Source organism: Equus caballus, chromosome 8 (genome assembly GCF_041296265.1).
Source record: "Equus caballus isolate H_3958 breed thoroughbred chromosome 8, TB-T2T, whole genome shotgun sequence".
NCBI classification, from domain to species: domain Eukaryota; kingdom Metazoa; phylum Chordata; class Mammalia; order Perissodactyla; family Equidae; genus Equus; species Equus caballus.
Window position 1 is genome coordinate 38,908,664 of NC_091691.1, and position 288,358 is coordinate 39,197,021.

Below are 288,358 nucleotides of genomic sequence, written 5' to 3' on the forward strand. Positions count from 1 at the left end.
TGGGAAAATATATATTTTCTTCAAAATTAAGTTATAGCTATTAACCAATAACAAGTTCAATTGAGAAAATGTATTTGCATGAATATCCATTGTATTTAGTTATTTCAAAGGAGACACACATAATAAATCATTTGAAGGCTAACCTTTTCATTGCTGTTTTTTTGTGCCAGCACCCCTCGTTTATGACCTGCTGGAAAACCCTGGCCATCCCATCAGAACTCACTGTGCTAGGCCGTCGGGCCTGCAGTTCTATCCCTTTGCAGATGGCCTGCATTCAATTGAGTAAAGGAACGTTGGGCCAATGAACAGAACTGGCTCAATACATTAGCATCTTCTGATTGAAAGTATTTTGAGGGCGCATAATTGGCCCTGAGATTTTTTTAATGATTATTATTTTAGGTTAAGATACTGATGGTCCATGAAATATCATGTTTCATGTTACTTGGGACAGGTCATGTATTACCAGAATATTACTCTTCACACCCAAGAGGAGACCCAAATCCTTAGCTAGTCACCAAGGAAGATCATGAAACGTGGGAGACAAGCAAAGGCTAATGAACTTGGAGGAGAAGGTCCTGCACGGAAGATCTATGGTACCTTGTTCCCAGAGTCACTCACGTCACTTCCAGAGTGCTGTCAGCAGCAACGCTTTATGAGAGTCACCGAGAAACAGATTTTTTTTTTTTTAAAGATTTTATTATTTCCTTTTTCTCCCCAAAGCCCCCCGGTACATAGTTGTATATTCTTCGTTGTGGGTTCTTCTAGTTGTGGCATGTGGGACGCTGCCTCAGTGTGGTCTGATGAGCAGTGCCATGTCCGCGCCCAGGATTCGAACCAACGAAACACTGGGCTGCCTGCAGCGGAGTGCGCGAACTTAACCACTCGGCCACGGGGCCAGCCCCCAAGAAACAGATTTTTATTAACACTTGATTTGAGTCAACATGTAAACAATTGCGGAGAAATCACCATATATAATATACCTCTATTTAAAAAAAAAGTCCATGCCCATTTTAAAGGGATCTGAAATAATTTTTCTTAAGAAAAAAGTTCTGCTTTCCTTAAAAGTTATATACAAGTTTGTCAAGAGCTGGAAGCTTGTGGAAAACACGTGATGATAACTGCTATGAATTGCAGCTTAAATATCAAACACTCATTTCCTAGAAACGGGTAGAAGACGCAGGCCTCCTACAGGAAAATCTCCTAAGTGGAAGAAAACATCACAAGGTTTAACACGGCTAACTCAACCATTCTTTCTTTGTTCCCCCCGACAGAGCTGATGATGGGAAGAGAGACGCAATGCAATGACTCTTGCACTCTTATTAGCAATAGAACGTAAAATTATTTTTTCTAGATCCTCTTAGAACTATTATTAATGCACTAACAAGCTGCCTCGAGTCTGGAAACATAGGCTTTCACAAACAGTGAAGGGGAAGAGAAAGAAAAAGAATAGGTGAAATAGAAGATACGGTTGCAGATTCATGAAAAAGAATTTTAAAAAATTTTTGTTTTAATTATGTCATCTTACAGTTAATATTTGGAGAGCTATTTCTGAAATTCCTAGTCCTACTAAAGCCTGGTTGTCTGCACGGCGAAGGTGTCACTGCTACCTCGCACTCCACCAGCGCCAGCTGCCCATCGTCACTCATCTGTGCCAAGGAGGAAACACGTAGCTTCAGACATACTAGCAAACGGCACTCCAACACGAGGAAACCAGCTTGGGTGCTCGGAGGCCAGGCTCAGCGGCACAAACGGCCCTGGGCTCGGTGAAATCTACCACCTTGCAGTCTCTTTTTCCGCCTGATACAAATGATCGGAATGAGACTGCCTCTGCTCCGCAATGCGTGAAATGCACCATGAGGATGTTTATGTCACTGTAGACATCTGTCACATTTTGAGGCTGCTCAGTATTTTTGGAATGACCATCTCATCTTTGAAGAATTTCTTACCCTATAAGTCCCACCTCCCCAAGATAAAGCCGGAAGTTCATTTCCGGCCTCCCTTGCAGATCCGGGCAGAACCTGGTGCAGGCTCACCATTTAAACACACCCAACGCAGAACAAGCAAGCCTGCGGGGTCCGTTTCTGATGGAAGGGGTGGCAGAGGCAGCCAGAGCTGGGGGGCTGTAGTGGTGAGGTGCTTAGTTGCCCGATATGGGTGGTGTGAACCGTGCGCTCTGTGCTGGGCAGCAGCAGCCGGGGCATCTGCATGGGGCGGTTTGGCCTGTCCCTGGCTGCGGTGCTTCTAAGCCCACCCCTCTGGCTGTCCCAGAGAGCCTGGAAGGTGCTAACTCCCTTCCAGCTTTGGCGATGAGGTGGGTTCTGCAGCGTGCAGGTCAGAACAGCAGCTGGTAGAGCGCTTGTATTCATTCACTAAGCGTTGCCAGGCCTTTCCAAATTGCCGGTCTTGTTGAAGACGTAGCAGTGCCCGGCTGCGCACGTGGGCCCTGGATGGGCTCCGTGACCCATGCTCTGCACGAAGCCGCGAGTCCCGCACAGGGAAAAGCCGTCAGAACCCGGGCTTCAGTCAGGAAGACCCAAGTTCAAAGGTTGGCTGAGGGAATTTACAGTAAGTGCATAATCACTTAACGTAATGGCTGCCTGGCCCAAAGTAGGCACTGCATGCATTTAGCGATGAACAGTAGCTTTTTACAACTTTTGTTAGTATTATATACTTTTTATAGGTTAGAAAATAGAACCTAAAGGAGATAAAATAATTCTCAGAATTATACAGCCAGTAAGCGGAGCTAAGATTCAAACCCGCCACCTGCTCCGTCCCCAAACCCCAGGTCCTCTCCGCTCTGCAGCGCAGCACGTGTGCCCGGGCCAAGGGCCGGGCCTTGACGGGCTGGCTGACCTCCTCAGCCCAGCACGTGTGGTCGTGAGCGTGTGGACGGAGCACGTGGAGTGGGTCACCCGGCATTGTGCGTTGGGAGATGAGAAGGAAGAGGATGGTTTGTGCTCACCTGGCTATCTTTACTTACGATCGTGCTTCTAAGCACTGATTGGGATAAAAACGAACTGAACTGAAAACAGAAACATGTCCCTTTATGACACTGGGGTTCTTGCACTGGTTCCCGTTTTCCCACAGAAAGTAAGCATAACAAACTTCCCGTGGTCTTTTCTGTATATTAATGGACAAAGAGCACTTGAAATTAGAGTTGTTGGTTAAAAGCCCACCTTTATAATTTATATGGATATTTATTTAAACACTACAGAGTCTTGTCTGAATTGACTTTTCTGACGTCTATAAGGCAGACTTAAAATATGTTTTGTTCTTGAATACCTAAATTAATTTTCCAACACTCTCATTTGATTTGAGTCCCTGGGGCAGCGTGGACTTTCGGGCAAGGCAGACATGGCACAGTCCTTTTCTATTGCTGCCCTAACAGACACCACAGGCTTGGTGGCTGAAAACAACACCCACGTATCATCTCACCGTCTGTCTGTCTGTCAGGTGTGCCACAGGGTGGCTCAGCTGGTTCTCTGCTCTCAGTTCACAGCCCCAAATCCAGGTGTCGGCAGGGCTGCCATCCCTCCGGGGACGCTGGGAAGGAATCTGCTTCTGAGCCCAGCAGGTTGTGGGCAGTTCAGTTCCTGTTGTTGTAGAACTGAGGTCCCCGGTCCCTGCTGGCTGTCAATCAGTGGTCATTCTCAGCTTCTAGAGACCAACTCCTGGGCTCCCGGCCCCCTTCTTTCATCTGTAAAGCCAGCAATGGCGGTTGGAATTCTTCTCATGCTGTGAATGACTCTGACCTCCCCGTGCCACATTCTCTGACAGGCTCTTCTGTGTTTAAGGATCACGAGATTCCATTGGTGCCCATGACCCATGGGTCCCACCTGGACAGTCCAGCATGATTGTTCATCTTAAAGTCAACTATTTAGTAACCTTAACTGGATCTGCAAGGTCTCTTTGCAGTGGTACTAGATCCGTGTTTGATGGAGTGAACAGGGGATAACGGGACTCATGAAGTGACAGCTTTAGAATTCTGCCAGCAACTCATGGCTGTGACTCCCACGTACAAACTCAGTGGCCTTGACTAATCCATTAAATTCAAAGAGCCTTGACTTTTCTTTTTGGTAAAATGGAATTAATTAAGACATATTTCTCAGAATTACTGTAAGATTAAATAAGCCAAAGTGCTTAGCACAGTGGCTTGGCAGATAGTAAGAAGATCAATAAATCATAGATATTATTATTATTAGGAGGAAGGGTGTGATAGTAGAAGTGCTATTCCTACAACACAGTGGGTGCTTACTAAATGCCGATTTTCTGTCTTCCTACCTACACGGGACAGAAGCACTAAGCTTTCATGTCCTGGGGGATCTTTCAGGGGCGATCGTCCTGTGATTGTCCTGGAATCCAAGATCTCTGCTCTTCGCTGTGCCTTCTGCTTTCATTCTGCTGACGCCAACGCCAGCATGCCGACCGCTGTAATTGTGTAAACACTTTTGTTTACTCTTTTGTTTTTGTGTAATGGTGTAGCCATGTGGTGGAACTTTGAACGCTATGAGGCAGAAGGGTCTGTTTTATATCAAATATTGAGCTAAAACCAAAAGACCAATTCATCAAGATGACCTAACACTCCTAAATGTTTGTGTATCTAATAGTGAAATTTCAAAATACAAGCAGCAATAACTCAGATCTGCAAGGAGAAATAGACAAATTCACAATTACAGGTGGCAATTTCTATATCTCTCTTTCAGTAACTGATGAAACAGAAAATTGGTACAGATATAGATGATTTGAATAACACTACGTTTTTGACAATGCCTTGTTTGTGGTTGGTTGGAAGGGTAAAGCGGGTTGATGGAGAATGGAGAACCTGACAAACTCTTTCCCGTTGTGGGTTGGGAGGATGAAATGGTTGATGGAAAATGTAGGTTATGACAACGCCACCACATGGAGGTTTGGTGGACAATGGAGATTATGATGCTTTCCCCTTGGGTGGGTGGAGGGTGAGGGGGCTGACGGAAAATGGAGGTTATGACCACGCCTCTCCCCACACGGCCAGGGAGCGGCAGTAGTGGAGAGTTATGTGGTGACTTGAGCCCACAGGGCCCTGGGTGGGGTCTAAACAGGACCCATTGACACTCTTGGAATGTGCAGGATTGGGAGAGCAGGGGGGAGTGCTGTCTGCACTGAGGCTGGAAAGATGGGCAGGAGTCCCTACCCGGCCAGATACGGAGAGGCCTGTGATACCAAGGAGAGCCCCGCCCATGCCCCAGTGTGACTGGCCCTTGAGGCTGCCTCTCTTCTGCCTTTTGGCCAGTCCCAGCTGACCCCCAGGGCCCTCACCTCAACCCCTCCAGTGCTGCCTGGTGACCCCCAGTCTCTCTCCCAGGGTCCACCCACACCAGCAGCATCTGGAGACCACCTACCAATCTCTGATGTGTTCCCCACCCACCGCCTAACTGTGGTGGAGCCAACGGGGGCAGAGCTCAGACCCTGCATGGTGCCCCTGGGTCTGCACCTCGTCAGACTCTGCCACAGTCTGTCCCACTCAGGAACTTCTTCCTTGCTACGCTATGCCATCCTCCCCGTTGGCCCTGTCATCTCTGCCACCTCAGGCTCTCAGCACCTTCCCGAACTGGCCCCATGCAGCCTCCCCTAATAACCTCACCTGTCCAGGGTCCAGCCCCACAGGATCTCCAGCCTGAGTCTTCTGGAGGAGGGGAAGGGCGTCTCCAGCCAGCAGACAGGAAGGTGGGGTGCAGTCACTTTGCATCTCCCGAGCCATCACTGGACACTGGACAGGCTGGTGGACTGCCCCGTGGCCTCTTTCGTCAGCCACCTCCAAGGATGGAAGGTGGAAGAATGTCCTCAAGCTAGCAAGGACCTGGGCAAAGGGAATCCAGAGTTGCTTGTGTATAGACCATGGGGCTGTGATGGGCAGGAGGTGGCCCGTGGCAGGCAGGGAGCCCGCACCTTCATGTGCTCTTCATGGGTTCTCCCCATGGCCTGGGGGCTGGATCTTCCATCACTCCCACTTTCAGGGTCGCAGTGGTCTCCTTCCTGAAATTGTACCGTGAGAGAGGGGTTGGGCAGAAAGTCCATGCCAGGGCCTTCTGTCTGAGGCCAACACCCCTGCTGGCCCTGCCTGTGCTGACAGGAGCATCTTGACCTCACAGCAGAAACACGAAGGCTTATGAGGCCACGACTCAGACTCAGCACATGTGAGCACCTTCCTTGTGTGGGGACCACGCTCAGGACTGGGGATACAGGGGGTAACAAAATGAGGCTGTCTGCTTTCAGGTTGCCCAGTGTCATGGGGAAGGGAGACAGTAATCAGGCGGACCCACAAACGCATTTGTGGTTACAATGGTGATAGGACAGTGAAGAAGACAGGGGGGTCCTAGCTAGTGTGGGGCCAGGAGGGCGCCCTGGAGGAGATGACTGAGCTGATGATGGGCAGGCCTAGCCAGGTGGCCGACACCCAGGGTGAGGAAGGAGCACACGCAGAGGCCCAGTGGCGTGAAGGAGATGGGCCAGTTCTGGCAACAGCCGAAGAGGAGGCGGTTTTAGAGCTGTGGGCATGGGCAGGTGAGGAGCCCCGTTCCTGGGACCGCAGCAGCTGATCGGGAGACGCAGGCCTGGCAGACCCCTTCCCCGGGAGCTGTGGAGTGGGGAGGAGCCCTGGATAGTCAGAGATCAGCACATCTGCATATAACAAAATGTCAACCTAGCAATGACTGGGAAAAAGAATGTGAAGTTCTTCTCTATCCTGTAAATAAGTCTGGATTCTCCGTGCCAAGATTAGGGCCCTGTCTCCGTCTTTCTGCTCCATCACCCTCCCGTGGCTTCCACCCCCGAGGTGCCACATGAGGGGGTCCAGCCATCATGTGCCCACTCCATATCTGCAGGAGGAAGGAGAGGCGGCAGTGAAGGGGCTGCTGTCTCACTTCCAGATCCTCCTCAGAAATCCCACACAGCCCTTCTGCTCAAAACTTAGTCACGTGACCACACCAGGGCTCAAGGGAGCCGAGAGCCTGGTCTTCTTGGGATGGGTGCGTGGCTCCGTAAGGAAGAGGAAGAGGGTGTGTGCACTGAGATGACAGGAGCCGCCTGAACAACTGCCAACCCCCTACTGGCGTGTCCCCGACAAACTCATCTGATGGTCCGCAGACGAATTCCTGGGCAGGAGGCAGGTTCCCTCCTGCAGGGATTGGGGGACACAGGCCCTTCATCCTCGGGGTCCTCCCTCCTCTGGGCCAGGCCTAGACTTGTCCTCTGACTTGCTTTCACAGCAGACACCCCAAGGAGTCCACTGGGTGGTTCAGGTTCTCCATCTCTCTCTGTTTTTTCCTTGTTTTGTCTTGTTTTACAGTAGTAAAGATATTGATCTGGGTGAAGGGCTGTGGTCTGTCGATGGTCCCGACTGTAAACCATTCGTTACACACTTGTATTCATTACACATGTTTAGCACTGACTGCGAGGGAAGCAAGATGCTAGGACCCTGGAGGACACAACAGAATGAGACACGACTTTGACCTGCAGTGGTCTGCGAGGGGGCCTCCCACCCAGGCCGCGCACCGTTCCAGCTCCACTAGACGGAGAGCGGGGAGCGCCTTACCTGGAGGCAGGCTGTTCCCTGAACCGGGCGACTCGCCATGGCTCCAGAGGGATGCCACGCAGACGTTCTCAGGCTTGGCGACACCACCACCACCGTTTCTGTAGATTCTTGTGTGCCCAGCACGAACTGCAGGCTGGACCACAGCACCTTTGCGTTTGCAACTTATTTTTCCGCTCATTTGAGGGACCTATAAATTGTTTTCTAATGACCCTGAACCTGAATCTTAGAGCAAACTGAGAAGCACGAATTTCTTTTCTATGAGGTAAACAGCTAACTGAAGTGGAATTCTTCAGTTTCTGAAAGTTTTCTGTCTACGGTCGTCTTCACACCAATCCAGCGCTACACTTTTCCGTATTAGTAGTAATGCCTAAGCAAAACGCTCTGAGATCATCTATCAGTTTAGCAATAACCAAAACAGTTTTATTCTTAGTGAAATCAGCTTTAAAATCATTGAATTGGGGAATGTTCGTGATTGACTAATCTTCAAAACAAAATTTTAAATCTGTTGATGCGGTGAGCACACCCTCTGCTGGGAAGCTGCTCCCTTGATGATGTTGTTATATGAGACTCCGCCTTGCCAGCAGACATGCTCTAGCCTCCCTCCCGGACCGGCTTTGAAGAAGTACAAGAAAGCACACAGGAAGCACAAGGAAATGAACTGTGCAAACAACTGAACAGAGCTTGGAAGTGGATCCTTCCCCAAGCCAGCCACCAGATGGGACCCCAGCCCCAGCCGAGCGCAGCCTTCCAGAGGACGCGGTAAAGCCATGGCCAGACTCCGACCTACAGAAACTGTGAGGGAACACATGCGTGTGGTTTTAAGCTGCTAATTTTGTGGTAATTTGTTATGCACCAATAAAAAGCAGATACAGATTTTGGTACTAGAAGTGGGGCACTGCTGTCACAAATACCCAAATATGGAGAGGTAGCTTTGGAACTCCCACACAGCAATGTCATGGGGGCTGGAAAAATTTGAGGAAAATTTTGAGGAAAAAAGGAGGAAAAGAAGGTTGAAAATATAAAATTTCCCTATGATGTATAATTTTATAAATGTGAACGAGCACTTGTTGCTGAAGACAGAGGAACATGAAAATCTCAGGTCTGGTTTAAAACAGCGAACAGTTACAACTTGATGGACACAAACTATGCAAACAGCTGCAGGTGTCCCTGGGAGACCACTTACCATTTTTGTATCAATAAACTATTAATTTTTCTCAATTTTTAAATTGGCTTCAAACAGAATTAAAATGATGCTTCAGTTTCTAAAATTAATACTTAGTATTCCTAGTAAGGACAAGTTGATAATTCCTTAAGAGACAAAGAACAGGAATTGGACTCTCAATAAGATCAAGATATGTGGTCAATCTAACAGTTTTCTGAAAAAAAGTTTTTTTTTTTTTAACTTTTCATTAAGATTGATAGTTTACAACCTTGTGAAATTTCATCTGTACATTATTGTTTGTGAGTCGTGTTGTAGGTGCACCCCTTCACCATTTGTGCCCATCCCCAGCCCCCTTTCCCCTGGTAACCACTAATCTGTTCTCTTTGTCCACGTTTAAATTCCTCATATGAGTGGAGTCATGCAGAGATTGTCCTTCTCTATCTGGTTTATTTCACTTAACATAATTCCCTCAAGGTCCATCCGTGTTGTTGTGAATGAGATGATTTTGCTCTTTTCTATGGCTGAGTAGTATTCCATTGTATATATATACACCATATCTTCTTTATCCAATCATCAGTTGATGCCACTTAGGTTGCTTCCATGTCTTGGTTGTTGTAAACAATGCTGCAATGAACATAGGGGTGCATGGGTCTTGTGGAATTGCTGATTTCAAGTTCTTTGGATAGATACACAGTAGTGGGATGGCTGGGTCGTATGGTATTTCTATTTTTAACTTTTTGAGGAATCTCCATACTGTTTTCCATAGTGGCTGCACCAGTGTGCATTCCCACCAGCAGTGTATGAGGGATCCTTTTTCTCCACACCCTCTCCAACATTTGTCACTTTTTGTTTTGGTTATTTTTGCCATTCTAATGGGCGTAAGGTGATATCTTAGTGTAGTTTTAATTTGCATTTCCCTGATGATCAGTGATGAGGAGCATCTTTTCATGTGTTTATTGGCCATCCGTATATCTTCTTTAGAGAAACGTCTGTTCATGACCCCTTTTAAAAAACTAGTTAAAAAAAAAAAACACAAGTTAGGCACAGTGACATGGTAGGAAATGTCAGCAAGTACATTTAGGTGTTCAGGTGGCAGCTGGTATCAAAAAGACTTCTCAGTCCCTGGTACGTGAGGAGTGTGATGGGGAGGAGGTTGGGACCTCCTGCATGGCCTCTGCAGAACGCAGCAGGGAATCTGCTCAGCTGTGGAGCCAATGTAGGAGAGACAAGTGTTTCTTTGGTGGATTAAAAGCACCCAGAAATACTGGTTTTATAGCAGAGCCTCTCTTATTATTAAAAAAAATCAAAACTTTGAAAATGAGTTTGTGATAATGAGTTGTACTTTTCAAGACCTTCACTGGCAACCGACAAGTTAGACATACGTATTTGATTCGCATCTCCGTGCCTTGAAGGGTGCACACCCTGTACTACCACGTACACTTTCTCACCTGTAAAAAGACAGGCTGTTTCTACAACGCGAAGGAACGAGGTCTTCAGTGTCATGCGAATGTTACCTCTGCCTAAATACAGACAACACCGAAGTGATTCCACACACAATTCAAGTTTTAAACGCATGAACCATTTTTATTTCGCTATGCAGAAACGTACATTCGCCACGGGCTATGTGATGCAGTGGACAGTGTAATGGAGAATATATCTTCTTGAAGGCTATTTATAACTAAACGCTAAATAGTTTAATTACAGTGGAAATTCTGTACAGTTTAAGGCTTGGCTCTGAACTAGATTGTAAATATGGACCAGATTTGGAAATAAAACCTTTTTCAAGTAAAAGAAGAAAAACCAATGAAAAAATACAAGGAAGAGGAAACGAAGAAAGAAAACAAACCCTCAGAAACCCAATAGGTTGTCCTGGAGTGAAATCTCATAATATTGTAAACTAATAAAAATACAGATTTTCTTCCCAAAACAATGACAATTTCCGCATTCAGGACTTGTTAAGGAACTCCGGGAAGCTTTCCAGATTGAATGCAGACCAAAGTGGAGAAGGAAAAAAATCACATTAATATGCTAAAATCAGTACTACCTTTTAATGAATTAAATTAGGTACACAAAGCGGGACTGGAAGCATGAAATCTTTCTGGAGGATCAGAGTCATTGCTGTTCACGGGTAAGCAGTAAGAGCAGACGAAACGAGGACAAGATTCAAGTTGTTTCCTGAATAAATGCGGTTATTGGCACATCTAATCTGGAATAAACCTGACACACTGGAGCATTTCAGGGTAATCTTCATTTGTCTGTAAACAAAAGAGCTGTCACCTAAGAAATTGAAACTTTGCTTAGATTTTAATAGTAATGAGCTATGAAAGGCATGAACTGCTTATGTTACATGAGATCGCGGTGTCTACTGTCGGTTATGAACGTGCAGGAGTAGCTGAAAACTGAGACACTTGGTGAAAATTAAAAATGCTGCTCTTTTGTAACGTTACCATTGCTTCATGCAATATCAGTTTAGTGATGCTGATTTGGATTGTTTTATTAAGGGAAGATCTCTCTGCCAGTGTCTTTATTAAGGGTCAAGGTCAGGTCTTCCGGATGGAGTCTTCCGCGGGCAGATGAAGTCGGCGGGTCCGGGGGGCCTCCGGGCTCTGGCTCTCGCGGCTGGCGTGCCTGGACTCGTGCGCAGGCCGAGCTAGTCCTGGAGGACAGAGATCTGATCAGTGACTCATCGGGAACCACCTGCGAGTTTTCCTCAGCTCAAGGTCACACAAAAGAATCTTGCAGGTTATTAAATGCTCTTTTTGACAAGATACCATAACCTACGAGCGTGGTCACTGACGCTCGCTCTTTTAAGTAACAACTGCATCACCCAGGTGGCGAAAGCTCATGGAAGGAAATTGTTTTTGCTGTCTATCTTCCAAATTACATTATTTCGAACATAATAAGTTATTTTCATATTTTTCTCTGCAAGAGAAGCCACTCATCAATCTATATTCCTTAAATCAGTGTTAGAGAACTTAGTCATTTCATTTACACATGTAAAGCGTTTCAGAGACTTTTATCACAGAGCCAAATGTGCAGGCAGCTGGACCGCTGTGCTCAGCGCTTAGAGCCCTCTAGGGGGCTCAGGCCCACGTGCGCTTGCGTGGCAGGTCAGTGCACGGCAAGTCTGCACACACACACAAGATGCTGGCCCAACAGCAGCGGGGAAGGCATGCGCTTTCTCGAGAAAAGCAGGACCACAAGACTGCATTTTTGCCTCCTCCTGAGACACAAAGCTACACCAAGCTTTTGGAAAAAAATCATCCAAAGAATACAGAAAATATAAGACGTCCAAAATGAAAGTGAGTGCTCAGGTTTCACATTAAAAAACATGGCAAAACCAAAGCATAAACAGCTTGTAAGCAAGCACGGTTGAGGAGAAAGCTTACGACGAGACAACGCTGCCGTCAAAGAGAAAGTGCTCTATTTTATTTCCCTGGTATTTAGAACACACAAATTGCACCTCTCAGAACAAAACGACCTTAGTTCTGAATAGGCCACACAGCAAGTGAAATCAAATTTGATATTTCAAATTTGGATAACGAAGAGTACAGGGCATGGGTAAAAGGGAACAGCAGTGACGCAAGCAAAGAGTCTGCTTTCTCTTTATCCTCTAACTGGCACAGCGTTTGCAAAAAGTACACAGAATAGAACCTCCAAATCTGAAACAAACTGGCACCCACAAACTAATTCCCTGTCCTCTTGGTAACCAGCCCGGCAGACGCCAGTGAGAGAAAAAGGCAAGACAGGACTCAGGTGAAGGAGGAGGGAAGCGCCCCACGCGACACGCCGGCCAAGCCCGGAGAACCCGCGGCCCGCTCACCTGGCGTCAGTCCTCGCCATCTTCTGGGGTGATCTCCGTCTCCTTGTGGACCACTACTTTGGTCACTGACATGTCAGGGTGCTGCTCTTTGGCCTCTTTAATTGCCTGAGCCAGAGCCTATCCCCAGGGAACCACAGAAGGACAAAGACAAAAAGGAGGTGGGACATGCGTGAGCGGCAGCAAGACTTAGGAGCTGGATCTACATACACCATTTACAAATGAGGCACAAGGATCGCAAAAGGATCAGACGGCGTCTACTGGAAAGTTACTTCAGAAACTTGTTTAGACTACATGCCGGACGAGAAGAATAGCATTGGGAAGAGCAGGGCCAACTCGGGTTTCTCTGCCAGAGAACGGGCCGTGCCACACACACTACCTGGTCATGGTCAATGTCCGCGTCTCCCGTGATGACAATGCGCTTCTCAATTCTCGTCTCTGAAATGCCTCCTTTCACAGTCTGAAAGTAACAGACGAGCATTATGAATCTCCTCACTTGGAGGAACGATCATTATTCAAGGGGGGAAATGGCAGAAAATGCTGACAGAGTTTTAAGTAAGATCATTCATTCTTTAAGAATTGAAAAAGAATTCTGTGGCAGTTATTTAAAACTGTTAATCTCAGAAGCAAGGACAGAATGGAGTCCTTTGGGTTTGGCTGGCTAGTGTTTCTGGAACACCTACTATATGCCAAGTCCTGGAGTTGAGTGTTAAGCAAAGGCTATTGGACGTGGAATGTATATTCCTAAACAGAAACTAGCACACGAGGACAAATGCACCATCACTACTGTGAAAGCTCCGAGGCATCATCCTGCATCATGACCTTCCTGGAACCACTGGCTTGCACAGCCCACCCTGGAAGATGTTGTGAGGGAGCGCCTCTCTCGCTCCGTTCCCATTCCACTTACTTTGGTGATATGGGTGGTGGTCGTGGTGCTGGTGGTTTCTGACGTGATCGTCTGTGCGCTCATCAGCACGCCCGGCTCCAGATCAGCACCAGGGTCAACCTAGGAAAGCAGAGGAACAGACAGCACCCTCCCATATTCGCACCACTCCTTCAGCTGCTCGTCCTGTCAGTTCAGGGCACTGCGATGACTGAGTGACCTCTCACCGTCCCTGTGCTGTTCCACCAGCCCTGGGGGCTGCTGCTGTGAGGAAGGACTGAACCAAACATGGCTGGAGCTGACCGTCATTAAACACTGGGACTTCCGCAATGTGAGCAGTGGCTGGCTGAGCTGACATTTTTCCTTATCTTCGGCTAGGGAAAGAGGTTCCTGAGCCTTTTTCTACATCTTGAGATATGTGAAGACCTGCTTAAGCCCCTGATGCTTCATGATCAGTCATAAAATTCCCATTACTGCACTGCTCCTGACGGAGGCAGCTGCTGGGCCCTCCGAGTCTCACACACGTCACGCAGCCACAGGTCAACGGACTGCGTCATCAGAGGGGTAAACAAAGGGCTGGGGCGGTGGGCTTCACAGACGCTCTTACCTGTGATGATTCATATGTTATGGTTTTTGTCTCTGTGTGAACCACCGGCACCTCCTTGGTAGAAATTTCAAGCTTTACTCCTCCTGGTAAAACACTGCCAAAGCTGATGATTTCTGTCTTCACAGCCGACGCCTGTACCCAGGGGAGGTAAGGAGGGGCTATTACAGTTTGCACAGACACACAGTTTGTTTTTTCTTCCCCTCTTGGTGGATATAAATAAGCACAGATTAGTATGAAATAAATGTTTACATATAACATGGGGGTAAGTTGAGGAATGGGGCACACAATAGACAGACGTCAAACAGTCCCTGAAAATTCCACAGCATCGTCTGCATGGAACGTTGCAGGTAAAGGAAAAAAAAAAAAACTTTTTACCTTGCCTCTCCTCTATCTCGTAAACTAATCTTAACAGTTTAAAAAGTCATAAATTAGCCTCTTATTAAATAACTTCTTGGAAAGAAGGAACGAGTAGTAAGACATTAACCTCACATATACTTTAGGAATCTCAATAAAAGAAGATAAAGAACAAAGTTCTGGCATTTGTTATCTGGGCAAGTACGATTTTTGGTCCTTCTGGACAACTACACTGATCAGAAATAATTTATCAGATTTTCTAATATCTTCACTGGCCATGCATTCCATAGGTTATTGCCAATTACAATGAGAGCAGAAAGCATTTTCTGGAACAATACATTATGAATAACCATTATAAACATCTGCATGTGATCTCACAGCTGGAAACTACCTGATCGCCTTGCAGAAGGAAACACGAGGAGATGCACACTGCACCTGGAAAGGGTAGAGAGCTGAACATGGCTCCATCGTGAGGCTGAAGTAAACTTGAAGGAATCCCACCTAAGTTTTACTTTAGTGCTGAAAGCAACAGGACTAGTTACCTCAAAAGGAGGTTCCAAAGTTTCAGAAATATGGATTGCTGCACTCGGCTCCTCCTCTGGCTCGTGGGAAGCAGTGGCCATCTCTTCCGGTTTGAGGACAGCTTGATCGGCCACCTCCCCTTTTTCCTCCTTAGCCCCCTCCGTCAGAGCAGAACCATCCTTCCCTTTAGCACCAGAAGCATCAGCAGACGCCACCTGGGCTGCAGCATCCCCGTCGTCTCCAGCCACGTGAGAAGCATCGCCGCTTGCGTGCACATGCTTCACGAATCTTTCCTCCACCAACACGGTTTCCTGCACAACCTTCTCAGTGCTGAGTGGCTGGGGGTGCTGGGCACCTTCGGTGGACTCTGCCTGGGTTTCTGTTTTCTGGATGGGAAAAGATTGTGGGGTGAGTGTGACTGTCCATAAACCAAAGGTCAAAAAATAGGAAACAAAAGAAGCCACTCACTAGGATGCCTAAAGCCAGTGCCACGTGCTTATAACCAGAAACACTTACAGGAAACATAAATTAGCCTTCGTTCCGCCCCCAGGGCCTGTGCTGCCCGCCCCTGCCCCGCACAACCCCCCAGCCTTTCTGCTACTTCAGGAGATCCACAAAAGCAGCAAAACGCAGTACAAAATGCAATCGAAAACCAAACAACGAAAGCATCGTAGCACATTCACATTGGCTCTGGCTGCTTGCTTAGACCCAATGGGTGACATAAAATGCTTTAAAAAACTACATGCTGTTAAAATTTCTCGACACGATTGCCTTTTGAACATCTGCAGTACGTTCCTGAAATGGAACAAAGGCATAAACAGGCAAGCAGGCTCAAAGGAAAATAGGTGAAGACACGTGTGAGGTGTGTAGGGCAAAGCTGCTTGGATGCAAAACACACACACACACACACCCCAAAAAGGCATAAAGAAAGGCAACAGGCAGAGCCAGGAACACCAAGGATGGAAGCAAATGGCCACCTGAACCCAGCTTTGAGAAGCAGAAGTAACCCCTCCTATGAATTCTGTCGGTTTTCTTGCAGACTCTAATAAACTGAAGATTTCAGAGCCATCCATGAGCTTTTCACCAGTAGACTGTTTAGTCTGAGTGAACAGAGAAACGGAGAGTCAACCACAGAGACAGATATGTACAGAGGCACAGACACTCACAGCCGATCAGACAAAACTCTGGGCGGAGGGAAGCGGGAGGAGGGAGGAAGGAATCCAGGGTGCAGACGTTGGAAACAGAAAAGAATGGGATAAAACAGCAAACCGAGGTGACCGTGAGCTCTTTGGTAAAGCAGTTACTAGGGCTGGGGCAACGCTGGTTTAGGCAGATCGTTTTTTCCCTTCATTGCAAGCAACAGCAGCACTACCACATCTCAAGAACGGGGAGCTGGAAATAAACGGAAACTGTTTCAATGCTTACGTTGGACTGCGGTTTTGGTTTAACAATGAAAAAATTAAAAAGCTTGGGTTGGCTGCTTTCAACACAAAGTCAAGCAGCAAGAGAAACAGAAAGGTTCAGGGTGGAAGGGAGCTGCCCCAAACAGGTCATGCTGGAGTCTGAAACGGCGGCCCAAACCAAAGGCACTGGTTACCGCGACTCCGGAGGCTGCCGACTCGGTAACGGAATGAGCAGCAGCCACGGCGATGGCCGGTTCCTGGGAGTATCTCCACTCGGACAGGCTCTTCCTTCTGGGACCAAAGAGTCCCACTTTTAAGGCCTCACTCTCCGGTGCTGGCTCCATTTTGCTGAAGCGCACGCTCCCTAGGCCAGCGTGGAGAGCTGGATCCCTTCCCAGCATCTGAGCTTTCTGGAGGTCTTCTTCAGGACTCTGCCTTCGAGACTCGGCTTCCTTGATGGGAGACAGGGATTCTGACAATTTCCGCTTTGGAGTCTGGACCTCGGGTCCTCTCTTGGCTTCCTCATCGGCAACGGCTTCCAGGACCTCGTACTCTGCCACACCTGAGATGACCTTCCCTGACTCTGACAATCCTCTCTCCATTTTCTGAAGAGCTTCCAGAGTGGACGGTTGCACCACCTTCTCCCCCTCTTTAGCTTTTCCAGTCATAGTAACGATTTTCCCCGACACAGTATCGTAGGATTTTCCTAGAGTGTATATTTTCTGTTTGCTCTCTTCTTTCCATTGCATTTCTTGGGCCAAGTCACAGAAGCTCTGCATGTCAGTGGCACTAGACCTCAGCACGTCTGCGGGGATGTCACCAGTTGTACTGCTCACAGTCACCACCTTGTAAGTGACAATCCTTTTCAAATCACCACCAACTACCTCAGTGGGTATTTTGTCTACAATAACCCAATCCTCTGTGCCCTATATTCGAAATATAAAAGCTAAATTAGAAATTCTGATGGTATCTCATTTCCAAAATAAGAATCCTTTAAGAAAAGCAGGGCGAGAGCTACATGCAGGCCTGTGATGTGACTGTGGAGGCTGGTGTTCTTATCTCATAATTATGGCTGCAATCTCTTCTCATAAGAAACTTATAAGCTCTAACTTGCAACTTGAAATACAGTCTGCATGTAGAGTTGTAATTTCAGGCTTCTTCAAATGGGAACATACTTTGGTAGTAAATTTTGCAAGAAAAATATCTGATCTTAAGCTAAATATCTGATCATTTTGTATCTCAACATTAAATAACATGATTGAAGTTGCACAAGTTATTTAGATTTACTTGTATGGACACAAAAAGGCAGTTTTCCGTATGAAACAAACACTGTACTTCATATCTGTTGTTCTCACAGAGAACTTGCCAGTATTCCACAAATTTCTGTGAATACCTTTTCCATGTTGTAAATGATATTTCCCTATACAGGACATCAAATCCACTATGGCACTCATTATCCAATAAATATTGAGTGTGCCTGAGTTCAAGACTCTGTAATGAAACATTTCCCATGGTTAGAGCCTCTTATCAACAGGCCATGGTGGTCTGTACAGGCTCCAATGTCATCTACAGCCGAAGCCCCCATCTGAGTGGTTTCCTCAGTGTTAGTCCCACTAAGGCAGAAGAATGACAGTTAAGCTTTTGTAGTGGAGGACCCTCCTAGGGTGTGACGAGGCAGCTGACGAGCCTACCAGGCTACGGGGGAAGAGAAACCAACGGGGGGCAGACGAGCACCCTGGCTGACACGTTAGGATGTTTTCTACTTTCCTATTTATCATGGCCTGAAAACTCAAATCTAGAAATATGTACCTGAGAAAAAGGATCACAGATTAATCTACATGCTCGTGCTGGATTAAATGAAATGAACTGAAAAATAACCTCTAGGGTCGATGGGACAGTTTTCTGGAAAACGATTTGGCGCGAGGTAACCACAGAGCCCACGGAGTCTCCCTCCTGTGTTCTCTTCATCACACTCGGCTGGTGGGGAACCAACAAAAGTTCACAACTTTCAAAATCAGTCAAGGTCATCTAAATTACTCCATGGGTAACACAGACAGTGAGAAGTCCCAATAATATTATTAGAAAGCATAATGCAAATTACCATAGACAGATATAATCACCTAGGAGCAAAAGCCATAAAGAAATGACGGCTGATAACTAACACAGGAAGAAAATTCTGAATTCCCCTCCCCAGCTCTAAGCAGAAATGACGTAGCTCCCTTAGTTTTAAATAAGGTTTAAATTTTAAAAGAAAAACAGAACTAAAGGCATTTTACTGACACTGAAATCTGAAGAGCACTTCTCTTTTGGAAAATTCCTGTATGTTTGTTTTTACCTGGGACTCAAGGAATGGAGAGCTTCCTTGCTGCAAAAACACAACTTTTTCAGAAATCTCTCTTTCTTCTTTGGTCTGTTTGAATAGAGGGGGTTGGGTTGGGGAGAAGGAAGTAGACAGTTTCCAAAAAGGCAAGTTAGGAAGAGAGTTCCTTTATCGTGCTAGACATGTAATAGTCACACTCTTTTTTTTTCTGAACAAATAAATTGTTTATTAATTTGAAAAATGGTCTGAAAGCATCTCAAAGTTTCATAATTATTTCCGAAGAGTAACAGATTATTTTCTGAAACTCCTCTTTGACGCAAACACTTCTCATTTCTATAAAAAGAGAACGTGCAAGAGCAAGATAAAGAGCGCCCTGGCATCTGACAGCGTCTACACGTCAGTTACCTGAAATACCACAAAACTGAGTGCTCGAAGTAAATGTTAACATTAAAACATTAAGTCAGGAATAAAGCCTCACTTCTGTTTCTATATTCCCCACTCAGGTGCTGCCTGATATAGACTAAGGGAGTGCCCAGGGGTCACAGCATTACCTGTGAATTTGAATAGAGCCAGTTATGCCTAGACAGACTTCTCTACTGTTCCAGAAAGAAATATCAAGTACATCCAAGATTATAAATAACATGGTGAATAATTTAAAAAAGTTAACTTCAAAATACCTTGGTGAAAAATTAAGTATTTCATATCATATTTTTCTTTAATATATAAAATTAAGAAAGAAACATTAAATATGTCATGCTAGAACTAGTTTTCCCCTTTTATCTACTTTTTCTTCCTTTCTTTAGTATTAAATAATCATAATTCAAGTGGCAAGACATTAGCTATTGAGCCCATCTCTGTGCACAGTGTACAGCTCCACAGGGTAGTAGTGAAAGAAAGGACAGCTGGGAAGACTAATCTAAAAAAGAGTGACAGAGGGGCTGGCCCCGTGGCCGAGTGGTTAAGTTCACGCGCTCCACTGCAGGCGGCCCAGTGTTTCGTTGGTTCGAGTCCTGGGCGCGGACATGGCACTGCTCATCAGACCACGCTGAGGCAGCGTCCCACATGCCACAACTAGAAGAACCCACAACGAAGAATACACAACTATGTACTGGGGGGCTTTGGGGAGAAAAAGGAAAAAATAAAATCTTTAAAAAAAAAAAAAAGTGACAGAAAGTTCCAAGTTTCTGGAAGAGTGAAGATTTTAAAATAAATCCTATTGTAAACACTATAATTGTACGAGCTCTATTTAAAGCTTCTGTGCGTCTCCAAGTCTATTAGGACCACATTTAATCATGTGCCTGTGAAGCAGTTGAGGGGGGCATCTGGAGTGTTCTCCCGAAGGACTGACGGACAGGTCTTGACACCACTGTTCTCATACGCTCCTTCTTAAGGAGCAAGAAGACAGATGAAGGAAAAAAAATCCCCGTCCTGCCTCATTTTGGAGAAAGGTATTGGAAGACACCAAATGTACCATGTGGAATCAGTAAATGTAGTTGCTTTGTTTTTGCGTTCTCAACTGGTGCCTCTTTTTCAAACAGAAATAAGAAACAAGAAGGAAAGGTCAAAATTATAGGTAGTTTTCAGATTAGCACTGTTAGGCCTCTAACTGTAATCACTGAACTAAATATTTTTCCTAAGAGAAAAGCTTAAAAACAATAATAGCAGGAAAACTGGTTTGCAGCATATTCTGTTACCTGATATCAAGTAATTTCAAAAATGTCTACATCTGTAATTGAAAACGTCAACACTGTCTGCATTCAGAACTGCATATGTCCAGGAAGAGAAGAGGGTAACCAGGGGATAGATTTTAAAACTAAATCCTGCATCCGCTCAGCCCTGTCCAGTTAGTTCAGCTGAAGAGAAGTGAAGAGGTGTTGAGAAGAAAAGCTGCTAACGGAAACAGTGACTTTTATTATGGGTTAGAATACAGTCAGATGGATACCCCAACCATTTTGTTCAGTTACTTAAACACTCATCTCTATATCATAATTGGGAAACAAGGTCCTGCGCTGGCAGACAAAGTTCTCAGAGGTATGACTCACTCTTGGGTGACGGAGGGTTTCTACAGAGCTGTGACTCACTTCCGCCTGGGTTAGGGGTTCTCAAATTGGGGTGTACATTAGAATGAAGTGGAGAGCTTGCAAATAATGGTCATGTGTGGGGTGCACCCCAGACTAATTGAGTCAGACTCTGATGCAGAATCCAGGCATCAGTATTTAAAAAACTTCCCATAGGTGATTTTAATCTGCACCTAGAGTTGGCCCCTAGGGCCTGGATGGAAACTCACAGAACTCAGATTCAGAGAATGGAGATAGTTCTCTCTATCCATAAACAGATGATCCATGGTGAATGAATTTTTTGCCCAGTTTGAGGCACATCCAAGACCTAAATAGCAAAAGTAAAGCTGGACAAGAAAGCAGAGACATACAGAGCATCGATTCTGGTTATCCATGGGAGGTCCGTCCTATGAAGTTGCCGTGAACAGGAATTAGGGAACACTGCACCAGCGCTCCTAGGGCAACACAGGGCGAGGGGCATGGGAGCTGCTGGGCATGGCATTTTCATCAACTGATCCACACATCACCTTGTTTTATCTATGTTTCTGTTTAAAGACTCCTATTAAATATGTATTTTTCATCCATTAACATTGAATTCACAGCCCAGAGTACTGTAACTCATTCCTGAACACATGCACTGCCCTGAAGGCACAGCACAGTCTCCTTGCACTTGGGAGCTGGACCGCACTGCAGCACTATGCTCTGGGGTCATTTCAAACAGCATAAGCACCAAGAAAAAACAGAAAAAAGCGAAAATGGGGCACTAAATAGGCTGTGAAAAGGACACTTGTTTATAGGGTGGGAGCTGAAACAAGACGGCAGAGCCGCCTGTTCCACCGCAGCTGGGACGCGCGCACCGAGCACCTCAGACGCCCCCACTCTGCACCCGGCGGCGAAGGCCCGTGACGGTGCTGTGAACGCTGACTTTAAGGTTACAATAAATTTTATTGAGTAGGTGAATTTGCAAATATGGAATCTGTGACTAAGGAGGATCGACTATACTAAGCTTATATACCTATAAAACTACCAACTATGTTAAAAAGAGGATGCTCCTGGCCCTACATCACTGCGTAAGTGCTGAGGAGTATCACATTTTGGTTGGCATTTGGAAACTTAGTATTCAAGTAACTACGAAGGAATCCTATGAAGGACTGTTTTTCAAAACAATCACTGAGATTACAAAAAGAAATCCAATTAAGGTTGGGGTCACTGAATTGAACTTTCTCCACTCTTCTGACACAAACAGTATTACTTTATTTGGGACGTCATTTTTAAAATTAAGTTAAAGTAAAAATTTCCTTTTAGAAATAATTGTACTTCTTTCTAAACTGGCCAATTACTGCTTAATAAATTTAAAGTGGAACATATTAAATAATAGGATGATATCATTAGTTATTTACTTAGAAAAATAATTCCCCTCCAAAATAAAAATCTTTTAGTTATGCTTGCAAACGAATATGCGTTGTATGTACCTAGCTGGGAGGATAAAATTATCTTTTGTGCTTTCAACAAAACAAATGACCAAATACAGAAACTGGCAAGAATTGAGAGCATGAGAAGTGCCTGGGTTGCTCTTAGGGCTCTCTCCAGGGCCCGCCAAGGGAGTATAAACTCAGATGTCGTCAAGGGCCCTGGAGATGGGTCGCAAGGAGCCCCGAGTGCACCCTGCCAGCCCCGAGCCAAGCGAAGCACACAGGGCCCTGGCTGCCTAAACGGGGCTGCTCTTCCTCTGGGGCTCAAAGCTCCTCAGAGCTGCTTTTCCAGGGCGCCTTTGATAACCAGGGTTAACCAGCCTTGTTTCTAGGAAGTTCTTCTTTACATCTAGCCAAGTCTTTCTAGGACTTCCTCTTTACACGGCAGCAGTGGAGCACTGTGGCACGGCCTCTGCAACAACTTAACAGACGCTGGACAGCAGCTACTAAACCAGCCTTTGGTCTTCTCCAGTCCAAACAACCTGACTGCTCTGCTCTTCTGCAGAAGACAGGTTTCCATCCTTTAATCATTTACAAAAAATTCTTTCTTGGGCTCACTGCAGTTTCTGTGCACTGACACAGAAAAGGCATTAAGATCCGGGGAAAGTTCAGTATATTCAAAGTATCGCCTCTTCAGGTTATTAGTGTTCATCACTGTCATTCTCCAAGAATTTAGTAAGTGAAAAGAACTTCTTTTATTAATCTAATGGCCTAGACCTTTCAAGCCCCTTGCTTGTTAGCAACCACCCTTCAGCTTCCCTAAGCTTCTCCCCAAACGTCCACTCCGAGCGGCGGGGCCCGAAGTGGCAGCATGCAGGCAGAGGCTTTGCTTGGGTGCCTTGTTTTGATTTTGGTGGCTATTTAGTGTTTTTGTGACTTAATCTACTATCTGCCATCTTCAGAGCCAGCATGTTCTTCATTATTTCCAACAGACACAGTAGAAACAGAAAAAGCCAAAGTTGACCGATCACAATGAAATTTATGCAATCATAACTACAAGTGGTATTCTTAATAATGCAGGGACTGGAATATTTCTATCAACCTGAATGTGGAACTTGTCTCCTGAAGCTCAAGGAATCTGAATGAAACTTGTGTTTAATGGCACAGGAGGACTAGTAACAGTGCTTTTCATTGATTCTGCATAAAAAGGCCCTTTTCAAAGTAATTCAAATGCACATAAACCTTGTCACTTTTCATCTGGGATTGGAATTGTCAGCTCCATAGTGATTGTGGTCACTTTCCATACATAGCTTTCAAAGGGTGTTCAGAAAGTGATCAAAATGACTGTAATTCTATTCTTCTTCTCACTGCAAGGACCAAAGCATTGTATACTGGCTACTAGTCAAAGGATCTTTCTCTCATAAAGGTTTAAGTTTTAATTTTCTTCTGTTTCAGTTTTCTGGACCAATATCTCACAAAGAAGGAGTCTTGATACAGAAAGAAGTTAATCAACATGACGCTGGGAAGATGCAGTTTAAAGCTACTCCTTTTCAAGACAGACAGAGCAAGCTGATGCCTGACAGCGCCAGTCAGGTTAGCAGCACTGCTGTCGCTGGGCCCGGGCAGCACCAGCTGCATCCTCACGCTCTGGCTGAACATTTAGAGAGACTCTCCTACATGGGAGACTCCTACTTAAAAAGACATTCTGGCCTCTACTTTCCCTATTAAAAACCAAATAAAAAACTGATTATAAATCAGTTAAAATAATGAGTTATATATTTTAAAAAAGTTAAAATTAAAATCAAATACTGATTATCCCAGTAAAAGCCTGGTGTAACATTCCCAGAGTTAAACAGGTCCTGAAACGCTATCAAGTTCAGATCACCATTTAGGCAAACATTAGACATTCTCAACAGGCTTCATCTTGCAATTGATGAGAAACATTCTAGAGTTGTCAGGTCAATTCTTTCTGCAGCAGAAGTACATTCAGAAAAAGCGTCAGTTCATTTAGATAGTATCTCAATTTCTCCCAGATATGAAACCTAGCTTTACGGCTAGAATAAGCAGATTTGCTCCATAGTTTCCCTTTGACTAATTCACACTAAGGACCCCCAGACACAATTATTCACTTCTCAGCCACCTCATCCCTCTACTTTGCAGCCCTACTCTGCAGCCCTGAGGACGTCAGTTCAGGCTATCCACAGACAAGCGGTGCGCTCTCTACTCAGGCGCGTGCTCAACCCTGCCCCCGCCACGACCCTGCAGAGAAGGGAGGCTAGCGGACAGAAGACCACTGCAGCCCAAAGTCTGGATACCAACCTCTTCAGGGACCAGCGGTTCAATCATGGGTGCGTCCTCCTGCCTGGCGGCCAGTCGCACTGGAGAGGTAGAAAGCCTCTTTTCCCATTCATTTGTGATGGCAGTGTCTGTGGAGGTTTCTAGAAAGGTTCTTTTCAGCTCACTGATATTGGTCTGATGTTTCATCAGGTCATCTTGAGTTTTATCTAGCTCCTATATTCAGAACATAAAGAACCCAACAGTCAATGTTTTAGATTTGTTTTCCTTTCTGTTCTCTCTTTAGTAATATCAATCTCATTAGTAGTCAAAACAAAAGAATTCTGATGAGGGCTCATGACACTACCACAAACACTCTGGTGAAAATGTGGTATTTCTGAGGAAAAAAAAATCTAGTTCACGCAAGCATAAAAATCAAGAGAGTTTTAAAAGGTAAACTGTAAAAAGTGTAAATTTACATATAACCAGAGAGAATTAAAATAAATACACACACAAGAAACGGGGTCTATATCTAGGAGACAGGAAGGAATCCAAGGAAGCTAAGAAGTCACCCCCACGTCTTCACAGGCGAGCACACGGTCCATGCAGCACAGCACGAGCCCACACGAAGCCACTCAAAGGAAATCAACGCACACGAACATGCACTGTATGCACCAGTACCAACCTCTAACATAAGATTACTATGTTTGACATACACATTTTCACCCTTTATTCGCTTAATCAGACTATTCTGAAAAAAGTGGAGAAGAAAGGGAAAGGTGAGGGACATGGTAGTCACGGGAACAAACGCCATCCTCCACACTGTACCAACACCATGGTAACCGGCCATGGGAAAAGACCTCCCTCCACACGGCACCATCAATGGGGTAACCGGCCACAGAGCATGCTGGGAGACGTGAACGTCGGAGATGAACAGTGACTTATCACACACTGGTTTTTGTTTTTGTTTTACTTTTATTTTCTACCTGTGCCTTGAGCTCTGCATCTTCCTCCTGGTCCGACTGCCAGCATCAAGAAAGAGCGGGAAATAAAGTCTTACCATGCAGTTGACTCTATGACTGAAGAACTGTGCTCTATACAGACTTGCTAAGTGAGGGCACTGGTTTGCTCTTGCAGACGGATGCCATTTTTTTCTTATACACAAACCACAACATTCTCATACACAGATGATGAGGCTTGTTGAGAAGACGGGATACAAGACTCCTTGCGCAGTGGGTTCTTGGCACTTTAACCTGGAGACTTCCAAGTGTGACCGAGCACACACTTGTGCTTGGCAGGTGACAGCCAGGGCCTGGAGGGCTGTCCTTACTGGACGTTAGAAATGGCTCAGGAAGTGCAGGGAGCCACATTAGAATTAAAATGCACACGAATGGCTATGATCACCCAATAATGAGAGCTCCCTTAGAGGGTATGAACCTCACAAAAATCTTATGAGGTTAGCTATTATTATCCCCAATTTGTAGACCAGAGAACTGTGGCTCAAAGAATTTAACACAAAGATTCCCACATTTTAAAATTTCTTGAACCTATATATGTAAAAACAAATTTGGGTGGGGAGAAGGCTGATAAAGTTAAAAAAAAAAATCAACTACTATCAACATTACCATCATTTCTTTAAAACACAGACAGGATAATTTTTAACAAATAGAACAAATTTATCTAAAAGCCACTTCATTATCCTTATTTTTCTAACTTCAAGGATCTGTTTAATCCTTGGGCTGGTGTGTACCTGAGTACTAACCCCAGGCTACTAGGCAAGCCAGCCAGCCCTGGGCACTCTGACCAGCCAGACCTCACATCCGTGTGACAAAGAGGGCCAGAGTGAAGTCACGGGGGAGAAGACGGAGGCACTTGAGCAAGTCGCCTTAAGCAAATCAACCAGTGTATCTGGCTCTCACTTTCCTTATCTGTCAATGGGGACAAGACTGACTACCCAGCATGCCCCAACCTGCACTACTGTTGTGCTGGCTCCCAAGAGAAGAGAAGGGAAAGTGTTTACAGCGCTGCAGAACACGGACGTAATGCTAACAATGCTGGCAGCGTGCTAATTCCTAAGTGCTACAGGTTCAAGAAATTTTAAAATGTGGGAATCTTTGTGTTAAATTCTTTGAGCCACAGTTCTCTGGTCTACAAATTGGGGATAATAATAGCTAACCTCATAAGATTATTGTGAGGTTCATACCCTCTAGGGGAGCTCTCATTAAGTGCACAGCTCTTCGTTTTAAGTTTCACAATCTACCTATGTTATGCGTGTTTGTTTGCATGGTTCGTTATATAAAATTTAAAACTGCTATAGAAATCTGAAGAATTAGTATTAAAATATCTTTCATTCATAGCACACATTAGGATTACAATGAAGTTTATTGACTATATTAACAAGCAGCCACGTGTAACTAATTCGTACAAAATTAAGATAATTTAAGTAATTTTGTTATATTTGGCATAGAAAATTAAGTTATAACAAATTTATATGCAATTGCTTAAAAGAATCTGGATACTGCAGTCATGTACCGCATAACTCTTTGGTCAGTGATGGACTGCATATACGACAGCGGTCCTGTAGGTTAGTAGTGTAGAGCTTACATGTGTAGCAGGTGGTACCATCTGTTTGTGTCAGTACACTCTGTGATGTCTGCACAATGACAAAATCTCCTAATAACGCATTTCTTACAACGTATCACTATCATGAAGCAACACATGACCGTAGTTTTACAATATTATTTTTAGCTTTAAAAAATTATGATTTCTAAGCTTTGAATTGTATTCTGGCATTTCCAAAGGAATAAACTTAATAAAACTCCATTTTGAAATGTTTTTCTGAAGATATATTCAATTAAATGATGTATAGATACTACTTATAACGTTTTTCAGTTCTTCCTAAATACCCAACTAGAAAATATTGTTATTATTGGATGATGTAAAAAACCTAAAGTAAACACTATCACAAAGTAAAAAATAAATTCTGCTAGCACTTGGGAAGATGACCATCTTGAATTCCCTTACTATAGATAAATATTGTTTTTACAGAAATTTTAAATAGTTACTGGTAGAGAAGATTTGAAAAACACCATAAGTCACGCACATATTTAATTTACTCTATACAATTAATAAAATATAAATAGTAGCATTGCATCTCTCTTATCATTGTTCAATGTGATTATGGTTTTTCCAATAAACTGCTAACAGTAATTTGCTAATCTTCTCTTCCTTAGAGAATTCTGTTTTTTTTTTTTTGAGGAAGATTAGCCTTGAGCTAACTGCTGCCAATCCTCCTCTTTTTGCTAAGGAAGACAGGCCCTGAGCTAACATCCCTGCCCATCTTCCTCTACTGTATATGTGGCTCACCTGCCACAGCATGGCTTTTGCCAAGCGGTGCCATGTCCGCACCTGGGATCCGGGCCAGCGAACCCCAGGCTGCTGAGAAGCGGAACGTGCGCACTTAACCACTGCGCCCCTGAGCTGGCCCCAGAGAATTCATTTCTTTTGAGTGACTTAAGTTGCACGCAGCCTATGAACATGAGTTTAGGGAAGTATTAGAATTTTGACAAGTATTACTTGACCACCTGGGATTTAAAAAGACATCTGTATCCAGTCTACAGGCTAATTAAATTAATTGTGACCCTCCTCCCCACTCATCATGGCTATCATACATACATAACCTCTCATTTGGGATGAGGGAATACTTAAAAAAATATATTTTTCAGTTTAGTCAAGGGTTCCCAAAATATGAGCCTAAAATTGACAGAGTCAACATTGCCTTGGAATTTGTTATGCAAATTTGAATGGAAATTTTTGAGTCCTACCCCAAACCTTCTGAAGGAGAAACAAAAGGATGGAACCTCTGGATGATTCTGGTGCAGGGCAGGGTTTGAGAACCACTGGTCTAGGCAATTAACTATATTTAACCCCTACTGTTAAAGTGAGAATGTATCTCCACTCGAAAAGCACATGCACTTCCTAAACGCAGAGCCATCCCACAAAGCATGCGCGTGAGGCGACTCCCAGCCGCCCTCAGTGAGGGTACTAACCTCCGTGGCAGTGGTTTCCCCATCAGCGGCGGTGTCCGTGCGCTCACTGTCGGTCTATTGATCACAGAAGTGATCAGGTTCCAGGAGGAAGGCAGGAATAGAAAACAAACCCATCTGGTCAAATAGGGTCCGGCACAGGTCCCACAGCTCTTCTGCTCTGTGGTCTGTCTCACATTACCTTCCCCCATAAGAACACCGGTTTGAGCAAAGCAAAAGAGAGGCCAGAGCCAGGTTTCAGCGCAGAGCCGCTTGGCAGAGGCCAGAGCACGGCCTGCGGCTGCAGGGACCACGCGAACCAAGTCGACTTGCCTGGGTCACGTCTCAGGAAAAGTGAATTGTCATTCTTTCCCCCCTTTAACTAAATCCTGAGAAAGACCTCCTAAAAATGTTTAATGCGAATAAAACTGATGTTTATATGTTTTTTATCTAGTAATATGTCACATTTGAAAGGTAAATTAAAATGTAGATTTAAATAAAAAGCTACTATAACAGTCACTGGACTTTCAGCCCCTCATTTATAGCATTTTGATAATTTATATCCATTTATGACCATCAGGCTGTCTGCATTACCTATCAATTATAAAAAGCACATGCCAGTGACTCACAGGCGTATGTTTTATAGATGAAAAATGTCACTCGATTTTCAAGTAGCATTCCTAACTAGACATTTTTTAAGACTACATGTTGTTTATTTTGCCCCACCTTCCAATATAAAGAGGTAAATCAAAGTATGTGTTTAAGTGTCTCATTCCAAAACATCATACAAATGAAGAAAATAATAATAAAAAAAATAGAGAGAGAATGACATCTACTTGGAAACAAATAAAACAAAGCACAGCATTTGACAGAGCCTAGGTTTCAGAGAATCACAGTGGTAATTGCAGAAATAGTTTTTAATCTGTTTCATAGAGGTTTACGATTTAAAACAAAAACAATTTTCTCTGGAGTAGAGTCAGAGCCATTGAAAATGGGACATCTAAATGCCTTGATATAATGCTAACTGACTTTCCCTTCACAAATATTAACTAACAATCAACAAAATTCCCTTGAGCAAAGATGTGTGATTAATATTTTGACAAGAAAAAACAGAACTGGGGGCTGCCAGCTTGTGCATCTGCCTCCTCTGCTGACCTTCCGCCCTGAAGGAGCAGGGGCGGCAGTGGGACGGCGATGCTGCCATCAGCCCACCTGGGAGGCTGCCTTCCCAGCGCTCTCCCGACTCTCACTGGATCTGTTCCTAAAGGAAAAGGAGCTGGATTCACGCATGGCACGGACACACGAGGTGGCCGTTCCGGCATCCTTGCCACTCGCCTAAGTGGACAGCAATCATCAGCATGCTGGTAAAGAAGCGCGCAGACACACCATCACGACCTGACCGCCTCGCCAGCTCCGGGGGCCTCCTCATCTTCTCAAGGGTGCTCACGACTGTGGCACTAGCGTGGCTCCCTCCTCACGGTCCAGGGAGAGGCCAGCGTGAATCAGGGAGGCAGACAGGCGACCGCTCAAGGTCACAGAATAACTCACAGACATCGTAGGCTTTTAAGAAAAGCAAGAATGACTTGTGCTCAGTGTGCTAACTAGTTGTGTCAAAGACTTCAAAAGGAAAAAGCATTTTTCCTCCTATATAGATTATTTCCCTTATGGCTTTAAATTTACTTCAACAACTTTCCAAGCACTAGGGGTTACATTACCATCGTGGTTACGAGCAAGGGGCCTGACATCAGAGAGACCTGAGCTCAAATCCTGGCTATTTAAATCTGTGACACATTGGGCACGTTTAATTTTTAATCCCAATTTCCTTCTTGCAAAACGGGAAAATTAATAGCCCTAACTATATCAGGTAATGGATACTAAATGCTTTATACAATGCCTGACACACACACAGCTAAAAACGCCTATAATAGCTGTAAAATATTGATATCAATATAATATTTCTTAATTATTACTATTTGTCCTAGCTATACACAAACAAATAGCGTAGGCCATATCTATACTCCCTCAAATGTCTAGTTAGTGCCTAGTCAGTCATTCCATATACAGAATTCCTGGTCCATAAATAATTAATAAATGAAGTAATAAAGGCTGAATAAAGCAGCTTCAATAGCAACTGTTACTTGTATAACACACTGACTAAACAAAACTGTACAACGTATAGGATGTCATAAACTATCATATAATACTTTGTTTACACAATTTAAAATTTAAAATCAAGTGATCAACTAATTTTTTCCTCCAGATTTGAATCCATCTCCTTTTTCTTTGTATTAACAGAAAACTCCTCACAAACTGACACATAGTTACATTCTCTGGTATGATGAGCTAAACTCATCTTACGTTTCTTGACAGAAGTCTTAATATTCTGCCCCCTCCTATTTGACCATTCTGAAAATACAAAAGAAAAGAAGTGACTGGCCCATAGCTTTACATTGAAATGATTAAGCCTTTCTATACGGGGTTTCACTCTCAAGAAAGGCTGGGACTAACTGAGCCACCATGTCACACGGAAAAATGTAAGCAGTGATGTTAAAATATTTAAAAAGAACTACAGCCATCAGTGATTTTGGAAAACAAAAGTGACAGTGCTGAACTGTGTGTTACGAAGTCCCCCAGTGTAGCTGCCAAAGTGCTTGAGGCCTAGAGAACAGAACAGGCCATGTGGACCAACGGCATTTCTTTAGCTGAATGACCTACATGTGAGGGCTCTAGCTCAGCATGAACTGCAGTGCACAGCTCTCAACACTTGGGGTTAAGAGATGACACTGAACAGATGGCCCAGCACAGCCTTCCGTCAGGTGGGCTGTCAAGGCTGGCTGAGGCTGGAGAGGAGGCACAAGCACCGCGCGGCCACGGCTGCCCCGTCTCAGAGGTTTGCACAAGGAGCGCGACGGACTGGGAAGCTCCAGTCACGCGATCACAGGCTTGCAACGAGTAACTGCTGTGATTTGTTTTGCCAATGTAATGCAGACATGCCCAAGTAGAACATGAATTCTCATGCACTGGTTACAACAAGATGTATACCCTGGATTAGGCACAAGATCTGTGTGGGTTGCTACATACAAGTTCAGTTATTTAGTATTCAGAAAAGCACAAAATGGCAATCTTTTTGCTTTATGTTAGCTTGATGACTAACTCCAGTGCTAAAGGAAAAATATATGCCCAGGTTGGAAACCAGCTAACATTATAAATAGTCTTTGTAGATAATACTGTGCTCTTAACTGTTGTATGTTCTAGTCCTGCATCATTTGATAATACTGCTACTGTGAAAATAGTTACATTAAAGCCTAGGATTTAAAGTAGTTTTCTCTTAAAATATTTTCCACGTATGAAAATAGCTTTACGTGCATGTGCGTCTAAATATATATCGTTGGAGCTAAGTCATATATGACCCAAGATCTTTGAAAAGGGCTCTTATGCAATACCCAAAGCCTGAACTTTTATTTGAAACATCTCTGAGACCATTCCCATTTTTTTCCTTCTACTGCAAAGAAATGGTCATAATACCACTAAATATAGACCCTTATACACTCTCACAATGCTGCACACCCACAGGTGCAGCTCAGATTTCGATTTCCAGCTGAGCACAGAACTGAATACACTTCCTTTTCTTTAGTATAGCCCTGACTTTGTGATGGTTCTCTAAATGCTAGAGTATTGGCCTGTGTCCTCCCACAATAGCCTGTTTTGTGGGAGCATGAGAGCTGGAGGAGCAGGCAAGCTGGGGGCAGCAGGGGAGGTGACAGCTAGGTGGCAGCTTCTGTTCTTTTCCCCTGGACTCTATTTGAAGCCTGTAGAGGGGGAAACTGCTGGGGCTGTTCATACAGGCATGGGTGTTGCGAAAGGACAGCAATTAAGAGGAAAACCTACTGGCTACATGCTGACTCACCCAATGGCCTGGATGAAGGACAGGAGAGTGACATGCGGCACTGCCTTCACAGCCGGAGGCTGAAGGCCCAAGTCCTTTCACCACTAAATACACGCCTGGCCGAGAGCCACAGAGGCCCATCCATCTTCCCTGACCTGACCAGACTGTCCACTGTGTGTGGGTTTTTTGGCTTAGGCTGGAGTTGAAGGAATCGCTGCCACCCAATACATGCTTTGGCATTACTAGTGCAGATGGAATTTCAGCCCATTTTTGCAACTGGTAGGAGCCTCAGATGAGTCTTTTCCTGACTGTGTTTGAAACCTGTTGCTTTTAATTGCAGTTCTTTCTGCTCCAGTCTCTGGCCCCACGAATGACTGACATCATGTGCGCATTTTCAACTGCTCAGACATCCTTTCTGACCCCACACACCCAGGGGATTTGGCTCACCTCCGTGAGTAACAGTGACAGTCTGGCAATGACAGCAGAAGAGAGCAGTGGGGACGTTTCAGAAACCCCATGGAGAAGAGGCATTTACAATTGGTGGAAAGCTACCCCAATGAGGACGATGCCTCCCGACGGCATGTCCTCCCCCACCTCACCTGGAGTATCATTTATGTAGTCTATCACCACTATGTGTGACTGTATCAGGAACATTTTAGTAACACACCATAAATCTAGTCCAAAGTTACTTATCTGTCTTATCTGTAATTTACTTTATTACATGACAACTGAAGCCTGACTTTTTACATAGTTAACAGGTTATTTAAAATTGACTTTTGGCTGAGTCCTTCACAACCCGGATAATTCAGTGGGTAGCAGAGCGGCTCCGGCCGGGCTCAGACAGCTCCATCCACATGGTGTTGTGCCTAACCCTGGGGCTGGCTGTACTCCCCAACACACAAAACCTCTTCACGTATTGGCACAGACAATAAATGAGGCTCTGAAAGGAGGACTACTATTGTAGCAGCCGTCTACCACTGCTTCGGACCGAAGCCCCGACCACGACAGGGAAGTGTGCTCTATGCCGAGGTACACACCTCTTCCTCTGAACTGTCACTCGGGTCATTGTCTAGTGAGGCACTCAAGGAGGCCGCCCTGGGCTCCAGGTAGCAGAGGCACATAGCCAGAGGGAAGGAGAGAGTGAGGGCACATGGCACTGAGAAGGAGGCGGAGAGCAGGAAGAAAAAGATGAAGAGGAAACAGGGCAAGAGGGAGGGCGAGCGGATCGGGAGACAATGCTGCAAGCTCTGTGGGAGGAGTCTGGTTTCAGACAGGTTGGGAAAAGAGAGGTAGCCATCGTCATCTAGAAGAGAAGGGAACGACTCAGGGAGCTGCAAGGAGAAGGAAAACAGGGTGGTCCCTCTGCCAGTTTGCTGTTTGTAGCTAAAGGCCACATCTTGGTCCCCTAAGTATGGCTTCCCTTTGCCGTCAGAGTCCAAGGTGGGCTCTCCGTGCACACACACGGTGTCCCTGGACGGCTCGAAACCGGGTGGCTGGCGCTCATTCTCCTTACACCTCCTACGGAGCTCTGTGGGAGATGCAGGGGGTCGGTGGGCTGATGGGGGGGACAGGGGACATGAGTCAGTGCCAAGCCCAGGTGACTGATGTGAAAGAGAGAGAGAGAGACAGAAAGCAGCAAACAGAGGTGCAAAAGGACAAAAAGAAAACTGCAATTAGTTGATTTTCTTATGGGAATCAGTATAAAACTGTAAAACAAGAACTTTAGCACGAGGGTTGCTCATTATTTAAAGAATTCAAGCTGCGTGCCCACCCTGCCATGGACGGCTGCCATCATGCCATTAGACCCGCAGAAACGGGCGGGCTTTGTAAAGGAGTCAGAACAACAGAAGATATCTGTGGGCAATCTCAAAGTCTACATGTTTCACATGATCCAAAAATTTTGTTTAGACCAACAACTCTAGCAAGTTTCAGGGTTTTGAGAGCAAACACAACTCTCTGATCTCTTAAAATCCAGACTTTCAATAACTTCTCCTGATTTCCAGCTAACAGATCTGTTACTGTAGTTCAGGTGAATTAAAAATAAAAATGAATCCAAATTTTGATTATTTAAAAAAAATCTCTAGCATTACCTTTCCTTGGTTAGTCAATTACATCCAAAACAGGTAGGTTTCCAAATCAAGAGGTTTCTGGCCCCACTCCTACGTGGGTAGCAGTTCCAACTAGGGAATTCAACAATTAGCATCTTAGGAACCCTGACTCTCCACAAAGAACTGAGGTTCCGCTGAAAACTCCTTTTCCATTGTGGCTCCTTTATCCATGATGTAAACAGAACTGAAACTCAAATAAGTGGTTTCAACAAGCTAATTAGCAAAAAAAGAATGCATTTTCTTGTGATATGGTTTACAAGCATTTACTTTGTATTATTTGTGGTGCACAAATAATAGAAGTATAGATACAATTTCCCAGCCTTCTGATTTTTCTTAGCAGACGAATGCTACGTTTAACTCCCCAGTTTGAGTCTTTAAAAGAAAGGCAGGCATCGCCACTAAAGTGCTCCCAGTGAGTTCAGGCTTCTGCAGAGAAAGTGAGGCTCTCTATAGTCTCTGGCCCGGGCAGCCTGCACGACCATGGCAGTTTCCTCTGCAGGTGGTGGGGGGCTGCCGAGCAAGGGCAGGAGTCAAGCAGGCTAACTCCCAACGGGACCTGGCATGGCACAGAGCTGCGACAGCGGGCAGCTGCAGACAAGGTCACCTGCAGCCCGACTTCATTGCTCTCTTGGACACTGTGCGCGTGTGCGCACACGCATGTTTTGCCCAGTGACCCGACAGTATGGAAATTACTGGGCCTGCTTCGTGATGGTGATCTAATCTTGACGTGGTAAATACAGAGGGTAAGAAAATGTACAAATAAAAGTACATCATGGATACATCAGAATTTAGAAGCGTCTCTCTTTAGTATTAGACAAGTGTGTCTTCCCCAGTACCCACACTTGACATTAAACACTGGGTTTTAAACAGGACCCTGCATAAATCTCATTCGACAGAGAATCACATAAAGTTATAAGCTGACTTCTGCACGCAGTTGTTCCCCAGGGCAGAAGGCTACCCAGTTACCTGGGGCCATTATCAGCCTGGGAGACACGCCTCTTCGCAAAGGAATCTAGGGGACCAGCCTTTTAAGAACTATTTTCAGCAACACATTTTTATTTTGGCTAAAAAATGAGTACTCTCTATGTCACTTTTTGAAGGAGAAGAATAAAACGTTTAATCTTCCATGCTGCTTATTAAGGTGATTTTTAAAAGACAGCATTGCAGGGGGTGGTTAAGTTTGCGCGCTCCGCTGCAGGCGGCCCAGTGTTTCATTGGTTCGAATCCTGGGTGCGGACATGGCGCCACGCTGAGGCGGCATCCCACATGCCACAACTAGAAGGACCCACAAGTAAGAATATACAGCTATGTACCGGGGGACTTGGGCAGAAAAAGGAAAAAAATAAAAAAATCTTAAAAAAAAAAAAAAGCATTGCACCATGGGAAGTGAAGACAGCCACCCACCCACTCAAGTACCAGGTCTCAGCCACAGCCCTTCTGAAGGCATTTGGGCCAAAGCACTGGCTTCTCAGGGACTCACACTATGAGAGTCAGAGTTTCCTTTGTCTTTTTATTTTCCCACGGCATAAATGGCACAAAGTGACGACAGCTTAGTGCTACATTTTACATAAACAAATTGGTGGTCTTTTAGAATTAAAAAAAGTGAAAGGGCTGGCCCTGTGGCCGAGTGGTTAAAGTTCCACATGCCCTGCTTTGGTGGCCTGGGTTCACAGGTTTGGATCCCGGGTGCGGACCAACTCCACTCATCAGCCATGCTGTGGTGGCATGCCACATACAAAGTAGAAGAAGACAGGCACAGATGTTAGCTCAGGGCTAAGCTTCCTCACCAAAAGAAAAAAGAAAAAAAAAGTAAGATGGCCTGGATCTATTTTTGCAGCAAACTAAAAGTCATTTACTGTTATGTGCCTTTTTATCATGTTTACACATCCAAGAGAATCGTATGTTGGCATGGGAGACTTCATGAAATCATGGAACACATTTGGTTTTTCAGGTGTACTATCTTCTTTTCAGGTCCTATTTAAAAAACATGCCTTGACTTAACTGAAAAGGAAGAGTGTAAAAACAAAATTCAGAACAAAGCACATTTTAACAGCAAAAGTGATTCAAATATTCTTGCTGTCATTTCCTATCCTGCTTTTTATTTTTGTGTTTGGCAAGTAAATAATCTTATCCTAAAAAAAAAGAAGATGGATTGGGTCATTTAGAATAGTCTAACATAACTACAACAATGATATATTTGTTGATCTACCTATTTAGAAGTCATTGCTAAATTCCTGTCAAAAGGAGCATTTTTCTATAGGGCCCAGATGGTGAGTCTCTACTACATAGATCCATATTTGAAGAGCCCATGTGCAAAAGAGAACTTCTGAATCAAACTCAGGCAAGTGTCAGCAGAACCTGCAAGCTTTGCAGTATTTCCATCCTCTTAGCTCCTGTCACTCTGTTCTCTGTGTGCTCCAGGAGCCAGCCTGCTTCCATTATTATGTATAAACCTCCTGATGAGTTTTCTGACTTTCAGGCAGCTGCTCTGCTACATACAAAATCCACAAGCAGATGCAGGTTGTCCACTTGTTTTTTGACTTTTAAATTATTTTTCTGAAAAGTTGCCTTACAGTGCTGGATCATCAGAAATAGGCATAATATTTAAGAAGAATTTGAATTTTGGGTGAAATGAAGTCACAAAATTTAATGAACAAAACCCCTTGGAGAAACTGCTGCTAAATTCACTTTCCATCTTCCCTTGCAGCCTTCTGCCTCAATAGCCCCTTTCAAAACATGGCCACTGGCCACTGTGATGATTAGATTATAATCCTAAAGCTGAGAGAGAAGACTGTGTGCGAGCACACAGGCTGCAGTCACCAAGTTACCGGCAGTCAGAAGAATGGTAACGTAATTACCGTATTTCTAAAAGAACACACAGTACGTGCGTAGGAGAATGGGGCCAGAAACAAAGAAAATGGCTTTAGCAACAGTTCTGAAATGTGAGACCAAACAGAAATATATAATATGCCACTGAATGTATTTTTACGATATCCAGACAGGACAGCTGTTGAAAGCCTTCCATAGCACATCAATTGTTAACATAAAATTTTCAAAAAGTTAAGAAAGAATCCTTCAGAGGAAAATAATAACTTAAAACTTGACAATATGAATGTGACTAATGCTGGAATATAAATTAGCCTAAGTCTTAACACATTCCTGGTTTATATCTTCAGAATTATTTAGTAACTTAAAAGTCTGAGCAAGCTCCAGGAGGCAGCCTGGGAGATGTACCTTTCCCTCTTGCCGCACGACTGCAGCGGGCGTGGCCTCCTCTGCCTTCTTCCGTCTGTCCTCGTCCTCGCCGCGCTCTTCTTCGGCCTTTTTCTCCGGAGTCACAGTGGTGATCAAGTTGGTTTGAGAGATGCCCTTTGTTGTGGCGTACTGGCCAGTACCAACCTCTGCAGCAGACACAGAATCCTTCATGTATATTTCATGGTTTTCATTCACTGATGCTAAAAGCAAATATAATTAGAGAAATAAAGTCTGAAATAGCTAAACCAGAAGAGCGATGAACACCACCAATCGTCCCATTATGGAAAAAAATATCCCTACGAAATACCAGGATTGTCTCCAAAAGACAAGTCAGCAATGTAGGGACCTCCGCCTCAGCACTGCCATGGGCTCACCTTTCTGTATCATCTGCACCAGTGTTTCAAAATGAGTTAGAGGTTCATCTCTTGAAGCCACCAGAATACTTTTCAGCCATTCTCAGACTCTCTGGTGAGGATGTGTGTGGGGGTGTGGTGGTGGAAGGATGAGAGCCTGCACTGCCCCCAAGCCTGTCAGCCCCATAGTAACCGGCTGAGCACCAGCACCAGGCACTTCGTAGCAAGTCCCATGACTAATGGCAGTATTTGCAGTAGACAATTGCTCTAGTACACTTGACTTTCAACATATGTATGGAAGTGTTATTCACCAAGGAGCACTGAAATGTTTTTTAAATTATTATTATTAGTAATAATGGTTGAAAAGTCTATCACTCCTACAATATAAGAGCCCCATGGGTAATAATGAAAATTTACCATCTTGGCAGAGATTATAAAATTCAGATGGCTAATCTGTGCAGCTGAAGTGCAGAAATGTTTTAATTTCTACAGCTCTTTAAACAAACTACCATGATATGCATACATTCATTCATCTCTAATATTTTGGGAAAACAAGACAAATGCTGCTAATGAAATTCATGCAAATGTAAAGCATGCAGACATAAGAGATACGGCACAGTCTTTCATCCCAGCTAAAATGTCTTAGTGAAAGAGATGCTTAATTCAGTCATATGTTTTAAAATTTGATACTCAGTTTAGGTTTTCAGTATCATGAAATTTATTGAAACTTCTAAATGCTGCTTTTCAAATATGCAGTAGCTAATCACAAGCAAAATATAACCTGCTTCACATTCTAGGAAGTTTAAAACAAATATAAAAAAGATTCTGAAATCTTTTTAATTTCACTAAAATACCTTCACTAAGATATTTTCTATCTCTTTATACTGATGAAAAAGCTCATATGAGACAGTTTCTTTCTGGGCCAGTTAGGCTGTTCCACATAAGAGGTAACCTTGCAAAAAGCAGTTTATATGCCAACAAGCAGCCCCGGCCCCAGCTCAGCAGCACAGAAAACATACTAGAATTGGCAGGACCCCAACGAGTGAGAACCAACACATACTAACATCACTTTTGGGCAAGAAGGAAGAGACAGCATGATATTAGAACATTCATTTCACAATTGTCTTCTGTCTTCTCGGCAATCATTATTACACCAAAGGTGATGAGGAAAACAACATTTGCAACAAATGCGTTCCCTTGGGTACACATCACTGAATAAAGTGGATGATATTCAGGGAAAAAAGGTGTAATCCTACAAAAGCTCCTCCAACACTGACTGATAGAACACAGAGACTTTACAGAGAAAGAAGAGTAAACGAAACAGCACCGAAAGAAACTTTGAATGTGGATATTTAACACGGATATTTCAATCTCTTAATTCAACTCCAAACAGTTCTAATAAACATTTTATTCCAAAAATTTGGCTCTAAGTTAGATATTCTGAAAATGGGAAACTCTTAAAAGATAACAAATGGTAATTAACTTCCTAGGCCAGCTCACACAAGCCTAAAGGATAATTATCAATGTAATTACCTAGATAATTATAACTACATCTATAACAAGAGTGCTTTCACATATGTCTTACTCACTCTTTGCAAAAACCCTGTCAGAGGTGGCCTTACTCCCATTTATGGGTGATGACTAAAACCGAGACCTGCAGAGCTCAGATCATTCACCAACCATGACACGGACAGACGGCCTGGACTTCAGTCTGCATTTATCTACACAAGGTAAGTATTCTTGCCCCTTCACCAGTAACATACACGATATGTATCATAACAATTTTGATGACTTCTATAAACTGTTTGGAAAGTATCCCATTAGGGAAATACAGTCTTTTAAATCAGGGGATTCAGGGAGGATGTCGCCCCACCAACCACACTAGAGGATGGTGAACAGGCAGGGGAGAACTGAGACTCAGTGGCAAGTGGTAGAAGAGGGTAAGGAGAAAGGTGATCCTAGGCACTAGTAACGTTATTTTTATTTATGTTTTTGCTTATTATTAAAATCATACACACATGCTAGAAACTTCTAACTCTTTTTATTTGCACACGATAGGTCTCCTATGAAAAGCTCATCAGAGGTGCCCCAAATTAGGAGACAGAGGCCTGGCCCCAGCTCCGTCCCTAAGTTGGGTGTTGGTACAGCTGACACGTCTTACAGCAGAAAGCACAGCTGCATGTAACTGTGGACAGCTGTACAAAACTTTCCACAAATCAAAAAGCCTGCTGAAAGCTCAGTATTATGTCATTCCTTAACAACGCCATTTACATGATTCCTTGTTTCACTCACACATTGACAACAGTAGAGAAGACTTACACGGCAATGCTCACCCAGTCCACCTGGTATAGCAATTAATACTAACCAGGAGGATTTAACTTAGAGCCCTTTGCTCTCTTAGCTGAATGCCACTCTTTCTATCAGCTATTATTCATTGATTAATAAAAGTCACATTTTATTCACAAAAATTTTTTAGAAAGTGATAAATTTAACTCACAGTTTCCTTTCTGAAACAAATCATCTACAACAAACCTGATAAACATTTAGAATGTACTGGCAAAGAACTAAATTACTTATAAATTCTGTAATTACTCTATTTAGAATAAGAGCAACTTTCTTCAAATTTAGGTTGCCAGCTTATGAAAGCTACGCTCTTCATTCCCTAAGTACCACTCTTTTATGTAATTTTATATCAATCTACTAATAACAGACTTTAGCCTCACACAGGCGCTTTTTTTTTGAGGGTGGGCAGTTAAAACTTGCCATTCGGCCACAGACTAACAAATACTTTTCATTTCATACCATCCAAGAGGACCGGTGTTTACCGAAAGCTCATGACGGTTTCCCACTACTGCGTAGGCAACAGCGATTACTAAGGGCCAGTAAGTGATGCCTACCTCCATCCAAGCTGCGAGACATGGTGTAACGTTTGCTGGACGAGCGCTCAAAGTAGGGGGCTGGACGATCGATCAATGCACTGGCTCTTCTCGTCTGGGCTTGCGTTCTGCCACTGTAACGAAACTTGGAACCCAAGGTAAGGAATTTCTTTGGAGGTGCTTCTGGTAACAACAGTCTAAAGACGTTAAAGAAAAAAACAGCAGAAAGACTATTAAACGAAATATTAAGAACCCTCTTAGCTTTTTACTCTGTTCTGAAGAGAAAGTGCTTTGTGTGCTCAAGTTTAACATCCAGAATGCAATTAAATGAATCTGATGTTACAAGAAAAAAATCAATTTACACAGAACATATCAACCAGGGATGTTGCAGAGTGGCTATAAGCAAAATGGGGGTTGGGTTGCACAAGACGACTTTAACGTCCCATGCAACTGGAGTCTATGGTTCTACAAACCCAGAGAGCAGCCAATTAGGCGATTTAGTGAAGAAGAACAGTGATGGTTTTGCAGACACTAATCTGACGGTTCTAGTACTGTATGTGAACAAAGGAGTCTGGAGTAAGGAGAAATTATTGAAACAGTAAGGAATAAATTGGACAAATGAAAAGACACTAAAGATAATAAAGGGGAGATGGGGCAGATAAGTGTAAGAGAAATTAAGGAAAATCCTACAAATTTAGTCAGAAGTTCTTTCAGGATTTCTTCTCAAGAAATGTGGTGACAGTAAACTTGAAAGAATAGAAAGGATATGCTTCCACATTCTTCTTCCCAATAACCTCTTCCAGTATAAGTGATTCCAATCACTCTATTTCTTCCTTAGGAAAGAACAAAACGATCTTTACCTACCTGAAAAATGTATGGTGTTCAACACATACTTTCCATAGACGCTTGGCGGCTCGATGGTTTGGCAGCTTAAACCCAATGGTGCTTTCAAATTGTTCAAACTAAATTTAAAAAACATATTGAAAAGTAAAGTCAAGTTTGGAATTATAAATAACAAAAAAGCAAATGATTTACAAAATCATAATACCACCTACAAATTTTTTCTTTACTTACTAAATCAATTGCTATATGCAGAACTCATGCTATACATATTCATTCATTGAAAAAAATCTCCTTATATTTATCTCCTTAAAATGCTGCAGGTACAGATAACTACATTATATATGCAGTAAATATTTTATGTACAAGTACGGATCATACGAAAACTAAATGCAAAAAAGGAGGAATACTTGGATTCCTTCCAGAAACCAATTTCTCATTTTAAGCCTTATTTTCATGGTTTCTCCAGGACATCATGACTTCAACTGGAATCACAGAAATGAACAAAAGGTTTATAGTCTATAGCATTCTCAGGATGATGCTTTCTCCCAGCATCTGGTCAGAAAATATGCCTCTCTCTCAGAGATACCTGATGATGTCGTATCAGATATTGCTGATTTTATTTGTGCACTCTAACATGGATTATCATGTTAAATGCGGACATCTCTTGATAAAACATCAGAGACTGAGAGAATACATTTTCATATTTTTCCACTCGTCTAGCTCAGATGATACTCTACCAGTCATTTTGTTTTTTCAAGGTGAAATAACTGATTTCCTGAGTAACATAGTTTTTTGTGTGTGTGTGTGTGAGGAAGAGTGGCTCTGAGCTAACATCTGTTACCAATCTTCTTCTTTTTACTTAAGATTGTCTCTGTGCTAACATCTGTGCCAGTCTTCCTCTATTTTGTGTGGGATGCCGCCAGTGTGGCCTGACGAGCCCGGGATCTGAACCTGCGAACCCTGGACCACCGAAGCAGAGCACGTGAACTTAACCACTGTGCCCCTGGACCAGGCCCTGAGTAATGTATTTTAATACTATTACTGTAGATACCCGGCAACTTTTTATTTTCTGAAGACAGTATGCATCAGGCCATCAGAGGACAAGCATCTTAAACAGTAAAGGCTTTTTCCAAAAGAGCACAACACAACCAGACCACTGATGTAATCAACAGCAAAAGTAATTTATGTGGCAAAGAACCCAAGTGAGGGATCCTATGCATGGAATGTAAGATGTAATTATCCTTGACCTCTGTTTCTTATTTGTTGAGTGGGACTGGGAAATACATCACAGTTTGCTCTAATTGCAGCTGCCTCCCCCAATTTCTTACTCACGCTGATGTTCACGTGCAGTGGTGGTCATAAAAATCACCACTGAAGGACCCAGTGAGTCGAGAAGCCAGAGTATGATGGATCCAGACTAGACCATCCTCCATTGATTCATCCTGCATCTAACGTGCCCCACACACTGCACTGCGGCCGGAGGCCCTACAGAGGAGTTTGAGCCTGCTTCTGCCTGCACCAGAACCCTCTCCCTCCCCACTGCTGTCACTAAGCAGAAGCCTCAGCTACTTTACTCCTGACTTCGCTGCAACCTGGCAGGAGCTCCTAACCCCTCTTACTCCTAAAGGTCACAAGGGGACCTCACTGTCAAATCCCACGCACTTGTTGCTATTCCTGGTGCCTTCTCTGCAACATTTCACAGCACTGGTTAACTGCGGCCCTGAAGCTCATCTCCTTGTCATCCTTGACCATTTTTGTCCCTTCTTTTCTTTGGCCATTTTTCCTGATCCCTACGTTCCTCCTCTGCCTACCTCTCCCTCAAAAAGTGTTACCCTCAAAAAGTGGTCTTACTCAGAGTTTCTGTTTTAGGGACTCTTTTTTTTCCTCTAACTTCCCTTGTTTTTTGGGAAATTTACTCCACGCCTAAGGCCCTGAATAAAACGTGTACAGTTGATGACTCTGTTCAAGTCTTATACGTCTTACTGTGCAAGAATCACCCTCTGAAACTCTGTCCCAAAGGAATTTCAATATTTTCTTCGGAAATTCTCCCCCTTCTTCTCTCGTCTAATATCTCCATTGACTTCTCCCACGCAAACTGAAAACCTCTGCTTCTCCTGGTCTCTCTCCTCTCTCGATCCTTCCCCGTCGTGTCTCCAGGGCTGACTGGCTGCCTCTGACTCGCTCCTGCGACCCTATCGCTACGGCCTCTGCCCTCGCTCAGGAGGTACTGCACCACATCACTAAGCAGCTGAATTTCATCAAGAAACCCATCACTCCAAAATACGCCTCCAGTTATGTGAGGTCCCAACTGAAACCTCGCACGGCTCACTGTCGTCTCCTGACGCACTCGTCCAACCTTCCCTGCTCTCACAGCCGCGCCCGCTCCAGGTCTGAGTGTTATCACACTCACATAAGGACGCGGTAAGTCTAAGTGTGTGAGTCTGTTTCTCTGCTAAACAGAAAATCCCTGAAGGACAGGAAAAAGGAAATATTGACCTTTCTATTTCCAATGCCCAGTGTGGGGCCTGAAAATACAAAGATGCTCACTTAACAAATGTTTAGTGAATCCAAACAAATATCTATTGGTTCTAAGTTTAACATGCAATCTTTAGGAAATGTAAAAAAATGATTGTAATTTCAGGTATTTACATGAAAAGCTTATGCATTATTTTAGTCTTCATGACAAGTTTGATTTTCTATTTACATTAAACATGAATGTTTGCCTTACAGTCTAATATTTTAATTGCATTTTCCACCAGCAGAGAGGTTGATTTTGAAGACGAGATAATTCCATATCGTACCAGAAAATGTTCGGAGACAAACGAGCTGCAGCCTCAGAGCTCTGCCTGCCTTCATAACATTAACCGCACTAATTAGAAACTGGAGGTATTCATTAATTATCTATTAAGCAGGTAATAGCAGATATTTACTACCTATTATGTACGAACCACTAAGGAGGATATAAATATAAGTTGATCACGGATGCTACTGCCCAAGGTATAAGGATTAGTTAACGATTATGATTCTTTCATTAGCCTCTCTGATTAAAAAAAAAGGTGGAAATATATTTACATAACTAGCACTCAGCATCCCTGAGTCTGATCTTTCTTGTAGCTTGACCCACATTCTCTCTAAGCTATTCACTTTAGGATGCTATCAGACTCGGGCAGAGAGAGAACACCGAGACCTAAAAACAGGACAGGTGGGAAGAAGTCGACTCTTCATTCACAAGGAGGTTTAATGACTAAGAATTTCCTTTATGCTACAGCTTGATATATACAAAATATTATTCATGAATCTGGATTTTACATTAAAATATGTGAAAAAAATCCCTTTCAATCAATGTATGTAGTGGGGAAAAAACTGGAATAAAATAATAAAAAAAGAGAGGCAAGCCTGGTGGCGTGGCGGTTAGGTTTGTGAGCTCCACTTCGGCGGCCCAGGGTTCACGGGCCGGGATCCCAGGTGCAGACCTAGGCACCACTTGTCAAGCAAAGCTGTGACAGGCATCCCACATATAAAAGAGGAAGATGGGCACAGACGTTAGCTCAGCAACAATCTTCCTCAGCAAAAAGAGGAGGATTGGCAGGTGATGTTAGCTCAGGGCTGATCTTCCTCAAAATAAATAAATAAATAAGTAGAGAACATTTTATTTATTACTATTTACTGGACAAACCTACAATCAATTCTTTTAGGCATTTAGACATAATGTACCATGTCCTGCAATGTTCAGAACCGTGAACAGGCAATTTAAATGTTTGCTTGCTATCAGGTACCTTTATTCCTAATGTACGTGCAAATTTAGGTCTACTTACCTCTCCCGGCCGGATCTTAATGTAAAAGTTGTTCCGTTTGTATGAAATTTTTAGAACCTTAGGCCAGGCAAATCTGTTTATTCGCAGTCGGTCACGATATATCAACAGACCACTTGCACAAACTCCTAGCATAATTTCTACTCCCTCAGAATCCTGGAAAATAGCAGTAAGGAGCAACAGTGAGGACCTGGACCTCACTCGTTTCCAGTGACAGCTGGGTATGACATTTAAGGCCCCATGGCAGAGCCTATAATTGACTACATATAGCTCTAATTTAAATATGAAAAATACTGCAGCCATTTTTTAAACATTACCACTAAATAATAGCCTTTTAATGAAGATACTTCTCACTGTGGAGACTTGTTAGAGTAAGATCTGCTCACTAAGGTACTGCAGGCCCACGACGTAAACACTGCACACAGGCCGACCAGATGAGGCCGTGTTACTAACACCAAGAGCCTGGTTCTTTCATTGAGCGGCAGGCGCTGCTCTAACCACTGTCCTTGCAGTGGCTCTTCTAATCCTCACTAGGGTGTGCTGAGATAGTTGCTGTTATTAGTCCCATTTTACAGATGAGGAAACTGAGGCACAGAGAGGATAAGTGTCTGTTCCAGTTGAATATGGGCGGCCTGGTTCCCAGGTAGCACTCCTAACTAATATTGCGTACTAACAGAGATGCCCTGTCCTTTCTTACGAGTGTTCTGGGGTTTGTTCCTTTAAAAAAGCCTTGATCTTTTTTATATAACATTATCGTCAGAGTAAAATTCAAATATAAACAGTTGTTTTGAAGTATAAATGAACTTCCCCAACAGGCCCCCAACACAGGCACACTGCCCAGTGAACAACCGCTGAACACACACAACTCCGGAGACATTTTATCCATGTGTAGGGTTCGGTGTTTTTGAACCAAAGTGGATTAGACTATATTTGCAACTTGCTTTTGCTGTCTGTACATCTCCTGTTTAGGTCATTTGCCAGGGATGCGGGATGCCCAGAGCTCCCAGAGGTCCACAGAGACGCTATGTGAAGCTCAGGAGACCCGCCACGTGCAGTCTGACCCCTAAATGTTGCATTTGGGCGAAGTCAGGGTAAAATGAACATCTGCAGAAGCTGCGGGTGGGGTGAAAACCATGGAGAGGAGGCAGGACTGTGTGTGAGGTGCAGTCTCCACGCCCTTATCTCCCGCGTGCTGTGAGCAGGGGGCACGAGGCGAAGCTGGGCCTTCCGTCACACTGAGCGCAGGCTGTCCCGGCCGGGAGCCACCGCAGCACCAGCAGAGAGACGAGGGGAAAACGGAAGAATCCAAACAGGAGGTTCTGACTCATCCGTACTGTGCGGATTTACCTCCTCAATGCAGCCAGTGCCAGGCATAAGACGAACATTTCCAGAATCAAAAATAAGTATTTTGGTCCATCTCTGGGAAATCTAAGTTTACAAGTACAAACTAATTGGTCTAAAATGAAATAGTTTACCTTGGTAAAGGATCATGCCATTAGACGTGAAATTATTCTATAAGAGTGGAAATACTTGACAGCAGGATTTTACAACATAGTAAAATCTGAGGAAAACTCAAAAGCGAGAAACCACCCACACTTATCAAGGGCTTTAATTTGAAAGTGGAATTTAAAGAGCCAGACCCTGAGGCTGACAAGTAGCTGGCCTGACTGATCCTCTCGAACCAGCCAGTCTGCTCAGAGAGAAAGACATTTAAAACCTTTTTCATTATTTTATCTATTTTTAAACCACCCATTAGTGTCTCTGAATCCTAGGAAAACAGAATCCCTTTGTGGGAAAGATCAGAAAGGCTCCTTTGATCCCTCTTCTTGTCCCCTCCAACACACACTTCTGTGTCCTCTCATCACCCTGTTATCTCGGGCACAAGATAAGAGCACCAAACAAATGGTGCTGCCAGACTCCTGCTCCTCTCTCTTCTCCAGACGGTCGGCTGGGGGGGGCGGGAGCTCTGCTCAATCTCTGCAACCGGGTGGTCAGCATCATGCCTGACCAGCGTGTGTTAAGCCACTACACGTTTGTTGAAAGAAAGGGAAATGAAGAAAGTGTCAGGAGTACATGGTGTTTTAAACTAGATGAGCATCTCCATTTCATTAATCACACAGCAACAGAGAACGCTACTTTTGATATCAGGTTTTCTGCCTCGGCCCAGAGTACTGAGGTTAGTCCGGTAAATCTTTTGTTTTGAAAGCTGTAACAGCAGTTTTTGTGGGAGACGTGTGTTTCCCTATCGACAAACACATTTAATGCTCCCTTTAGCATAGAGTACTGAAGGAAGACCTGGATGGTCTCAGTCTATAGAAATTAAAATAAATAAGTGTACTACTCCCTTAATTTAAAATCACTGTTTAAACTTGCCCATCCTTTATGATCACTTTGTCCATGGGATATCTGAGATGGATTTATATCTACATTTTAGAAACTTATATGAAATAAATGACTCTTGACAGAACCTGTTCAGACTGACATTAAGTGACAAACAAGCAGAGATGGTCTTCCTAAGGAAAAAACAAAGCATTTAGAATATGTTTTCCGAAACAATGGACCTTCATCTAATATGGTATTTATTCTCTACACAGAGATGTGGAATCCAAGATCACAATTCAGAATTTCTAAATAGGTCCGAATGCTCAGGGCCTTCCATACCATCAACAGAAGAGAGGCATCTCATTTATAACCGGAAATTAGCTCTAATTTAATTCAGTAAATTTCCTTCTTGAAATGATGGAGTGTGGCTGCATGAGAAAATGGCGTCCATAACGGAATCATTTGTCACACTTAACATTCAGATGAAATCCTGTAACAGGCTGCATTTGTACTTCCTTAATTCTTTCTTTTTTAATTGGCATAATTTCAAATCGCATTACTGAATGAAAAAGCAGCTTTTTAATTCAGTAATTACAGCTATGGTAAGTGATTTTATTTTTCCTGATAGGAACACAGATAGATCTGGAGTTGAACTTCCCTAAAGATAAGCCCTAATCTTTTATTTACTTATTTTTCCTGGGCAGTAAATGAATCATTGTGTGCAATGTAACTCAAAAACAGACTTTGATTCACTCAAATTTTCAGGCTACTTTTATCTCCTTCTTGTCTCTTTATCTTCTAGCCACCTAGGGACAAATTCCAAGAGAAAAAACAATCTTAGTGCACGTCCTCATTTTCTTTTTAAATCTTCATCCTGTCTTATACCTGACATAAAATATAAAACACCTTTATTATCTGAGTGCAAAATAAGTGAAAAAGTATAATATTGAACTGGCAAGTAAACAGAGCTACGCCTGCTGTTCTAATTACACACAAATGTCAGAGTTTGGTGTTCAATGTACCAGAGCCTCCCTGGGATAAGCCCCAGCGGAGTCCCGGAGAGGCTGCTACGCTCAGGAAGTACTCATCCTGTGTGTGACGCAGAAGATGAGCCACAGACAGAACCAATCGAACCTGCATCTGTTTGATGGCCACCATTTTCTTATCCAAATTCACTATGGATTAGTGTGCTCCCCAAACGCCAACCAGGGAGCAGCTCTCCTTGCGGCATCAACAGAGCCTACAGATCATGATTCCCACCCCTGGGGCCTCAGCGTGGTGAGATGTTTGCTTGCATAGAGCGAAACTCTCTTCACGTCTCGGACCCACACTTGACTGTGTAATATACTCGCTTGCCTGGAAGCCTATTAACTGCCCGTTCTTGTGAGTCCCAGACCATGAAACCGGTGACTGCGCTGTCTGCTGGGAGGAAAATGCACATTCCCATACAGGGGGATGTTACCTTGTCAGCCCAAATCAGAAGAAAATGACCCTGGACTTCAAACACTGATCTTTTTAATGCTGCTGAAGTACCAGAATCCATCCCAAAGATCCTAACAAATGTCGTATGTCTTGATGATAAAAGTTTTCATCAAAGTTTGCCTGTGCTTCCACGGTACTTTCATTCACAGCTGTTCAAATAATAGACTCATAGTCCATATGCTCATTCTCTCACTGCTGAAAAATACAGAGATTCTGGAAAAAGCAGAGCACGGAGTAAAAGCTGCTCTATGTATCCTCACAACCTTAATCTTCCTACAGTTCAATTCCAACTTCCTTCTTCCCAAAACTGTATAGCCAACATAAAGCTTTAACATTTCACCGATTGCCAAGCAACTAGGCAATCCTCAGCCTGGGTGGTTAATTTTAGTTGAACTTCAAAATAACAATCTCATTTCAAAGTCCTGGTTATTTGTCAGAGTACTTAACTTTAGAGAAAGAATTTAAATTTTGTGTGAATGTACTGAGTCCCTGGTGGGTGGCCAGAGCAGAGGCTTAAACGGTAGTTGGCACATAATAGATGTGACAATTGGGTCTTGAACAATGGGCCAAATTTAGATAGGCAGGACAGGAAGGAGAGGATAAAGATGGAAATGTTCAGAGAAAAGGCTGGGTGAGGTACTGGTAGGAGCAAAGGTCATGTATCGGCACAAAGTGGGAGATCCAACTGTCATGGGGAAGGTGAAGCAGGCCAAGAGCTCACCGTGTGAAGACAAATTTCTAATTGAATCAACAGGCGATTGGCTGCTTTGCCCACTGTGGGCTTTCAGTTGGCTGAGGCCACGAGCAACGTGAGTCTGAGCCAAGCAGAGCAAACCCTCCAATAAAACATCAGAGAGCTACATTTGTTCCATCGCTGAGCAGCCCTTAAAAGGCAAATAGACTTGAATCTCCAAAGTTTTTGCTGACACGAATGGAAGTAAAAATCACCAGCTTATAACAATAGCAACATTGAGCTAAAGAAAATTAAATAGGAAGTTTGGAGTTTAAAAAATGCATACCTTGGCATGATGTAAATCTACCCCATACATGGATAGTTTTTTGGCATTTTCCAAGAAATGCATCTCTGCTTCTGCTGGCGTCATTCCTCTGATAAGGAAGAAAAAGCATTACAAGGCTGCTCTGCTTCCACCTGGTGGGGCTGTGACATTTCCCACTGAGCTCCCTGACTATCTACTAAGCAAGTCCCCATAGAGGCACCAGCACACTGGTGCTCTGAGGGGGGGAAAGGACAAAAAAGGAAAACAGCTTTTAAAGAAAACATCACAAACAGCCCTTCTGAGTGAGCATGTAACTATCCCAGAACTGTACCAAGCACTGAACCCCACTCTGCTTAAGTCCCATCCATAATGCACTCCAATCACTCCTGGACTAGTGGGTAGTACAAGGGATGCCCAGCCGTCCAGGCACAACTTAAATGGAACATTCCCAGGGTCTCTGCCGCGAACCTGTGGCTCTTGTGCAGCTCGATCACTTTGTCTTCCAGCTCTTTCGTGTGGTTTGGTGCAAAGCGGAACTCACTAATGTAATCGTTCCCACATTCATCGGGGTCATAGTCTCCAAGTTCTGACTGGACAGTGTAGGAGCCCAACAGGGCGAGGGTGACAAAGGAGCAGGGTAGCCTCCCAGACACGATGTCATCTCGCAATTGTAAGCAGAGGTAGTACCTTCGGGAGTCAAAAGGACAAAGCAAAAAGCCAGCATGAGGATCCATGAAAAGGAGACCACTCAGTACAAACTGTGCTGTGTGCAACTTCTCCCTGTCAAATCGTGTCACTAGGACAAAGTTTCTTGCATCTGTATTTTGTCTAGATATAAGGGGAAAATACTTGGCTACAAAATACAATATTTAAGAGTATCTAAAGACAAGTCAGTGTTCATTATAAAACAGGGTTTTATTAATAAAGTGTAGAGTAAAAGAAATCTAAAAACATATTCCTCTAACATCTTTTAAAATAATGTTTAAAGTCAAATGAATAGTCCCCAACACACTCCCTAAAATCTCCTGTTGGGGGAATTAGAACATAAAAACAGTGCTCTTAAATATAATTATTAGGTCCCAACTAGCTGTAAGGAAGCTTCATTTTGATATCCAGATGAAAGGTTTGGCAGCTTGAACAAGACAAATGTCAGGTAACATGACAGCCATGCCACTGTAAACTCTGCTCTCCATGTCCCACATGCCTGATGAGATGGTCTCTCTATAATAATGAATCATTTCTGTTTCAAGTTCTCAGTTTTTTTTAAGATAACTTCTTAGAATCCAACTGATATGAAGACTGATTTTGAAGAATTATTACCTTAAAATCTGAGAATCTCACCACTATCAGTAAACAATTTTAAGTTGGGGAAATATACAACATTTCTCTCATAATTTTGCCATATCATACAAATATCTCCACTAATAGCTGACTTCTGCTCCGTTTTTGTTCTTAAGATTCACAGAGATAATTCGAGCTGCAGAAGACTCCACGCTAAGTGCTCACACTGCAGAGCTTTACTGACACCCTTCACAGCCCAGCACACGGGCACAGCAACAAAACACTCCGTGTACCTTTCATACAAGAAACGGACTGTTAACCTGTTGAAGCTGAGGACTAAAACGAAGTCTTAAGGTCCCCTCTAAATGTGATTTTAAGCTCATGATATAGTTAAACTCTATGCAATCCAGATACAGAAATTCCTACCCATTTCAAAGGCTCTACAAACATTGCACAAAGAGAGTGAAAGGGACCATGCACTAAACTGCAAACCCAGGCACACAGGCTCTGTAACCACAAACTAGCCACGATTAAACAGTTCTTCAAAATTACTAAAAAGCATCTTTAAATAAGAAATTATAAATTTTGATTTAGTGCAAATATAAAAGTAATCCTCTGGGACTAGTTTTTTACCCTTCTCCTAATATGTCCGGTGAAATTACTTTTAAACACAGCAGGTGACTGAAACTCTGAAAAGCCTTGCCCAAGAAGGATGTGAGGCTTACACAGCAAACTGAGCGCACAGTGCACAACATCCCCTGGCCGGCTATAAACTTACTACCAGACACAGCGAGAGGCATGCGTCCCAGGGCAGAAGGCAGGGAAGCCGGGAGGACACATCCTCCCCAAGACAGCTTCATAACGAGATCCTTCACGCTCAAAGCTCAGTCACCATGCCACAATACTTTCTTCGATTCCTTTCTTAATGTCTTCTTTCCCAAACATGAATTAATCTACGTAGGGCACGGAAAGTAGACTCTTACATGGATATGTGTTTATGTGTATCTCTATGTGCACACGCACGTGTGCGTGATTTTTTAAAATAGCTGTCATGTATCAGATTGGTTATATAAAAGGTATAAGTCTCCAAAGACCCATTTTTACTCTAAGTTTTGAGGCAGGAGTGCTGAGAATCGTTGTGTCATTTAAGGCTGAATTCCATAAAATCTGGCTGTGGAGGGCGGCTGACAGCGTCTCAATTCCGCATGTTTCCCCCCAGGGTCAGGCAGAGGGAAGTATTAGCTTAGCAACAAAGACGCAGCTGTGAACAGAGACGATCTGGCCATCTTCTCATCAGAGGTTTGCTCTTGTTCAGCTGCCTCCGTGTGCCATCTCAGGGTGGATGACCGTAAGGTTACTAGATGTCAACACCTCTTCTCTGGAGAACTTAAGAGAAGCACAACTCTCCCAATATGCCTGCCTCTTTCACAGCCAACTTTCAAATACCTGGTGATATCTTCAGATAGCTGGGCAGGGTCTGGCGGGTAAAATTTCACATTAAATGAAAAGTGCCAAGCACCATCTGCAGACATAAGAGAAAAATTAGAATAAAACCTTAGAAAATCCCTTTATACTTACTATTCTAATCAATAGCTAGAACTGTCTTAACTCCAAGTACTAACACCCAGGCAACTTTTGATCATTAATGGAAAACAGGGAAGTCTCCGTTAAATGAAATCCACAGAGAAGCTGAAAATTCATCTAGTTTCTAACCATCTCCCCAGTCAAATCCTTTACTGGAGCTTCTTTTGTTTTGTTTTTTTTTTTTTTTGAGAAAGATTAGCCCTGAGCTTACTGCTGCCAATCCTCCTCTTTTTGCTGAGGAAGACTGGCCCTGAGCTAACATCCGTGCTCATCTTCCTCCACTTTATACATGGGACGCCTACCACAGCACGGCGCGCCAAGTGGTGCCATGTCCGCACCCGGGATACGAACTGGTGAACCCCAGGCCACCGAGAAGCGGAACATGAGAACTTAACCACTGCGCCACTGGGTCGGCCCCTGGAGCTTCTAACTAGCAAGGAAATTGACTAACCTCCTCCCTTTCTCAGGGACAAACTTCCGCACTTTCCCAGAGAGGAAAAAAGTGAAGGATACTCAACACAATTCTCAATCCTCAATCAGACAAGTCTGGAAACGACTGGATCTACTGCCATGAAGTTCCAGATGGCTCACATACCAACATTTACAGACATATCCCATCTCCTTTGTCCTTTCTGCTTTGTAATTACAGGTCAAACCCCATTACAACACATGTCAAGATAGTTTTATTTTATGGGAAAGGTCTGTTGGAGTGACTAAGAAGTGAGCTGCTCTATGGGCTGCTGAAAACTCTTTTTTTACTTGGGGAAATTTCTGAATAGAGAGATACTTGAATGTATTTACTGCGCATTATCAAATCCACACCTTACTAGCCCATGATGAGGATGGGTCCTCTTTACACGCTGCCATTCTTCATCCTGTGGCACCTACTTACAGTTGCTCTAGCAGGCACCTACTCTCTGACTGTCCACACGGACACTTGAAACATTATTAAGCCTTACTAAGCTCTCCATTTTATTAATACTACCTGTAATTGTGTATGGTTTTTATCATTATAAACAAGAAAAAACAATCTTTTCTTCTTTTCTACCTTGACTCTCTCCACAGGATCCCTCCTTTAACTTGTATTCATCTTGAGCTTTTCTTCTGGCCTTTGAACGCAGCAGTTTACTGAGGTCTGTGTGTGCCCTCTATGGGACAATGTATATTTCCTCCCTCCACCCAGCAGCCACGCTGAAGCACCACAGCATAGCCCTGCCTGTATTCTGAATGGGCCGCTGAGAAAGTCCCCCAGTCTCCCCAGCTTCTGTGTTGGAAGCCTGTCATCTGTGCTGCACCCCGCAGCCATGGTCTTCCTTTCACTCTGTGCCTCTGTGGCCTCACGGTCCAGCCATCAGGCTTCAAACATCTCCTAAGACTTCCAAAGGCTCTCTTCTCCCCATTATAGACTTCCGGAAACTCCCTTTTCTCCATGAGCCCTTCCCAGACATTCAGAAAAAAGGCACAGTACTCTAAGTCCTTCCCAGCTCCTTTCTTTGCATTATTTCCTTGCCTATGTGGCAAATACTTAGCTGCACAGGCTATCTATATTTCTGTCATAAATGGCATAGTGCATTTATCGATTCTAGTTCATTCTTGACACCACCATTCATATTACACTTAAAAGTTCCACATGGCAGGGGCCTACCTGAGGTGCCTTATAAAGGACTTGGCATAGGGTCACGTGTTATTGGGTACTTAATATCATTTTTAAACTGCTCATAAAATACTACTGAAACATGGGCTTTAAGAATTATAAGCCATAAAATATCTGTCAATCAAATACACTTCTAGTGATTATTTTCCCCACTGTTCTCAAAAAAAGTCTTTTGTTATTCTAAAAAGAGTCTGATTTGGTTTTCCTTTCCTATTGATTCCTATGACTTTCTGCTAAAATGGAGCCCCTCCAATGCTCGCCAAAGGCGAGGTTCGTCAGTGAGCGCTGGCTTCCCCCCAAGCAAGTGTAATTAAAACTAACGGGTTAGTTAAGGGCAATGCACTTACTGCTCCTCTATAATTTTTATCCACTTTAAAGTATGCCTTGAATCTAATGACTAGTTTATCAATGTAATTAAACAATCTCATAATAAATTCAGGGTAAAGACGCTAAGTTGGAAACTAAGAAGTAATAAAAGTATAAGAAAGATATTTCAATACAAAAATCCTCATTCTGGGAAAGTGAGTTTCAAACTATACTGGGCCTAAGAAGCATCTGAGTTGCTTGTTAAAAGCCCTCCCAGAGATTTTTATTCCAGAGATTTGGAATATGGTCTAGGAACCTATGGTTTTAATAAACCACCTTGTGGATCTAACACAATGGGACCACACTTTGAAAATCACTAATCCTAAGGAATCTACTTTCCTAAAGTTACAACCCAAATAACCACAACGTTTTACAGGACATTATTTTGCAACGGTGGGAAAGTTTAAGGAAATTACAATCTATACCATAATCAAGAAAAAACATCCAGTTAAATAAGGCATACAACTTGAAATTAACAAGAGAGGCAGATTAAAGCTCAAATACAGATCCCTGTAAAGAATCTGGTCGAAACAAATCAACCAGGAGGATGCGATCGCACAGAACGGGCTTGCGAGCTTGTATCTGCTCAGGTGATGGCCCCTTAGAAAAGGGAACCAAAACAGCTTGAATGCATTAAAACGATATTCCTGTAATGTTGATATAGGATTTTAAATCACAAATTTATGATAAATAGAAAATTGTGAAACTGAAGAGAGCTCATTCTTATGAAAAATTCTAGTTTTATTCTCCTATACCTGCTAAATCTTAAAATTTCTATATATACTCCATCTATAGCAAAAAACTACTATATATCATAAAATACAGTATTAGAAATTTTAAGATCTGGTATGCATAAAAGATGACTACAACTAGAATTTTTTCATAAGCACAAACTCTTCAGTTTCACAATTTTCTACTTCTCATATATTTGTGACTTACGATGTTTATCAGCTTGACTGCCATTCTCTTGAAGAGCTCATTCTACAGAGACATACGGGCCTGCAGCCTAAAAGGGACAGACACATCCTCCTGTTGTTTATATTTAGGACGAGGAGTGACATACAATAATTACATTAGGCGTGATACTACTTCTCTGCCTTGGTAGAAGGTACACTTTGCGGACATTTTGGTGCATGGGAAACAGTAAGGAATACAGATAAAAATACCAAATTGCATTTTTAAAAGATTCCAATTTTCCTCGTCTCCTCCTATACCGTATCCGCAAGATTGTGACTCAGTTTTCTGTATGTTGCAGTGACAACACTGCCAATCAGCGTGATAAAAATAATCCTTCACATCCCATGCTCTGATCGTCCCCTGAGCATTCTTCTCTTAGGAAGCTGGGAGACAGCATAAATGGGAAGTTCAGGACAAAAAAGAATTCCACTAACAACAGACAAGAAAATCGTCTATACAGTCTTTCTTGTAACAGTATTATGACTTATCCTTGAACATTTGATATATTTTCAAAGTGCTTTTCAATTATAAATCACCCAAGTACAAAACAGCATTTTACCAATTAGATGAATACAGAGAACTTCATGCACACAAAATGTTATGATCTATACTCAGTATATCTGCTTTCAATGACTCCATGGAAAGATTCTCTGAACATATCCACCATCTTCTACTTTGTATAGGGCTCTCCGGGGCCAAAGGAAGGGGCGTTTTCACTTATCACAACTGTGGCTGTCTGTGATTTCAATCCCAATTTATTTCTGTCAAACTACTTAATTATCAAGTTTCTGGTTAGTGAATACACCAAATTTCTTTCAAAAATATGGGAAAGATGCTTTAGTTGTATAATCAGCAGACTCTCTAATATCTCGAAATATGGTGACTTTTTTTTCCTCTTTTGAGATATTATCTAGTATTAAACCATTTCAAACTGCTCACTACTAATTATATTAGTTCTTGATGTCTTTTGATATCTCAGCACATTCAAAGGCAATAGAAAGATCTGCTCTCTCTTTTAATAGTAAACTGTTGAAAACTTTAATGGGAATGATGTTATTAACAAACTGGTCTTAAATTTATTCTTTAACTAGAATTAGTTGTTCAGGAAAATTAATCTAGATTTTACTGATAAAAAAATGAATGACTTAAAAAAATTAACTATTTAGTTAAAACTATACAGATTATCCACGTTTATGGTAAAAGCAAGAGCTACAGAAAGGGCGGAAGCCAAACTAAAACGTTCCCCCTCAGCCCCTACAGTGCAGCGCCACCGCTGGAGGTGGTTACTGTGCACATTGTCCGTGCTCTGCCAACAGCTTCCACACCTGTACGTGCATAACTTTTTACAAACAACATGACTTGTTTGTCTCACTAATGAGAGGAAAGACATATTTATTCCACCTCCTTGTATTTAATAGCTGCCTAGTGTTTCAAGGTATGGCTAGTCCATGAGTGATGTAACCATCTCTCTATAAACAGATATTTCAGTTGCTTCTAGTTTTCTGCTATTGCAAATACTCTTATAATGAACTTTCACACATGTACATACACGCACATTTTCTTCTCTTATACAAACTGGATAAATTTCTGCAAGTAAAATTAGGGGTCAAAGAATAAAAACATTTTAAATTTTAATAAATACTGACACCAAGTATCTTCTTAAAGGGTTGTACCAATTTATACTTCTACCAGTTGTGTACATAACTGCCAGTGCAAGGTATTACTAAACTTTTTAAATCTTTGCTGGGTGAGAAATGTCTCACTTTAACTTGCAGGTAATTGTTAGTAAGATTTAGCACCATGTCTAGTACTTAGCTGCTTCAATTCAATTTTGTGAGTTGCTCATGCAACTGTTTTGTCCGTTAGGAAATATGCATTTCCTAACTTGCCTTTAGGGACCAAGAAAAGAGCCTGTCACCAGACAGTACACCTCAGTCTGAGTGGTTATTCCACTTCTAAACTATTAAACGACTATTATTTTTAGCTCCAGTTTTACACTTTTGTGGCAGTTAGGCTTAATATAACGCTAATAATTAAGTTTGGAACTTTTAAATGATTGTCAACTGGAGCACCCCTTGATTAAATCATATTTCACGTCTGTGTGCGGGCAGGGGGAAGGTCAAATGCCATAGTCCTTTTATTCCCAAGTTGTGATGATTAAAAATGGGTATCTGAGTTAGACCAACCTGCCAAAGACAAAATTTGAGATCTTAATCTCTTTCAAAAAACTGTATTCACACTAGCCATGAGGATATGGGCTACCAATCCAGACAACCCTACTCTCTGAATCTTCACATCTCCATATAGAATAACCCAAAAGAACTTACTTCGAATCTGTTTTTTGATTTCCTTAGCAGGGTCCAACCAATTCTGAAAAGGAAACGATAGATGCATTTGAATCAGAGAAGAATAAAAACGACTTAGTGTTGATCAGGGAGAGACATGCACTGTTATATCTGAGAGTGAGCGGCTGCTGCAAGGCCCTCCAAGCTGGGTCCTTCCCCCACATCTGCTGCCCCTTCACCAGGTCCTGCGAGGGCCCAGGCTCTGGTCTCATGAGAAAACGTGTGTGTGCACCATTCATGCCTAACAAAATTCTTTTCTTTTACATTGCCTTCAGGGATTCAAGCTAGCACAGAAACACAGGAGGAAAAGATGGTGGATTCTACGTTCACACAAGTTACTAGAATAAACTAAAGGCACACGTAACCTGACAGAGTGATGTCCTAGCCATCCAGTCTCACACAGTGGTTGCAGGGGTTAGTGAGACAAAGCCCTGCAGAGACTGCATCGCTCAGGTGTCAGGGTCCACAGGGGTATGACACGGAACACTAAACACCTACTGACAGACTAGACAAAGCGTCAGCTCAGCAAATGAGCCATCTCATATTCCGACTCGGCAAGAACAGGAAAGCACAATAAGATGTATTAAGAATAGGACAGCAAACAGGGAACGTTTTCTATATAAGTATCAATGCATTTGATTTTCAGTGGCTCACATCCACTGAAATATATCATCCTCCAAAAGCACCAAATAAAATGCTTTCCTGGAACCATAAATAACTCAGGCATGAAAAACAAACAGTGACTTACTATTTTCAGGTTATTGAAGATTAAAGAAGTTGTCAACAATTTCCTTCATGCAGAGACAAGGTGAGTAACAGCATTTAGAGACTCAGAGTAGTAAATGTGGAGTGTGAGGGAAGGTGGAGAAAATGACTTTGCCATCAGTTTTAGTTTACCTTCTTGCAGGAATGAGCAGTTCACAGCATAATATCTTGTATTGCTTTTTTTTTTTCTTTTTTTGAGGAAGAAGCCCTGAGCTAACATCCGCTGCCAATCCTCCTCTTTTTGCTGAGGAAGACTGGCCCTGAGCTCACATCTTGTGCCGATCTTCCTCCACTTTATATGTAGGAGGCCTGCCACAGCATGGCTTGCCAAGCGGTGTCATGTCCGCACGTGGGATCTGAACTAGTGAACCCTGGGACCCCAAAGTGGACCGTGCGAACTTAACCACTGCACCACTGGGCTGGCCCCTTGTACTGCTTTTAATCACTCACCTTCTGGTTTTCAGCATCTCGATATGTAAGCCCAAAGTAATCTTTTTCTAGCAAGTTCAGATGTTCACATACTTTATCAAACAGCACTTGGCCTCTGGAGCGTTTCTGTGGAAAACAAATCAGAAAAGCAACTTAACACACACAAAAAAGTTGTATCAATTGCCATGAATAAAAATGGGCAAAATTTAAAATATTGCTTGCAGGCTGGCCCCGTGGCTGAGTGGTTAAGTTCGTGCACTCTGCTGCAGCAGCCCAGGGTTTTGTTGGTTCAGATCCTGGGCAAGGACATGGCGCCGCTCATCAGGCCACACTGAGGCAGCATCCCACATGCCACAACTGGAAGCAACTGCAACTAAGATATACAACTATGTAGGAGGGGGGATTTGGGGAGATAAAGCAGAAAAAAGATTGGCAACAGTTGTTAGCTCAGGTGCCAATCTTAAAAATAAATAAATAAATAAAATAAAATATTGCTCCAAAAGACCCTGAATTGCTAAAGCAATCCTGAGAAAGAAGAACAAAGCTGGAGGCATCACAATCCCTGACTTCAAAACATACTACAAAGCCACAGTAATCAAAACAGCATGGTACTGGTACAAAAACAGATGCATAGATCAATGGAACAGAATTGAAAGCCCAGAAATAAAACCACACATCTATGGACAGCTAATCTTTGACAAAGGAGCTGAGGGCATACAATGGAGGAAAGAAAGTCTCTTCAACAAATGGTTCTGGGAAAACTGGACAGCCACATGTAAAAGAATGAAAATCAACCATTCTTTTTCACCATTTACTAAAATAAACTCAAAATGGATCAAAGACCTAAAGATTAGGCCTGAAACAGTAAGTCTGCTAGAAGAGAATATTGGCAGCACACTCTTTGACATCAGCTTCAAAAGAATTTTTTCGGACACCATAACCCCTCACATAAGGGAAACAATAGAAAGGATACACAAATGGGACTTCATCAGGCTAAAGAGCTTCTTCAAGGCAAGGGAAAACAGGATTGAAACAAAAAAACAGCCCACTAAGTGGGAAAAAATATTCACAAGTTATTTACCCGACAAAGGGTTAATCTCCATAATATACAAAGAACTCACACAACTCAACAATAAAAAATCAAATAATCCAATTACGAAATGGGCAGGGGACATGAACAGACATTTCTCCAAAGAAGATATACGGATGGCCAATAGACACATGAAAAGGTGCTCATCATCACTAATCATCAGGGAAATGCAAATCAAAACTACACTAAGATATCACCTTATACCTGTTAGAATGGCAAAAATATCCAAAACCAAGAGTGACAAATGTTGGAGAGGCTGTGGAGAAAAGGGAACCCTCATACACTGTTGGTGGGAATGCAAACTGGTGCAGCCACTATGGAAAACAGTATGGAGATTCCTCAAAAAGTTAAGAATAGAAATACCTTATGACCCAGCCATCCCACTACTGGGTATATATCCTAAGAACCTGAAATCAGCAATTCCAAAAGTTCCATGCACCCCTATCTTCATTGCAGCATTATTCACAATAGCCAAGTCATGGAACCAACCTAAGTGCCCAGCAACTGATGATTGGATAAAGAAGTTGTGGTATATTTATACAATGGAATACTACTCAGCCATAAAAAAGGACAAAGTTGCCCCATTCACAACAACATGGATAGACCTTGAGAGTATTATGTTGAGTGAAATAAGCCAGACAGAGAAAGACGAACTCGGCATGACTCCACTCATAGGTGGTAGTTAACATATGGACAAAGAGAACTGATCGGTGGTTGCCAGGGGAAAGGGGGGTGGGGGGAGGGCACTAGGGGTGAAGTGGTGTACCTACAACATGACTAATAATAATGTACAACTGTAATTTCACAAGGATGTTAACTTTCATAACCTTAATAAAAAAATAAAATAAATAAAAAAAATAAAATATTGCTCGCTGTAACTGTTCAATAAGCGATACTCAAGCATGAACACTTGGCCATCTCTCCATGTTAACTAGTAAAAAGGCTCAATAAAGCAGACCTAAACCAACAGAAGTAGCTGGGGAAATGATATGGTGCTTGGAAGCCTCACATATCTTGTGAAATATAATATCCTGACAGTGAAAGGAATATTAAAGGACCAACACAAGCCATGTTTCAGAAGGCCCAAACTCAATTGCCCACATTATCAGCTTCTGAGCCTGGGAAGAACTAATCCTATTCCTTGTCTTAGACATCCCCTTAAAACGCTCTATACCAGTCCTCACCTAGAAATTCAGCTGCAGATCACTTTATAAAGCCAGTTAAACTAGCTACGTTAGTTTATTTTTCCCACAAATTTTAGTTTTGTATTATAGTGTTCAACTTTCTCTTAATTTCTTTTAGAGAAAATCCATCCTATTAAACAGAACAAAATGTTCATTAAGTTTAAAGATTTAGTTATCATTTATAAATATAAGTTACAGATGTATGTGCTATATTTTTGGCCATAAAACAGTGATTAGGAGAAGGAAAAAGGTAGTCTTCCGGGGAAAAAATCCATCAACTGAATTTACTGCGTTCTCCGATCCCTCAAAGGTCTCTCAAGGTGGCCTGAGTGAGACGCTTTAACTGGCAACAATTAAGCTAAACTAATTTCTGTTTGTGTAGTACCAACACTTCATATCTAATATATTAAGCCTATTTGTCTTTAAAATTTAATAATAATAATGAGAAATATGAAAAACTGATAAACATTGTGCATATCAAAATAGTAAGTATTTGCAAGACTTGTAAGTGGGGTGTATTACTGTGCAACCATAATCAGATTGGAGATTAATCACTCAGTCCTCGAAAGCATGACGGTTTAGGAAAAAAGATCAATATACAATAGAGAAGTAAAGCTGAATTGCAGCTAGCTAAATCAACCATGTATTTAAAAAAAGTTTAATGTATGAAAATAAATTACATGTTAGCAAAGCTACATAATAACATTGCTCAATGGATATGAATAAATGGTGTGACAAGGAAATGCTGCTCTATGGTTTACATCTTTTGCATATAAATAATAGCATGTTATTTCTAAATAATGCTTAACAAATGATAAAGTTTTAAAAAAAATTGGTTCTTCCAGTGCTTCTACTGATGTTATCTTCAGTTTACAGACAGGAACAGAGGGGTTCAGAGAAGTTAAGATGAGAGAGGCAGTATCACATAATGGCTATGTGCAGTGGCTTTAGCAGATAAACCTGGGTTTGAATCTTCACTATGTCCCTTGCAGCTAAGTGAGCCTCTCTGTTTTTCCCTCTGTAAAATGGGTATGATATCACCTAATTCTTTGCAATGGATGACATTAAAATAAAACAAAGTATTCAAACCTATCCAGTGATGGCATATGTCAAGCATTCCGCAAACGTCAGCTGTTATAGCTCAAGTAACTGCCAAATGGCAGGATACGTAACATAGAACTTATACATTTTTGCTGTAGGAGCATGTATACAGCCCCTTGTGGTGCTAACACACGGCTTTAGTATTAACATGTCCTGCTCTTTCTTTACATATCAATTACCTGCTTACTACCTAGTACCTTTAGCTAGATCATAATATTTACACAACCCACACAAATACACATCAGTGTCTGGCCAAGTACTTTCTCAATGAGCGAAAATAAAAAACAAAACAAATACAAATAAACACTTTTCTTCACAAAGCCTCCTATATCCTTTAATCCAGCAGGCCACAGCCAGCCCCTCAGTGGAGGAACTGTTTGGGACTATGCCGCAGGCTGCCTTGGGTGTTGTTTTCACTAGCTGTCTTCTGGCTGCTGTGTCCTTCTGTCTAACAGCTGGCGTGGAGTAGCTCAAGCAGAGACCACTATACTAACTGGCTCTTAGTTTTCTGGCTTCTCACATTCTGATTTCTATTAATGACTCATAACTCTCTCTTGAATAGACCAGATTTTTTCTTACTAAATATTTCAAATATATTGTGAACACTATAAACAGTCCTTAAGACAATTACATAGTGGGCCATTCTTCACACTGGAGATTTCTTTTTTGGTCCTAAGAACCAAGATCAGTTGTCTAGAATATACTATAGATGGATATATGGAAACAATGAAATCCCCACCTGCTCAGCATCACCACAGCCACCAGCTGGATGACACTGGAAAAGTCTTTTAAATTATTTGGGCTTCATTTTCTCACCCCTGAGTGAGGATTTAAGACTGTATGGAGCAAGGCGATCACGGGCTCAAGGCTGTAACGGGGCCCCCTTTGCTCATGGCAAAATTACTAATGTGTAATCACATACATACATACGTAATGTCTATCACACACACGCATACGTAATGTGTAATGCTGTAGTGCATGCTTTCCCACGGAGCCCAGATGTGGCTTCAGCACCTCTTCACCCTGTGATGAGAAAGACACTGCCAATGGATGGAGGTGGGACGGGACACGGAGCTGAGACTATTTTCCAGCCCTGGAAGAGATCCCTCTGCAATCACTGCCAGCTCCTAGAAAGTCCTGAGTCTTCTAACTCAGATGGTTTTTTATTCTAGCACATTATTTAGCTTTTCAAGTTAATTATTTCTACTTGTTGATATCTGTGTGTATCTTTAGGTAAATAGATCTAAATTTAGGTAAAAGACCAAAGCTCAACAATCAGACTGGAACTTTTAGAGACTTTATGTTAAATACTTGGTTCTCAAAGACATGATATTCAATAAGTGATCAATTCTAGATACCCTACTGTCAGTGGCTGTGTTTATATACAGCCATAAAGAGTTAAGAATCGAATAGATTAAAACAACTCTGAGAGAAATATTCCAAATCAGTGGATGGTTTACCTCAGCAGAGAAGAGTAACAGTTCTTAGTCTTGTCTGCTGTCTTGTGAGTTGTTTAGTCATGTCTCTGACTCAGGCCTTTGAGCTCACGGAAGCATTCAGTACCATCACCTGAACACCCAAGAAGCTGGTTCTGATCTCCCAGAGCAACAAACCAACGATGGAGTGCCCTCTTCCTTCAACCAAAAAATTGCATTTCTGTTTCTAACAGAGTAAACAGAAACATTACAGCCCAACAATCTGAAAGACTTTATATATCCTGAGATTGGTACATCCCCAAGCAATGTAAACAACTTTCATTCTTAACTATCTTAATTTTTCTTTAATTTTAAAATTTTCCAAACTGATCCATGAAATTGTTGGGTGTTAGGAGAAATGTGTCAAAAGGGAAAAACTTTGAGAGAATGGAAAGACAAGCCATAGACTGGGAGAAAACATTTGCAAACACCAAATATCTGATAAAGAACTGGCATCCACAGTACACAAAGAACTCTCAAAATTCAAAATAAGAAAACCAAATTAAAAAATGGGCAAAAGATCTGAACAGATACCTCACCAAAGAAGATATGCAGATGTCAAGCATGTGAAAAGATGTTCACATCACACGTCATTAGACAATTTCAAATTAAAACAACGAGATACCACTACACACCTATCAGAATGGCTAAAATTCACAACACAGACGCCAGCCCATGCTAACAAGGGTGTGGAGCAGCAGGAACTTCACTCCTTGTTGGTGGAAACGCTAAACGGTGCAGCCACTCTGGAAGACAGTCTGGTAGTTTTGTACAAAACTAAACACACTCTTCTTACATGATCCAGCCAACACGTTCCTTGGCATTTACACGAAGGAGTTGAAAATTTATGTCCACAAAAAACGTGCACATGGATGCTAATAGCAGCTTTATTCGACACTGCCAAAATTTGGAAGCAACCAAGATGTCCTTCAGTAGGTGAGTGGGTACATAAACTGTGTTACAATCTGGACAATGGAATGCTATTCAGCACTAAAAAGAAATGAGCTATCAAGCCATGAAAAGACATGGAGGAAACTCAAATGCATGTTACTAAGTGACAGAAGCCCATCTGAAAAGGCTGCACACTGTGGGATTCCAGCTATATGATGTCCTGGAAAAGGCAAAACTATGGAGACAGTGAAAAGGTCACAGGCTGCCAGGGGTTGGGGGAGACAGAGATGAAAAGGCGGAGCACAGAGGATTTTTAAGGGTGAAAATACTCTCTATGATATTATAATGATGGATACAGGTCATATACATTTGTCCGAACCCACAGAATGTACAACACCGAGAGTGATCCCTAATGCAAACTATGGATTTTAGTTAATAATAATGTGTGAATATTGGTTCATCAATTCTAACAAATGTAGCATAGTAATGTAAAATGTTAAAAATATGGAAAGAGGGAAGAGGGGAGAAGGGCGTGTGAGGGGTAATATGAGAACTCTCTGTACTTTCTGCTCAATTTCCTGTAAACTTAAAACTGCTCTAAAGAAGCCTACTAAGGGGCCAGTCCGGTGGCCTCTTAATAGACTGGTTAAATATGTGCGCTCTGCTTCGGCAGCTCAGGGTTCGGGGGTTCAGATCCCGAGCGTGGACCTACACACGGTTCATCAAGCCATGCTGTGTTGCATCCCACATAGAAAATAGAGGAAGACTGGCACAGATGTTAGCCCAGGGACGATCTTCCTCAAGCAAAAAGAGGAAGACTGGCAACAGACATTAGCTCAAAGCCAACCATCTTCACCAAAAAAAAAAAAAAAAAAGTCTATTAATTAAAAAGAAACAAAAATATTTAATGTATTTTAAATTGTTAATAATTTAATAAATACTTAAAAAGGTTAATAAAGTTAAACTCCAAATGATTTTACTTCTATCATGAGTGAATGAAAAAAATTATTAAGAGTAAACATCTTAGAAAATTAAAAATCTTTAATCACAACACATACCAATGATAAAGGTAAAATCATTGTAGGATAGGCAGTCATCCACCTCCATCCCACGTACACACACCCAGGAACCTCGAGTCCAAAATGCCTGTGACCTACGCCAAGATGATCCGGTAACGAACACCAGCTGGGCGGTAGCTCAAAGCAATTGCTGAGGAGCAGCACTGCACACCCACGTTACAAACAAGGGGAATAACGTATTCGCTAAGGTCCGGAGGCTTTCTTTGAGCAAAAATTCAAGAGGATACATCCATCATCACCACTCAAATATAGCAGATGAAATAAGCTTTTCTGCAGCATTAACGAAACTTCCTGCAAGTCAAAGGGCATTCAAGATTTTTACAATGTTTGTACAACACTGGTTCTCAATGTATGGCTCATCAACCAGCATCACCTGGGAAGTCTGCATTAAAATTTTTATTTGCCTACTTAGAGGAGCAATTTTTAAAAACCAGTTTCAAAATGCTTTAGTACAGAAAATTTTAAACACAAACAAAAGTAGAGAGAATAGTATAATGAAACCCAGATCACTCATCACTGTCTCCACAGATGCCTTCTGAGGACCACAACCTTGGCCCATCTATGGTTCCACTCAACTCACCCTCCCCCTGGTTATCTTGAAGCATCTCAGCAAATAATTTTACCCCCATTATGTCTTACTACCTAACTCTACTCTTAAAGAATGTAATGTCAATATCTTTATCACATCTAAACAAAATTAGCAAGCAGTTCTTAATATCACCAAGTATCTAGTCAGTACTTCAATTTCTCCAATTGTTTCAAAGATTCTTTTTTTCTTTTTCAGTTTGTGTGGTAAGTCCACAGACTGCAACTGGCTGACGTATCTTTTTAGTCCATCTTAGGCTGCGAATTCTCCACGTGTATTGGTTTTCTCCTTGAAATCAATCTGTCTAAGAGAGCAGGTCATTGCCTGTAGGGTTCCCTCAGTCTAGACTTTGCTGTTTGCATCTCCATGGTGTAACTGACTCTGTTCCTCTGTCCCTTGTATTTCCCATAAACTGGGAGTTAAACCTAGAAGCTTGGTCAGATTCTGATGTCACTGTTTCCCCTAAGCAACGCTGGGTAATTTCATCAGGAAGCATAAAGTGACTCTTGCCTTTTTTGTGGTATAAACAATCACTGACGGTCATCGTCCTAGATCCATTAACACGAGGTTGCAAGATGGCAATCTTCGAATCCTACCCATTCCTCCTCTAGTTATCAGTTGGAGTGTGCCTATGAAGAGGCACTTCTCTGCCAGAATTGTGTTTATCCAGCGACACAGCTTGATGAGCTTGATGATGACAGTCGGGATCAACGCTCACTCCTTTCCCTTCCCCCAATCTCAAGATAATGAGCTGGCTCTTCAAGATCATCCAAAAGCCACCCATTTCTGTCTGATATGATCACTGGGAACTCAGGGACTTCCACAGGCTCGAGGGGTTCAGTCCACTAGAGGTGTTACCCACATGTCCCCAAACGCTCCACCTTGCCTAGGGCCTGTCAAGTCTCACCCTTTAGGACGCTTCTCCAGTGCCACTTCCTGAAAACATTTCCTGTCCTCCCAGCCACATGTGATGTCTCTCTCCTTTGGACATTACTGCGCTTTACAGCACCAAGAGGGCTCTTTCCATATTCTGCCCTAGATCGCATCTGTGTCTCTGTGTACTTACCTTACAGCCCTACCAGCTATGACGACATTCCCAGCGGCATCCTGCCTCCTGTAGGTATCTGTTACGGAGCTCCATTTTGGTCAAATAGCATTAAGAGAATAAAAAGGTAACCTGATGAAACTTCACAAAAAATTTCTCTCAGTAGCATATCATAACCAACGTCACAGAAGCAATATTTTAAACTGGTGGTTTTCAACAACGGATCCTAAGAGTATTTTAAAAACGGCCAATGCCCAGGAACCCACCTCAGGTCAAATAAACCAGAATTTCCAAAGTTGGGCCAAGGCATTTGCATGTTTTCAAGGTCCCTAGGCTATTCATGCAGGCACGGCTGAAAGGTACACTTTAAGTTAAATTCTGTTTATAACTTAAAAATCCCTAAACATGAGGACTCTAAAGCAATTTTTCTTTTTTTGAGGAAATATATAACTTTTCAGTTATATATTCTTTCTTTTTAAGTTTAGGCCCAAACCAGTTTCTTTTAGGCCTCTGGTACCAAAACTCATAGCTGCACTATGATAAAATTTACTTACATACACACACATCCTTAAAATCTTAAGACATCTTTCCAACAAATTTTCTTAAGAAATGTAAGTTCTGAAGAAATGATAAACCAGCCAAATGCTGAAATAAAATATAAGAAATGATAAATCACCAAACTGTAAAATAAAGAAACCAAAACTAACTTGCATTTCAAGCCATGAATATACAAAATAGAAATGTTTTTGAGGGTTTTTTGCTGGGAAAGATTCGCCCTGAGGTAACAGGTGTTGCCTCTTCCTCTCTTTTTCTCCCCCTCCCCAAAGCCCCAGTGTATGCTTCTATATTCTAGTTGTAAGTCCTTCTGGTTCTTCTATGTGAGCCACCACCACAGCATGGCGACTGACAGACGAGCAGTGAAGGTCCCGTGCCGGGGAACCAAACCTGGGCTGCCGAAGCAGTGTGTGCCAAACTTAACCACTAGGTCATCAGGGCTGGCTCTAGTTTTTCTTTTTAAGGGGTGGCATTTTCCCTTTGTAGAGCTAAAATACAGACTTCTACTCAAGAACCTGCTACATTACTAAAGAATGACCCCGGGTAGGTTAATAAATGTTGTGATTCCCTTTTTTTGAGCAAGATTAGCCCTGAGCTAACTGCTGCCAATCCTCCTCTTTTTGCTGAGGAAGACTGGCCCTGAGCTAACATCCCTGCCCACCTTCCTCTACTTTATATGTGGGACGCCTATCACAGCATGGCTTTCTGAGTGATGCCACGTCCGCACCCGGGATCCAAACGGGCGAACCCCAGGCCGCCAAAGCGGAACATGTGAACTTAACTGCTGTGCCACCGGGCCGACCCCATCCCTCTCTCATAATAGAGCAGAAGCACTGACACCTTCCCTAGTGGTTAGGGAGGAGACTGGGAGGGGCGCTGCCCCAGGGAGGACAGAGTGAGGAGTGCTCAGGATCCACAGCTGACCCAAGCTAGTCACACCCGGCAACACGTTCTCTGAAAAGAGCACTGCCTCGACGCTCAAGTCCCGGGAAATCACTTCTTAATCCATGCTCGACACTGAGAGCAAAAGCAGGCAGCACAAACTGCACTGAATCTCAGCAGGAGACTTAAGCAGCATTTCCTTCTTTCTTCAGTCTCGCAAAGGCTGAGGGCTGAAATGAGAGAAACCTGTAAAGGGAAATACCACCTTCTAGCTTAGAAGAGGAGTTACAGTTGCTGTCTATCGGAAGCTGCACAACGGTGAAGACGGCAATGCAGAGCGAGCCTCCTGCCCGAGAACTGGGGAGTCAGCAGCCCCCTCTGAGAAGGCCCAGGAGGAGGGCACGCTCACCCAAGGCGCTCAGGTGTGCATTTCCTTAGACCGTCACACTGACACCCTCTTGGACGGGCTTAAGCCACTCGTGTTAATACAAGGAAATGTGTATCATATTGAGAACTTCCAGGAAAATCGACACTTTGAGACCCTTGAAATCTGGCGGTGATCAACATTGGAAATACTTTATTCTTTCTATCACATATCTTCCTCAAACAGACCACTGATTTTCTTTTGGAAATTATATTCTTCCAAGTATTGTTGTACTTCATGAACCTGTATTTCTGCTCCCTGAGAACAGGAAACTGTTCACCTTTTTAATGCCCGATACAGTATCCTAAATACAGAAGGTAATCAATATATGTGCCTAATAAGTGCTACTGGTGTGAATTTAAAGAATTTCTCCTCACATTATCTTGGAATAATCTTGAAGCAAAACGCCATCATTTTTTTTCATGCTTCCTTCCCTAATTACATTTTCCACACTGAATGCATTTCCATTTTCCTCACTTCTAAACGTCAGCTGGAATTCTCTTTATTTCTAAATGACTGCACCACAACTTACGTGCAGTTTAGGTGCATCTCAAGAGCCCAACAAACTCCCTAGGCCCAAATCAGACACCTGGACTCTGTGGAAGTCACAGAGGTTTTCCTTTTTCTCTGTTGGATTCTTGATGGAAAAACATTCTACACTGTCTGCCCTGAAACTTAAGTGGAGAGTGGATTTTTTTTTTAATCTGCACTTGGAAAATACCCAGAGACTGTGGGTTAAGATGATGGTGTCTAGTCTGTGACAACAGTCCATAAACCCTTTAGAGAAATCTGAGACTGAGAGGCCTAAGAAGCCATTTATGGCACCAGGTGCCCTATGTGCATCTCCCTCCTTTTTGGGCTTTCTGTCTCAAGTGTACTTTCCCAATGCCGAGTTTAATAAGCACAGTAGGAAGTCCGTTCTCCACATCACATCACTACTGCAGAATCCATGCCCAAGGGGGCAGGGCTTCCTGCACTGGGACTAACCCCAGATGTGATCCGGGCAGCACATTCACAGAGGGTTGACATGAGAGGCAGAGATGAAATTTCTTCTGTCTAGATGTTACATATCTTGCTAGTTCTTTCTTTAAATTCATGAGCAATCAGTTTTTCAGGAAACCATGACAGTTCTTTCAAACATTAACAGTCGATCAATTATGCTGCCACATGCTTGCGCAGCTGAGTTAGCAATAACCTGAAATGTACTGTTAAAATATGAATATAGAACTATTTCCTGGTCGTGACAAGTTTTTAAACAAAACAGTGATTTATTTTCATGTCTCAATTATCAAGAGATAGAATTCATCAAGAATTATTTAAACATTTTAAAATGGATATTCCTACCTTTCAAGTTCGTTTTCCCACCATTCTACTCTAAATGAGGTGTTATCAGACAGCCCCGAGGCTGGACCCTGGTTCTACAACTAGCTGGCTTTGAGAGGTCAAACAAGCTATTAGCCTTTCTGAGCCTCACCGCCTTCACTATAAAATGGAAATAATGTTGGTACTCTCACAGGATTGCTGCATTATATAAGAAAAACCCAGGAAGGCATACTGTCTAGCTCATGGGAACCAATACCCAATAAATGCTGGTGGTGCTTAGTAGGCCCTCTGGATAAGGAGCCCAATAAATTTAGGGTTTCTAATGCTGAAGTTCGGTAAAGAGACTCACATACTATTGAAAGCCTATTTCTTCTGCAGTGAAATCATCTCCTTTCTCTTGTGAAAAAGAAATCTCGTTGCGTAGGTAAAACTAAGAAATTGCTGAAAAATAGTATTATTAACGGTAAACTGAGTATATCTTCAATTACCATTTACAAACACACATGAATGGTTTTAATATGCACTGGGTATACTGGCATGTTTTGGTACATCCTAGGCGAAAACATAAGATAGCTCTATCTTGTCATGCACAGGGCATACAGCACCGCCACAGCGACGGCACACAGTTCAAACGCAGCAGAGCCAACCGCTGTCGTGACCAACATTAGCCGAGACACATGCAGCGCATTCATCACGAGGGTCCCACATGTTATGCCTCTACACCGTTTTTTAAAAGAGGCCTTTTCTTTCAGCCACAATCTGTTTCTACCTTTACTTGTAGCAAGTCCAGCCTCTGTTTGACATCCGACTTCTATGCTCAGAGCCGTGCACTGTGGTAGATAAACTCCCCAGTGCGGCATGCTGCTTCTCAGCCAGCAAAGACACTGGGCTTGGTTCCTCACAAAGAGCTCACAGCACACACATGCAAGGTTGGCAGCACGTTCTCAGACCACGCTTCCTGCTGTTAACGTGCTAAGGATTCAGGTCACTAAGCCAATGAGTGCAAAATCGATGCAGAAACAGAAGCCTAAGAAAGAGGAATGTCTGAAAGAGACACAAATTTAAACTTGAAGCACGTAAAATAACCATAGTATCTAACTCTGAATGATGTGGAACGTTGAGAATGTTTTTCCTGTGAGAGAAAGTACTTAATCTCCTAAGACAATTCTCAAAAAAAAAAAAAATCCAACAAAGGAAAACCCACATTGTGATTTATAATTCATTTGGTCAAATAAAGAGCTGGAAGCAGTGCAAATATTGACCATGAAAACATAATTTTTAATCATATTAATTTAATGAGTATTAATTAGCAGCACTGTCACTTTTCAATTCTATACAGGCACTCATGATCAAAACAATAAAGAATGATGCTATCATTGCTTTAGACAAATAGGTACTAAATGAACCTGTGTCCTTTCCATCCACTGCTTTAGCCTATTAACAGGGCAAGGCTGTGAGCAAGCAGGAAGAGGAAGGACATCACAGTTACTACTATAAACTACTCACATAATTTAGAAATGTAATTATATCATTTTACCAGTTAAATATAAGGTTTTAAATTAAAATGGTCTTATAACCTATGAGAGACCATAAGGAAATATAAATAAATGTCTGGTGAAAATCAGAATCGGTGATCTGATTTTTAATCAGATCCTAAATGACCCTTAGGATCAGCCTTGCCTTCATTTGAGCATATCATAATTTGGATTAGTATTTAAAATCCAGTAGAGAGAGGGAAAAAAGCCTTTTCAATCATCAAATATTTTGATTCTATATACATCTTCTTCAACTTTTTCTGACACATTTAACACCCCGTATGTCCCACTTTGGGGTACAGCTGGATCTATACATCAAAGGTCGGCACTGTTTTCTGACAACTTCTATCTGGGCGCGCTGATTTCATACTGCCTGAGCTCCCAATCCTGAGAAGCCAGCACTAATCCTCTTTGCTGGGCATCCCCACTCCTGGGAGTGGGGGTGGGGAGAAGGCTGCTCAGTCTGCTGAGCAGGAGGCCTGGTCCTAACTCTAGCGCAGGCCAGACGGCCCGGCTCGGGGGCAGTGTGGGTTAGGACGGGAGCAGCACACAGTGGCCCTCGACGCAGCGCTGCAAGAGTTCATTCAACGTCAGAAGAATGTTAGTAGCTCCTGTTAACTGAGTCTAAGATGGTTATTTCTTTAAGTTTTGTGGTTAAAAATTTTTTTTATTAGTAGTAAATAACAATCACGTTAAAAGTGAAACAATAAGGCAGACTGAGTCAAGAAAACAAACGCCTTTTAAAGTAGGTACAACCTTTCGCCCTAACAACAGGTACACTTGTTTTATTTACAGGAAAACTAAAAACATTCTATTCAAGAAAAGGTAAAATGTTACACATTCGTTCAGATTATTCTGCTTTTTCTTGCGCTCACAAGAAAGCTGCGGCCTTTGCTGGAGCTTGCCAGTCCTCAGGGCTGGACTGGGAGGCTGGCGCTCAGGGACGTCTGAATGCTCCTGGGGACTGAGGCGAGGCTGCTTCCCCTTCTTTCCATGCTGATACTATAAAGCTGTCCTACTTGCTCTCACCGGTCACCAGGGACTGCCAGGCAGCAAAATGCCTACCATCCAGCAAACGGGGAGCACGTGAAGTGAAATTCCAAGGAAATCCCAGAGAAATCTCACTCCTGAGATTTTACCAAATTTATTTTAACCTCTGTTTTTATCTTAAAAAAAAAAAGCCTCAGTGAGACTAAATCCATGTGGGAAGACCAGTATTTGGTATCGGACTAAGTAGGGAGAGGTGCTCTGGGACACACATGGCCCAAGTGTGGAGGTGGGAAAACCCGACTAGCAGTGGGCGGCTCTGCCTGCCTGTCCAGCTTCCACCCCTGCAGCTCCCTCCCCTCCCCTCACGCCAGCACACACCCTGCCTGCGCCCCGCGCCCCCTCCCATGCTTCCCTGGCCAAGGAAGTCTGCACAAGTGATCTCCACCCGACATCCACTGCCCGCCCCTCCAACCTCTCCTCAACGGCCCTCCTCAGGATGCTAGCCCCGGCCTCCAGCCAGCCTCCAGCACCAGGTCCCACGGAGCGAGCACGCCACAGGCCCTGCACTGCACTTGGCAGGGCACTTCTGTGTTGGTTTGTGTTATGATTTCAGTGATGTTAATGCTGGCCTCTCAGGTCAGCAGTTGTCATTTGCGATTGGATTCCCAGCACATGCCACAGTGCCCTGCACAGGGTAGAATTATTTTTTTAACAGGAAAGAAAATCAAGCTAAATAAACACATCTAGGGTTAATTTCCTGTTTCAAAACTCTTCAAAAACTGATCTTTGACATTTGTTCATGACCAGCTTATTTATATTTCTCTATCATGTGGCTATAATCTGCTCTGACCAGATCTAGTGTGTTGGGTTTTTCCCCGAATTTTGCAAGACGATACTTTATTCCCACAAATGAAAGGCCTATTAGTTTTCAAAATTCCACCTCAAATGTTCCAGGTTAGCTTCCTGACAAATTTCTCAAGTTCTCCTCAGGGGAAAGTGGTCCTGAGCTGTGGTTTCCCTCCTTACTTGCATTTGATACACGCTGCCCCCCTCACACTGAAATAGAGAAACACGCTGGGTCACGGTGTTCAAGGACCTCCCCCGGCTGGACGGCATGAGATCAGCCCGACATCCAGGACCAGCAGACCCGCAGCCGCACACCCCCTGCCTGGGAGGTGAGTCCTGCGATGTGAATAGTAGTTCCCTGCGTAGTACAGGGAGGCGTTATGGATTCTCTTTTTAAAATTGTCTTTAAAACTCCCAGACAAGTGGGAATCACATTCGCTCTCTCCTGACTAGAGGAGAAGAGAAAGATAAACATGTGGCTCACAGATTGGGGTTTACTAGGTGAGGAACTGGTCCAGCTACCTAAAAACTGCTCTAAAACTGAAGTATTTTTGTAGCAGTCACATATTTAATGGACTTAGTTAATAATCCTGTAAAGGAAAAGAACCTATTTACATACCTAGGCATACATTCTGCTTTGAGGTTATCCTGAGGAGGACAGAAGAAATTATACTGCTCAAGCATAAATGAACTACGAGTGCTTTGAAGTTTTTCTGGGCTGAAATCATTTAAGCCCTGCTCTACAACGCACAGTGGTAGGGTCGTAAGCATCCTTCTGTCTCTACAGTGGCCCATATCCCAAACTTCTGAGGCTATCTTAACCTCACCCTCAGGCACTTCTATGGCCCATGTCCTTGCAGAAGAAGGTGATGTTCATTTTGGGAACAGGATCCTGTCAAGCCCTCAACTCTCTGGAGGGATGTCAGTAACATCCCGAGTTCTGCGATTAAAAAATACAGCTCTGCACTAAACTGACAACACAAAAAACTGCACATCTCAGATACTTAATGAGGAGCATAATCTCAAACTGACAAATCACTACTTAATGCTCATTAAAGGTTTCATGAGAAAACCAGCAATCATCGAGACCTTCCTGATGCTTATGCACCGTCTTCTGGAATAAGCTAGCAAAGAGCTGCAGTAAAGCGTTTCTCTCCAACGACTGGACCTGGAATAAACGTGCTTCGTTTGAGCAACTGGGGTATTTCCATCGTGTGGACACTGACTCAGGGTGTCGTCTTCAGTGCCTGTTAGAGAGCTCAGAATACGAGTTTTATGGTTAACCTCACTCCTGGATTCTTCCTCTCATTTTGTCTTGGTCCTGCTTTCTATTTATTTATTTTCTTCTCATTATATTATGTGTATTTATGTAAAATACCCTAAATCCTTGTTAGAACATGGTGGGGTATAAATAATAGAAGCCCCCAGTTAAAGTGTATTTTGAAACAAAGTACACTTACAATTTTGGTGGGGTTTTTTCTTATGATGACAAATGCTTGACTGTTATGCCATTAAAGAAGCTCTGTAAGTGGTGGCATCTGGACAGTATTCTTTCTAAAGGAGTGAGTGCAGACATTAACTGAAGCACTTTGCTTGAGATAATCATTTAAAGCCATTCATGTGCTTTACAAACTCAGTCTAATGGCATTTCCCTAAAGAATGTGGTGGCTCTTTAGTGACTTTATTTGCTGTCACCATGGAATGTCATAAGAATTTCATAAAGTCTCTTTATTCCTTCCAGTTTTCCAAACGCTATGATAAGAACCAATTCTTTGTGCTGGCCGTACATCTGTACACCATCACTCATTCCTACAGGCAGAGGTGGGAAAACGAGGGGCATTCCTAAGAGGAAATATGACGCAGTGATAGGATTTTCTTTCACTTTTCTTAGAAAATGACTTCAAATGTACACACCAGTTAAACACAGCTGACTGTCACACTGAACAAATACATCATGACACAGCAAAGATGTCTCATTTGTTGACAACAAGAAATTCTTAGCGATCAAAGCATTTCATGAATTACTATCCAATCTGGCCATTTTAATTTGCCATTTGTAGAAATATCCTGGACCTGGGTTGCAGGACTAGGCTACACTAACAAAATGAGTCAGTCTTGGCAGGAGAAGCAAAAGAAGACCTAAATTCCATTTATTCAGAACTAAAATAACCATCATAGTCATCTGACAAGGGAAATCACACCAAGATACAGGAAGCTGCCTTTATTAATGGAGATGTTGTATGTTCCAACAAAAAGTTCCCACAACTTGGGGCCTGTGATATCTTCTAGAAGAAACAAATAAAAAGCTCAAGGTGCATTGGTCAACGATGGTCAATACAACCCAGAAAACTGAAGAGCAAAGGCAGGCTTTGCTGCTCTGCTGCAGAGAGAGAAGCAAGCCAGGTGTTCAGCACTAGAAGCCATCCTGCCCCGAACCAGGAGGGAGGGAGGCCAGTGGTGGGCAGCGTGGAATATCACCTGAACAAAGAGCAGGGACCACAGTCCCTAACCTGGAAACTGCTGGAGCCTATGCACAAGGGGCTTATTTTTTCTAATTCAAGATAAAAAAATTTTTTTTTTTAAATTAACATTTTTTTTTAAAGATTTTATTTTTTCCTTTTTCTCCCCAAAGCCCCCCGGTACATAGTTGTATATTCTTCGTTGTGGGTTCTTCTAGTTGTGGCATGTGGGACGCTGCCTCAGCATGGTCTGATGAGCAGTGCCATGTCCGTGCCCAGGATTCGAACCAACGAAACACTGGGCCGCCTGCAGCGGAGCGCGCGAACTTAACCACTCGGCCACGGGGCCAGCCCCTCAAGATAAAAATTTTAAGAGAATTTGCTGAAAGACACCACTCCTTCAGTTTATAGTATAATTATGGTACCTTAAAAATCACAGTTACACAGTATGCTAATATAAAAGTACTCCTAACAGTCAGCTTAAGTTGTTTAAAGAAAACAGGGATCAGTCATTCCTTATTAAGAAATGTAACGTTATGGTTCTTATCACTTTGTGTAACTGAAATCCTAACATACCAAAAGGCAGCAAAAAGTCAAATTAAATAAAAGGAGAATTGGCAGTGCAGTGGAGGGAGGCACAAGAATCAATCAGAACAAATGACAACACTTAATTATGTCTCAATGGATGAGACCTTACATATCCTCCAGCTTCCTGTGTCCTATACCCAATAGTGCAATGCCTTAATGGCATTTAGGAAATGATACTGGGAATGCTTTTCTGTGTGAACTCCCTTCAAATGGTTTAAAGAAGATGCAGTCAGCCATAATTCCTGCCGTAATTTCCCTACGGGGTCAAGCACACCCAGTTCATAAGCTGTGCGTATGGCAAAAGCGGGGGGGGGGGGGGGGGGGTGGTTAGGCGTATGGAAGAACCTGAGGGTGGGGTGGGGGGAGAGTTGACAAAGCTCTCCCCACTCCCGACTTCAAATCTTTGTGTTCCCCAGAGCTCTACTGTTAGTGCTCTTTTCTTCTCACTCACTCACTGACCACCGGCACAATCTCATTCGCTCCCATATTTGAATTAGTAGAAAAGATAATGCTCCCACAAAGTCTACCTGCCTGGCCTCTCTCCAAATGCTGCACAATACACTCACTTGCAATAGCAGATTGCTACTTTCATATTCCAGGCACTTTAAATTCAATCAGTTTGAATTAAATTCATTGTCTTCCCCCATAAACTTTCCTTCTTATATTCTACATCTGTCTATGCACTCAATCAATCCAGAAATTTGGAAGTCATTATCAGTTACTGTCTCTTATCTCATACCCTACCCCCCAACCAATTAATCAAGTGCATTCTTTTCAGGATAATTCTTTAAAATCCAATCTCTCCCCTCTGTCCCACTACCGTGGCCTTGCTTCTGGTCCTCAGCATCTCTTGCCTGGTTCATTCCAACAGAGCTGACGTTGTCCCTGTTTAGAGCATCTTCCTGTTCAATGACTATTTAATAGAAGTATGTTTTAAAAACACAAATGGCCAAATAATTCCCCTATATAAAACCCCTTACAAGCACCCCATCACCTACTGTAATGGGCAGAATCCTAAGATGGCCTCAAGACTTCCCAACCCCCTGGGGTGCACAGGTTGGGGAGGTTCTTTGTTGCTGAGATGGAGGGTACCTCACAGCCAGGACCCAAGAGCAGACTCTGCAGCCAAGAGTGGTCTCAGGCCTGCAGCCACCAAGGCAGTGGGGACTTCAGCCCAACAATCAGGAGGAAATGAACTACGCCAACAGCCCAAAGGAGCATACAGGCGAATCTCTCCCTAGCCAGCCTCCAGATGAAGACAGTGTCAGCAAACAACTTGATTTCTGCTTTATGAGGCCAGAGTAGAGGACCAGCCGAAAAATGTGAGATGATTAATACGTGTTGTTTCACGTTGCTAAGTTTATAGTAATTTGTTACATTGCAATTGAAAATCAACATATCCAAACAATACCCAATCTTGTTAGCACATCAATCCCATCCTTTCTGACAGGTCCTTGGCTTTCCCTTCCAGCCTCATCTGTCTCATCTGCCCCTGATGTCTCAAATACACATGACGCTCACTTTTTACATCTCCTTATCTGCCCAAATTCTAAATAGAATTATGTAAATATCCTGATTATACTTAGAATTATTCTGGACATTTAAAAATAAATAAACAAAATATGTGAATGTCGCTTGACCTTAGGTTGCCTTGAACAGTACCGCAGGAATAGTGAGACCATTCCCCATAATTAATATCTACCTGCCAAACAGGGGCTGGACACGTGCTTATCAGGTCTAACAAGAGGACCCACGTTTCAGGACTGCAGAATCTGTACTCCTAAGGAGGTATTTACAGCCAGCTAAAGATCAGCAGTCATGCTTTTTATACATCAGCCCTGTTTCAAAACCTAGATCCTAAAAGAGAAAAAAGAATCCAGGAAGCGTGCCTCAGACAGCCACTCTCAATTTCTTCAGGTGAGACAGAACGTTCTCTGCGACAGTAGAGGATCTGTCCCAACGTGAAAAGAAAGTGATTGGGTAGGTCTCCATGTCTTTCCTCTTCCTAGCTGCTTCCATTATGTCCCTAGCTATCTTACTAAAGCCCAGCATACCTCAGAACTCCTAATGTGGCAGGAGGCAGACAAGGACTCCATATCCCACACTTGCCACAGAGGGGCAGACAGGATGACCTCTACTTGTAGAGACAAAATAAAACTGAGCAGTAAAGAAGCTTCTTCAAATATACTACTCAGAGTTACTAGGTGAGAAATGAGTCAAATGGAACTAGAAAGAATGTTAAGTGCCAACGTTCAAAGGGACTACAGATGAAGGAAAAGGAGGGTGACTTCCTCAGACCCCTTCTATAACAGACTTTCCCACACAGCTCCCACACAGGGAGTTCATTACAGAAGTCAAGGAACATTAGCTCCTCCCCATAAAACGTGAGCCAGCCCAGGATAGGAGGCAAGCACTGGAAGCCAGCACTGGAGCATGTATAATTATTTTCAGAACACATGCAGGCTTGTTAAACACCTACTGATTTCTGACACAACAGCCAAAGAACTTTCACTCTATCTTCTGCCTCCTCTCAGCAGGTTCAAGCCGGGCAGTGTGAGAAAAAGCCAATTCCTGTTTTCCAGGTCAGTTTCCCAGTCCTAACAAGCTTCTAGGTAAATGGGTTTTAAATCTTAAACACAAGAACAGTTAACTTTCTGTTCATATTTAATAAAATCATTCAGCATTTCCAAAACTGCCAAATTAATGATTAGCTCATGTGAAGACACTGATACCGTTCTTTCCAGGTTAAAACAAGAACCTAGAAATGGAGAAGCAAGAAGAAATTTACTTTCTCATTTAAGAAACACTTTCCAGTGTCTAATACATTGTTAGATGATAAGAGGAGATCTCTAAATCATGTGGAGGCTATGATCCTATTGGTTTTGTTGTTGTTAACAACAATATTTTTAGAGCAGTTTTAGTTTCACAGAAAAATTGAGGGGAAGGTACAGAGATTTCCCACATACCCCCTGCTCCCACACATGCATAGCCTCCCCCATTATCAACATCCTCTACCAGAGTGGTACATGTGTTACATCGATGACTCTACACTGACACATCATAATCACCCAGAGTCCACAGTTTACATTAGGATTCGCTCTTGGTGTGGCACATTCTATGGGTTTGGACAAATGGACAATGACGTATCCATCATTATAGTATCATACAGAGTATTTTCACTGCTGTAAAAATCCTCTGTGCTCTGCCTGTTCATCCCTCCATCCCTCCTCCTCCTCCTCAGCCCCTGGCAACCACTGATCTCTTTACTGTCTCCATAGTTTTGCCTTTTCAGAATGTCCAATAGTTGGAATCATACAGTATATAGCCCTTCAGAGTGGCTTCTTTAACTAGTAACACACATTTAAGGTTCCTCCATGTCTTTTCAAGGCTTGATAGCTCATTTCTTTATAGCACTGAATAATGTCCTGTTGTCCGGATCCTAACAGTTTACTTATCCATTCACCTACTGAAGGATAACAGCAGGTTATCCTGTCGGTCACCAGGGTTCCCGGCAGCTGTAAACACTTACCATCCCCTCTCTGAGCCGCTCTCAACAACACAGTGAGCTCAGGTTAGAGATGAGAAAACTGACTGCAGGGGATGAATAACTTACAAACAAATGGCAAAGCCAAGATGCCACTGAGGCTAGTGCTGCTATGACATATTGCCTCCCAACATTCAATATTCTTAAGCCCAAAATTCAATTTTTTTATAGAGTCAATTGGGAAAACTTATTCTACTGTATAACAATCCTCCAGTCTAATCTGATTCACAACACTTCCACAGACATTCAGATCTTCAATTGTTAGGTTATCTGCGCATTATGAGTTTCATAAACACATTTTTAAAAGCCTGGGTGTGAATGATCCTTTTAACTGAAATACTAAATGCTGGTTCCATTATGGAGTGAATGGACTCAAAGTAAAACTAGAGTTTACCATTTCCAGTATCCTGTCTTTAAGGATTGTTAATATTGCGAGTAGCACAGCATAAAAACTGACAGGGCAAATTTTTTAGTGGAAGCCCCTAGCTACTTAAGAAAGTTAAAATTTGTCAAAGCTGAAGCTAATTGCTAAATTAACTTAGAATTTAAAAATGGCCCTCTGTTTATTGGAGGGACTTGTACTAGACACTCTGAGCGTGTCTGTCTGATATGGAAACCTTGAGAGAATAAGCAAATGTAAGAAAAACATAAAACAAGAATGATTAAAAATACCTTTTTCACGCACTGTAGCCCCAAATGAAGCTTGCATTGAAAGCTAACTACACTATTAGGCTTGTGCCCAAACTGGCTGCTATAGTGTATTAATTTATTACCAATAATTGTCAGCCACAGCATATGTGTTACTAACCAACAAACAAAAAAAAGTAGGAAAGGAAGCTATTCAATTTCACTAGGTAAGATTTCAGCAGAGCTTTTTCTCTATTTCATCATCATGTTTTCCATCTCCAACTGAATTATTTAATTGCCATCTTCAAACAGCAAACAACACTGGACTAAAATATTACAACAGATTTTCCTTTCTTCTTGTGCTGTAAAAATTAACAAGATCATAGGAATAGTAAAGCCACAAAAGGTATTCATAAATGCATTTTATCTCCTTTTATGTTAAAAATGTTTTTAAAACTAAGAGTATCATATTTACCTCTCTTCACATGCCAATCAGACAGTGGACCATAAGGCAACTGTGCCAGCCAAATTCTAAAACTAATTACTGCCTGACTGTGTGCACTTTCTTATTAGACTGGATCAGACAGCATGCGTATGCCAGGAGTCATGTGCAAGCTAGTTCTTCGTAAATATTTTCCCATGTCCCTATAATAGGGCCTTCAACATCATACTGCACTCCAGTCTTCCTGAAACCCACTTCTCTATTTTGTTGGGAATGTGTGTTTATACACACACACACACACACACACACACACACCCCCAACATACACATTTTGAGGGACCGAACTAGAATTCATGTTCTCCTCCAGCTGGAAGAACCTGTGACTCTACCAGACTTCAACTCTGTAGCCAGAGGCCACAGGTGCTATTCTTAGGCCTTAGAATTTGGAGACAAGGTCAAAAAGACACGCCTCTGAAACTAACAACAACAAAAAGTGACACCAAATTCAAGAGACCATCCGTTATGTGGAGATCTTCCCAGGTTACCACCCATCTCTGAACAGATTTTCTAAGCTGTGGCCGATGCCAGTAGGCTGCTTCCTAAACCTCCTGAAGGGCCACGAGTACATCCACGAAGGCAACTGAAATGCTAACTAAGGGGAGATGAGCTATAATCTTGAAAATTATAACCTGTCTTTTATGGAAGAAATGCTGTAAGTAAGAAATGAATTGGCAATTGGCCAGGAAAATTGGAACAAAATTTACCGTAAGGTGAAAATTTTCTCTCCAGAAGGGATGGCTAGGTGCCCAGCACAGCCCGGCCTTTCCACTTTGAGCTGGACCGTGTGGTAACTGAAGAACCCGCTCCACACCATTCTCTGCTAAGGCAAAGGAGCCTTGAACTTTGTTGTATACACCATTTGAAGAGCTTCTGTATTATCTTCCTCTTCTTACTTAAAAAAACCATACTGCTGGGGCTGGCCCAGTTGTGTAGTGGTTGGGTTCGCATGCTTCACTTTGGCAGCCCGCGGTTTGCCAGTTCAGATCCTCAGTACAGACCTATGCACTGCTCATCAAGCCATGCTGTGGCAGGCGTCCCACATATAAAACAGAGGAAGATGGACACAGATGCTAGCTCAGGGCCAGTCTTCCTCAGTAAAAAGGGGAGAATTGGCAGCAGATGTTAGCTCAGGGCTAATCTTCCTCAAAAAAACAAAACAAAACAAAAACAAAATCATACTGCTTCCAAGTTCCACTCTTCACATAGTACCTTATTTCATGATCATATAACCAACACCAAAGACGAGGCCATCATTTTGAGAAATCAGGTTTAAGCAGTCTTGAGAAAACAACATTCTTCCCACCAACTTAACCTGTCTGTCTTGGACAGGATCTGCTTGTAACCTCGGGGCCCTTTTGCTACCAGGGAGACCTAATCAATCCCCTTCTGGCCCAGAGTCAAGCTGTCCCATTTACTGACAGGAGAGACCTATCACAGTGTCTACTGCAGGTGCGCTTCTCGGAGGTTCCAGAGCTGCTCAGCCCCCAGAGGAGGGGAGGGAAGGAGAGAGGAGGAGGAGAAGGGGTGGTGGGAAGAAGGAAGGGAGACAAGAAAGTGAACAGCAGGAACAAACTTTGGTGGTCTAGCTTCCTTCTATTTACCCAAAAACTACATACATGCCTAAGCACAAAATTTAGAAAAATGGACCAATTCTGATGTCAAAAGCTTATAGAATTACAGATAGAGCATACATTCAAGAATCTAACCATTATTAATTATTAACGTGAAAAGCAAATCTTTCTCCTTCTTTTTCTCTTTTCTTCCTACTGTTTCGCAAGTCCATGCTGGAGGTAAATCCTGTATTTCAGTTTGCTGCTTCAGCTGCTGCTACAGACTTTGGATGTTTTAATGCCACAGTTAAGAGACCTCTGGGGCAGAGGGCAGGAGATCTGGGTTCCAGCCCTCTTTGGTTATATTTCTGGACACGCATGTGTTTATTTTTAACCTTAATACTGTTTAGAGTGTTTAACAGACTGTGTCTAAACTCATGACGGACTATTAGAGTTTATCACTTTTTTAAAATGAAAGCCAGGAGGAAAGATTTAATAATTTTAGTAAACAGCATTTTTTTCCCTTAATCAAACCTTACTGAGGACAAATCTGAACACTTTGGGGAGACTTCATGCTAACCACATCAGGTAAACGAGAAGGTGTGTGTTAGCTGTCCTTGTGTGTAACTGTTCTGCGGTTGCACCAGAGTCATTACACAGGCAAACCAAGTGAATTACAGCCCTGCAAGCCTCAGAGACCCCCACTGCAAGCATCTCCAAACAGGAAAGTTACTGCTGCTGCACTGGGCCATTCAGGCCCAGCAGGACACATGGGATAAGATGGTAAGGCTTTCAACTGAGCAGAGACCCACTGAGAGGTTCAAGTGCAATTTGCACAACTACACAGAGTCAAAAACTGTGTAACTTATGCACCCGTTGAATGAACAATACTTGTACCAATTTGAAAAAATCTTATTTTTTATTTTTTACAGTTATTATTTCTTGCAATCCAGGAAAGGCAAGAGGTGCTCTAATCAACTTTCTGGATTATGGCAATTCTACTTGCCATCTAGTCAAGAACTTCCAAAGGGACTGTAAGGTATTTTAATCATGTAACCCATAGAAGCTGGAAAATTCCGAAACTGAACTTGATTTTCCAACTAAACCTCAGTAAGTAGAGTATAGGAAATAGAAGCATGATTTGGACAGTTAACTGAACCACAGGCAAGACAGAGCATTTGGAAATTTTTTAAATAGTCCCTTCCTGACCAATAGAAGGTAACAAAGGGACATTTAGGACATAGTGCCATAAATTTCCTTACCCTCTCTGGTTACTTAGAAGCATCTCTGGATGGTATCAAGAAATGCTTGTTGGAGTAACGTCCATCACTTCTGTCCTTACTCCAGACTCTGGGCCATCCTGGAGGGTCCTGAATGGTACTTAGTCATGGAGTCTGTTCGACCAGGAGGCCTCTGGACAGGGCTGAACCTGAGAGGCAGGCTTTTCTGGTTTTACTATTGCATTTGAATAGTTTTTTTTTTTTTTTTTTTTTTTGCTGAGGGAGATTCACCCTGAGCTAATATCTGTGCCAGTCTTCCTCTATTTTGTATGTGGGTTGCTGCCACAGCATGGCTGCTGAGGAGTGGTGTAGGTCCACGCATAGGAACAAAACCTGGACCGCCAAAGTGGAGCGTGGGGAACTTAACCACTAGACCACAGGGCCGGCCCCTTAAGTGGCTCTTTGTGATTTGCCCCAGTCTGGATACAAGCCTCTCTCCAGTGCGGGTGATTCACTGGCATCTTCCCCTGGAGTGCCAGCCCCATGTGGATTTCCCTGGGTCTCCTAAGCACTAAGTCTCCCTCACTATTGAATCAGCCCATGTGGGGGCTGTGCAGAGTAAAGGGAGGTCTCACCTGCACAGAGAAGCTGGGCAGGACCCTTGTGAGGAAGGTCTCTGTCACCTCTCCTAAAATACTCTAGACTCTTCCACCAATCAGGTTTTTGTGGAAAACAGACCAAACTACACCAAACATAGCTTAAAAATTTTATACATATACAGCAGTGAATCTATACAGTACTATGAAATGTGGACTCAAATTTCAGATCATTTTCCTAAAACCAAATCAGAGTAGATTAGAATGGTGCCCAAATAAGAGAAAACATTTCTAATTGGATGGTCATCAGGAAATATGTTGTGTGCTAGTCAGTCACACTCAAATGAGTCCGCCCAGCATGGAAGCAATGGGACAAATCAACGTGATGAGCACTATTTCCTCTATTGTATGCTTTTGTTTCTGTTTATTTTCTCTTTTAAAATTTACGTTTGAGAAATAAACAGCAACAATGAGAACAAACTGGCTATAGAAGTCAGTGTTCCCTGACAATCCAACAAAAATAAAGGAAGATTTGTTGGCATGCATGAAAATCTGGAAGCATACAAACATTTCCTAAACATATATATCAAATTACTTAGAATAAGATCTTTTACTATATTTTCTTATATTTTGCTCATAAGATCTTTTCATATTTTAGATAACTGCACTAAGTTTGAAAAAATCATTAAGGAGAAAGTCTCTCAAATGGAAGAATACTGAATGCTACAGTGCTCTAAGCCTCCCGCTAGAGAGAAATCGGCAAAAGCCAGCAGCACCTGAGAAGGCGGACATTGCAACCCAGGGGGCAGGAACTGAAGACTTAATGAGAGTCCGGTCACCACTCTTAGACAGCAAGTGTTCCTCGTATCTTGCTTTTCTGGGTCGCTGGGCTTCTCCCACTGCAGCACTGCTGGGCAAGGGGAAATGCTACCTTGTGGTTTCAAAAGAAAGGAAAAGTGGGCCGTGCTATTCCACAAGGGGTGTCCTCGCATGCATGGGCATGCGTGTGGGCAGAGGATCCTTTATAGGGGACAATAAATTCCAATGATAAAGTCACGGCAGAGTTGACTCTTGTTGATTATGATGGTGAAATGATGAACGCATTAAATAAGCCATGGAGAAAAACACATAGGCATAGAGATTCATTAAGATAAAATGCCTTTGCGACTCAATTAAATGCAACAGAAGTTAGGACTGTGATTGTCTCCTGCATTGTGTTCTTAATTCACCTACAACTACCGGTGTTGGGGACGGGGATGAGGGAAGTAATTCTGCTTTTTCAATTCAGATTTTTGGGTCTCTTCTCGCCATGAGTCTCAAGGGCACCAGACGTTACCTGGTGTGAGACTGCACCCAAGAACTGCTGGGCTCCGCAAACGCACCTACAGTTTCTGCTGGAACCCCAGCGGCAGAGTATATGTCATCACAAAGTCGACAGCAGTCATTTAAAACATTCCTTTGCTGATTATTTAAAAATCTGACTTCCTGTAACATCCACCTTAGTTTTACTTTCTACATGTTAAAAAAAAAAAAAAAACTTATGACAGACATTCAATGACAAGATTTCAAGTAACTGAAAGTACCTATCGTGTCTCCTCCAAACCTTATTTTTTCTGTAATTCAACACATTTCAGTGGAGGGTTTCCAGATCACTCACCACCCTATAACTGTTTTATTTTTTCTATAATTCAACACATTTCAGGAGAGGGTTTCCAGATCACTCACCACCCTATAACTCTGCTGGATAAGCTCAAGTCAGAGTTCATTGTTTTTATGAACATTATTAAACAGCTAACATTTATCAAGAATATCTACATCCCAGAAAATGGTCAAGTAAATTATCTGCTTTATTCTTCTGAATAATGTCTTTTGAGGCAAATATTTTCACCCTCATTTCTCTGGTGAGGAAACGGAGGTTGAGAAAGTTTAAGGGAGCTTCTGGAAATCACAAAGGTTGGAGATCTCGTCAAGACGGTGGCGCAGGTGGACTCTGAACTCATCTCCTCCCACAAACACAGCCAGCTTACAACTATTGTTGGAAAAATTACCCTGGAGAGAAAACTGAAAACTGGATAAAAAGAACCCCTACAATAAGAGAACGTCCTGACTGAGGCGGATATTCTTTCCAGAGAGAAAAACGTCACCTTTGCAAGTGGTGGAGTTTCACAGCTGGCCAAGCGGGAGCCACCCTAAGGTATGCAGCCCTTCTGGAGAAGTGGGGACCTTAGCGGGAGTGTGTTACCGCTATAAGCATCCTTCAGACTCAGCACAACTGAGACAAGTATCCTACTATCTAGTTTTGTTGGCTATTAACTGCAATGAGGACACTCCCAGAGAAGCTATCGGACAAAAGCTGAAAAGACTCGGGTCTTAAAGGGTCCACACACAAACTCACCAGCCTCAACAATCTAAAATCACCACAGAGAAGGCTGACAGTCCTTTGGTGAAAAGAAACTCACCTGGTGGGCTCTGGGTGCGTCATGGGGAGAGGTGAGACCTCTCCGGAGACTGAGACACTGGTGGTGGCCACTGTTGTGACCTAGTACAGGTGTGCTGACACAGACGCTGAGAGGCACCACTGGAGTTCTTCCCCTGGCCTGATAACCCAGGGGTCTGCGACACCCACTAGAGCACAGATTTAATCCAGTTCAGCCAGGGCAGGCGGCCTGCCCTAGGAACCGGCTCCACCCAGCAGCAAGCCCTCAGGCTACTTGTCGGGCTGCATAGACTGGGTGCCTTGGTCCTCTACAGGCAGGTGAGTGTGTCTGCCTCTGTGGGGCAGGGCCTATTATGAACACCAGGTGAAATGTGGGGAACATTGTTGGAGAGGTGGGGTCCTCTGCAGTGGGTTGACTGGGTACACTCCAGGGAGTCAGGAAGTGTGCATGGACCAGGACCGTGTCCACAGTGTGTGTGGACCTGTGGGGGATGGGGCTTATGAGTGGCAGGAAACCTGTGCTTCACCAACAGCCACAAAGAGGACTGGCCCCACCTTCCAAAGCCTGAAACAATTGGGTGCTCCCATGCCTGGGCCAGCGCCACTCAGCTGCAATCATAAGGCAGCTGACAACAGCCTTGCAGGCCTGGGGCCTACAGCAACTGTAAGCCCCTGAGTCTAGCAACCAGCCACACTGGGTACCCACTCAATTATCAGGAAAACTGTAACAGAAATGTGCTATTAGACCTTGTAGCCAAGAGTGCTGGGGCTCCCAAACCCGATTTACTAATAGCCTGCCAGGGAGGGAAAGACTGGACTTCCTGGGTACATGCAATAAGAGCAACCCTGCCACATCAGAAGGACACAGGTAGCCTACACAGGGGTCACTCCTGGATCAGTGGGACTGGTGATGCGAGGGAAGCACACTGCTAGGCCTCAAAAGGCATCTCTTAGAAAAGCCCACTTCTCCAAGTTCAGGAGACATAGCCAACTCACCTAATACATAGATATAAGCACACAGAAAGAGGCATAATGAGGAGGCAAAGGGGTACATTCCAAGCAAAGGAACAGGACAAAATCACAGAAAAAGAACTTAAATGAAACATAAATTAGCAATCTACCTGACAAAGAGTTCAAACAGAAACTCATAAGGATGCTCACTGATCTTGGGAGAAGACTGGATGAACACAGTGAGAACGTCAACAAGGAATTGGAAAATATAAAAAAGAACCAATCAGAAATAAAGCATACAACTCTGGAAATGGAAAATTCACCAGAGGGACCCAACAGCAGAGCAGATGATACAGAAGAACATATCAGTGAGCTGGATGAAAGATAAGAGGAAATCACCCAAGCAGAACAGAAAAAAGAATTAGACAGAATGAGAACAGTCTAAGGGACCTCTGGGACAACATCAAGTGCACTAACATTCATATCATAGCTGTCCCAGAAGGAGGAGAGAGAGAGAAAGGGGCAGAGAATCTATTTCAAGAAATAATAGCTGAAAACTTTCCTAATCTATGGAAGGAAACAGACATCCAAGGAGAGGAAGCACAGAAATCACCAAACAAGATAAACCCAAAGAGGCCCACACCAAGACACATTATACTTAAAATATCCAAAATTAAAGATTAAGAGAGAATCCTAAAAGTGGCAAGAGAAAGGCAACAAGTAACATACAAAGCAAAGCCCATAAGGCTATCAGTGGACTTCTCAGCTGAAACCCTACAGGCTAGAAGAGAGTGGCATGACTTATTTAAAGTGCAAAAAGGAGAAGACCTACCGCCAAGAATACTCTATCCAGAAAGGTTATCATTCAGAATGGAAGGAGAGAGAAAGAACTTCCCAGACAAGCAAACATTAAAGGAGTTTACCACCAAGAAACCACTTCTACAAGAAATGCTAAAGGGACTTATTTAAGTGGGACAGAGAAGACCAAAAGTAAGGATAAGAAAATTATTTTTAAAAAAAGGCAATAAAATCACTGGTAAACGCAAAGATACAGTAAAGGTAGCAGATCAACAACCTATGAAGATAATATGTAGGTTAAAAGCAAAAATTACTAAAATTACCTATTTCACTGATAAGAAGGTAATGGAAAGACACACACAAAACGAGATTCGATATGATTTAAAAAACATAAAATGTGGGAGGAGGGGAGTGAAAGAGTAGAGCTTTTAGAAAGAGGTCAAGCTAAAGATACTATCAACTCAATATAGATTGCTATATATGTAGAATATTACATAGGAACCTCATGGTAATCACAAACCAGAAACCTATAATAAATACACAAATAAGTAAGAGGAAAGAAATCAAACATACCAATAAAGAAAGCCATCAAACCACGAGGGAAGAGAGCAAGAGCAGAACAAAGAAACAGAGAACAACTACTAAAACACCCAGAAAAAAGTAACAAAATGGCAACACATACATAGTTACCAATAGCTACTATAAATGTCAACGGGCTAACTGCTTCCATGAAAAGACATAGGGTGGACGACTGGATAAAAAAATATGACCCATATGTATACTGCATACAAGAGACACACTTCAGACCTAAGGACACTCACAAACTGAAAGTGAAAGGATGGAAAAAGATACTCCATGCAAATGGCAATGAGAAGAAAGCTGGGCTAGGAATACTTACATCAGACAAAATGGACTTTAAAGCAAAAACTGTAACAAGAGACAAAGAAGGGCACTGTATAATGATAAAGGGAACAACCCAACAAGAGGATACAACACTTGTAAATATCTATGCACCCAACATAGGAGCACCTAAATATAGAAAGCAATCATTAACAGACATAAAAGGAGAAATAAACAATAACACAATAATAGTAGGGGACTTTAACACTCCACTTACACCAATGGATAGATCATCCAAACAGAAGATCAATAAGGAAACATTGGCCTTAAAGGACACATTAGACCAGATGGATTTAGTAGATATATACAGAACATTCCATCCAAGAACCACAGAATACGCATTCATTTCAAATGTCCATGGAACATTCTCCAGGATAGATCACTTATTAGGCCACAAAACAAGTCTCAATAAATTTAAGAAGATAGAAACAATACCAAACATCTTTTCTGACCACCAAGGTATGAAACTAGAAATCAACTACATGAAGAAAATCAGAAAAGCAACAAAAATGTGGAGACTAAACAAAATGCTACTGAACAACGATTGGGTCAAGGAGAAATAAAAAAATTCCTGGACACAAATGGAAATGAAAAATACAACATGCCAAAATCTGTGAGATACAGCAAAAGCAGTTCTAAGAGGGAAGTTTACAGCAATTCGGGCCTACCTCAACAAACAAGAAAAATCCCCAATGAACAATCTAACAGTGCACCCACATGAACTGGAAAAAGAAGAACAGACAAAGCCCAAAATCAGCAGAAGGAAGGAACTAATAAAAATCAGAGCAGAAATAAGTGAAATAGAGACTGAAAATACAATAGAAAAAAATCAATGAAACCAAGAGCTGGTTCTTTCTAAATATAAACAAAATTGACAAACCTTTAGCCAGACTCACCAAGAAAAAAAGAGAGAAGGCTCAAATAAAGAAAATCAGAAATGAAAGGGGAGAAATTACAACAGACACTTCAGAAATACAAAAAGATTAGAAGAGAATATTATGAAAAGCTATACACCAACAAATCAGATAATTTAGAAGAAAGAGATAAATCCTTAGAATCATACAACCTTCCAAAACTGGATCAAGAAGAAGCAGAGAATTTGAATAGACGAATCACCAGTAAGGACACTGAAACAGTAATAAAAAATCTCCCAAAAAATAAAAGTCCAGGACCAGACGGCTTCCCTGGTGAATTCTACCAAACGTTCAAAGAAGACTTAATTCCTATCCTTCTCAAACTCTTCCAAAAAATTGAAGAGGAGGGGACGCTTCCTAACTCATTCTATGAAGCCAACATTATCCTGACACCAAAACCAGACAGGGACAACACAAAAAAAGAAAATTACAGACCAATATCACTGATGAACATCAATGTAAAAATCCTCAACAAAATACTAGCAAATCGAATACAACAATACATTAAAAAGATCATACATCATGATCAAGTGGGATTTATTCAAGGGATGCAGGGATAGTTCAACATCCGCAAATCTATCAATGTGATAGACCACATTAACAAAATGAAGAATAAAAATCACAGAATCATCTCAATAGATGCAGAGACAGCATTTGACAAGATCCAACATCCATAAAATGGGTATAGAAGGAAAATATCCCAACATAACAAAGGCCATAAATAACAAACCCACAGCTAATATCATTCTCAATGGAGAAAAACTGAAAGCCATCCCTCTAAGAACAGGAACCAGACAAGGACGCCCACTGTCACCACTCTTATTTAACATAGTATTGGAAGTCCTAGCCAGAGCAATCAGGCAAGAAAAAGAAATAAAAGGGATCCAAATGGAAAAGGAAGAAGTGAAACTGTCACTACCTGCAGACAACATGATTTTATATAGAGAAAACCCTGAAGAGTCCACTAGGAAACTTTTAGGAATAATAAATGAATACAGTCAAGTTGCAGGATCCAAAAACAGCACACAAAATCGGTTGCGTTTCTACACACTAACAATGAAGTAGCAAAAAGAGAAATTAAGAACACAATCCCATTTACAACTGCAACAAAAAGAATAAAATACCTAGGAATAAACTTAACCAAAAGGTGAAAGATTTGTACACCAAAAAGCATAAAACATTCTTGAAAGACACTGAAGAAGACACAAAGAAATGGAAAGATATTCCATGCTCTTGGATTTGAAGAACTAACATGTCAGTTAACTAACATGTAATTAACATGACAGTTAAAATGTCCATATTTCCTAAAGCAATCTACAGATTCAGTGCAATCCCTATCAAAGTTCCAAAACATTTTTCACAGAAATAGAACAAAGAATCCTAAAATTTATATGGAACAACAAAAGACCCCGAATAGCCAAAAAGAATCCTGAGGAAAAAGAAGAAAGCTGGAGGTATCACACTCCCTGACTTCACAATATACTACATAAAGCTGTATTAACCAAACCAGCATGGTACTGGCACGAAAATAGACACACAGATCAATGGAACAGAATCGCGAGGCCAGAAATAAACCCACACATATATGGACAGCAAATTTTCAACAAGGGAGCAAAGAGCATACAAGGGAGAAAGGAGAGTCTCTTCAATAAATGGTGTTGGGGAAAATGGACAGTCACATGTAACAGAATGAAAGTAGACCATTATCTTACACCATGCACAAAAATCAATTCAAAACGGATTAAAGATTTGAATGTAAGACCTGAAACCATGAAATTACTAGAAGAATACATAGGCAGCACTTTCTTTGACATCGGTTTGAGCAGCATATTTTCAAGTACCATGTCTGACTGGGCAAAGGGAAACAAATGGGACTACATCAAACTAAGAAGCTTCTGCACAGCAAAGGAAACCATCAACAAAACAAGAATACAACCTAACAATTGGGAGAAGACATTTGCAAACTGCATATTGGATAAGGGGTTGATATCCAAAATATACAAAGAACTCATACGTCTCAACAACAAAAAAGCCAACAACCGAACTAAAAAATGGGAAAAAGATCTGAACAGAGATTTCTCCAAACAAGATATACAGATGGCCAACAGGCATATGAAAAGATGCTCAACATCATTAACTATCAGGGAAATGTAAATCAAAACTACAATGAGATATCACCTCTCTCCGGGCAGAATGGCTATAACTAACAAGACAGGAAACAACAAGTGTTGGAGAGGATGTGGAGAGAAGAAAATCCTCATACACTGCTGGTGAGAGTGCAAACTGATGCTGCCACTATGGAAAAAAGTATGGAGATTCCTTAGACAATTAAGAATAGGTCTACCCTATGATCCAGCTATTCCACTGCTGGGTATTTATCCAAAGAAGTTGAAAACACAAATGCATAAAGATACATGCACCCCTATGTTCATTGCAGCATTATTCACAATAGCCAAGACTTGGAAGCAACCTAGGTACCCATCAAGGGACGAATGGATAAAGAAGATGTGGTATTTATACACAATGGAATACTACTCAGCCATAAGAAACGATGAAATCCGGCCATTTGTGACAACATGGATGGACCTTGAGGGTATTATGCTAAGCGAAATAAGTCAGGGGGAGAAAGTCAAATACCGTATGATGACACTCATAAGTAGAAGACAAAAATGACAAACACACACAAGGCAACAGAGATTGGATTGGTGGTTACCAGAGGGGAAGGGGGAAGGGAGGAGGGCGAAATGGGTGATTAGGCACACATGTGGGGTAACAGATGATAATTAGTCTTTGGGTGGTGAACATGATGTACACAGAATTCGAAATATATCATGATGTACTTCTGAAAGTTACACAATGTTATAATCCAATGTTACTGCAATAAAACAAAAGAAAGAAAGAAATCACACAGGTTATAAGTAGACAAGTCTGTTTTCACAGCCAGTCTGGTGGCTGCAGAGTGTGCATATCATGTGTGAACGAGACACTGCAAATGAGACCTCTGAAGCCTGGGGAACGGGGGCCACCTGCTGCCTTTGGTAAACCAAATACTACACAGCAGCTGCCTGTGACTGAATAAACGTTTCCGACAGCTATACCACACTGTTGGCTTGTCTTGAGTTTATAATCAACTTAAAGCCAAAGATGAGTTTCACCTGAACTGTTACTAAGTTTGACCACCTCTTCCTCCAACCCCATTTCTATTTTGCACTTGATCCTTAAAAACAGAGCGGTTTTACCTCCATTCCTGGTAGATGTTCTCTTGCTGCTTGGCTTTAGTGTCCACACTGTCCACTACCCAAGAACCCTGGACTCTGACACACGGGCAGGTAGTCCATTTAAAAGCTCTATATCACTTAAAAAAAAACCTCAGCTGTTTTTGTGTGTGTGTGTGTGTGTGTGTGTGCCCCTTCATCCAAGACTTTTATAAAACTCAGCTTAGAGCAGAGCCAAGACTGAAGGACCTTGTCCCGAGGGCAACAGCTTTCAACCTGTTTACCCGTTTCACCCTGTGCACCTATTACACGCTGTGCACAGATGTGACTCTTCTGTTCCAAGAAAAGCACTGAGTGTATTATGCAAAATATAACAGAAATGATATGGGGGTCGTAGACAGAGCAAAGAGGAATTGATGTGGGACACAGGAAATCAGGTGAGTTTGTGCTGGCTGTGTCATGAGGAAAGAGGAACAGAAATGTGTAAGCCTGTGGGGTGGGGGGGAGCTGGTGCACAGGGATGTGTGATGTCCCCGTGGGACAAAGAGAAGGGTTGGAGGCTGGACAATGAGCTCTCTGAATGAAATCATTAAATTTGAAGATGAATCACCTTGCTAAAAGAGCAACCGCTCCTTCCCAGCTACGGGGAGAAGGGGCCGTGGGCAGTACGCACAGGGTTTGCTCCTCGGCGTGAGTTCATGCCCTGCACGTGGTGACACAGAGAACTCAGCAGCACCTACCTCCACACCACGGACAGGCTGTGCTGCTCTCACCTGTTAAACACCTCTGACAAAAGTTATTCAACTGCCCCATCTCTGAGAGGAAGTGTAGTTTTCTTCACAAAAAGAACACTCAAGCTGCAGTGCTCACCATCACAATGTGTATTTTACCAATTACTCATTCTCTAAGCATGAAAATGGCATGCATAGTTCCAATTATCCTCCCACTCCCATGTACAGAAATTTCTAAGTTTCTACCAATAAACAATTGACTTGGCCAGAAATTATCCAAATAGAAAAGGTAAAATTCGTTTAAATGATAGTTCATAGCCAAGATATTTTTAAAAACTTGATTTTTGGAAGGTGTTGGCGATTTTTTTTTAAAAGAGGAACACATTTTTCTTTTGATTGTAACATTCTGGGGAAATTATAAGTATTTTCAGTAATCCGATCCTCCGTTAGAGATTTTGGAAAGAACTTTGTATTTTAGAAACTGGGTCTGAGTCATTTTCCAGAGTTCTGAAAAAAATAAAGAGGCATATTGTATGTTTTATACCAACATTCCCCAGCTCTCGATATCTTGGACAAAAAAGTTTAGAACCATCACTTACCTCCACATCACAGCCATATTCTGATCCATCCAGAAGCACCACTTTGCACTGCATACTTTTAGGCTTTTTGACAATCTTTAATGGAGATCGAGATAGCTTACTGCTAGATGATTTTTGAGAAAGTTTATCGTCTTCAAACTGCTGATATTCGAGCTGCTTTGCAGCTGCAGCAGCAAACTCCTGTTCCTTGTCAGCGACCTGTGAAGAGCAAACAAGCAGCAGTTTTCATTGCAAGACAGGAAATAAACATTGCATCGCTCAGGCAATAACAGAACACCAGAAACAGGCTTTCCGATTCCATAAAGGATGCAAATGTCTGAATTAGGAAATTAGAAATGGATATACATATACAGATATTTATAACGCTAACAGTTTCGCCTAAATAACTTTTGCCATCTAAACGTACCAATAGGGCTGATTTCAGTTTGACTCAAGGGTTTAATTTAGAAGGACTGAGTTAGCAAATGCCACCAAGACTTCACTAAGCAAAGAAGGATACAGATGGACTCCTGACTTTTGAAAAGGCATTGGACAGTACAGGTCTTTAAAATAAACCATCTGGAGTTTATCTGATGTACTCTATTTTCTTCATTCACTGGATCCTTCTATATTCCATGACTATAAATTTCCTAAATACATACAAGGTATCTTACAGACTTTAAGGCCTAGAGAGCTTCAAGTATTAATCTTCTCAGTAACTTTACAGCTATTAAAATACTTGACTTACCTCTAAATCAGTTCAATGAACCTAGCAGCACTAAAATTCACCACAAAGTATCCCCTAAGTCTGCTTCCCCTCATTGTAACGAACCGGTATATGAACAGATCAAATCTGTCCAGAAGCTTTAATCTGCTTTCAAATCACAACAGTCTAGTCCAGGCTAGACTCAAGGCTGCAGAGGACATCCTACCTAACAACGCAGCTCTCCCTTGAGTCATCCCCCTTGGAAATCTCTCTGTGTGATGCTCTCCAACTACTCTTTTTTACACCTCTCTCCTGTCTGTTAAATGACCACCAATGGTATTAGTGCAAATTCAACTCATGGGCCAGACCACATTTCCACTGTTCTGCAAATACACACTGACAGTCCAAAGAAAGATAAGTTCCACAATTCTATTTAGAGCCCGTCAATAAGCATGGGATCTCCTCTCTCATGAACACCCCACATCAGGTAACTACGAGCACACTGGCCTGACGGTAGACAGTGCTGACGGCTCATCACTTCAACTTTTCTTCTTCATTAGCCTCTACAGTTTTACAACACTCTAATAGAATCACAAAGTGGTTTTCTGGTGTATTTATTTTGGTTTTTAGGTATTATTTTCTGTGCTTTTACAATGGCATCATCTATCTTGTTTTCCATCCAGAAGATTACTAATAGTCCTTTCCTCCACTTCCTCCTTGCCCAGAATTCAAGGCAAAGTCTTGAGAAGTTCTTAAGAATAAAGACACCAATTTGCTGAGTGAAGAAACCAAGAAAAAACTGAGCAACCAACCTCAAATACCAAAATAGTTGAGAGAAGGCAAGCCTCCACTAAAACAAGTAAATAAAAGAAAATGCTCTGGCAACCTGTCCAACATTTTATGACTGTTGGTCTTTCCATATCAAAGAATTAAAATAGTAAGTGCAAAAAAGTCATCAAATGCATTAATTTTGGCCAAGTTTGGTAACCTTGGAATTTTATATCAATAACCATAACATATCTTTAAGAGTTTTATAATTTACATACAACTTTTGCACTTTTAATTTACATTTTCTTCCCATCGTAGGCAAAGTCAACAGAAGCTACATTTTCATTTAAATTTTACCTGGAATCAACTTTTTCTATGTATTAGGAAATATAAAATTTCATTTTTCCTCTACTAAGACAAAATTATGTGTATGAGAATAAGCTTTACTGGGTTACTTAACACGTCAACTCCAAAAGTGTCTTAAACTACCACTGTTCAAAAGGAGGCCTCCTTTCTGGAACGCTGGACACACAAACCCATCACTGAGGCTCTTGTGCACATTCTTTAAAGAACTTTAACAATGCTACAAGAGCAGGCCAAGTACCTCAAATGCAACGCCAATCGTAGTCATCTAATGCATTCCAATTTTAACACACCAATATCAAACATTTTAGCAAATCCTCTATTCCATTAACCCTCATAACAGCTCTGGGAGGTAGGTATCATGACCCTCACCTGCACAGGAGGGCAAAGAGGCACAAGGCATCATCTCAACAAACTTTCTGAGTAAACTGGAATTCAAATCCTGCCAAAGCCCATGTTTTAACCATCGCTAAAAATCAAAATGTACTTCATTTTACCTCCAACATAACTGGGCTCCTGGTATGAATCAAAGAATTTTAGAGTGGATGACTAAGAGAATTATCCTTTCTCATCTTTCCATTCCGTAAACGAGGAAGCTGAGGCCCAGTGGGCTTGGAGGAGTTCTCTGTGCCTGGGAAAGTAAGGAGGCAGGAGACAGCACCACCTGAGGTCCCTCTGCGGCCCGTCGCCTTTCCCTCTAATGGCTCAGGACAGTTTCTTCAGTTTTGTTTCAAACATCTGACTACAGAAGATAAAGTGTATTGAATCATGGCTGGGTATAGAAACTCTTCCTTCTCTACAATTATCCCCCACTTTCACGTTATTTCACTTGAGAGTTAAGAGGAAAGAATGGACAAAAGCCAGTCTAGTAGTTGTAAATTTCTGAAGCCTGAACAAAACACCACCACGCTCACTTCTCCACCGAGAGGGAAGGTAAAGGAAAACCGTGACAGCAGCAGCGGCTCCTTAGATTTTGTGTAACAAGCTGGAAAGATAACCCCCAGCTCCCTATCACAAAACATCTGAGATCAGACACAGCATCTATTTATAGAGGTGAAAATAAACATCATTCTTAACATTACCTAAACGCAGAACTTAAAATGCCATGGGAAAGAAAGAAAATAATCAGGTTGTAAACACATAGTTTAATGTTCTAATGTGCTGTGCCTTCCAAAGGGTTTCACTGACATGCTGATTTCACATCTCCTCTCAACCTCTTCTAGAATTTCTAGCTTGACACGCAGATGTCCCACCTATAAAAGGGCCGTCATCTGCTGGGATTCCCAGATTTCCTCACCACCAATGAGCCGGGACTCTAAAAGATGCCGATTCCAGGTTTGAAGGTTGAAGTCAAAGAAATTTAAACAGGGATTCACTCCAGGTCCAAGTATAAACCATGCTTTATTTTTTTGCATGAAAACTTTTAAAAGAAATATTCACACTACACCTGACAACTTAAAGATGCCTAGGAAACAGAATTGAAAATACCCCTGTACATAAAGGAGACAGACCTAGGTGAACATCGGGTAAAAGCAGCTGGCAGCATTAGGGTCAGAGTGACTCCTGGAAAAATAAAACAGCTCCAACCCCTGGGTTTGAATAAAAATCTGGAGCATAATTAAAGCTGTCCTATGGGGCCTTCCTGCGAATCCAGAGGAAACCCGTAACCCGCAGTGCAGATTTCAGTGAGTTCACGTGCTCTCATCAGATGAAGGCACTGCCGGCCAGGGTGTGGAAGGCCATTCACTGGAAGCCTTGACATAGAGTAGACGCCCCTGCTGGGCCCACAAGGGGCGACGCCCACGAGCCCACAGTTCCCCTCCCGCCCAGAGACCGAGGGCGCGGGGGCGCGGGAAGCGGCCGCTCACCTGCTCCGGCGCGGGGCTGCCGGGCGCGGCCGCGAGCACCTCCTGGGCGCGCCGCTCCTCCCCGCCCGCCTCCCGCGGCTCGGCCTCCTGCTCCGGCCTGGCTTCCGAGTCTGAGCCGGATTCGGTCGTCATGGTCGATGGTCCTGCAAGCAGAGACAGGGGACGGCCCATCACTCGGTGTGCTCACTTTCCCGAGCGAGACAACCAGGACGCTGCACGCAAAAAGCCGAGGAGAAGCACAGCCAAAGGGGAAGAAACGCGAGAATCACACGTAACTGTGCTGCCCGCGCCTCACGGACGACTTCTGAATCCAGCACAGAGGCCAGTGCCCGAGAATGGGTCAAAATTAACAATTAACTAGAAGCAAAAGTTGACGTGTAATGATAACAGATTTTACTTCTATTAGATTTTTGCCACAGATGACCATACAATGATATTAAAGTAACGTCATAATAATTACTTAACTTAGATACATTTAATTTCATAAAACTGAATTTGCTGCATCAGTTGGAATATATATTTTAATCTCTTCGCAGGACGATCTAAGAATGGAAGCGGATATTCTTTCTCATTCCCTTTCCCCTTCCCACCTCCACGCAGAAGCCCTGCTCTGCCTGTCCGGACCCCGGAATCTGTCCACTCTTCCACGAACAAATGCCTTTCCCCTTGGATTGCTCCTGACTCTGTTATCCCCCTTGGACTTCGCAACCTCAGCCACAACCACAATGCAGGCTTCCTGGGTGACGTGGATCAGCCCCCTGCTGCACAGGCTGGGCTGCAGCACAGCTCAGCTCAGCTCAGCTCCCCTGCCCTCACAGTTCATTCTCAGACGCTCCTGCCCGGCTCCCTCCTACTTCCCTTGTGTGCTGAAAGAGGAGCTTGTCTGTCTCACGGCTCATAAGGAGATCAAACAGATCTTAATATATAACTGCTCTTATATCCTAAAAAAGACCTTCTAAAATATATAACCACCATCTTCTAATAGTTTGCTAGTCAAGACACTTTAGTATTTCATGCCTCAGTTTCCACATCTGCCAAATGAGGGAACTGAATATGATCATTCCTAAAGAACTCATTTTCTGCGATTATTTTTTTCCCCTACTAATAGACATGCAACTATGTTTAAATCAGTTTTGCTCTAAGCAGCAGGAGGGGTGCCACACAAGATTACCATGTTATTTTAAGTAATTTCTTATCTTAGGTATGTGGTAAATATCTCAAAAACAAATATCTCAGATGGCTATAATTTCCCTTCCTAATTCTAACTTTATGGTAAAAATGTCACCAGTAAGAGGCTTGTGTAATACTTTAAGCAAATGATACACCCATTAGTCTAATATAGAATTATGCAGAATGAAACTCCATAGTAAAATCACCATTTAGTTCCTATCTTCCTAAGCCACAATGGAGTATGTTTAATAATTTGAAGAAGAGGGAACATAACAAATACCGATCTATGTTATAAACTATGCTATAGCTGTGCTTTCTATTTAGGATTCTGTGTTACAATCACAAGCTATTCCTTTTGTTGAATAAAAGACATCAACTTGGCATGTGCTCAGTTGCCCAAAGTGTATGTAAATATCAAGACCAAACATAGAACAAGACAGCGATCCAAATAAAATTAACAAATTTTCTTTTTTCCTGTTACACTTTGGATTTTCAAGCAAATCTTGAAAGTAAGTATTATATTCTCTTTTGCATGCTTATACTAGAAAGTGTTGAGTCTACAGAAAAAATGGTGGAGGAGGAGGAAAGGAGGTAGCATTGTGTAATTCAGAGGCTACAATCAAACTCTGCCTTTCAGAAGAGGAAAGATTAATTTTAAAAATTCAATTCAATAAACTCTTATTGAGTACCAAATATCAGTCAAGCACAGCTCATGGTTTAGAAACAGAGCTAAGTATGTTGTAACCCTCCTCCTCAGCCCAAGGAGCTCATAGTCTGAGAGAGAAATTGACTCTCCCCAGAATCCATTTTCTCTATCTTACTTGTGGAGACTAAACTTTCAGTGTTAGCTGGGACTCCTCCACCCAGCTTGAGACCACAATGAGTTGTGGCCACTCTGGACCAAGGAAACAACAGAGAAAATGGATTCAACGTTTAGGTCATCTTCACAAAGACAAAGCCACTTGCCTTAGATTTCGCTTTCCCATTGGCTGGAAAACAATGAGTGACACGGCTGCCATAAACCTAGTCAGGGAGGCCCCCAAGTTCAGGAGGCCGCCAGCCAGACCCCCTACAGCCTGAGTCCCTGGATGAGCTCACGGGGCACAGCCCACCTGCTCTGGACTGTTATATGAGGCAGAAATCAACTTCTGTTTTGTTTGAACCTCAGCATACCAGTCCACGCCCAAACTAATACACATTCTACAGACTAAAATTCTACCAAAATATAGTTATACTCTAGTGGGTCCTATCTTACTAAAACAAAGTACCCTTCCCTTGATCACACATCCTCCACCAGCTACTCCCATGTTTATTTCTCTGCTTTCCACTTAGCACTTCTCATTAACATTTTTTGTTGACTCTTACTGTCTTCTTCCTCACATCACTGCACATCAGTCTAGACCAAGTTCATCCCACTCGGGGATGCCAGAGGTGTGAGTCACTGAGCCCTGGGGCCTGGCTGATGGAATTTCACTCGCTGAGCTAACCGGGCTGCAGTGGACTCCTACATCTCTTGGGGCTCCCTCACACTTCATAAATTCCCTTCTGGAGGAAGGAAAAAGTGTATCTTCTTCATATGAACGACCCCACCAAAGGAGAGTTCACAGGCGTGGACCCTGAGCTACCTCCTGGCCGGCAACTGGGACACTACGCGAGTCTGTTCTCTTCTTTAAGATGAGTGGGTTGAATTCCATCCCTCCTGCCTATGACAGTCTAATCCAGAGTGGCAATGGCTTCCCCATCACTCTTTCTCTGCGACCACCCCAGTCTGACTCCATTGGGGTGGCTCTTGTGGACAATGCAATGGACTATCCACTATTGTCTGTTTCCGTCCCCTCTGACCTTTTAGCAGCCTCAACCCAGGTGAGGAGACTTTCCCTGTCAACATGTTTCCCATCTTGAGATTCAGAACACACCGGACTCCTGCTTTTCTCCTGTCTCTGGCTACTCCTTATCTAATCTCTAAATGTGGAAATGTCCTAGGAAACTCAATTCCAGGCCCTCTTCTCTTCTCTCTATTTTCTCCCCAGCTTATGATATCATTTCCCAGGGCTTTAAATACTTCCTATAAGCCAACAGCTCACATATTCATATTTCTAGTCCAAACCTCTGTTCTGAGCCTTAAAACTCAGCTGGCCAATTGCCATTCCTCACTGATACCTCACAGGTATCTCTGGATTTTTCTCTCCCTAATCTGTTCCTCTCCTCCCTCACCTTCCTCATCTAAATAAACGGCAATGGTATTCCTTCAAGCCAGAATTCTAGAAGTTACCCTTGACATTTTCCTTTCCCTTACCTTCCTTATCTAACATACAACAGAAAGTTTTGCAAAATATGTAATTTTGAAAATACATATATAAATATACATGGCCAAAATATATCTTAAATCAGTCCTCTGCCACTACACAAGCTACCATTTCTTTCCTGGACCTTCGATCATCTCTTCCCTGCCTCTAGTCCTGACCGTCTCTGTCTGTTCTGTCTGATCTTCATAAAATATAAATCTAGTCAAATCACTCACGTTAACAGATTCCCAACGTGCTCGAAGTAAAATCTAAACTCAGTTATCATGGCCTTTAAGCATGAGCCTAGGCCTCAACCTCCCATCCACACCCAGTGGCACCGCCTACCCTTCTCGCCCACTCAGATCCAGCCACGTGGTCTCCTTTCAGGTTCTAAACCACATCAAGGTTTTCTTCCTCCAGGTGTCTTAGACACGCTGTTCTCCGCAAGAACATTTTTTCTCTGCTCTTCAAGTGGCGGACTCTCCATTCCTCAAGTGTTGCTGAGAGGCTTTCCCTTTTTACATAGTTATTCTAATCGTGTCTGATAGTTTCCTTCCTGTAACATGTCAGGAGTTGTAATTATTCAACCCTCCCGCCCCAACCTCCTTCCCATATATGAAAGGGCAGGAATCATGGGGGTTTATACCCCAATATACCCAGTACTAACACAGTACCCAGAACATAGTAGGTATATCAATAATTATTTGATGAATGACTAAATAATAAAATCAACCCCATTTACTATCTTACCTGTGTATCTGAAGGTGTACTAACTCTTCCTTATAGCCTTTAATCACTGTTTAAGATCTCTCTTAAGGGGTAAACAGTAGGTATTTCTGTTTTTCTGAAAAACAACTCAGTTTAACTTTCAGAACTGAAATCTCCCTCACAGCAGTAGACACTATTGGTCTGTTCACAGTATAATGCTTTTATCAGTAAACCAAAGGGTCTTTGAAAAACACAAAAAGAAAATGTTTAAGTGGTTTAGAGAATCTCTATAAAAGAGTAACCGAAAAACCACTAGATCATGAACTTAAAAAGTAAATGACACTGGAAAAAGCATATTTTAAAATGATGCTAAATTTTTCCTAGACAGTTCTTACATATAAATCATAGTATTAAAAAAAATTTGGTACCTCCAATATCTTCTATTTTCTATGAATATATTTAGAATTCTGTCATTATTATGTGTTTCAGCAAATAATCAGACATCAGAACTGTCAAAGAAGCAGAAAGCCAGAATCATATCTCAAAATATAAACATTTGAATGCATTTTCACTTGAAAATCTACGTCTAATCCTTATAGATATAATACATAAAAATGATCAGCAGTAAGTTGCCATGTGTGACCCTGGATGACTAACTTCATTTCTTTAGTCTTCTCCTTCCTCTTTCATAAAACAAGGGGTTCAGACTAGAACTTAGTGCTAAGTGAGGTGAGCGTGGGGGAGGGGCGAGGAGGGGAAGGCAGGAAACGCAGATCTCGTCCCAGTTTAAGCTAACAGCTCTGTCATCTCTTTCACCATCTTCTTTCAACTTCTTTACTAGTGAAACATAATGAGTTTTTACACAAATGTAGTCGTAATATACATCTAATATAAATGCACCCGAAACTTTAAAAGGTGTCAAATATGCGTTAAAATAGGAATCTTTCTAAACACATGACATTAGCTCCCAGACTCATTATACATTTAATAGAAGGGAAAAATCAGTACAGGAATATCCCAGTTTTGAGTTTCTGGGCTATTACTCCAGTCAGGTAACATTCTGCACCTGCCTTTGTCTTTAATTCCATGACTTTCTCTAAGGCAGACAGCCAGCTATACAAAAGCTAAATAAAAGTGCGAGATGGAACAGAGCCCAGAAACCACCTCTCAACTATTTAAATGATAAAATAATGCACCATTATTTTCAACCTATGAATCTGCCATATAACACTTACCCGTCACACATAAACACAGACCTTCAAACCTCCAACAAACTCCTATGCCCTTGTCAAATATTTCCTAATTTTTCCCAGCACTATATGTACATAATATAATGAAAATCATTGCTGTTCTTTGACTAATTTTAATAAAACTTTCACTGCTGTTGAGAGATAGTAAAGTAATAAACCTTAAAAAAGTAAGACTTTTAAATTCTGGAATCTCACTAGAATCAATATTTAATTCCACATATCTGAAAGGGCCTAAGTTCATATTATACCTACGAGTGAGCAGTAGCGAGGCTAGATCAGTAAATTCAATTTCAAAACTTTTTTTAATAGTCCTCTTCCCTAACCACATACCAGTATATGCAAGCAATAAATGATTTTTAAATGGCAAACAGTTAAAATCATAAGCATTTAAATACAGCACTTCTCACTTTAACTCATTATTTTAATAATTTTATAGTGTGCACATCCAATCTGTATCCAAACGCCGAAACATTTTTTAAATTAGATTTTCATGATACTTACATTGCTTTGGTTTTTCTTTTTCTTATACTCATTCCTTGCTTTCTTGGATGACCCTTACCACATAAAATCGTACATTTCCCTTTCCAAATCACTAAAAGTTCCTATTTTCCAATGCTCTCTTCTCTTCCCTTGATATATTCTCTTAGGACTAAACACAGCTGCTACTTATTTCAGTTACGGGAAGTGAACACCACGGTCTGCAATCCAAGCAGAATGCGATATAATATGTTTATGCTTGGCTTGGCCTTAAACCATGCCCTCTCTTTATACTAAATTCACCTTATTAATTGTGTTCTGCTTAGGCTAAAAAGGTTCAGATTCCTAGAAACTCGAAATCCTCTAAGTTGGGGTAAGGACATTCATTAAGTATGCTGGGGTAATGGCAAGAGGAGAACTTTCTCTCTTCAAGAAACATAACCGATATTTCTTTATACCTCTCTCAGGGACATGTTCATTAAATAACTATCAAAAGAAATGGTAATGAGCTTCAAAGGAGGCATCGTGAGCCATAAATGAAATCATACTCACAATTCACAATTCATTTCACCTATTAAAAAATGGTCTTTGTCATGCATTTCAGGCTTTGTTCCTTTTCAGGTCTAATTTTTTATTCCATAGAAAAAAAATATCAGGACCGGCCCAGTGGCGCAGCGGTTAAGTGTGCACATTCTGCTTTGGTGGCCCAGGGTTCACTGGTTTGGATCCTGGGTGTGGACATGGCACCACTTGGCAAGCCATGTTGTGGCAGGTGTTCCACATATAAAGTAGAGGAAGATGGGCACGGATGTTAGCTCAGGGCCAGTCTTCCTCAGCAAAAAGAGGAGCAATGGCAGCAGTTAGCTCAGGGCTGATCATCGTCAAAAAAAAAAAAAAAGAAAAAGAAGAAGAAGAAGATTATTCTCACCTTTTCCACTTTTTAGAAGTAGCATCTCTTAAATCTCCATCTCCTGACTAAATGACTGCTAAGTTAGCTTCTCTATTAGAATTCACTTCCCTCTCTAGGTGATAGGAAAATTCAGTGGTATTTTACTAAAAGACACAAACCTGAGACTTACTGCAGGAAAATGCTTAATACAAATCTCTGTCATTTACACATAAAACAAGATTCCTATAGAATAACAAAGCACTTCATAAAAGAAAACCCTTCATACCATTTACCTGCCTCCAGGGATGTAGGACTACAACCAAAAAATCTTTTTTAAAAACAAGCTTTTGTTTTTTCTTTTATATTTCAAATATACGTTCATAGGAGAAGAGAGGCTAGCAGACCCATATATACTCAGCATAAGAATTTGTGACTACTGAACACTATCCACCAGTCCACTAAAAACCTTCTGCTTCGAGCAAATTAAAAGATAGTAATAACCCTGGCCCCTCGACTGGATGCCTCCTATTTGCATTAAAAGAAAAGAAAAACAACTTAGTATCATCCATCTTAAAAAAACACAAGACTAAATCATCCTGCTCTTGGTCTCACATTCCATTCACCCCCATCTCTATCCCTATTTCTTTCCTGTTCTTTAGAGCCATGCTTCTGGAAAGAATTTTCTTCCCATGCTGTCACCACACTCCATCCCACTCACTCTTCGGCGTATTCCCCATTATTCTAGTAAACCTTACTAAGGTTACCAATGACCTCCCCATAAGCCGGTACATCCTAGGTGACATCCCTTCTCACCTTTGAATTTCTCTGTGTTTGATGCTCTCTTGATTTTCCTTAGACCTTTTATGGCTACTCTTTCTCATTTCCATTTGCCTCTTCATAGCCTACTTCTCATACTCTGTTTCTAAACTTTGCAGTTCTTTAGGAATCAGTTGCACTCTTCGAACCCTTTCTTGAGGGGCTCCTGCACTTTGCTTCAAATATAATGACAATTCCAAAATACAAGTTCCTCAATTTGTGACCTCTCTAAGCTTTAGGCCAGCCCTGGTGGTCTAGTGATTAAGATTCGGCACTCTGACCACTGCGGCCCAGGTTTGTTTCCCCGTCAGGGAACCACACCCGCGGTCTGTTGGTTGTCAACTGTGGAGGCTGCATGTAGCTGTGATGCTGAAAGCTATGCCACCGGGATTTCAAATACCAGCAGGTCACCCATGGTGGACAGGGTTCAGCAGAGCTTTTGGACTAAGACAGAGTAGGAAAAAGGACCTGGCCACCCACTTCCGAAAAAAATTGGCCATGAAGCCCCTGTGAATAGCGATGGACCACCGTCTGATACAGCGCCAGGAGGAGAGAGGACCGCAGAGAAAGGCTGGGCAGGGTCCTGGATACAGCGCTGCCGGGAGTCGGAATCGACTGGACAGCACTACAACCACTGAGACTTAGGTCCCTATGTACAACACCACTTCTCACCTCTCTCACCCAGGTATCTCAGAGGCCCCTAAAAACGGAACACTTCTCCATCCAAACCCTTAATCCCCCCACCCTCCCAAGTGCCCAGTCTGCTCTGCCGCAGTCTCCCCGTTTTAGCAGGTGGGCTGCCACTCGGCCAGCTGCAGGGATCAGGGACACCACTCTCTCCTTACTCCCAACTCAATCCACTTCACACCTGTCAATTTCACCTCTTGAGTTGTGTTCAAAGAAAGGAGGAATCAGGAGAAAGTTTTAGGCAGAGGTTACCAATCGGCAAAAGCAGAACAGCATGAAAAATCACGTGCACTTACTTGTATGAGGGCATGTGACCTGCTGTGGCTGGAACATAAGGGGCGTGTGTAGAGTGACGAGAGGTGACGAGATGAGCCACGCAGAAGTCAGGTCTTGCAAGGCATCTGGATCTCACTAAGGAGACTCCATTTCATTACACAGAGACCGCTCCGGCAGCCACGAGGATGACTTACATCAAAAGGGGCAGCTGGACTTCTCCATTGTTTGGGCTCAAAATTAGACCAAATTAACAGACCAAGAAGGCCTTGATGGGGCAGCAGTGAACCAGTTGCTCCTCAAAGCACAAAGAGTGGAATTCAGCACTGATCATTATGAAGTATCTTCGAAAACTTGACAATAAAGAGTTGAGACGCTAAGCGTGACTAGCAGCAGGGACAATTCTGATCGTTTTTTTTCAAATAAGCTTTTTGGCCATACTAAGTTCAAATCTTGTAAACCAACATACCAACTCATATGGAGTACGCTGACTTTAAGAGTATAGAAGAAGTAGAAAGCTGGAATTTTTACGAAGACAACACAACAATTCAGACATTACTTTCACAGCGACCATGGTAAACCTGCAGGGGATTACCAAGATCCATCAATACGGAGACAAAGATCTCATAACAGCATTGCACACCTACAACTCTGTTCAGAATTTAAAAAGCTCAACGAGACAAAAATGAATAAATGAAGCCACAGTCACCTACGTCAAGGAATGTGCATTCTGACCGGTTACCTGAGCAGCACACCCGCAGGGCACACAGGATGAGAGAATGGCCCCAAGGGCAGGTTTGCACAAGTCCGCCGGCAGGGAGGGCTTCCGCACGAACAATCCCTGTTTGATGGAGAAATGACCACTAACCTGCAGTCCCAAGGTTAATGACAAGTTTTAAGCTTTAGATGCAATTAAAAATCACAGGTGACTTCAGGAAGATAAAAGGGAAATAAAAGCACTAGGGAGGCACAGGATGGGGCAGGCGGGCGAGAGACAGCCTCAATTCTGCCATGTGCTCTGTGACCTCAACGGAATTTGGCTTCCCATTCTGTCCTAAGAGTCTGAAATTCTAGGATTCCTGAGAACCAGGGACATTGCTGCATTAACAGCAGGAAATCTAAGGAAATTTTGTCCTTTAACTGAAGACAGATACTAACTAACCTTACTGACCACGCGCACAGGCATAAGGCACCTGCAGCAGGTAACTGCCAGCCCTCCAGCGAGAAAGCCAACCTCCCCTCACAGCCAGTCAGCTGACAGCTTCATTAACTATGGAGTCTATTAAGGTTTTATTTAATTCACAGAAGTGATACTTTACCCAGATAATCTGAAAAAGCTGAAGCAAACACTCTTAGTTGATGTAATAGATTGGAAAAAACCTAGTTTACTTTCAGTAAGCGTTTACCTTTTCTTTTTAAACTCAAAAATATTTGGATCTATATGTGAACAGAAAAATTAACAAATATAGTTTAGAACATAAACAGATATGGTGGTTAGGACTATGTAAGTGTCTACCTTATCAATATGTATTCCTATTTCCAAATCCAACTGGTGCCAAATACTGGGGTATAAAATTCTGTATACCTTTCAAATACCAAGACTATTTGGTTGTTCCTATAAGGCCCTAAATCTGTTTCAGTAAACCAAGGACGCGCTGGTTTTCCCTCTAGAGGAACAGGGACTTGTGTGAGTGAAGGACCTTAACCGAGTTCAGTGACAGCACGAACACTAGGAGAGGCAGGGCTCCTGAGCTGACAAAACTACTTGCAAATTAAGCCTAGAGAAAGTGTAAGAAGAACCAATGCAAGTTCTGTTCTAGGATGTTAGCATTACAATCACTCTGTTACAAAGCGAAGAAGTTCCCAAAATGGGATTCCTGAATTCCAGGGGTTGGGTAAGGCAGCCTAAGGATCTGAGAGTTTCTTCTGATATTTTAAAGGAAAGCATACATTCAGCAACAGCAGGGCTGCACACACTAATCGAGTTCCTTTGCTTTTGGCTGGAAATGTTATCAGTTAAGGTTAGAAATAGTGGCTACATCATTTCTTCATTTGCTAATACACTGCTTCAACAAACATTTCCTGAATAGCTGTTCTGAGTCCTGGGGATCCATCAGGTAAAGACAAACAAGTCTCTGCTCTGGCGGAGCCTACATTCTAACTGAAGGAGAAAAAGAAACAGAAAAGGTCAGCTACAGATAGACGTCTTGAGATAATCCAGTCTAAAGTAGATGAGTGGCTGCGTACATTGTGTGGTTAGGGAGGGCTTCTCCAAGGAGGGGATATTTAAGCAGACACTCAAATATGGCGAACCATCTGCCATGTGAAGATGTGGGGCTTGCGCTAATACTTTCCAGGAAGACAAGTGCCCAGGCCCAAGGAGGAAAGGAGCTTGGTGTGGTCAAGGAATGAAAAGAAGGTGGAGGTAAAATGGGATCCAGGAGGTACGGGCAAGAAAAGTACAAGATGAAGTACAAGATGTGAGGGGGTCACATCCTGTGGGTCTTTGTAAGCCAGTTCATGAAGCTGGACTTTACCTGCAATGCAATGGAGCATTTTAAAGTGAAGAATGATAGGGTCTTATTGATGCTTTTCAAAGACCACTCCGGCTTCTGAGTGAAGGAGCAAGGTGGGAGCAGGGAGAGCAGTCAGCAGGCTAAGGCAACAGTCCAGGTGAAAGGAGAGGGAGAGCAGTGGGCTATTCTAGCGCTGTCAGAAGCTCTGATCAGGGCTTCACGAAGACAGGAGATGGACTGAACTGGCAGGCAAAATCTCGAATTAATGTGAGATGTCTCATAAACACAGGGATCCCTAGAGGTGAGAAGACCGCAAATCATGCCTTCTCCAACAGGCAGGGAGCCCACCGACAAACAAAGGTCCAGTTTCGACCACTATTCTTCCAGGGGGTGCTCTATCACCTTTAACACAGGACACCATCAGGGAACCTGATGTCAACAGCAACCTCTTCAAAAGATCTCAATCAGATGAGAACCAAGGGCTGGCTTTATTTATAAAGAATATATTTTTGTGGATTTTTCGGGGTGGAGCAAAATGGCGGGGTGAGCTGACCTGGGATTCTCTCCCCTCCAAAATACGACAAAAGATTGGAAGGACTGAATTTCAGAGAATAAACATAATGCCAGCTCGTTAGAGACCTACAATACCAAGAAGGTGGAGATCATAAACCTAGCTTTACACCTTCGGAGGCGCTGGAACAGTAGGAGAGAACATCGCTCCCTCCCCTAGAGTCTGCGATCGCTGCGGCGCGGGTCGGGAAGGAGCGGGGGAGGGGCCACGCGACCGGGGGATCATTCAGGACTCCTGCCGCTGATTCAGTGGAGACCCACTGACGGGGAGAAAGCTTCCATCGGTGGGCACCCTTTAAATCAAGGGCCTTGGGAGACCAGAGAACAGAACTGATCTGAACCCAGACCAGCGAGTGTGAGTAACAGCCCCTCCCCCCCAGCAAAGCCAGTGGGCGCAGCCATCTTGCCCGAAGGCGGAGAGCTAACACACCGCTCTCGACCCCCATCTAGTGGCGACAGGCTGTAACTGCAAATGAATTGTACCACCATGAGAAAACACCACTCCTCTACCATCCAGCAATTTATAAAAGCCCCAGACCAGAAGGAAAACAATAAAAACACAGAATTAAGTCCTGAGGACTTGGAATTAGGTAAACTAAGTGATAATGAATTCAGAGCAGCTATAATCAAAAAACTCAATGAAGTAGAGAGAAAGATAGAGAAACAAGCCGAGTTCCAGAGTTACTTCACAAAAGAGATTGAAATCATAAAGAAGAATCAAACAGAATTACTTGAGATGAAAAACACAATGGAGCAGATAAAACAGAATACGGATTCCCTGAATGCCCGTGTAGACAACATAGAGGAGCAAATCAGCATAATCGAGGACAGACAGGCTGAATGGCGCCAGACAGAGGAAGAAAGAGAACTAAGAATTTAAAAAAATGAGGAAAATCTCCGAGAGATAATGGATTCAATGAGGAGTAAGAACATAAGGATCATAGGAATTCCCGAGAATATGGAAAAGGAAAATGGAGCAGAAAGTGTGCTTAACGAAATTATTGACGAGAACTTCCCAAATCTAGGGATCAACGGAGAAATGTGTGTAGAGGAGGGTTTTAGATCTCCTAGATTTGTCAATGTAAAAGACCTACTGCAAGGCACATAGTAGTAAAGTTGGCAAATAGGAATGATAAGGAAAGAATACTCAGGGAAGTAAGAAAAAAAAAGAGAATAACCTATAAAGGAGCCCCTATCAGACTGTCAGCGGATTTCTCTACAGAAACCCTACAAGCTAGGAGAGAATGGAGTCATATATTCAAAGCTTTAAAGGATAAAAACCTTCAGCCAAGAATACTCTATCCAGCAAGAATTTCCTTCAGATATGAGGGAGAAATTAAATCTTTTCCAGACAAACAAAAGTTAAGGGAATTTGTAACTAAAAGCCCTCCATTACAAGAAATCCTCAAGAAGGCTCTCATACTTGAAAAAAGAAAAAAGGGAGAAAGGGGACACAATCCACAGACTAGGGAGACCGATGGAAAGAACCAGAACAGGATAGCAAATATTCAACTATAGCAGTAGGGTAAAGGTAAGGAAACTACCAAAACAAGGACGATCTTAGCACTCTAACTACAAATTAATAAGACGAGTTGGAATAAAAAATGAAAATAATTATTTAGGAGGGGAAGAGCAAAGGGTCTAAATCAGTATTGGTCGAGTAAGTAAGAGACCACCAGAGAATAGACTATATTATACACGAGATTCTAAATACAAACTTCAAGGTAGACACTAAAATAAAGTACAGAACAGAGTCACAAATCATAGATAAGGACAAATCTAAGAAACCCAGCATAAGAAATTGCAGTATTAAATGGGTAGTCTAAAGCACACAGGAAAAGAAACACAGGAAAACAAGATAATGAGCGACAGATTGACAGCATCAAGTCCACATGCAACAATAATCACTCTCAATGTGAACAGATTGAACTCTCCAATAAAAAGACACAGAGTGGCAAAATGGATTAAAGAACACGATCCAACAATTTGTTGCCTCCAGGAAACACACCTCAGCCCCAAGGACAAACACAGACTCAGGGTGAAGGGGTGGAGGACAATACTTCAAGCAAATAGCAAGGAAAAAAAGGCAGGTGTGGCAATTCTCATATCAGACCAAGTGGATTTCAAAATAAGACAGGTAAAGAGAGACACAGAGGGACAATATATAATGATCAAAGGGACACTTCATCAAGAAGAAATAACGCTTATAAATATCTATGCACCCAACACAGGAGCACCAAGATTCATAAAGCAACTATTAACAGACCTAAAGGAAGATGTTAAAAACAACACAATAATAGTAGGGGACCTCAACACCCCACTCACATCAATGGACAGATCATCCAGACAGAAAATCAACAAGGAAATAGTGGAGCTGAATGAAAAACTAAAACAATTGGACTTAATAGACATATATAGATCACTCCACCCTGAAGGAGCTGAATACACATTCTTCTCAAGTGCACATGGAACATTCTCTAGGATAGACCGTATGTTGGGAAACAAGGCAAGCCTCTACAAATTTAAAAAAATTGAAATAATAAAAAGCATCTTCTCAGATCTCAGTGCTATAAGGCTAGAAATTAATTACAAGAAAAAAAGCTGAGAAAGGCACAAAGATGTGGAGACTAAACAACACACTAATGAACAAGCAATGGATCACTGAAGAAATTAAAGAAATCAAAAAATACCTGGAAACAAATGAAAATGATAGCATACCATACCAACTCATATGGGATACAGCAAAAGCTGTATTAAGAGGAAAATTCATCACAATACAGGCACATCTTAACAAACAAGAAAAATCCCAAATAAGCAACCTTAAAGCACACCTAACTGAACTACAGAAAAAAGAACAAATGAAGCCCAAAGTCAGCAGAAGGAGAGAAATAATAAAAATCAGAGCAGAAATAAATACTATTGAAACGAAAAAGGCAGTAGAAAGGATCAATGAAACAAAGAGCTGGTTTTTTGAGAAGATAAATAAAATTGACAAACTACTAGCCAGACTTACAAAGAAAAAAAGGGAGAAAACTCAAACAAAATCAGAAATGAGTGAGGAGAAATAACAACAGACTCTGCAGAAATACAACAGATTATAAGAGAATACTACAAAAAACTACATGCCAACAGAATGGATAACCTAGAGGAAATGGATAAATTCTTGGACTCCTACAATCTCCCAAAGCTCACTCAAGAAGAGGCAGACAATTTGAACACACCAATCACAAGAAAGAGATTGAAACAGCAATCAAAAACATCCCAAAGAATAAAACCCCAGGACCAGATGGCTTTCCTAGGGAATTCTACCAAACTTTCAGAGAGGATTTAATACCTATCCTTTTCAAGCTATTCCAAAAAATTAGGGAAGATGGAACACTTCCTAACACATTCTGTGAGGCCAACATCACGCTGATACCAAAACCTGACGAGGACACCACGAAAAAAGAGAACTACAGGCCAATATCACTGATGAACATAGATGCAAAAATTCTAAACAAAATTTTGGCAACCAGAATTCAGCAATTCATCAAAAGATCATCCATCATGATCAGGTGGGATTCATACCAGGGACACAGGGATGGTTCAACATCCACAAATCAATCAACGTGATACACCACATCAACAAACTGAAGAATAAAAACCACATGATCATCTCAATAGATGCAGAGAAGGCATTTGACAAGATCCAACAGCCATTTATGATAAAAACTCTGAACAAAATGGGCATAGAAGGAAACTACCTCAACATAATAAAGGCCATATACGACAAACCCATAGCCAACATCATACTCAATGGGCAAAAACTGAACGCCATCCCCCTGAAAACAGGAATGAGACAAGGATGCCCTCTATCACCACTCTTATTTAACACAGTACTGGAGGTCCTGGCCAGAGCAATCAGGCAAGAAAAAGGAATAAAAGGAATCCAAATAGGGAGGGAAGAAGTGAAACTCTCGCTGTTTGCAGACGACATGATCTTATATATAGAAAACCCCAAAGAATCCATTGGAAAACTGTTAGAAGTAATCAACAACTACAGCAAAGTTGCAGGGTATAAAATCAATTTGCATAAATCAGTAGCATTTCTATACTCCAGTACTGAACCAACAGAAAAAGAACTCAAGAATACAATACCATGCACAATCGCAACAAAAAGAATAAAATACCTTGGGGTAAATTTAACTAAGGAAGCGAAGGACCTACATAATGAAAATTACAAGGCTTTTCTGAGAGAACTGGATGACGACATAAGGAGATGGAAAGACATTCCATGTACATGGATTGGAAGAATAAACATAGTTAAAATGTCCATTCTACCTAAAGCAATCTACAGATTCAACGCCATCCCAATCAGAATCCCAATGACATTCTTTACAGAATTAGAACAAAGAATCCTAAAATTCATATGGGGCAACAAAAGACCCCGAATTTCTAAAGCAATCCTGAGAAAAAAGAACAAAACGGGAGGCATCACAATCCCTGACTTCAAAACATACTACAAAGCTACAGTAATCAAAACAGCATGGTACTGGTACAAAAACAGGTGCACGGATCAATGGAACAGAATTGAAAGCCCAGAAATAAAACCACACATCTATGGACAGCTTATCTTTGACAAAGGAGCTGAGGGCATACAATGGAGAAAAGAAAGTCTTTTCAACAAATGGTGCTGGGAAAACTGGAAAGCCACATGTAAAAGAATGAAAATTGACCATTCTTTTTCACCATTCACCAAAATAAACACAAAATGGATTAAAGACCTAGAGGTGAGACCTGAAACCATAAGGCTTCTGGAAGAAAACGTAGGCAGTACACTCTTTAACATCAGTATTAAAAGGATCTTTTCGGACACCATGCCTTCTCAGAGAAGGGAAACAATAGAAAGAATAAACAAATGGGACTTCATCAGATTAAAGAGCTTCTTCAAGGCAAATGAAAACAGGATTGAAACAAAAAAACAACCCACTAACTGGGAAAATATATTTGCAAGTCATATATCTGACAAAGGCTTAATATCCTTAATATATAAAGAACTCTCGCAACTCAACCACAAAACATCAAACAACCCAATCAAAAAATGGGCTGGAGACATGAACAGACATTTCTCCAAAGAAGATATACTGATGGCCAATAGGCACATGAAAAGATGCTCATCATCGCTGATCATCAGGGAAATGCAAATCAAAACTACATAAGATATCACCTTATACCTGTTAGAATGGCAAAAATATCCAAAACCAAGAGTGACAAATGTTGGAGAGGTTGCGGAGAAAAAGGAACCCTCATACACTGCTGGTGGGAATGCAAACTGGTGCAGCCACTATGGAAAACAGTATGGAGATTCCTCAAAAAACTAAAAATAGAACTACCATACGATCCAGCCATCCCACTACTGGGTATTTATCCAAAGAGCCTGAAGTCAGCAATCCCAAAAGTCCTGTGCACCCCAATGTTTATTGCAGCACTGTTTACAATAGCCAAGACGTGGAAGCAACCTAAGTGCCCATCAACAGACGAATGGATAAAGAAGATGTGGTACATATATACAATGGAATACTACTCAGCTGCAAAACAGAACAAAATCATTCCATTTGCAATAACATGGATGGACCTTGAGAGCATTATGTTAAGTGAAATAAGCCAGCAAGAGAAAGATAATCTGTGTATGACTCCACTCATATGAGGAATTTAAAACTATGGACCAAGAACAGTTTAGTGGATACCAGGGGAAAGGTGGGGTGGGGGGTGGGCACAAAGGGTGAAGTGGTGCACCTACAATATGACTGATAAACATTAATGTACAATTGAAATTTCACAAGATTGTAACCTATCAATAACTCAATAAAAAAAATAAAAAATAAATAAAAAAAAAGAATATATTTTTGTGGTCTAAGTCACAGCTCCATACTTCCAAAAAAAAAGCCAATAGATTAACATGAAAAGCTTTGGCCTTTTGGCCGAGACTGTGTTTCCAGACTTCATCTGAGAACCTCACTCATGGCTAAACTGCCATGTGACGTCTATGCTTGTTTCTCACATAATCTGGCAGAGAATTTTAGTCCCCGTGAAATTTCAGCATGATTACCAGCACTGAGATGCTGTCACTACTGGCAATTTGCGTAAGTGCTAGTAAAGTTTCCACATGGTCTACACAAGAATCCTGCTGATGTTCCTAAAGAGTTTTATTTAAACGTCTAAGTTGTCTACACGTGCATCCTATCTTGCCCTGGGTTGGACTTAGAAAGAACCACTCAAAAAAAAGCACATGGCAGGGTTTCCCCACAACATATTCACATGTTTTCACTTTGACTTTTTATGTATGCGTCAATATACAGCAGAAATGCTTTCAAGAGCTGTTCCAGGGATAGGAAAGTGCCGTATCTATGTATTTATTCTCAAGAGTTAACACACATACTTGAATTCAGTTTCCTGATAGCTATGTTTATAACAGTTCATCAGTGTTCCCCATCATTGAGACAGAGTTCAGAATTGACTATGACTTCATTTCCCTTAGCCAAAGGCACTCCCACAGTATTCTTGAAGTTTCAAGCAAAAAAGTAAATCAAAATGGAAATTTCAGAGCACCAACGAAGTATGTAAGAGCAGTGTTCAGCCCTTCATGTCAAACTGAATCCTGGAAAGTGTAAGAGAATAAGCTAGATATAGCAACTAATCTTTCCATTTTTTGTTAACTATAAATCACTCTTGCTAAGGAAGAAACTGCCATTATGCCTTCAGTGTGTAGATCACAATTCAAACACAGCATATCTGCTTAACTAAACTCTCCACAAATATCACAAAGTACTGCCTCATGGTTTCCTAACCATAAGTTCACCTCCGACCACCGTGAAGTCATGTTACCCCCACAGGACAGATGGCGACAGTGAGGTCAGTGCATAACTTGCCCAAGGTCATGTAACAATAAGCACAGAGCCAAGAATTAAATCTGAGTTTCTGCCTCCTATAACAGAGCTTTGTTCCACACAAGTTCTGCACTTCAGGATACCAATGACATCTATTCTTCATTTCCTATTCCTATTTCAGAACTGGAGAACTTTTCAAAGTTACTGTTTTATATGATCATCTGTAATTCCATATTGTTAATACGCTACCATACTCTTCTACTTAACATAAGTTAAACATTAGTAAATTCAAACTTATATAAAATTCTATTTTCTAAAAACTATTTTCACTCCTACTTATCTTTAAATATACATATATAAAAAATATCATGATACTTGTTTATTCCTCTATAAAAAACAGGTTTCTAATCAAGTATGAGCCTTCAGGATTTTGTCCCAGGTTGCCATTTTATTCCTGGAAAACAAAAACAAAAAAATCTTTGTTGCTTCTAGAGAAAATACAAATGGTACTGATTCTGTTCCAGATTCTCAACAATTTATAACTCTCCACTGATTGTAGCTTTAAGCCTCAAATGGACAAGCCTAAATTGTAGTCAGTTTCAACTTTGAAAGTGTTATTAGTGGAGGGGCTCAAATTGACAAGAAGCCAATAACATATGTTTCAAGTTATAAATGTCCAACTCTATTGTTTAAAACTTTCAAGAATTCCATGGCTAAAATCAAAAGGAGAGAAAAACAGATAGCATATCTCCTCTATTTTGGTGGCCAATTCTACCTCTGTGAAGAACTTATTAGCAAAAAGATATCTTTGGCACCTTAATGCAGGAGCGTATTTTCCTAGTGCCTAACATCTGACTCTGCATCTGCGAGTAATGAGGTGTGAACCACAGAGAGTGAATAGATTAAAACAGTCAGACTCTGCACAGCCAGCCACCACCAAAGAAGAGCTCTCCAGCTCTTTCTCAAACAGGTCTCTCTCCCACAGAACCGTACATTTTAAAGATAGGGGAAAGGTTATGGCTAAAAACTTCCCACCTCTGCACTTAAGCGAGGGCAATCTACCCTCTGATATCTGGGGTATCGGGCCGAGGATCCATGACTTGGGTTTCTCTTTACAGGTGTCAGCACTACGGGGTTGAGGACAGCTAGAACAATAAGAACGGCTGTCTCAAAAAGACCCCACAACAAACGCCTGCGCTCTCATTCTCTGTCTGTCCAGGAAACCACTGCATATGAATAGACGACTAACAAACAACAAATGAACGAAAAGGTCGTGTTTCTGAGTCCCCCAAATATAAGACAGCAAAGCAGGGCTCACTGCTCTCCGGGAGCCCCAGGAGCTCAGATGAAGAGCAGAGCACGGACCTGGCCATCTTCTGTAACCACACACATGTCTCGAGGCTCTGCTCTGTGATTAGCTCCTAACAGCAGGCTTGGTGCAGGCCACCCTAAGCTAGTCACCAGAAGGACACGTGGTGAGAATGAGAAAGAAAACTAAGGGGGAACAGACCTTTCAAGCCCCCAGGAAAGGAAGCTGCCTGCAAACATCTGCCTTTTAAAGGAGGTCTAGGTGGCGAGTCCTGAAGACTCACAGCAGGAGTAACATTTGACCAAATCAAGAAAGAAATGTGGAAAAAAGGGTACTTTATTGCTAAGGAAAAGACATAAAATATATGGGAAAATTCATGGCATTCTAGTATTGCTTCAATTTAATACCTACAAAATCATACAAAGTAACCATCACTGGCAGCCTAGTGGTCAGTCAACGTATAAATGACGAATGACTGAATATATCAGCCTCATTTAACTAAGTGTGTCCTACGTCATGTCTATAAATGATACCTGGGGAAATCAGATCCCATTCTGACCCTAACCCCTTCGGCTGCCTTGTGGTATACTGCACTGGACAGAAACGAACACAAGTTAACAGCTCTCAGCTCTTCCCCACATAGAATGTGCCACATTTGATCAGTTTCTCTTTTCAATCCTGACATTTTCTAGGACATTTCTGGATTCCAAAGCCAAATTAATAGAATTTGGTTTTCCCCACAGTTCCGTATCATGGAGTCTTGGCCACCCAACAGTTAATTAACTAAGTGTTCACAACTCTTATCTTTCACAGAGGAAATGGGAATTCCTCGGGCCTTCTGGATCCTTCTATTTAGACCTTGGGGGTTTTGAGAGGCTGTTGAATTTTTTCATCCTTCAATACAAATGTGAGGCCAAGTATTTAATTATTCTGTTTTACTGTAATATATCAGCTCTTATCTCTATGCTAGTAATGGATGAAGACTTCAAAGAATGTTCTTAAAAGATCTCATTTGCACACAAATCAGCTGCTTGAAAACAGAGCCCCATCAGGCTGTCTGCAGGTGTGATGGGAGGGTCCCCTACTCCAGGGCTGCTCACTGGAGGGCTCTCCATTTGTGCCTCAAATCCTCCTGCTCAGCCCCCGCCTGCCCTTGCTCCTGCCTCCGAGGTGACTCAGCAGATCGAAACGCAGCCATGGTGGGAGCTGCCTTCAGATGTTCTGATTCTGCGGGTTCAATTCCCACCTACGCACCAAAAACTCACTCAAGGCTACAGGTGTGACGTTCCGTTTATACTCTTTTTCTCTAACAGGCAACTAAGCCAATAAACAGCGCCTTAAATTTTTAAATCTACCTATTTCCAGTTCAATGAAGATTAACTTAAAACCCTACAGACAAAAGTAAATTTAAATAAAAACTGAAAGGCTGAAATGAAGTTCTCTTAAAATATTTTTGTAGTTTTTTTATGGCCTAGGTTTTTAAAAAAGGTTTAATCACAGCAAAACCTGTTTCACTTCCTATGTTGATAATTTTTTTAATTACTGTACTTTTCACAATGAAATTAGTTTTAAATCCTTTAACTTATCTTTTTAAAATGAAAGCAAAATAAATCTCTCTAGCTGGAAGCTTTCCATGTAAAGAAGCCACACTAATTTCTTACTTTAAAACTCTTTTGCTCATAGGGGTCCTCAAATAGGCAGAGAAAGGGGGCCTGCTCCCCCAAAGCAGACTTTGCCAGAGTCAGGCTGAGATGAGAAAGGTCACAAAACAAGGGTACAACAGCAAAACAGACCAATAAGAAGGGAGGGCAACGCTGGTCCCAACACCTTTACCAGGAACGAGTCACACAGTTTAGGACAGCATGACAGCTTCCAGGACCCCACTGGTGTTTCTGATCTAGCCAAGGAAAAATGAAAGGAGAGAGGAAGATGATTCAACTGTCCCCAAGAGCAAGGAGTCAATTCTTTCTGATGGAAGGGATGGGCTGTCACAGAGGCCACGCAGTTGGAGAGGGTACCGCCAACCCGAACCCCAGAGAGGCTGTGAATTAAGCCGGGGCGGGGGTGGGGTGGGGTGGGGTGGTTTCCACATCCAGACTCACCAAGAGAAGACAGAGTTAAGTGATCAACCGAAGTGTTACGAGTGATCATCTCTAGATGGTTGATTCTGCCTTTTTCAGATTTTCTACAAAAGTATTATTTTTATAATCAGAAGAAAACAAATTAACAAAATATTTTTTCTTAAAAACATATTTGCCACTTCTTTAAAATACCCTTTCAGCTAGGTGATAACCCTAATATTTTAACTTAGTTTTTTTTAAAGAGAAAAAGGATTAATTCTAACATAAGTTATTTTAATACTTCTGAAATACATCTATTTATCTTCCACTGACATAACTTTGTAGCACCATTCAATGGATGGAGCAAAGCAGTGGTTTCAGGTCTGCAGAGGGTACTCAGACCACCTGGGATCAGAATCAGCTGGGGCTCAGTAAAACTGCAGGCGCAGAGAATTCTTCGGAGTACAGATGCCTGGGTTACCCCACCAATCCAATCAGAATCCCTGGTGGGAGGTCTTAAGCAACAGGGAATTTCTAAAAGCCACCCTGGGATCCTAAACTGCAGGCTGGGTTGAGAACGGTGAGACATATGTCTGCACTGCCACTAAGCGCCCAGGCAACTCTTACAGTAAAGGTTACTAACCACTGGCCTGTGAGTGAGTTAGCCCTAATGCCACTGAGTGACCACATTCGGAGACAGAAATGACAAGCAGACAACAACAGACCATAGGCCCTGGTCAAGGCCATCAACTTGTGCTTATTTTGATTACTGTCACAAATCTGGCCCAGCAATCTTATTACTTTTTGCATTTCATATATGTATATGCCATTTTCTTTTTGCTGATCTATGGAAAAGGTATATGCAGACTAAGTTTCTGAATTTAAGAGTTTCACTTTAATAACATGCAGTACTCAGTGTAACTGTCTCTCACAAGGTTACGTTTTCCGGTCTCAGTCACACTCAATCTTCTTTCCACAGCATACAAAGTAATAACTGGGGGAAGGCCTGTCATCTACCTACATCAGTGATGACTATTACTGAAATAAGGTTGAGGAGATCTGACTTCCTTAACATGGGGAAAATCTTATTTCCTCTTCTTTCCAAAGAAATAACTCCCTTAAATTGAAATAGGGTTCCATTGAGGAGAGAGAATTGGAGAGGAAGAGAAAGAAGAGTGGATAGGAAAAAGGGAAAAATAAAACCCTGCTAATTATAATTCACAGGTTGCCTTCAGTTTTCTCCTTAGAGATCACTCCAGTCTGGACACCCAGCCAGCCCTTAACCAATGCTTTTAATTCAATTCCACATAAATTGCCGAGCACTCACCGAGTCAAGGTCTTGGTCACCTCACAGAAGAGGTAACAGATACACCAAAATCTTAATTTTTAAAAAAAGCCCTCATGACCAAACCTTTTATTTACCCAACCTTAGACATGAAGAAAACTGGTCAAGTCCTTCTCTAATAACATCTTGACCATATTCTTTTCACCCTGACAGCCCTGTGGTACTTCCCCCTGGGGAGGATGGGAGTGCAGCCAGCAGTGGTCTAAATGGATTTCAAGCAGCTTTCACCAAATTCAGTCAATGATCTACAATAGCACAACTGAGAATTACGAATCTAGCATTTTTATATCTTGAGAAACACTGGTTATGAAAAGAGTATAAAACAGTAACGAAATGAGGGCACAGATGATAAGCTACTCTCTATTGTTTCCTACTCCTATTCGTCTCCAGCTGGATTCCTGGCACTCTGGGATTGAGAGGCTATCTCTTTGCAAGCAATGAACCAAGAGTTCTCCACCCGTTCCTCCCCTGACACAGCATGAAGGGCAGCCACCCCTAAGCTGTGCTAACGCTCGAGCCTCACGCTCATCCTCAGAACATAAGCTCCAGTAATCACGAACCACTAATGGTGTACAGCTCTCCAAGAGCTCCACCAGCTCTCGAACGTACTGCCCCTGGCTCTAGAAGCCTCCAATCCACCCACTTTCCCCAAGCACCATGATGCTTCAACGTTTCAAACTCAGTTCTGACACCCCTCCACTCCAGTCTTACCCAGAAACAGTCTCCACCAGGCAACCACTGGACCTGTACACATCCTAGCACCACGTGCATCTCACTGTGTGTGTAACTTTGCTTCTGAGTCTCTGCTCCCAGACACAAGATTCTTAAGGGCAAAGACAGGTTTTTCACTCTCACTCTCAACTAGACGTCTACCTCAAACCTACCGTGTACAAAACTGAACCTCTGAACTTTCTCCCCCAAACAGATTCATCCTCGAATCTTTCCCCAGTGGCCAATCCATCTTTCCAGGGCCATAAGCCAAAGAAAATACAAAAACAAGCTAACAAAAATTTCCACACAGTCCACACTAAGTTCCTTTAGTAAATCCTGCAGCTCCACCTTCTCAACACGCCCAGAGCGCCACTTCACCCTCTGCTCTGCCACCTCACTCAGCCCGTTCTCTTTGCTCGCCCAGTTTCTCCAGTATCCTGGCCTCTGTTCTTGCACTCTGTTGTGTTTTCCATACAACAGCCAAGTCAATGCTTCTGGAATATAAATCAAATCGTGTTATTCTTCATGCAAAATTCTCTAATAACTCCACATCTCACTGAGACTAAATTCCGAAGTCCTTACATCTCACTTAAAGAATACTCCATGAACATTCCCCTGATATCTCCTCTCTCACTCACCCAACGCCAGCCAGCCTCCACGACCTCTCCACCTTCCTCTGAAACCGCAGGACACTCCCACCCCAGCCTTAGTGCCTGCTACTCCAGCCTGGAACGGTCGTCTCTGGCTCACTCTCCCACCTCATTCATGTCTTGGTTCAAATTCACTTTCTCAGGGGGGCCCTCCCGGTCAACTCCCTCCACTTTCTAACCCCTTCTCGTTCTGTTTTTTTCCGTAACACTTATCACTAATCCGATATACGAAATCTTTCACTTATTTACTTTGCCTTTTATCTGTTTCCTCCCACTGGAGGCTCCAAACCCCACGAGGGCGGGGATTCTCATGTGTTATATTCACTGCTGCACCCCTCTTGTCTAGAATGGCATTTGGCGCAGTGCAGGTGTTCAATGACTAGTTGTTGAATATATGGACTCAGCTTTGAGTCTTCGGGCACTTGAGTGTCAGGCACTTAATACGCATTCATCAGGTTATGCTGGCTGAATTAGGACACCCATCTACTAAATTCCTGAAATGCTATTTTCAATTGTGCTGTCCATTTCCAGTCAATTTCTGGGCAAAATGTCACTACAATAGGCATATTTATCAAAATTCTTAGAATAATTTTTCATAGGAGACAGCCCAACCTAGTGAAAAGGGCGTGGTATTGATGTCAGACAGATATGAGCGGGAATTACAGCTATCCCACCTACTAATTGTGTGTGCTTGGGCAGCGTGACCTCGCAAATCTCAGGCTCTTCATCTTTGAATGAGCCAACATCTACCTCAGAAGGTTACTGTGAGGACTAGAGATGATGTACATAAAGCATCTGGCATGTAGCGGGTCCTCAGGAAATTACAGCTGTTACTACTGTGGTTGTTTTTCTTACTAATTTCTCAGAACATTATTAAGAAATTACCCAGTGTGAACTATTCTTTAATATAACAGGAGGTGGGACAAAAGTCCAGATTTAAAGAAGCCTTGGTACACCAAAGGAGCAAGGCATATCTGGGTCCTTGACTAGAAAATGCACAGTCACTGTCCGCTCCAGGACCAGTACTTAAGAAAACAAAGGACTGGAGCCTTGTCCTCCAGACACATGACAGAATCACAGATGTTTCCTCAACTCGCATGTATTCCTTCTTTAGGGCCCCTCTAGAGCAGGGCTGAGAGACAGCATGAGGGTCTCCAGATCCTGGGCCAGAGCTCACCCTCCTCGAGTTCACCGCTAAGCATGGTCCCCAGATGCATGGAACCTGCAGGGCAGTTTGGATGGGGGGCTGACTAAGGCCCAGCCCCAGTGCGCCCTCGGAGAAGCTAGGATTAAAAGTACTGGTACACTAATAGGTTACACCCATCTCATGCAGAATGCACTCATTCCACATCTGTCTGAAAGAGGAGCATGCCATTCTGCATAAAATCAAAAAGGCAAAAGTGTCTATTACCCAGAAAAGCACTTTAGAGAATGACCCATACATCCCATGTCCTGCCCTCAGGTCCCTTATAGTGTCTCCCTCCTGATGAGGCTTTGCTCATCACAAGCTCATACTCCTCGTCCAGGCTCAGAAAAAACCACACAGCAACCAAAGGATGCCGAAAACATCACTATGAGATCCAAGAGGTACCACACAAATGGCCTCGCTCAGACTCAGCATTAAACAATTCGGGACGAGCCTCGTCTCTTCCAAAAGAGATTAACGATAAAAGAGAAAAGGACATTATTATTTCGAGAGACATTAATAAGCACCATTAATGGCTTTTGCCAATTGGTATTAGTCACTGATCTCCTGTGAGTGTTAAAACCTAACAGATTATGTCAAATTCTAGCTGTCACTTACCAGCTCTGTAAATTTTAGTACGTTACTTAAACTTTCTAAAAATCAATTTTTATCAATTATAAAATGCAGGTAAAATACATCATCTTCAACTGCCGAAAATTAAGTAAAATAATGCACATAGAGTAGCCTCTAATATAGCACAACACACACAGGGGAGGCACTCAATAAATGGGTCATCATTATTTTTAAAGCAGAGGAGCAATTCCTCTCGTTACTATCTTGGGGCTAGAATTTATTCCAATATTAGTGAGGAAAAAAGAATGAACACTTTGTTAAAATCCACTGATGATTTGGGCAAACTTTCCTAAAACTTATGAAATATTATCTCCTCCTATAGAGCTTTATAAGCTTTAAGGATTGCTAGTGCTAATACAATCATAATTAATAACCAAATAAAGGGACAGGTTGAACTCTCTCCTCGCCACTATGGCAGAAAAATGAGAGCAGCAGCTATCAGTTCTGCACACTTGTCATTTCCAGTAACACACTTACATGAACTCCGCTGAAAATCTGAGCTTAGTAGATAATTATCTTATCCCAGGACTCTCTCAGGAGGAAGATAATATAAAAGAGTTCAGACAAAGGTTACATGGGACAATGATGCCTTTGGTTAGCCAGGAAGACAATGAAAGTAAAGTTTCTGGGTATCAAGAAACTGCAGCTAGAAAATCATAATTACTAGAGCCTAATTCTTATCTGATCCTTTAAGTACCTGTCTTCCTCATTTAGCTTCCAGAAAGCATAATAAAACAAAAAACATACTCGATTTTCCAAGCTATGTTCTCCCCCTTTGATGGAGAAAAAGAGAAAAATTAACTACAGTATAATTTTTAGATTAACATTATCTAATACAGAAGATATACCTCCCACTGAAACATCTTCTGTTCATTCAAAACTTTTGCAATATATTCCTGATTCCATATTTCTATTTTGACCACATATTCCCTCATTTCTCATCACCACATATCTGCTTCTTATGTACAACAGCATCTAGCAAGAATCAATTATTTGATGTGTCCATTTCCTAAGTCTGATAGCAACACACAGACCAGTTAAGCAAAGATCACATGGAAACATAAGAAAGTACACTGTATTTAACAGTGAAAACCCTCATATAAGGGTCACAGAGACTAACCTAGAAGAGGCCAGATTTGAGAGTCCAGTCAGGCAAACACACTTGAAGGTAATAAAAGTGACAATTTGATACCATAATCAGAGACCAGCAATGCTACGAAATTCTTCATCAACATTAAGACTGGTTTTGCATCTGTGTGAAAGGATGCTTTAACTCTGAGAAGAGAAAATAAACAGAGAGGACACTTCGGGAGGCCAGTGCCAGTGGCAGAGAGAGCTCAGATCCTCACCTGGCCCAAGCAACCCCCTCCTACCTCCCACGGTGGGCATTCATTTCCTTCAGCCGAGGATTGAGTCGTAAAGGACTATACCCAGGTGTCCATTGTTGGCGACATGTGGACACCAGTTAATCCATCAGAGGCCTAGGACAGCAGGGTGTGAAGGGAGAGAGTTACATGTGACAGAAAGGAAGAAACGGCTGGAAATTTAAACAGGAGCGAAGACATTACTCTTCCTATTTCATGGTTTGCTACTTGAGAATCACTCGCATCTAAAAGGAATAGAAGGAGATCAAAAAGTTAAGTCTGCAGGCACCAACCGGATACGCTTCAACCAGGAGTACTGGCTCTCACCACGAAACTGCGGAATTAGCTTCAAATTGCTCTGCTCACCTTCTGTTCCAAGGCACTTTGACTAAATTTCTACACTGGGATTTTTGCTATTATTCTGCTTTGTTTCAGTACGTAACATAATTATTCTAATCATTTTCTTTATAACCTCCGTTCATTCATAACCATTCTCTCATTTAATCTACCATTCAATAACATTTATATGCTATACGTTGGATCCTAAGGATATGAGACTGACCTTGTTTTTGATTTGGCCTACTTTTGATTTTTACCACTGAACCACATGTAATACACCGTGATCGTTAAAATAGCTAAATACACACAAATGAGTGACTTCTAGCTAAATATCCATGTAGACCCAGGTCAGGAGGCAGTGGTACTCCTAGAGCGCACACTCTCACCTCACCCTACAGACGCGATATTTTAATATGGAAATCAGAGAAAGCCGGTGATGCAGTATTTGTTTTAAAATAATACTTGAGGGCTTTTACTCCTGAAAAATAACTCTTTTCACATCAGTAAAGTCATTAATGTGACACGACTACATAACTGTCTAATTTTGTTGTAAAACTAGTTTTGGGGATCTAAGGAAGACTTGCATCTGTAGGGTATCTGGTCTACCAACAGGTCCCCATGTCATGTGGTCCGGGGAGGGACATGAGCTGACACACTATGCTTAGTAGTGGTGATAAGCGGGCCCAGAGGGCTCAACCTTCTCCCTCAAGGATGCAGGTGAAGCATCATTCCTTACACAAAACCACACCCAATTCCCAGGCAGTTCGGGAGCCCCTCCATCAGCGCTCAGGAGCAGGGCCCAAATTCTGAGAACATTGGCCACCCTGCCCAGCCGGTAACCCAGTGCCCAGCCAGACCACAGCTCTTCTTAAGCAGGGGGTGAGCAGTTGTCATCTTTCTATCCAGTGTCTAGCACAGAGTTTACACATTTGTTCAATAAACATGCAGAATAAATTAATTTAGTACTTGTTTTATTTTAAAGTATATCTCATCATTCAAATTTTATCAGATAAAATTAAATTTATATCAATATTTCTTACTTAAATGCTAGTTCCATTCAGTTATTCATTTAGGAAACAAATAAATGAGGGATAAAAAATTCATTGTAGGCATCAATCTCCTAAAAAAAGAAGAATATTTGAAATAACCATACTTGTGTGTTGTCTTTTTATTCAACTGAGCAATAATTTCGCTCCACAACCAGTCAGCATTCCAGAAGTTCTGGGATACATGCTACACAGTGAAAGTACAAAGAATGAGTAATCTATTTTCACCCAAGACCTCCACTCTCAATAAACCCAGAGGCAGACAGTGCATTATCATCCACGTGCTCCCACTTCTTCTTGCCTGCAGTGGACCTTTTGGTAAATTTGATTTTCATTAGGACTTCCATTATAAGGGAAGGAGGAAAAAACAAAGTATGTGAAATTCAAGCGAATTAATCTGACTTATCTCCAAGATCTCCTTAGAAAAACTGAGTTGAAGAGATGTAAGAGACAATTAAAGGAACTGAGCCCTACCTTTTAACAGCTGTGTTTTTTGGTAGGTATACCCAACTTTCCCTTATTTGCAGAGGTAATCAAAGGCTCCAATTTTGGGTTCTCCCTTCTTTAAAGAGAAGAGACTGGCTTTGGCCCAGATTTATGGTTGTTTTGCCTTTTTTTTTAACAATGATTCTAACAAAATCAAGATAATTTTTGGTCAAACATGTAACCTATATTTCACAATACAAAACTGAAGATTTTTAGGGTTTCTTTTCTACATTTACCACATAAAACACTAAGAGTAATTTTCAAAGTGGTGATGTCCAGTGCTTACTTTTCAAGGACCTTCAGCATTCCACCCTTCCAGACACAGACAGAAGACCTCCTGGGTAGAACTGTACACCAGGGACAGGACTGAAAAATCACAGAGGACTGTCTTGCTAGAGAGTAAGAATCTACGAAAATTAGCCTGTACCCAAATCATTTCAAAAAGTTTCCTATTCAGAGTAAAGTAATACTTGAGATAGCTTTCAATAAGACAAGGAAATCAGAGTCAGAAGTTTCTTTCTGGTCAAATCCAGGAATACAAGAAAATAGGTTTGGAGGAATTAGAGGGCAATTAGACTGGATTATATTGCCCAGCTGGTTGTTCCTTTAACACAGCACTATGTGTTAATGCTGGGTTCATAATGATGGACACAAAAGACATGGCTATAAATTCTCACCCTCAAAGATCTCATAGTCTAGAGAGAACACAGACGAGCAAACAGTTCTAAACAGAGCTGAGAAATGTCATGAGATGGGGAAGTCCTGGATGCGACAAGACGTAGAGAAGGGGCACTCAAGCTAGACTGGGGAGATCAGGAACTCCTTTCAAGAGAAAGTGAAATCTGAGACCCAAAGAAGATAGCAAGTGAAGAAAGAGTGGGTTAGGTAGGGGGTTGGGCGTGGTAAGATGGAGGAGCCTAAAAGGTCCATGAGGCATCAGGTCACAAAGGGAACTCAAACACACAGCAGCAAGGAAAGGCAATTCAGAGGTCTTGAGCCTTGGGGAAGTAAGGTCCGAGTGGCGTGTTAGACACTCATCCTGGCTAGACAGTGGAGGCTAGATCAGGGAGTATACCTGGGGGTGAAAATAAAGAAAGGAAGATCAGTGAGGAATGTGTTATGATGATCCAGGCGAAAGAAGAGGGCATGGATAATTACCATGTCATGGAAAGGAGAAGAATTTCTGGGGGGCAGAGAGAATGAGGATCTTTAGCTTTCCCTACTACTATCTCCTTCATTTACAACTTCCACCATAAGAACCTCCCTTCTCATCTACCTAAAATAATAATCTAAGTTAAAAATGGCGGGCTATGCAAATAAAGATGCAAGACAAATTCTCTGGTTCCCCACTTCCAAATGGCCTACCTGGCTACAACCCACCTATATACAAATGCTGGAGCCACCAGTAGGGAACAGCATGTACTCCACAGAGAGGGGACCCACAGAACATGGTGGGTCAAGGAAAGCACACTGAGCAGGGTGCCTGGGTGTCAGTGGACGGTGCATGCATTCTCTGGGCTGGGGAAGGGGCTGCAGTAGTTAACAGTGCTCTCTCCCAAAAATTTCTGGTTCAACTCTTTCAAGGCACATAGAAGGATCATATGTCCTTGTCAGTCTGGGCCCCTTGGTTATTACCAGGAGCAAAGACCTCTTGTCAAACCACAATGCACATATAGCTCAAACAAGAAGCCAATCTTTGTTCTTTGAGGCAGCAGAGATTTGGGGTTGTTCTGGCAGCACAACCTTGTCCATCCTAACCAAGTGACTGGTCAAGGCCACATGTCTGGTGCAATGAGAGGAGAGAAAGCCAGGTATGTGTGTGCTGAGTTTGAAGGACCTAGAAAAAAAGGAAGGGTAGGACAGTCAGATTAAATTGAAGGTGGCAGCCTCGAAAATGGAAAGACTTTTCTCTCATTTAAATATTTATGGAGCATCTCCTCTGTGACTATGTCAGGCAACTGCTCACACCATTCACTGGTCTCCATCTGTTACACAGACCAACACAACAGACAGGGTAAGGGGACAGACCCTACAGTCAGATTGCTTGGGTTTAGCTGGCTCCTCGATTACTCAGCTGTGTAACTTCGGTTCAGCTACTTAACCTCTCTGAGTTTTAGTTGAGTAAACAGAGATATTATTCATATCTGCCTATCTCACCAGCTTATGAGGATTAAATGAGATAATGAATAGAATTTATACAGTCTGGTACATATAAGTACATATTAAGTACCCAAGCATTAGCCATTATTTATTATTTATATTTCAGATTCCTAAACCCAGTATGTACGGAATACAGTATCTTACAATAATAATGGCTTATCAAAGGTAGGAAATCAAGATAATTTTAATGTCCTAACAGAAACCTGAGGATAAAAACAATATAGTGAAGCTAAAGCTGCATTTTTTTTTTTTTTTTAAAGATTTTATGTTTTCCTTTTTCTCCCCAAAGCCCCCCGGTACATAGTTGTGTATTCTTCGTTGTGGGTTCTTCCAGTTGTGGCATGTGGGACGCCGCCTCAGCGTGGTCTGATGAGCAGTGCCATGTCCGCGCCCAGGATTTGAACCAACGAAACACTGGGCTGCCTGCAGCGGAGCGCGCGAACTTAACCACTCGGCCACGGGGCCAGCCCCTAAAGCTGCATTTTTAAACTTGAAATTCACTCCAATAAAAAAAGTAATAATGACTTTGGTTTGGTTAATAATGACAGAGGCAAAAGCATAATTAAAAGGTTACAAAAGTGGAAGAAAATGAGCATTTTCCTCAGTATGTCTTGTGTATTCAATCACAAGTTGAACAGCAACAGAGCTGAAATCAACCCTCTGCAATGATTATTTCAGCATGAAGCTCTTCTTCCTTCCTGCCCAATCTAACCGAAACAGAACGCCAGAGCAGCTGTTACCATGGTACCACCCTCATCACTGACGACTGAAGGGGCGATGGTGCTTTGCCCTTCACAAGATAAAGCAACAAGAAAAGCTTAGTGGATACACACGTTTATATCTGATGCCAATCACAAATACTGTAAATGTTTTTGCACTTTTTATAAGAGTAATTTGAAAACATAACCAAAATAAGATGTCACATTACGTAAATGGTAAAAATATAAGTTATAAGATTACTCATGAAATACATTTTCTTCCTCCATTTATACATAAGCATTACAGGCCACCTGCAAATAATTATTTCATTTCCAAAAGTTTTCTCTTCTTTAAAAGACAAGTACATGAACCTAGCCTTATTTGCATCAGATATTATTAATGTATATCTTTTATATTTATCAAGCAATGTCAAAATATTAATGAAAGTTACAAAGAAACAATATATTTTCAAATGAACCTCATCAAAATTGCTAAGTCAGAGAAACGTATTCATTCAGAGGAATCATTAGCACTTCCTTGGTATGACTTTGGTGCTCGAGGGTGTTTTTTTTAAAACAGACGGACTATTCTCGGGCCACATGTTTCTGATAAGAAGGTGGGATTTCTGTGGTCCTAGACTCCATTAGTGCAGACAGGGCACAGCTGCGCCCATAATACTCTGATATTCCCAATTACAGGTATATACTGTTTATTTCAACGTGCACTGAACAGCTGAGGGTTCAAACCCACAATTCTGCACTGTAAAAGGGATGCCTACCCGCCCTCCTCACAGGGCTTCTGGAGCTGACACTATTACAAAGCTTGGCCATCCATTCATCATCACTCAGATCAAGTAGGGAGACTTTCACAAGCGTGTAAAGCCAACATGTGCTGGACAGGACACTTTATTTTTATTCTATGTGCACTTTGGCTCCCTGGTGCCGAGGCAAACAGCTGTCATTCACATGTAGGCCTCTGCTAACACTTTCTGTAATTCCTAAGGGGCTTCCTGGCCTATAATTAGGCTTTCCAGCTGCTGCAGTGTACACTGCCGGGTGGAACTTAGGGCTCTCTGCCTTACAGCAGTCCCTTAAAAGTCCTCTTCAAGATGGTACTGCTGGAATGACATCGTTCAGAATTCAGCTTGGAGAGAAAATATGAATTCTTCAACCATTTGCTATGAACAGGTCTGTTCTACGAGAAGCTTGCTTTAAAATGAACTCTGAGCCAGCCACACGAGTAGGGAATTGAGACTAAGCATAAAAAATGGGGAAGTACAAAATAATACCAGAAACTTCCTAATTCAGAGTTGCAGAGAACATCAGTATTGACCCAGTTACAACAGCTCTCTCAGCCTTTTATGTAATTCTGCCTTCCAGGGACCATCACTAGGATTCAGTGAAATGGCACAGCAAGAGGAACTAACAGAGAGCAGGCAAAAATCTCACCCTGTTTCAAAAGATAGCTGGCAAGCCAAAGGCAGAAGCAAGTCAAGAAGTAAAAGAGGAAGCAAGCTTTAAACTGGAGTAAGTCTTTAAAACTAAAAAAGGTCTGACTTTTAAGAAAATGAAAACCTTTTCAAAACACACAGCACGGTCCACCACCCCCCGACTGTGGTCGTCATCACGGGAAACAAACGGACAGGAGCAAACCTTCTCAACACAGGAGCACCTGCTGCAACTGCAGAGGCAGGTCTGTGCATGGGGCCATCCTCGGTCTCACTAATCATCTTTTCCCTGGCTAGAAAACGACTACTAAAATGAGCGGAAATTCAAGTGCCCACAAAAATTCAGATACCCCAAGAGCCGCTAAATGATACGGGGCGGGAAGAGGCTTTTCACTAACAAATGTTCCACGTGGTGCTGGAACCTCTGGTGTGTGGCGCACACTCGGGAGCCCCAGGGCCAGCGGCAGATATTCACACAGTCTACTGATGAGCTCCTCCTGGGCGAGCGACACCTGGACACAACTGGGAACTTACTTCGCTACCAAGTTCATCAACTTGAAAGAACAAGATAACAACTAAAACCAAGGGCTCATCTACTTCGTGGGTTTTTGAAAGTTAAGAGGATACTTTATATTTAAGGAATGGATGTGAGGACCAGCTCTGCCACCCAACTGAGGACTCCTCCTGATCATGTCTGTTATATGAAGGAAGCATCTGGGAATTCTTGTTCCTCTTACTCATTCTATTGACTAGTGCGAGAATTTCCCAAGCCAGAAGTCACAGGGGCAAGGAAGCAGTGGGTCCAGGCTGGTTCCAGACATTACCAGTTGTTTCCCACGTGAATTTTTCAATAAACTGAAGTTACTTCTGCTAGTACAAAAAAAAAAGGCTTTAAAACTCCCTTTGATGGAAATAATTGTCAGTGTTCTTTATACTCCCATGGCTTCCTAAACCAAAAATGCTCAACACTGTGAACTTCCAGCACTACCACCCCCTTCACAGCATGGGCCACACTACTGTCCTGGGTATCAGTTGGTATGAATTCGGGGAATGCAAACTCACTTTAAGATTAGCCTAAGAAAGACAATTAATGAGACTTTTTTTCAACTCAACAGTCAAAATTTATACATTTACACTACTACACATGTCTATTAGCAGAGACAACCAAGAGTTGATTATTACACAAAATCTGATCAAAATAGTTAAAACCAGAGTACAAGAAGTTCTCAACTCTCAATTAATTATATTCCAAAATCTTATCTGTAAAATGGTTGTAGAGGCAAAAATCCTGTTTTCCACAGAAATAGCGTCATAAATTATAGGTAGGCATCCAGGACTGCCTGTGAAAGTCTTAAATCAGAATGTATGAGGACAGTATTTTAGTAGAATCCCTAAGAGCCAAGCGACTCCTTAAACCCAGCAGGGACTGCGTCTGGGTGCTGTTCTCAAGACAAGCAACATCAGTTTGTCTATCTGGCTCATGGCTCTATCATCAAACATTTCAAGCTGTCCTCGGAACATATTAGGCACTGAATATTTGTGAATGAGTGAGTGATGAACGAATGAATGAGGGAACGCACCGACCGCAACCTGAGAGTCTGGTAGAGTGAAGGTTTGCATGATCCCACAAGAAGAAATACTCAAAGCAGTCCCAAGGAAAGAACAGAGGGACAGGTAGGGGTTGATCTCAACCCAAATGTTTTAACAATGGAAACAGTTTATATGCACTTAAAAATTAACCATGATTTTTAAGCTGAAAAAATTTCCCTCTCACATTACTGGAGCCCCAGTATGGCTCCACTGTCAAACTCCAATGTCAAGTTTTTTGGGTATTCCCTCAGAAATGTTCTAGGCATGGTCAAGCACAATATGTACATGAAAACCCTACACACACATGGTTCTACCTTGCTTCATCCATCAGCCGTATGGGGCACAGCCACCACCTTCACCCCTCAAACACGCCCTCCTCTAGGATTCCTGACACCAGGCTCCTGGTTCCCCACCTCACTGACTGGCTTGGTCTGTAGACACTGGAGAGCCTCAGGGCCAATCCTTCAAGCTCTGCTCTTCACCTACACTCAGTCCTTGAAGGGCTGGACCAATCTCAGGGCTCTGGATATTGTCACCATTGTCCCTTACCAGGATCAGCAGCCTGAGCTCCCAACTGGTCCCGCTGGCCCTCCCCTCTCTTTTACAGTCTTCTAGAGCTCATCTCTTAAAATACAAGGTCAGGTCAGGGATTCCTCTGCTTGGAAGCCCCAATCACTTCTCACCGCACTCAGGGAAGCCGAGGCCTTGCCACTCGTGGCCCTATTTCTTGTCTGGCCTCACCTCCTATTTCTCTCCCTCTCTCTGCTGCAGCCACAGTGGCGTCCTTGCAGCTCTGAAGCCACAAGGCCCACCCCACCGCACACTCTACAGAGGGCCACCCTTGCGCCACTTCAGGGCTTTGCTCCCATGCACCTCTTTCGCCAAAGACACCCCCAACTGCGTTCTCTGAAATCCCAACCACCCTTCCTGTCCCTCTTCCTTGCTTTATTTCGCTCCATAACACTCATCAGACCTCCCATATTCTATATTAATTTATTGTTTCTTTTCTGTTTCTCGCCTCTAGAGAATAACCTCCAGGACGGTGAGGATTTTTATCTGCTTGTCCCCTGTTCTATCTTCAATTCCTAGAGTAATGCCTGGCACTCAATGATACGCACATAATAAATATTTGCTGAATAAGCCAATGAATGAGCATATTTTGAAAACTATTTTCTAACAGTTCCCTTATTAGACGGATAGAGCAATCTCCTTCTATTTCACACTGACTGGTTGCCCATTGTAGGGATGCAAACATTTATGCAATTGGTCCCCTCCTGATGGACATTTAGGGCTACCCTATTCCTTTGCTATTTAGAAATGGTACTGCAACAAACATCCTTCTACATGGACACATATTTGCAGTTAAAAAGGAGCAAATATTAAACCAAAAACATTTGAGCTTTTTCTTTGTAAAATATCTCAAAAGTTAACAAGTATATGCAGAAGCTCACTAAACAGTGAACCCATTTGTTAGGCAAATTAGCAGGCAATCTGTTTGCTCAGCAAAGACTCCAGCTCAGATGTGTCTCAACTGACATCCCACAGTGAATTATCACAATAAAACTGTAGAGTGGAGAAAAGAAAAACTGCAGGGAAAACGACTCACACTAGGCTTCTAGGCTTCGAGGAGAGGAAAAAAAAGACTGAAACAACAACAACAAAGCCCCACGGCTGTTGTTCGGCAAAAGCACACATCACATTCCCAGCAAAGCCAGTCCCTGGCACAGCGCTGAGCGTGGCCAGCTCACAAGGACAGACACAGAAATGCACGTGGAGGTCTTGACGAGGGGTGGGGGTGGGGGTGGGGATCGCGCAACAGCTTACAACTTCCAGTAAAGTAAGAAATCGATTATGATGGAACTCCCGCCTCTTCAACCCTGTTCCACCCATCCTACAACTCAGTTACACCTGATGGGTCCAGACTGTTTCTCGTATTTCTCCTCTTCAAAAATTCTCAGCGAAACAGTCACTTAATTATCACTTGTAACCAAGAATTGCTATACCTCAACAAATCAAGTGCCAAGTATGTTTTAAGAGCAGAAGTTGGTTCCTCTGAAACTGCTGAATGCCTTTTTCAAAAGAAGGTGCTGGAGCTGCCAGCTCCACGTCCCCCACCCTCAGGATCCCTAAGGGGACTCTGCAGAGCAATGCTGGGATGCTGTATGAGGACGCCTTTGCCACTGTCTCCTCACTGAGTCACTGGAGGGACCTCTGCTGGAGGTGGTAGTGGGATTGCCTGAATTTCAACCACGAGGTCTGTCCAACACCCAGGACAGTCTGTTTTCCCTTAGAAAGGATTTACCTTCCTTACCCTGAATTTGAGGCAGATTCGGCTGAGTAACCATCATTAACTCTTCCTCCGGTAGTTATTCCACAGCTTCACACCGTTCAGTTTTCACAGAAATGCTAGAGTGACGAATGTCATTATCTGTGTGGCACTGTACGAGTGCTGGAGAGCACAGGCAAACCCACCATGTCCACGTGGGCCCAGAGAGCAAACCTGCTGGGGATGCGACCACTTTGCCTTTGGAGGCAAGTCAAGGATCTTGTCCATGGTCCACTCCTGCATTTCCTACTGCACTGTGGGGCCTCATGACAGACTGACTAAGGAGGACACACAGAAATCGACAATGTCTCCAAGGTGTCAAACAAGAGACGCCCAGAAAGAAATATGCTTCAAATCAAGGAGAAAGTGATCAAGGCCAAATAAACTAGATCAGTGGATTTCTGAGTTGTGTAAGTTGGACATGCTTCTGAGTCATAGAGCATTAACTTAGAAGAGACAATCAAGCTGCCTGCCTCGTAAGAGACAGGAAAGGAGCCAGGTCATGGAGATGGAGGGCCTCTCCGTGAGCTAAAATGTTCTGGTTAGAAAATGCCAAAGTATAATAATATATTTTCCATGTGAATATTACTTTGTTATTAAGATTACTGCCAATCCAATAAGAAATGAAAGATAAACAATAAACTGTTCTTCCACTTAAAATATCTTCCAAGAATTTAAGCCCAACGTTTCCATAATCAAAATGCTGTTTAAAGAAAAAATATCTAAAAACTGGTAATATGAAATCAGATTAATAACAAAACAGGCAGTAACATTTAGCTTCTCCCCAACTACGTTACACAGATTATCACTCTTAGTGACATACATTATTTGGGGAACAAAATTTGAAAATGCTGCACTGATTAACTTTGGTTTTATTTCTCTTCCAGCAAAAATCTCTCATGCAGCCCTCCCCCATCCCCACGGTAAAAAGAGTATGAAGCTGGAACTTCCACTCAGGACCTACGGATAGGGGATAACAGTCACCTACCCACGGTGTCACAGGCTTCCAGACAACAGGAGATCAGACTAGAAAATCAGCTCCTGTGGGCAGAGATCTTCTGGTTTTTGTTGACTGCCAAGTAGAAAAGTGTCTGGAGTACAACAAGCGCTCAAGAAATATTCAGTAAGTGAATGAATGTCAAGGACTAACTCAGCCAGCACTCAAAATGTTACTGTGATGAACTCAGTCATAAAATACGGAAATACCGACAAGTAGTCTCAACATTAGCTATGAACAACCCTAATCATAACCCACGATATTAATAGTTAAACATTTAACTTGCAGCAAGAATGCAATTAAACATTATCAAACAACGCACCTCAGGAGGTTGTTTACAAGTAAAAGGTTTATCTCTGTAGAACAGAAACATTTACTCCTTTCAATGCCAAACAGATGTTTATAGTTACAGTACAATTACAACACAACCAACGTCTATCTGTAGGTATAAATGGTGATCCAGAGGGAAGAAGGCGTCTCTCATGCAAGGTGCTCCACAGACTGCCTTTTAGAGACTCTATCCGTTTCATCTTCCTGTAATCCACCAGCTTCAGAAATACCCCAGTGCAGTCCCCAGCCTGTTCACCGCTCAATTCCATCACAGTCCAAAGCCCTCAGCGCACACACTGATCCCCTCACTTTTTGACTACGTCTAATTTAGTGAGCTGAAAAGATGAGTAACTAAAATTGCTCTTAAAAGTCATCCTAATTGACGTCAAATCTTAAACAACGATATACAACAATCAAAGCGACAGATACAAAATAATGGACAAGTTTTCCATTTTACCACAATGTACCATAAATCACATTATACAGACTATTTCAACATTGAAAGAGAAGTAACATTAAGGATTGAGTATCAAAAACATCGTTGGTTTAGCAAACAGAGATGCAAAAAATGACCAACCTCCACTAAAATCTTTCATAAGGACAGACATAAATACTACATGCATTATAGAGGGCAGCAAATGCCCTGACAGCGTACCCTGACATTACTGAACATGAAATGGTGTTAGCCAGGGCAACCAAACCAAAAATTACCCATAATGGTTTCCAAACAGAAGCTACTCGAATGCAGATCACTTCAAGGTCTTCTGTTTCCTCCAAGTCTTCTTTTGATTCTAGGCCACCACAGCCTTCTTATGAATTGTCTTTTTTCTTCCTTAAACTATTTAAATTGGGTTTTTGTCAAGTGAGACAATAAATCAACTCCAAATCAGAAATGGACTGATACTAGAAAACTGATATAATGTATAATGTTGTTGCAAAATAAAATGTAAATTTCTTCCATTTGAATTTTTAAAATACATCCAATTTCTAAAACTTTTCATATCCGCTGGTATAAGCTTATTAATTGACCTTTTTGAGAATAACTGTCCAAGATCATATCCTTACTACTTTTTTTGTTTTAAAAATCCTTCTTTAAAAATAAAACCACCAGGGGCCAGCCCGGTGGTGCAGTGGTTAAGTTCGCACGTTCCGCTTCTCGGCGGCCCGGGGTTCACCAGTTCGGATCCCAGGTGCAGACATGGCACCGATTGGCACGCCATGCTGTGGTAGGCGTCCCACATATAAAGTAGAGGAAGATGGGCACGGATGTTAGCTCAGGGCCAGTCTTCCTCAGTGAAAAAGAGGAGAACTGGCAGGAGTTAGCTCAGGGCTAATCTTCTTCTTCAAAAATAAGTAAATAAGAAAAAGTAAAAAGCCACCAAGAGTTAAAAAATAAAAACCTTTATGTTTTATTTAAGTACATATGCATATATATACAAACATAGCCCTAAAATATTAAATATTAATATACATGTGTATATGTTGCCCTAAACATATTAACTAATTTAATTCTCACAACAAACCTATGAAGTGGGTATGATTATTCTGCCCAATTGAAGAAACTGAAGGACAGAAAGGTATTTAACTTTCCTCTGGTCATATGCATAGTAACTGGCTGGGCTCTTAACTACTGTATTATATTGCTAATAGCTGCTTTTCTACTATCCATAATTAACCAATATAAACAAAAAAAATTTCCATTGGTCATTTTCAGGAAACAGGGCAGCTCCAGAGACCTCAGGGAGTCTACTTTGCTAAAACATGATGTCATCTCTCTTCCTGACATCATGCTTTCTAGGCCAGCAACAAGGCCACATTCTTCTATCTCAACCACTCAGAAAGTTAAGGCTGCCTTTCCTGCATCCACATGAAGAGTCTCCAGGGAGGACCTGTTGGGCTGGCCTGGAGCACACGCTTGGCAGTGGAGAAGCATGGTCTAGGTCACCTGTCTATCACTTTAGCCAGGAAGAGGCAAACTATACTGAGAGCCCCAAATTATCACAAAAAAGGCGTGAGGGGCAGTTCTCCAAAGCAATGGGGAGGAGGTGCTGGTCAGACTGAAAGATGCCCAGCATAAAACTTAACACCGTGAGATCAACTGTCTAGCTTATTTCAGTTATTCACTTTTAATCATTCATTGTAGAAAACTCAGTTTTAACACAGATATACCATATTTCATTTCATTCCACTTAAAATGATAGACGAAAGTGAGAGCAGTCAAGTTACAAAGGTCCCCTCTTTCATGCCCATCCTTACATCTGCTCCTGCCTGGGCATAATAAGAGCAGGGCCTGACAGCTGAGTGGTCAGTGTCGGGCCCAGACAACTAAAGCAATGAGGAGCTTACCCAAGAGGGAAATGATGGCCTAGGAAAACTTTCACACGGACCAGCACTGTTCCACAGACTGGCATTTTGAAATCAAGTTTATAAAGCATGAGTAATATTGATAATAATCCTTCCAGTAACACAGTGAGGTCAACTTTACTACAATTCCTATTTTGAATACGCACTTAGCATGCACGTAAACGTGACATAAACCCAATGAGGCTAGTATTACTATCCACACTTTACAGGTGAAGAGGCTGAGATTAAGAGATACTAAAGAACTTGCCTATGACTGCGCTGTTAGTAAAAAGGGACTGAGCTGGAACTAAATGTAGAGATTATATAACATATAAAGATAATTTACTGCATATCACAAATCTGGCCTAAAGCTTTGACAGTGATTATAATACACATAAATATCATATACATACTATAATCATAATATACATGCAGGATTATTATATAGATATTATTATGCATGACACATAATACAAAACATATAAAATAAAGATTTACAAATATCTTCTTAGAACCTAAAGACCTAAGGAGAAAGATTTTACAGGCCACAGCCCTCCTAAATCTTCACTTAAAGAGTATTTAAATTGGTATCTTTTCTACCACTCAATCAACTTCCCTTATCAGGCAGGTGCATTAAAATCATTGCAGCACCTTTGGCACCTCTCTAAGAATTTACCATCTACAGAAACAACAGTGAATGAATGCATATTTAATGCTTATGAGGATTGTAATGATGCTGGTATTTCTACTGAAATGTTTTTCAACCTCATCCTCTTTTTAGTGTCAGCTAAAAGAACGTCAAGAAACAAGACAGCTCTATCAAGCAATTCCATTTTACTAGAAAGGCATAAAAAGAATTACCTATGTCATTATAGAATCTTTAAAAGGAGCTTCAAAACATCAAATTTTCTGATCTGGGCCTAAGACAGAATCTTGACTGCGATGCTGAAGAATAATAGCTTCAAATTGAGTAACAGTTGTTATCAGACATCCTAAAACCAGTGAAGCCAAACACAGGTGGATCCAAAGAGGTGGAGCACCTGTACATCTTGGTCAAACCCAGTGGTGTGGGCCGTCTGCTGACGTAGTTCACAGGGAGTGATTCTGGAGGGCGCAGGTCCCCCTCATCTTTAATTACTCGACATATCTAAGTTGATATCTTCTTTACCACTCACAGTCAACTCCCCTTTATCAAACAGACACATTCAACTCATTATACTGATCTTAGAGCCTCATCCAAGTTCAAGTCACTGCTGGCATCAAGATGAAAAGAATATCACTGAAAATAAATTTAACAATGAAGAGAGGCCATTGAATTTCACCAGCACTTCCTGAGTATGTGACACTAAAGAGAAATTCCAGACCTCTACCCTCGTGAAGTCTAGACATGATACCCAAATTTAGAGAAAACCTTAATTTCCTATAAAGAAACAGAAATAGGGCAGTAACAAAAACTTTCTTTTGAATAAGAAATCCTTCAAAATTCAGTTATAAATGATTTTGCCAATAGGAAAACACAAATACCTTTATACTTCAGAATAATTTCCTACAGTAGTCCAAATGAAAAATTAGCATTCCCTTTTCTTTAATTAGAATGCATGCCTGGGGCGGGCCCCGCGGCCGAGTGGTTAAGTCCGCTTGCTCCACTTTGGTGGCCTGAGGTTTCGCTGGTTCGGATCCTGGGCATGGACCTAGCATCACTTATCAGGCCATGCTGAGGTGGTGTCCCACATGGCACAACCAGAGGGACCTACAACTATAATATACAACTACGTACTGGGGGCTTTGGGGAGAAGAAGAAAAAAAAAGGGAAGACTGGCAACAGATGTTAGCTTAGGTGGCAATCCTAAAAAAAAAAAAGTTCCTAATGTTGTCCATCTGTGTAAATGCTTCACCCTGACACATACTTTAAAAAAGGTATGCCTAATCAAAACCTCACTCATCCACTTGGTGTTTAACAGAAGAGCTCAGAATTGGAAACCAGCTGCACTTTGATTTTCCCAGCACTGAATACAAAGAGTGAAAATGAGAGGCGTACAGGTTACTTTCCAAATTTAAGACAATGGAAGGTTCATCAGTAAGAAAAAAACCCTGTTCACCTTAGACTGCTAAAACTGGAAAGGGAAGAAGAGGGCAGGCCAGACGGTATGTCTGAAAAAGTAATAATGCAGAAATGCTAATTCTTGGAGAGCAGAAAATTACCGTAACAAGCATAGAGTCCCAAGCCCACTGTCACTCTGCGAGGCCCGGCTGAAGTCACCGTCAGTGCAGGGAGGTCTCGATCTGACACAGGCCAGTCCCTTTAGGTCCAAGAAGATCCCTTTGGCCCTATAGGAAGCGCTTCTCCTCAGGAGTCTCACTTTTTAAGGTTGTTTACAATTCAAAGCTAAATCACTTTTAACAAAACTGTAATGCTGTAAATGAAATTTTGAAGATTGATCTAGAATTCTCCTTCCTGAGTTCAGGGGATTGTTTCTTGTTATATTTTAAACAACGCCCTCATTTAAGTATTTATGGAGCACTGCTGCAAGGGCTGGGTCCATGGAGAACAGACAGACAGACGTCCTGTCCTTATGAAGCTGATGTTCTGGTTGGGGGAGACATGTCATAAACAGAAATATGTAAAATACGTAGTAATACGAAGAAAAAGTAAGCAGGGCAGGGGAGCACTGTTGGGCGGTGGGGGGGCATATGTGCAAGGAGCAAGCTGTGCAAATGCGCTGGGGGAGAGCGTTCCAGGTCGAGGGGACACTGAGCAACACCTCTCTGAGGCAGGAAGCAGGAGCCTGTGCAAGGATCAGTAAGGAAGCCATGAACCCTGGGCTAAAGCATCAGCTTCGAGAATAAGAAACATACCCTGGAAAACGACCGATGTGAACAGATATGAGTCTCAGACACAGTGCTGAACAGAGGAGGAGACTTCAGCCCCCCATTTAAAGGTTTTTAGACATTAAAACACCACAAATAACTTACTGATCCCATAAATAGTGATGTGGAAAAGAACAAAGAGACTTTACGGTCACAACAAACACGAATTCAGAAGCGTGGCTACTTCTAGGAGGAAGGGAGGTACAATTGTGGAGAACTCGGAGATTAAGCAATTTGGGGTTTTTCTTAAGCTGATGTTAGATATACAAGTGGTCATTATATTATTATTCACACTTTTCGTCTGTCAGAAATATTTTGCACTATTTTTTAAAAAGAATCCTCAACTCTATCTCAGTATCCTCTGGTTTCTTAGTTAATCATCCATGGGTCATCTTGATGTTTATCTCTGACTAATGGACAAGACATCACCAATATTGCTGTTGAGCTATGATCAAGAATATTTTATCACTGGTAGAATCATTTCTGTTACCCTGAGGAGAAATGGGGAAAATTAATGGCATTAAAAAGCTGTCATCACCTTTCTGGCACTGTGAAACTACACACTACAGCCTTTTATGATCTACAGAAAAGGGCCACATAAAAGGAAATATGGGAAATCTATGTTTAGTGCTTTAAAGTGAGCTGCCTATCACAACTTTAAATACAGCCCCTCATCTACACAGGAGGAGGTATTTTTAGCAACGTCACCTTTGCTTCTCCATATACCTCTTTAAAAGAATAACACACTGTGGATAAACAGAGCCCACGTATGAATATACGTATAAACACGTCACGCATCTCAGCCCTCACCTCCCGCGTGGAAAGGCCGGCTGCGCCTCTGGCTCAGCCCGGCGTGGAGCTGTCCCGGCTGGGGAGCTGTGTGCAGCGCTCTTGCTCTTCCCTACTTCCCTTTCCCTCCTCACCCACACGGTTTGCTCCATCCTCAGGACGCAAGGGGTCCAGGAGGGAGAGGAAGGCCAGGAAGCGCAGAGCCTGCGCCGCTCTTGCTAAGCTCCTCCCTGCGAGGTCACCACGCCAGCGCAGCCCAAGGCAAAGCTGTGGCAGGCGCAGTACCGCCTGGATGCTAGGGAGCCCTGGCACTGCTCCTCCCTGAAACGTTTCTCAACGCCTCTCGCTCTTTCCCGTCTACTTTCCTCATTTGCAAATTCCCTTCACTAGCCCTCCCTCTAGGGCCTCATCTCCCACGGCTCTAAGAAGCACCCCATCTTAAGGATTCCACATCTTGATCTTGCAGCTGGACCCCTCGGCCTGCAGACTCCTGCGCAAAGGCTCCTGCACTCTCTTCCTGGACGTCCCGCAGGCACCTCCAGCCCACCTCCTGACCTCTACCACCTTCACCAACCCCACCACCACCTCGGGCCTCCCTGGGTGCAAGTGCCCTCACCCTCAACTCCCAAACCCACCACACCACCAAGCCTGGAAATTCCACTTCCTAAGCTCCACGTGTAAACATTTTTCAAATGATTCAGGTCCCTCTAATGAGGATTTTAGGCTGGTTAATTTTAAAACTTCAGATGAGAAGCAGGCTCCGAGGAGTGGAATTTGCTTGCCCTTTGATCAGAGACAGTTGCATTTGTGGAGGAAATCTCCATGCCTCCCTCTGTGCCCCAGGAGGAAGGGGGAATGGCCTTATCTCTGGAAACTCTTAATGGGGAAGGCAAGGACTTAAGTGGTTTACTGTCTGGCAACCTCATGTAACTGACCCCCCCCCCCCCCCCAACAAATCCTCCTTCGTCTTTAGCTGAGGATAATATTTAAGCAGTGACTTCTGCCATTTACTCAATCCGGTTTGATTCTTATCTAAAAGTTGTGGGACCCCCAAATGGCCAGACCCCACAGGCACTGATACCATTTTAACTTTTGTACATATCCCTTTCTTTTGTAAAGAGAGAACTCACAGACCTGTGCCTTAAATTTAGCCTTACTCTCCACCCAACTTTGCAGCAGAAGCAGCAGCAGAAGCGGCAGCAGCAACATGCTGGCAGCAGCTCCTCCTGCCCGTGGGCCCTGTCCCCACGCAGCAGCCTGACTGCCCATGGGTCCTGTCCCCATGCCGGGAGCAGCAGAAGCTCTGACTGCCCATGGGTCCTGTCCCCATGCTATTCTATTCTCTAAATAAAAGAGCACTACTGCCAGATCTTAAGAGTCTAAGAAATCTTTCTTTCCACTCCTCGGCTCACCGACCCCGCATCACCTCCATCTCTACCACCACTTCCTTAGTTCAGACCGCCCTTAATTCTTGCCCGGACAATGATATTGCTATTGGTTACTGAGGACTTACTATGTGCCAAGGACTTACACACGGGGTTGCTGTAAGGACTGACATACCGTGAAGTGTGATTAATTTTATTTTACAGAAAAAGGTGAAGTTTTTAAGGTCAAGCATTTCCCAAAGTTCTAACGCTAGACTGCTGTGGAGGCAGGATTAACGAGTTTACTGATTCATTCATTCGCTCAAAGGAAATGTCATCATCGTGAAGGTAACGGTCCCTCACCAGTACTGTACAGGACTCAGAGGAAATATTTATTTCTCGCTAAAAATAATGATGTAGATATAGATTTGCATACAAGAAAAAGCTTCCAGGGACATAGTATTGCATAAAAAAGAAAATGGTTACATATCAGTATTTGAGTTAGAAGTGTGTTCACGTAAAACATCACGTACTGCCAATGCATCTGTACACAGGCAAAATAAAGTCGCTGCTATTGACTAGGCATTTACCATATCCCAGCTACTATGTTCAGTGCTATGCATGTATCAGATCATTTAATCTTCGTGTCCTTGAGATCTAAGCATTACGGCCCTTTTATAAATGAGCAAACAGACTAAACGAAGTTAAGCGACTTGACCCATGTCACTCACTGATTAAAGAGCACGACTGGGAGCCCAACCCAGGTCTGTGTGATTCCAAGACCCCAACAGGCTGTTACGCACTCAGAGAGCAGGTCTGGAAGGCTGTTTGCAGACACACCATCAGCTGTCTCTAGATGATGAGATTTCCTCTTTCTGTTTTGCAGTATTGTTAGAATATATTTTAAAGCGAGCGTGCATTACTTTTAATATCTGAAATGAAAAAGATGTTTTAATTGGAAGGATCAATAAGAATGAAGATCCTTCCATCTTCTGTAGATCTCATTTTCCACCCTAAATGGTCCAAAAGTAGTATTTAATCTTCAGCTAACTATGACCACAAATAACTTAGGTGGTGAGTTGCCAAAATATCCACCGAGATGAAAAATCATTACATTCAATTCTCAAAATTTCTGGATTAGTCCATTAACAAAAGACCATGTGTCTCTAGACTCTGATTCTTCCAATACATCCTACGTTTATCACCAAACAGTCTTGTTCCCTACTCAACTACTGTCAGTGGCTCCTCACTACCCAGCAAAGTGCAAAATATCCCTCAGTCTCACATCCAGAACCTTCCACAGTCCGGTCCCACACTCCCTCCCCAGACTATCACCTACTACTCCCAGGATAAAGGTGATGTTCTAGCTAAATTTAGGCCTCTTGCCTCGGGGCTGGCCCCGTGGCCGAGTGGTTAAGTTTGCATGCTCCGCTGCAGGCGGCCCAGTGTTTCGTTAGTTCGAATCCTGGGCGCGGACATGGCACTGCTCATCAGACCACGCTGAGGCAGCGTCCCACATGCCACAACTAGAAGAACCCACAACGAAGAATACACAACTATGTACCGGGGGGCTTTGGGGAGAAAAAGGAAATAATAAAATCTTTAAAAAAAAAAAAAAAAAAAAAAATTTAGGCCTCTTGCCTCCTGGAATGTCCTATCTGGAATGTATTCTCAACGACTAATGTCTATCAAAGTCCAACCAACGTCCAAGGACCAAAATGGAAAAGTCAAAATGGAAAATGAAGACCACTCAATAGATTTTTCTTATAAAGGGATGCACAGAAGAAACATTATTTAGTAATACACAGAATGGGCCATGTAAATAAGCACTGAACATAATAAAACACTTTTTAAAAATTTTGCATAGCCAAGTGATAAAGTGTATTTGATAAAATCCATGGCACCATTAATTATAAAAGATAACATGTCATGCAGCACTGTGCCAATGAAGCTACGACTCACACACTGGGATTTTTATTCTCTAGTTCTTTAAAGAACTCTTTTAGATTTATTTAGGTATTCTATGCATACATCAACAAAATAGAAACAAAATAATCTGGCCTAGGTATTTCTAAAAATTCTGCACTCAGTCAGAATCCAACTCTTTTAATTGCATGCCACCTCAGTCACTGTGGCCTCTGCTCTCCCACACAATACCACCTTCTATGTGTCTTCACTGGGGATGAATCTTTCTTAGGAGCAGTCTGTTATTGTCTCCAAGATTTTTTTCCAATCAGCTGACACCCAATCTCCAATTCTTGATACACGCTCTCAATCAATGAATTAAGTTAGCCGCTTTCTCTCTGCCACATGGCTGGCAGCAGTTGTAAGACATGGCCCAATTTCAGATGTTAAAATGTGAAAAAAACCCCACTTTGTTTTAGAAATGATGAAATCTGGGGTCTGAATAACACATACAGAAACTCACTGTTTGAGAATGTAAAGACTGTTATGTATAAAAATGACCAAAGAGAGATCTACAACAGAAAACAGTTTTCTCTTCTTAGTCCAACGTCAGGATTAATATCATCGCCCATGCCTAATCCATTTTCAGCTTCTGTCACACTCCCACCTGATCCCTCTCCTGTCCTGAGGCCCCTCTACACTGACGTCCTCCCTGACACCAAGGAGAGCCACCAGGAAAGGGGTAGGCCGCCTGCAGGTCTCCCAGAAAGAAGCTCTTCTTTCTCTCGGTGCCAGTATTCTCTTCTCTGGTTCCGCAAAACCTCCAGAATCTATGCAGTTTGAGCCGCGGGCAGAGCAGCAGCCTTGTTAGGAAGAGGACCATGCCAGTAGAGATAATGGCTGCATACACGAGGCCAGTAATTCTCATTTCCAAATAAAGCGGCAGTGCTTTTGAAGCCTTTTCAAATATTTCTGTAGTAAAGGGTAAGCGACAAACGGCCTCATTTTTTATTCAATTCCATAAATATTTACTCAACACCCTAAGTGTTTAGACCTGTACTTGGTTTGGGGTTGAAACTCCAAGAGAAATAAGTTCCTCTCCACATCAAGCACTCACTGAGGATAACTGGAGAGAAAAATAAACACATGATGCAAGTCAAATATCCCATTTGTTTTCTAGATGTAATACAGACCTGTCTGCTTGTTCTTTTTTTCCGTTTTAAGTTTATCAGGATGGGCTTATAAGAACAATGTATCAAAATGTCAGCAAACTAAACATTAAGTTGTCAGCTTTTTCTCTGTACTGCAAATTACAAAAGAATTAACGGTTTTGTGCTAATAGAAGCTTACAGTTCTACAGTGTGCAATTTAACCAGTCATCGCACGGTCTAAAAATGCAGTAGTACCAAAGACACCTCGCCAAGGAAGCTGCAGTTCTCGTTCCTGATTTCAGCTTCTCTACTTGTGTCCTCTTCTCATGTTTTTTCTTCCCTCTGCTTTAGAAATGTGCTCTGGAATAGCTATACAGGTAAGTGCGAACTGCCCAGACCTCCTATGCACTACACGATACACTCACATGAAAAAATGACAGTCATCTTACCAAGGAGGGGCAGAAAAGACAATGCACATCTGCAGCTACTCTGTGGCTCTCCATTTCTTTACGTTTCACACCACATTAAATTCAGAACTCAAAACATAAATAAACTTTACAGTTTAAGAATTTCACACTTCCTCTTATAATTTATTTAATACTAATTTTGGTGAAACGTGTCTGTGATCATCTCTGCACTAGAAGTCTAAGTTAGGATTAAAATGCTAAATCACGAAATAATTTGCAAATAAAACAAAACTTAAATGGTAATCGATTACCCCAAATCACTGCAGATATCTTCTAACCTTGTGAAATCTCCAGCTTTTTCCATTTTTTCCAATTGTCAACTGCAACCACATCACTTAAAAATAAATCAGAAAGAACACTGCCTATCCAGAAAATAAACTATATTTATAGGCACCATTTACTTTAACATAATACTAATAATCTAAACTAAGAATTTAGCATTTTATTTATTTTAGTACAATGAATAGTAACAAATGTAGTGACTGACTCTATGCATAAATAAAAATATCGACTCATTACTCTCGTTCTTTACATAATTTTTTAAATGGCTCTTTTTAAAGATTACAGCATTTTCCTCAATAAAAGGAATATTCAATGATTTGTACTATTTCACAAAAAACCTCTCTTCCTTGATCTATGAAACACACTTTCCCATGCATTCTTGCATTCACGTCTACCTTGCAATTCTCCAGACAATACCTTATGGCGCAGCTCAACTTGAGAAAGGAGAGTCTCATTCATTCATCAGGCAAAGTCAAAGCCAGCAAGATGCTTCAGACTGTCTGGTTGTGCCTGCCCCACCCTTGTTTCCTTTGAGCCATAGTGATGTCACAGCGGGCAGGGCAATGACTTCACTGCTCCAGTCCTTGCTTCTTGAGCACATAATTCTTTGCAGCCAAGGCAAATCAAATGACAGCAGAATCCTCCAGCAGCGTCTGTTAACTCCCAGCAAACTGGCAGCTGGCTAGCCTTTTGAAAGAAATAGATGCAGCAACTGCACCATTAAAGATGTCTCTAAATGAAGCGGTGCTAAAGCTAAGTTTGATTCCTGGTTTTCAATAGTAAGTCTGTATTCCATAAGAAAGCTGGCTTTCAAAGGAAAACTGTGGTTGGATATTCAGAAGAGACTATGGGAACTAAAGATGACCAGGGTGTCGAAGACCTAAGAATACCTTCTCTTCATTATAGTCAAATTCTCACGGAAAAGAAACATGTTATTTACTTTTCAGCCCACTCTCAGAGTTCTAGTGTACTGAAGAGGGCATGAATTCTAATCTGTGAACTTTAACACTTTTTTTTAAAGCAGTAACTTAAAAGATGAATATACAACATGGAAGCAAACACCTTGGACAGCAAATGCCTGCCACGCTTGATCCAATGTACAACAGACCCACCACGGAGCCACAGCATCCCAACGGCAGCGCAGAGGGCTGCCTCTCTTCTACCTGGGTGCCCCTAACACATTTGACTTAACAGTCTTTAAAAAGCAATGCATATATAAAATAGCATCCTACTGATGCGGGGTCGGTGAGCCGAGGAGTCAAAAGAAAGATTTCTTAGACTCTCAAGATCTGGCAGTAGTGCTCTTTTATTTAGAGAATAGTGTGGAATAGCATGGGGACAGGACCCATGGGCAGTCAGAGCTTCTGCTGCCACCGCTTCTGCTGCCCCCGCTGGCATGGGGACAGGGCCCATGGGCAGGCAGAGCAGCTGCTGCTGCCCCCGCTGGCATGGGGACAGGACCCATGGGCAGGCAGAGCTGGTGTGTGGGGACAAGACCCACAGGCAGTCAGAGCTCCTGCTGCTGCCCCGAGTTGAGGGTTAGGGCTAATTTTATAAGGCATGGGTACGTGACTTATTTTTACTGGAGAAAAGAAAAGATGATGTAAAAAGTCATTAAATGATTTCAGTGCAGATGGGGGTCTGGTTATTGTGCGGTCATATAACTTTAGATAAGAATCTGGCCATATAGATCGGCATGTAGGTGAGGATGCCCTGGGCTTCTCTCCCTGGGGCGTCCTAATTCATACCATAAAAAAAGTCCACTGGGTCGTATAGTTTGGCATGTAGGCCAGGTCACCTTGGGCTTCTCTAGCTGGGGCAGCCTTAATCCACATCACTACCAAGTAAAAAAATCCCTCATTGCCCATTTCAACACAATTCAAAGCTGGCCAAAGTCCAAGCACTGCACAAAAACTGACAAAAACTGCTTGTAACCTACATTGCATTCATTCAGAAGAAATGACTTACAAATCAGATGTAAATATTTCACTGAGACACTGACCTTTGACCTATATCTTCTGAATCCTTCCCTAAAAGGGGTTTTACCAATTAAAGTGGCTCCTCTTCTTGTTACTGATAAACCGTTCACAAAACAACATGTCCTGTTTTGCAAAAGTATCTGCCTAAAGCGTATTAGCTTTATGCAGTAACTTGGGCATCTGATATTTTGCTTTTCTAAACCATCAGAAACTCACAATGCAAATGAGACGATGCCTTCCGAAATTAACAAACTGAAGTTACCCTTCTCAATTCAGAATTTATTTCCTCTTGCAATAAACTTTGTTAGTCCAACTAAAGTTTTAAAAGTTTGATACCAAAGTTAACATGCATTTTTTTTAAAGCCCGGTCAGAGCTCACTCAAGCTGGATGTGCTCCCTTTTTTAATAGGGCTTTTCGGCTAAATTTGCTGTAATTGGTGCTACGTCCAGGGCTCCCAGATATAAGTTGAATTTTATCATTTTTGTTTCCTTCAGACTTTAAAAACCAGTGTAAACGCATAAAGAATGTTTTTGACACTTGGTGTGATAACTTCTACTGGGAAAGTTAATGCTATCAAGAGAAAACCCAACGCTTCTGCCGCCTCAGAGCCTAAAATGGGCGAGAAAAGGAAGAGGGAGGCTATCTGCGAAAGGGATGCTGCAAGACCAACGTAAAAGGGCTGCACCACCACCTTGAACCCGTGATGGAAGCACTGCAGGACCAGGGCTGCCTGGCCCTCTCAGGACTTCTCCAGCCCGCCTCCATGCCTAACTAATACCAAATGTTTTCTGTATCTATTTGTTCTGCAACAATCTCTTCACAACTTGAACCCTGGGCTGCAACTGAAGGACAAAACGCTAGAAAACTCTGGATCGGTAAATATAAAACCCGAAAAGGAACGAACACTCCCAGCGCAAAGGACCACATTACAATTTACTAGATAACCACACCCACCGCATTGCAGAAGCCACGAACTTGGCGGGGGCTGCAGGGGAGAGGGGAAGGGAAGAAGCGGGGCGAGAGGGGAAATCCGAGAAGGCAAGGAGCCGGGAAATACCCGCAGGGAATTGGCGGAGACCGCGACGCCGGCTGTCAGCAGCCGGGCCTCCCGGCGCCCCGCCGCGCAGACCCCCGAGGCGGCTCGCGGCCCCGCGGGCGCCAGGCGGGCGGCGCGCTGCCGGCGCCCGGGGAGCGCAGCAGGGGAGCGGGGCCGCGCAGGTGCCGGGCCGAGCACGCTCTCGAGGAGGCGCCCGCCCCCTGCCCGCGGCCGCGCGGCAGCCCCCCGCCGTCCGGGGGCCGCCGCCCCAGCTCGAGGAGGGAGACAAGTTACCGAAAGCGGCCGGCCAGCTACGGGGCGCCGAGGCTTCGTGCGAGCGCCCCGCGCCGGCCCCGCCCGCCCCCGGCGGCGCCGCAGTGTCGCCCCCAGCCCCCGCCCTCGCCCCACCCCAAGGGGTAACTTAAAACATGGCGCCCCGAACGGAGGCTTTAAGTCAATTGACAGAGAAGGGACGCGGCACCGCATCGCCCATCTCGGCGCGGGTTCCGAAGGAGGCCCCCAGGCCGGAGGCCGGGGCTCAGGCTCCACGCGACCAGCGGGCGCGGCGCACCGGCCCGGCCTGGCCCGGCGGGGGTCGCGGCGGGTGCGCAGGGCCTGGGGCCGGCCCGGCCCGGCGCTGGGCTCCCGCCCCTCGGGCGGCCGTGCGGGGCTGGAGCCCCGCGTCAGGAGCGCATCCCCGCGCGCCGCCCCGGCCCCGCTCCGCACCTCGCCCCGGGCGCCCCGGCGGAGGCCCCGCCGCGGCAGGCGCGCAGTTACCTGGCGGGCCGGGCCGGGCTGGCGGCCGCGGCCGTGCGCAGGAGGCTCGGCGGGCGGACGCCGCAGACGCAGCTGCTCCCGCGCTCCCCGCCCCCTCTCCGGAGACGCGGCGGCTCGGCGGGGCTGCGGCGGGGCCCACGCCCAGAGCCGGCGCAGAGGACGCCGCCCGCGCCGCCCCGCTGCGGGGGGGGCCGCCGCAGCCCCGCAGCCCCGCGCCGCCGCCGCGCCGCCTCCGGCCTGGCGCAGGGTCGCGCTGGGGAGACAGCGGCCGCCTTCGGATTCGCACTGGAGGGCCGCGCGGGCTCTCCAGCCCCTCCTCCCCGCGCAGATCCCCCCCCCCCCGGGAGGCGGGGGGCTGTTCCTGACCTTCAGGTGGGGTACGTATTGGCTTAGGGACTGCAGTCATGTTTTTCCTTTTGAAAGGAAAAAATTCAAACGGCGGGCGTCGTCCACAGGGTGGGTGCTCAAGAAATACTAAGTTAATAGAGAAGACCTTGAATTACAGGTTGAGGGAAGAGGTTGCTTGTCTCTCCGCAGCCCCCTCCTCCACCCCACCTCCCCCTCCCCCCGTAAATGTCCACAGTCACAGGTGGTCCCCTAAGCATCCTGGTCCCAGCCTAACGAGAAAGTCCTTATTGAGAAAGCTTTCCAGTGAAATGGAGAGGAAGGGGCTCACACTCTGATTTGTAGGTGAAAGAAATTATTCCTGGTCATCTCACAATATGTAATCTCTAACGAAGTGACCAAGAAGTATTTATTAAAACGTTTAAAGTCCTCTCCAAACACTCCTAGTCACCCTTCCAGGAGTTTACCGACTCATTTAGCGAGGAAAAAGTGGATTCACAAAAATATTGCATTCGCTATTGGGTGCCAAGGATATGATGCAGAAAATGGCTGCGGCAGAGATTAGTGGGCCTGGCCTGCCAGTGAGGCCACTGGAGGTGGGGAAACCCGGTTGGCCTGGTTTTCTAGGACAGGGAAAAAGGCAATGTTCTGGAGGAGGGGGCATTCTTCAGGTTGCATGGGAGAGAGGGTTGGAAAATTAAGGCTTCTATGTTGCTATGGAGTGTACAGACCGGTATTCTGTATAAGATGTGCAGCTTTGGGAAATTTTGAGCAAGAAACTGTGACTCGCTTCATGTTATAGGAAAAATAATCTGGTGACACAGCAAAGATCAAAATGGATAAATACCAGGAGCAAATAGGAAGTGACTATGGCACTGTTCCAAGTACCAGAGTGACAGTTCAGATACTGGATGATGTGTTTGGGGATCACCTGTATTAACTTCCTGTCAGGGCCAAGTGAGTGTTAGAGACATATACATCTACCACATTTGTACAGATGACTTGTGTGTGTTGCAGATAGGATCTGTGAATGGGGAGAAGATTTTCCTTGTTTGTGTACACACTGAAGCACTCTCCCCTAAAAGTGGACGCGAACAAGCTGTTTACAGCAAACACTGAGTTGGCATTATCATTGGAGACACAGGTGGTTTCATATTTTCATTCATTTTATTGCTGTATGTTTGCTATCTTTTAATTGAAAGCAAACTGTTTTCTTCCTGATTCATAAATCTTAATCTTTCTGGAGATGGAGAAAATCAGCAATAGTGTTTGAATGTCTATTTCCTTGGGAGAAGATGTTAGAATACTAAATACTATTTTTTAAAAGAAGTACCCAGCTGATTGCCCTAGTATTCCATGAATTCAGAATTTGGAGCAAAAGCCATACTACTTCATAGTTTAATACGGAATCTGGGAAGCGATCACTATGAAACCCTTTGGGCTTGACCAAGTCTCTCTGCCATTCCTTTTTGTTTTTCCTAGCAGATATGGAGGGAAAAAAATGCAAAGCAAAAGCTCACAAGCAGCACATGACTCCCTCAGTATCTTGCTTGCATCTCTGTAAAAACTCCCCTCCTCGTTACTATCACGCAGGAGCCCTCGCAGTCATGGCTCTTCCCACAGTGCCTCCCTGGGTCCACTGCAAGCCAAGCACTGAACATTTTTCTCAATGAGTGAATGGACGTTGAATAATGAACTAAGTCATCAATTTACTTTGAGGGTTCAGTTTCCTCACGTATAAAATAGGGAACTATTTCCAAAATTCCTTATCCTCCAAAAATACTTGGGTTCCATAAGATACAACGACATGATCACATCTTGATACCTGCTGGGTAAAAGCAATAATGAAAAACCTATTTAACTCTCATCAGGAAATAAAATAATGAGCTCTTCCACATGGAAAAGAGCTGGACAGGAACAAAATAAAGTGGAAAGAAGGTGATGACACCATTCCAGTTCGATTTGCTTTCTTTCATGAAAGACTCACGTCTCCCTGTATCCCTCTCGCCACCAAAAAGAAAGTCACTGTGCACGCAGAGAATTCTGTGTTCCTGTCGGCATAAAACTGCTCAAGGTGCTTTTCCAGTAAGTTACAGAAAAGTTGTTCTTGGGTCCAGGAAAGGCCCCTCACACAGTCCCAACAGAGTTAGTGCAGATTTGACGTGAGCACTCAGACTGCTAGTTTAGTATGTCCACATTGCAAACACTGAAATAATCCAGGAAACATGGGGCTATTCTGTGACCCCAGCCTAGGTCTCAGGATGCCCATTTTGGTCTCTACCACATACTAAGGCTTACTATACAACACTGATCTTACTTACGGGCTTCCTGGAATTGCTCTACTATATACAGAATACATCACTGAAGGTCAACAAGCTGTCCAGAATTGAAGCCATGGGATGGAGGAAAGGGGCACAGCTAACTTCAGGTAAGATATGTGTGTAACTTCATCCCAAACTGGAGAGACAGGACTCCCCACGAACCTCCCTCTAACCACATGTGTCAACAGCATACTGACTCATTGGTCCTCACGGGTACTCTGCTACCTCAAGAGCAATGGAAACTCCAACCTGATGGCCAAGACAAGGGCAGAATTTGCCGGTTGTATTACAGCCATATTGTCAGCCTCATCAATAAGACTCCAGGAAGAGATGATGGAGAATCTGTCCAGTGCACCCCTCAGAACTGTGCCCTCCAGCATGAGGACTGGAAGAATCCTGAAGCTTGACCAAACTCTACAAATGCAGCCACTCTAATAGGCATGCAACACTCATTTGCCCTCTTTGACAATCTCAGACTACCCTGACATAAAGCATTGTGATATTTAAAAATATCTCCATATTCTTCAGTCCTTTCAGTTGACTATTTCTTAATGTAAGCTGCCTTAGTAAAATGTTAACAACACTTGCAGTAACTATTTGAGGCTTATTTTATGCTCAGGGTAATGTCATGCACCTGAATTGCATATCAAGTCCTTGAAATCAGGACACAAAGTCTCCCCCACAGGGTGACCAGGGACCATAAATAAGAGAAATACAGGGATGAATGCGTAATTCAAAAGAACAAGCTTATTCTTTTCTGAAATAAAAATTGGTTTAAGAGTTTCTGGGTTATAAGAATATTGGCAAGTTTACAGCTCATTAAGGCTTCTAGATGCTCTCTTCATCCCGGGTTTGTATCCATCATTTTAGGGGTCTGTATACATGCAGAGCACAGATGCAAAATGAAATAAAAAAACACTACGAAGTACAAATGTAGCACAAAATGTACAAAAATATTTACATGTGAGAGGGAACAAGTTTAGACAGGCTAACACGTTATTTTAAAAAATCTTTTTTTTTAAAGATAGCACCTTAGCTAACATCTGTTGCCAATCTTCCTTTTTTTTTTCCTTCTTCTCCCCAAAGACCCCCAGTACGTAGTAGTATATTCTAGCTGTGAGTGCCTCTAGCTGTGGCATGTGGGACGCCGCCTCAGCATGGCCTGATGAGCAGTGCCATGTCCGTGGCCAGGATCCGAACCGGGGAAACCCTGAGCCACTGATTGGAGCACCTGAATTTAACCTCTGGGCCACGGGACTGGCCCTAAAAATCATTACTATTCATCAAAATTCCATATTTGCCTCCTTTCTCTCTTTACACTCTTGCAAAAATATTAGTCATAAAGGTGGGACCAATAGAGATTATGTAAGTTTCATTGTATTAAAATGTACCCTTATTAAATTTTTTACTCTCTCCATTTCTAGTAAATTTTACAAATCTCAGCACTTTTAAATAGAATATAAGGGTTATTCTAATCCTCAGTTCTTTATAAAGTTTAAATCCTCAATAATTCTATTCTCCTCCCCTTAAGTAAAAATAAAAATCCATTAAGAATATTTTATATTTAGATATTTTATATACGATGGCAAAATATAAAGAATGGAAGCTGGTAATCTGTAGTATTACTAAACTAAACCACCAGGCTCCTCGCCCTTTGAGGCCACATTGATATCCCAAACAGATGACCACTACTGGGTTATGCCAAGACACTTAACATTTTAATCACTTTCTCCCCACAAGAAACAAAATAAATACCAGCAAGTCTCTCAGTCTCCTGTAAAGTTGTAAATAATCCTAACCAGCTATTATATTTCCTTTTATCAGCAATCAACAAGAATTAACTGAGGAAGAAAAACATAGGTCATAAGACATATTCAGATGTCTGATTATTAACTACTTGACTGCGTTCAGCTTCATGTTCCCCTCTTTAGGCAGACGTGCCATAGTTAACTTTATAAGCTAAGAAATGTACAACTGTCACTGCACCAAGAAAAATGTCAGCTTTGCTGCTCAATTTGATTCCTGTTTTCCAGCGCTTGTTTCCATTTCCAGTAGCCTCCCTATACATGCATACTTTAACAGTGTGGGTATAACTTGAAAATGTGACTCCACTCCAGAATGTTCTGGGAATCAATGAAAACATCATCTAGAATATCTGTGTCCCTTGAAGTAAATCTGGTGTTTAATAGGTCAAAGCCATTTTAAAGAAGCCCTCTGCTATAGACTCCTTCCTGGAAGGTGTTTATCAGGGCCTTGTCACCACATCCAAGACGGGCTTATCTGCAGATGATACAAATCTGAGAGTATGCCAGAGTTTTTCACTCCAGGTTGTTTGTGAAGAGTTTAAGTTTCATATTTCTGTGTCAATGATAATCTTGGAAAGCGATGAAACTATTCACACCGTTTATATCAGAATCACGCGGAGTACTTGTTAATAATGTAGATCCTTGGGTCCAGCCCCAGCATAAATAAATCAGACCTCTGGTGTGGGGTCCAGAGAGCAGGCACCTTTAACAAACTTTTAAGAACCACTGACCTAGGTGATGAATGTACAACAACAGACACACAGGTGACAAAGTTGGAGTATTATTCAGACAGATGTTTCAGAGACATTGGCACAGAGAAGAGTGGTAGGAGAATGGCATCATCCAGCCATGTAGGTGAGCTGAACTGAAGGGAGCTACACTCCAGCAGTCAGCACACATGTTGCAGGAAGAGTTATTGCTGGGATCCGGTCATTGGACGCATCAGTTTGCAAACAGCAGTTCATCAGCAGTAAGTATAGTAATAAATAACAATGAAAGATTGTTCTGTACCCAACTCCAGCAATAATTGGATTAGATGCCCATTTATTGAAGATTGCAATAACACTACAACTCTGACCTTCATTTCCAAGTGCACAAAACATCTTTACAAAGTTGCCAAGGGATGTCTCATTAAACTGGGAAATGGAGAACTAATTGCTGGCAGTTTGGGTTAAGTTTGAGATTTGACTATCCCAAACACAGCACAGAGAGATTTTAAATTATTAATACCTTTTGGTATAACATACGTATGCAAACAGGCTTGCCCTGCACTGATTAGTGAAAACTAGTGAACCAAATAAAGAAATTGACCAGAGGCCACATCTTGCTACCCTTAAGCACAGCATGAGGAATTTTGTTTTAGAAAAACAATATTATTAATCCCATTAAATATGTTAATTTTATTGTGTGTCTTGTATTTTTCATATCAATTTGTGAGGTTCTTTTGATTTTATAGTTGATAAGACCTGTAAGTATGACAAATTTAAATCTAGCTTTACATCTATATATAAGTAACAAAAATAATTTAAGATAAGGGGGGGCATCAGAAAGATTTCCTTTTGTTAAAGGGATGTTAAAGAATAAGATTTCAACTCAATAAGAGAGGATTACCTTTCTGATATGGACCAGGCTATCGTATGAGCAGTGGGCTCTCCAGCTAGAATGTTCAAGGGGATAGCAGATGACATCTGTCAATAATGCCTCAGAAGAGATTCCTCTATCAGGTGAGCACTTGGGCAAGATCATAGTTAAAGTCCTCTCCAACTCTGAGATAAAACTATTTTCCAAGTGTTTGCCACCCAGGAACCAGGGCTTGCCCATAATTCTTCACTGTTGAGGTAGCAACTCAAATGTTAACTTCATTAAGATATACTGATGTATATATTTACATGTTACTGAATAGCTTACAAAACTTCTCCATTATAGATTGAGATTCATCTGTCATGGTTCACTACTTTTTCTCCATAAATCTGAAGACAATTGCTACCACCTTTTCACGTGTCTTCTCTGACCCATCAACTCTGATCTGCTTGTCCCACCCTTTCTCATCAGACCCTTCTCTACCTATGAGCCAGGTTTTTCTGAGTTGCCTTAGGTGGATGGACATGATGTTGTTTGAGTCAAGGTATAAAGATTCTGAATGGCAGGCCACTCCAAGCCTTTTTCTGAATTTCCCCCAGGTGTTCCAATGCCCATTCTCAAATTATTGCACTGTTTAACAAAATCAAGCAGGCTTACATTTACATGTTTACATACATGTTCATGAACACCCTTATGGCTTGATGAACAGAATACTAGATGATGTCTTAAAATTGTTGTGTGGCCTTGAGCAAATTTCAGCTTCTCCTGATATCAATATCCATTGAAATATTCCTTCCATTTTCTGTTTTATTGGAATAGTGTGGTGGTTCTCAACTATGGTTGTATATTAGAAGAATCACTTAGGGGAACTTACAAAATAGCAACTGAAGTTCATTATCATGGCTGTGTGATAGATACATATGAGCTTATTATTAGAATTCTCTCTACTTTGTGTACATTTGAAATATTTAATAATAAAAAGTTTAGGGTGAAAAATAATTTTAAAATACTGATGCTTGAGATCTATCCCAAACCAATTAGATGAGAACTTCTTGGGAGTGAAGCCCAGGCATCACTATTTTTTAACATTCCCCAAGTGACTTTTATGTGTGGATAGAGTTGAAAGACTTTTAGTAAAAGAAGACTAAAGCAAAAAATTAAATCAGATGTTAAGAATTCCTCAAAAGAAGAATGCCATAAAAATAAATATTACTAGCAACCACCTATTTATGTCTTCTAAAAATTACCTGAAGTACTTGATAGAAGCCACTGGATTAAACATACGTGTGCCCATTATGCTCTATGAAGCCACTTGTTTTCTGAGCACATGGCTGTTTCCTTGGCAGTGCCTGCCATCAGCTTTGCTGATACACTCTTTACGGGAAAACTTTACTGTAGCTCGCTGCCCATTTCATAGTAATGTGTCAATAAAATGCTGGCATATTTAACAACAGGCATAAAGAACTCATAACACACTAAATATCATGACTAGAATTTCAACAACTCTTCAGACACCCAAAAGAAAAAATATCATTCATGGTTTTTTTCCCAGTTCCTGTGTGAAGCAGAGAAAATACACTTGAGCACTCATGATTATCTTAGGTGATGAATAATAGAAGGTTCCAGCATGTAGTTCAAGGGGTCTAATAGGGAATCACATCTAAATAAATATAATCTTAGTGTCTCATGAACTGGATCTGGTGACATTCCCCCAGGGGTGCTCAGGCAGTGGGATTCCACATCATGGTGCCCGGCCCGGGGGTCACTCTTTTTACTAAGAGTCAAAATTTAATGAGCATTTACTTTGTGCAAGGAACTGTTTTATGAACCCATGTACATTACAAGAACCTTGTGAGACAGAGGCTATGAAGACCCCATTTTACAGGAGGGGTAAATGCAGCAGAAGCAGGTTCCTCATTGTGCCCAGGGTTACAGGGCTGGGAGCAGCAGAGCAAGACACAAATCTGGGTGGTTGGACTCCTGAGGCAGGTCTGTAAGGCCTCTAACTAGGCGGTCAAATATAAGTGTACACATACACACGTATTTGGTTAAATCTCATGAAACTGCCAATATTCAGTTGTGTTTTGACTTTCAACAACAGTAATTTTACAGTACGATGATATACTGCAATGAGAAAACACTGCATTAGCTATGAATGCAGAGAAGCACTGGGTTAAGGAATGACTGTTCCTACTGCTGTGGGCATTAGAGAACAGACAATGTCCTCTGAAAAGTCTCTAAGAACACTAGTATAGACAGAGTACTCAGGTTGGCAAAAGTCTAAGGAGCTACTAAAAGAACTCAAGGCAAATGCTAATAAAATTATGATAATTATTGCTAACTTTTATTTAACCCCTCTATGTGCCACTCACTGTTTTAAGTGCTTTGTGTATATTATCTCTTTATTCCTCATAATCCTATGTGGCAAGAACTCTTACAGTCCGCGTTTTAGAGATGACAAGATGGGGCTGAGCGGCCCAGCACCTTGTCCCTGATCACACATTTGGGAAGCACCGGGGACAGGCAATTTCATTGTGGAAACTGAGCTCTTAACCGCAATGCTAAACTGTCCCCACAGAATTCCATATGTTTGGTTGGAATTTTCTCTACGGAAAATAGAATATTAAATTTAAAAAGCTGTACCACAAATGGAATCCATGTATAGATATATATCTATTTTACTAAGAAGAACATTCTACTACTATTTAGAATCTGAGGAAAAGACCAAAGGGGATGCTGAAATCGACTGGTAAATCCTAGTGGCTCCACCTTTGAAAGATATCCCGGATCTGAACCATTCTCATCACACCCACTGCTAGCACTTGTACTGTCACCTTCCCTCTCGCCCGGGTTCCGGCAGCAGCCTCACCACATTTCTCTCCTCTGCCACCCTGGGACCTTTAGAGGCTTCTTCAAACAGAAGATATTGCGGTCCTAGTAAAACAAGTCAGATCATGTCACTCATATGTCCACAGCCCTGAAAGGCCTTCAGACCTGCATCACCCACCCTCACGCTATCTGACCCCACCGGTCTGACCACATCTACCAACCATACTCCCTGTCTCACTCACTCTGGCCTCCTTGAACTTCCTCCAACAAGCCAGGCACACCTGACCCTCAGCTTTTCTCTCTGGTACACCAACAGCCTCACCTCCGTCAAGTCTGCTCACAGGTCGCCTTCTCAGAGAGGCCTACCCTGATAACCTTATCCAAAACTGTGACCAAGGCACCCCAGTACTCCTACCCCCTTATCCTACTAGACTGTTTTTCCTTATCACCTAACATACCTATCATTTCCTTATTTCTGTTTATTGTCTGTCCCCTGCCATTCTAGATGAAAGTCCCACAAAGGCAGGGGTTCTGGGGCCCTGTCCTATTCGCTGGGTGTCCCAGCCGCTGGAACATCACGTGGCATAGGGAAGGTGTTCAACACGTGTTTGCTGAATGAGAGAAGGCGGCAACAGGGACCATCAAATATGAGACGACTCTGGGGAGAAGAGTGATTAGAGGGATAGAAAGTACAGAACCGAAGAGAGAGCTTGCTCAGGATTGGGATTAGACACCAGATGGAAGAGATTCAGAAGGAAGAAACTAAATGTAAGAAACAACAGTGGATATGTGAAAAAAAGTGTGTATAGTTCTATGCAGCATAACTCCTCCAGCTCCAGGACTTGCCAAAATCTCCCAACCACCACGAAAGGCTCTCCGTTCTCACCCCCGAGCCAGTATGGTTGACGCCAGCAGGGGCCATCTCCCACTGCATCCTCAGAGAGGAAAGGAAAGACTGGTAACGCCACCCCTCCCCAGAGGTCACTGGGTCATATCGTCACATCAGAGTGGCTATAAGGAGCACTTATATTGGCAGGACAAGAGAAAATAGGACAGGATTCAAGGAGGACTCTCTTCACTCATCCTCATAGACAGTGGAAATGACCACTGCACTGGAGGATATCAGATCAACTGAAGCAGAAATTTCCAGGCTAATATTATCTTTCATATCAGTGGTTGCCATGTGATATTTATAAAGATTTAGCAATGATCAGGCAGTGAATACTTTTAAGAGGCTGTTGGAGGAAAAGAAGTAGCAGTCCACCCTCTGTCTTCAGAAATCACTGTCATCCCACTTGCTCCCAATAAATGGTTTACTTCTTTTGATTGCGCTTGGCATGCCCAGGAAAGATGACTTTTACTTCTATCACTTACAGCTTGAAGCTTATACTGTGTCTTCCCATTTGGCCTGCACTGAGGTTTTATTCAGTGATTCAGGGTGCCTTTTCAAAGGTCATCAGGTCATTCCTTCATCTGTCAACAATGCCTCCTAATCCCCAGCCTCTCGCTCTACCATGGCACCCAAGTTCTCAGGCTTCCCAGCCCTTAGTCACCCTCCAGCAGGAGTGTCTGTGTGTATCACCGTTGCCAACTTTATGCAACAGCCATACTGCAAACACATTTTAAGAGAAACCATATCTTAACCAGCTCCCTCTCTAGATTGTAACTTCTGTGAGGGAGGCAGGTATCTCTTCCTCATATTTGTATTTTCCAGTATGAGTAGCATGATACATTAACCCTAAAAAATAACTGAAAAAGACTCCTAGCACTAAGTCCCAGAGAGCTTAGTGAAGGACACCACCAATCCCCAGTCATGCAAGTTAGAAACCCAGGAGTCTTCCTGGTGCCTTCCTCTCCCTCCACCCCTCCATCAAGCCTACTAGCAAGTCCTGTGCCTCTTCCCTTAGTCTCCTGGATCTGTCCGCATCTCCCCTCCCCACCCGCCATCCTGTAACAGCCTTTTCTCAGGTCTCTAATCCAGGGTCTCCCACCCGAGTTAGCTCTCAGATACACAAGGGTGATGCTGTGGCCCCTGCTCAGACCATCCCATTCGCTTGTCTCAGGGCATGGACAACACTCGCTAAGCCTCAATGCCCTGAGTCCTCCACTCTGGGCAGACGGGCCAGCTTTCCATTTCTCTTTTTCAACTTCCCTAACTAGGTTGCATACCCTCATGAAGGGCGCTGGCAGCTCCAGCCCCTCCGCTTTCCAGCACGGCCACCGTTGCACCTGTGTACTGTGCGTGTGCTTATCCGATGAGCTGCCATCTCCCTTCACGAGATGCAAGTCCCAGTCGGTGACTGGGGTTGCTTCTGCTCACCACTGTGTCCCCCGTTAGCACACTGCCTGGCACGCAGGAGACCCTGGTGAACATTTATAATAAACAAACATTGAAGGCCTGTCAGTATTGGAAATGTGCAATCCAGAATGGTTTGGTGTCTGCAAGCCCCTGCGTAGCCCCTGCTACCTCTGCTGGATACAAAGGAAAAAGCAAACAAACAGACCCAAAATCAACAAGGCTTTTCAGATCTTGGACACAAGTAAGGCTCGCAATGGACACTCAAATATTTATTCATTTCATTTGCAAACAGGGACTGAGGAGAAACCAAAATCTCGCCGTTCTTCCTAGTGGTGCAGCTGGAGTAGGAACCCGGGCATCTGAAATGCTGCCACTAAAGGAGAAAAAATGACACGACTCTTCTTCACTTCAGAGCATCAGCCTCTAAACCTCGCTAGATGCCAGTGATTAATCCTGTCAGAGAAATTAAAGGGCAGAAAAATAGGAAACATTTGTATGGCCATCGGGGATGGGTTGAGGGAAGTCTGACAGACACTGCTTCTCTGTCTGCTCGCGGCTGTCACGGTGGACAGAGCAGGAGGGCTGGAGTCAGCCCGCCAGCTCCGCGCGCCAGCGCCCGACCCTGGGCTTCAGCTGCATTGCTTCCTCTCTTTTCATGTGCCTTCTCATTTCTAAACTGTGACAACCTGCTTCAAGGATCTTCAAGGGGATTAAATGAAATAATTGATGTAAAAAGCACTTAGTAAGCTCTGAGTGTCACGTAATCGTGTGCTACAGTTAGGACGGCGGCTCACGAGAACACCACTTGGCAACTCTCCCTTAGCCAGTGCTGCCCAGAGACCCCTGAGGTCGCCCCCCCTCCTCTCACCTCAGTAGACTGAGATGCAGAAGCTCAGCAGGGGTGCCCTTGAAGCAGCAGCCCGTCTGACAAAGTGAAGGAGGACAGCACTTGAGCCTCGGGAGGCCTGTTGAACTCAAATCCACCTCACAGAGGGGCTGGGAAGCAGCGGCCAGGAGCCTTTAACCGCTGACCCGCTAGGACTGCTGACTTGATTAAGTGGCCCAATGAAAAGGGGGTAAGTGCAGGAAACTGCATTTGCTGGGAGATAACAGTCCTCATATTTTTAAATAAATGCATAACAACTTATATATTAACATGTGTGCTGGCCCTAATATGTTTCTTTCCAGTCTTGTAGCCATTGCTCAAAGCATTTTTAAAGTACTTATTTGAGAAGTTCTTTCAAGAGCACATGTCTCCCTATTTGGGAATCACTTCAAAAGCTGCAAATACTCATGTTGAAAATGGATTGGTTTTTTGAAGGAGACAAAGTGACATAGCACCAGGCTAATGAATAAGCGTGTCACTTGGGCTCAGGGCCATTGGGCATCAAAAACAAAAAGGAACTAAAACCCCGGGGCCAGCCTAGTGGCACAGCGATTAAGTTCATGTGCTCTCCTTCGGTGGCCTGGGGTTCGCAGGTTCAGATGCAGGGTGAGGACCCACGCCCCGCTCATCAAGCCATGCTGTGGCAGGCGTCCCACATACAAAACAGAGGAAGATGGGCACAGATAGCTCAAGACCAGTCTTACTCAGCAAAAAGAGGAAGATTGGCGGCAGATATTAGCTCAGGGCTAATCTTCCTCTAAAAAAAAAAAGCAAGCAAGCAAAACCCTGAGTTTTAACTACAACCAGATTCAACAGAATTATTAGAATAGTTTAATGAGCTAGTTTAGAAGGAAGTTCAAAAAATAGTTCCAAAAAGATTTTGACCAACAGAAACATCTCCACTCACAAGAATAACTATCATTTATTGAGTGCTTATTATCTGACAGGCGCTCTGTAAGCGCTTTACATACACCCCTCACTTAAGATTCAGAAATCCACTAAATCTATTATACCCACTGTATGCATGGAAGTTAGTAACTCGCTCAAGGTCACAACCAGGTAAATGGGAGGACTGTACTTATCTGCATAGAGGTACCTACTTGAATCTCTCTCTCCTCTCCAAGAAGACAGCATTCTTTTGAATGAATGTACTCGGATATATTTGTTTTTGTTTTTACTGAGGTCACATTGGTTTATAACATCATATAAATTTCAGGTGTATATTATTATATTTGCCTTGTGTAGACTTGACTGTGTTCACCACCAGAAGTCTAGTTGCCATCCATCACTGCACACATGAGCCTTTTTACCCCTTTCACCCTCCTCCCCCCACACCCCTCTGCTAACCACCAATCTGTTCTTTGTATCTATGTGTGTGTTGGTGGTGGTGGTGGTGGTGGTGGTTTTATCTTCCATCTAAGTGAAATCCCATGATATTTGGCTTTCTCATCTGACTTATTTCACTTAGCATAATACCCTCAAAACATAATACCCTGTTTAAAAAAAATTATCGTATAATGATCGAGCTTCTTTTAATCAATGTGAAAACAGAACACTGCAACAAATATGCAGGACTAATGGAACCTGGGGCCTAAACCACTGGGAACAGAGCTTTACAAATGTAGAGAAATCGCCCATGCCTTAGGGGAACCATTATGAGACCCTTCCAGATGGGCAGCAGAAATGAGCCCAATGAAAACCTGGAAATGGGTAACAGATAATGGCATTCGTATCCAGATAGCATAATGCTTACGTGGAGAGTTTAAGGTGGTAGTATACAGAATAATTACGTATTATATTTAATTCTATAGAAGCTGCACAGCCTAGGTGTTAGGAGTTGAGTTTCAACCTAGCTCTGGGAGCTGCTGGCTGTGGGGGAAGCTGTCCTTCATGGCCTCAGTGTCTTAGCTGCACAATGCAGATGACCCATCACGGTCTTCATGGGGCTGCTTGAGAACCAGTATGTTAAGCTCTTCCAGTTGTGCTCAGCACATAGTTAGCACATTATGAATGTTAGCTATTATCATTATTATTTATGTATCAACACATTACTTCAGTTTTCCCTAAGGGTCGTACCCCAGGGAGGGCACCCAGGGACAAACACTCACATTCTACCAGTGCACTCGTCTTTGGCAGTGGCACTTTAATTCAATTACATTATAGCAAAAATGAGTGTTCTGAACATTAGGAATATCTTCTTTGCCGACATTACACAGTGTCTGAAATTAATTAAGTGATAGCTGCTAAAGTGCAAAGTTTCCAGGACTGTTTCTGTATAATCCCTCAAAAAAGAATAAATTTGGCATGCACTCCTTATGAAGGTGAATAAACTTTTTTTTCCTGTAGAGGACTTTATGATCTTTAAAACATTTGGCTATAGTTTATTTATTTTTTTTAGGAAGATTCGCCCTGAGCTATCTAGTGCCAATCCTCCTCTTTTTGCTGAGGAAGCCTGGCCCTGAGCTAACATCCCTGCCCATCCTCCTCCACCTTATATGTGAGACGCCTGCCACAGCATGGCTTTTGCCAAGCGGTGCCATGTCCGCACCCGGGATCTGAACCGGCGAACTCCAGGCCGCCTGAGAAGCGGAACGTGCGCATTTAAGCGCTGCACCATCGGGCCGGCCCTGCAGTTTTATTTTTATGAAGTTGAGGCACTAACTCCAAAGTTGCAGATCAACAGAGTAGATGATAATGTTTTCTAACATGGAATATTCCCATATCATTAAGTCTGGACTTATTAACAGCCCTATTTACTAATTAATGGAGAAGGAAATTTTTCCTGGTTTCCTAATTTAGAACACTGATTTTCCGCATAAAGAGAGAGAGAGACAAAGTTATGGTGGCCTGGGCTGTCTCCCCTAACTGTAGGAAGTCCCTGCTTTGCCATCGGAGCTCTGCTGGTCACAGTGCTGGGGAATGTGTGACACTAGGGCTCTCTGTGAACCCTGAGCTCACCCAACAGACCCTGGAGATAGGATCCCGAAGGTAAAACTTCACAGCGGCGATGCAAAAAATGGCAGTTCTGTGTAACTGAAATACCACAGTTTATCCACACTTCAAATATATCCTGGAAATAGGCTTTTCTCTAATTACCACTAAAACAGTCTAGGGGAAAATGTCTTCTAAGTTCCAAATAATCTGCAAATGAACTTATGGATGTTGGTGTTTATAAATTTACGGATATTTGGTTTAATTTGAAACCCTCTTGCCGTTCATATCAATCATGAAACATTTACTTGGTTACCTCTTTAGAAAAACCTATGAAGACTAAACAAAATTATTTATGGTTTAATTACTCCCTCAGCTTCTTTGGATGTGATCTAAATAAAATATTTTTCACCTACCACATAATTGACAGTTTTCTAGTAAGAGAGAAAATTCATTTACTCACCCATATTATGACCTTAGTTATTACATTTAAAATGTTGCCTTTATGTACTCTAAAGCGTGAACATGTTATTTAGCCTACTTTTATATAGCCTGTTGGTTTTTCTTTTCATCTTATTTTGCTCTTTGGCTCAAACATTGACACCCTCCAGATGTGAAAACAGATGCCCCTCCACTGACCTTTCCCCATATGCTCCTTTCCCTACAAGTCCTCTGAGAACGTGTGTGCTGGATTAGGTTTTCCTGCATCTGTGAGCTACAGAAACACTGAAAGTAATCAGAGGTGTTTGTATAAAAGGGTGATATAAAAATGGAAATAGCACAAGAGCTGATTAGAGCTAGACCTAAACTTAGATGGGTACCCTTGATTGACAGCACAGCAGCAGGCTGATGAGTGATGGGGGAACAGTCACAGTCCACGTTCGTCTAGATTCAGTAACTCTAAGAGTGAAGAACTCTCATCTAGACTTTAGAATTAATTTTTAAGAAAACTCTCCTTCAGAGAAACATTTAGGAAGACTAAATCATTTTGGCGGCACAATCTGCCTGATAAGAGTAGCTTTTTAATTTTAACTTTTTCAAATTTAATTCACTCTGTAGGAAGAGACAACTGGTTACCGAACTAAGTCAAAGCCTCAGGTCAAGTACAAGTTCATCTAAATAGGAGAAGGAAGCATGCAGATGCTGAAAGTTCTAGAGAACACTGCGGGATCCCCCATGGCACCATTCCGAAAATCTACATTTGTTCGGGTACATTGATCAGGAAGGGGAACATGTGCACATTTACTGAAAGGAAATTCAACGGCAGGCATTGCTATGTGACTTGAATGTTACATTCCACACTTTACATGGTAATTTCCAAGACTTTATATTGGGGGAAAAGAAGAACAAAGAACTTATTATCTTCTGTGGTTTTCTTATGGCCATACAAGGCAAACCCTTCATAAGATTTGCCAAGCTTCTAAAAGGCTAGTGACAGACTGAATGAGATGTCCAATAAGAAATTCTAATTTTCAAGTGATACGTAGTTGTAATTAACTTTTAAAATTTGCTTCATTTGCTGAGCCTGGAGCATTCTATGGTGCCATAAAGTAAGGAAGCACTTAAAAAAAAAAGAGAGAGAGAGAGAAGCAGACAGAAAGGGCACAGGAGCCAATCTGAAAGAGCTCCTAATGGCCAAGGCTGAACAATTTGAACAAAAAAATAAATAAGAATAGTATTGGATTATAACCCAAAGAATAAGTAAATATCCATGAGTCCATACTGCTATAAATAAATGACTGAATAAACAAATAAAAGGAGGAGAAGGAACAACTTTTCCTTACAGAAGAATTCCGACTAATAATTGTAGGATGAATGAAGGCAATAGAGAAATCACCAGTAGAAAACCACAGGAATAAGTGCGGCAGGCAAGAGCCACTGATGCGTGCTAAAATTAGTGGGTGAAAGTTTAAGTTGCAGTTTCAAAGTATCTCCTCCCAAATATTTCGTAATTACAAAAGGATCCGTGTTAGCACCACAGGAGGGAAACCCAGTAGAGCCACCTCAACCATGCGATGGAAGTTAACATCGTCAGGAATAAGTTACACAGATGTCACCAGCCCCCAACCTGATGCACTGAGAGGGCACGGCACCTGCGTAGATTCTTCCCCCAAATGCATAACCTCAGCCTCATCATGGGAAAACATGGGACAAACCCAAATGGAGAATTCTACAAAATACTGTGGTGAGTTACTCCTTAAAAATGTCAAGGCCGTGAAAGACTAAGGAGATTAGAGGAGACTAAGGAGATCCCCCTAAGCCAACTAACATGCAAGGTGGGATCCAGAATGGATCCTAGAACGGAACAAGGGCATCAGTCGAGATACTGTGAAATCTCAACAAAGTCTTTAGTGTAGTTCATGGTATTGTCCTAATGTCAATTTCTTAGTTTTGATCATTGTACCATGTTTATGTAAGTTGTTAACATTAGCAGTAGCTGAGTGTGGGAGGTACAGGAACTCTATTACTTTTCCAACTCCTCTGTTAAGTCTAAAATTATTTCAAAACAAAAGTTAAAAAATAAATAAAAGATTTAAAAAATTTGCTTAGCTGCTCTGGATCCAAACTGAGTTGTATTTTGAAGGATGGAAAGGAGTTAAACAATGAAAATATGGATTATAACTAGTTTAGATAAAAGAAGAATTAGTCATATGACCTGGTTCCATTACACACTCAACCAGTTATGAGCTGTGTGACCTTGGGCAAGTTACTCTGTCTCTCTAACACTCAGTCTTTTTTTTTTTTTTTTGAGGAAGATTAACCCTGAGCTTACATCTGCCGCCAATCCTCCTCTTTTTGCTGAGGAAGACTGGCGCTGAGCTCGCATCCATGCCCCTCTTCCTCCACTTTATATGTGTGACACCACCATAGCGTGGCTTGACAAGCCATGTGTAGGTCTGCACCCAGGATCCGAACCTGACAAACCCAAGGCTGTCGAAGCGGAACGTATGAACATAACCACTGCACCAGTGGGCCAGCCCTGCAAGGCTCAGTCTTTTCACCAAGAAACAGGGGATGAGGCAGGGCACCTACCTCATGGAGCTAGAAATAACAATTAAAGGAAATAAGACATATGAAGAGAGTGACACGTTCGGCATATTGTAGGAACCTGATCAATGTTAACCATGGCGATGGTGATCGACAGCCTGTTGGCGGGCCACTGGCACAAGTCTCCTCCCACCATGAAGGCCTGAGGATACCCCATCCCCATACCTCAGCTGCAGAGGTTGCCAAAGCTCTGGTGTGCACACACCACTTTGGTCCTGTCAGACCCCCCCATACCTTCCTGGCCCTGTTCCTATCCCATGCTGTTCAAATGTTTATTGAGCACTTACTGTGTGACTCGGTGCTACATTAGGGCAGCAAGAACAAAGACAAGAGAGAGCCAATCTCTGGCTTTGGAGGGAGAAATAGACATGTTATTTGTCTAAGGGAGAATGGACATGTGAACAAATCATTTCATTTAACACAGGGAATGCTCTGCTGGAGACAGGCCAAGGTACTGTGAGCACACCTGACTTTGCTGAGCTGAGTCCTACAGGATGAACAGGAGCTTAGACAGCAAAGAAGGATGGGATGAGGATGGGGAAACAGGGTCCAGGCCAAAGGAACAATTAAATTAGAAAAGGCACAGGATCCTTGAAATGGCCAGGAGCATGGAGAATTCCGTGAGAAGAGAGGAGGGGAAGAAACCGAACTGAGGCAGGTAAGGTCTAGCTGACAGATGACTGTGGATCGCAAGGTCAGTCCTGGAATCTTCCTTCCCCTGTGAGTGATGGGCCGAGGTCGGGAGCGACAGGGTTAGATCTGTGTTTTGCAGCTCCACTCTGATGGCGTGCAGGAGAAAGGACTGGAGAGATGGGGGCTGTGCAGGAGAAGGGACTGGAGAGATGGGGGGTGCTGAGCAGGAGAAGGGACTGGAGAGATGGGGGGTGCTGTGCAGGAGAAGGGACTGGAGAGATGGGGGGCAGTACAGGAGAAAGGACTGGAGAGATGGGGGGCTGTGCAGGAGAAAGGACTGGAGAGATGGGGGGCTGTGCAGGAGAAAGGACTGGAGAGATGGGGGGCTGTGCAGGAGAAAGGACTGGAGAGATGGGGGGCTGTGCAGGAGAAAGGACTGGAGAGATGGGGGCTGTGCAGGAGAAAGGACTGCAGAGATGGGGGGCTGTGCAGGAGAAAGGACTGGAGAGATGGGGGGCAGTGCAGGAGAAGGGACTGGAGAGATGGGGGGCAGTACAGGAGAAAGGACTGCAGAGATGGGGGGCTGGTGGTGTCGGCGACACTGAGGAGGAAAGTTTTGCTATTCTTTAAACAAGAAACAATTACTAATATTAATAAATCAGTTATTATTATTACCATATTAAGTTATTAGTGGGACACCAATGGTAGGGATGGAAGAAACAAGATGGACTGAGAAATATAGAGGAGAAAAAACGGACAAAACTTGATGTTCCATTTCTTTATACATAATTTCTACTCAATGCACAAGTTTTGACTGAATTAAGTGACTATAATGAATCTAGATTTCCAGCTTAGGTAACTGTGTGGGTAGTGGTGCCATTTATTGATAAAGGAGATAATGGGGTGAAGAAATAGGTTGATGGGGAAGACAGAAATTAGACAAACAGAACATTCTGTTGTGTACATGTTGAATCTGAATTCTGTGTGAGGCATTTAGTTCCTATTTCTAACAATCAGTAAAATATTTGCTTGAAGCTCAGGTGAGATTGGGATTAGGGAGAAGTTAAGACCATGACTGTGGATAAGGTCATTCAGAGGCAACATGGATAAAAAGAAGGATTTGAGGGGCCAGCCTCATGGCTGAGCGGTTAAATTCGCACACTCTGCCTCAGTGTCCCAGGGTTTCGCCAGTTCAGATCCTGGGTGCAGACCTAGCACCACTCATCAGGCCATGCTGAGGTGGTGTCCCACATAGCACAACTAGAAGGAGCTACAACTGGAATATACTACTACGCACTGGGGGGCTCTGGGGAGAGGAAGAAGAAGAAAAAAGAGATTGGCAGCAGATGTACAGATGTTAGCTTAGGCCAATCTTAAAAAAAAAGTAAGGATTTGAGTCAAAGGTGAAGACCCTGGGAACACCCATGGTTGTGTATGAGAGAGGGTCGCCATGAGAAAGACGAAGAAGGAAGGGTCAGGGAGAGCGACTGGGTGGAGCCAAGTCATCCAGAAAAACAAGGACTGAGAAGAGGCCACTGGACTCAGAACATAAACATCACAAGCGGCCTTGCCAGAGCAAATTCAGCTGAGTGTTGGGGATAAATAATTCAGTGGACTGAAGAGAGAGAAAGAAAGGCAGACATTTAAATATCAATGAGCTTGGTTAATAATAATAATTATTGCCAACTTTTTGACGTCTTACAGGGGAAGACAGGGTTCTGTATCTCTTGCATGTGTTAGTTCATTTAATTCTCTCAATAACTCTATACTGTAGCTACTATTGTTACTGCCATTTTAGAGATGAGGAAATAGATAAGAAAAGAGAGAGACAAAATGCTAGCAAGAAATGGATCAAGGAGAGCCAGCCCCTATGGCCTAGTGGTTCAAGTTTGGCAGCCCGGGTTCACTTCATGGTCACAGAACCACACCATCTGACTGTCAGTAGCCATGCTGTGGCAGTGGCTCACATAGAAGAACTACAACAACTTACAACTAGGATATACAACCATGCACTGGGGCTTTCAGGAGGAAAAAAAAAAAGAGGAAGACTGGCAACAGATGTTAGCTCAGGGAGAATCTTTCCCTGCAAAAAAAAAAAAAAGAAAAGTGGATCAGGGAAAAGGGTTTTTGTTTCTGAAGGGATGGGACAGACTTGAGCATAATCATTCCTAAAGGGAAAAGAATCACAGAGAAGCAGAGCTTGGAATGATGGAGCAGATCTGGGTCCCTGGCAGAGTTCTGGAGGAGAGCAGGTTGAGAGCCCAGGTGGAGGCAATGTCCTTGAACTGAGAAATGAGAAGGAACGAGAGGGAGACGAGCTGAGATATAAAGTTTGTAAGTAATGGGTCAGGAAGTCAAGACAGCTCAACTTTATCATCTCAGTTTTTCATCTGAGTTCCCAAGGAAATAAAAATTCTCATTTCCTCTCCCAACTCTTCCATTCCTATTGAATTCCCTGCCACCAATGGAACCTCAAGTCCTTGAGCCACCCACAGCCTCTATCAAGGCTTGTGTATTGAGGGTAGGGAGGAGATGTCGGACAATGCAGGGTGGGACACAGACATCAGAGTTCTACCTAATAGGGCCTTTTTCAAATAATGCTAACATTTGTATGGCAACTAAATTCATAACCAGAATTTTTCTCTCGAACAGACTACCATATAGCAAAATGTTTATTACCTACAATATGGTCTTCAAATTGGAGTATGGATACCTCTGGGAGCACACAAAATGTTTTTAAAGGAATATGCTGACACTTGTCTAGTTTTAAGGGACTCAGTTTCCAGATCCTCATACCAATCTGCCTGAGAAAGTGACTGGCATCTGAGCTTCTCCTTTCTTATCTCCTATTTCATAACCCCCTTCTACCCACTAGACGACGCAAAGGCAAACCAGCCCCCACACCCCATCTAGACAGTGCACTGTCCCAGGACAGTAAACCCCTAGTGGGCAAAAGAAGGGACTAACTAAAGATCCACGCAGGCTTCGACACAGCAAGTTTCTTCAATGATTGGAATTAACTTGGTGACTGATTAACAAATCCTTTGCAACTCGGATAAGTTCTAATTTTTTTCTTTCAACCGCAATTGAATACGGGCAAAATGAAGTAGTCAATAGATTAATTCAAAGATTTGGGGGATATTTGCTGTAATATGGTTCTCCTTCCATTTACATCTACTTTTGTACCTCAACAATTTTGTTTGTGCTTATCTAAGAAATCGAGAAAGAGAAAAGAGAGAAAGAAGGGAGAGAGGGAAGGAAGAAGGGAGGAAGAGTTGCTGAATTGTCTCATTTTAGTAATATGTAATATTTACCCACAAATACACAAACTAATGGAAACAGTGCTCTACCTGTCTTATTAAGAGATTAATTTCCAATAACATTTTACTTTTTATGCTTAATATTCTACATAGTTTATACTATATTTGTGTTGTTTAGATCAAAGTGTCTACTGCTAATAATTATAATGATCACTTAATCCAGAAAATATTTCTAAAACTTAGAACGTTATGGTCACATAAAATGAAGCTCAAATTTCCATTTATATACCCATTTGTTGCAAAGAATTATGATAGGTAATCAATAAAATGCTTTCAAGCATAAAAATATTACATCAGGGTTATATTCTATAAATGAAGTGAAACGGAAATAAAAGTTTAAGAAGAAAGAGAAATGATGCAAAATATCTCTAAAAGAAAAGTTTGTTTCTGTACTTAGGAAATAGATGATGACAGATTGCAAATTACTACAGTATTTATAAGATACATATAAAAGAGTGATATACTTGTTTGATCACAAAAGTACAATATATGCATGATATCTGAAATTACATGCTGTATAACCATTTAAATTTAAGATAAAGATTTTAAATGTGAACTTAAAAATGTGCAAAGGGTACAGAGATATTCAAACTTTTTTTAGGTGGTAAACAAGCAAAAAGTGAGACCACTGGTCCTCAGTGGAGTAACCATTCCATCCACACCCAACAGCTTCCCTCCTCTCTATACTATGGTATCTACCAAGTCCTGTGGATGGTTTTTTAAAAAAAGTCAGGTATGAGAGAACACAAAGGCTTTGTTTACATTATCAAAGACTGTTTTTGAAACACTAAATGTGAATATGGATCTAGATTTCCCAGAGGTATAGCCGCATTTGCTACAGGGCTCTCCAGGGCATACTGGAGCCCTGATGAAATGCAAAACATCTGTGGGTGATACTGATTATTTGTCAACATGAGGAGAGACTAATGAAGTTGCAGTAACATTCTGCAAGGCACCTTCCTAGCAGCATATATTCAAAACATTCCCAAGCTGGAATGGAGGAAGCATGTTAAGTATTTTGCGTTAAAGCCCATACTTTCAGACCCCTGGACTTCCAAATTAAGAGGCTGTTACTGAATACGTTGTTGTATGTTAACCACTTCCCATGAGATACTTGGGAGAGCCCTGGACAGCCCTGGCAGGCTTTGAACTGAGGGAATGCTGTAAGAAGCTTGAGCTGCAAAATCAGGAAAAGAAAACTAAGACTTGCAGTTATTAAAACTTGAGCTGTTTGAAGATTGAGTTTAGTGCTAGTTATGCAGTCTCCTCAGGAACATTTCCATAAATACAATTTTATAAACTGTATCTTGATTATAATCTGTAGATTTGATTGGGCAATGTTTCCTTTCAGTTTGACTGCATAGAATTTAAGAACAATTTCAGCAATCTGGAATAGGAATACTACTCAAAATTAAACCAGACAGAGAGGCGATCTGAGGGAAAAAATGACGAAACAAAACAACACTGGGCTCTGCTTCGGTAAACATTCATTTTTAGTTCGGTGGCCGCATCTTAAAGACATGGTCAGCTGCCTCTCAATATTTTTAGCAAGTATTGGTCCTTCTCCATGAACTTAATCCGGTGCTTAATAACCATCACTCACTTTTAATTTGGAATTACTGTCACTGCTGTGGGCCTGACCAAAACAGGAATTAAGAGTCAGCAGGGCTCACGAGCAATTGGATTACATGTTGCTGAGGTGCAGCATATACAGTAGTCCTCAGGTTAGGGGCACCCTCATTGTGCAGGAGCAGCCCACCTGGGGAGGAGAGGGAGACACACATGCTTGGCTTCCTTAGGGGCAAATGCATTGTACTACGCAGTTATAACGCCCTGAGCACTAACCTCGAGATGTGTATTTCTCTTAGGTGGAGGTGAAAACATTTCTCCCTTTTCTCTGTACGTTTCCCAAGAGCAGACAGATTTCTGTAGCTAACTATCGATGCCTCTGAGTGGGGAATCTTTATCTGGTGTCCCTAGTTGGAACTCATAATATATTTCCCCAAGACAACATCTCATACATCATAGATAGAATTAAATTGTTGTGTTTCTATTGTAAAGTTCAGCTATACAGAACTCTCAGGCTTTGGTTGCTCTAGCAGGACGAACTTAGCTTAGAGCTGAAGACATACCTTTTTAAAACTTGTAACCTGTGCTATTTTCTTTTACATATTTGCTATTTATGATGCAAGCTTTCTAAAATGCACACTAATGAGTCTTTTAAAAGAGCACCGTTTTCTTGGTTATGGGATGGTTATTTTAATTCTTATAAGGAGGTACAATAGAGTGCAGGATGTTGAGAGGTGGATGGGCCTTCCTACCTTATGGTAAAAGGCCACGGACAGCTGCGTTTTGAGTTGTCTAAGAATTTCTGTATCCAATTCTGCCTTCAGGTTGTCGGCAATTGCTTCTTAATTTTGTCTGTATGCCTTCAAAAAGCGAGACTCGTTAAAATTATATTTAAAGAAAGAATACACGGGGCTTGGCTGCCTCTAACTATTTCTATGACTCAGAAGAACATGCTCTAATACAGGGGTTTTGTACGTCTATTTTGACTGTTCAGTGGCATTTTCTCATTTCCTGAAATTTGGCAATTTAGAGAAGAGAACCAACAAATTCTTCATTCTGGATAGGAAAGGTGCTGCTTTTCAATACTTCAAGAGCAGTGTGAGTTAAACAGCACACAGTGGCTGGCTTATAAACTATCATTTACAATATTTTTCACATGAAAAAATGCATTTAAAATTCTAAATAAGTGGCTCATCAGCTCCTAGAATACAACCCGTTCTGACGTCAGGAACTTTACTCACACAGGTTTTATTTCTCTGCTGTTGCTTGGCAACTGAGATGTGGCAAGAGATGTCAGAGGTTAAGGAGCAGACTAAAGTCATCATGGAAAGAAGTCTTATCAGCATTTTCCATCTAACTTTGTAATCCTTGAAATAAAATAGGTTTCATTGTATTGAATACTCTCTATTTTTTTCCTAATCAAATACCAAGTTTTTAGAGACTTTTTGCTTTATGAATATAACCCCAGTGTACATGGAGAATTTTAATTACGTACATTGCTCTGAAATGGACTTTGCTATTACACTGGCACACTTTGGAGGTTAAAGTGAAAACTTGGCATTCTGAAGTCATGTACTATGTGAAAGTGGTTGTGAACACATTTGAAAGCATTCCAAGAGGAAACAAAAATACACATTGCTCTAAATTTCTGCACTTTTAACCATTAGTTAATGTTGAATAAAATTCCATTTTCATATACATTGACCTGCTTATTAAAAAATTATTCTTTAGAGAAAGGAATACAAAATGTCCTATACGTTTGCTTGTCTCTATTCTGAAATGAGAAGGAATGTGACCAAAATTTAAGCACCATCTCTGGAGTTTTTTTCAGCCTGTTCTGTACCAAATGCTAGGCCCCCAAGGATTCCTAGCTCATGGATGGTTCATGGCATTTCAGCATGATGCACTTTGAGACTTATTTTCCAGTGCACATAGCATAATAAGCTTTAAGGACATTTCATTTCTAGGCAACATGGTTGTTCCATCCACTCCTAGCCCAAATTTTCAACTTTTCCAAATTACTGCTAGAAAGGTAAGGCAATCTGAGTTAGAAGCACTTTCCACGTTGGTTTAAAGTGGATCTAGAATTATTTTTGGAGGAAGATTTTATCCCTGCTTGTGGGTCCTCCCTTATTTCATCTCTAAGTGAAGCCACGATGACCATCCACTTAGGGATGTGTTCTTAAATCTCATTAGAAAAAATTAACTCTATCCTTCCTCAGTTGACTCCCAAATATTTTGGCAACACCGCACTTCCAGTTTTCGTCAGAGATTATAAACCAAGCCTCTACTTTGAATAATTCTTATCAAAAACCCAGTTGGGAGAAAATAAAGCCATGAATATAATTGCGTGAAAGAAATGAGGATTGCCTATTCCTCTGAATTTCCGGGATTTTACTTTTGGACAGTCCTGTGTCCTTGGAATCTTGCTCCTTTTAGAACTGCTCGTACTCCATGAGGTTTGTGCAGCACGTAAATGAATGTATACTGATGAGCTCAGGATCAACAGCCATGTGAGGCTCACGGTCTCTGTTAAAGGTGCTGGTGAAGTCACTGTGCTGTACGTTACCCTGTAAGAGCCTCCCTGGAAGGAACTCTGCTTGGGTTTTAGTATTAGGAAACTTGGGTTTTTATCTTACAGATGTTCCCAGCCTCTCACTGACCAAGTTCGCCCTTCACTTTCACTGCTGGGAGCTCGGGCCAAATTTGCAACCCACGTCCATCCGTGCACGAGGCTTTAAGATGTGCGCCCATCCCACTCATCCCACCACTGTACCTCTGCCTTCCCATACTGTCTTTACCCCTGACTCCCTCAGCCACTTATCTATTTGAATAATCAGGGTGCCTACCTCAAGTCTGCTTTAGAGAAAGGCAGGATATGAATTTTTAAAATGAACAACCAACAAAATAGTCACATGGCAGATACACAAGATAATCATCTTATTCTTGTTCCTAGACCTCCATTTTGCGTACCGAGTGGAAGGAAGGCTCCCCCACCTATTGCTGCCGTGAGGAGTCCCGACATCCAGAGGAGACGGCGAGAGTTCGGAGTAACAGGAGTAGGTGGGAGTGGGGAGGGCACAGCAGAGGGAAGGATAAATCTCAGTCTTTGGCAGCAAGGGAGAAAGTAAGTTTCTGTGACTACACAGTCACTTCTAAGGAAAGTCAAAAAAATGCCAGTCAGGAACTCCTTGCATTAAATCCAAAGGTGACATTTAAAGTCCTGACACATTCAATTTGCATAAGAATGTCATCTCCACAATACATATTCGTGAGGTAGCTTTGTTCATAGTACTGCACACCTGCTGCATCACCATTTGTCCCACACACTTACGCAATTCTAAAAATTATCCCAAACCTGTTACTATATTTCCCACTCCTATAAGAGAGAAGCTTCAGTTAAAAAAAAAAAAGGAATGTAGAAAAGTTGCTTTTGCTAAGAAAAATGGTTATTTTTACGATCTGCAGCAGTTATATATCTCCAATAAACAGGACTTAGACATTTAATTTAGTAGCTATAGAGAGATGTAACTGTGCGTTCTCAGAAGCCACTACGGCTAGAGGCATGGCATGGACACGCCCAGGCAGCTGGAATCTGCCCATGCTGTAGGGATAACTGGTGGGGAGGAGATTTTTTTGCTAGAATGTTTAGAAGCCTATATACATACGTTGTTTCGTGGATTTGGTTCAAAGACTAGCAGGCACCTCAGTATCTCCCATTACCCTAACAGATGCCATTTCCTATATTCCTTTTCTAAATCTACACCCATCAGGACACTTGCGTCATGTAAAAACAAACACTGGGGCCAGCCTGATGGCATCGTGTTAAGTTCACATGCTCTGCTTCTGCAGTGTGGGGTTTGCGGGTTTGGATCCCAGGCACGGACCTACACACCACTCATCGAGCCATGCTGTGGCAGCATCCCCCATACAAAGCGGAAGAAGACTGGCACAGATGTTAGCTCAGGGACAGTCTTCCTCACCAAAAAAAAAAGAAAGAAAGAAAACAAACCTCAAGGGAATTGTTATAATATAATTATTATTATTCACATAATGTTTACAAGCAAATAAAATTAGCTACTTATGTTTTAAAAAAATCAAGACTAGTTAGACAACTCAGGTAAAGAACTACCTAATTTCACCGAGTGGTAAGTAAAATAAAAAGCTAATTCAGGTCCTTTGAAAAAATTGCCTAAAATAAATACTTTTTAATGGTATCAATCATATTTTCATGTTAAAATTATGTCTGTTAACAGTATGTCCTTCACGGCTAATACAAATTCAAAATTCCCTCTTGACACTAATTCTTTTTTTATGTGATTTACTCTCTAATCATGACACAAGAATGTACCATGAACATGAACTTCATTACAATCAGTTTTATAAAACGGTAATTTACCAATATCTTGAATGTATTTTATTTGTGGTAAAAAATATATATCTATCTGTTTCTAATTTGACTCCCTCTGTCATCTCAGAGTCAATACATCCAGAATTTAGGATGTTTCCCCTTCTCATCCAGCAGCTCTTCATAAGCAACCTTTTTCTGCCAAAAAATACCCTACCATGTATTTCATCTCCCAGACTTGAAACCATCTTGCTATCCCTTCATTCCTTATTTCCAATCTGTTTATTCTTCCCATCAACTACCTATCACTTCTCTTTTTACTCTCATACCAACATCTGAGATTTGAGCTGGATTATTTCTCAAGTCTCCTGGATCTGGTCTCTCACCAATTGCTCCACTCTGCACCACGCTGAGAAAAGAACTCTTCTCTTTTAACATGTGCGGCCACAGTTCGCCGCTGGAGGAATGAGGCGCGTCCTGTGGGACTGCACTGGCAGAGGACCCTTGGAAGCCTGGGCTGGGGTCCCCAGACTTCGCCCCAGTGCCTTTCCCTCTGCAGATTTTGCTGTGTATCCTTTTGCTGCGATTAATCTTAGCTGTGAGTAGAACGTTACGCTGAATCCAGTGAGCCCTCTTAGCAAATCCGAGACCCCTGACACCACTCCTTTGGCCTGTTACATCATTCCTAGCCTCTCCCGTCCAACTGCTAAGGCCCTTCGTAACCTGCCCTTGCCGCTCCTTCCCCAGGCGCGCCCACTGCTGGAGGACGGGCGCCAGTCTGGAGGGAGCAAGGCCTGGGCCCGGAGTGAAGGGGCCCGGCTGCCGTTCCCAGTGCCCTCTGTCTGTCCTGCTGTCTCCTGTTCGATTCTGAGTAATTCACACAACCTCTCTAGCTCTTAACATCCTTACTTATAAAATATGAACAAAACTACAGGTACAAATAATATCCAGGTGCAGGATTTTGGTTTTCTGTATAAATAATTTCTTAGCAGTTTGCTACTAAAAGGTGCATTCTTTCAAAGTTCACCGTTAAGGGAGGCCCATTTTCTCGATAACTCCCATTATACAAAGTTAATTTCTGTATTGTTCTGCAAAAACTTCTGTACTCACTGAAAAAAAATGTGAGAAATATTTCAGAATTAGATGTTCACAGGAAAATATAGTATGGTACAAAAATAGGATTAATACTCAAAATGTCACAACGTAATCTCCCGAGTAATAATACTGTTTTTGAAAGTTACTGTCAGAAAAGAAAGGAATTAAGAGAAATGAGCAACCCAGTACTTGGCAGGAAAGGAGTTGGGTTCCTGTTCAGCCAGAACCCCGGGCCTCAGGATGAGGCAGGTGATACAGATGGGGAACAGCCCCTTCTGAAACATTATGAACCCCCTTTGTGAAGGAAGGTCAAATGTTTCAACAAGAGCCCACTGAAAACCCTCTCTGAGTTTACTGCTGCATCTGTGTACATACCTTGCTAATTTGTCACTTCTAGAACCAACTATAGTTGAAATTCATTTTCCCAGTGATCAACAAAAGACCAACAAAAGCCACTGAGGGAGCCACACATAAGACTCTGCAGCCTGAAATAGGTTCCTGGCTCGGCTTATAGGCAGCTCCATCCCTTTGAGGTGTAGGTATCATCCATGTTTGAATGAAGTTGTTTTTACAATTACTTACAGAATAAATTATATCTCACTGTTCTGTGTAATTCTTGGCACAAAGGAAAATGAATTACAACTTGTGAATTGCAAAGCCTAAGCAGAAGGGTGTGGCATCTCGTCTTTGGAGAGCATGCAAACGTTCTCTTAACCATTTCCTACTCAGAAGTTGCCATCTCAGCTAAAATCTGTTTCCAAACTCGTTCAGCACGTGTCCTTAGAACGAAGAATTTCTGACAGATTGGTCAGACCAGCATGTACTGAGGACAAAGGGAAAGGTGAGACGACATTGTAGGTGAACTCCATGTGTTCTCTACTGCAGATTTTCCTACCAAAAACTGAAAAGCAAAGCTTTGGAACCAGAGAAAAACCAGAGAACAGTTAGCATAGCAAAGTCACGAATGAACAAACATTTTAAGAGGCATCATGCACTAAAGAATAATTTCCACATTTCCTTGGCTGAATTTACATGTGGACCTGCTTAAATATTTATCAAATTCAGAGTCATAACCACTAAAAATTGTCACTTCTCATAATTATACATTAATGCTAAGAATACAAAAATTCTACCTCCAAATCCTAAGAGGGACTTTGAACACAGGTAGAGGCAGACAAGAGGGCAAGCTGTGGCGCAGCAACTTCAGGTGCTGCGGGCTGACGCTCGGCCTTCGTTCCTCCAGGAATACCCTCAATGAAATACAAAAGGATCCAGGGTGGTGAAAGCTCTTGTTTGATTATCACATCCAGATACTCTCCTTGGAGTCAACGCTCAGAAAACAAGCCCGGAGCAGGAAGCAATCACTGCACAGCATTTTAGGGTGTCCTTCAGATGCTTCTCCTCATATTTTTCCTGGTTCCCAGTGCGGCTTCTCCGCATGACTGTGCAGCACACTCGCGAGAGTGCCATGGGAGCAGCTCCCAGAGGCAGCAAACAGGGCGCCCATGGTGTCACAGGGCTTGCTGTGACCCACGGCTCCCAAGCAGCATCCTAGAATCTTGGGCGTGGTATCGAGTTTTCAGTTTAATTATGTATATGGATATTTTTAAATCCTTAGTTTTCCAATTGTGATATTAATACACACTTCACACATCTACAGACAGGGATGTTAAGATCAAAACAGAATAATTATACCGGTATTTTTTTCCTTCATTTTGCCAAGGACTCCACTGAAATTCTTCTCTGCCACTTTCTTTCCCCATGTTTCCTCCAGCAGAGTCTGAGTTCATTTTGATTGCTTTGTTCCCTAAAGTACAACAATATCAGCAGGACTATACCGGCCCCAGCAACAAGCAGAGATTCTCCACTAAGCACACGGGGCAGATTCCCACACACCAGTCGACCAAACGGAGGCTCCCGACAGGGAAGGAATTCCGACAAGCCAGTCCACCAAACGGAGGCTCCCGAGGGGAAGGAATTCCGACACGCCAGTCCACCAGACGGAGGCTCCCGAGGGGGAACGAAGCTTTCTTGATTGTCTATTATGCTGAATGCAGTATTTATAAGTACCATACGCAAATATTAATTTAATCCTAAAATCAAGCCTATGCACATTGTATTATCACCTCCATTTTTAGATACAGAAATATCTCAAAATGATCAAGTATCTTGTCCAACATCTCCTACAAACCAGTAGGAAAATCACAAGCAACCCAACAGAAAAGTGATCAAAAGATATGACTGGACATTTCACCGCAGAACAGACACATAATGCCAATCAGCATGAGAAGAGGTGTTCAGCATCATAAGTAATCAGAGGGATGTAAGTTAGAACCCCAGTGAGAGAACCATTTTACATTCATTCAATTAGCAAAAATGAATTCAATTCCAAGTGTTGAAAGAATATGGATGCACATTCCAATGAGACTGAAAATTGTGGCAAGCAACTTTAGAAAACTATCTGGTACTATCTCCTACAGTTGAACATTCCTACACACTATAATCCAGTGATTGCATTCCTACCCAGGAGAAATTCTTGCACACATGCACGAAGAGTTATGTTCAACAATGCCAAAGCAGGTTTCTCCACAACAGTAAAATCCTGAAAACACTCAAATGCCCATCAAGAAGAGAGTGTATAAATAAACTACAGCATGTTTTATGCATTAGAATATTAAACAATAATGGAACAGAATTGAGAGCCCAGAAATAAACCCACACATCTCCAACAGTTACTTTTCGACAAGGGAGCCAAGAAAACATAACAGAGAAGGAAAGTCTCTTCAATAAATGGTGTTGGGAAAACTGGACAACCAAAAGAATGAAAGTAGACCATTATCTTACACCATACACAAAATCAACTCAAAATAGATTAAAGACTTGAACGGAAGACCTGAAACCATTAAAATTCTAGAAGAAAACATAGGCAGTACAATCTTTGACATTGGTCCTAGCAGCATATTTTCAACTACCATGTCTGACCAGGCAAGGGAAACAAAAGAAAAAATAACCAAATGGGACTACATCAAACTAAAAAGTTCTGCACAGCAAAGGAAACCATCACCAAAACGAAAAGACAGCCTAACAACTGGGAGAAGATATTTGCAAACCATATAACAAATAAAGGGTTAATATCCAAAATATATAAAGAATTCATACATCTCAACAAAAAAACAACCCAATTAAAAAATGGGCAAAAGATTTGAACAGACATTTTCCCAAAGAAGATATACAGATGGCCGACAGGCATATGAAAAGATGTTCAACATCGCTAATTATTGGAGAAATGCAAATCAAAACTACAATAAGATATCACCTCATGCCCGTCAGAATGGCTGTAATTAACAAGAAGTAAGTGTTGGAGAGGATGTGGGAAAAGGGAAGTCTCATACGCTGCTGGTGGGAGTGCAACTGGTGCAGCCACTATGGAAACAATATGATTCCTCAAAAAGTTAAGAATAGAAATACCATACGATCCAGCTATTCCACTGCTGGATATTTATCCAAAGAATGTGAAAACATGAATGTGTAAAAATATATGCACCCTTATGTTCATTGCAGCAGTCTTCACAATAGCCAAGACTTGGAAACAACCTAAATGCCCATCAAGGGATGAATGGATAAAGAAGATGTGGTGTATATATACAATGGAACACTACTCAGTTATAAAAAAGGATGAAATCTGGCCATTTGTGACAACATGATGGACCTTAAGGATATTATGCTAAAGGAGATAAGTCAGAGGGAGAAAGTCAAATACCATATGATCTCACTCATAAGTAAAAGATAAAAACAATAACAAACAAACACATAGAAACAGAGATTGGATTGGTGGTTACCAGAGAGGAAGGGGGGAGGGAGGAGGGCGAAAGGGGTATCTGGGCACATGTGTGTGGGGATGGATGGTAATTAGTCTTTGGATGGTGAACATGATGTAACCTACACAGAAATTGAAATACAATGGATGTACACCCAAAATTTATACAATATTGTAAACAAATGTTACCCCAATAAAAAAAAAATTAAATAGAACAAAAGAAATGCAGTAGAGCATATCACAATATAGATGAATCTTCCCAATAACAAGTTAGTCTCAAAGGATTATATACAACATTGTCCTTTTTAGAAAGTTAGAAACAATTATCATTAAAAGTTTCCTTTTCAGAATACTTATTAATGCAGTGAGATTGCATCTAAAGGAAAGTAAAGGAATAACAGACATGAGGCTCAAGATGACTTCTCTGTAGGTAGAGACAAGGGAAAATGACCGGACAGCCATATGGTTAGCCGAAGGTTGTAGTCAAAATCCTAGCTTTTGTGTGGGGAGGTGGTCTCACAGGTGCTTATTACATTATTTAAAATGTCTAATAAACAAATAAAGAAGGAACACTGATTAGAGTATGTCATTAACCAAGGATCATTAGTAGTCCAGTTTTGTACTTCTGAGGTCCTAAAAATACCCAGAGAACCAAGAAAAAAACAGCAAATAGACAAAAACCGGCCCAGGTCATACAGCAAAGCATTAAGGGCTCAAATTCAGATCCGCCAGACTCTGAAGCCCAGGCTGCCGCCAAGGAAGGACCACTCTTCCTTCCTCAACCAGAGGTACAAAACCAGCGCAAGCTTCTCCCATTCTCCACGACAACGGAGTGACCCTGTCTACACGGCATACTCAGAACTGATCAACTTATCCTTTTCAGAGAGTGTAGAAAGGCAGGAAGGATACTGCCAGTCTGCCAGATACTTCTGGGCAATCTACAGACGGACCTACGCTCAATTACGGACCTGCTCCATCCGCCTATGTCACTGGTGGGGAGTGTTTCCCTTGAGAGGCTCAGCTTCCTCGGGCCATGAGCATTGGAGATGACAGTACAGGTGGTGAGAGTAATGACTAACACCTGTAGCTGCCTATAAGCCAGCATTTTACCAACATTTTTAAATATGACTCTCACGACAATATATGAAGCATGAATTATTATTACTCCCAATTTAAAGATGAAGTGATTGAAAGAAAAAGAGGCTAAGAGATTTCCTCATGTATGTCAATTATATCTGAATTAGAAGAAAATGGTATCTCCCCAAGGTCATACAATTATGATGGAAGAACCTTGAACTCAGCTCTCTCCTGCTCAGTTGCCCAAATTCTTAACAGCTAAGATACACACATACACATATGTATATTCACACACATATATACATACAAACACCAATAGATGAATAGATAAATATGCACAGATATGCACACATGTATACTCATGCATATAGACACGTGTACAGATACATTCATATACACACATTCATAGTCATACTCGTAACAATATATAGATACACACTCATGCACACATACATACAAACACACATGAAACGCTGCCTAGCTTTTCCAGCATTGCTTGAGAGACCGCTAACTATTGTTAAAAACTCCCTCATCCCTTTCCGTCTGGCACACCTTGCACAGAGCTGTCCAGGTGAGAAGCAATTTGACTTCAAACACCGGACGTCTTTCACCTGGAGCACCTGGCTCCGTGACTCTCGCCCTGGGGCCCCTCTTAGAACCATCCTCTGCATTTTCAGCATGTGCTTCTCGGCCGGCCTGTCCCTGCGCGTCAGCAGGCACAGAGCCTCTAACCGCACCTCACTTTCTGCCCCTCTGGACGGTGAGGCCTCGCAGAGTGAACTGGGTAGAAGCTAATGAGTCAATATTTGTAATCAGATCTCTCTAACTTTAGAAAAATCCACCAAGCCTTTTTGGTGTGACACAACCAAATGAACAAAAATTTAGTTTTATTTATATTAATATATAGCAGATGGAGTCTGGTTCTTACTGAATGGTACCAATTATTATTGTTAAAAAAAAGACACTTTTCTCATTACTTAGAGAATCTGGTTTTTCGATGTCTCAATTTTGGAGCTTTTTAGTTTGGGCGGTTTACCCTTACAATGCCTAAATATGAAGTTCTCCAATGAGTTTAAGTTCAGTTACAAGAACATTCTCTCAAATTGTATTTTAAGAGTCTGGGGACCCGAGAGAACACTGGAAGAGTAAACAGGTTACAATTTTCAGTATTTTCTGTTGATGTAAATAAGTGAGATGGATCTAAGAGTTGGAAGCGGGATACAGAAATGCAAACAAGCTCTCCAAACCCTGACTCTAGAGTATGTGAGGACCAGATATATTTACCACGAGGGGAGAGTGAGCGGGCCCCTTTCCCACACACTCTTCACGATCTAGTTCTGCCACAATCTACCAAACCTCACTCAGGTCTTCGAAACACAAAAATTTAACTTTTTAAAAGACTACGATGTTGTGGTTTCACCTATACCTTTCACGCAAAAGGCAGCAAAGGAAAAGAAAAAATAAAAATTTGAAATGTTGAGTTTTCCATCAAACTAGAAAATTTGCTTTATGGTGTCTCAGCAGAAAGCACCCCAGCGATTTCAAATCCAAGACCATCGGAGTGGGTGCTCAGACCGAACCCCAAGGCAAGGGGGCGCCAGTCTCTGAGCTGCGCTGGCACATCAGAGAGGAGATGCGGCGTCAGGCTGGAAAGTGCGCTGGAGCCCGCGCAGGAGCAGGAGCCCGCGCAGGAGCAGGAGCAAGAGCCCGACGAGCCGATGGCTCAGGAATCGTGGCCGCGAGGAGCGGGACGCACTGCAGAGCCGGCGGGCGGAGAGCGGAGCCACGGCTGGACTCCCCGCTTTCCTCCCAACGTTAAACAGATGCTTACTCTGAAAACACTAAATACGATATGATTAAGTATATCCTAAAACTAATTTTTCTAAATACAACAAATACAACCGGGTGTTTTTTACAACGGCCAAAATGATTTTAACACAGAGAAGATTAGTGCTGCAAAGGACCAAAGAAACGAGATCTCCTAGTGGAGGGAAGAAACTGAGTCCCCCGATAGTTAAGAGACTTACCGATTCTAAACAAAGAGTTTGTGACTGAGATAGAAGTAGGAGCGAAGTGGTAATTTTACTTTAAATGTTTTAACCTCCTCCAGGCTCCCACGCCCCATGGAATTACAGGAGCTGTCGTGACAGGGTAAGCGCCACCGCAGCGGTTCCCGGGGATCCCGAGGGCGGCAGCTCCGCCGCGAGGTTGAGCGGCCCGCCGGGTGCCGGGGCGGCGCCGGAGCAGCAGGCGGGGCGGCGGGCGGGCGACCAGGAGCGCGGGCGACACGGGCTCCAGGGCGCGCGGGGCGGGGGCAGCGGCCGGGCCGGGCCTGCAGCCTCCTGCCACCGGCCCGCCGGGAGTCGCGGCAGCGCCCTAGCGCTACCAAGGTCTCCCAACTCGGGGCGTCCCGGGGGAGCCCGCGGCCCGGCCGGACCCGGGGCCAAGCCGAGCACCACGCCACGTCAACGGGCACAGTCCTTCCTGTTTTCAGAATATCATCTGGATACAGCTGACTAGGGGAAAAAAGTTTACTTCAAGAAAATTATGTCACAAGCACTCCTTATTTCCTCATTTCCAACACGTACTTTTCTCTGGACATTTCAACATTTCTGAGATCAGTATGTGACACTGAGTGATATATTTAATGTGACAGTGTTTTCTCCCTCAAAAGCTGTTACTAAATTGATGAGGTGATCATACAGCACCTGAGAACTGAAGAGCTGCGGTCTTTTTTTCAGATGACAAATCCCTTTGAAAACGCCAAAGTAACCATTTTAAGGGACATGGTTCTAGAAAACAGTTCTTAAATGCTTACCGACCTGTCTCTGACCCGGACCATGCCTTTTCTGAGCAGGCTGTCTATCCAGACGCCCCTGGAGAGGGTCGGAACGGCGGCCGCCTCGCTTCCATCCTCAGTCTTTAAGGACCAGCCGGCCGCCGGGCGCAGATGCCCAGCTCCTCGGAGCGCACCCCGCGTGAAACAGGTGCGATCCGAAGGCCTCCATGTGTGGTGCCAAGCGCACGTCGCTGTTGTCAAGGTACTGAGCTTAACATTAGCAGATCATCTAATTTTTATTGGGGAGACAGCAAGGTTTAACAAATATTTGGTTCATTTTATAGTTTCACGAAGTTACTTAAGCTCTCTGGACCTTTTCCTCCACTGTCAAGTGAAATTAATAGCACCTACAGCACATAGCTATTGTAAGGACTGTGACCGGTGAGCAAAAGTTATTGCAGACTTGTTTGTGAAATAAAATGAAACAGACAGAACAAAGAAAAAGGTTAAGGCACATATAAGTATTCAACAAATGTTAGTTACCTTCTTCGAGTAATATTTTATGCTTCTTCCTATGATAAAGGGAGGATTTCACCACTCTAATCAATAAACATATGAAAATAACTTACAGCCACCCGTGGTGAGACATCCCAGAGTATCAGAGTACTTCATCTGCTTCACAGTGAAAATCTGCAGCAAACCAAAACCAAAAGCATCCACCTTCAAAGAGAAGGCTGACGAATGAAAAAATGAACAGAATGCTGAGCAGTGTGCCAGTCAACGGCTGCCTTGTGTAGAGCAGGGGCCTTTCTTCCCTTCAGGAATCGTGTGATACTCTTTAAGAAAGAAGACTCACAAACGGAAATTTCAAGGAAAGAGGTAAATAAATAAAACTCCTAGGTGCAGTAGCTACATTTTCGCTTCTGGTCTTTTTGAGTTCTTCTAGTCTTGCCCGACCTGAGTCTGCAGGTGTAAGTTGCAAGAAGGGGATGCTGCGTGTTAGTCGTGATGAAACTGTTGCCAACGTGTGATCATCTCTCTACTTGTTCCTGCTACTCAAATAATAGAAAGATCTTAAATATCTATCTCTGAAACAAGTACTGCAAATACAGACCTATTTAAAAGATAAATAATTTTATTATATACTGCTCTTCTGAACATGTTTACCAATAGATTTCCTTAAAGGGAACCTCAAAATTCTATCACGCTAATTAACTCTTTGTCAGGGACCCAGATCCGTTTTCCTCTTCACTTTGCTCTGCTCAGTACTAGAGTTGCAGGGGGGAGTCTACTCCTGTGAACTGTGTCACTCGGGCTGCCTAACCCTCTGACTTGGGCTGGCTTCGGCCATGGGAGACAGCACCAGGACGGAAGAAGTGCAGGACAGAGAGGATAGGGTGTTTTCCCCAGGATTCCTCTCTGCTTTGGGGCTGTGTGTCTGCCAGTGGCCGCATCCTTCTCAAGGAGGGTTCTTGTTAGATGGTCTCTCCTTCCACTTCAGCTTGCAGTGGGCTCTGTCAACACTGTTTCCTCCTCTCACTGTTTCAGCCTAAGGTGGTAGCAGCTTCCCACTGTTTTGGTTCCAGTGCCTCCACACCCCTTGTTGGCTTCTGTAACATTCCCTGCCTTACATTCTCCAAAACTCTCAGCTGAATGTGCCGCCTGCTTCCTGTGATGGTCCCTACTGATACGTCCACAAATCAAGCTAATACATACTAAAATTTTTCCTTACTTCAATAATTCAGTTAAAGAAAAATTCTATGATTTTGTCGTAGTTTTTTTAAAAAAAGTCATTTGAGCAAGCCACACTAGACAGAGAACTGAAAGATTCAAGGATCATATGTTATGAATAAGTAGTCTAAATATTTTAAAAATACCAATGAATTTTATTGCATTCTGATTTTCTGTGTGTGGTACTGTTTAAGATAAATAGGATTTTCTGTATAGTAATTTAAGTTATTTCCAAAGATAATTATTTGGCAGCCTGGTTATTCATTGTGCTCCATGAAGCCTGATGACATGACATGTTGAAAAACCAGAGTTGGTATTTGAACGATTAGTGTCCCCAGTAATTAGTCATCATTTTTTAATCTGTTCAGAGCCCTCACAATTGTTTAGCCTTTCACCTGCACAAGAAGCGGCAGCAAGACCTTAACTCATTAAACCATCTTGTGTAAATATGAATAAATTACATATTTTGGCTTATAACATGTTATGAATTCATTAATAGAGATTTTAATATATGTCTTGGAAATGACATTCAACCCATAAAAGTCACTATCCCTCTCAGAAATCAATTGCTAAGGAGAATGATTTTATGCAACATTGAGGAAATAGGAAGAAGCAGGAGGAAGCAGGGAAGGGTAGAAATTAATCAAATGACTGAGGGTCTTATAACTGGAAAAGGACCACCCCAGGGAAAGTGCACTGGTCGTGCAGACCACAAACAGCTATAATATTCCTTCTTTGCCTTCCTGCTTCTGTTTCCTCACGTGACAGCCACAGAAATTTCCATATGATACAAAGGCAACCAACGAAAGCTTAAAAGGATCAGAGAGAGAGGGAAAGCTGGGGTGGGGGGATTTTAATTCTGGAGAGGAACTAGAGTTTGTTTGACTCTTATAATCTATTAATGGCTTTAAGGAAATAAAATAATTCTGTATGACATGAAAATGACAACTAAGATGAAAATACACACAGCTACAGTTATCACAGTAATTTCCACCTAGTATGAACGTAAGCCTAAAAATACCTGCTGAAGTCCCTTAGGTGATGCCTAACCTCCACTTGACGAGAGTACAACGCCGTCCACACAAAGGAGCTGACATGACACACTCGGAAACCACAGTCAGCCTCACAGGCAATGAAGGCGACACACATGTAAATCAATATAAAGCACCATTTCACACTTACTGAACTAGGAAGCACAATAAATAATGAATAAATAAACAGAACAATAAGTCTCATGTTGGCAGGAGTCAGAGAGAGTCCTATAAATTCCCGTGAGTGAGTGCAGTGGGCTTGAAGAGCAACCATGCAAGAGTCAAGGACTGAGGACATGGGTCACAGCCCGGGACCTGGCAACTCCAGCTTTAGAATCGGTACCCTCAAGATGTGACTCAAAAGGGAGGAAGACGTATGCGCAAAGAGGTTTTTAAATATGCCTTCAATAATGTGGAAATGGGCTTTTTCCAACTATAAGTAAGCTAAAATGATATGTTATTATGATAAAGTAAAATCATTTTATATTTGAAATACACAAGCTATATACATCCTGAAAAAGTATCTAGGAAGCAATCTTGAGTGAAAAAGGAGAAATAAAATAGTAGGTCCATTCGTTTACTGAACAAATATCTGTTAAATGCTTTCTCACAGGCCTGAGACTGAAGTACTCGTCCCATGTTCACTTGTCACAAACATTTCCATGTTAAGGACATGGGTCAAGGTCACAACAGTTTCAGTGGTGAGCACACACCAGGAGTCTGTGACCGACAGGGAGCCTCCAAGAGCTACAGATTCTCTCTCCTCTAAATTAAAGCAAAGGTTCCTATTTTTATAGGATTTGTGATGAGTTGGGAAAAAAGCCAATATATCTAAAATGTTGAGACTTATAAAGCGGAATTCATTAACAAATATGACGACTTTAGTTTTTGAAGAAAAGAAAGGGTAGGGCCAATTATTACAAGATGCACTTCCAGGCACCCAAGTATTTATGCCTTCTTAGTTCAATAAAAAAATTTATTGCCCTGTAGATGAGAAAGTATATTTAATTCGAGAGATGGATATTTAAATCCGTATGCTATATTGTACTTAGAGGGATGCAAGCCCACTATGTTCCCATAAATAATTAAATGAGTAGGCAGGTGATACTAGGAATTTATTACAGCTAAAGACATAAAAACTGTTGATCATAATTTCTTCTCTCCACTGAGGAGAATTCAGAGCTAATTTTATGGTGTCATTACACAGTATAATTTTATAAATGCCAGTGATTATAGGAACCTTTAAAACATTCAGCAATCCCTAAGAGACTTTCTTCCCTCTCACACCCCCCAGTCCACTCCTCCCAGAAAAATTACTGTAAACTTACTTGGGCCTCTTGTAAAAAATTAGTAAGAAAGGTGTTTCGTTTACAATAATATATATTGTCATTTTTCTCTTACTCAAGGTGATCATGACTTGACTATATAAAAATATAAAGCAAGTAACTGAATACGCCTTTTTTGATCGTGCAGCTATAAAACATATGAAGGTGCAGGTCTCCATTAGGCACACCGACTTATGTTGACATGATTCTTCAGCTGTGTGTAGTTTCATCCAAACTTGTTATAAAAAGAAAATGTATGAAAACAACAAAAACTTTTCTATAGTTTGCATACTCACCAGTTTTCTCATACCTAACTTTATTTATCAATTTCCTAAATCCTGAAATTTTTAAAAAAAAATTTATTTTTTCTTTTTCTCCCCAAAGCCCCCCCGGTATACAGTTGTGTATTTTTAGTTGTGGGTCCCTCTAGCTGTGGCATGTGGGACGCCACCTCAGCATGGCCTGATGAGCGGTGCCATGTCGGCGCCTGTGATCTGAACCAGCGAAACCCGGGCCACCAAAGCGGAGCGCACAATCTCTACTCTCGGCCACAGGGCTGGCCCCGAATTTTGCCAATATTTTCTCCCAAAGTTTTGGGAAAAAAAAGGTATATCCCTCCTCATAATTTTACACATATTTTGGTTTGGGGGGAGGTTTTCTGGCTGCTGCTGTTTTAAATGAGGACTCCTGCTAGGAGAGTGACTCTCTGATGCTTCAAGGTCATTAATCAGATTCACAGATGGCGGCACAGTGATTTGGATAAAAACATAAGAGATCCTTTGATTATTTCAACTTCTTTTTGCCAGAAACTTTTTCTTCCATCACTGTTCAGTGACATAAAATGTGTTTTGTCTTCCTCAGGTAGACATCAATTTAAACTAAAAGGAACAACTCATAACACCCATTTATTTTCCACTGAGGGGAGGGAAGGAGGTGAGAAATGCGAGAAAGAAGGCAAGAGAGCAGAGGGAAAGAAAGGGGACGATGCAAACTGCTCCATTCCTTTGAAGCTGCCTCTCATGCTGTCCCTTCTCCCCTCTGCCTGTTCTTGGGCTTGCAAAACTTGGCCAGGAGACCAGGACAGGCATCCCTGAGCTGCCTATCCAGAACGCTGGGGGAGAGGAGTTCCCAAGCACATCCAACGCACCTCTGACCCAGTGGAGTAATTGATGAGCTGAGATAGTACCAAGGGCATGCTCCTTCCCCCTCCAAAATGCACACCTGGGCAACCATACACCTATTAGAATGGCTAAATAAAAAGTACTGACAATACCAAGCACTGGCAAGGAGGTGGAGCAACTGGGACTCTCATACTTTGCTGGTGGGAATGCAAAATGGTAGAGTTTGGCGGTTTCTTATCAAGTCTTACCATATCACCCACCAATCCTATTCTTCTGGGCATTTACCCTAGAGAAGTGAAAACTTATGTTCACACAAAAAGACTGTACATGAGTGTCTATGGTAGCTCTATTCATAATCACCAAAAGCTGGAAACAATCTAAATATCCTTCAGTGGGAGAACGGATAAACGCACTGCAGTCTATCGATACAATGAAATAATGCTCAGCAATAAAAAGGAATAAATAACTGACACATGCAACAACTTGGATGACTCTCAAAGGCATCACGCTGAATGACAGGAGCCAGTCTCATAAGGTTACAAACAATGTCATAAACCGGCACACCTCGTTTGATTGCACTTTGCTTTACTGAGCTTTGCAGGAGTTGTGCTTTTTACAAATTGAAGGTTTGTGACAACCCTGCTTTGAGCAGGTCTATCGGTGCCATTTTTCCCAACAGCATTTGCGTACTTTGTGTCTGTGACACATTTTAGTAATTCTCACAATGTTTCTAACTTTTTCATCATTATTATATTTGTTACGGTGACCTGTGATCAGTGATCTTTGCTGTTATTATTGTAACTGTTTTGAGGCACCACAAACTACGCCCATATAAGATGGCAAACTTAACTGACAAATGTTAGGTGTGTTCTCACTGCTCCCCACCATTCCCCTGTCTCCCTCCCTCTCCTCAGCCTCCCTATTCACTGAGACACAAAAGTAGTGAAATCAGGATTATTGTTAATAATCCTACAATGGCCTCTAAGTGTTCAAATGAGAGAAAAGTCACACGTCTCTCACTTTAAATCAAAAGCTAGAAATGATTAAGCTTAGTGAGGAAGGCATGTCGAAAGCTGAGCTAGACCAAAAGCTACACCTCTTGTGCCAAACAGTCAGCCAAGCTGTGAATGCAAGGGAAAAGTTCTTGGAGGAAATTAAAAGTCCTACTTTAGTGAACACATGAATGATAAGAAAGCGAAACAGCCTTATTGCTGACATAGAGAAAGTTTTACTCATCTGGATAGACGTCAAACCAGCCAACATTCCCTTAAGCCATAACCTAATCCCTAACTCTCTTCAATTCCATGAAGGCTGAGAGAGGTGAGGAAGCTGCAGAAGAAAATGTGAAGCTAGCAGAGGTCGGTTGGTTCATGAGGTTTAAGGAGAGAAGCCATCTCCATAACATAAAAGTGCAAAGTGAAGCAGCACGTGCTGATGTAGAAGCTGCAGCAAGTTCTCCAGAAGATGCAGCTAAGATCATTAATGAAGGTGGCTACATGAAACAACAGACTTTCGTGTAGCTTATATTGGAAGACGATGCCATCTAGGACCTTCATAGCTAGAGAGGAGAAGTCAACACCTGGCTTCAAAGCTTCAAAGGACAGGCAGGCTCTCCTGTTAGGGGTTAATGCAGCTGGTGACTTTAAGTTGAATTGAAGCCAATGCTTATTCACCATTCTGAAAATCCTAGGGTCCTTAAGAATGATGCTAAATCTACTCTGCCTGTGCTCTATAAATGCAACAACAAAGCCGGGATGACAGCACATCTGTTTACAACACAGGTGACTGAATATTTTAAACCCACTGTCGAGACCTACTGCTCAGAAAACAAGATTCCTTTCAAAATATTACTGCTCACTGACAGTACACCTGGTCACCCCAGGTCTCTGATGGAGATATACAGTAAGGTTAATGTTGTTTTCATGCTGGCTAACACAACCTCCATTCTGCAGCCCATGGATCTGGGAGTAATTTCGACTTTCATTTTACAAGGCCACAACTGCCATAGATAGCGATCCTCTGATGGATTTGGGCAAAGCAAATTGAAAACCTTCTGGAAAGCATTCACCATTCCAGATGCCATTAAGACCATTTGTGATTTATGGGAAGAGGCAAAAATCAACATTAACAGGAGTTTGGAAGAAGTTGATTCCAACCCTCACGGATGGCTTTGAGGGGTTCAAGACTTCAGTGGAGGAAGTAAGTGCAGATGTGGTGGAAACAGCAAGAGAACTAGAATCAGAAGTGGAGCCTGAAGACGGGACTGAATTGCTGCAATTTCATGATAAAAGTTTAATGGATGAGGAGTTGCTTCTTCTGGATGAGCAAAGAAAGTGGTTTCTTGAGATGGAATCTACTCCTGGTGAAGATGCTGTGAAGACTGTTGAAATGACAACAAAGGATTTAGAATATGACATAAACTTAGCTGATAAAGCAGCGGCAGGGTTTGAGAGGACTGACTCTAGTTTTGAAAGAAGTTCTGTGGGTAAAATGCTATCAAACAGCATTGCACGCTACAGAGAATCGTTCATGAAAGGAAAAGTCAATCGATGCAGCAAACTTCATTGTTGTCTTATTTTAAGGAAGTGCCACAGCCACTCTAACCTCCAGCAACCACCACCCTGATCAGTCAGCGGCCATCAGCACTTGGGTAAGACCCTCCACCAGCAAAAAGATTACGACTTGCTGAAGGCTCAGATGACAGGTAGCATTTTTTAGCAATAAAGTATTTTTTAATTAAGGTATGTACATTGTTTTTTAGACATAATGCTACTTCAGCCTATTATAGTAGACTATAGTATAGTGGAAACATAACTTTTATATACACTGGGAAACAAAAAGATTCATGTGACTCACTTTATTGCACTATTAGCTTTACTGCAATAGTCTGGAACCAAACCTGCAATATCTCCGAGGTATACCAGTAAACGACTCCATTTATATAACATTCTAGAAAACACAAAACTACGGTGATAGAGAAGAGATGAGTGGCGGTTAGGAGTGGGGGAGGGTGTGACTACAAAGTGACAGCACAAGGTAGCTTTTGCGGTGATGGGGCTGTTCTGTATCCTGATTGTGATGGTGGTTACACAATTCTATGCACAGGAAAAAGGCACGTCTAAGAAGGTAAATTTGTTGCATGATAATTTAAAAAATAAAATCAAAATCAAAAAGTTTTAAAGAGAGAAAAAAAAAAACCCAACCTTAGAATCAATAAAAAACCCAAAATGAAAACACCATCTATCCACCATTATCTCTCTCCTTTCCATTTCATAAATATCCATGGAATCTATATACTCTAATGCCTCACTTTTCAGGCTTAGGAGAAATGATATCATTTGCTTGGGGGGAAAAATGAAACAAATATTAAGAAAATAAAATTTCAAGTGGCACTGCAATAATTGCTAAAATTTTGGATATGTTATTTTTCCTTTGTAAAACTTGTGTGAGAATCTCATCTTTATTCCGATCTCTAAATATAGGGTAAAAAAGAAATGTCAGGAATGAAAGAAAATGAAATCAAACAAAACTGTCAAAAGGTTTCAATATATCGTTTTTAGGAAAGGGAGAACACCATAAAACAGGGGTGTGATGTCATCTTTTACAGTCACTGGCCTTCCCAGAAAAAATAATTGCCAAAGAACCGCCAGGCTGACTGCTGTCTGAGGGGCGCTCCAGATTTCTTTCCCATGAAAGAATACTTAGCTAAATGTGGTCTAGACCTAAACAAAAATGCCTTAGACAATGGTGCATTTCCTCAGTGTCTCTCGCCTTTGAAAAACAACAAAGTAATCAAATATTATGATAAATAATTTACCTACAAAGTTTTGCCACAAAGAAACTAATTAGAAAAACCACTCTGGGGGCCAGCCCTGTGGCCTAGCGGTTAAGTTCGGCACACTGTGCTTCAGCGGCATGGGGTTTGGTTCCCCGCCACGGACATACACTGCTCCTCAGTGGCCACACTATGGTGGTGACTCACATACAAAATAGAGGCAGACTGGCCCAGAGGTTAGCTCAGGGCAAATCTTCCTCACCAAAAGAAAAATAATAATCATTCCAATCTTTAAAGTAGAAGTTAGATAAGCTGCTGACTGGCCGTTGCAGGAATGGACCTTAGATGGTTGGGAGCCTGGCTGGCTGGCTGAGGGATGCCCTCAGGGGTGCCTCCCTCCAATCTCACAGCACACACTCAGGAATGTGTCGAGGAAGGGGAGGTGGCATCAGCTACTTCACTTGTAAGCAACAAACACACAGCCAGACCCCCAGACCGGAGGTGGAAGGGGAGGAGCTGCCCCCCTGCTTTAGGGACGGGGAGGCAGGAGCGCAGACAGAGCTCAGGTGAGAGTGGGCAGTGATGCTCCCTGCCCCTGCAGACCCTCACTCCACACGGGCTTCATCAGCCACAGCTGTACCTCACTATGGGGAACTCCAGGAGCCTGGAAAGTCATACCTCTGAGAGCATGCTGTTATCTCCTGCTTCATGTAGCAGTCTCTGGATGTTTTCAAATCAATTGCCATTTAAAAAAAAAAAAAAAAGACGTATCTTCTAGCTGTACTGCTGGCATCACATCACTGACCAAAGGTGACAACCATGCAGGTATCATGCAGGCCAGTGCATCTCAACTCTAATTGCACTGGAGAATCACCTGGGAGCCTTTAAAAACCAAGGCCAGGGCCCAATCTTCAGAGATAGAGACTTAATTGATGGGGCCCAGGCAGCAATATTTCTAACTCCCCAGTTGACTGTAATGATGAGAACCAATTACAACGCCATAGACCTTGTACTGTTGGATTTCTTAGCACTGTACAGACACGGTTCCGACACGTACCCCTACTACACTCTAAACATGTTACTGTTCCTACACTCGTGCTAATTCTTCATTAATTCATTTCAATTCTTTTAATGCACACAAAGTAAAGTTATTGGGCTTCCTCTTCTGTTTCTCCCAGTATTAACAGGTGGAAGGGAAAGGGAAAATGCTTTTTTTCTTAAGGACTTTGATTATAAGATAATGTACAAAAAGACATAATTTGCATTTTCCATAAAAGTTCATTTAATTGGTAATTTTAGCACAGGCTATTTAACTTTTAATTATAATTAAAAGTCATCCTGAATTCTGACTGTGGGTTGTATATCTTCCACTTTCAGATAAAGCAACAGCATCATTTTCCTTCAATCAACTTTTTAGAAGGTAGCCCCAAACCAGCTCTTTGAGGGGCCGGCCCAGTGGTGTCGTAGTTAAGTTCATGCACTCTGCTTCAGTGGGTCAGGATTCACAGGTTTGGATCCCGGGCATGGACCTACACACTGCTCATCAAGCCATGCTGTGGCGGCGTCCCACATGCAGAATAGAGCAAGATTGGCATAGATGTTAGTACAGGGACAATCTTCCTCAAGCAAAAAGAGGAAGATTGGCAACAGATGTTAGCTCAGGGCTGTTCTTTCTCACCAAAAAATCCCAGCTCTTTGACTTGTGTGTTCTCACAGCAAATTTAAGCAACGTCTGTCAGTAATGAAGTCCTAATATACTCTAGCAGTGAATACTGAGGATGAAGATTCGATCAAATCAGAAAATACTTTTACACTGCCCTATTTCTTCTGAAATTAAACAACCAAGAGATGGTGTTGGGCTACATGGGGTCATCAAGACACAACGATTGTAACTATAATTGGAAAGGTCTAGGAAATAAGTAGAAAATTATCTCTTTGACAAGAATTAATTAAAATCTTGTTAAAAGACTAAAGAGCAATGTCTTATGAGCACCTATTAAGTATACAGAATTAATCAGTTCACACCAGGCACACTGAAAGTAAGCAACTTATCAGTTACTAGCTCTCTAAAATGACCCATCTTTTAGTTTCTTTAAAGTAGAAGTAAAAATACAGCTCAAAATTCTAAGAAATGTCTTGTGGGCAAATGGTTATAACTCGCTCTATAAGGAGAACAGCCAAATTGTTTAAGATCTAATATCCTCAGTTGGAAGAAATTATTCCAAGAGCACCCTTGGAGCTAAAGCAGAGAAGTGACAACCGTGCACATTAACAAAAGCGAGGGGAGGAAAGGACTCCGCTTCATCTCCTTCTAGAGATTTCTATGTAGCCCTGGAAGAAAGCTCAGAAAGAGCCACAGGCTCCTCAGAGCAAGCTCCTCGCTCACCTGGGCCTCCTGCATGGCCTTGCCTCACACTATTCTCTCAGCTCTCAAACGCTCCTCCAGCTCGGCGCCAAAGATCAACTCCTGTGCCATCTCTTTGGAGAATTTCTCCCCGATATTTTCTGGCAGAAGGAATCTGCGGCTCATTTGGTACTTGTTCTGTCCACTTTTGCAGACAATTTTGTGAAAGCTCACAAAGAGGAGGATATATCCCACGCAGGACCTAAAACAGCACCTCTGCCAGCAACGAGTGTCTGATGCACACTTGACAAACAAGCGGAAACTGGGAGAACGGCACCGGGTGAGTCTCGACTTCAGAAGCCCTGGAAACAGGCTCACTTTCCTTAACAATTTACCAGAAATGTTCTAAGTCAGTTCTCATTAACCAAGTCCATGAGGACCAGGGATGGGTGTCAGGGAATCTGTGGACTCCCTGAAAGTGTACATAAATTTAACATATATTCTCGTGTGTGGCTCCCCTCCTGCCCCCACACACACCCTGCAGAATCTTTACAGCTCTTTTTCAGTCTTTAAGGTAACTGCAACCCAAAAACCAATTTTAAAAAATCACTGCTCCACGTATATTTTTGTATAAACAATAAGATATAAGAACTCCCTGAAATGATTAAACAACGCAATGAGCCACCTAAGGCAGTCGCCATCCTCTGGATATTTATAAAGGGACAATTCTGTGTTCTGATTGCCCCATACAACCACTCACCTGAGGCCCAGACTGAGCCCCATGACTCTCAGAATCTAACAGCACAGAAACTAGAAGGAGCCTTGGAGATCACGTGATCCAGTGGCTCTCAAACTGTACACTGCACGGAAATATCTGAAGGGCAAGTCGGAACACCGTGTGCTGGGTCCCGTTTCAGAGGTCTGAGACAGGGCCCAGGCAGGTACTTCTAACAATTTCCAGGTGACGTTGAATCTGCTAGTCTGTGGACCACACTTTGAGAACCACTGATCTAATCTTATTTCCTCATGTTATAAATGAGTAGACTGGGACCTTCCGACGCTGGGTGTGACCTACCCAAACTAACACAGCTAAGTCAGAGACCTGGGAACTGACGGTACTCTGATTAGCAAGGTCCTCTCAGGCAGGTCACATATGGGTCTCGGAAACTTGTAAATGACCCCCGCAGACACAAAAACGAGTCTCAGCTAGAGACCTTCAAACTAGCTGGCAATACTAGTTTTACCTGAGACCACTGAAGATACAAAGAGAAAGGAATCTCTTATTCTGCTCTTCCCAAGCAGAGAGTTGAGGAGTTTTTTTCCTCCCATCCTCTAAATGGTAAATCTCTTGTGGAAGTTTTATTGTTGTGGCTAAAATGTTCTTTTGAAACAGAAACATTATGTCATCTTTCTGACAATGTAATATGATTCTTTGCATGGGGTCATGTTCATAGTGTTCTAATAATGGTGTATTTTTCCATAAACCTTTTGAATAAGTTTTTAACATTACTTTCCCTCATTTTGCAGCTCTCCCTAAACTAAGCAAGACCACAGATCAAAGCATGGTCTCCCAGATTTGGCCCAGCCCCAAACCGTTCACACGCCCGACCCCTCCCAGCCTGCGAGGGCTCTAGCTTCAGTCTACTGTTTGCTCCTGACCTCCTCTGGAGGCCACCAGAACTCCCCAGGCTCCCTTAGGTTTTCACATGTTGGTCGGTCTTCCTGCTTCCAGATCTCTGACTCATGTTCTGGCCCTGTCTCATCACCTCTCTTCTGACCCCGAACACTTAAATTCCTCTCCCTGTAATATGACATCTTCTATTGTTCGGCTTCATCCTGACAACAACCCTTTAGTGTCACATGTCAGAGGCACAGTACTGTTTCCAAAGGGTTATAGAAAATGTGGGCTCAGCACATGTGACAGATGAAATGTGCTCTACTCAACAACACAATGTGTTACACTGCTGAAAGCATTTGTAAAGCCTTCCCAGAATTTTTGTTTTTTTTACTTTTCCAATACCATAGAACCTACTTTCTACTGCTACTTTTATGAAAAATTGCAATTATTGGGGCAACCCAGTGGCACAGTGGTTAATTTCGGAGTGCTCCTCTTCGGAAGTCTGGGTCAGAGGGTTCAGATCCCGGGCATGAACTACACCACTGGTTAGCCATGCTGTGACAGTGACCCACATACAAAGTAGAGGAAGACTGGCATAGATGTTAGCTCAGGGCTAATCTTCCTCAGGAAAAAAAATTGCAATTATTAATTATACTTAAACAATAAATTTCATATTAAATATGAATATAAAATATAAAACCCCATATCTACTACATTTCTTCCAGTAATAACCACTGTAACTAGTTCTCTGGTGTAGTGTATTCGAAACACAAGGAGGTTGTGCAAACCCTGCAAATCAGGCTTATTCTGGATGGGAAGGACAGAACACTGTGAGGGACTAAGCCACATAACCTCAGAATAAGAGGAATACTGTCTGTCAATAGCATCACTGTCTCCCACATTATTTTACTCCTAGACACCCTTGAACTGGGCGTGACTTCATTTTCTGACTCTGGGCCTCACACCCCCAAAGACCAGGGGAACAGCAGCATTTCATCACTGACATCACATCAGCATCACAACCATTTATTTACTGACTTCTAGGTGCCAGATCCTGCAGGCATGTTCTTTCTAATTTTTTTAATGGTTCTACCAAAGGTTTAGTAACTCCCCCAGGGCTTCATACCTGGGAAATGAAAAAGGTGATCTCATTTTACTTAGACCAGCAGTTCTCAAAGTGAGGTCCAGGAACCCCTGGAGGTTCCTCAAAACCCTTTCATGGGTCAGCAGTGTCAAATAATTATGTGAAAAGGCTATTAAAATACTCCCTTTTCCAACAATATTTTGGTGTGAAGATGGATTTTCTTACTATACTTCAACCAAAACAAGGTATGGGAACAGATTGAATATAGAAACATGAGAATCCAATTGTCTTCATTAAGTCAGATATTAAGGAGATTTGAAAAAATGTAAAACAATGCTACTCTTCTCGCTAAATTGTTTTGTTTTGAAAATATGGTTATTTTTCATAAAAATATGTCATTTATGCTAACGAGTAATAGGTTTACTAACGTTTTTAAATGGATTAAATTAACACATATTTTAGAATATTATTAGTTTTTATTTCTAAAATGGTAAATATCAATAGGTATTGCTTACTTAAACAAAAGCTCTCTGTGGATCCTCAATAACTTTTAAGAGTGAAAACGGGTATCAACCCTAAAAAGTTTGAGAACTGCAGCTCTCAGATAAAACTCCTTTGATTCATCATATCACCTCCATCCCAGAAGAAAAGTTCTCATTGCTGGAGAAGGGGAGGTGGAAAAGAAAACCCCTTGCTTTTAGAAATGGGAACTCCTATTGCACCAATTATCTATACCATACACCTGGCATGTAACTAAATGTACAAGGGGGTATATGGTCTTAGAACAGACACTTGTACTCCGTCTCTTCAGTTAAACTGAAGGTTTCTTGAGGACACGAACAGTATTAACTGTCTCGGAACCTAGCACATATTGAGTCTTAAATTAAACCAGTGATTAACTGGAAATGTAAGGAAGGGTTGGTGTCAGGAAGGATTTGGTAAGGTTTATAACGTTAGTAATATGACATAAAAGAAAAACCACATACTATGGAGAGACACAGACTTGAGTTCAAATCCTGACACGACCTAGATAAGTTACTTGATTTCTCTGCGCCTCAGTTTCCTTTTCTGTAAAAGAGATCTCAGAGTCCCTAACTCACAGGGTGCCCTCAGATATGTACCACACCTGTCACGCAGTAGGCACACAGAAACTACCACTCCCACTGCAACAGCAATGGGTCAGTTCTCTGGCAAACGCTGCCCGTCCAAAACTTTAAATGCTTGAGGGGACATTTTTCTCAAATGAATTTCTCAACTCTCTGTGTCTTGGCTGTTGATGTCATGAAGTTAGGTCATTTTCCGTATGTGTCACTTCAGCCTAGTATTTAGCCCTTTAGAGACATACATACATTCTGTTCTTGGAACCCAATGGCAATAGATATAAGCACAGAAAACGCTCCTCTATGAGAAAATAAAATAAAGAAATTAAATACCACATTACAGTGATATTTTCAAAGTTGTAAAAGATCACATCATCAACAGTAGTACAACTCTACTTTGTGGTTGCTTAGTAAAAAATCTGAATCTTAAAGCTGAATGCAATAGAAACATTTTCAAAACATAATTAGATGATGCTATAAAAAGCATTAAATAAAAATGTCCATCTAAAATTTAAGCCCGTTTACAAAAAAAAAATTTTAAATGCAATTTCAGGTAGTAACTCTAAGTTTCCTAACTGTGAAAACATCCCAAACTGTTTCATTTAAGATTCTTGTCTGGTTACACCACTGGAAAACTGGCTCTAAATCCTTTCACCTTAGGCAAAGAAAATGTTTACAATTTTGCCTTTTTTTTACTGAGTTCATAATAGTTTACATCCATGTGAGATTTCAGTTGTACATTATTGCTCAACTATCACCACATAAGTGCTCCCCTTCAGACCCTGTGCCCACCCCTCACCCCCCTTTCCCTGGTAACCACTGAACTGTTTTCTTTGTCCATGTGTTTGTTTATATTCCACATATGAGTGAAATCATCTGGTGTTTGTCCTTCTCAGACTGGCTTATTTCGCTTAGCATAATTCCCTCCAGGTCCTTCCATGTTACTGCAAATAGGATGAATTTGTCTTTTTTGTGGCTGAGTAGTATTCCACTGTATATATACCACATCTTCTTTATCCAATCATCAGTTGATGGGCACTAGGATAGTTTCCATGTCTTGCTATTGTGAATAGTGCAGCAATGAACATAGGGGTGCATATCTTACTTTGGATTGTTGATTTCAAATTGTTTGGGTAGATACCCAGTAGTGGGATAGCTGGGTCATAAGGTAGTTCTATTTTTAGTTTTTTGAGGAATCTCCATACTGTTTTCCATAGTGGCTGCACCAGTTTGCATTCCCACCAGCAGGTATGAGAGTTCCCTTTTCTCCACACCCTTTCCAACATTTGTTATTTTTAGCCTCAGTGATTATAGCCATTTTAACAGGCATAAGGTGGTATCTTAGTGTAGTTTTGATCTGCATTTCCCTGCTGATTAGTGATATTGAACATCTTTTCATGTGTTTATTGGCCATCTGTGTATCTTCTTTGGAAAAATGTCTGTTCATCTCCTCTGCCCATTTTTTGATTGGGTTTCTTTTTACTGTTCAGTTGTGTGAGTTCCTTATATATTGTGGAGATTAACCCCTTGTCAGATATATGATTTGCAAATATTTTCTCCTACTTGGTAGATTGTCTCTTTGTTTTGATTCTAGTTTCTTTTGCCTTGCAGAAGCTCATTAGTCTGATGAACTCCCACTTGTTTATTTTTTCTTTAGTTTCCCTTGTCTGAGAAGACATGGTATTTGAAAAGATTCTTTTTAGTTCGATGTCAGAGTGTACTACCTATATTATCTTCCAGGAGTTTTATGGTTTCAGGACTTATCTTCAAGTCTTTGATCCATTTTGAGTTTATTTTTGTGTATGGTGTGAGATAGTGGTCTACCTTCATTCTTTTGCGTGTGGCTGTCCAGCTTTCCCAACACCATTTATTGAAGAGGCTATCTTTTCTCCATTGTATGTTCTTGGCACCTTTGTTGAAGATTAGCTGTCCACAGATGTGCGGTTTTATTTCTGGGCTTTCAGTTCTGTCCCATTGATCTGTGTGCCTGTTTTTGTACCAGTACCATGCTGTTTTGATCACTATGGCTTTGTAGTACATTTTGAAGTCAGGGATTGTGATGCCTGCAGCTTTGTTCTTGTTTCTCAGTATTGCTTTAGCAATTCAGGGTCTTTGGTTGCCCCATATGAATTTTAGGATTCTTCGCTCTATTTTTGTGAAGAATGTCATTGGGATTCTGATTGAGATTGTGTTGAATCTGTAGATTGCTTTGGGTAGTATGGACATTTTAACTATGTTTATTCTTCCAATCCATGAGCAAGGAATCTCTTTCCATCTCTTTATGTCATTATCAATTTCTTTCAGTAATGTCTTATAGTTTTCATTGTATAAGTCCTTCACCTCCTTGGTTAAATTTATTCCTAGGTATTTTATTCTTTTAGTTGTGATTGTAAATGGAATCGTATTCTTGAGTTCTCTTCCTGTAAGTTCATAATTGGAGTCTAGAAAGGCAACTGATTTTTGTAAGTTGATTTTGTGCCCTGCAACTTTACTGTACCTCTTAATTATTTCTATTAGTTTTCTGATGGATTTTTTTGGGTTTTCTATATATAAGACCATGTTGTATGCAAACAGTGAGAGGTTCACTTCTTCACTCCCTATTTGGATTCCTTTTATTCATTTCTCCTGCCTAATTGCTCTGGCCAAAACCTCCAGTACCATGTTGAATAAGAGTAGTGATAATGGGCATCCTCATCTTGTTACTGTTCTCAGGGGGATGGCGTTCACAGTTTTTGATCCCTGAGTAACAATTTTGCCTTTTAAAAAAAAGGTATAAACATAAGAATTTGTGGAAAATGAGGGAATAAGGAAAAATGTTTCTAGGTCCCTAAATTATCTGAACCATAAAAGTATTTTATGAAATATCGGTCTTTCGTTTTGCACTCTTATCATAAAAGAGTACATTCAGTATTTTTTGCCCTTCCCTTACAGCCAGACTACTTTTTTAACCTATAACTTACACTAGGTGGAGCCCCTGTCCAAGATTTGGAATGATACAAAAAACAAAAATCATTAACAATTGAACACAAAACCAAAAACGCACTTATATTCTTTCATTTTAAAAATGTATCCTCAAAATCTACAGTACTGCCAGAAAAGAATTTTTCTTTCTAATAATTAAAACCATGACAATGGACAGACCCGCTAACATTTATTACAGAGAAGCCTAACATTTATTACAGAGAAGCGCTAGTTGGCAAAACTGTTGCTGCAGAGTCAAGAGCCATGAGGTTCTGAATTCAGCGCAAACATTAAATTTCCTTTGCGCAGGAGGTATAGAGGGCATGGGGGATAAAATCTTTCCTGGATACTTGTAAAAATATTTTAACAATGTTGATGCCTTCGTTTCTAAAGTGGGCACAGTACTCAAGCACTTCATGACATTCCAATCAGAGAGATACACTGTTGTTAAAAACAAAGACTCTTTAAAAAACCCCAGAGCCCTAGCAAAAGGCAAAACATCCAAAACACATTCAAACCTTGAAGTTTTCCATGATGCGGAAATACAGGAGGCCCTAATCGGACATTTCAAAAGGGAGGTCTAAAGAGGGAGGGAATTCTGAAGCGAACAAACCACGTGTTCAATTCTGGCTCTGAGGCTTGCGGCTCAAAACAGCGCTAACTGTCCTCTGGAGGCTCGCCATGGCCTCCCTGGAGGAGGTGAGACTCCCAGCTGCACCCCGCCCCCCACCTCCCTCACGCAGGTCCCCCGACGCTGGTGCCACCGCGGCTCACACGCATCTGTCAACATACTAGGCAATAAAATGTTGTGGAGTCTTTTTTTTTCAGATTTATACAAAATCTTGGACCAGGCAAGCCATGGTTCTGCTGACAGCTGAATTATGTGGCAGAGTAACCTTTGAACAAGTACAAATCATTGACCTCACATAAATTCTTCCCCAGAAAGTCCAAGAGACAGGTTGAATCAGGGTCGACAGGCATTCAGGCAGTCAGTGCTATGCCAAGAATGCGTTCCAAACCTGACTGGGCGCTCGTGCCTCTCAAACCAGAATGATTATGAAATACAAGTGTTCGCTGAGGTCTGCTTCATATTTTCCCTATGCAAGCTGACTTTTTCTCCTTTGCAAGCTATTTACTAAATTCACATTATTACTCTGCTACCATAAATGATTTACAGAAGCAAAACTAACAGGAGTAGAGGAACAGCACTCAGGAGTGGGTGCTCTTCTGTGATGACAGAGGAGATTTTCTAAAAAAAAAAAAAAGGAGAAAAATACCTGAGCCTTGGGTTCCCAAGCCATTTACGGCTAAAGTAAAGACTGGATGAACTGGGCAAACTATATTAAATAGATAGTCTTTTGCAATACCTTTAAAACTGACGGAAGTTTTCACATAAAATTGGTCATTAAACTTTGTATATTTTCATGCCAAGTTCTCATATTGATGGTAAGGCTGTTTTTCCTCTTGGTACAATTTAATGGAGTTTTCAAGTAGTTTTTTTGAATGGGGGGGGGGTGCCTAGCACATGTCTTACAGCAGAGAAAATACACACAAACACATTTTACCCCTCACGCAGTGCCCCTTCCCATCCTGCCTGCCAGTCTTATACCTGGCATTAAGAACATGGTCATAGATTATACAAAGTAAAGCTATATTCAAATTGTTCCCTACAAGACACAGGTGAAGCAGGCACTTTGTATCTGCTTCTACATGATACAAGGGAGGTGACGTCAGGGGAGCAGGAGGGACCAATGCAGATGCAACACTTTCACAGCCCTCTGCCCTCCTCAGTCTCTCTGGTAACAACTTCAGAAGAGTCAGAAGAGGAGACGGTAACTAGTGCTTTAAAGAGTTAGATGCAGGACTGTAGGACTGACAGGAAAACGGCTCGTAAAGAAAGCTGCCACTAACATAGATTGTAGAATAACTTGCTCTAGCTAATAACCTCATTCTCTGCCGGGGGGAAAGAACTCGATGAATCGATTGTTTTCCATTTTGCTCACACTCAACATTGGTCCTGAGAACAATTCTTTCTAAGCAAAGTAATGTTGAACCACTTGCTTATCATCAACACTGCCTCATAAGCATAACTTAGAACTTCGCTTTGTAATTCAGCACGCTTCGTTTTCTTTTTCCTTTTTACTAATAAACCTTTGAGAGAGAAACCGTAATGTCTTCTTCATCAGCACTGTCATCATCTTGGCAATTAAAGAGACGGTGGGGAAAACAAAGGAACTGCATGGGCTCAGAACTCATCGAAAGGAGGGGCAGCCTCCTTACAGGGATGCAAAGGGACCAGGGGCACGTTCTCTTAGACACGGTGGAGGTGAGCTGAGGTTCACCTCCCAGGTGCACAGGCTCAGAGTCCCCGAAGGGGACAAGGGTGCACAGTGGGCCTTGGAGGTGATTACAAGATGACGTCAGAAGGCAAGGCCTGTAGAAGGCTGTAGGCCCAAACCTGGAAGTGAAACACTGTCCCACGTTTGCGGACTTTGTCCCCCTACATGAACCAAACCTGAGAGGCAGGGGCGTCATTTTATTTTCAGTCTGCGAGTGGAACAGAGAAGGAAGAGTGGTGATTCTGATTTCAATGGCAACTGTAGGTTTTGGTAAGAGTGCCCCTCCTTCTCATACACAGAGGTCAGCAGCTGCAGAAGCTATACAAGGTGAATGGGATATTATTTCAGACAGAAAAGTAAAAGCTAACATTTCCTGGAAGAATCCCATTCAGGACTCTGGAGGGTCAAAGCTCAGTTCATATGACATCTCACTCCCACGTTCCCTTCTGCTTTGTATTATGATCAGTTGTCCAGATGTCCTTATTGAGCAATGATTTGAAATCTTCTTGATATGTGACTTACTCTGTTTCTAATTTTTTTGGTTCCACACCAGCGACTATAGTGCTGTGTTATCTTTCGGGTAGTTAATAAATGCTTCCAGAACGAGTAGCAGAAGTTTATATATTTGGAATAGTTAGAAACATGAATTTGCTGCTTTTAGGACTGGAAAGCTTAAAGCTTAAGGGGTCTTTAAAAAATCATATCTCCTTATTCCGAGGGAAAGCCATTTTATTAAAACCACTTCTATTAATAGAACAGGTAGAAATTGCCTACGTATTTTATTTCCTCCTCTTATCCCCAATTTCCCAAATTCACAGGCATTTTGCCCTTCAGTTAATTTCACAAAAAAGTTATGTGCCTACATGGTGGACACTAGGACACACTGCCCAGACCCGCTTCCCGGAAGGAAGGATTTATAATCCTCCACTGCTAGAAGTGATGCCAGAAGGCAACCCTCAGTTGTCGGCCAGCTTGGGTGACGGCTTCCACTGAAGAAACTGCCTTGTCCAGGTCACCCTCCTTCCAGGGCGTCCCACATCCCAAATGACCCATCTATGTGGGGGTAAAAATGCTGGGGCCCTCTTGTTCCAATTAGAAACCACCTGGACGTCATCCCAGCTCCAGGGCTCCCCACGGGGGGGCTGAAGCCTGTGGTGGGGACCACAACTCAGCCCAACTTCTCCCTCTGCCCACACCTGTCTTCTTCCTTGGCAGCAGTCCCGGCAGCACTCACTGATAAACGCCTGGGCTGCCAAGGTCCACTGCACAGTCTGCTTCTCAAGGAACACAATCTGTGACGGCCTAACAAATTTTAGATGTTAGGCATAAAGAAATTATTAAAAGATGAAGTCCCAGTTCTTTCCAATCTTATAAAACAGTAGCGGGAATATGCAGGTAAATCCATGACTCCCTTACAATATGCAAAGACGTGTGAGAGACAGGACGTGTGAGAGAGGCACACGCAGGGCGCTGGAAGAGAGCAGTGGACCCTCACATCCGGGGACGGGGAGCAGAGGGTATCAGGATAGGCTTCTCGTAGAGGTGTGCATCAAAGACAAGCAGGAGTTACTAGATAAAGAGAAGGTAAGGAGTTGGAGGCAAAAAGCAGAAGATGAGAAAAGTCACGGATACATGAGGGTTCCTGGGATGCTAAAGGCAGCCACACCAACGGGCACAGCAGGAGTGACACGTGAGAAAAGGATGAGGCCAAAAGTCAAATGGCACATGGCATCTGGTGGCAGTGACAGGATCAGGAAAAACTTGCAAGTCATACCACCGAGCTTCATTTCTGACCTTTTCTTTTTAGACTGAGACCCAAGACAGATGACTTACCCCTGCAACTTATACTTCTAGATTTTTCCAACTCCTCACCTCTACCAAAATTATTTGTGAAAATAAAGCAAAGAGTAGCACAGACATTTTGGGAGGCTGAGCATAGTATTGATAACACCTTTATATCAGCATGTAAGTAAGGACATCATCTAATTAATGTATGCTAAATCAGTCATTGTATAAGAGAAATCCTCAGTGCATAAGATTTTTCAAAATATCTTGTTTTATTTTAAAAGAAGCATCTTGTCTTTTTTTTCAGACCTCCATTACATGGGTAATTTTGAAAAGGTAAATAAACATCGACTATCAAAGAGTAAATATGTTATTAATTGTTAGTGAAACAAATGAAATGTTCAGATTTTAACTTTATTTATATGACTTATCCTCTTGCGAGTTTTACGTTTATCATCACTTTGCCGTTTGTTTGGTAATGATAAACTACTGTTGTGAAGGATAAGAATGTTCATAGCTTCATTACTTTATCAATCTTTGTCTTCCTTCTTACCTAGAAATGACCCATGAGTGAAATTACATAGACAAAGTTAATAACTACAAAATCACAACTCCCAAGTACTACAGAAGCTCTGGATAAACAGAATTATTCCACCAGGAACCAGTCGGTGACGGGACAGATAAGCAAGGCTAGCGACTACAGAATCCCTGGTACCTAGCCAGCCACGGCATCCTCCCTGTCTCCCTCCCAAACACACTCAAGAAATAAAACAGAGTAAAAGTGTAAACAACATTGCCGTAGGGGCAGACTTGAATCCAGTCTATTTATTTAAGAAAACAAATACTTTAATACACTATTTATTATTAGTACACCTTACCTGTGACACCCACACAACTGATCAACACTCATGAGTCTGCTGCAACACTATGATGGAGAAGCACCACTATGAGCAACATGGTGCCCACTGGGGGGCGCAAGAGAGAAACATGATCGGATCTACAGTTTGGATAGGTCTCTCGGGAGCCAATGGAGGATGGAATGAAGATGAAAAGAAGGGTTTAGCACAAGCTGTTCAAAACTCAGATAAGATGTGATAAGGATCCGCACGTGCCTTCGGCAACTGGAAATATCAGCATTCTGGGCAAACACTTCCACGGCTTAGCTCCTTTAACTCCTACCCTCATCAATGTACCCTGAGAGAGTCAAGCAAGGCAAGCCAGCTGACCAAGAGAACTTTCTGCTTTTCCTGTCTACCTGATTTTGAGAAGAGCCTTGTTACCCAGACTAATAAAGCAGAAAATTAGCTATTTAGAGAAGTTCATGATGAGATTTAGAAACTCAATAACACTCAAAAACAAGAGTCAAAAATCCAAATGGAATTTGTAGGTACAAGGATTTATCTGAATTTGGAAAATGATTACCTTCTGTTTGATTTTTCCTCCAAAACTACCGTTTCTATTCAAGTATGATTATACCCTCAGATACAAAGATATTACCAAGTTCTCTAGAAAGAGAAATCCTTTCACAGGGCAAATCACTCTACTAACACGTCTTTTACTATAATTGCTCCTGTCCCCCCTCAGCCACCACAGGATTGTCACTTTTGACTTGTGAAAGAGCTTTACATAACTGCCAGATAAAAGACAAATGTAGTTGTACACGACAAAGTATCGCCCGGGAGGCACCAAAATTCTGTCTTTGGAGGTAGAGAAGAGTCAAAAAGTATCTTAAACTGGTTAAAAGAAAATATGTCCAGTGAAAACATTTTATGAATATGAGCCTGGTGGCTTTTGACAGGTAAAGCTGTGCCTCAGTTTGCTCATCCATAAAATCAGACAATAAAAAGTTCCTGTATCATCAGGTTGTTATGAAAATTAAATTGGACCCCCGTAAAGTCCATAACGCAGTACAAGGGGGAGGAAACGAGGAGGTTGATGCTGAACATGAAGGGGATGATAATATGTGATCATGTTAACCGTGTCACTGTGACAAATCCACCTGCTATTTTTTTTTTAAGAAAATGAGCTCTTATTGACCAAACCAGAAGCTCTTCAGTCTGCAGGGCCAGCCTGTAAATGGAAGCTCCTCTCTATAAATAGAACAAAGCAAATAAGAAAACCAAACTACCCTCAAGTCAAAAGATTCCTCAATAGAAAGAGGCCTGAGAAAGAGGGGTGAGGGGGCGGCTGACGAGGAGCTCACACGTGCGGCAGCAGGGTCAGCTCAGCCATGACTGTGCTGCTTTTAGGATCAGAGATTTCTGAAGATTTTCTGAACATCTCACAAATACAGTGTTATCTTCAGAAGGCTTAGAAGGTACCAGACAAAAGGAGAAGTCACAAGAGGTGGCTCATGATCAATTTAAAAGAAGTAGGTTCTGGCTACTGATTATTACTGGAAGAGAAAATGAGATTTTGACAATGACCGTCCTGCTGGCTATCGTTTGCGAGAAGGAGGGAGATGAAAAGACCCAAAGAGATACACAGAGGGAAGCACATGACGTGAATCCTGAAAGGAGATTTTAGATGTGGAACCGAAGAATCATCACATAACCCAACAGGCAAAGCAGCTGATTAGGTGGTAATTGTGTCAAATCAACCACTCACAGCTCAACAGACTAAACTCCAATGACACAGATTCCTGAGGATATTTATGGGTAACTAAATCATCTAAGATAAAGATTCCCAAATTACTTACACCAGAATAGAAAAATCTTACAAACATTGATGCCAAATTTCATGCTAACATTCAATATAATTATGGAAGTTTCAGAAATAACAGATTGCAACAACAAATGTGTTTGCTCCCAGCAAGTGAAACCCTGCCACCGCAGCCGGCGAGGCAGGGACTTGCAGTCTGATGTATTTAGAAGGAAACTTAGGAGCAAAGCGGAAATGATAACCAAGAGAATGATTTTCCTACAGAGCTATATGTCACCTGATTTCTTTTTTTCCAGGAATCAGTCATGCTAAGCACTTTAAGAAAAGTATAGAAGCCACTTCTATAATATGCTAATCAAAGGCTTTTCTCAGAATCTTCCTTTCCACATGCTCAAGAACTAAAAAGAAAAGTCTTTAAAAATCTATATTTTGTTTTCAAAATCTGCCTTTTGTCTAGTCTCCATTCCATAGCAAAAACCCACCAGCAGACAAACCCTCTCACTCAGCCCTATATGCAGAACAGCCGAGTGCTGAGTACACCCTTATCACCCAGTTTTGGAAGAAGAAAGTGCGAGTCTGATATTGAACAGTTTTGCTACCTTGAGTTTTGAAACCATCTACTAAGAACCACTTGAAGGAGGAAGCTTTCATGTCAAGATTCATTTAATATAAATGTGTCAACAATGTACCATTTCCAAAGTGTTTATATTCAAAACAATGCCAGCATCACAAAAATAAATACATTTGTGTCTGCCATAAATGCTAACTCTGAATATTTGAGGCATGTGATTTATAGAAACAACTGAACAGGAGCCTTAGAAAATTCCATTTCAAACTATGTGGGATATTCTCAAATTACTCACATAGAAGTATTATTCAAGATCATATAAGCCATCTGCCCCCCGCCCCCGCCCCCGCCCCCGCCCCCACAAAAGAAAACCAACAGCAAAGGTGTAAATATCAGCTTTTGTCATGGAATGTGATTGAGTTTGGGACTCCTCCCAGTACACCTCAGGACTTCTCCCTCTAATGCAGGAGGGTTCACTCTGACCGAAGGCTCACGTGGTGCGCACACACGGCACTGGGATGCTGAAGAGATTTTCCCACCGAACAATTTCATTTGGCAATTTTTTTCTTCCACAAAGAGAAAAATCAACAGCTTAAACATTAATGTCAGGACTCACCCACATTTTCCACGTCCCAAGGCCCAGAGACAACATTTTTTCCAGATGATGGGCAAGTCCACGTTCCACGTTCCGAGAGGCAGTGAGACAGGGAGGGTGAGCAAAACAGAGAAGAAAACATAGTTTAGGAATCATTCAACAACTGGTGGTAACTTACCCCATACTAAGCACGATGACAAGTGTTCCCTCCTTTCTAGAAACTGCCCCACTGACAAGACACTGGTTGAGGTTGAGGAGAAAGTTGCTGCAGAAAAAGAAAGTAGACAATTCATGAGAGATCCAAAGGGACCTGTCAGTAACACTGTCACCTAGCAGCTGTAAACAAGAGGAACACATGCAAGCCACATCTGAATGCGTTGAGAGACGTTTCCAGAAGACTATGAAAGAGTTGTACGAATATATAGGGACATGAAAATAATTAAAGCAAGTCTGGACTAGCAGGGGCAGGGACTACTGCAAGGTAAAGACCTCGGCTGATGCAGAGTCAGAATCAGAAAACCAGCAAAATTCTTTACACATTCCAATAGGCATTTGACTAAAACAATTCTAATTATACATTCTTAAAGAATATAAATTATAACCCATTTCAGATGCACTACAGGTCAGAGCCATAGAACAGAATTTGAAGTATTCAAAGAAAGGACCAAAGAAATAAGTTATTATCATCTTTTTTTATAGAGGCCCAGGAAAAAAATTTATTTGGTATAAAACTTCTAGGATACAGTGTTTTTCAATCCTATAAGCCATGACAGTTACTCTATTAGGACAGAAATTTTACAGCATAAAATCACATAAAACATGGGGGCCGGCTCCGTGGCGCAGTGGTTAAGTTTGCGTGCTCCGCTGCGGTGGCCCAGGGTTTCACCCGTTCAGATCCTGGGCGTGGACATGGCACCGCTCATCAGGCCGTGCTGAGCAGGTGTCCCACATGCCACAACTAGAAGGACCCACAAATAAAATATGCAACTATGTACCGGGGGGCTTTGGGATGAAAAGGGAAAAACAAAATCTTTAAAAAAAAACAAATCACATAAAACATATTTTCAAGTAGATGAAACTCCCCAAACTGGGCCTTTGTTTAAACAGCTCATCTGTCATAGGCTTTCCACATGAGCAGCCACCTTGGAAAACCAGACTCTGCCCAATGTCATGCTAGAGAAATTCTGTGATTCTTGGGTCCAGTGGGGCCTCCTGGGCCTCGCCCTTGCAGACGTACAGTACTAATCAATTCCATCAACAGCTACCGTCAACTCAAAAGAAGTGAAAGCAAGGTCTCAAAGAGATATTTGTACAGCCGTGTTCATGGGAGCATTATTCACAACAGCCAAAAAGTGGAAGCAACCCAAGAGTCCACTGACAGACGAATGGATAGACAAAATGTGGTCTAGCCACACAATGGAATATCATTCAGCCTTTAAAAGGAAGGAAATTCTTTCACATGCCACAACATGCATGAACTTGGAGGACATCACGCTAAGTGACCAGGCCAGTCACAAAAGAACAAATACTAGGATTCCATTTATATGAGGTACTTAGCGTAGTGAAATGCATAGAGACAGAAAGGAGAAAGGTGGTTGCCAGGGGCCCGTGGGGAGGGAGAAACGGCGAGTTGTTCAATGGGAAGATGAAAAGAGTTCTGGAGGTTGGTTGCACAATGGGAATGGACATAACACTACTGAACTATACATTTAAAAGGAGTTAAGATGGTAAATTTTATCTTACGTGTATTTTACTACAATTAAAAAACAAGACAGTTACTGTCAGAATGGTTCTTGGAACTGTTTGGCCACCCTGTGCAGACCCAATCTTCAAAGGAAAGAATGAATAAGAGTGTAAGTCAACATGGTATAAAGTGTAAAAAAGACTGCAATTTGGGATAGGACAAAAAGTAGCCTAGAATAAATTCAAGGATTTTGGTCTTCCTCTCAGCACATGGTACAATGAGAGCAGTTGCTTAAAGGGCACTGGAAGAAATCATAACAGATATGCCTACAAAGACCAGAGATGAGCCAGGCTGTCAGCACTCGATCCGCAGCCCCCTCCTGTCTTATCCAAGTCGTGGATGCCTTGAAAAGTGCCCGTGCAAGGTCTTCCTAATGTCCTTTGAATACTTAAAAAGTTTAAAAGCTTGGGTTGTAGATGGCATTTTGTTTAATCTAGTCTCTGTAGTCCTGGTAATGAATGGTGAATTTCCTTCTCATTGTGGACATGCAAACTTCAATTGTACTGGCCAAAGCATACAACTGACCCTCTCTCATACATTAACTATTTTTATTTGCTAAAGAATCAGAAATGGGAATGCAGTGGTGCACACCTGAGTCACTGTAATAGAAGTGAGCTTGACCATATGCTTCCAATTCCTTCTGCTCATGACTGCCATCACCCGGTCCCTGGGGACATGGGTCAGCCTCACAATGAAGGCAGACGCCCTGCAGAGGGGAAGGACTTAGGGATCCGAGGCGTGGGGTCAGGGTCCTTTAAGGAACTGGGTGAGCTTGAGCAAGCCACTGAACATCTCTATGTCCTTGAGTGAAAAAGGAGAACAACAGATGTCCTGGTTTTCTCATAGAGTTACAATAAAGATCAAATGAGACAATGCTTGAAAAAGCCCTTTGAGAAATACGAAGCAGGGTAAATTCAGAGTGGGCTTTGGAATGTCCTCAATTGTTGCCTGCCTTTTGGCAGGAATGCTCAGCTCCTTGCCAGAAGTTGAGGAATGTCCAAATAAGACAGGATATACTGTTGCCCCAACTTAACTTTCCAACCTCATTTCCCATGATGCCTGTCATTCACCCTACTGAGTTATTTCCAGCCAAGTGAAGGCCCAAGAGTCTACAGCAGTGGTTTTGAAAGTATGGTCCAGGATCCTGGGAGGGCCCTAAGACCCTTTCAGGAGGCCTGTAAGATCAAAACTATTTCCTGGTCATACTAAGACATTATTTGCCTTTTCACATGCATTCTCTCAGGAGTGTACAGTGGAAGTTTCTAGAATCTACATGATGTATGCTATCTCACTTTCAGTTTCTAATGCAGAAGCAGGGATAAGAATCCACCTTCATTTATTACGTCATTAAATAGATTTACAATGCCACTTTTTACCCTAAATTATTTTTATTTTGGAAAACATAAGTTTCATAAAAATATTTGTTAACATGGAATAAACTTTTATTATTTTTCAACAAATATTTTTAGATTCTTAGTTGTAATTTCTAATATAGTAAATTTGTGGTTGTTAGTGCTGTTGAGTAGATTCTAACCTCTAGCAACCCGGTGTCCAGCAGAGCGGAACCTGCCCAGTCTTTTTGCACCATTCTCTCACCTTCCGGCACTAAATCAGACAACACTCTACTGCTATGCCTAGGGTCTTCAGGGCTAATCTTGGCAGAAGTGGGCGGCCAGGTCCTTCTTCCTAGTCTGTCCAGGAAGCTCCACTGAAACCTGCCCACCACGATTGACCCTGCAGGTATTTGAAACAGCGGTGGCATAGCTTTCAGCATCACAGCAACACACAGCTGCAGGACAACCAACAGTGGGGAGGGGGACCAAGGAGTGTGGTTCCCTGACTGGGAAATGAACCTGGGCCGCAGCACTAAGAGTGCCAAATCTTAACCACTAGACCTCCAGGGCTGGCTATAATGCACTGAATGTGAGTAGATATAACTTGAATAAACAAAAGTTCTCTGTGGTCCTCCAACATTTTTAAGAATAGAGGTCCTGAGACCAAAATGTTTGAGAGCCCCTGTGTCTAGAGCAGACAGCAGGAAGCTCAAACGCTGCGAGAGGGGGCAGCAGAAGGCTGCAGGAGCAGACCCAGTGGCTGCGTGAAGGGTTCTGGTCTTTATCCAAGAGCAACATCAGGCTGTTCCATACACGCAGAGGCTGCAGTTACTGTTCCCTTCTCTGCACGTGACAAGTGTACAGAATTATTCATTGTTCAACTTACCTTTCCACTCGATGATGATTCATTATAAAAAATGAATTCATAAAGCTCCGTCATAAAGCTTCACCACACTATAATGAATCTCAAGGTTGCATTCAAAAAGAATAACTTCCCCTACACGGTCAGATGCAGTGTCTGTGCTTAGCTTTTTTTTTTTTTTTTGAGGAAGATTAGCCCTGAGCTAACATCCGTGCCCATCTTCCTCCACTTTATACGTGGGACGGCTACCACAGCATGGTGTGCCAAGCGGTGCCATATCTGCACCCGGGATCTGAACTGGCAACCCCCGGGCCGCCAAAGCAGAATGTGCAAACTTAACCGCTGCACCACCGGGCCGGCCCCTGTGCTTAGCTTTTAAAACCAAGTTCTTGGTTAATTTGGAAGTGTAAAATGTTTACAAATGAGCTTACTTCTATCTCCCAATATCAGGAGCCCACATTCCAGGGGAGCCAGACTCAGGGTGAGAGCTCATGCTGAGGACACTCCGTGGGGAGCGGGAGCCCTGGGAAAGACAGCCCTTCCCAATTCGGTGCGGCCCTCCTGGCTGCTCGCAGGCCCTCTCTGCTGCTCGCACTGGCTCTCTCTGGCCTCCGCCTCGGACGGTGTCACAGACTGTACTCATCTCCAGCCCCTTCGCATCTCCTCACTCTCAGAAAACTCGCTTTTGTCCTCACCGAGAGGCTCAAGGCAGGAAGCTATGGAGTTAATAGTCACGCACTAGGACTATAAAATGTATGACTAGTGACTTTATCATCAGCACGATAAAAATAATTATCTTAATATGCAGTTCCCAGGAATAAATAGCAACTGAAAGTGTGATTCTGATTTTAACAACATGAAAATAATCTCAGTTAGTAAAATCACTGAGCAAAGACAGATGTGAGCCATGTCAAGGTAGGGGAATGTGTGTCAAGAGGGTCTATGGAATGCAGCCAGAGGACAAGGCAAGTCACGGCAAAAGCGTTTATCTGAGCACATTCTCCAGGGACGGCAGCTGGAGCCAGAGCCCTGTGACTCGGCACAGCCCGGACCTGAGGGCAAGCAGCTGATAAGGGTCAGAACCTTCCATCAAGACGGAGACGGTCAAACATCAAGAAGATGACAGATCTTTACAAACGCTAAAGACATCTGAGCAGAAAGATGCATGGAGTTGAAACTTCTTGAAGGTGCTTCTCTTCTTTTTTCTCCATTTGAGGAGGGTGAGGCACGGAGGGAAACAGTTTATTTCAGAGACAGTCTGACCTTTTTTGAATCGACTTTGGCTTGGGTGAGTCACTCGCCCTGTGTAAGCCTTGATTTTGTTATTTCTTTACATTACACACTACAGAGTTGTGTCAGAGGATGAAATAAAGATGTTTCCATCCCTCAGATCAGGATACTGGGTGCACAGCAGGTGCTCAGAAAAGGCGGCTCTTTTCTTGGTCTCTTCCCTTTTTCCTTCCTATCAAATAGCCATCCAAGAGCCGCCCAACTTTTAGATAACTATGATCTATGTGCATACAAAAAGATTTTTTTCTTTTGAGGAAGATTAGCCCTGAGCTAACTGCTGCCAATCCTCCTCTTTTTGGTGAGGAAGACTGGCCCTGAGCTAACATCCGTGCCCATCTTCCTCTACTTTATATGTGGGACGCCTACTACAGCATGGCTTGCCATGTGGTGCCATGTCCACACTCGGGATCTGAACCAGTGAACCCCGGGCCGCCGAAGCAGAACGTGCACACTTACCACTGTGCCAGCCCCAAAAAGATATTTTTTAACAGAGACAGAGAAACAGAGAGCAAATGTATATAGAGCAAAGACAGATGCCTATAATTACTGAACATATTAAAAACAGAATCCTCTCTCCCTCGAGATTGGCTGAAACCTTCCTCGCTGGTATCTGTCGCTGGAAATGGGAACTCCACAGATGTGCCTTCTGCAAACTTCTTGAACTTCAACGTCTGTCAGGAGTCTGTCTGTAATTTCATCTACCCTCTTCTGACGGCTTCTCCTTATCCCCTTTTCTCCAAGGACAACCCCTTTCTGTGCTATGGAACCCTACCTTCCATGGGTCTGAAACCCCTCTGCCTGGGATGTCCAGGGTCTGTGCCCCGAGTTCTCCTCCAGCACCTGGGCTCCTCCTTCCCGGGGTCTTCCTGGTTTTCCTTCCCGGGTTCCGTGCCCTCCCCCTGGTTCTGTCTGTGGCTTCTTCTCCTTCCATCCCAGGCACTCTCACTTGGTAATCTCATGGGTTCTTTTTTTTTCTCGTGGGTTCTTCAAGGAGGTTTACTGGCATCATGGTCACCTGGCTGCCTTGCAGAGACATACTCTGACACACCGCCTCCCTCACCTCTCCCAACTTCAGCTTTTACACCCCCTGCCCCGACACCGCCCACCCCATTGGGTCTCAAGCCCACTATGTATATGCGTGCCTCACTCTCGCTCCCTCCCCACTTTCCACCACCCAACATTTATCTGACCCACAAATCCCTACTTTTCCTCCAAGCCCAGGGTGAACACAGCCTCCCCTAGGAAGCCTTCCCAGTCTCCCAGGCAGAATTAACTGCTCCCTCTTTGCTATTTCCCCAAAACTAGGGCAATCATTTAAAAATGCACATAAAACATTTTTATTATGCAGTAATTATGCACATATATACATGTGTAAGCTATGAACCATAATAATAAAATAAGACCTGGGAACCCATCACCTAACAATAATGAGAATATTGCCAATATTACTCATGCACCCTTCAGTCTTCCTACCTCCCCTCAGACAGGTTTTCCTAAACAATGCATGTTTTTGAGCCTTATAAACACGATACGATGTCATTCAGTCTTCTGCAACTTTTTTTTGATCAACAGTGTTAAAGATTCATCCATGTGGTTGGTTTAAAGTATAGTTCATTCATTTTTGTGGCTGCATGTCATTTTATGAATATACCATAATTTATTTATCCATTTTCCTGTCCATAGACATTTGCCTTGTCTCCAATTCCTTGCTATTATGAATATTTTTGAAACATTTCTTGGCGCATATGTGTGACAGTTTCTCAAAGGTATATAATGATAGACCAAATTACTATGTTGGACAATGTGCATATCTTTACAAAATAATACATAATTGTTTTTTAATATTACTGCTATCAATTTACCTGCTTTCCTCCAGGGATGTATAAGATTTGATATTGTCATAAAATTCTCTTTTGAAATTCATCATTATCAGACTTTATATCACATTTGTTGGTGTTTATATACTTGTTTCCCTATAAGATGATAAGCATGTTTTATTCACATTTTTATTCCCATGGCCTACGTAAGTACCTTACTCGTAAAAAATAACTGAAAACAAACAGAAGTAACTACAACAACCTGTACTTTATTTGAGTTACAAGACTTTCTACTTTGTAACGCAAATAGCATGGAAGGATCATGACATTAGCAATCCTTTGCAGAAATACGATTAATTCAATCAGATTGCTTTCCTACTACCAAGTTAGGTCAGCAGAACTAAGAAAATGGTAGTTACATTTGAGAAAGAGAAAAAGTAATAAATTGGGAGCAAGGAATATATTTTGGGAAGAGAAAGCCTGACTATAAGCAAAAAGTGTGACTCAGGTTAGCACGTGGACACTACAGCCCAGAGAAATGGGTGCTAGAAGACAGATGAGGGTTCAGGGGGGAGTGACAAAGCACTGCACACTCACCCAGAGACCGTCACCACAGCCTGTCCATGTGGCTTCCTCTGCAGTCTCACTACCGACACTCATAGTTCCAAACTCTGTTCCCAGTATGGACTGAACAGTGCTGGCGGGCCAGTCTGGAACCTTAATCATAATTTTTACCATCTTCTCTCAGGGCAGAGAACTCAAAATTCCAAACAACTACTGACAAATGTACTTTTGGAAAAATGACTCCTCTGTAAAATGGGGAATGCCTATATTGAGAAAGTAGATCTATGCCTTTCATCGCTCCAATTTTTTTACCCCTAGGGCTGAAAAAGCCAGAGGCTCAAGTAAAGAAGCGTTTCTACGCTTAAAACAAAATGCACAACATCCATTAAACTACTCTTTGATAGCTGCTTATCCTCTGCTTTGAAAAATAACTCAGAACAGGAGTGCCAAGACGTCCCGAAGTATGAGATACACGTGCATTCCTTATGGGGGAGAGTTTAAAACTTCTTTTAAAAAAAAAGTTTAAAAGACGACTATGGGCTCAAAAAAGAGGAAAACTATGTGGGCAATATTGCCCAACCTGTGTCTAAAGGGCACAGGACACCACTGAAACTGAGTCTCTCTGCGTGGATGCAGCAGAAAAATAAAAGGCTTCGAAACATTCGGAGGTCATTGACCTTGTCCTGCCCATATCTTTGATGCTGGCTTTCACATTGTGCAAATTGATACTTCAGTAGGTCAATGCTGAAAAGCAAATTCCTGAATTCAGTGTCTCTATGTGAAGAGAGAAGAGTCAAGAACTACACCGTAAGTCTCCAGCAAGCAACCCCAAACAGACAAATTCAGTCTGTCTCTACCACAACAAAACCATCCAACGATCAAGAAAAGAATGCGTTTGGAACAGAACTCAGTGTTTTCAGCCCTGGTGGAGCGCCCGTGCTCACAGCACTGACTGGTGTTAACTGCTAGCTCAGGTCCAGGGAGAAGTTTAACAAGACAGACATCTTTACCGTATTACTCTGATTAACTCAGCCACTAAACTTTTTTGAAAATACATCAACAGATGTGCTCTAATTTCTGGCCTAGTTCACAACACTAAGTCAAGTCACTATATTTATTTGCATTTACTGAACACCTACTGTAAAAGGAAGCCCCACAAAAATCTGGCTCTTGGTTATTACGAGAGTTTGGGAGTTTTCTGGGAGGGCGGGGGCGGCTGGGGTGATGTTGAGGGGCAGTGGGCAGAAGGAGAGGGAGCGCTCTCTGACTAATTTTCTGTGAACACAACGCAACTTTCTCTACTGCGTCCATGACACAGGGCGTGAACTTTCATCCACGTCCAACACAGGGAAATGTAACGTGAGGAAACGAGTCTTGTCTTTGCTCTTTTTTGTTTTCCTATTCTCAACTCTTTTCCTTAATCTTGCTAAAATTATACTTTTGGTCAGAGCAATAATTTTATGGATGAGATACTTTTCCCCAAATACACTCATTTCCAGGCAGCCACTGGCAGCTCAGCAGCTGTCCTCTGAAGCATCGTACAAGCAGCTCACAGTTTAAGCCACTGACTACCTTCCACCCCCGCCTAGAGGACTGCTCCCTTCTAGACCAACAACTGGTCAGACGTAACCAACACTGCCATTCCTTATGCCACGTGGAGGCCAGGAGAAAGCATTTTAAAAGATGTGCTATACTTTAGTCCAGATTTATCATTTCAATAGCTTTTAATGGAAACCACACAGATAAATCACCTGCTAGGCTTTGTAAAGATACCCAGAATATCTCTGAAATCATCTAAATCTACGAGAGGTGAAAGGAGAGGAAAATGAAATTCAGGTAACATGGTTAAACAGTGAAAGTGCTCAGCCAGTTCAGGAAAGCAACAGGTTAACTGTCATCAAGCTAATGTGATCAGTTACCCAGAGAACAGAAGCTATATTACCTGTGATTATAATAATAATATTACTATTATTGATATTAAAGAATTCCTTATTTTTTATATAGCAGAGCTTGCGCAGGGTGATATTTTCATTTCCTGGTGTCAAAATTGTGTTTCAATAACACTGAGCTATAGAAACTATCATAATGTTTACGCTGTGTTATCAGGTGCAAAACCAAAAGGTTTTTAATCTGTAACGATGCTTTAGGATGGTAGATTTGAAAGCTGAAGCAGCTGTAACTCCATCATAAAGATGAATAAACTGTCATCCAGGAAAATTAAATGACGATGAACCCACAATCTGGAAAATTCCATCACTGCTTATTGTTCCTGAAACACACTTAGTTATCTTCTAACCCTGTCGTAGGGAGACCAAAGCCACACCCAACACAAAATACTACATGAAGTAACCTGAAAGATAAGAGTGTATTCATATATTAAAAGTAAAAGACATAAAACATCATGGTACTTTTTCACTTTGTGAAAAGGTTTGACAAGTGGGTCACACAGACACTTAAGCACATTGCTTGCTCCTGCATTACCTAATTCATGTTAATCTTTAATATGCTTTTCAAAGGAAGCAAATAGATAAAAATAGCACAAATTATGCATCCTTTATAAATACAATGTAGATGATGTTGTAACATAATAATATTCCCCAGGATTCATAAATTTTGTGAGAGAAAAGTATCTAAGCCATCCAACCTTTTAAAAATAACATCTATACATTTTTAGCTTTTGTTATTCCAGTATTTAACCATAAGAGAAAAAGTAAGCAGTCTCCTGGGAAGGAAGCCAGGTAAAGGGAGAAGAGAGTCAAGGTATGAACCTCAGCCAAGGTCACTGTGGGATGCAGTGCTGGGTGCAAAGGCCTCCCAGCTGCCCATCGAACTCTGTCCTCGTGCCATCAAACTTTCTGCACCTGCAGCCTGGATACTCTTCCTGTGTCTAACCTCCTCATGTTACTCTTCTGCGTAAAATCCTTCCACAGGTCCCCACTGCTTGTTTGATAAATTCCAAGGTTTCATAGGCTTATAAGTTGGGTACACTTGTCTAAGCATTTATTCTGTGCCAGGCATTTTATATGAAAGCATGGAAGAGCTAACAGACTTGGAATGTGACACGGAGTATGCTGTGCTCCGTCCTCCATCCTAGCACCGAGATGCTGGTGTCTGAGTCCTGAGTGAAAGAGCACTTCACTGCACTCACAGAATCCACACAGTGCCACTGGTGTTGCGGTGGTGCCGCCAAGGCAAGGAGATGAATGCTGGAATTTGTGGGGCCACGGGGATTACACAGCGGACTGAGCAGGGACCCAGAACCTGCACCCAACCCAGACCTCAGGAAAGCTGACGAACACATCACCTGCTGGCAGTTTGGGGTGACTCTCCATTGGGCTTGGGCCCCAGTGGGTTTAAAGCATCCATCGGTGCCTTTGGGATCTTTGATATTAAATGTCGCCATGGTGGCCAGAATAAGAGCAAGTAAAAATGGTGGATGCACAGAGAAGATTTGGTTTTGCCAGCAGGAGGGAGATGGCCAGGGGTTCCTAAGGTCAGTTGGGAGAAATGTCCTGATGGTTAGAATTAACATCATTGCAGGCGGTGAGAGCATCAAAGATAATACAGTTGCATGACAGACGTGCGGGTGTTTGGCTGGGAAACATGAGCTACACTTATCTGCACCATGAATTCAAGTGCTCTTTCAAAACCAGAGCAGCTCTGTCCATTTGAAAAAAATGGAAGTGAGGTAGTTTTACTTAATTACCTTAGTAATTAAATGATCAATGTAGATCAAGATCAAGGAGTCTAAATGAATTTGTCACAGATTACTTCAGTGCAGACACAGATAAATGTCTATAATACTCATTATTTTTCCAACATGAATGATGCAGATATGGAGGGGTAGACCAACAAAATACTAATTTCTATGCCATTTGAAAATGCAGAAACATTTTGCTGGATTATCAGGTTTTGTTTGGTTACTGTTAAAAAAAACAAAAAATGGCAAAGAGGAACTTACATTTAAATATACTCAGGACTAAAGTTTATTTTTAAAAATGATTTAAAAATAAGTAAACATTGGACCAAAAGCTTGACATATAAATATCGAGAATAAAGCTTAATTGTTAAATATGAATTTTCCTGCTGAATTACATGTTAATAAAATATACATCATATGACAAAGGAATGGGGACACTTGTTTGAGCAAATACCCTGTGTGAGACACTTTATAAGTGTTATTTCTAGTTCTTATAACAGCTCTGCTAGGTAGGTATTACTAAACTAATTTTGCAGAAGAAACTAAGACTCAGAAAACTTAGGTGATTTGTCCCCAGACACACAGCCAGAACTTACTGGTACTGGAGTACAGTGGGATGAGTGTGGCAGCTTGATTGTCCCACACCTGCACTGAAATCTTTATCTTGGGGGTCTGTTTCTGAGGGAATCCAGACTCAGACAACACAGACACGGATGTGTGTGTGAGTGGGGTCAGAAGCTTACCTCATAGGAGTGTGGACGGTAGGTGAAGGTAGGGAGACCATTCCCCAAAAATGTCATTATTTAAACAATTTTTAAGGACCCATGTTGCAAGTTGTTGTTAACACTGTGATGAAAGGGTGTTTGAGGAATTGACATCAAAGTGCGACAGAGAGGAAACAGGCAGAATGGCACCTTTTCCATGTTCCCGCCCCAGCATCCATCCTCATATGCGTGTTACCCCACGGGCCCTGATATATGGTTTGCAAATATCTTCTCCCAATTGTTAGGCTGTCTTTTCGTTTTGTTGATGGTTTCCTTTGCTTTGCAGGAGCATTTTAGTTTGATGTAGTCTCATTTATTTATTTTTTCTACTGTTGCCCTTGCCCAGTCAGACATGGTACTTGAAAAAATGCTGCTAAGACCGATGTCAAACAGTGTACTGCCTATGTTTTCTTCTAGAAGTTCATGGTTTCAGGTCTTCCACTCAAGTCTTTAATCCATTTTGAGTTGATTTTGTGTATGGTGTAAGATAAAAGTCTACTTTCATTCTTTTGGTTGTCCAGTTTTCCCAACACCATTTATTGAAGAGGCTCTCATTTCTCCATTGTATGTTCTTTGCTCCCTTGTCGAATATTAGCTGTCCATATACGTGTGGGTTTATTTCTGGGCTCTCAATTATGTTCCATTGATCTGTGCGTCTGTTTTTATGCCAGTACCACGCTGTTTTGGTTACTATGGCTTTGCAGTATATTTTGAAATCAGGGAGCGTAATACCTCTGGCTTTGTTCTTTTTTCTCAGGATTCCTTTGGCTATTCGGGGTCTTTTCTTGTTCTATATAAATTGTAGGATTCTTTGTGCTATTTCTATAAAAAATGTTGGAACTTTGACAGGGATTGCACTGAATCTGTAGATTTCTTTAGAAAGTATAGACATTTTAACTATGTTAATTCTTCCAATTCAAGAGCACAGAATATCTTTCCATTTCTTTGTCTTCTTCAATTTCTGTCAACGTTTTACAGTTTTCAGTGCATAGATCTTTCACCTCTTTGGTTAAGTTTATTCCCAGATATTTTATTCATTTTGCTGCATTTGTAAGTGGGATCATCATATTCTTACTTTCTCTTTCTGCTACTTCATTGTTAGCGTATAGAAATGCAACTAATTTTTGTATATTGATTTTGGATCCTGCAACTTGACTGTATTCATTTATTATTTCTAAAAGATTCCTAGTGGATTCTTTAGGGTTTTCTATATATACAACCATGTCACTGGCAAATAGTGACAGTTTTAACTTTTTCTTTTCCAATATGGACCCCTTTTATTTCTTTTTCTTGCCTGATTGCTCTGGCTAGGACTTCCAATACTATGTTAAATAAGAGTGGTGACAGTGGGCATCCTTGTCTGGTTCCTGTTCTTAGAGGGATAGCTTTCAGTTTTTCTCTATTGAGAATGATATTAGCTGTGGGTTTGTCATATATGGCCTTGATTATGTTGAGATATTTTCCTTCTATACTCATTTTATTTAGAGTTTGTATCACAAATGGATGCTGTATCTTGTCAAATGATTTTTCTTTGCATCTATTGAGATGATCCTGTGATTTTTATTCTTCATTTTCTTAGTGTGGGGTATCATGCTGATTGATTTGTGGGTGTTGAACCATCCCTGCATCCTCTGAATAAATCCCACTTGATCATGGTGTATGATCTTTTTAATGGAGTGTTGTATTCAATTTGCTAGTATTTTGTTGAGGATTTTTGCATCAATGTCCATCAGTGATATTGGCCTGCAATTTTCTTTTTTTGTGTTGTCCTTGTCTGGTTTTGGTATCAGGATAATGTTGGATTCGCAGAATGAGTTAGGAAGCCTCCCTTCCTCTTCAATTTTTTGGAAGAGTTTGCGAAGGCTCAGAATTAAATCTTCTTTGGATGTTTGGTAGAATTCACCAGGGAAGCTGTCTGGTCCTGGAATTTTATTTTTTGGGAGATTTTTGACTACTGTTTCGATCTCCTTACTGGTGATTCGCCTATTCAAATTCTCTACTTCTTCTTGATCCAGTTTTGGAAGGTTCTATGATTCTAAGAATTTATCCATTTCTTTTAGATTATCCAATTTGTTGGTGTATAGCTTTTCACAGTATTCTCTTATAATCTTTTGTATTTCTGAGGTGTCCATTGTAATTTCTCCTCTTTCATTTCTGATTTTATCTATTTGAGCCTTCTCTCCTTTTTTCTTGGTGAGTCTAGCTAAAAGTTTGTCAATTTTGTTTATCTTTTCAAAGAACCAGCCTTTGGTTTCATTGATTTTTTCTATTTTTTTTTAGTCTCTATTTCATTTATTTCTGCTATGATTTTTATTATCTCCTTCCTTCTGATGATTTCAGGCTTTGTTTCTTCTTTTTCTAGTTCCTTTAGGTGCACTGTTAGATTGTTCATTTGGGATTTTTCTTGTTTGTTGAGGTAGACCTGAATCTATAAATTTTCCTCTTAGAACCGCTTTTGCTGTATCCCACAGATTTTGGCATCTTATATTTTCATTTTCACTTGTCTCCAGGTAATTTTTGATTTCTCCTTTGATTTCATCATCGACTCAATCATTGTTCAGTAGCATTTTCTTTAATCTCCACATTTTTGTGGCTTTTCTGATTTCCTTCCTGTAGCTGAATTCTTAGTGGTCAGAAAAAATGCTTGGTATTATTTCAAACTTCTTAAATTTATTCAGACTTGTTTTGTGGCCTAATATGTGATCTATCCTGGAGAATGTTCCATGTGCATTTGAAAAGAATGTGTATTCTGTGGTTTTTGGATGGAATGTTCTGTATATATCTACTAAGTCCATCTGGTCTAATATGTCCTTTAAGGCCAGTGTTTCTTTACTGATCTTCTGTTTGGATGATGTATCCACTGGTGTAAGCAGAGTGTTTGAGTACACTGCTATTATTGTGTTGCTATCTATTTCTCCTGTTATGTCTGTTAATAACTGCTTTATATATTTAGGTGCTCCTATGTTGAGTGCATGGTATTTACAAGTGTTATACCCTCTTGTTGAATTGCTCCCTTTTATCATCATGTAGTGCCCCTCTTTGTCTCTTGTTATAATTTTTGTTTTAAAGTCTATTTTGTCTGATGTAAGTATTACTAACCACACCTTTCTTTTCTTTGCCATTTGCAAGGAGTATCTTTTTCCATCCCTTCACTTTCAGTTTGTGAGTGTCTTTAGGTCTGAAGTGTGTCTCTTGTATGCAGCCAATATATGGGTCTTGTTTTTTTATCCAATCAGCCACCCTATGCCTTTTGATTGGAGCAATTAGTCCGTTGATATTTAAAGTAGCTACTGCTAAATATGTATTTATTGCCATTTTATTGTTTGTTTCTGGGTATTTTAGCAGTTCTTCTCTGTTTGTTTGTTCTTCTCTTGCTCTCTTCCCTTGTGGTTTGAGGGCTTTCTTTAGTAATATGTTTGATTTCTTTTTCCTTACTTATTTGTTTATTTATTATAGGTTTCTGGTTTGTGATTACCATGAGGTTCATATGTAATATTCTACATATATAGCAATCTATATTGAGTTGATGGTCTCTTTAACTTGATCTCTTTCTAAAAGCTCTACTATTTTACTCCCCTTCTCCCTTGTGTGCAATGGGCTCTTTATAACTGTTTGTTGAGGATGAATGTATCCTCTCAAGTTTGAAGGCTTGTACATTTAAGACTGTTTGGAAACATTTCTGTTCTTGGAATATGGAAGCTGGCAAGCTTTTTATAATAATTTGTTTCTCCACCTGTCCTCAAACATACTGTATGCACACAAGGAATGGCTCAGTCTTTTCATTCTTCTAGATCAGAAACATCTGAATAACTACCCACGCTAATTAACACATGCCTGATTATATGCTGTAAATCCAGGAGCCACGATAGGAATCAGATGAAAAGCTTCCTAAAGGAGATTCTAGATCAGACAAACTCATAGGCCCCAAACCACTAATTTCTCTCACATATTTCTGGATGCATTCAGCACTTTATGGGCATCTTGCCCAGCACATCTCGTTTTTCTTTCAGCCCAATCACTATCAGCTTGGCTCTCCACATTCTAGTCTGCTTTTGAAAGCTCTGTCCAGCTCACGTGACTAAAAGCTTGTTTCTACAATGAAGAATGTTAATAATTATACAGATTCCTCCAGCTACCAAAGCTTAAATTATTCATGTAATTAGACCAAAATGAGATAGAGGCTGGTTTGTGAAGTTTCCAGATGACTGCCTCTTTTTCACTTTGCCTACAAAGACTCAATCAAGGGCTGGTTACTTCTTCCAAATGCCCACTTGACTTCAGTTTGAACTTCCTTCTTCTGACATCGCCCAGCTCAGGCACCCCTATGCACGCATGCATTCAATGAGGTTACTGAGCCCTACTCTGCGCACCACCTAGTGGTGAAGGCAAAGATGAGAACATTGTCAATCAAGGGGAATACACTAAAGAACAATACATGGTACACATGAAGTGAGACGAAAAGCAAAGAGCTGCAGAAGAAAAGATGAGGGAGAGAGACCTGAGAATGATCAAGAAAAACTTCATGAGGGAGGTAGTTTGGGGCCTTGAAGAACCAGTAGGATTTCGAGATGAACACAGAGCGAAGAGGAGCATTTCAGTTGAAGGAAATGGATGAGCACAGGATACAGAAATAAAAGCTAAAGGTATGCATAAGACATAGTGACAGGTGCAATGAGTTTCCTGTTGGGGCCCGTGGGAGATAATACAGAACATGCGGACACAGGAGAGCAAACATATGGTTCTAAATATAAATCTAAAACATTCAGATCTTATCCTTTAGGAAATAGGGGAGACTAGAGGTTTGGAACTGGGAGTGATAGAAGCAAAGCTAAAAGACTGAACGGGAAGCAGAAGTTAGGGCAGGTGGGATGGGAGTAGGCTGGGACGATTACCACAAGGATCCAAGCAAGAGGTGACAAGAGCATGGGGTAGGACTGGTGGCACTATGACAGAAAGGGAGTGACAGTGGAAGCCAGCACAACAGCACCACTGACGTTTCTGTGGTGTGTGTCTGTGGGGGAACACCGTGAGAAGAGGAAGGCCTGAAAAGCGACAGCCAGGCTTCCCGCCTGGTGACTTGAAACATGATGCACAGGGGTAAGGGAGGAAAGGACAAAATTGACTAACGGAATTTTTAGCCTGAGGTGAGTATTCAGTCTGAGGTGACTGTGGAACAGCTGGGTAGAAATATCTGCTTGGCAGCTGGAAATGTGAGAGTAGATTTCTAACGGAGGCTGAAGATAAAGATGTGCTAATAACTCATCCAGCCAACACACACTCCTGGTGCTAGAAAACCAGAGGCTTGTTGCAAAGCGCTAATGTAAAGGCTAGGCTGGGCGCTAGGTGTTCTACATTCTTCTCCTGGTTCAGCTGATGAGGACCCTGTGGCTCAGAGACATTCCGTAGTGTGCTGGAGTCAGCAGCGAGGGGGCTGAGCTCTGATTCACATCCTTGTTTTCCACCACACAGAAATGATAGCTCTCTGCTCCTTTCATTTCAGAGTACCCAATGTAAGGACTGCCATGCACTCCTTTGCCCATTAATATTTCTCCAGTTCTGATCGCTGTTCATTCTACTTGACTGAAATCTCTCCAAATTGGCCCCAATAATATTCAGTGCCATCCCCTCTTATCACTGCTTTTAATCTAGTTGGCTGCTCACTGTCTCATTATAGAGGATTCCAGGATAGTGGATTTTTAGCTCCTGTGTCTTGAATTCTGTGCACAATCCTGCCAGGATATGTCCCCTTGTGTTTGCTTTGGGTATGTGACCCACAGCGAGTACGTGACTTCAGAACACATGCTGCACATCTATCAGACCTGCTGCTTTACAGGATGTGTCATCATGACACCAAATGTTCCCAAACAAAAGCGTCACATGCTACCCAAGCTGCATTAAGACAAAATACATTATTCCCTTCTCCTCAGCAACTTGGTGACTATCTGATTTCTGTCTGTTGCACTTTCATCTACTCCCTGGCAAAATGACAAATCATAAGTTTTCTAACGGCTGTTTACATTTCTCCATCTTTAGGGTGAAGATCATGGCTCACCAGCTTTCAAACCCTCCAGCCTCTGTAGCAGCTCTCACTCAAAGTCACAGTTTCTAAATACCTGCTGCTCTTGGTTATCTGTTCAGAACTGGAAAAGGCTACGTTCCACGTGATGGCGTCACACTGTTCTTTCCAGAACATCTGACGACTCTGCAGTCATGAATGAATTCTCACAGGGTGGCAGGTGAAAATTATTATTCTCCTTCCAGATGAGGAAATGGCTGCCCAGAGTGGACCGTGACTCACTCGGCTCCCTGGATCTTTTTAATGAGCGGTTCACACCCAACTGCCCTGACTTAAAATTCTACACAAATCACCCCCGCTTTAGTTTTGGCTTCTTTTTTTCAGAGGAAGCATGTTAACATTTAGTGTGCTGTGAGCAAAGCCAGCGATCTGGGGTGAGAGGGACATGAGGAACCTGCGGCTCTCTGGCCTGGAGAAGAGAAGAAACAGAGAGACATGGAGGCTGTCCTTCACTCTAAGAACGGTGGGTGTGTAGGAGAGAGAGAAGGCTGTGTTACACCTTGGCAGATGGAACTGGAAGGAAGGAACAGAAAGGCAGGCCAAGCTCTGGGGAGCTTCTGCTGAGTCTGTTTATACAATCCTCCAGGAGAACTTCTCCTCCTCCTTCAAATCCAAACCACAGGACCCATCCTTTGAGAAGTTTCTCCTGCTGTTGCCGCTCGAAGCAAGAGATCACTTCACTGAAATCCCTTAGCTTTCTCACATGTCTATCCAATAGCATCAAAATCACACTTCCTTTCTGGCCCGCCAACTAGAACATGAGCTCCATGTGGGCAGAAGCCATGTCATCTTCACCCTGTGTTCCTAACATTTGAATAATAAATTTATCTAAAATAGATAGAATACTTGTAAAAGTAGTGAGATCCCCGTTTCTAGAGGTATGCAACCAGAGACTGTTATAGAGGGACTTCAAGCACACAACTGTCATTCTGTTATTTCTAAATTTCCTAATAGCTTAAGTACATTTTTATTTAAAGTGATTTCACCAATCCTAGTTTAAAAATATTTGTAACTAAACAATGTACATTAGGCCTCAAAATGACTATTATAATTAATATCCTGATTTAAATGATGATTGATCCTAGAAATTATTAAATGCCTTTTCAGGCCAACGTTTTTAATTATAAGCACCAGTCTATAAATGTCTGTTGAACACCTACTCTATACCAGGCCCCGGGATGGGAATGGATGAAATGATGGACCAGATGAAAGGATGAGAGAGACAGAGTCCACGGAACAACTTACACTCCAGGGAGGGCCATCTCCTTTACTGGAATTCAGAGGTCATAGCCTAGTTGTAAAATTTCGTTTTTGTACTTCTGCTCCTCAAAATAGACAATGTTTTCCAGAGGTTACTACACGTTCTGTTCTAAGAAGCCTATTTAAAAGTCCTCTCTGAAACTAATGTTACAAGAGAGGATCTTTAACCCCTTGGTGTCACGTAAGTCTCAAAGGTAATTGATCCAGCTGGGAAAGCCTATGGCAGACAAGGGAAGGGGAGGAAAGTGTCCAAGGGCATTTACAAAGCAATCTGAATCCTCCTTGTAAATTAATTGTAAAGCTATGTGCACCCCACCCCCACCGTAGCAGGAACCCTTCGTGGGAAAAGCAAACCCAGCCGGGCCTTCGCTAACAGCCATTAGGAGAAACGCAACACAGAGGGCCCCCTCTCGGGCAGCTCTGCCAGATTAGCGTCTGTATCTAATCAGATTGAATTCAGATTTAACCTGGAATTAGATTTGGATTTACAGTCGCTTCTACATTCATTCGCTTCGTGGATTCCAGGTCTCTCGGCCCAGTCTTAATCCAATGCACTGCGGAGGGAATCAGACAGGAGTGGTGACGAGCCTGAGAGCTGGGCTGGAGGGGGCTCTCCCGCTCGGTCCCCTCGGGAGAGCGGCGCCACCGGCCGGGAGCAGGACCTCGCGGCTGGGTGAGCCCTGCCTTGTCTCGGGGATATTTGGCGCTCCCCGCCGGATCCCGGCATTTTCCCTTTCTGCGTGTTTTGGACGCCGCCCCTCATTCCCGAGAGGGCTTCGCCGCCAGCACCCTAGGCTTTCCGGGCGCAGACGCTTCACTTGTGCAGAATGAAAAGCGAAAGCCCGACCGGCGGGCCGAGGGGGCGGCCGAACGCGCCAAGCGGCTGCTGCTTCTGAATCTGCAGCGGCCGCGGGGGCTGTCACCACGCGGCGCGGGCCCCGACCTCAACTTCCAGCGCAACTCCGATGCCCCCGAACCCAGCGCAGCCGCGCCGCGGCCTCCCACGCCGGCCCTACGCCCTCAGGCGCCCGCAGCCCGGGGGCGCCCTCCCGCAGCTGCTCCCCAGCCGCCCCACCTCCCGCGCAGGGCGCCCCCTGCAGACCCCTAGCTCCTCGGTTTCCAAGCAAGACGCACCAAAGGGAGTTCGGATGCTCAGCGGCCCCAACTTCGGCTTCCCGAGTGTCACGACGCCCTCCCTGGAGCACCGACCCGCCTCCGCCCGCCTCCACCCGCCTCCACCCAAGATCCTTACAGTCGAGCCGCAGGAAGATGAAACGCCCAGCAAGGGGCGCTGCCCTGCATTTTGAAAAACCGCCTCATCCGCCTCGGGAGCGCCCCGATCCCCTCCTCGCTCCCTCCAGCCAGATGATTTCCACCCTGGCACGCGCCTCGGTGGCGGGGCCTGGGAGCTGGAGCGCGAGGAGGAGCGGAGCCAGCAGCGCTGAGTTGCTGGCAGGCAGCTGCGCATCGCTCGCGGCGAGGGGCGGCGGGATCGCGCGGCTCGGCCAGGCCGGGGAACGGGCTCCTGGCCTCTGCCTCACGGAGGATGGCACATGCCCACCCCTCACACACACACTCACTGCCGCCAGCACCCACACGCCGCGAGCCCGGACGCGGAGGTCAGAGCCACTGTCCACTTTACGGCAGGGGCTGAAATGCCCAAGTGGAGGCAGAGGCTCGCACCACCCTAGGAGGCCCCCCAATTTCCTGGAGCGAGCAAGGTCTGGCTTCTGAGACTCCGTCCGCTCCCTGGGCAAGCGGTTCAAGCTGCAGTGGGGCGGGGAGGGACGAGAGAGCACTGAAGAGCAAGCCCGCGCTCACCTTCGCCCTCCGCGCACAAAACTGGCCAGACCCACTCGCCTCCAGCGCACAAGTACGCGGCGGGGCGCTCCAACTCCGGCGAGGGCCGGGAGGGGAGTGACTGCACAAACACTTCGCGCGTTGGCAAAGGCGCGGAACCTCGCAAGGCTGAGCCGCCGGCGCGGAGGAGGAGTTGCTGGAGCCCAGAGGGATGACGTCCTCTAGCGCTTCTGGCTCGCAGGGACCCAAGATGCGTGCGCTCGCCCTGCCCGGCGCGCTCACTCGGGGCTTCGCAGAGGGGCCGCGCTCGGCTCCCTCTGCGGCTCTCGAACGGCGCACGGCGGGGCGATCTTGGATAGCTCAAGCCGGCGCGCGGCGGGGCGATCCTGGCTAACTGAAGCCAGCGCGCAAGCCCTTCGGCCCCCTCAAAGCACCTCTCTGCCCGCCCCTCGTTTCAGGGTGCCCGCCCGGGAGTCCCTTCCAGGAGGTCCCGGCAGGCAGCCCCCGGCCGGGCCAGCCTCGCCCCTTCCTCGCTTTCTCCCTCCTCGACCTCGAGCCAAGGGCAGGCGCCCGCACCCCGGCCCTTGCCCATGGGGCGAGAGGGCGTCCCGGCCTGCGCCCGGCTGCGACACTGGAAAGGAAAGGTTCTCACCTGGGTCACCGGGAGCCTTCCTCTCCGGCGCCTCCTGGAGCCTGTTCTCAGCCCCCAGGCACAACCTTCCTTGAAGAAAAAAAGTAGCGCAAGGGCAGAGGAGGGGTAAGGGCTGCTCACAGGTCCCCTGCGCCGCGGCTCTTTCCTTCGGATTCCCTGGGTCTAGTCTCGGGTTTGGCGGCGGGAAGGGGCCGCCCGAGGCTGGAAAGGGCCGCCAGACCCGGGCTCGGCCCGCAGCGGTGGTGGCGGCACCCCCAAGTTGCCACCTGCAGCGCGCGCCGCCCGCCTGTGCCAGCCCGCGCCGCTCCGCCCTCCCCGCCCTCCCCGTGCGCTCGTTGGCTGCGCCCCGCGCCGGGGCGGTCCCCACGCTCGGCCCGCCCGCTCCCGCCGCAGGGCCGCCGGCTCGCGGGGAGAGTGGCTCCGCCTTCCGGGCCTCCTGGGCTCTGTAGACTCGACACGCGCACACACACAAAAGACACACACACACTTTCCTGTAGACTGGGGATTGGAGGAAGGAAAGAGGGTATGAGAAATGCCCTTCGTGTGCTTAAGGGGACCTGGTAACTTCGTTTCTTTTGCTGCTATTAAATTTGTGCAATCTCTGGAGTTAACGTCACAGCGGCAACTAGTGCATGGATGTGAGCCAGAAAGTAGTTTGCGGGTTGTTTTCGCTTGTCTCCCACAAGTTTACGTGAAGCGCATTTATATTTATATTTCACGTATTTATACGTGAAAATAAGTCCTACCGTCTCTGTGTTTTCTAACCCAGCCCGCACCACTCCCATGGTGGAGCCTCGGGTTCCCGCACCCGCAAAGCCACGCCCTCCCTCCCGCCCCCCCAGCCCGGACTGGTGCCCGCACAGCCTCCAAGCTGGAAGGCCCGCGTGTCAGCCACGTGCTTACTTGATTCTGCGGCTGCGAGTCAAGGCCGTGAAAGTTCCGGTGCATATACGAGGCCTGTGCTTTGCACAGCTCTTGGGCCTTTGAAGTAAATAGAGGGAACATCATCTTTCTTTTCCCTTCCACTCTCACCCCAAAGACTAGGACAGGAGTCCACGGCACAGTCTCCCAGAGCATTCAAGTGCACCCTTCCTTCTGCCTCTTAGGCCTCCTGAAGTCATGCTTTCTGGAAAACCGATTTGGTAAAGTCTTCTGGAGAAGAAAAACTACACAAATAGGAAAAGTACCTGTCTGAAAAGCCATCCAATCAACCAGAAACATCTCACTCCCGGGTGTATCTATGCGAAAGAGTTACATTGCTAAGTAGCTATTAGTTTAATAACATTTCAAAATTAACTTCCCAAATAGCATATTTTATAGCCCATTAGGAAACATCTGTTTTGCGAGTGCAGGTGTGGCACTGCTAAGCGTGACAAAGCACACACGCAAACTCATGTCTAGTGGTGCTTTGTAGAATCTTCAGCAGGGTGAGGCAGGAGGAAAGGGGCTTTACTAAAGGAAGTCGGAGGGGCATATTGGGGAAAGCTGGCGCTAGTCTAGGAGCCGCCCCCTGTCAGCTGTTGCTAAGTAACTGGGAATGCTGCTTTATAGCGCCGGTTCCTTGCATTTTAAGTCAGATTTTGTTTTATGAGATCCTAATATTTTGGGTCTACTTTGGGAATTAATAGCCAACTTTTTTTCCTGCAGCCAAGTGCTTGCTTTTACCTGTCTCAGGAAAAGCCAAGCTAGTCCTTATCCATCTTCTTGAAATTTCTGGAAACCCAAGAAGACTTGCGGAGCGCAGTTCATAGGCAAAGCATTCACAAGGGGATATTCCAATACTCCAGGTTAAGCGCTTGCTTAGTGAACTGCACTTTGACCTGAACTGGGTGAAACAATGAGTTGAATGAAGGTGTGGCTTGCTCAGGTTATTACTGGAGGAGTACCTGGTAGAAATTGGGGGTGGGGATGGAGTGAGGGGACGTAGCGATTGTTAACCCAGATGAGCATCCAATGTGTTGACAACCAGGAGAGACACAAGCAACTACACAAGATGTGTTTCCTTAATAGTGCAGAAGGAGCTAAGCCTCAGGTGAACGAAAAAGCATTATGTAGGAGAAAGGAGAGAAGGGAAAAGGATTGAAAGAGAAGATTGGAGGGTGTGTTGACAGAGAAATCAATGGACACTGGTTCACTGGATTTACCAGCGGTTGCTGTGTGGTTCAAGATTGTGCAGGAAGAGACCAAAGACACTTGCTGGGACTTAGAGGCAGTCAGTGTAGAAGCTGAGAGTCCTGGAGTGGATTATGGCGTCAGCAGACAGGGCTGAGTCCTGGCTCCAGCACTTCTGTGTGTGACTTGTTTGCTTTACACGTGGGACACATTGTTAAAGATTCCTTTTCTTCATCTGTGAAGAGGGAAGAAGGCTGCCGACCTAACAGAGCTGTAGTAAGAATCAACCGAGATAACGTATCTGCCATGCTTGGCAGAATGTTCTGCATATAGTAAGCATTCAATAAATAGTAGCTATTATTGTAAATAGTGTTTAAAGGGGCCTTAAAGGTCACCTAATACTTTTGATATTTGTTTCTGATAGAATATTTCTATCGAGTGCTCATCCTGCTTATGTATTCCCAGTAATGAGAATCTCACTAACCCTGAGTCCATTCCATCTTCCTTACTTGAAGATGAAGTGTGTAAAACTACACTTTTTTACTGGTTGGTTGTTTCTATTCATGGTGGTCATACAAATTTCTGAACCCTATTTCACAAGAAGGTCCTCCAGATTATTTAACATAGATAACAGATCCTTTGTGTAACTCCTTGTGTCCAGGCTAAGATGCCTGCCCCTCAGCGTCTCCTCACATGGCCTGGTTTCACAATCTTTTACCATCTCTTACCCTCCAAATTGCCTCTGACCTTCTTAAAATAAGAATACAGTGCTCCAGCCCAGTCCTTCCAGCAAAATGCCTTTCTCAATGAGCAGCTGCTGGTGCAGGCTGCACTTTTGTACCTGTTTTGAAGGGAGATCCACTCTTGATACATCGTAAATCTTCTTCATGTGTTACTGTTTGTTTAGAACTTTGGAGGTCCTGGTGTTGCATTCAGTGTTTCTTTTCTTTTCTTCTTCTTCTTCTTCTTCTTTTTTTTTAATGGCTCATGCTTTTGGGGTCCTTCTTTTTTAAAGATTGGCACCTGAGCTAACACCTGTTGCTCTTTTTCTTTCCTTCTCCCCAAAGGCCCCCAGTACATAGTTGTATAATCTAGTTGTAGGCCCTTCTGGTTCTGCTATGTGGGACACCGCCTCACCATGGCCTGATGATCAGTCCTAGGTCTGCACCCAGGCTCAGAACCAGGCAAACCCAGGCCACTGATGCAGAGCACGTGAACCCAACCACTCAGCCACGGGGTGGCCCCGGTGTTTCCTTTCTGTAAAAGGATAGGATTAGACCCAATGACTAATGAAGTCACTTTATAATGATTTATTTTGAAATAATTTCAAACTGACAAAAACATGGAAAATGGTACAAAGAACTCCTACGTCCTTCTCTCCTAGTTTTCCCGATTGTTATCATTTTATATTTGATCTCTTTTTCACTAGTTAGATGGATAGATACATAGATACGTAGATAGACAGATAGATACTCATGATCAATATTCTTCTTCTGAACCATTTAAGAGCAGGTGTGGATGTGATGCCCCATCATCCTTAAATATTCCAGTGTATATATTTCCCCCAAACCAGGATTCTCTCCCACATAAGCACAATACAACCAATCCATAGATCCCTTTCAGATTTCACCAACTTTCCCCAAAATCTCTTTTTCATTCTTGGTCCAGAATCTAATGCAGGATCACACATTACGTTTAGTTGACATGTCTCTTTGTTCTCCTTCAATCTGCTGCAGTTCTTCAGTCTCTCCGAGTCTTTCATGCCCTTGATAGCTTTAAATGCCATGTGCCTTTCATTCTGTGAATTTCATAGATCTCATCCTGGATCTCTCTGACATTTCTTCATGTCCCACCCAGGCCATGCATTTTTGTCAGGAATATCAAAGATACGTTGCTGTGCTCTTGACAGTGCATTGGCATTAAGAGGCATGTGATGTTGAACCATCCCATCGTTGTGATGTTAACCTTGATCATCTGGATTGACGGACGCTGAAATTCTCCAGTATAAAGTTACAGTTTTCCCCTTTCTTATGGATAGGTATTTCTTAGGTATTTACTCCAAGGTTACGCCCATCTTCTGTTCCTCACTGAACCTTCACTCAACCAGTCTTAGGGGTATTGATGATTCCCACCTAAATTACCCAGCTTTATGATGGTTGCCAAGTGACAATCTTCCATTTGCATCATTCCCTTTGCATTTATTAATTGGTATTCTTCTGTAAGAATCTTTCCCTTCCCTGCATTTATTTATTTATGTCAGTATAGACTCATGAATTCCTTTTCCATTCAATGAGATGTATTCTGTTACTTTCATTATTTATTTTCATGCTCAAATTGCCCCAGATTTGGCCAGTGGGTGTCTCTTCAAGCTGGCTCTTAGGTCCCTCTGACATGTCCCCATTGTTCTTTGGGCACCTTACTTTCTGGCACATCAAGGTGTTGTACTTTCCCTGCCCCAGCCCTGGAATCAGCCAGCTCTCCAAGGAGCTCTGGTTCCTTTTAATGGAGGATGGCAGTTAGAAATGAGATCTGGGCGCCCAACATGTTTACTACTACTGGCATGTCATAACCTCTAGGCTCTATCAGTGGATAGAGCTAGGAAATAAGTAATACAGGTTCATACACAAGCATATACACATTTATGTCTATTTCTATGTGTGTGTGTATATCTGTGTATCTATTTCTCTATATACCCCTTTGTAAATATATCTATGTAAATGTATAGAGATATATATCTATCTCCCTCTCTCTCTCTCTATCTCCATCTCTTTCTCTATATCTATATCTATATTACACCAGTACCTCCAGTTCTAACCCAATACGTCAGGGTTCTTTCCAGCCTTCCCCCTTTCTACACTTGTAAATCTCTTCTCTGACAGAGAGAAACCTGACTCCTTTCCCTCAGTATATTGATTTATTTGCTGCGGCTTGCCTTATGTAACAATCTTCTGACCACGTTGTTGCCTCCTCACCCTGGCCCCAGCTGCTGCCTGCAGTGCACTCGCAGCCTCCTGGGCCCCTGGCTCCTCCAGTCTCTTCTATCTCGCTCTCCTGGGGCCCTGGTGCTGCTGTCAGCTCCTGACCAGACCTCATCAGTAAAATTACTTTTCTGTCCTTGCAGTTGTTCAGGTCCCAATCCTGAAGTCATGCTTGATAATACCCTTCCTTTCACATCCCATACCTGATCTGTAGCAAATTCTATTTTTCTATCTTCAAATAGGTCCAGAATCCAACCCTTTCTCACCACCTCCCCCATTACTACCCTGGCTCAGTCAACATCATCCTTTGTCTTGACTGTTGTAATAGCTTCCTAACTGGTCCCCTGTGTCGGGCCTCGCTCTCCTACAGACTGTTGTTAGCCCTGCAGCCTGAATGATACTTTCAAAAATACAAGTCATTTCATTTTACTTCCCTGCTCAATGGCTCCCACTTTGTCACAAGAAAAAGCCCAAATCCTAACAGATTTGCCTCTTTGGCCCCAGTGCCTTCTTTTCCTCATCCCCTGCTGTTCTCCACTGTGAGTCCGCACTCCAGGCGCCCTGGCTTCCAAGCTGCCCCTGGAGCATGCCAGGCTTCCTCTCCCTCTCCATGAGACGCTCTCCCCCAGGTATCCCCGTAACTCCCACCACCTCCAGGTCTTTGCTCAAATGTGTTTTCCTCAGTGAAGCCTTCTCTGGGCACCATCTTTAAAACTGCACTCCCTCCTTCCAGCCCACCTCCTCTCTCACTGCTTGATTTTCCTCTGTGGTATGATTGCAATCCAATTGATCATTTATTGGACCAAATGACTAAATTACCACCAGGCACTAACAATAAAAATTCCACAAATATTTCCCAACATGTTCTTTAAAATCATGTAGTATGTTAAAAGGAGTTTTGGCCTTTTTCTCTTGTGAAACAGAAGTCTCTTGTAGCAAAAAGAACTTGTTCAAGGGGATCACAATACTTCAAATTTAGCGCCTTCATTTTTTAAGGTAGCAACTCAGCTCACAAGGGAAATAAGTTCTCTTCTTGTATTATGGAACCCTTGTGTCCAACTTGGTCCTTTATAAGCCAAAAGTCCTTAGAAAACCTTTATACAAGATAAAATGTAAATTCACACACATTGGGCAAATTTTCAGTGTTGATTGTCATCAAACGTTTAATGTGTTTTATTCTGCAGACTTTGCAGACTTGGAGTACATGTGTGAGAACTGTTGAGAAGGAGTTTCACTGAAGCCGGTCCTATGTTAGTGAATGACTGTGCTTGGAGATAACACAAAAGATTAAGTAATTTATATTTGAGATTGCAAAAATAGTTATTTTTAAATCCTCCAAAGTATCCAGGTAGATATTTCAATAAAACTCAGTGAATTGACTGGAAAGATATGGCTCGGATAGAGATGGTAGGTGTTCTCCCTTTTAAAGGTTTTCAGCACATCCTCCATGGAATGATGAGATGGTGGGAAAGAGGGTTATTTCTCTTAAACTTGTCTCATTAGTATGTAGCCTTCAAAATCAATTTTGGACTCTGCAAAAGTAGCCATCTGGTTTATGCATTAAGCTTCTTTTGAAAGGAAGAACTTTCCATGTTTTCTTGAAGGAGCCATCATTGCTAACGCGATGTCTGGCAAAACTCATCGCTGGCGTCCTGCGCCAACCACTGCGGCCTGGAGACCTGCCTTTGCAGCATAAATCTTTGCTTCCTGTTGCTGCTATTTTGCCACTGAAAACTTCAAAATGTTAAGCAAAAAGTCAAATAAAGTTATGATTTCTTGAAATGACTTTCAAGTTCTTCTGCAGTGTTGTTTCTTTACTAGCTGTGGGATCTCAGCATCAACCTCTCTGATCTCAATCTCCTTGTATAAATTGGGAATGGCATTGAGTACCTCACCGAATAGATAGGATTAAGTGAAATAATTTGATGAAGAGCTTCAAAAATGACGGAGAGCCGTAAGAAGGACAGTCTATCCTCACTGCCCCCCCCCCCCCACCTCCTCCAGCTCCTGACATTGAGTTATGGCAGCAGTTTGAAAGCGCTGTTGCTTTGAAGCTGGCCTTTGTTTACAGTCAGACTCTGCTATGCTCCTAACCGGCTTCCCCCTGAGGGCAGGCCTACTCCAATATTTAAACTGTTCAGTCTTCAGTGACTTCTCTGCCTGCAGAACTTGGCAGACTTGGCATGGCATGAAGTAGCCCAGAATGATTTTCCTTTTTTTAAAAAAGTGTCTCTAAATTGTAATAAAAATTTAACCAAGTTGCTGAGAGCAGAAAGTTCCAGAGTAAGCTCTGCCCTTTGCCGCAAAATATCAAACAGCGGCAGCCGATCAGTAACCCTTCTACATAAGTGCCGATTATACAGTTGTTGTGAAGACGCAGGCCTTGACGTCACCTCTCCCGTGCGGGGTGCACACTGGCCTGTGAAAGGCGCACTCTATGTGCAGAAACTGTTTATGTTCCTTTTTGATCTGGGGCAAAGCACGCGAGCTCAGCAGTAAGCTGAAGTTAATTATCTGAAAAGTGAATTCTTTGCCAAATTTTAGGAAGCAAGAAGTTTTCCAAATACAATATACGACTGATTTAAGTGAGCAGCTTTGACATCTGTATCACGTTAAGCCAAGGCTGATAAGTAGACTGAACGTTAATCTGATTTTCACTTTTTCTATTTTGTTAGAGCCACATTCTTTGCCATGAAGATCCATGTGTTGTAGCTGGTTAGTGATATTTATTTTAATTAACTGAGATTTAGTAAATTTTTATTTTTACCGTAAGACATCACTATATATCTCTCAGTCAACTGAACACTGGGATCAGAAGCCCAGTTTCTAAAGGAGGCAACCTTTCTCTAATTACCTTGGGGTTCTGACGGCACGACCCTCCTCCATTTTTGTTAAGGCGATGGGGACGATCATATCTTCTATGGTACCTGATGTTTAAGTGCAGGGCCACCCAAAGGGCTGCCTTTCCTGAAAATTAGGAAGACTTCCCTTCCGGAAGAGCACATCCCCCAGGCGCACAGCAGCTTGTCCCAGAGCAAACGCTGGCTGCGGCCACACTCCCTGGCCCTGCCCTGCTCGGGCTCTACAGAGAAGGATCTGTATGTCCAGGTCCTGCTGAAATCTAAAAGAAGCTCCTACGTTGCCAGGCCATCACTTTGATCGTCTTCAGGAGCTCCATCCTGCCTGGTGGCCTCTGAGTGTATTAGTGGTCGCAGCAGCTCGAGCTCCCTTTACCTGAAGTTATGTTTCGGCAAGAGAGGGAAGAGGAACGCTCATCAAAACACACCAGGCCGGCTTTGTGGTTGGCTAGGCATGGTGTAGACTGAAAATGGATGTTCTGCGGGTTGAATTATTACCTTTTCAATGCGTCTTTACATACCCTCATAAAATTGGTTGGGGCCAGTTGAGGTCAAGGCAAATCACTGGCCAGTGTCGATGATGACAGAATTCTAGAATCTCGACCACGTGGCTCCCAGGCCTTGTCAGTCTCTGCCTCTGGCCTAACACTTGCTTTTACAAGCTAGTGGGTTGTTTAGGTCGTGGGGTCGTCCCCTGGGGGCTGGGGCTGATGCAGAACTTAGCCCCCGGGGGTCACAAGAAGGGATTGGATAGAGGCGTCCCTCCAGGGTCTTTGGGATGGGAAGGGTTTATTTGGACTGTAAGGAGCTGGGTTAGCAGTAGTTTCCTAAGTTGTATGTGTGAGTGACGCTTTAAAGGCAAGGATTTGCTCCCAAATTGCTCCATCATCAGATCTTAAGCAAACTCATTAGTGTTCTCCTATTTCACATATCGATCTATAAAAAGAACAATGCTTATTTTTAAAATATCCTCCAGAATTTAAAATCTATAAGGAACGGCCATTTCCTCCAGTGTTTCAACTATTAAGCCCGTGTTTATGTGCACGGAGGAAGGGTTCCTGTGTGGCCTGTGTTTATGTGCACATAGGAAGGATTCCTATGGGGCCCATCAGGTTTGGCCAGACCTACCTGGGATTACATCTTGACTGAGTCCATCTCTTCCATCACTGGAGCTTCCACACCTCCATCTTCCCTTGCCTGGGCTATCTGCAGCCTCCTAGCTGCTACCCTGCTTTTTTCTCCACCCTTGCAGCCCTCTGGCACGTTCTCCTCATACCAGCCACAGGGATCCCTCCTTTGCTTAATACTTTTCACCTCAGATAAATTTAAAAATGCCTAATGTAATCCAATCTGGGATTGCCCCTGCCTGCCCAGCAACTGTGTCTCCCCGCCTGGCTCTGCCTGGTGGTGGCCTCACTCTGAGCTCCAGCGCTGAAGGCCTCTACACGCGCTACCTGCCAGATCCCTCTTCTCCCTCTCTTGTCTTGCTAAGCCTTATTAATCCCGCGAGGCCCAGCTTAAGATGCACTTTCTCTGCAAGGACTTGGCTCTCCTTGCACCTCCCAATTTAGGTTAGATTCCTGTCCCCTGCCTCTCCAGCACTGAGCATTCAGTGCTGATGGATGTGCTTTCCTGACAAGACACTAAGTTCCCTGAAGACAGGGGCTGGGAGGGTTTTGTTCTCTTGATCCACAATATCTGCACCTAGAAAAAGCTTTCCTATGCTGCTCGTGACCCAGTGCTGGAGCTGACTGCTGGGGTGAATTCTAGCTCTGTCTTTCTGACCCAGGTCAGTGACTGAACACCTTTATCAACTTCCTTATCAGCAAAAGGGGCTACTGAAGTTCCTACCCCGTTGGAGCTCCTTCTCTGTCGGATGGGGATACTCGTAGGTCCTTTCTACAGTGGGAGAATGGGGGACTTCGTTTAGTTAATATGCTCAAAGTACTTAGAAAAATTCTAGGCAAATGGTAAACAGTGTTAGTTATTATTTTAGCAGGCACTCAATAAATATTTTTGATAGAAAGAATGAACTCATTTACCTTGGACACAGATTTCCTTCTCATTTTGGTCTCCTTTCCTTCTCATTAAGCCTTCCTTGATTTAATTTATATAATACAATATAGAGAAAATAAAATTCTCATGGTTAACATAATTAAGAAGGACAACCTTCCCTTCATCAAGAAAAGTATCCAAGCAACACTAAAAGTGCCAGATATATGTCAATTCATAAGTTGTAATGGATATTTTTTGACACTTTCTTTGCCTTTCCTTCACAGTCCAGGTCTAAAATGATGGCTCTCACAGGATCCCAAATTTGGCACTTCATTTTTTTCCTCCAGCTTTATTGAGATATAATTGACATATAACATGGGGTAAATTAAGGTGTTCGAAGTGATGCCTCGATACACATATTTATCGTGAAATGTTCACCACAGTAAGATTAGTTAACACATCCTTCACCTCACATAACTATCATTTTGTGGTGGTGGTGAGAACATTAACGCTGTTCTCTCACAGCAGCTTTCAAGTACACAATGCAGTGTTGTTAACGATAGTCACCATGCTGCACCTTAGAGCCCCAGAACCTATTTCCGTTATAACTGAAAGTTTGTCCCCTTCGATCAACATCTCCCCTTTTCATCTCAGCCCCTGGCAACCACCATTCTACTCTCTTTTTCTATGACTTCAATCTTTTTAGATTCCACATATAAGAGAAGTCATAGAATAATTGTCTTTCTCTGTCTGATTTATTTCACTTGGCATGCTGCCCTCAAGGTCCATCCATGTTGTTGCAAATGACAGGATTTTCTTCATTTTTATGGCCGAAGAACATTCCATTGGGTATATTTACCACATCTTTGTTCATTTGTCCATCCGTGAACACTTAGGTTGTTTCCATGTGTTGCTGTTGTGAATAATGCCACAGTGAATATGGGAGTGCACATACCTCTTTGAGACAATGATCTCATTTCCTTTGGATATATACCTAGAAGTGGGATTGCTGGATCATATGGGAGTTCTAGTTTTAATTTTTTAAAGATCTTCCATATTGTTTTTCCATGGTGACTGTACCAATTTACATTCCCACCAACAGTACACAAGGGTTCCCTTTTCTCCACGGCCTCGCCAACATTGGTTATCTCTTGTCTTTTTGATAATGGTCATTCTGACAGGTGTGAGGTGATATTTCATTACAGTTTTAATTTGCATTTCCCTGATCCTTAGTGATATTGAGCCCCTGTTCACGTACTTCTCGGCCATTTGTATGCATTCTTTCGAGAAATATCTCTTTAAGTCCTTGTGCATTTCTTGACTGGATGTTTTTTTTTTGCTGCTGAGTTGTATGAGTTTCTTATATATTCTGGTTATTAACCCCTCATCAGATATATGGTTTGCAAATATTTTCTTCCATTCCATAGTTTGTTTTATCATTTTGTTGCTTGTTTCTTTGCTGTGCAGAAGCTTTCGTTTGATGTAGTCCCACTTGTAGATTTTTGCTTTTGTTGCCTTTGCTTTTGGTGTCGTATCCAAGAGATCATTGACAAGACTGATGTCAAGGAGCTTTCCCTTTTGTTTTCTTCTAGGAGTTTTATGGTTTCAGGTCTTCTGTTCAAGTGTTTAATCCATTTTGAGTTAATTTTTGTGAAGGCTGTAAGATAGGGGTCCAATTTCATTCTTTTGCATGTGATTATTCAGTTTTCCCAACACTATTGATGAGGGAGTCCTTTCCCCATTGAGTATTCTTGGATCCCTTGTCAAATATTAGTTGACCATTTGTGAGTGGGTTTATTTCTGGGCTATTGATTCTGTTCCATTGGGCTATGTGTCTGTTTTTCTGCCAATGACATACTGTTTTGATTACTATAGCTTTGTAATAAAGTTCGAAATCAGGAAGCCAAATTTGGCACTTCTTTTGATGGAAAAATGGAAGAACGGTCTGGAAAATCTCTGTTAATTAATACAGAAGAGATATTTTGCCTTTTTTCTTTCAGGTAATTTTGTTGTCGTCACGATGTATTTATTAGGAACGGTGCCGTAGAGAAAAACCAGTGAAAGAGTTGCCAGCTTCTTGATTCACGTCGGGAAAACTTACCCCAGGTAATATTAGCTGTCTATGTTTTTGGTCTTTTTTTTCCTTTAAATGAATAAGTCCATTACATAAATTGAGAAAACAGTGACAAATAAAATTTGTTTCTACTCAAACCTTACCTCTCTATGGTTGTAATGCCTCTTTTTAAGCTCAGCGCATCTTTATGGTTGTTTTCCACAACTAGCCCATTTATTCGTTACAATATATTTACCATTTTGTGGTTCAGGATGTTTAGAAAAACGATTGTGACCCTTATGCGGATGTAGTGTGTTCTGTTGGGATGGCTTTCCTAATGATATACTGACAGCCATGATTTGGATATACAATTATTTACCTTAGAATTGGACAAAATAACAGAGTATTTTTTAAATGCCTGTATACTATATCCTGGATAGATTTTTTTTTTAACATATAAAAAAGTATGCATATGTAGGCTTGCACTGATTAGTGAAGGAAAATATCCTCTGGTCTGAAATGCTAATAGTTTCCAAATTCTCTCAGGGCATGAGTTAGTTGCCTGCTTTACTAAGTTTTTAAATGCTTTTGTGCATAAAAGTACCTTAATTTAGTGAATTAAACCCGTACCTATTTTGGTTAGAAGATTGGAATATAATCAATGTCCTGAGCTGACGGCTGGTTTATCCTTGGCAGACTAAATTTAGATGTGTAGAACCCTTTTATGTTAAAGGCCATTTTATTTGCTGTTTGGTAAGTTCCATTTTTTATTCAAAATAAGCCTGTATATCTTTCCACAGCTTCCCACCTCATCCCCAGATTAGCCCACTGTCAAATTTGCTGTTTTAAATTTCTGATGAGCTTATGCTTTCTTATATTTTTAAATAGAAAAATAGAATCTTACTGCATATACTGCTTGATGACCTAATTATTTTCACGAAATAGTAAGTAAAATACTACGTATTGCGAAAATCTTGCCACTCAATAGCACAATTTTTACTTATTTTTTAAAACCATAGCGCTGGTTCTTAGGTCACATTTCTCAAGGACTCAGTGCTGGAACAGTGACTCTGCACATCGATTTCTAGATACGAGTCCCAACAGTCCACACAGCTGTACAAAAGCTGCGGGCAAATAGGGACACTAAGGATTTGTCTTACAAAGTGGTAGGTTTTGCAAAGAGCTCCCCGGTAAGCCTAGCTCAGTCCAGGGTGCAAAAGTCTGTTGTTCATAATTTGACTATTTTTACGACACCCACACATACAGTGATTAAAATAATCTTTGTGTTCGAAGTACAGATCTATATCCATTTTATTGCTCCAGTCTGGATTCCCACCTCCTGAGATCAGGCCATATCAAACGTAGTTTGGCACACTCTGCCCGCTTAACTCTGGAAATTGTGTTGATTCAGGCGGCTCAGAGCAGGGGTGGAAGTTCTTTCCTTCACCAGGGCTTGAGCCCCTCCCTTTGCCATTGCGGTGTAACGAACGAACGTAACCTAAAAGCCACCCTCGCAGCCGTCTTGTCTTCAGAGTGCGGTTCAGCGGCATTGAGTCCGTTCGCGCGGCTGTGCAGCTGCGGCTCGAGCGATCCGATCCGGAGCTGAGCAGCGAGCCAGGCCCACGGGGCTCCTCTGGGAGCTCCTCTCGACGGCAGGGACTGATGAGAGCGCACAGCTAACCAGAAATGCCTGGAATTTCTGGGTACCTGAAATTTGATTCTACATAAAGTGCTCCTGATATTGTCTCGAATGACTATCTAGAATGATTTGAGCTTTTCAGCTATACTTATAAGTATAGATATTTGTAGAAAGCTGCTAGTATGAAGTCCATGGATCCATACCAGGAGAAAGCTTCCTCGGAACCTGGCCCTGAAACGTGGACTCCTCCTTCCTCTCAACTCCGCAAAGTTCTGAAGGAAACAGCAGTGGACGCTAGTGCCGCTTCTCCTTCTTTCATGACATAATTGCGACCTTGGGTGACAACGAAACCGGCACACATGGTATTGTTGTTTGATTACACAAAGAGTAACTAATCAGACTGCTTTTTGCAAGACGTGCGATGAGGCAGCTTTGAGACCGAACCCAATCACTTGTTCTAGGAGCAGCATCCTTGATGAGATTGAATAGGCAGGCCCTCTGTAAAGCCAGCATTCCTCCACATGTGTCATTTGGACACAAAGAAGAGCTTGTGCTTGGCACACATGTCATTTGCCTCTGATTTCCTTTCTGTACTCTTCAAAGAGCACAGACAGACCCTTCAGATTAGGCTGGCATGACTCTGGTTGCCATCCAGGCGCTTGTGTATGGCCAAATGAACCCAGCCGGGAAAACCAACATGTGTGGACACCAATTTTCTTTTGAATTTTTCATTTGAATTCCCCATCTAGACCCACTCATTGTTGCTGAGTGTTCACTCTGAACGAGCGTTCAAATCATGGATAGATCGCTGCTCTTGTATCTCTACCCCTTCCATTTGCAACTGTAGGTGCAGAGAACTTGCCAGCTGTGGGTCCCAGCCTGACGTGCTCAGAGTGGCCTTTGGGAAACTGGAACTCATATTACCTTTCCTCTTGACCTCATCACCATCACCGCCCTGGTGACATGGTGCCTTCTTTCTGGATAGTTCATGAGATACTTATTTAAAATGAATAAATATTTCTTGGAACAGCAGCTCTCAGACTTTCTGGTTTCACAATACTTTTACATTCTTAAAAGCTATCAGGGACCTCAAAGAGATTTTGCTTTTGTGGATTATATTAATATTTATCATATTAGAAAGTAAAAGTGAGAAATTCAAAAAAATATCAGAATATGAGCCGTCAGAACAGTGATATCATTACATGCCACGTAGCCTCTGGAAAACTCTAATATTACTCACTAGATAATAAGAGTGGAAAAGGCTATCATGTTTTAATTTGGTTGTGAAATTTATTTTAGCTTTTGTCAGAAGTCCCTGAAAGGGTCTTAGGTACTGCTCAGGGTTCCCAAGACGACACTTTGCGAACCACTCTCCTAGAGTAAATCCTTCTTTTTAGCTCTTTGTGTTCTTTAAAACATCGCTATTTCTCAGAAGCCAAAGAGCACATTTGAGGAAAAGATACTTGGTAACGTTCTTCTTAGCCTGGAACGTAGGTGGGAAACGCGCTTGGAAAAGGAAGATTTTCTAAAACCCTTAAGATGCTTTTCTCATAGTTAGATTCAGTCTATTTTTTCCCACCTCCTACATCACACAAAGTTAGTCCTCTGTCAAGACTCGAATCTTCAGTTACGGTTAAACAGTACTAGTATAGAAATGGCAGGTCAAAGCGCGTATAAAACTCAGCTTCTTGTCTCTGCCACTGTGTTGAAGTTCCGTGGATGGACTTTGCGGATATTTGAGCCCTGTGTTTGAAACGCAATCAAAATAAGGCCAAAAAAGTTTCTCCCTTGGACACTCATGTGTGGGGCAGGAAAGGAGGTAGGTCGATGGCATTTGAGGAAAACGCCATTAGAGCTGCTTGCGGCCAGAAGTTTCAGGGAGAAGCCACAGGGAACAAGAAGAGACTGAACTGTGTCAGCAACGACAACAAAACTCAAAGGAAAGGTAGGGGATTTAGGAACTAGGGGAACTGGGCCAGCATGCAGGGTATCAGTGTGCATAGATATTTACACACAGTGAGTGCATAATAATTAGTAGCCACTCAACACTGCAGGCAAGAGGTAGCATAGTGAGGTGGCAAAGACTGAATTTAGAAGTCAGGCTGTCTTAACTTCTACTTACTAACTCTGTGAATCTAGACAAGTGACTTAATCCCTCTGAATGTATTTTCTCATCTGGGCAATAGTATTCTGATACCTGCTTTGCCAGGTGATTGCAAGGAGGAGAGATAATAGTTTCTGTACGTGTAGTTGTTTAATAAGTGATAACAGGGAAGATTGTTAGGAAATGAAAGTCACAAGATGATAATGACAATAATGATGATTGGCACCTCTGAGCCCCACAGACCACCAGAAGTCTAAGGGATAGGGGAACATACCAGCAACTTCGCTGCCACCTTGATCCACAACTTGGCCTCGACCACCTGAGATCACCCCCATTATTCTCAGGGGCAGCTGAGCTCCATGCTCTTTTGCATGACATCAGACTGGAGGATCAACAGGAAGGGCTCACCCTGTTGGCATCTTTCCAAGACCAGCTCTGCGGGGGCCAGGAGTGTCTCCTTCCTGGCCAGACTCTGCTTTCCAAAATCATATCCAAAATCACAGTATTGGTTGGAAAAGTTCTTTCACCAAAGGACAATAAAAGCATCTATTAGCTTCCACTGAAAGTGGAGCAGGGCAGTCCCCCTGGCATTTTACGCTGAGGAAGATGGAAAACAGCTCTTGCTGAGGAGTTTTTCTTCCCTGCCAGTATTACTGCAGATCTAAGTTAGGGTGTTAATGCTTCAGATGAGTGACTTACGGCAATGACCAGACGCTTTCGCATTATTTATTGAAAGTGGTGTGACTTTTTATTCCCTGCTCATCTTCCCTCGCTCCCTTAGAACCCTTTGCAACTATCTAATTTGGTAGCACTGGCAGATTTCACTTATGTGCTACTTTCTCCATCTCTCAGATAATTAACAAATGTGTAAAACAGGAGGAGGAGAATAGGAAAAAATGAGACATGCTTCAGGAGTTTTTAATAACATAAGACTACATTTAAAGACGTGCAAACAACACTTAAGATAACGGAAAAAAGCACTCCTCAGTAATAGGGTTCTCTACGCTTTCCAACCCAGGTTACTCTTCTGAGCAAAGATTGACTGAAACTTATGTTAGAGAGAAGGAACGGTTTTAAAACATTCCATTGTTCATTAGATGTTGGCCAGGGTGCATGGTGTCACCTTTCAGTTTTTCTAGGTGCTTTGGGGAATGTTATCTGACCTCCAGGTAATCCAAGGACATCTATACAGGGTTGCAAGAGAGGCAGAGAAGAAATAACAAATGTTGGCGAGAATGTGGAGTCAAGGAAATCCTTGTGCACTATTGATGGAAATGCAAATTGGTGCAGCCACTATGGAAAATAGTATGGAAGTTCCTCAAAAAGTTGAAGTAGAACTACCATATGATCCAGCAATTTCATTTCTGGGTGTATGTCTGAAGAAAATAAAGTCACTATCTTAAAGAGATGTCTACACTCCTATGTTCATTGCAGCACTATTCGAAACAACCAAGACATGGAAAGTATGGTTTCACCCAATGACCATGAGCTATGATCCAACAATAACCAGCAGCCTTGAAAGCTTACCATGTCAGCTGAATGCAGTGGACATCAATTAACTTGTATTAGTAATGGATTGGGCACCTAGTATGTAGTATTCCATTTAGTCACTGGAAATAGAGTTTGTTCCCCTCAAGAACATACAATATATTTTTTAAGATAAAGTAGGGACATATGACAAACTGAACATGGAAAGCTGGCAGCATAAGACGAAGTGGCCACATGAGTGGTCAGATCCTGGGGTCTGCACAGTGGGCACTAGAGGGCTTTGAACCCCTGGAGCCCTCGGGATGATCTTTTGAGGTGAAGGGAGAAAATATCCAGAACCACCAACGTTTTAATTTCTATTTTTGCAATGCTTTAAAATGTGCATTTACAATGCTTATAAGGTAGTACATTTACATAGTTTATAAATGTGCACGTACAAATGTTTTACCAAGTGGGATCTTGTTCGATAAAGTTGAGAGGCCACTGCAGTAGGCGGTGAGGGCTGAAGGAGGGCAGGGAAGAAAGAGGTCAGTGGGCTCAGGCCAAGAGGTGATGATGGGCGGAATTTGAATGGGCAGAAAACAGAGGGGAGGATATTCCAGTCCAGAGGACCACAGGAGCTGAAGAATGGGGCTGGGGCAGCCATAGAATGTTTCTGAGGCTGGGAGGAGAACCACTGGTCTAGGGAGGAGGGAATGTATTTGAGAGTAGAGGGAATAACAGGCCAAGGTTTGTCACCAGAGGGAGCACAGGGAGAGCGTCTGAATCCACTATTGCAAGGTGAGACCTGACAGGCAGAGGATATAAGGAGAGAGAGACTTGATGTTTGTCTAGGAGTTTTTCAGCTGGGCTCTGACAGGTTAAAAGTCATGTTTAAGGAAAACTCTCCTGTCAGCAGAATGAAGCCTGGGTGGAAGGGGGAGTCAGGAAGGAGGGATTTTCAGTGGAAATAATGGACAGAAAGTGGAAGCAGATTGTATTCGAGTGGTAAAGGAGCAAGGGGATCACAGGTGACTCCGGGATAGGGGCTGAGACTGTCCTCGAGGTTATTGTCCAGGAAGATTTACCCAGCAGAGAACAATAAATGCTGAGCAAGCTCAGACTCTGGGTCAGAGAGACCCAGGAGTAAATTCCAGCTTTGCTGCTTGCTCCAGCTGTGTGACCATCGGCAAGAGACTTTAACGTCCCAAACCTGTTTTCTCGTCTGTAAAATGGGGATAATAATAGTGCCCACCTCGTGTGGCCATTGTGAGGACTAGGTGGGATAATGCACTCAACGCCCTTTGCAAAAGACTTAACAGTTTGGGCTAAGTTTTTAAAAAAAAATTTTTAATGAAAATTTATTTTAGTTAAAACAGCAACAAAATATAAGTATTAATTAGATTAAATGCTCTTTGAAAACAAACTTCAAAGAAAAATATATAGTTAATTTTCTATTCATCTAGTTTTCTGTTTATTGATTTATTTGTACTTAGCATTTCATGCCTTTAAAAGCAAACATTTCATTTTCACTCATGCTTTCTTGTTTGAAAATCCTGCCCCCTCCCCCGTTCCTCCACGGACCCGTATTCCGTGAGTGGTAACAGCATTCATACGTATCAGATTCTTGAGCTTCAACAGGGCTTATTAAACACACATTGCTGGGTCCCACCCAGGGTTGCTGATAAGATCCCAGGCGATGCCGGTGTTGCTAGTCTGGATCACTCTTTGAGAATCACTGCTGTAGATAATAGAGTCCCACGTATATAGGTTTGGATTCTTGGCTCTGCAGTTAACTCCCTCATTCTGTTAGCTGAAGAAAAACTGGTGGTGGTGATGTGGCATGGGGAATGAAAAGATGGTATATTGTTTTCATTTCCTTGGTCTTAGTTTTGCTGCTGTTTCTTACATGTGGAAAAGCAGGAAAAGACAGAAATGCATGTAGACTTTGTTTTCTCTGTATCAGAGAGAGACAACAAAGCTTTGTTCTCCCATCAGAAAGTCATCCCAGAGTTTTTCTCTGACCACGAGCAAAGAAAGTTGAGAAGCACCCAGGCCCTCTTTTCCTACCCTCTTTAGCATGGGTAACTGGACGTGTCAGTGTAATGAGTGTAATCACAGTAGTTTCCTTAGCACTGGCTCTAACTCATACACTTGAGTCAACACAAAATGTGGAGGTGTGGAGATTTTGTTTAAAAGTTGAAGTTTACACTAAAAGATACAATCTTTAAGGACTTTTAAAATTTAAAAAATTGTGATAAAATATGCATAATATAAAATTTACCATCTTAAGTTCAAGAGTATTAAGTATATTCATCTTGTTGTGCAACCAATCTCCAGAACTTTGCATTTTCCCAGACTGAAACTCTCTCTGTACCCATTGACCGGCTTCCCTTTCCTCACCCCTGCCCCCACCCCAGGCAGCCACTGTTCTCCTTTCTGTCTCTGTGAGTTTGACTATCCTAGATATCTCATCTAAGTGGAACCTCACAGTGTCTTTTGTGTGTATGTGACTGGCTTAGTTCACATGGCATAATGTCTCCAAGGTTCATGTTGTGGCATGTGTCAAAATTCCCTTCCTTTTTGAGGCTGACTAATATTCAGTTATATGCATAAATCGGTTTGCTTATGCATTCACCTGTCAGTGGACATTTGGGTTGCATCCACCTCTTGACTACTGTTAATAATGCTGCTATGAATGTGAGTGTATGCATATCTCTTCGAGACCCTTTCAGTTCTTTTAGATGCCCAGAAGTCGAATTGCTGAATTAAATGATAATTCTATTTTTAGTTTTTTGAGGAATTGCCATACCATTTTCTATAGTAGCCGAACCATTTTACATTCCTACCAACAGTGCACAAGTGTTCCGATTTCTCCACATCCTTGCCAATACTTGCTATTTTCTGTTTTGTTTTTTGTTAATGGTAGCCATTCTAATGGGTGTGAGGTGATATCTCATCGTGGTTTTGATTGGCGTTTGGCTAATGATTAGTGATGTGGAGATCTTTTCATATGCTTGTTTGGCTATTTGTATGTCTTCTTTGGAGAATTGTCTATTCAAGTCCTTTGCCCATTTTAAAAATTGGATTATTCGTTTTTTGTTGTTGTTGAATTTAAGGAGTTCTTTATATATTCTGAATATTAGCACTTTATCAGATACATGATTTAAAAATATTTTCTACCATTCTGCGGGCTGCCTTTACACTCTGTTAACTGTGTCCTTTGATGCCCAGAAGTTTTTAATCTTTATGTAGTCCCATTTATCTATTTTTCCTGTTGTTGCCTGTGCTTCTGGTGTGATGTCCGAGAAATCATTGCCAAATCCATGTCATGCAGTTTTCGCCCTATGTTTTCTTTTAATAGTTTTAGCTTTTACATTTATGTCTTTGATCCACTTTAAGTGAATTTTTGTATATGGTATAAAGTAAGGCTCTAACTTCATTTTTTTGCATGTGAATATCCAGTCTTCTCAACATCATGTGTTGCAAAGATTGTCCTTTCCCCTTTGAAAGGTCTTGGCATCCTTGTTTGAAAACCGTTTGACAATGTATGTGCGGGTTTATTTAGTGCTCAGTAAGTTTTAACTACGTATTGTTAACATCAGTATTATCATCCAAAGGTTGAAATCTCTTATTGGTGCCTGAGGTGACTTGAAATGTGGTGATACCACATTGCTGCCTTGAGGATTTTGGTATTACTTTTTGGAAGCTCATAGTAGCAATTTCCAGTTTCATGAATTGCTCTATTATCCACCAGGGGAGGAACATTCCTCAAACATCATTTTGATCATGTGATCTCCCTGTTCACAAACTTTTAGTGGCTATAACTTGCCTGTAGGGTGAAATCAATTTTTCCACTTAAGCATCGAAACCGTCTTCACTTGAGTCTTAGTATCTTCATGCATTGTACGTATCCATGCCTATGCCCTGGATTCATGTAGGGGAGCAATACAGGCCATGGTTGTGTGTTTGTGTGTATGAGGTATTTATTCAACCTTTACCTCTCCACCACCCATGGAGGTAGGCACTTCAGAGACAATGCAAAAACTGTCTTCTTCTCCAGCCTCACCAAGAGACCGATACCTACAAACATGACCCACCAATGTGATTTCTTATCAGCTCTGTTGCTTCTGCTTCTTGGAACTGTATCAGGTCAAGAAAGCTCCTACTACGACCAGTCGAGGCATCCTATGTTGTTGTAAGAATGGACTTCAGTTTGCTTTTTCCTGTCTCAGTTCTGATGGCTCTCATGCACCTTGTCTCATTGGAATCTGGTCCTCACTAAGGACCAGAATGAACTTTTAGAGGTGGTTGTATTGACCGCAACAAGAATTGCCCATTGATAAAGAGAGGGACAGACGAATTACAAAGAAACATAAAATATCAACATCTCTAGGAAATTTTCTGTCTTTTGAGTACTTTTACAGTATTCTGTGCCCTTGTCATACTTGATGATGATACCTACATTTTTAAATGCCTAATATGTGGCAGGCGCCAGACCTTTGCCTTCTGAGAACTCTATCAGGAGCTATTAGTTTCCTATTTATAAATACAAGGAAACTCACAGTCCAAAAGGGAAAGTAACTTACACAGGATCACAGAGCTAATAAGTGACAAAACCATATTAAAAAGTAACACAACTATTTAATTCCAAAGACCATGCATAGTCTAGTAAAACAGTCTTTTTATTTGTTCGTTTTCCTCATTCTACTATGAACTTTTTGAAGGCAAAGAAAGTCTTATTCATCACTGCCTCTTTAACATCTAGCAGAGTGAAAGTTTCTTGTTCAGCGAATGAATGAATACTTGAAGGATGAATAAATGAATGAAATATATGAGCTCAAAAAGCACAGCAGCCTGCTGTCATTACTTGAAGGGATAATAAACCATACATACCTGAATAGCTTCAACAGCACGATGTCCTTAAAGATGAATGTAAGTCACAAAGATGTGTTCATTATATTCTTATCTGGATGATAAGAAAAATATTCCTGAAACATCACAGTTTTGCAATTAAAGTCATACGGTTTCAGTTACTGACAACCTACTTACGTGGAACATCTAATTCTGTACTAAGACCAGAAACATGAGGAATTTCTCTAATAATTTCACCAATTCCCAGGTAGAAGTGAGGTTACAATATTGATTTTCATTTCTTTTTCACCAAAAAATTGAATTAGTTCTCAGTGACCCTACTATGGATAGGGACAGCGAAAGTCAAAGTACAAAATGCTCACCCAGACGAAGAAACTTCAGGGCTTCCATTCACTGTGCTATAGCGCTTCATGGAGAGTCTTTGGACCTGGCCAATTCAGAGAATGAAATGTCAAGTGACAAATCTTGCTGCAAACATTTACATGTCTTTTAAGGAAATTAAAAGACAAAAGAATGTGTGCGTGTGTAAAGATATGGCTATATAGAGGTACAATATTTTATTATAATCTACATGTTTATAATTTACAATGATCTTTATTTCATTCTTAAATCTGCCTCATCATCTGGTATCATTTTTCTTTAGCTTGAAGAAATTTCTTCAGTATGTTTTCAGTGTAGATCTGCTGGAGATGAATTCTCAGTTTTTATCTGAAAATATCTGTTTCATGATTATTTTTGAAGGATAGTTTTGCTGGGTTCAGAATTATGGGTTAACTTTTTTTCTTTCAAAACTTCAAAGACATCACTTCACTATTGTCTGAACTTCCTTGTTTCTTTTTTTTTTTTTTAAAGATTGGCACCTGAGCTAACAACCGTTGCCAATCTTCCTTGTTTTCTTTTTCTGTTTTCTTTTTTTTTTCCTTTTTCTCCCCAAAGTCCCCCAGTACATAATTGTATATTCTGCTTGTGAGTGTCTCTGGTTGTGCTATGTGGGACGCCACCTCAGCATGGCCTGACGAGTGGTGCCACGTCCACACCCGGGATCCGAACCAGTGAAACCCCAGGTTGCCGAAGCTGAGTGCACAAACTTAACCACTTGGCCACGGGGCCGGCCCAGGAACTTCATTGTTTCTGATGAGAAGTCACCATCATTCTTATTATTGTTCCTCCATTATTATTTTTCTCTGGCTGCCTTTAAGATTTTCTCTTAACTTTTGGGTGTCATCAATTTGACTATGATATGCTGAGTGTAGTTTCTTTGTACTTATTCTGTTCAGGGTTTGTGGAGATTCTTAGATCTGTCATTTGGTATTTTTATAAAATTTGGAACATTTTTGGCATTATAACCTCATATATTTTTTTTCACTCTCATTCTCTCTGTCTTCTCCTTTTCTGACACTTGACATTATCCCACTGGTGTCTGAAATTCTGTTAATTTTTCTTCAATCTTTTTCTCTGTTGTTTACAATGAATAATTTCTTCAGATTTATTAACTCTTTCTTCTAGAGCTATTATGTCCATCATAGTTATTCATTTCATCTCTAGAATTTCCATTTTGTTCTTCTTTATTCTATTTCTTTGCTAATTTTCCACATCTGTTTATTCATTATTTGCATATCTTCCTTTAAGACTTTGAGCATATTTATGCTTGTTGCTCTAACATCCTTCTCTGTTAATTGCAATATTTGGGTCACCTCAGTGTCTGTTTCTATTGACTACATTTTTTTTAATGCATGTCATATTTTCCTGTTTCTTTACAGGTCTGGTGATTTTTAATTGGATAATAGACATTATGGATGACACGTTGTAGAGACTCTGGATTCTGTGACATTCTTCTGAAGAGTAGCTTTTGTTGTAGCTGGCAGGTGACGTAGCTGGATTTGAACTCCCAACTGTCTCCTATATGGTGGGCAGCAGCTGAAATCTCTGCCCAGTTCTTTCAACTTCTAGCTTTTTCTTTTTGTCTCAGCCTTCCTGTGACCACTCCCATGCAGATTTAAGTTAGAAGTCTGCCAGGATTTAATCAGATTTTGAACACAAATTTTTGTGCTCACTGTGTGAGACTCCCTTCCTTCCAGGATTTTCCTCATAACTTGCTGGCTTCTCTATGAACCTCTAAGTCTGCCCTCTAGCACCTTAAGCCAGTAAGGCTCCAGATTTATACTGCCTAATTACACAGAGATTTAGGAGTGTACTCAAGAAAAAATGACAAACTTGCAAATATCACCCATGGCAGTTGATCTTTTGAGGGTAGAATGCCTGCTTTTGATCACTTCCAAATAGTTCAAATAGTTGTTTTATTTCCTACTGGCCCAGATTTATAATTGTTATCTCAGGGAGGATAAGTCTGATCAAGTTACTTCACCATTAACACAAGCTGGAATCTAGAGTCTGTAAAATACTGGATTTCATAAAGAATCTTCTTAGCACAGGGCTTGTACATCTCAACTCATCCTAACGCTGTGAGGACTGAGAGTTCCGGCAAATATTTGCTTAGCTTGCTAAACCTCTCATATGACACAGGTCGACAATATATACTTTGCAGTCTCCGATTATTATACCCACACGTTACACCCATTTTATAGGTTTCATCTTCACTGTGATACTCTAAGCTAAATATTCTTTATGTGTTTGTGTGTGTGTGTTTGTGTGTGTGTGGTGACTGTGGTGGTCTGCCACACCTAAACTTCTCTAAAAATTGAATTCCATATTCTGCTTTTTAGAAGGTCTACATTGTTGAGAAGCTTAAATCTCCTATGATTCCTGTTTCCCCAGATCTCTGAGCATCTTAGCTTCTAAGCATTATTTATTTGAAATAGGAGAAGGAAAAAGTATGTCTTTTAAAACAACTTCTTCCAAAACCAATGATGTAATACAGAATTAAAAAGAAAATCTATGTTGCATAGAACTTGTGATGCACATTTTGAAGCATTTCTCCAGAGTCCTGCTCAGAGAATCTGGAAGCAGTTTTCAAAGTGATTTTAAGAATATATTGTATGTCCAAACTGCAAACAGAATCAGAAATGGGATAATAGATATTAAGGATACAAGTGAAGAGAGTTCCTCTAGTCAATGTACTGGGAAGCAATGCTGGGCCTTTTAAAATGGCGTCAGACCTCAGATGAGAACTTCCGGGAAGCAGATATGTGATAGTGATGGAATTCCCACATTGTCCCTTGTTTCACATACCAGCAGAAGAGGCATGGTTTATGCAAAAGGGGTAAATATACTCTTATAATTTCCCCATCATCCCCCATCCTTTAATATCCATGTTAAAGATTTTTAAAAGATCTCAATATTAAATGCGATCGGAATAGCAGTTGTTTATAAAATGCCAATGATTTCAACCAGGGTGCTTGTCAGAATTGTGTGGAGTCCTTTTCCAAATGCACAGGCTGGAGCCCGACTCCCAGGGATGTGGATTCAGTAGGACACAAGTAGGGATTTGGACGCCTGTTTTTAAAAGAAATATATATTACAATTTTTTTGTCAAGATTTTACTCTTTTAGGATACTTTTAGTTTCACAGCAAAATTGAAGGGAGGTACAGAGACGTCCCATATCCCCTGTCGCCACACATTCACAGCCTCCCCTATTATCAACCTCTCCTCCCATCCTGGTACGTTTGCTACAGTTGACGAACTTATATTGACACACCACCCAAAGTCCAGAGTCTACATTACAGTTCAGTCTTGGTGTGGTACATTTTATGGGCTTGGACAAATGTATAACGACATGTATCCATCAGTGTGGTAATATGCACAGTATTTTCACTGCCTAAAAACACTCTGTGCTCCACCTATTCACCCTTCCACCACCACCCTCACCCTGGGCCTGGCAACCACTGATCTTTTGACTGTCTTTATGGTTTTGCCTTTTCCAGAATGTCATATAGTTGGAGTCGTACAGCATGTAGCATTTTCAGATTGGCTTTTTTCACTTAGTAATATGCATTTAAGTTCCCTCCATGTTTTTTCATGGCTTGGATGCTCATTTCTTTTCAGTGCTGCATAATATTCCATTGTCTGGATGTACCACAGTTAACTTATCCATTCCTCTACTGAAGCACATCTTAGTTGCTTCCAAGTTTTACCATTATGAATAAAGCTTCTATAAACAACCATGTGTAGGCTTTTGTGTGGACCTAAGTTTTGAACTCCTTTGGGTTAAATACCAAGGAGTGAGGTGGCTAGATTGTGTGGTAAGAGTACATTACCAGACAGAGTATTAGTTTTGTAAGAACTGCCACACCGTCACCCAAAGCAGTTACACCATGTTGTATTTCCACCAGCTATGAATGAAAGTTCCTGTTTTTGGTGTTGTCAGTGTTCTGGGTTTTGGTCATTCTAATAGATGTGTAGTGATATTGTTGTTGTTTTAATTTGCATTTCCCTCACAGCATATGATGTGGAGCACCTTTGCGTGTGTTTATTTGCCATCTGTATATATTCTTTGGTGAGGTGTCTATTAAGGTCTTTGGCCCGTTTTTTAACTGGGTTGTTTGTTTTCTTATTGTTGAGTTTTAAGAGTTCTCTGTATATTTTGGATAACAGTCCTTTGTCAGATGTGTTTTTGCAAATATTTTCTCCCAGTCTGTGGCTTCTTTTCTCATTCTTTTGCCATTGTCTTTCACAAAGCAGAAGTTTTAAAGTTTAAGAAGTCCAGCTTATCAATTATTTCCATGGATTGTGTCTTTGGTATTGTGTCTAAAAGTGTCATTGCCATACCTAAGGTCACTTAGGTTTCTCCTATGTTATCTTCTAGCAGTTTCATAGTTTCGCATTTTACATTTAGGTCTGTGGCCCATTCTGAGTTACTTTTTGTGAAGTGTGTGAGATCTGTGTCTGGATTCATTTTTTTTGCATGTGAGTGTCCAGTTGTTTCAGCACCATTTGTTGAAAAGACTGTTTTTGCTCCATTGTTTTGCCTTTGTCCTTTGTCAAAGATCAGTTGACTACAGAGATGTCTGTATTTTTAAGAGATCCTGCTAGGGGATTCTATGCACACTCTCTAGGCACCCTAAGGAAAAGTCTCACCAATAAGAATCCATAATAAATAGTTGCTCACAAGTAAGGAAATAATAGAAAGAAGAATGTTTAATGTTTCACTGAAGTCAAATTTGGAATGTTTCATGACAGGAAAGATGCAGTAATGCTATATGCGCTACAGTCATGAGCCATATAATCATGTTTCGGTCAACGACACACCACTTATATGACAGTGGTCCCATAAGATTAGCGCCATATAGTCTAGGTGTGTAGTAGGCTATACCATCTAGGTTTGTGTAAATTCTCTTTATGAAGTTTGCACAATGACGAAATCACCTAACGACGCATTTCTCAGACTGTATCTCTGCCATTAAGCAATGCACAACTATATTTGGATGAAATTGTGCAAGTCTAAGAGCATAAGTTTTGCAGGTTATTCTTGGTGTCATCTTTTAAAGAACTACATAAGTTGCATTAAAATATTCCTCTGATGATAGATTAAGGACCTAAAAATCCAAACATACATTTAATTCCCCTTCAGACCCAGTAAATGGGAAGCAGATTTCAGCCACATACAGAATTTAATATGCACAGAGCTGCCCTCACCCTCAGAGGCAAATTTAGTTTCTGGTCGAAATCATGTTACCATTGTAGCTCTTTCTATTTTACTTATCGAAAGAGCTCTTGCTATGATGGTGGATGCTAAAATAGACTTCTCAAGAGCTGGACACAGTCAGACAAAAGTGGCAGACATAGAAAAGGCCTTGTGAAAAATGAAGGCATGAACACCAACTCTTGACCTATTTCCAAGACACCTTTTTCTTCTGCAGTCGGCATCTCACTCTCAGTTTAAACGCTGGAATAGCACTCTTCATGGAAGCTACACGAGTTGGTACACTTGGTTACTGGTTCCTTTGTAGAGTGTCAAGAGTAAACCAGGAAACAGAGAAGGAAGGCAATGTTCCTGGAGTGATGCTGTCGTGTTCAAAAATTTTAATTACTATTGCTCTCCTTCTAGAGTGCCATAACAAAGCCATCGGCATGAATGATCATGCCTGAAGAAGCTCTTCCCCAATGGCATCAAAGACTCAGAGGCTCTTTTACATTCATTCAATGCTTGAGAAATGGGGCAATTAAGTTTTTAGTGTAGAATAGTGGGAAAATATTCTAAAGCTAAGATTACTGAAAAGATTGGAAATATAGATAATTTCTGGAAACTTCATAAGTGTGAAATGATATAGCCTTAAAATATTTCATAATATTGGGAACATCTTACTTTATAGTTTTTTCTCAGCCAGCCACATTTCCCCAACAATTTAGCATTTTCCAGTGTGAAGAGAGTCTGCTAAACACGTTATCAAGAGAAGTAGATATTACATAAACTTCCTTCAAAATCTCCTTATAAACTTTTTAGTTGAATTAATGTCTTAGGTCATGAGCTTGATTCTAATTGCACAAAGGTTAACAGTTCTCCGTAGACAATGTCTATGACAAAGTATGAGATATTGTCATCCTTCATAATCAAAATGACATTAAGTGTTATTATAATATTACGCAGGCATTTCTAATTTTAAATCAGTACCTATGACATATAGGGGAGCAAATAAAGTACTTTTAACTGCTAAATATTGTTCACTAAAAGTGGATATTCCTCCAGAATATTAGACATGGCTAAAACTCTCTCTATTGAGCTCATTCTGTTTAAACTGAATTCCAAGCAGAAAATTAGAGGGCCTAGGTCATACATTCTCAAGGATTTGGTCCCATAGTCCTTAGAACAATAAATAAGGGAAACAAGGAACACCTCCTTGTCATTTTTACATTGATCATGCATTATCTGCTCATCACAAACTCTTCCCCTTGAATGATTCGAGGCCTCATCATATGGGATGGGCCAAAAATCTCAGTCCGTAGACATTTTTTCATTAGCCTCAGAAGGACATGACATAGTGTTAGAAATGATTTCAGAGCAAGATTTAGCAAGATTTAGCATATTCTATTCTGATTCATGCTCTGAAGTGAGCAGGATGAATATATGCTTACAGTTGGGCAATTTACAAATGGAATAGACTTGATAACACCGCCAGCCTCAAGGCATCCTCTCTCTGGAATGAGAACAGTTTCTAGACTAGAGGGAATACAATGCTAAATGGAAAAAGGAATCAAAATGAAGCAAAATCCAGTTTATGTTGTTGCAACAGCTAGTTAATGTCGTAATCTACAAAGAATGTGTTCCACATCATTTCTTTCTGTGTGTGCTAGCAAGATGATGTGGTGAGTCTCCACCCCTCCAGTTCCATTTGGTGGTGCTCAGCCCGCCCAGATCTTGCCAACTTGTCTCTAAGTGACTGCAGGTTGAGTGGGTGAGGTGTGGAGGATGGGGTGGTGAGTCTTAAATTGCTCTGGAGTCATCAGCCCAATGCTGGGCGAGCCCTGGGAGTGACTCTGTGCGCACTGAGCTGTGGCCTTTTCCTATGCCTCCTTGGAGTTTGCCCAGGAGCCAGCATAGCCCTGTAACTATGATCCAGCCTCTGAATCAGAATCCCAGCTTTAAAGCCCAATTCTATTCCTTACTGTGTGACCTGGGCAATTTGCTCAGCACTCAGTTTCTCTGTTATACAGATAATCATAATTCCTATCCCCCAACCTACAAGATTACGTAGATGCCTGTGCCTCAGTTTCCTCATCGGTAAAACAGTTTTAACGGGACTTGCCTCACAGCTGTGTGAGTATTAAATGAGTTAATCTATGGAAAACTTGTTAACTATGCACGGCACATACTAAGGGCAATGTCAGTGATAGCTACTCCATCCCTCAAGACAGCAAACAGAGGAAGTTCTGAACTGGTAAAATATGCGTAACATAAAATTTACCATCTTAACCATTTTTAAGTGGACAAGTTCAGTGGTATTAAGTACATTCATGTTGGTGTGCAACCATCACCACCATCCATCTCCAGATTCTTTTCATTTTGCAAAATTGAAATTCTATATCCATTAAACAATAACTCCCCATTTCCCCCCTGACAGGTGCCCGTGACAACCACCATTCCACTTTCTGTCTCTATGAATTTGATTACTCTGGGTCCCTCGTGTAAGTGGAATCAGACAGTATTTGTCCTTTTGTGACTGGCTTATTTCACTTAGCATAAGGTCGTCAAGGTCCATCCATGTTGAATCAGATGTCAGAATTTCCCTCCTTTTTAAGACTGAATAATACTCCATTGTGTGTCTAAACCATATTTTGTTTATCCATTCATCTGTCTTCATAGACACTTGGGTTATTTCTACCTCTTGGCTGTTGTGAATAATGCTGCTATGAACATGGGTGTGCAAATATCTCTATAAGACCCTGTTTTTAATTCTTTGGGGGTACATATCCAGAAGTGAGATTGCTGTATCATATGGTAATTCTATTTTTAATTTTTTGAGGAACCATCATACTATACTCATGGGAGGAGTTTTTTCCAAAAATATAATTTTTGTGTTATTTTATCCCATGTTTCACCTTGATATGAGTTATATAACTCCGTACTGCATTTCTACCATCCAGATTTCAGCTTAGATGCCAACACTTGAGGTCAACCCTGTTAATTTTTGTGACCATTTCATGATGGAACAACTTGGGTTATAAAAACCTAAATATGCTAAAGGAAATATTAAAATGCTAAGTCAGGAAGAGAGAAGACACTAGGACATCTGGAAATCATTAGCATCAATCAAGAGATCATTGCCTTGCAAATACTGCTATGAGTATTCCTTGTCAGTTATAAAAACTAGCTATCTAGGAGGAGAAATAAAAAGGTAGCTCTGCTGAGTACAGAGTATTAGCTTAGACCCCAAGGAGAGCAGATGTCAGCTTTCATTTCTTAAATATCAGGCTGGGAAGTCTTGTGCTATGCTATCAGATTGTGATATTCCAGGCAAGGAACTGCCACCTTTGTTCTTGGGCTTATTTCAAAGTGGAAGCTTTACCACCTGCAGTCTCATGGTGACACAAAGTCTAAGTGGAACCTCAGGTGTTCCCATTTTATCTCCACTTTCCAAATGTGTGAGCCTGTAGGAGTTACAGTACCACTGATTCAAGATCATCCATTAAATAATGGGAAGGAGCAGAAACAGTAAGTCCTCAGAGAGGAAGTAATTTTGAATTCTTGGGAGAAACACTAAATGTCCAAGAGGGATGAAACTGATTGGTAACTAAAAGCTACCATTTTATTTCATCTAATCAGAAATGTATCTGAAAAACAACGACAAACACATAGCATTGGAGATTGGATTGGTGGTTACCATGGGGGGGGCAAAAGGGGTGATTAGGCTCACATGTGAGGGGATGGACTATAATTAGTCTTTGGGTGGTGAACATGATGTAATCTACACAGGATCTGAAATATATTACAATGTACATCCGAAAGCTATATAATATTATAATCCAATGTTACTGCAATTAAAAAAATTAAAAAATAAATTAAAAAAAATTAAAACAACAACAACAAAAATTTATCTGAAATTTCATCATAGTGTTGAAGTGTTAGTAGTTTCCTACATCTAGAGGGGAATTTTAGGTTCATGTCAATTTTTGTTTACTCCTTGGATATTTTATTCTGTAGAAAAGAAGAAAGTAGGAAATTAAATATTTCTCAGTTTCTGTTGAATATATATTTTTAAAATCTCAATTTCCACTCCAAACAAGCTAATGACTTTTCAAACGGCTTTGTAACCCTTCGACCTTAGACAAAAATTTTAGAATTGATTTTTCATAGGAGAAAAATGACAAAATGGAAAATGCTTCTGTTAAAATCACTTGTAATACGATAAACCAATAGCTTGTTTTGCTTTTATAAGGAGGAAGAGGGCAGTGAATACATTTTACTTGCAATGTGGCCTATATTCCGTTTTAAATGGTTCACCATGTCTATAATACCATAACTTACAATGCTGACGTGGAACCTCAAAACTCAGCTCCATACTGGGTAGTCCGGGTAGAACAACCCATTTCATAACTGCTGAGCAGACGGGAGGCAGAATTTCAGTGATGGTTCAGCAACTTCCCTGGACCACACAACCCATCCGAATGCCACAGACCTACTGGTCTTCTAAGACGCTTGTTGATTGACCGAGACATTTAAACACTATCTGTCGTGAGCCTGCTCTGTACTGAACACTATGCTGGACGCCGAGTCACAAGAAGATACACATCCAAGGAACATACACAATCCAATCAGCTCTCCTTGCAGTTTCTTTTTTTTTTTTTTGCAGAAGGATTCGCCTTGAGCTAACATCTGTTGCCAATCCTCTTTTTTTTTTCCTCCCTAAAGCCCCAGTGCATGGTTGTATATTCTAGCTGTAGGTCCTTCTAGGTCCTCTGTGTGAGCCACCACCACAGCATGGCCACTGACAGATGGGGGGTGTGGTTCTGCAACCGGGAGCTGAACCTGGGCTGCTGAAGCGGTGAGGGCACCGAACTTTGACCACTAGGCCGTCAGGGCTGGCTCGTATTTTCTTCTCTACAGAGAAAATCTACAGAACATTTGCAGTCACAGAGACAGATTTCAGAAAGAATTATTATTTGACAATTTAATTCCCATAGAAGTAAACAGGCTATTTAATAGACCGAGTATTAAGAGTACTAGAAAAAGTGTTTTGGCAATACATATGTTCACAAATACACTGATTATATTCTGCTAAAATGCTGGAAGAAAGGTGTGGTTGTTTCTAATTTGTATAATTAGTGCTAATTCTCATTAGGCATCAAATAGGAAAAGTTTACAGTGGCTGTTAAATAATTAGGATTGAAATATAAAGGGTTAAAAGATATGCTTCTTTTTTACTTACCCCATCTTAAAAGTTGGAAATTTAATCCCTGGGTTTATTTATCATCTTCAGTGCTTCCTGTAGTTTTTCAGGTCCTGTCTGAAAGGAGCCCGGGTAGAACAACCCATTTCATAACTGCTGAGCAGACGGGAGGCAGAATTTCAGTGATGGTTCAGCAGCTTCCCTGGACCACACAACCCATCCGAACGCCACAGACCTACTGGTCTTCTAAGACGCTTGTTGATTGACCGAGACATTTAAACACTATCTGTCGTGAGCCTGCTCTGTACTGAACACTATGCTGGACGCCGAGTCACAAGAAGAACAAACAAAGACCCGCGCCTGCCTTCAGGGAGCTGGGGGCGCACAGACATTAAGCAAATAACTACAGCAAGAGAATCACATCCTCTGCTAAGTGCTTTGAAGGAAGCGCGTGAGGGAGTCCAATGCAAGGTGCCTCGAGTGCGGAGGACGCATTGGAGCAGGGACCTGAGTCGGGAAGCACCGACAAGAAGGCCAGTGTGTTGCACCGGGGGTTTGGGAATACAACGCTTCCAGGGCTGTTGGCACTTTTAAAGTGAGACTGCTTGACCAAGTTGAATGTCCTGAATGAGACGGCAGAGGGCCGGGAGTTATTCTGGGACAGGAGGGCCTTCTCAGCGCCCTGGCTTGCAGCTCTCTGTCCGCCCCCCGCTCTGCACCTGTAAAGCGCTGCACCGTCCCTGCTAAAGGACACCAAAGTCTGCTCTTGACACACATTTCCTGACCGCTTTCATATCCTTTACTCAGTTAAATGCTTAAGGTCTGTTCTCAGTTTTGAACCCAATTCTTATTGGCAAAGCCCTTGAAGCAAGCACCTTAGAATCTCACAAAACCAGATTTCTTTCATCTGATGAAGGCTTTTTTTCATTATTGTGGTAAAAAACACACAACATACAATTTACCATCTTAACCATTTTTAAGTGTACAGTTCAGTGGTATCAAGTACATTCACATTGCTGTGCAACCATCACCACCATCCATCTCCACACTCTGAATTTTGTGAAGCTGAAACCCTGCACCCATTGCTCAACGACTCCCCATTTCCCCTCCCCCAGCCCCTGGCCACCACCATTCTACTTTCTGTCTCTATGAATTTGACTACTCATATAAGTGGAATCGTACAGAATTTGTCCTTTTGTGACTGGCCTATTTCACTCAAATTTCCTCAAGAATCCTCTGTGTTGTAGCATGTGTCAGAATTTCCTTCCTTTTTAAGGCTGAATATATTCCATTGCATGTATGGACCACGTTTGCACATCCATTCATCTGTAGACAGACACTTGGGTTGCTTCCACCTCTTGACAATTGTGAGTAATGCTGCTATGAACATGGGTGTAGTGGCTTTTGTTTTTAAACAATAATATACGTAAAAGATTTTTTACCTACACATATAAAGTAAATTGATAAGATAGGAATAATTAGAGGGGAGAAGATTTAGGAATCCTGGGTGTGGGACACAACTGTATCTTACATTTGATGTGTGACTTTGGGCAAGTCCTGCCCCTCTCTGGGCATTAGTTTCCTCGCTTATGAAAGCAGAGTGTCATGCTCCATCTCCAAGGCCCACACACGGTCCTAACCAGGCACCTAGGGTTGTAGCAAATTAAGGGTTGGATTAATACGAATACCATATAATGTCTTTATTAATTGGGCTGTCCTATGTCTTTAAATGACTTTACGCACATGTAGTTTTCTTCTTCCTTCATCTTCTCATCCTGGGAGAGACGGTAAAATTAAAGTCAGCTACTTTTCAAAGGAATTAGAAGTGAGTCTTTTTCTATGTGGGAACCCATGAAAAGAAAGCTAAGTGCTCTCCTTAGCTTCCCCTTGTGAAGTGACACATGCTTAAGAGGGTGTGTCTAATAGTAAAGCAATTTTCATTGGAATATAAGTGGAATCCTTTGTCTCTGTCAAATGCAGTTTAGGGAAATGGTTACCAAACAACCAGTTTTAGAGCATATTACAGTCCTAGCTGTAGACCCAGCTAAGATCTTCACGGCCAAAGAACTGTGCTAAGCAATGCCTCGACATTGTGAAAACCTAAGCTTAACCTCAAGATAGCTCCAATATATATATTTTTAATAACTGAAAATCAGTGCAATGGATAAAAAAAAATATGGCCCCAGTACTAAAACATATCCGGAGTAAGTGCAATAAAAATCAGGTAAGCAGACTTAGAAGAATTATTTTAGATTCTATTTCCTTTTATGTCGATGGAGATCTACGTTTGTGGAGTCACTCTAAACACAGCTGGGGAAGACAGATGTTTCTGTTCTATTAGCCGAGAGTTACGTAATGAACTAGAAAGAGGTTAGAATGATTTTTAAATGAAGGTTTTCTTTTCCAATATAGATAAAATTTTTAAATGTTATTTAAATCTCTGTAAAAGATAGTTGACTGTTAGAGAAGATGGTTTCATTAGATGTAAAAGTTGGTGGGGAATGGAACAGTTGAGGGACTAAAAGCATTATTACAAACCAGTGATTTAAAAACTTTCCAAATCACTTGAATAGGTGCCTCACAAGCAATTTGCTGTTGCAGAAATAGCTCATTTTATTTAGCTTGGTGCGTGCACCAAGTCCGACATTCGCCTCTACCTGTTTGCCGTCAACTGCTACACACTGGACCAGTCGCCCTCCGTCTCCCCCTCGCCATTGCCTGTCCTTGCACAGCCTTCCTCAACTGCCCCCTCACTCATCTCCTCCTGCCAGCTGCTCCTGCTCTGGAGGAAATGACATACTTATCAAACATGACATTTCTACATTGTACACTGGATCAGTTGACCCATTTTATCCACGAGGAGTTCAAATTCCTCAGCACAAACAGCCTTTTTGTACCTTGGCAGTGTATTTTCTACCACTGTCCTCATCCCAGAATGCTATGCTCTAGGTATTCTAAACACATTCCCCAAATGCGTGGGTTTTTTTAATGCACAAACCTCTCAGCCCTTTGGCCTCTCTGATGAACCCAGTTTTCAAAACCCAAACTGACCCCATGAGTCCCCGCGGCATGCAGGTACACCTCTACGCAGCGGCCCTGCATCTCTCTTAGGGCTCTTGGTTGGTTTGAAAATCATTTGTACCACACCACACATCACAGGCCTTCAAAAAATGTTTGCCACAGTCAAGAAATAAACCCTGATTATTTCTTACATTTTCTCTCTTAAATGTCAGTATATGGGTGCGCGCACATGTGTGTACAGGTGTTTGTGTCCACGCGGGTTTGTGCATGTGTCTGAGCAGGTGTGGTGAGCACCCCGTGGTGAGGGGAACAGGACGAAGGGACCTGAGCAGGGGCCACTCACTGCATTAATCAGAGCACTCACACTGGATCAGTTTACACATTAAGTTAAAAATATAATTTCATTGGAATTAAGGGCTCTGCTGCTTAAAGGACGGAAGAAATGAGAAGGAAGAGAGGGAAAAGAAGGGAGGAAGGGCAAGAAGAAATCAGAGGAGCGAGAGAGGGAAAAGGAAGAGAGAAAGGAAATCAATTTTAAAGAGGAAAGAGTTAAATCTCACTTTCTGTCCTTGAGTGAACTGCCATCATTTCCCCCTCCGAGTTTGGCACAAGTGACGTGCTTTCTGGGTCGGGGAGGGATGACAAGTTCTCATTCCAAGTCCCTGAGTGTGTTCACACTGAGACTGTGGCCGAGCGTGCAGACGCGCACGCGCGGCTTCCCAGCAGGTGAGGCTCCGGCTCAGGGGCGGGGCGGGCGGGGAGAGCCGCGCCGCGCCGGCCTGAGGCCCCGCCCCCACCCTCTGCGTCTGCGCCGGGCGGGGCTCGGGCTGCCTCACCTACGACAAGGCTGGAACTGGGGGTGGTGGGAGAATCTGAGGGCTCATAAGCATGCCCCATTTGAAAGGAAGTTTGGTAATATGAACACAAAATAAAAATTCTGAGGCTCCGAGGTATCAGGTTACGGTAGGAGTGACTGTGACTACCTTTACTGAAAGATTTGCATAAAGGAGCGTGTCATTGTCAAAAAGAAATGCAGGGTTTTCTGTCAACATGCTTTGGGCTGACGGCTGCTTCTGGAATCAGCTCTCTACCAAGGGCATTTGCATGGCAGTCAGGGCCATCTCAACCTGGCACTCCTCACTTGACAGTGCTGCTTCCGAATGCCTTCTGTTCCTCCCAACCTTTGTGTAGAGCTGCCAGGATACCCAAGGAATTGAGAAGCCGGTTACAAAGCACTGATGACTTAGCTTTAACAAGGCTCCTTTCCCAGTGAGCCTCACCCAACCAGACAAGTCCCCTAAGACCCAGATCGGGTTAGTGAAGAGTAGATTTAGTTCCCAATTTGCCTGAAGCACTTGGCAGCCAAAAATATCGGTTCCAGTCTTCTGAAAGTAAGGCACACTGATTGTGCTAATCATGATGTGGACTCATCCCGAGCAGAAAGATGTTGAGTGATTTCTCTCCTAATTTTCAACCAAAGCTAGATTATTTCTTACTTTTCCTTGCTATTCCTGCATGTATGTGAGGATTCATTTTTTTCTGAGGAAATGCAGCATGACCACCATCTTAGCCTGTATCCCAAAATCTAGACCTCAAAACAAACTCAAGAGAGGCTGGCCCCGTGGCCTACTGGTTAAGTTTGGTGTGCTCTGCTTTGGTGGGCTGGGTTCATGGGTTCAAATCCCGGGTGTGGACTTACATCACTCGTCAGCCATGCTGTGGAGGCGTCCCACAGGAAAAATAGAGGAAGACTGGCACGGATGTTAGCTCAGGGCTAATCTTTCTTAGTAAAAAAAAAAAAGAGAGAAAGATTGGCAACAGATGTTAGCTCAGCAAATCTTCCTCAGCAAAAACAAAACAAAACAAAAATCAAGAAAAGATATCTCTTGCTCCTGCTCTCATTCCTTTTCCAATTCTGTTCAGATCCATAGGGAATTTCAAACCTTCATTGTAAGTCTTTACTAAGTGGGCTTATATGACCTCTGTCTGAATAAGGAAATAATACACTGTACAAACAATGCCTGGCTTGGAGCAAACTTGCAGTAGCTACTGGCTCCAGAGCTTCAAGCTTGCTGGCCTGAAAGATCTGGGGTGGGTGGGGTGAATAGGGACTGGATGTTCGCTGGGTTTGTCTTCCATGTAGCAAATGCTATATTGTCCCTTTTAAATAAGCTACAACTCTTTCTCCTAATTTTATATACCCTACAAGGGATCTTAGAGGGACGAGAATGCCATCCTCCCTAATAGTTCTGGAAGCAGGGGCCAGTACCCCCGCATGTGACCCTTCGGGCTCACATCAGTCCTAGAGAGAAAGCAGAGCACAGCCCTTGCTCTGATGGGGTTCTCATCCGCTGAGATCACACGCCTGTAATCTGTTACAGAGTCAGAGCGCTTTCGGATTTAGTCACTTCTCACAAGCGGGTGTCACTTTTGCCATGTCTGTGTTAAAGACTGGCAAATGGACTCAGGAGGTTGACTCGCCCGCCCGCCCGAGTTAACCACAGGCACGTGAGCAGGATGAGCTGGAGCTCGGGTCTCCCGATTCCAGACCCAAGGCCCTTTCCCACTGCCTGAGAATGCCTGTCATCAGTGGGAAGGTTGGCAAAGCAAATAAACTCCTTGCTTCAACCCAAAAAGCATTTGCTAAGTGCAGCCCTGTGCCAATTCTGTGCTGGGGCGTCGGCGTGGGGGCTGCACACCAGAGAGGCAGCAAGCTTTGTCCCTCAAGAAGTCCCCTGTTGGAGACAGTCAAGCAGATCGGCTGTTAGGTCAGGTGACAGATTCTATCCTGAGTGCTGCAGGTGAGGGCAAGGTGCGACCTGAGCGTGTGACAAGGGAGGACTAGTGGGGAAGGACCCTTCCTGGCAGAGAGGAGGGCTCAGCACACAGAGCAGAGGGCATGGGGTTTGGGAGATCTGTGAGGAGATTTGCATGGGTCAGAGTGGAGAATCGGGGAGTGAATGGAGTCTTAGGAGGTGACATGGATCCATCCTCCGGGTTCTTTTAGGGCAGGTTAATAACAGAGTTCAAACTTTTATCCTATGGGCAGAAGGGCAGTGAAGACTTAAGCGGACCTGATCAAGACGGAGCCTTGGGGAGGTCCCTGACCTCGAGGAAGAAGTCTGCGCCTCCTGTTGGCTCGCAGCCCCCAGAGCCTCGCAGCGCCGTGCGCAGTGCAGTTGTTTCAGAAGCACTGGCTGAAAAAGTCATCTGGAATCAGCCAGAAGAAATGAGACCCATGACTAGCATTAGAGAAAAGTTTCCTTTAATTTTTTTTTCTTTCTGACTTGGCTCTTTTTAAAAAAAAGTTTAAATATTTTATGTGTCTCTTCTTGGATTATGTACTCCTTACTACCCAGAAAAGCACCATAAGAACTCAATAAATATTTCATACTTCTCTATATCAGGATGGCAGCTCCTGAAAACTCTTCTCCCCCTTGCCTAACTCAGTCGGGGAGCTTCTCAGAGAGGGTCAGGGGCATGCCTCCCTCCCACTCTCCCGTCAGAGCCTGGAGAGGCCAAGTTGTTCTTTACCACGGGAGGTGTGGGCATTTTAAAGCCATGCGAAAAGTTGTCACTCCTCTTTTCTGCATCTATAGCTTCAAACCTAACTCAGAATTCTTGAGATCAGGCCCACACTTCTTACTGAAGACAGTGAAGTCCAGAATCAAGAGAGTAAAGGATATTAATATTAAATATAGACAGGTTTTATTTATTGTTATTATTAGATGGCTTTCTGAAATTGAATTGGAAAGATTGTGTATTGGAATAAATGGAAAACGCTAGAAGGGACCATCATTAAAATGTAAGCACAAAAGAATCATCAAGCCAATTGTTTTGCAAATTACTTCTCTTTCCTTCTCTGTATGACCCTTCTCAAGTTTGCTGAAGTTGAAAAAAATATATATGCATGCATATCTGTCTATCTGCCTAATCTTTCTTTTCTTTCTCTTCCTTTCTTCTTTTTTTTCTTTCCTTCCTTCCTTTACTTACTTATCCATCTAGTATTGGACTGGGAAAGGCTTTGGTAATCAAAACCCCAAATTTCCTGCAGAGATCCGGAATTGCGCTATAATATCTTGAGGGGCACTGGTAGCGCGTAAATTCCTCTTGATTTTACCTCGTACAAAAAGGGAATCTGTCCAAAAGTTGGGGAGCTTATACCTTTATATTAATCAAAGAGACTGTCTTGATTTTAATTTTGTCCTGATAATGTCTTAATGTTACTCTCCCCTTTTGTGCATTTTGCAAACAAATCAAGTAATGATACTTTAAAAAAAAATTAAATTGTATTTATACAAACGAAAACTACAGCTATTACTAAAATCCTAGGATTGATTTTTCTTATTAGGGACCTAAGTAATTAAAGATTTTAAATTTCAAAAACAAATTATAATTATTTCTCTATGATAATATCAAAGTTGATTTAAAAATCTAAGAACTTGCTCTAATAATCATTATAGGTCTAGATGCCTTTATCCTACACTGCTCATTAAATGTTGTTGACATGAAAGTAGATAGCTAGCAAAAGTACCAGTGTGACGGACAGAACTCCCAATTTCAATAACACTGCAGCTGGCTACAGACCCAAGGTTCTCTAACTGCTGTGATTTCCCTTATGCACAGAAATGGGGAACATCTCTGAACCCTAAATCTTTTCTATAAATTTTAAGTGGGAGGCCTGGACCCACCACGAATGCATATTTTCCAAGGCAATCAAAGGAGAAATGAGGAGAAGCTAAAGGATTTAACAGAAATTTCTGTACGTTTCTGCCCCGTCTGTGGCTGTCTGAATCTTTGGATTATACATAACGCAGTCTCTGCCTGTCTGGGTGACGCCATAGGACTTGGAGGGAGCATTCCCGGAGCATAAAAAAGAGCTGCTCTGCTTCCAAAGTTTCTAATCGCGTCTCTTGGGGCTACCTTCCCTTTTTGTGTTGAACTCCTATTTTTCAATAGGACTTTCTAAGATTTTAAAAAATTATTCTGTTGATTTTACAAGACATATTTTTAACATTATTTAATACTGGTAAGTGGCAATGATATTATCTCATCTGGGTTGTCCAGGCAGTTGTCACTGCCTGAAAATAAATAAGAGGTAAATTTGCATAACAATGAGCACCAATAGGCAAAAATAATTGCAATTTATCATCACCACAAATGAATCAGTTATTGGCATCAGATGAAGAAGTAGGAATATCACCCCCGATACAGAAAGGCAAATAAAGAGCTAGCGTGCTAGAAAGAGTATTTATGATGGAAATTCTCTTAATAGTTCTCAGTATGGACAACTTCAGAGAATATATGAGAAAACTTCCAAAGGATATCAGTGTTTATTTTATAATTGTTTTGGAATTGAATAGAATTTGGCACTAATGCTTTTATTAATAGAGGAAGGATTAACCTGAGCAAATAGCTGTAGCTATTAATAACTCTGTTAGAAATCCTTTTCAATGGTTAAAGATATCAGAGATGGAGTGCACATTTTTTCCCTCAATGGCAAATTTTCAAAGGTTCAGGTCACAGCAATGCAAGACTTTGAGGGAGAGGTCTAGCAATACCGACTCCTGGTTATATCATCAGGGTCCTGCACGGCTTGGTGAGTACTCAGGTCACAGTGGCTGGAGGCAGATGGACGCAGTCAGCAGCACGGCCATCTTGCTATAAAGGACTATAACACTCACGGGTTGCTGGGAAAGCGGGAATGTGAGCACACTTCATTTCAGCACTTATTCATAAAAATGCTCTGTTGCTGTATGCTGTTCTGCAGTCTACCTGGAGCCTCTGTGCCCAGTTCCCCTTCTCTTTCACCTTCAGATACCCTGAAGCTCAGATGTTCATGAACCTTGGAACCACCTCTTACACAGATAGAAATTGTGTAAAGAATGAAGATACCTTCCAGTTCTTAAAGGCGTATGAGTTTGAGTCTACTTTTTTCACCAAGTTCAACCTCATGCATATATTCTGAATACATGTTGTCTTACTACTTCTTTGCTACTCAAAGTGTAGCCCATAGAAGTAGCATCGGCATCATCCAGGAGCTCATTGGAAACGCAGAACCTCAGGCCCCGTCTCAGACACACTGAATCAGAATCGTCATTTTAATAAGATTCACATCAGATACATCTTAAAGTTCGAGAAGCATTAGCCTTCTTGACCTCCGAGATTCTGTACACTTCTCATCTTGACCACTAACACTTGACTTCACTTTCCAATATGGACCCACACATGCTGGTTCTCACATGCTTGGTTTCCTTTAGACCCAGTAACCGCAGGAGAATGCCTATTTGTTTCCAATCACAGACCAAGATTTCCCTGTTTTTATTCCTATTAATAGAACTCTTTCACTATCTGTGTACATTTGAACCCTAATTATTTGTAACTCTATTGAAGGCATACCCATGAGATATCATGGTTGAGTATTTCAACATAAATTAAACATGTAATTATATTTCTCAAATGTCATGAAGTGTACACTTTTTAAAATTCCTCTTTTCTCTCACATCTGCTTTCTTCATATATCACAGTCCTCCGCCCTTCTCTCTCTCTCACACCTCCTGAAAAGCTCCTGTTTCAGTGCTCAACCTAACCCTTCTCCTATAGTGCTGGACTGCCTATGTTCTTCTTCTAGCCTTTTCTTTTTCTGTTCTCTCAATTTGGCATCTAGAAAGACAAAGAAACCAGTTGGACATGATGGAAACCTTCTCAAAAGGGATGAGGAGAGAAAGGAAATGAATGAATAAGGACCACAGCACAGAGGCAGCCTGAAAATGCCTGTCTGTTGATAACATTCTCCCTGTCCCGTGTGCCCCTTCCTGTCTGTGTTTCTCTCTAATAGACAGTTTGTGGCAGAGACAGCTAGCGCTCATCGGACTTCAGTTCACGTCAGATTTCACTAATCCTTTCCTTCCTGAGCATTCAGCTAGAAGACATTTCCCAGGCTCCTTGATACTAGGTAGGCACATGTGATCAGTTCTCACCAGTGAAATCCGAACCCAAGTTGGGGCGTCACCTCAGGGCGGAGGCATCTATGAATGGAAGGGCCTTCTCTCTTTTCTCCTTTTTGCTAACTAACTGTAGAGGATCTAGTGGAGGACTCCCAAGGGTGTGGGAGGTAGGGGATGGGAGGGTAGGAGGTGGTTTTGATCCCCAGGTGTCATTCGACAATATCTGGAGATATTTAAGGTTGCCGTAACTAAGGGGTGAGACTGGCATCTAGTGGATCAAGGCCAGAGATACTGCTAAACATCCTCCAGTGCATGGGATGGCCCCCCAAAACAACGAATGATTCAGCCCAAAGTGTCAATAGTGCTGAGTTTGAGAAGCCCTATCCTAGGGGGTAGCGAAGCCACTAGATGGAAGGAGCCTGGATCCTCTCATGAAGCACCCCAAAGCCCAACTGCTGACACATGTGGAACGGTGATAAGAGTAAGAAACAAACTCTTTGTGGGTGTAGACACCGAGATTTGAGGGTTGTCAAAATCTGAGCCTACTCTAACTGATAACGTAAAGTTCTACCCAGAACTGAGGCCTGGGGTGATTCTGGTGGACTGCTGTGCAGACCCATCGATGCAAGCTTTATTGGAATGGTCCATTTTATTCAGAGACTTTGAGATAAGCTGAGCATTGTTAAGAAAATAGCATCTTTCAGTTAGAAGCAGTAGATAATTGCCACAGCCTCATGCATTTCTGTCACTACATATCAGAGCCGACTCCAGGACTGAAAGCAGGTACCCGTGATTATTAAGGAACCAGAGCTATGCAGCACTCTCTCTGTGTTCTGCACCCACACTTAGGAAAGCATGAGGCAAACTGGGCTCCATCACCTGTGTGAAGAGGCTTTATCTGAGGTTAACGTCCTCGTGCCATGTCGGTTTCAAGCCCCATTATTAGCAAGCTCCTATAGGCTGGAAAATAAAAGGTGAATATCTTGCTGCAATATGATTGTAACTGATGATTGTGACCACCAAGTTGACCCCTCATTGTTAGACACGAAGAAGTTGACATTGAGTGGTAGGTAACTTGCCCAAGCAGGAGAACAGAGGTAAAAACCCACATCGCTCCGCAGCCTTGCTCCCGTCCGCCTCCTCGCTGCTTGCAGAAGCACCCTTCCCAGAATCATGTTTGTGCGCTACCTTTTTCATTTACGAAGTGTTTTGTCGCTCCACTAGGCAATTAGAGGATGAGGCTCTGCAGTGTCACATTGATCTTTCCTGTTCAGATGTATAATTAGCTGTTAACATTTCATTATAATCAAGGTTTTCCCAGGTTCTCCGTGACCCCTGACTCATGAAGTTCCCAGACTTCTGAATGCTGTGAGTTAATTAATTTTGCCGTCTGATAGGAACATGTAAAATATGGCAACTGGAGTCTCGATCGGAAGATAATGTTTGGTAATCATTATTTTTCATATTAGGTAAGCTTTATCAGAAACACCAACAGAGAAGCAATTTAACAAAGCAGTTCTCTCTAGTCCCTGTTGGGCACTTGGCCTGCAAATAAATGCTAAAACAAGTGCTATATTTAGTTATATATGAATATAACTGAAGTGTCACTCTTGTTGAAGGAAAAAGAGGTCGATTACTCAAAGGAGAGAAATGTTCTGTTGTGTTACTTTGCCTCTGGAACACAGTCAGGGGCATGTGCTCGGGGAGCAACACAAGCCTCACCTAGTCTCCCGCCAAGCCAGGTCCTACTGTCAGCTCCTGAAAAGGACAGAGAAAGTGACAAAGAGTAGCTCACCCAGGAGAGAACCCAGCGATGGATTATTGAAAGCAGATTATAATGTGTCCTTTGAATTCAAAGAAGAAAATATGAAGCGAGAGGGGGAGGGCCCTTCCAGTTCTTTCCATACTGTGCACAGGTACAAACTCCCTGCAAATCCCGCATAGCTGTGTTTTCAGCATCTCTTGCCATTTGTAGACCTGCCTCCCTGTCAGAAGTCCAAAGCATCTGGTAAAAAGAGCCTTGCTCTTTATCAAGCGGTTCTGTTTGACGTCTTGGCTCCACTAGCTTTGCAACTATATGTCCCATTTCAAGTGGGATTTTTTTCTTGTTTATACCTCTTGTTCCAAACTCAGTTAAAATCAAAGTGTTCTTCCCATTGAATGAAGGAAAACACTCATCCAGAATGATCTCAGGTCCAATCCCCCGGAACTGTGAAGGGACAAAAAGGGATTTAAAGGGAAGTCAACTGTATGTGTTGCAGGACAACATTGTTGGTGATTGTGGCCTTCATTTAAAATTTAGTAAGGCTTCCTGCAAACAGTTGGAACTAGGGAAGAGATCAAATATAATGTCTGGGTATGTTTAAGTTTGATAGAATTACAGACAACGGCCCAGTCGCGGTTGGGGAGAGGCTGTGTCTGAATGAGGCGTACACTCGCTTGACTGGCAGATGAGTGCGCGTGCTCAGTTGGTGCTCACGGACTAAAGCTCTCCTTCTGCTTTATTTCCCACCTCTACTATCCTTTCCCCATCTCTTTCTTCTGGAATGCCTTGTATGGAAATTTCCCTGACTTCATTCTCCCCACTTCCTCATCCATTACATATGCTTACCACTCTGTGGTAAGAGTGGAGAACTTAGAGTATTGTGGAACTCTGCCTTGGGAATCAGACCCATTGATTTTGAGTTCCACTTTCAGCACTTAGTGGCCGTATGTTCTTGAACAAGCTATTTAACTTTTCTGAGCTGTTTTCTCATTTGTAGAATGTGGATAATAATAGTATCTACCTTATAGACTTTTTGTATGAATTAAAATAAAGAGCGTGTGCAAAATGCTTAGCAACAGGCCTGACACATAGCAAGTATTCTACAGACAATAATTGTTGACGGATTTTGCTTATGATTATTACTGTCATAATTATTATCATGAGGCTGGTCAGTTCTTCCTTCAAAATGTATCTGGAATACAACCATGCTCACTTGCCTCTCAGCTGTCATCCTAGTTCAAGCCACTATGGTCCCTCACCTGGACTTCTGCAGTGTCCTTCTGAGCTGCCTTTCTGCTTCCACCCTTTCTTACCTGTTTCCCATACAGTAGCCAGAGCAATCTTTTAAAATTTGCTTCTATCAGCTCATATGACTGCTTTGCTAAACATCTCCAGTGCAAGTAGAAGGAAGTCCGTACTCCTTCCCTAAGTCCTCGGCCCCCTTGTCTCAGCCTCCGCCCGTCTCTTCAGCCATGCTTCTCACCAGGCTCTCTTTGGTTCTCTGTGACTCAGCCTTTGGTCCCTGCCTGTCTCTCAACCCCATGTATTCCTGCCTCGGCGCCTTCACATTGCTTTTCTTTTGCTTGGGGAGCTCCATTCCAGGTATTTGCATGCCTGTGTCTTTCTATGGTGGGTACTCAGCTCAAGAGCCACCCTCTCAGAAGGGCACTCCATGACCAACTTGTTAAATAATCGGTTGACTACAAAAATGGCAACTTTATATGATGCAACCTAATAACTCTCCCGCCGCTCCTTCATCCTATCACCTCGTTATCCATACAATCTTTGCTTTTAATTATCAGACGTTATTTCACTTGCAATTGCATGTGTATGTTGAGAATAACATGGAATTCTTGTATTAGAATGTAAGTTCCAAGGGGGGAGGTACTGAGTCTTTCTTCTTCATTTCTAAATCCCCAGCACCCAGTAGGTCCTCTGCAGATATTTATCAGATGTTGTATGAATGAAGAAATGAATAACACCAGGCTCGGAATGCCATCTATGTCAGGTTAATCTATGTCAGGAATGCAAATAGAGTCTATGTCATATAACAACTCATGAATAGGTACTGCCTGTTGATGCACTGTGTTGAGAAGGATGCGGAGGTTGTATTCAGACTCAGCAGAAAGAGTACCACGACTGATCAGCAGCGGGCTCTTCCATGGGTGAGGCACTTACCATTCCAGCTCTGAGGAGTGTGACTGCACGTGGGAAGTTTTGTCAGCGCGGGCTGGGACAGCCTCAGCTTCTCTTGTCCAACGGCAAGTTCCTGGTGCCGCTCTGTTTCTGTGAAGCAGCCATGTATTCTCACAAATGTACTTTGAAGGCCACTTATTGGTATGCAGTGACTTCTAGGTAACTTACTTGGAAAAATTCTAATAATGTTTTTGTGCTTGCTGATTTTTCAGTTTACCTAAAGACCATAAAATATTCTAAGTAGGTCTCCAGATAATTTTTATATGACTCACATGAAATTCGCTTTGACAATCAGGCATTGTATGTGAGGCTGCTGTGTTTATTTAAGGGGTGGGTCAGATAGGGCACCAGGGAGATTTTTAAAAAATAGTGAGACTCTTTAGGCAGCCATGGTTGCTTAATAGCTTCCAGAAACTGCTCTTAGTTTTCCTAGAATAAAAGGTTTAAAGTACAGTCATGGAGAAAATATATTGTCCCATATTTCTTGTTAGCTAATTGTTGTGTTCAATTTGCATCAACTATGGAAAAATGACGCGAAGCAAATGATTAGATTAAAACTTGGATTTGGTGATTGGCTCGGCTTAAACCTTGAGTCCAGTAGACGCTCGATGAAATAGACTTGGCCTCATTGATCAGGCTCCAGACAGAGGTCCTGGTAGGGCTTATTTTCCCCTTAATTCTGGTGGCTGAGTAAGTTGGGTCCAGGGAAGAAGCTGGTCAAGAACACTCTGGGAACACTGCCTGCCAGGTCTGCTCTGACGTTGTGCTTTAACTCACTTGTTCTAGCAGACTCCTCTGGGCTCCTGTCCAAATTCCGTCTGAATTCACATTCACTGGGACAAAGGAGGCAGGTGGGAAACCTGCCTTTCTCCCACGCTTCCCTGCGGGAACTTCTGCCCCAGTTCCCGGCCACGCCACATGCCTTCCGAGACCACGCCCTCTCTGTTCACCTCCACCTTGCAAGACACCGTCCTTCGAGCTCCATCTGAGATCTAATGTCACCTAAACACTCAGTGCAATCCATTTCAAGTCGGCACAATTTCTCTGTATCTTTCTAGTTGCTCCATTATGCTCGTTTGTCTAACTGGCTAGAGAGTGAAAGCCTTCCCCAGCCAGAAGTGATCTCCTTTTTCTTTGGGCTGTCTGTAGACCATCCACTCCATCTCCATCTGGTTTATACCACTATCTGGAACATCTTTTCTGTTTTGTAATTTAATGCCATCAAGTTTTTACTGGGTTTTGACTCTTTGTGTGTGTGTGCATGTTTTACTTTAGCTTTAGCTAGATTCCATGTTCCTGGAAGCAAGGGAAAGAATCATTCTTTATATCTCAAAACAGGTAAAATGGGAAGCAGATTTCTATGCACGGAGAGTTTGCTTAGTTAAATAATTACAGAAGGTAAGAAATAAAAGGAGAGAGAGATGAAGTAAGGAAGGGAGACCAGGGGAGAGAGAAGAGATAAAGGGAGGCTAAGGATGTTGCTGAAGCCCCAGATTCAAGCGTGATGCTCGTTTTAACACAGATGGTAAATCCATGCCTGGTTAGTACAGAGACATCCTCAATCTTGCCAGAGTCTCCTAAAGGTGCAAATCCACTTATGCTCCTAGTTCTCTTCACCTGCCTGCATATATGAAGCGTCTGTTTAGACACCACTTCCAAATGCAGATTCCTAAGGATCCAATCCAAAATAAAAAGCAAAGGCATTAATTAAAAAATTCTCATCGGTGTATAGGTTGCTCTTCATTCGCCTAACTTCCGGAGCTAATGGACCTCAGTCTTAGGATGGTGCATATTTTCTACCCATACTCACCACATCATCATGGATTTAAAAGTTACCCACCAGAATTCACATCTGATAACAAGGACCTTTTAAAACATGAGATCTTAGAGTTGAAAATCAAAAGTTGACAATATTTTCAATAGAAACAAGTAAGTGTATTTATTAAGGAGGAAGGTCCTGAAAAAGTAGTCTAAGTAGAGGGGTGTTCTCAATTCAGTGACCCAAGCCCCTTTGGCCCCCAGTTAGGAGCAAACTGGTTGAATGAGATGTTGGTGAAAAGAGAAATAGAAGCCCCCCCATGACGCTCAAAATCACTGGACTACCAAGACAGACTCACAGACTTGCCCGAATCCAGAGGGGTGAGTGTGTGTGTGTACACACGCATGCACGTGGGCATTTGCTAGACTTTAAAAATAGAAGTGCGCACTTCCGGCAGGTCTGTTCTCCTGCTGTCCCGGGAGGTGCGATTTCAGGGTCAGCAGGTCGCATCACTTACTGAGTATTCGGCATGATGACCTCAAGTGCGGAGCACACAAAAAAATGTACACCCAGTGTTTCTGTCTGTATGAGGGCAGCCTACCAGCTCCTTTTTTCTCAAGAGCAACGTGGTCACACACCCACTCAAAGCAATGCTCCCATTTCATGTGGCCCATTTGGGGAAATAAGGCTTTCCCTTAATTACAAAGGTGCTATTGCTCAATGTAGAAAATTTGTCAAAGATATACAAGTGCACAGGTGAAAACAACATAATCTCACCACTAAAACAGGTCTGTTGTTTCCGTCACTTACATTCTAGGGTCTGCTCTTCAGTGGTTTTTTAAATATAATATTAGGATTTTCATATAATGTTGTTATTCCATATTTAAAAAATTGTGTAGGATCCGGCGGGGTGTTTTAGGTGATTATAAACTGTGATTCTGTCTGATGATTGAAACAACAGGCATCTGACCCTCAGGCATCTGCTTCCCAGAGCTCATGTGGCTGGGGAGAAGTCTGTCACCACACGGGG

General features: G+C 42.4%; 1 protein-coding gene across 50 annotated transcripts; it reads right to left on the minus strand.

Annotated features, from left to right (window-relative positions):
* Window positions 1–10,289: 10,289 nt before the first annotated feature.
* EPB41L3 (erythrocyte membrane protein band 4.1 like 3) lies at window positions 10,290–239,098 on the minus strand. 50 transcript variants are annotated; one of them, XM_070220525.1, is made up of 28 exons: window positions 237,460–237,808; window positions 100,047–100,156; window positions 96,363–96,560; window positions 59,747–59,851; window positions 58,514–58,556; window positions 53,072–53,147; window positions 50,813–51,031; window positions 50,366–50,453; window positions 45,546–45,698; window positions 41,752–41,849; window positions 40,909–41,084; window positions 37,638–37,858; window positions 33,809–33,896; window positions 33,333–33,598; window positions 28,434–28,487; window positions 25,371–25,406; window positions 25,070–25,135; window positions 24,430–24,621; window positions 18,657–18,731; window positions 18,200–18,298; window positions 16,516–17,247; window positions 15,896–16,018; window positions 14,939–15,304; window positions 14,043–14,174; window positions 13,460–13,558; window positions 12,932–13,012; window positions 12,556–12,672; window positions 10,290–11,388 (listed from the first exon to the last, which is right to left on the minus strand). In XM_070220525.1, exons 1-27 carry the CDS (start codon window positions 237,791–237,793, stop codon window positions 12,562–12,564), a joined length of 4,341 nt encoding a protein of 1,446 aa, XP_070076626.1. In that variant the 5' UTR covers window positions 237,794–237,808; the 3' UTR covers window positions 10,290–11,388; window positions 12,556–12,561. The 50 variants fall into 50 exon arrangements, with proteins under 50 accessions (XP_070076626.1, XP_070076629.1, XP_023503168.1 ...); XM_070220528.1 differs by lacking the exon at window positions 237,460–237,808 and adding an exon at window positions 238,778–239,089 and having other exon boundaries at window positions 33,333–33,896; window positions 37,638–37,804; XM_023647400.2 differs by lacking the exon at window positions 237,460–237,808 and adding an exon at window positions 238,778–239,073 and having other exon boundaries at window positions 33,333–33,896.
* Window positions 239,099–288,358: the final 49,260 nt, after the last annotated feature.

Coding starts and splice junctions, on each gene's coding strand:
- EPB41L3 (XM_023647394.2), bottom strand. CDS start 237,793: ATGCGCAGCTGCCTGCCAGCAACTCAGCGCTGCTGGCTCCGCTCCTCC. Junction 51,032..53,071: donor CTATCTGAAGATATCACCAG/GTATTTGAAAGT, acceptor TGACTCCCGAAG/GTACTACCTCTGCTTACAAT. Junction 41,085..41,751: donor GAACACCATACATTTTTCAG/GTAGGTAAAGAT, acceptor TAACGTCTTTAG/ACTGTTGTTACCAGAAGCAC.